Source organism: Nycticebus coucang, chromosome 6 (genome assembly GCF_027406575.1).
Source record: "Nycticebus coucang isolate mNycCou1 chromosome 6, mNycCou1.pri, whole genome shotgun sequence".
Lineage (NCBI taxonomy): Eukaryota > Metazoa > Chordata > Mammalia > Primates > Lorisidae > Nycticebus > Nycticebus coucang.
In genome coordinates, this window is record NC_069785.1 from 7,215,522 (window position 1) to 7,502,604 (window position 287,083).

The window sequence follows — 287,083 nt, forward strand, 5'->3', positions numbered from 1 at the left end:
TGACAATATCACTAATGAGAATAGTCACCATTTATTATTATGGCAAACATTGTCTGAAATACTTTAAATATTTTAATCCGCACAGCAACCAAATGGATTAGCTTTAAATATTAGCATTTTACATGTAAAGAAACTGAGGATCAAAGAAGTTAAGTAGTTTTTTGATGGTCACAGAACTGGAATTAAGTCTAGAATCTACAGCTCATCCCTTAACCACAAAAAAATGCCACCTCCCTGTCTACCTCACACAGTTGTTGGCTCGTTTACGGTATTTCTGAAAATGCTTTATAATTATAAAGCGCCGTTAGTAATTATTATATTTAGAGGAAGAATTTTTTGATATGTAGCAAATAGAAACAAGTATTGTATTTTGTTCTTTTCCAATGTGATACGTTACTCAGAACGGATTCCGGTTTTACCAAGTAGATAAGATACTGACCAGCTGGGTTTGGATTTGTTTTTCAGCAGAAGGTGTGATATAATTAAATAGAGATGGAATAGGAAGCACTAGCATCTCCTGGCACTGGCACTGTGCTAGGGCTAAGAAATTTATTTTCTAAAGTCATTTTCTGTTTATAGTCCACCGGAATGCAAGCTTTATGGAGGCAGGAACATAATGTCCTCACTGCCTATAAGACAGCATATAGGTATCAGAAGTTCAGTCATTTGAATGAATGAATGCCTTTGATACCACAGATAAGACAAAAAAAAAGGAAAAGCACATTTCTTTTTTCCAATTAAGATGTTTGAAGTATCGGGAGGCTGAGGCAAGAGAATCGCGTAAGCCCAAGAGTTAGAGGTTGCTGTGAGCTGTGTGACGCCACGGCACTCTACCCGAGGGTGGTACAGTGAGACTCTGTCTCTACAAAAAAAAAAAAAAAGATGTTTGAAGTAATAGGTTACTTAAGAAGCTTCATAAAGTAGCATACCTTAGAGTATTGGGAATCCAGAGTAAATAATAATATAAGTAATAATCCCAACACAAAATAAATAATACCAGGAAATAAACACATAGATTGTTAAACATTACATATATACAATCATACCAGTAAAAAAAAAAAAAAACTAAGTGAATTTTAATAAAACCAAAATCTCTCCAAAAGGTAATAATGTAGGCAATTACTAATCATTCCACAAATGAAACATTTTATTTTTTGATTCCTTCTTGAAATAATTGACAGTTTTAAAAGAGTAACTTTTAATTTTAAAAATATTATTTCCTCTCAGTGAAATATTTTATAGGTAGATTAAAATCTCTGTTTCTGAAGCAAAATATTGCACTTCTCTGTTTGCACTCCGTTTCACTGTTTTAAATTTTGATCAGATGAAAGCTCCAAGAGCCAACTATAGAAAAATTGATCTCTGGGGCGGCGCCTGTGGCTCAGTCGGTAAGGCGCCGGCCCCATATACCGAGGGTGGTGGGTTCAAACCCGGCCCCGGCTGAACTGCAACCAAAAAATAGCCGGGCGTTGTGGCGGGCGCCTGTAGTCCCAGCTACTCGGGAGGCTGAGGCAAGAGAATCGCTTAAGCCCAGGAGTTGGAGGTTGCTGTGAGCTGTGTGATGCCATGGCACTCTACTGAGGGCCATAAAGTGAGACTCTGTCTCTACAAAAAAAAAAAAAAGAAAAATTGATCTCTGCTTTTTAACTCACAGTAGCTAAGGCCTACAATGCCAGCACTTTGGAAGGCTGAGGCAGGAGGATCACTTCAGGCCATGAGTTCAAGATAAGCCTAGGCAACATAGCAAGACCATAAAAAAAGTTAGCTTGCCTCTAGTCCCAACTACTTGGGAAGCTGAGGTGGGAGGATCCCTTGTGTCCAGGAGTTGGAGGTGAGAGTAAGGGTCTCCCTGTTGGCTGGACTAGAGTGCCATGGCATCATTATAGCTCCCTGCAACCTCAAACTCCAGGGGTTCAAGCAATCTTCCTGCCTCAGCTTCTGCGTGAGACTAGCGCCACCACACCAGGCTAATTTTTATAATTTTCGTTTGTTCACATGAGGTCTTGCTAATGCCCAAGCTGATCTTGAACTACTGGCCTCAAGTGATCCTCCTGCTTTGGCTTCCCAAAGTGCTGGGATTACAGGTGTGAGCCATATTTTGAAATATTTAAAGGGATAATGGGTACCAAAATGATAGTTCACAGGATCCTCTCCCTATGTCAGCTAAGGACCCATTTTCTAGTTAATTCTTTTTTTTTTTTTTTGAGACAGTCTCATTCATTTGCTCTGCTGTTAAGTGCTGTGGCCTCATAGCTCACAGCAACCTCAAACTCTTAAGCTCAAGAGATTCTCTTGCTTCAGGTACCTGTCACAATGCCAGGCTATTTTTTTTTTTTTTTTTTTAGAGATGGGCTCTTGCTCTTGCTCAGGCTGGTCTGGAGCTCCTGATCTCAAGCAATCCGCCCTCCTTGGCCTCCCATAATGCTGGGATTACAGGTGTGAGCCACCATCCCCATCCTTAGTTATACCTCTTTAACCATAAAAAAATGTATCCCAATCAAAACCATGATAATTAGTTATACTTGAGTATGAAGCCTGTATCTTGTTTTTAGCGATATTAAAAGTGGGAATGGTAGAAGTAAAAACAAAAATTTGAATTATAGTTGATATTTTAACGAAGTGTTTAATAGTTATGGCTTCAGACAATAAGCCCTGAGGCAACATGGTCAAGTAAGTGGTAGAAGTGAAGGGAAAGAGCTGGATTGCATCTTTGAACTGCACTTCTCCAGTACTTGGCTTACCAAGGCATAACTTGGGTAAATTGTTCATCCCCATCAATTCCCTTTTCTCCAAGGAAAAAAGCTCTCTTAATTGATTAAGGTGGTATCTGTTGTTACTCCCCTTTACAGTTGAAGGAGTTGAAACACTGACAGTACAAGCAATTTTCTTAAGATTAATAAACAGAATAGAGGAGATTCAAATTAAGATTTTTTTGATCCGTTTTCTGTTCTTTCCTCCACCCTATTGAATTATTGTGTTTATCTGTGAAATTGGGCAGCAGGACTAGATCAGTGATTTCAGCTCTAGCTACATATTAGAATCACCTAGGGATCTTTAAAACCACAGAGACGTTTGGGCCACACCCCAAAATAATTAAGCCCAGGTAACTGGGGTGAAGGACCTACTCAGCTGGTATCTTTCTAAAGGCCTGCAAAGGATCTTCACCTGCAGCTAAGACTGAGCACCACTGAAGTAACTGCCAAGTTCCTTTCACATTCAAAATTCTCTGACGTCTAAAATCTACCTGTTTTGTTATCTCTCGTCCCCACCATGTATGCTTTCATGTATATATTTTTGCATAATACGAGGCAACGATGCTTTAACCACTAGTATAATATACCACGATAATTAGGCATGTCGGATAAGAGCATAAATATTCGTGAGATGATTGCAAAAAGGTATTTTGAAAATGTGCCATGCGGTGCATCTTACAAGGGTATATGTGAATCTTAGTAAATGTGGAATGTAAAGGTCTTAGCAAAATAACTAAGAAAATGCCAGGAAAGTTATGTTAACTAGTGTGATGAAAATGTGTCAAATGGTCTATGAACCAAGTGTATGGTGCCCCATGATCATACTAATGTACATGGCTATGATTTAATAAAAAAAAACTAAAAAAAAACTATAGTTGGATAGCAATAGCCTGAAGCTAAAAAAAAGAAAAGAAAAGAAAATGTGCTATAATTATAGCTAAAATAATTATTTATTTATTTATTTTTATTTTTATTTTTTTTTGAGATAGAGCCTCAAGCTGTCACCCTGGGTAGAGTGCCATGGTGTCACAGCTCACAGTAACCTTCAACTTCTGGAGCGATTCTCTTGCCTCAGCCTCCTGAGTAGCTGTGACTGCAGGTGTCAGATACAACTCCCAGCTAATTTTTTTATTTTTGGTAAAGAGAAAGTCTCTTGCTCAGGCTGCTCTGGAACTACTAAGCTCAAGTGATACTAAATGGTAGCATTATAGGCTAAGACACCTCACCCGGCCCAAGATTATTAAATTATCAATAGGACCACTATTAACTAGTCAGTACCATGATAAGAAAAGAAAGAATTGTTGGCAACCATGGGATGACCAAGCTCATAAATTCTACACTAATACTTGTCTGTGGATACTTCTCTGTTTTGGTTACACAGTGTTCAAACACCCTTCCTATGTGGGCTTAATCTCAAATTAGGCAGAAGGAAAGATGAATGGTAGTTAGTCTGGGTGCATGACTCACACCTGTAATCCTAGCACCTTGGGAGTCCAGTCTGAGCAAGAGCGAGACCCCATCTTTAAAAAAAAAAAAAAGTAGGGCGGTGCCTGTGGCTCAAGGAGTAGGGCGCCGGTCCCATATGCCGGAGGTGGTGGGTTCAAACCCAGCCCCGGCCAAAAAACCACAACAAAAAACAAACAAACAAAAAAAAGTAGCCAGGTGTTGTGGTGGGCACCTATAGTCTTAGCCACTCAGGAGGCTGAGGCAAAAGAATCACTTGAGCCCAAGAGTTTGAGGTTGCTGTGAACTATGATGCAACAGCACTCTACTGAGAGTGTGACTCTGTCTCAAAAAAAAAGAAAGTGGTAGCTAGGATTTGGTTAAAGGAACTGGACTCAACCAGATACCTTGAATTTTGGGAGAGCCAAAATCCCAGAGTTGCTGGGGCAAGAGCCCAGAGTGGCTGAGCCCAGAAGCATGATAGCAGATATCCAGTGACAATAGTGCCAATGGCAACAAGCATCACAGTGAAAGCACCAGGGTGTTTCCAAAGACAACGGCAGCTGTGGCATAGGCCACAGGCTTTGACTAATTACAAACTTTGTTTTGTTTTGAGACAGAGTCTCAAGCTGTTGCCCTGGGTATAGAGTGATGTGCTGTCACAGCTCACAGCAACCTCAAACTGTTGGGCGTAATTGATTATCTTGCATCAGCCTCCCAAGTAGCTGGGACTACAGGCACCAGCCCCAGGCCACATTTTAACCCGCCACCCTTGGTGTATGTAGCAGTCACCCTAACCACTGTGCTATGGCTGCTGCCCTAATTAAGAACTTTGAATGGCACACAATTTAAAGAATGGAAAATAAAATCTTTTACAAACATTGTATAAATTGGACATTTGATTTTGTTAACTTTCTCATTAGGCAGTCTTTTGAAAATGATGTCAGACAATAGAATTCTAGAATTATCATTTCCAATCTGTTAAAATTATGTTGTGGCAGTTAGTGAATATGTTGTTTTTATATCAGCTGTTTAAATCCTGAACATAGTTGGAGAAGCATTATTTCATAAGCTGGATATAACATTACCTATTAAGAAGATGCATAGAGTATTTTTTTGTTTTTTTTAAGAGATACGAGTACCCACCGTGTTGTCCAGGCTGGCCTCAAATGTCTGGGCTTCAGCAATCCTGCAACCCCAGCCTCTCAAGTAACTGGGACTCCAGGCACACCGCAACACCTGACTCAACAGAGTATTTTAAAGGTGAATCAAGATTATTACTTCACCCTAAACTGACAAAAGAATTTACGATATTGATGTGTTGAGTTTTCTTTAAGAAAAAAGAGGCTGGGCGGCGCCTGTAGCTCAAGGAGTAGGGCACCGGTCCCATATGCCGCAGGTGGCGGGTTCAAACCAGCCCCGGCCAAAGACCACACACACAAAAAAAAAAAGAAAAAGAAAAAAGAGGCTAAATCATTCAGACTTCTGATTTACTGAATACTCCAAACTTTGTGATTAATAAAATAATGCATGTAGTGTTTGCAGTAACAATTGGGCCCTCTGCTATTAGTTGCACAGTTGTGATGTTATTATGCATTAACATATTGGGTGGTGCCTGTGGCTCAGTGGGTAGGGCGCCAGCCCCATATACCGAGGGTGGTGGGTTCTCGCACCCAGCCCTGGCTGAACTGCAACAAAAAAATAGCCAGGTGTTGTGGTGGGCACCTGTAGTCCCAGCTACTCCGGAGGCTGAGACAAAAGAATCACCTAAGCCCAGGTGTTGGAGATTGCTGTGAGCTGTGTACACCAAGGCACTCTACTGAAGGCAATAAAGTGAGACTGTCTCTACAAAAACAAAACAAACAAAATATATTGTATACCTGTATCTGAATACAGATGATGTGGAAGAAACTAGGGACATCAAAAATCTTAGGACTAAAATCCTTATCCTAGCTTTATACTGATTCCAGCTTAAAATTTCCTAATTTATAGGCTTTGTTTTTTGTTTCTGTTTTTGCTTGTTTTCCCCCATAAATATATGAAAATAATGGCATATAAGTAAAACGCTGACTTCTAATTGGTGAATAGGTCACAGTGGTACTGAACAGATGTACGAATGTAAGGCATTGTGCAGTATTAGCTCTCCATATTCCTTTATGCTTCTAGCATAGCATGCATTTTCATTCTGTCTGCCTTGCTTCCTAATGTGTTGGTTGGACGTTCAGCTTTTCAAGGGAATCCTTGTAATTGCCAGCTTGATGGAGAAAGCAAGATGGAAGAACTTTCCATATTGTAAGTTGGTAAGTCAGTAGATTTATAACTGTTTATAAATTAGAAACTATACGTAAATAACATAAAATAATTTTAAGTGCCACACAGTGCTGCTTCAAAGAACAAATGAATGAATTTTAAAAATGAGTGAGAAAGGCGGCGCCTGTGGCTCAACGTGTAGGGCGCCGGTCCCATATGCCGGAGGTGGCGGGTTCAAGCCCAGCCCCGGCCAAAAAAAAAAAAAAAAAAAAAAAAAGAATTAAAAAAAAAATAAATAAAAAAAATAAAGTCCACTCCTTTTAAAAAAAAAAAAAAAAAATGAGTGAGAAAGAAGAAGAAAAGCAAAAAACGGAAAGAAGAAAAAGGAGGAAGAAAAGAAAGGACTATATTGAAACGTAGAGCTTGGCAATGTTATAAACTGATACTTTGAGCTAAAACCCAGCTTTGAGTTGGAAAGGTAAAAATATGTTAGAAAATCCTAACCAGCTAGATTACTATGCAGTGTCCTGCTTCATAAAATTTTTCTTTATAAAAACACATAGTACATACTCTAAGAAGAAACAATGGAACAACTTCTATGCTGTTGAGAACCTTTGAACCATCAGTATGTAATTGTAGTAGCTCCTACTCCTAAGATACAGCTTTGAGCACAATGACCAAGATTTATGAGTGCGGAAATGGTTGTGAAATCCTTGGTAAATGTTACATTATAACCAATTTAACAATGGCTTAGCTGGACACAATTTGTGGGTTTGTTTCCATTTCAAGTTAGAAAGTTTATATTCTGGTCTACTTAGAAAGACACCTATTGGATTATATGTTCACAAATGTGGTCAAATAATATAAAACTGATGGGTTATAGACTAGCTTCATGGGTAACATTATAATTCCTTAATCTGGGTCATTGGTGCTATGACACTCTGGTGAATTAGGATAACAGTTCTTGTGCTCTCTTTACAGTGGGAAGGAGGTCAGCCACTCTGTGTGCCAGCTTCCCACGTTAACTAGATTAATGGCAGAAAAGGAAAGTTTTAGAGTCTCTGAAGCAGTTTCTGATGTTTTATTTCACTTCCAAATGTAAAATGGGTCTTTCTGCTGCTTGTTATATCTTTTTAACATTACAGGAAGAATAAGTCATGAATTCAGTGTGCTTACAGTGGTAATCTTAGTTAGGTTAAGTAGGTTGACTTTGTCACCCTCGGTAGAGGCCTGTGGTGTCATAGCTCACAGCAACCTCAAACTCCTGGGCTCAAGGGATTCTCTTGCTTCAGCCTCCCAAGTAGCTGGGACTACTGGCATCCGCCACAATGCCTGGCGTTTTTTTAGAGATGAGGTCTTGAACCTGTGAGTTCAGGCAATCCACCTGCCTCAGCCTCCCAAGAGTTGGGATTACAGGTGTGAGCCACCACACCCAGCCTCAAAATCACTGACTTTAATGGTTCAAGAGAATTGTAATGCATATGGTATAATAATACCTATTATATAATAATAATAGTTATATTCTACCATTACTGTTACATCATAAAGCCACCATTAAAATCAGAGGGGTGAGAAGTAGACCCTGGATAAGTCTAATTTATAAAGAGCACTAAAAAGGTCTGTGACCCAGCCTTTTGACCTATACCCATTTTAGAGTTCTTAGAATAATTTAATGCATTTCTTCATGCTATAGCAATGGTTTTATTTATGTGGAAAGAGAGAGGACTACCATAGAATCTTTGAAGGAGTCTTTCAATCAGTATCATTAGCTCAAAACAGAAGGTAATCCTAAAAATTAATACAATAGATTTCACTTCCAGGAAGATGGAGTAGGTATATTTTTTCCGATTCTTCCCTCTTAGTAAAACTAAAAGCCCTAGGCATTATAAATAAAAGCAGCACCAGAGGACCCTGAAAGATGGAGAGCAAGAGGCAGCAAGGGACCTAGAGACCCAAGGAATGAATGGCTTAGTAGTGAGTTCCCTGGGTTCTTTTTTTACCTTGTGTCTTCCAAATTGGAGCTGAAGAAGCCTGCAATCTGGAAACGTCATAACAAGCCATTTCTTTAGCCAAAGAACCGGGAAAGGGAAGCCTAGGAAGAGAGAAAACTTTTAGAAACTAATCACTTTAGCCAACGCCAGGGAAAAGTCCTTGGTACCATCTCCACCCATGGAAGAAAAGGCCAAGTGGGGAGCTGTCAAGGTCAACTTAATGCAAGGAGGGAGTTTACTTGGGGCCAAGTTTGAGAAATGCACACTGAAGCTGACCTGAATGTACTTCTGGATTAGCAGCAGTCAAGTGGGTTTTTAAGGAAGGAGAGGCAGTTTCTAAATTGTTTACCAATAATTTACATTAAAATAACGTGAGGTCTGACACTTAAGTTCACAAATACATCCTAGAAAAAGTGCTACATACTTCTTACTGAATATCCCGATGGTCATCTTCAAAGGATACCCCTTGGGAAGCTAAGCTCCAATACTAGGGCCTCGTCTACTCTGCAGAACAATTTTGGAACTCTTTTTCTGAAATGACCATCAGAGCTATCATTGTATGGCACACAAAAACACAAAAATAATGAACATTGAGCAAGACACCACCACACATTGACATGAATGCAGCTGTGAGATACTGATAGGCCAAGGTTATGAAACCTTACCATGTTCGTACAGTGCTGCCAACGTAAGCACATAGCAAGTTCACAAACTTAATTGTAAGACCTCATATAATGGTAGGTCTAAGATAAACAATAATTGTATTTCTATACACTAGCAAGGTGCATTGGACACTAAAATTTCAAACATTTACTAAAAAAATTGAAATCTAAACGATTCATACCTGGAAAGAACAAAAATACTAGTTAAAGACATCACAGGATATCTAAAAATATGGCAAGATATATTATGTTCATGGATTGGAAGATTGAAAAAAGTAAGGTATTGATTTTCTCCAGGTTTAATGCAATTCCTAACAAAATACCAGCAAGATTTATTTTGTAGTTATTGGCAAGATTATTCTAAAATTTATATAGAAAGACAAAGGAACTAAAATAGTTAAAACAATTTTTGAAATGAAAAGTGGGAGTAATAAGTGTCCAATTTTAAGATTGAGTATACAGGGCGGCACCTGTGGCTCAGTGAGCAGGGCGCCGGCCCCATATGCCGAGGGTGGCAGGTTCAAACCCAGCCCTGGCCAAACTGCAACAAAAAATAGCCGGGTGTTGTGGCGGGCGCCTGTAGTCCCAGCTGCTTGGGAGGCTGAGACAAGAGAATCGCGTAAGCCCAAGAGTTAGAGGTTGCTGTGAGCCATCTGACCTCATGGCACTCTACCTGAGGGCGGTACAGTGAGACTCCATTTCTACAAAAAAAAAAAAAATAGATTGAGTATACAGTAGTTGTAATCAAGACTGTGCGGTCTTGATGGAGAGATAGACATAGATCAGTGGAACATGGAAGAACAATGGAGAACCTGGAAATAGACACACACAAATATGTCCAGCTGATTTTTTTGATGATTTTTTTAGATATGTATATAGTGTTGATGCATACATCATAGAATTTTATCATTTAACTGTCTTGAAGCGTGCAATTCAGGAGCATTAATTGCATGCACAATGTTCATCCATCACTGCTATTTCCGAAATGTTTTCATCACACAGCAACTCCATGCTCATTAAGCAACGATTCCCAGTTCCTCACTACTACCAACTTCTCTCTCCTTTGTCTGTGTGTATTTATTAGCTTGTCCTAGATATTTTCACATAGTGTAGTATTTGTCCTTTTGTGTCTGGCTTATTTCACTTTATGTTTTTAAGGTTCATCACGCAGCACTTTATTCCTGGTTATGGCTGAATAATAATCCATCTTACCACGTTTTCTAACCCATTCATCTGTTGATGGGCACTTGGGTTGTTTCCACCTTTTGACTACTGTCAGTGATGCCTTAACAAGCACCGGTGTACAAGTATCTGTTTGAGTCTCTGCTTTTAGTTCTTTTGGGTCTATTCCTAGGATTGGAACTGCTCAACCTCATGGTATGCTTAACTTTTTGAGGAACTGTTTTTCACAGCAGCTGCACCATTTTACATTCCCACCAGCAACATCTGAGAGTTTCGATTTCTCCAAATCCTTACTAACACTTTTCTGTGGTGGTGGTGTTGTTAATAGTGATCCTAGTAGGGATGAATGTGTGTATGACTGTGGTTTTGACTGCATTTCTCTAATGACTGAGGATGGGGAGTTAGTGGATAGGGTGAGTGAATGAAGGCATTAATGCAGAAAGGGATCATATATCAAAAGGAGGTAGATTATGCTTCTACTTTATATGATTAAATCAATGTACGAGAACATTGATACTAATTTATGATAACTTGTAACTCAACATTTGTATGTATCGGTCTTAATTATACAAACATGCTTTTTATGATATGCAATACTGTTTATCCATACATCATGGCGACCATAGATTGGCTTTTTAACAGAATATTGCAAAAAATGTGTAGTGGTTTTTCCTTTTGTTATTTCTTGTCACACTTCAGACTACTGTGCCCTTTGGGAAATGAACAGTGCTACAGAATGAATTATGGTCTGTGTGTATATAACTAGGGCTGCGGGCGGCGCCTGTGGCTCAGTCGGTAAGGCTCAGAGGGTGGCGGGCGTTGTGGCGGGCGCCTGTAGTCCCAGCTACTTGGGAGGCTGAGGCAAGAGAATCGCTTAAGCCCAGGAGTTGGAGGTTGCTGTGAGCTGTGTGAGGCCACGGCACTCTACCCGAGGGCCATAAAGTGAGACTCTATCTCCACAAAAAAAAAAAAATAACTAGGGCTGCTTTCAGAGTTTATTAGCTGTAAAAGCAACCCCTGAGAAAAATGTGAATCCTTTTAGTCATAAAATGTTGTGCAGTGAAACCACAGTGTAACATTGCATGTATATATATATATATATCACTTTTTTTTTGTTTGAGACAGAGTCTTACTTTGTCACCCCCAGAAGAGTGCTGTGGTATCACAGCTCACGGCAACTTCAAACTCTTGGACTCAAGCATTCTCTTCCCACAGCCTGGAGAGTAGCTGGGACTACAGGCGCCCCACCCCCACCCCAAACCCCACTATTTTTAGAGACTGAGTCTTGTTCTTGCTCAGGCTGGTCTCAAACCCATGAGCTCAGGCAATCCACCTGCCTCAGCCTCCCAGAGTACTAGGATTACAGGTGTGAGCCACTGCGCCCAGCCACAATATATTTTAATTATTAATCCTGTGAATTGTAATGACAGAACGTATTTGTATAGCATCCCCTATCAGCACCCATGGTGCTATCTAATCAACCATCACATCATAAAATCTCAACAAAGTAATACTAAAAAACTGTCTAAACCACACACATGAAAGCTTAAATTTTCCATCTCTAGAATAAAAGAAGTCAAAATAGATTGCCATTTGAACCTCAGGTCACTTACAGGCCACAGTGTTTTTCCATTTATTCATGGTAAGGGGAGAAGGTCTAGGGCTAGATACTACTCTCCTTACCACCTCCTCATTGAGAAAACCCTAGGGTTTTTATATTAGTCATGGTTGAGGCCAAAGATCATGCAAAATTATCTTGTCCTTCCTCTACGCAGAAATTATATTTTTCCTCCAGGTCCAAGATGACTAGACATTAACTATGTATGATTAGACTGCTTGTATCTTGTCAAGCATCTTGTTTCCTTGTTTACACTTTTATTCTCAAAAGGAATTTTTATCCCCAATATTAACTAATAATTGATACTTGGGTGCACCTAATATTTAGCACATGCTCAATATTTATTTGTTGCATAAGGGAAAGTTAGGCAAAGAACTTTATCTTGGTCCTCTCTCACTGTCAGTGAAAGCTGTATGCAATTTAAAGTATTGGTTTTCCTACCACAATCTAAATTGTTCAAATATAGTAACCTCGACAAATAATTAGCCATGAGAACGGAAACTCAACGAAAGGCAAACCCATTTGCTAGTTATTCTACCTGAGTATGACATTAGCCTAACCTTAGAGTCCCAGAGCAAAGGAAGTGCATGTCAAATATTAGCTTATGAAAACGAATCATTTTAATGATTTTCAAAGCGAACAAATAAAATACAGAGGGTGCAAAAAATGTATACATATTTTAAGAAAGGAAACAACTATTAAAATTGTAATACTCAAGTCACATTTGACTTCTGCAATTACCAGAGGTGGTCAAACGTGAGTTGTATTTATCTTTTTAAATTGGTATGTATTATTACAATTTTAATAAGTTTTTTCCTTTTTTAGAATGTGTATACATTTATTTGCACCGTCTGTATAGCAGAAAGTTTTTACCACACTGGTGTGAAGAGATAGAATGAATTGTTGCGATAAAGTCTGTTACATATCAGGATTTTAACTTATGGAGTTTTGGTTAGGGGACTTGATTTATTACATGCCAGAATCAATCGATGATTCTGTTACGATGGAGTTCTACTAAGATCGAAAACGTCAAAACTTTTCGGCAGAACTATCATATGAGTATCAAATCGTATACAAATAGAGAAAATGGACGCGGCAAACTTAAGGTGTATTTATAGGACTAGCAGTGTGACATCGGATAAGTAACTTTGTCCACTGTTAAGATTTATTTTGAGATTTAAAAACCTGCCACAAGAAATGAATTTCTGGATGGATGAAGTACCGCGTACTAGCCAAATTGAAAGGCTCCTCCTCCACTCAGGGTGTTGTCAAGAAGGAAACGTATGGTACGTGAAAGTTCAATTCTAGTTGATCCATCGTCTTTCAGTTATTAAATGTAATGGATTCAGAGACTGCCCACGGGCATGTCTCAGAAGTGCAAATGACCTGTCGTAATGAAAATCTTGCCAGCAGCAGCTAATGATCACACTGCGGTGACCAGCAGAGAACAGTCCATCAAGGGTGGAGGCACTTGAGGACTGAGCCTTTGGAGGAACCTGTGGAGTCGGGGTAATTTGTTCGCCCCGCCCCCTGGCGGCTCCGCCTCTCCCCGCAGCCCGCGCTGGCGGCCCCTCCTCCCCGCCCCTGGACGCCCCGCCCCCTGGAAGTCTCGGTCTTCCCTCCTCCCCGGGAGGCCCCTCCGCTCACCCCCATCCCCTAGACACACTATCCCCTTCTGAATTCCCCTCCGACCCCGGCCTTTCCCCTCCCCCGGCGGATCCGCCTCTTCCACTGCCGCCCCCTCCACGCCCGCCCGCGGTGCTCCGAAGCTCGGGCTCCTCTACTATCCCTATTGGGCTGGGGCGCCAGCCGGCAGCTGTCTTCAGGGTGCACCTCTTGATTGTCTGTAAGCCAGCGTCTCTTCAGCTGCCTCAGGCCTCCTCCTCGAGTGCTCTCTCGGGGCCCACCAATCTGGCAGCTCGGGTCCAGCCTCTGTCATGTCCCACGTCCCTGCCCTGCTGGCTGCTGAGAACTCAAGGGGCAGACCCAGCTTGCCCATAAGCCTCCTGTGACCAAGGTAGAAAGCCTTTTCTTCTGACTCCATGCTTTTCTTCATTTAACGTCCTCAAAGGACTGATTTATAAACTCTTGAGCCCGTGTGGAGTTTTGCTGACAGATTGAGACATTCCATTTGGGATTAGGGCATTATCTGTTCTAACGTGTAGTACTACAGAACTTGAACTTTCATGCAGGTTACATTTTGAATGAGCAAAACCCCATACAGCTGGACACGGCCTTGCTTTTGCACTGTCAAAAGGCAAACAACAGATTAGAGCTTGTGCATAATTGAGTTGGTACTGATATTTATGCATATTACTAATTAATAAAACAATACAGAGATGTATAGAAAGTGAAGTGGTGACTAGTATAATTTATAGTGGTTCAATTTAAACCATCAAAAAATTATGCGTCAACTGAAGAGATTATATATTGCCACTAAAAAGCATAGTGGCAGATGAGAAAGAAAAGCAGAACATATATGATTTATTACAACACAATTATAATAAAAATGGGTATGACTATAAATAAAGATTACAGAATACAGAACTGAAACTATAAAATCAGTCTCTTCTTACAGGAAATTGAAGATGACTCATCCTATTGGGGTGCTCTGTAGATGCCTGGAGCTTTTTTGGGTTTTTTTGCCCCAAGTGCTACTTATCTGAGATTTTCTTCTGTGAACTTCCCTGTATCTGCTAAGTACAGAAGTGTGCTGCACTAATAAAGAGACCCCACGATATAGTGATTTAAATGAGATAAAAACTTATTTCTCGTATAACATTCCAGAGTTAGGAGTGGCACAGACCGGCAAGGTGGCTCTGCTTCATTTTTTCATCCATGGACCCTGATGTCTTTCCTTTTCATCTGCCATCACCAGGATATTTTTCCTCATGTGTCTGCACTGGCGCCATCTAGCGCTGGAGAAGAAGTGGTGGGCAACTGATTTACTTTTACATAATTGGTACAGATTGCATATATCATTTCCATTTACGTTCCATTGGTGAGAACATAACCACACTAGGTTGTAAGGGAAAGTAGGAGCTGTAGTCTAATGCGACTTCATGTGCTCAACTAAGAATGTATTCGTGTAGTAAAAGGAGAAAACAGACTTTCGGGAACAACATTCTGCCACATACCCATTTTCTTCCAATCATTTCCTTAAGATAAGTTTGTTTACGTCTACAGAAAGTCCTTGTTTGCAACTGAACTATCTTAACTGATACCTCATTCTTCAAGCCCCAATTTAAATGACACCTTCTCAAAGAGGCTTACCTGACTACCTTCTGTAAAGTAGGTGTGCTCCCCTTTCCTGTCACCATTGTTTATGTGGCAGTGTCTTGATTCTTTCACCAGCACTTATCAGATTGTAATTACAATTTTTTGCTACGTGTTTATCTCTGAAACGTGTCTCTTTTCTTTACTATTACATCTCCATCACGTAGCACAGTGCCTGTCATAGAATAGACAAGAAATTAATATTTGGTATTAAATGAATGAAACAGGCAAGGATGACTCAAAATTCTGAAGTAAGCAACTAAATATATTGGCAGAGAGCAATTAAATATATCGAGCAAGCTTGGAAGAAGAAATCATTTTTGCTTGCAAAGTTGACTTTGAAGTTTTGAATAATTTCAAGGTGACATCCAGAAGGTAGCTAACCATGCAGATTCGGAGCTCTGCAAAGAGCATCAGATTGGAGTTGCAGAATTGGTGTGTAACTGTTGATTGAACTAGCTTCCGGCACTTTTGCGGACTTCCCACCCTCCACCTCTGCTACTGCGGGTCATTCTCCTTTGTACAGCTCAGGCAACTCCTAAATACTTGATGAGATGGCTTTAAAGAAATTTAAAGCCAGATGAATCCCTCATAAATAAGGTCGCCCCCAAAGATACAGCACGTATTTAAGGCCTGCGACGCAAGTAATGAGCGACCTGGCCACTGCGTTTCCATTGTTCCCTGGCTGCGTGTTGGGACACCACACCTATGAATATTAAACGCAAGCTGAACAATTCCTGTTAAACTTGAAAGCAGCGTGGAAGCTAAACACCGGAAGCCGAGCTCCAAGCAAGGATATCAACAGACGTCCCCCACCCCCACCCCGCCCAGAACCCGGAAGAGCAGGACGGCAGACCCGCCCCGTGACGGCTTGGAGACCGCCTCCTGCCGGGCGTGCCCAAGCACTCCACGCCCCAGACTCCCTCCGCCTCTGATGACGTCACCACACCCGTAACTTCAAGTAGATTTTTACAGCGTCGACGGTCGCCGGACGCGGTGGCGCGCGCCTGTAGTCCCAGCTACTCGGGAGGCTGAGACAGGAGGATCGCTTGAGTCCAGGAGTTCTGGGCTGTAGTGCGCTATGCCGATCGGGTGTCCGCACTAAGTTCGGCATCAATATGGTGACCTCCCGGGAGCGGGGGACCACCAGGTTGCCTAAGGAGGGGTGAACCGGCCCAGGTCGGAAACGGAGCAGGTCAAAACTCCCGTGCTGATCAGTAGTGGGATCGCGCCTGTGAATAGCCACTGCACTCCAGCCTGGGCAACATAGCGAGACCCCGTCTCTTTTGTCCCCACTTCCTCTGATTTTTAGATAAAACACCTTTACAGATAAACTGTGTCCCCAAATTTAAGGAAGGTGTCCTTCCTTCCGCGCCGGTATGTGTTCATACTATTGTATGCATTGAAAATATACAAGATGTTACTGCGCTTTAAATTTGGGTTCTTCTTCCTGCTAGTCTATTTGTTGGCTATTTTACGCTGCTTCTGGGGTTAAAGCTCACAGGTTGGCTCCGGTTGCGCCGGGACTTACACCGCTCATCGCTGCCCCCTACTGGAGCGCAGGGGAAACGTCTCGGAGGAAAGCTGTGATTCCGCTCGGAGCCAGCAGGGGTTGCTCGTTCACGTGCCACCAGCTGGAGAAAATGGCCGCCGAGCACAGGGCGAAAAGTACCATAGTGAAGAATTCCCAAGTTCTTCCCGTGCAGCCCCGTATGCTGTTCTTAGCTACTACCGCTGTTACTCTGGACTGACCTGACCTGACTTTCCCTTCCGACCTCCTGCCACCGTTGTCTCCGCCTTTTATCCCTGTTCTGACAAAGGATTTTGCTTCTGAATGTTGCGGACGGAACACAGGCTAATGTACAGCCTTTCACCCGAATTTCTCCGTTCCCTCTTCTACAGGTAGGGCTGGCCTCTGACCAGGCGACCCCTGTACTCTCTTCGGGGGGCGGCGGCCATCTAAGCGGAGCCCACAACGCTCTTGTGATGTCAGAGTGAGGGGCCAGCGCCCTGTCTCCCCCATTCTTGTCCCTCTCGTTGCCTAAAGCCAGTGGCGCGTCGTCTCGCAGCGTTAGGTGCAGGCGAAGCGCAGGGAGCTTAGAGAGGGCGCTGGCGGGCCTGGGTCTTCTACCAGCGTCCGTGAGAGCAGAAGCCTGCATCCTCCACTGAACGAACCATCTTAGCGCTATCTCCTTTAAAAAAAAGAAGTAAGTGAATAAAGTATGAAAGAAGACACTACGTTTTTCAGAAGTTCTTGGTGGTCTGTGATTAGAAATGTTTATGAAAAAAACTGTCTTGGAGGGTTCCTTATCAAACCCACGCATTCTAGGGGCAGTGGAAATTGGGCAAGCATTCACAGCAGTCTTAACATTATTGTAGTCATCTGTTAGGAATTTGTTTATTTTTAATTTTCTTAGAGATAGAGTCTGGCTGTCTCACCGAGGCTGCAGTGCAGTGTGGCACGATCACAGCTCACTTTTGCCTCCAACTCTTGGGCACTCCTGCAGCCTCAGACTCTTGAGTAGAGAGTTGGGAGTGGGGACCACCAATCCGATACTTTTGAAAGTTTAAATACTCCAAGCACTAAACACAGAGTTTCATTACTACCTATAAAACAAAGAAAGAAAGGGACAATACAGCAAGCTTTAAGCTTTTCACCCTGTTAATTGTATTTTTTCTTTTTTAGATGGCTCATTGCATTTTAAACAAAGATTGTCAGAAAAGACTCTATTTTCCCCTTGTTGCTTCGGGGTCTGCCTTCTTCAACCGTATGGAATAAATCTTATTCCTATTCTTCAGGACAACTTTTCAAGAATTAGAAAGTCACCTTTAAATGAATGCATTTTTTACTAAATGGAAATATGTGGAGATGCTGTTTAACAAAATAGTAGGCAATATAATTTTGGCATATTTTATTTATTTTTCATGAAACAGACCCCTGAATTTGGCCCCAAACGACTTAGCTGTGGATGTAAGGATTGCATCTGAGTAGCTGCCTCTGTTAACTCTGGAGTTCTTACCCTCTCATTCTTCTCCATGGCTTCTGAGAACTTCATAGCTTTGTGGAACTGAGCTGTGACAGACAGCACGATGACCCCTCCTCCCCCCAAATGACTGCTAACCAGCCAGGGAATATGGACAACCCTTGAAAATGCAAGGAAAGGGATTCGCCCCTACAGGTAGAGGGAAGACAGACCTGCCGACCCATTTGGTACTTCTGACTTCCAGAGCTCTAAGACAACAAATTTGTGTTATGTAAGTCTCTAAATTTATGGTAATTTTTTTTACAGCAGCAATAAGGAGTTAATACTTGGAAAGAATCAAGCTTAGTCTGTACCTGACAAAACTCTGTGAGGTCAGAAAAGAATCATTTCAGTTACTTGGAGTGCTTCTTTAATGTATTACTTTAAAAAAAAAACTTTTTATGTTGAACACATTTTTACATTAATACTTTTTCCCTGTGTGTGCCTGTGTGTGTTGACCATACTTTTATTTTGAACTTTTAGTTGCATTTAGGGTGAGGGTTAGTGTGATAACTTTTTATATACAGTGATCTTAAAGTTTTATGTATTCATATTTATTAATACAATGCTTATGGCGTCTACTTTTAGTGTTTTGCTTCGAAGAATCTCACCCATGCCAAGACCATATAAATATTTACATAGGCTGGGGATGGTGGCTCATGCCTGTAATTCCAGCACTCTGGGAGGCTGCAGGCAGGTAGATTGCTTGAGCTGAGGGGGTCTTGCTCTCAGCCTTAGCAAGAGCAAGATCCCCATCTGTACTAAAAAAAAAATAAAATAAATTAGCCTGGCCTGTTAGCAGGGGCACATAGTTCCGGCTACGCAGGCAGCTGAGGCAAGAGGATCTCTTGGTGCCAAGAGTTTGAGGTTGCTGTGAGCTATGACACCATGGCACTCTACCCAGGGCAACAGAGTAAGTCTCTTGTCTAAAAAAAAAAAAACCCAGAAAGCAAATATTTACATAAATGTTTATAACTCATTTATCTTTTAGAGTATATACTTTACTGATTTAAAAATAAGACTTTGTCCAAATCAATGCTTTTTGGTTGTAAACTTGAAATGTGTTTACTATTAATATTAGAACTATTAAACTTTAGACATTATTTATCAGAGTTTATTTGAGCAACGAATGGTTCATGAACAGGATAGTATTCAGAACCACAAGAGGTTCAAAGAGGTGGGCAGGGAATAGGGAAGTGAGGTACAGGAACCACTTGATTGGTTACAGCCCCATGTTTGCCTTTTTAGACATGATTTGATCAGTCAGCAGGCCTGTTTGGCTGGAGCTTGACTGCTGTGATCCACTCAGACTCAGCTATTTATTACAAGAATATACTCTTACCTGGGGTTTTAATTTGTTTACATACTAAGTTAGGTCGCATCTTTAGGCCACATTTAATGTAACAGAACCCTGACTTTCATTTTTAATATAGTTACTTAAATTTGCCTATTTTTGTGTTATTTATTGTGCATAACAAACTACTCCAAAATTTAGTAGTTTGAAATAACAGCTACTTTATTATACATAGTATTTAATGGTTTTAAAGTCAGGAATTTGGGCAAAGCTCTGCTGAAAAATTCTGCTCCAGGTGATGTTGACTGTGGGATTCAGTTGGTGGGTGGTTTAACCTGGAAGGTCCAAGATGACTTCATTAGCATGCTTGTGCCTTGACAGGCTTGGATATAAAGCTTGAGTTCAGACTTTCCCCTCTCCATCTCCATGTAGTGTCAAGGCCTCTCTAGCAAGTTATTAGACTCCTTACCTAGGTACTCAGGCTTTAAGATACCAAGTTGGAAGCTACTAATCTTCCTGAGGGACAGAGCCCCCTATGTCTGAGAGAGCATAGTAAAAATTCTCTCTGCTGTGCTTTATTGGTTAAGGCAGTCACAGGCAAGCCTAGAATCAAAGTTGGAGAGAGAAGAGAACCTACTTTGTGGGCATTAAAACATGTATAGCCATATTAAATTTCCACTCTTACCTATCTTTTTTTTCCTCCACATTGAAATTAGGTCTTGCTATATTGCCTAGGCTGTTCTCAAAATTCTTAGGCTCAACCAATCCTCCTGCCTCAGCCTCCCTGGTAGCTGGGATCATACATGCACGCCGCTGGGTCTAGCTCATGCACCTGTCCTTGCATTTTGTTTTTTAGTTTTATGAGATATGTCATACCTACAAAAGTGTGCATAAGACATATATGTAATATAAGTATAAAGAATTCATGAAGTGAAAAACTATAGAACTAGAATTTAGAAATACAATTTGGTTTGAATCCCAGAAGCCCATGCCCAAATACTCTTAGACATAACCACTTTTCTGTTTTAGTGACATTATCTTGCTATTCTTCATGGTTTTAATAACTATGCATGCATCCTAAATAAGTACAATTATTTCAATTATTTGAACAGTGTTGACTATTAGAGAGTTCTCCCTTATATTAAGACTTAATCTGTTATTCTAAAATTAGCCCTTGCTTTAACCCTGGTGGTTACAAATAACAAATTTAGCATCATTTTCATCCATAAGAATCTCAATTATTTCTTGTATTATTTCGTTTCAATTTCATCTCATTTCACCATTTGTCCAATTTGTATATCTTTCTTGGAAAATATGATTCCCCAGTATAGGATAAAATATTCTACCTCTGGTTTACTATTTAAGCATAGGACTAAAAAAATCCATCTCTCATTCTAGATACCAAACTCCTATTGATGAATGATGGCCCAAACCAGTGATGCCTAATGCTGAGCTTATGAGACTAAAATATCTCATACAGAACAGTGCCTAAGACTCAATTTATGGCTATCAATAAAGGTATGGAAGAATAAAAAGGCCTTGTTAAAATATGGCAGAATGGAATACAGCAGAGTAGGGAGTTCCTAGTCTCTGTACCTCTACAGTAGCAATAAATATGGAACAAAACTGTCAGAATCAACTTTTTTATGAATTCGGGGATCTCAATTTTAAAATTACACCAACCAAAGGAATGGTTAATGAAGAAAACACTGCCGAAATTTGATAGGAGAGTTCTCTAGCCTTTGAATTTACCCTGTTACTATTTCCTACTCCTTGGTTTGGCAGTGGCCTTAAAAACAGAGCTCACACTTCCTGTGCAAGGTACTGGTAGCAGAAGGAATAGAACAGGCCTATTCTCAAAGAATTGTGGTTGTGTATTTTGACTTGCCTAGTGATTCCATAAAAATCAGCTCAAGGGCTCCTCTCCCTTTTATTCCCAGGCTAGGGATGCTTTATGGACAGCATTTGTTGGAAACACTTAAATGCATTCACTTTACCCCAAGTTCTCAAATATCCTTGGTTCAGAATTTTCTTAAAATACAGAAATGATGTAAAAAATAAAAATACAAGAAAAAAACAAACAACCCCATTCAAAACTGGGGGAAAAGGGCATGAAAGACATTTGTTAAAAGAAGACATATAAGCAGGCAAAAAAATATGAAAAATACTCACCACCACTAATCATCAAGGAAATATAAATTAAAATCACAATGGGATGTCATCGTACACAAGTCAGGATGGCTTATTAAAAATGCAAGAACCAACAAATGTTGGCAAGGGTGCAGAAAAAAGGAAACACTTGTACACCGTTGATGGGAATGTAAATTGGTAAAACCTCTGAAAAACAGCATGGAGATTTCTTGAAGAAGGAAAAACAGAACTGTCATTTGATCCAGCAATCCCACTACTGGTATCTACCCAAAGGAAAGCAACTCGTTATATAAAATAGACACCTGCCCTATATGTTTATTGAGGCACTTATAGGTAAATCATGGAGTCAACCTAACTGTCCATTGATGGATGACTGGATAAGGAACATATAACCCATTGAATACCACTCAGTCATAAAAAAGAATGAAATCACGTGTTTTGTAGCAACATGGATAGAAGTAGAGGTCATTCTCCTAACTGAAGTAATTCAGAAAGCCAAATACCCATGTTCTCACTTACACATAAGTGGGAGCTAAACATGGGTATATACTGATATACAATGTGGTAGATGTTTGAGACTCCAAAAGGTGGGAGTGTGGGAGGGGCGTGAGGGATGAAAACTTACCTATTGGGTACAATATACACTATTAGTACAAAACTGCCCTTGTACCCCCTAGATTTCTAAAAACAAAAACAGAAATGATGGAATTTAGTAGTAAGTGAAGTTCCCTTGTAATCTTCACACTTGTCTTGACCTACCTCTCCCCACGTGTGTTCTTGCACTTACCTCCTGATGTCCATTTCCCTTGATGGACAAGGTTGAAGCAAGTATGAATTAGTCTACAGGTTGATTGTATCGTGTAAAACCTGAACTGATATCCTGCTTCTATCTTATCCAGCTGGGGTCCTCAGATGAAAGTTTTGCTTGAAAGTACTTCAGTTTTTGTTTTTGTAAAATATTATACTTTTTTTTTAATATTATATTTTCAATGTAGAGCCTTTCCATAGGCTACATTTATGCAAAATACTTAGGCATTCTAGGAATGTCTTCCAGGCCAACCTTAGTATCGTGCATGTGCTATTAAACCTCTCACTTTTACACTTTGGAGTAGAGTCTAACTCCCTCCCTCAATGGTTTATTTCATATTTGGAGCTACCCTGTATGGCTACTGTGCTGTACAACACAGCAATAACGTTCCGTATGTGCTATAGCCATTTTGGTACCTACAATTCCCGGTTATTTTGAATTGGCAACCGCGCCTTTTCTGCTCAGGGTCGCCCTCTGTTGGCGGGAAATCTGGCAGCCACCACCTGTGGCCTGCGGTCTCGGGTCTCCCCGCAGCGCCTACGAACGCAGGATGTGCTGGCCGGCGCCTGTAGTCCCAGCTACTCTGGAGGCTGCGGCTGGAGGATCGCTTGAGTCCAGGAGTTCTGGGCTGTAGTGCGCTAGGCCGATCGGGTGTCCGCACTAAGCTCGGCATCAATATGGCGACCTTCTGGAAGTGGGGGACCACCGGGTGGGGTGAACCGGCCCAGGTCGGAAACGGAGCAGGTCAAAGCTCCGGTGCTGATCAGTAGTGGGATCGCGCCTGTGAACAGCCATTGCACTCCAGTCTGGGTATCATAGCAAGACCCTGTCTCTTTTTGTGTTCTCACTTCAAAGTATGTTTTTTTCCCCTACACAATCTATTTAAATATAAAAGTAGTGTATGTACATTCCAGCACGAATGTTTTCCTCGCTACGCCATGAATCCTTCGGTGGGGAATCTTGGCTCATTTTTTATTTTTATATAAGGTCACCATTATCTAGCGAAACACCCGAATATCCAGGCTTCCCAGCATTTAGGAAGCACCAACTGTATACGAGGCACTACTCCAATTCTCGGGGATACCGAGAACGCGGCTGGATGAGAATCCCGCAATCTGCCGCTGCAGAACGCTCCTTTGGAGAGCAGGACTCATCAAAATAGGAACTCCTGAGGGTTCGCTTTGACTGTCGAGGGTACTAGGAGGAAGGAAATAGCTCTGCTTTGTTACATCTCAAACTCTTACACCTCCAAGTAGCCAAGCCGAAGGGGTCGATGCTCACCTGCGCTGAGTCCTGCAGCCCACTTAAGGAAATCCTCCCGTAATCGCCGTGAAAATTGTTACGACCAGCAGGGGTCACTATGGAGGCGGGCTCTGGTCCCAAAACGCAAGAGGGCAAGGTGTCCAGACAGGTCTCTAACGTTTAAGGAAGGAATTAGGTTCCCAGAGAACAGTTTGGATTTATTTCGAGTTGTTCTGATGCGATGAAAAGCGAATCCACGGCTATTTGACAACTTAAATCTTAAGAGAAATGATGCAAATACGTTCGCTTCAAGGAATCTTGGGTCCTCTGTGCGCCCGTAGATCTCTGCCAAGTACGCCTGCGCGGAAGAGTAGCGGCGTCGAGTCAGGCAGGCGGAGGGGAAACTGCGGTAGCGACCTTTAAACCTCGCCATGAAGACCCGCTTTAGCACCATTGACCTCCGCGCCGTGCTCGCAGAGCTGAATGCTAGGTACGGTCCCTCAGGTGACTTGGCTCTTGCATGGAGTGGGGGAGGCAGAGGCGGGGACCCCATGGGTGAAGACAAGAGCAGCCTGATGTTTCTTTCCCCTTACCTCCTGCTGCTGTTTTTCTGTGGACCTGGCTAGGCCTGTGGTGGGCGAGCGTGTGACATCTTTCCCTTGGCTCTCAGGATACCCTGGGGCCCCCAGGCACCGCGTGCCCCACCCGGTGCCCTCTCGGCTCTCTTGCCTTGCTAGGTCTCTTGACCCGCTAGCGCGACGCTCTTGCCTTTTTGGCCTGGGTGGCCCGGGTCCGGCAGCAGTGTCTGGCAGCACCCGAGACGCCAGAGTGGTCATTTGCTGCAGAGGTTTCCAGACCGGAGGCCTGTTGTTTTTTTGTTTGTTTGTTTTTCTTTTTAATACTTTTAATTTCAAAGAAAGAGCATCGCGATTTATCTGGGCTTAACAGATTTGGACTGAGACCTGGATTCTAGTCTAGTCTAGTATCATACTGGCATGTGAGCTTTGTCCTATTTCAGGGGGCTTATTTTACCTTCCCTCCCCTTGTGGTGTTTCGATTGGATTATATCTTGTTATATTCTTCCTTCCCCCCAAATTGGGCCTCTTCAAAGAGGCAAGGCATTGTAGGTGTTCCTAGAGCTGATAGACTACATCTATTCTTATGTGGTATACTTGAGTTTTGGGCTGAAAGCCTATTTGCTTTTAGGCTCTACCCCACTTTTGACCCCAGATTCTAAGATCCTAAGATTCCCCTCTTTCCTAGCTTTATTTAAATTGTGTGTAATTTTATGTTTTAAACAGTAGTGTGATTTATTACTTGTTTCCTTTGTCTTTGCAGCTTGCTAGGAATGAGAGTAAACAATGTTTATGATGTGGATAATAAGACATATCTTATTCGTCTTCAAAAGTAAGAACATTTTAAAGGCTTGTTTTACTTTTGGTAATTAAGTATGAGATTGTTGATTTTTTTACTTGCATTTTAAGTCTGTTTCGCAGAGTTAACATTGGCAAAAGCCCTAAAATTGTTTTTGACTTTTTTTCTTCTACAGACCAGATTTTAAAGCTACACTTTTACTTGAATCTGGCATACGGATTCACACAACAGAATTTGAGTGGCCTAAGAATATGATGCCATCTAGTTTTGCCATGAAGGTAAATTTTAAATTATACTCTGAGCTAAATTTGAAGAGATTGCTCACTAACAGTTGAGTTTTTAAACTGCTTGTCTTTCACTGCTATGAATAAAATACAGGTAAATGAAGATATAGGGAGTAGTTGACAGATAATGGGATGAATAAAGTAGATATTTATTAACTGACTTCTTCCTGTTACCTTTCATACCCTGTTCTCCAGATTTTCTTCTTTTTTTTTTTTTTTTATGGAGACAGAGTTTCACTATGTGGCCCTGGGTAGAGTGCCATGGCCTCACAGCTCAAACTCTTGGGCTTAAGCGATTCTCTTGCCTCAGCCTTCTGAGTAGCTGGGACTACAGGTGCCTGCCACAACACCCAACTATATTTTTGGTTGCAGTTGTCCTTGTTTGGCAGGCCTGGTCTGGATTTGAACCCGCCAGTTCCAATGTATATGGCTGGCACCCTAGCTGCCGAGCCCAGATCTTCTTTCTGTGCTGTCACCATGCTAGTTCAAGCTTTCATTCATCATGTTCAACCTTATAGTCCCTTAACTATAGTCCACTTTCCCCCACCAAAACAATTCTAAATTAAACCAACCTTAATTTTTCTAAAGCATCATTTTTATTAGTTATGCCACCTTTTGTGGTCCCCTCATTTCTGAATGCATATTCTGTATCTTGGTATTCTTGGCTTTCTCTGTCCTCCCTTTTGTTTTCCTAGGCTTATCTTTCAGAGCTCACTTTTGTGAATCGTTTTCATCTGCCCAATCTGTATTTTGTTGGAATAGTCAATGACATCAATACATACTAAGCCAGGTCTTTGTACTTTTCACTTCTATATTTCCTTTTGTTTTTGCTATTAAGACTGAGATTTTAAGTTTGTGGGTATGTTACCCATTCTTATATTGGCCTAATGTATAAATTAAAAGTTCATGTGGTGCAGAAGAAAAACTTAAGAGATAAACCTAACTTTGAATTGATTGTTTTTGCTAGTAAATAACTTCATAATGTAGAAAAGTTATTTAACATCTTGGAACTTAGTTATTTAAATGTAAAATGTGACTAGCACCTCCCTTGTGGAGTTATTGGTGAGGATTAATTGAAATAATGCGTAAAGCACCTAACACAATGCCTGGCACATATTAGAGTTCTGTATGTGTTCATTTCCTTCTTCCTCTCTTCCTCACTTTCCTTCAGAAATTTATTTGTTATGGCATTGTGTTATTTCATTAGAGGCTTCACAGAGAAGAGCTTTAACCCCAGCAACTTAGAATCTATTTTGGATTACAAGTTAGGTAAATGTTTCCCATATCACAAGGGCTGACACACATTATCAGATTAGTAAAGTTTAATTTACTTTATAGTAACCCCAAGTGGTGCTTCTGGGGCTTGTCAATAATAATGACACTTTATGTTTCTGTAGCACTTTTAAAAGTAGATGAATAATATGTCACTTTAATTGTTTAACAACTCAGTGGAATATGAAGAACAAATATTATTATTTCAGTTTTACAGATGGAGTAACAAGCCAGTGAGAGATATGATACTGGGATTGTGTAAACATCTCCAAATCAGGACGTACCAATAGCAGGCCAGTCACAAAAAAAAAAAAAAATTCTCTGAGTTAGATGAGCATGTCAATCTAAATGTGTAGAAAGATTACCTCCAATGGAGCAAACAGCATTAAGCACTTTATTAAATAAAGAGCTGTGACTGTTTGTACAACACAGGGAGGGTCATGTCTGGTATGTGATAAATCATAGTAATTATTCCTAGTACTCATGTTTTGGGATGCTAATCACAGCTTTGTGGCACTGAGCAGGTTATTTTCACCAAGCTGCTGACAGGGAAAGAAAACAAACTATGCATATACCTTATGTCCATCTGTACTCACCATGATAAATAATCCCCTTTTCACCATTCCTCTTTGGTGAGGAGTATGGACCTCTTTCCTTTCAGGGATGTCCTTTGTCTTCATTTTAACTTTACTTTTCTTGAATAAAATTATTCTTCAAGGATGTTGGGCAAAGTGTCTATGATTTTACCTTAGGGATTTAAAGATAGTCCTACAGGTAGGTCACTTTTTAAATCAAAATTGGTATAGGCTAGTCATAAAATTGCTGAATTAGGGAGAGATAGTTTATTTGAGGAAGTTTGAAAAAATTTATGTCTGCTTAAATGTATAGGTGCATAAAATGAGAATTTTAATCAGTTTGAACTATAAAAGTCTAGAAAAGAACTCTCCTGGTTATGAAATGATTGGTATTAATTTTAACAGAGAATTTGTGTATTTCTTATTTTTTGCTTTTTTCTTTTTCTTTTTCTTTTTTTTTTGTTTTTGGCTGGGACTAGGTTTGAACCCGCAACCTCCAGCATATGGGACCGACGCCCTACTCCTTGAGCCACAGGCGCCGCCCTATTTTTTGCTTTTTTAAATGTGTATTTAGATTAACTTCTCCATAAATTTTGTCTAGTATTTGAGTCTTGAAGAAAACATTCTTACTGGTGTTGACTAAGGGGTCTTTCAAATTTCAAAATTAAAAACAGTGGTAAGATTTTTGAGGGGCTACAGGCTAGGCTTGTTATCCATCCATGTGATACTTGAATATTTGTACTAAAGGATGATACATGTAATCTAAATATAGGTATTGGTTAAGTAATTTGTATTTGGGTTTGACATGCTGATTTTGTTTTAATTATTTAATAAGAAAAAGAGTCTTATGGCCAGGGATAGGAGGAATGAGATTGGATAAAGAATGGAAGTTATTACTTTTAGATATGAAATAGATTAATGAAAAGCTTAGAGACAATACCAGGGAAATTCTATTTGGGATATATTAATTAATTTTGTGAGAATAAACTGGGCACAGTGGTGTGTAGCCCTAGTTCTTACTACTTCAGACATTGAGGTGGGAGGCTCACATGAGCCCAGGAGTGTAGTACAGCCTGGACAGCATAGCAAGACTCCATCTCTAAAAAATAGAAAAAGTTTGTAGGGATGGAGGGTAGTTGGATGTGAGTAACTTAGGGGACAAATTAGCAGAATACCACAACTTTGTGGTCCATAGTTGATATACATTTGAAGTGGAAGATTACGCCTGTAGTCCCAGCTACTTGGGAGCCTGAGGCTAGAGAATCGCCCAAGCCCAGGAACTGGAGGTTGCAGTGAGCTGTGTGATGCCATGGCACTCTACCGAGGGCAATAAAGTGAGACTCTCTCTACAAAAAAAAAAAAAAAAAACACCTCCTGAAGTGGAAGATTAGTGGAAACCACTAATTTTGTTTTTTTTGTTTTTTTGTTTTTTTTGAATTTTGGCCGGGGCTAGGTTTGAACCCGCCACCTCTGGCATATGGGACCAGCGCCCTACTCCTTGCGCCACGGGCGCCGCCCGGAAACCACTAATTTTGAACATAAATGTTAAGTGAAGGAAATTTATATAATTAAAAGATTGGCAGGCAGGGGGCGGTGGCTGACGCCTATAATCCTAGCACTCTGGGAGACTGAGGTGGGTGGATTGCCTGAGCTCAGGAGTTGGAGACCAGCCTGAGCAAAAGGGAGACACCCCCCCCCCCCACTAAAAATAGAAAAACTGAGGCAAGAGGATTGCTTGAGCCTGAGTTCAAGGTTGGAGGTTGCTGTGAGCTAGTACACCAGGGCACTCTACCTAGGGCGACAGCTTGAGACTCTTGTCTAAAAAAAAAAAAGATTGGCATAGAAAGATACTTTTAGAAAAATAAAGGTTGTTCACCAGGGCAAGAACAGGCAATGTAGCAGGAATATAAAGCAATGAAGCAAATTTTGCTATAGGTCTATCATTGTCTACTTGAAAATTGAATATATAATACTGCTTCAGAATTAGCAGTCCGTTGTCCCAAATGTTTTTTCTGTTTATTATCATTTGTAAGCTTTCATGTCTATTCTGTTACTACCTTCTGAAAATATATTCCTGATGATAATGAAAAGAAGCTTATTTGTAAACTAACATCAAGTGGCTAGGATTTCATTTTTTAATACACAAATGCCTTTTTCTTCTATTTCTTGCTAGTGCCGAAAACATTTGAAGAGTCGGAGATTAGTCAGTGCAAAACAGCTTGGTATGGATAGAATTGTAGATTTTCAATTTGGAAGTGATGAAGCTGCTTATCATTTAATTATTGAGCTCTATGATAGGGTAAGTTAAATTTGGGGCATGGGGTGAAGGGGAATTCATTATTAATTTATAAAATAATGCTATATAACATGGGGTTAGAACTTTTTTTGGGGGGTTTAGAACTTTGTTTTTCTGTGTCAAAGACTGTTCATACACTGGGAAAATAAATGTCATACAAGTAAAATACAATTTTATAATAATCTTTATTTTTTTTGGAGGTATGAATTTAGGCAAATCTTAGCCTTTTGGGTTAGCGTTATGAATATAGAAGATGAAGATCTGAGGATTGAAGAAATTATTTGGTACTTTACATTTCAGGGCTGATATAGTGTAACCAGAAAATGGTCAGCTATTGTCATGTGCTGCATAATGATGACCACATATACAACATTGGTCCCGTGAGATTATAATGGAGCTGAAAAATTCCTACCACCTGGAGACATCTTTTTTGTTGAGACAGAGTCCCACTTTATGCCCCTGAGCAAAGTGCAGTGGCGTCAGAGTCCGGCTGTGGGCATCCCGCTGTCTCAGCCTCCGGAAGCTGCTGGGATTATAGGTGCTCCCCGCAGTGCCCGACTGGGTTTTTCCATTTTTTTCATGAGTCAGGGTCCCACTCTCACTCAGGCGAGTCTTTAAACTCCTGAGCTCAAGCAATTTTCCCTCCTCAACCTCCCACAGTGCTGGGATTACAGGTGTGAACCACCGCAGCAGCAACCTGGAGACATCTTGAAGATCCTGACCCAGTGTGTGTTTGTGTTTTAGTATTTAACAAAAATGTTTAAAAAGTAAAAAAAATGGCAGGGCGTGTTGGCTCACACCTTAATCCTAATACTCTGGGAGGCTGCGGTAGGTTGATTGCTTGAGGTCAGGAGTTCAAGAGCAGGCTCATTGAGAGTGAAACCCTGTCTCTACTAAAAATACTAGCCAGGCATGGTGATGGGCACCTATAGTCCCGCCTACTTGGAAAGCTGAGGCAAGAAGATATCTTTAACCCGGGATTCTGAGGTTGCTGTAAGCTACCTCTAGCCTGGGGCAACAGAGTGAGACTGTCTCAAAAAAAAAAAAAAGTGGGCAGTGCCTGTACCTCACTGAGCTGGCGGTTGGAACCCAGCCTCAGGCCAGCTAAAACAACAATGACAACTGCAACAGCTGCTGTGCTAAACCATCAGTCAATTTAACATTACTCTAGATTTCTTTGCTGTATTTCAAACTTGGAGTCTTTAAAATTTGTTTATCTTATTTCATAGTTTGCTGGGCAAGTGCAAGGAAAGTTGTTTAGATGTGATTCTGGTGCTTTTGTTTAGTAACTTCATTTCTATAATCTTCATTAGGTTAGCAGACAACATTTTCTTTCTCAATTTTTAAGAAATTTCAAGAATGATTTGGAAAAGCATTAAATTGTATCTTATTCTATTGCAGGGGAACATTGTTCTTACAGATTATGAGTACCTAATTTTAAATATCCTAAGGTTTCGCACTGACGAGGCAGATGACGTTAAATTTGCTGTTCGTGAACACTACCCAGTTGATCATGCTAGGACTGCTGAGCCTCTGCCCACTTTGCAAAGGTGACGTGTTCTGTTCATAAACTCATTTTCATATTGTATGACAAGGTAAAACTAGGGCAGAATATAAGAGTTCCATCACATAAGAAATATTTTTTTTTACTTGGATAATGAAGAATTAAATCTTATTGGGGAGTGGTAAATTTTGGGTTACTTTAAGTGGTTATGATTTTTTGCTAATTGAAGGGACTTACTAGCTATTTTGTGGGAGGACAGATAAATACCTTGGGTAGAGTCCAAAGGAGTATAAAATTCTGATTTACCTAAGAACAAGGGAAATAGAGGGATAAAGTGGTGATTGTACTCCTTGGTGTGGAAGGGTCTGCTGAATAGTAGTGGACAGCAGTGTTTCTGAAAGGTTAATATGTGTCAGAATCCCCTGGAGGGCTTACTAAACCCTCTTTGTTAATTCACTAGACGTACAGGGTATAGGATTTTTTTTTCTCTCTATTGCCTAGGCTAGAGTGCAGTGGGGTCATCAGAGCTCAAGCATAGAGTGCAGTGGGGTCATCAGAGCTCAAGCAGTCCTTCTGCCTCAGCATCCTGAGTAGTTGGGACTACAGGGTGCTTGCCACAACGTCTGGCCAATTTTTCTGTGTTTAGTAGAGACAGGGTCTTGCTCTTGCTCAGGCTGGTCTTCAGCTGAGCTCCAGGGATCCTCCCACCTCAGCTTCCCACAGTACTAGGATTACAGGTGTATGTCACTTTACCTGGCTAGGAATTTTCTTTTCTAACAAGTTCTTAGGTAATACTAATTTTGCTATAAGGACCACATTGATCCACAACGTCCTTAAGAGTTCTTGTTAAGTGCTTAATTAGATAATCATTTCAGTTGTTAAGATACAGCATGAAAATTCATAAACGACATTTCAATTTTTTTTGAGACAGGGTCTCACTCTGTCACCTGAGTTAGAGTGCAGTGTTTCATCATAGCTGACTGCACAACCTCTAACTCCTGGGGTCAAGTGATCCTCCTGTCTTAGCCTCCTGAGTTTGGGCTACTGCACCTGGCTAATTTTTCTATTTTTTTTTTTTTTTTTTTTGTAGCGATGGGGGAGGAGGGGCGGGGCGTCCTTGCTCTTGGTTAGGCTAGTCTCGAACCCCTGGCCTCAAGCAGTTATCTTCCCTCAGCCTCCCCAAGTGCTAGCATTATAGCTGTGAGCCACTGCACCAGCCCACTTCAACTTTTATGTAAAAATATATTTATATCATTTATGTACAGAGACATTGTAACCAAGATGACTTAGTTGGAAAAATACTGATTTCTCTTACAAAACCTGGATTCAAGTTCCAGTCTGCTACTCAAGAACCTATTAATCTCAGATAAATTACTTTTATGATCCATTTTCTCACCTACAGAAAGAACTAATTCCTATTGCATTTCAGAGTATTGTAAAGATCAGCTGAATTGATGCAAGTAGTGTGAATTTAAAGATAACTTTAAGATTTATTCGGGCGGCGCCTGTGGCTCAAGGAGTAGGGCGCCGGTCCCATATGCCAGAGGTGGTGGGTTCAAACCCAGCCCTGGCCAAAAACCAAAAAAAAAAAAAAAGATTTATTCAACATTGGGTGGCGCCTGTGGCTCAGTGGGTAGGGCACCAGCCCTATATACCGAGGGACCGAGGGTGCCGGGTTCAAACACAGCCGTGGCAACTGCAACAAAAATAGCCGGGCATTGTGGCTGGCGCCTGTAGTCCCAAGTACTCGGGAGGCTGAGACAAGAGAATCACCCTAGCCCAAGAGCTGGAGGTTGCTGTGAGATGTGATGCCATGGCACTCTACTGAGGGTGACCAAAAAAAAAAAAAAAAGATTTGTTCAATATTAATATAGTTAAGAGGTGTGTCAATTTCATTTCACAGATTGACTGAAATAATAGCCAATGCACCTAAGGGCGAACTGCTGAAGAGAGTTCTAAACCCATTACTTCGTGAGTAATCCTACGTAGAGCAGTTGAAATGTTTGTAAGATAATGTAATGTTGAGAAATATATTTAAATCTTTTATGGTTCTGATAGAAAATTTAACAAGGCGTTTAAAATGACCTTTTGAGTAAGTAGGAGTTTATTGAGAAAAAATGAGATGTTATACCATGTGAAGTTTGAACTTCGTCTGTTAGAGAGCAGTGCAGACTGTTATCTAGTATTTCAGTGCTAGCTGGAGTATTCTAAGGAATCCCTTTTTTTTTTTTTTTTTCAGTGTGATTCTTTGGTTTAATAACCACTTAGCTTAGTCTTTTTTTTTTTTTTTTGAGACAGAGTCTCAAGCTGTCGTCCTGGGTAGAGTGCCATCACAGCTCACAGCAACTTCAAACTCTTGAGCTTAAGCAATTCTCTTGCCTCAGACTCCCAAGTAGCTGGGACTACAGGTGCCTGCCACAACGCCCGGCTATTTGGTTGTAGTTGTCATTGTTGTTTGGCAGGTCTCGGCTGGATTTAAATCCGCCAGCTCCGGTATATGTGGCTGGTGCCCTAGCTGCTGAGCTACATGTGCTGAGCCTAGCTTAGTTTTTTTTAGATTGGTGGGTCTCAGGGTCTCATGACATCATCCATCACATGTTTTGATCCCAGTAAACTTACACTTGAGAAGATCATCATTTAGTCCTATATTAAGGAATCTGGAAAAGATAATAGAGGCAGGCATTGATTACTGAGCAATGGGGCATTATTCTTTCTCTTTTATGAAATTAGAATTTATTAGAAAGTTATCTTTAAAACTTTCCAACTGTTAGAGTATAGTGTGTGTAAAATTTTCAAGTTTGGATTAAGCCAAAGTTTCACAAATTTCTACATTTTTTGTTATTAGATAGTATCCGTAATCAGAAAATCTGAAATCCAAAATGCTCTAAAATCTGAAACTTTGAGTGCAGACATAACACCTATGTGGAAAATTCCACCCCAACCTCATATGATGGGTGCACAAAATTATTAAAAAGATTGCATAAAATTACCTTTAAGCTATGTATATAAAATGAATATGGGGCGGCGCCTGTGGCTCAGTCTGTAAGGCGCCGGCCCCATATACCGAGGGTGGCGGGTTCAAACCCGGCCCCGGCCAAACTGCAACCAAAAAATAGCCGGGCGTTGTGGCGGGCGCCTGTAGTCCCAGCTACTCGGGAGGCTGAGGCAAGAGAATTGCTTAAGCCCAGGAGTTGGAGGTTGCTGTGAGCTGTGTGAGGCCACAGCACTCTACTGAGGGCCATAAAGTGAGACTCTGTTTCTACAAAAAAAAAAAAAAAAAAAATGAATATGAAACATAAATGAATTTTGTGCTCAGACTTGGGTTCCCTCCCCAAGATATCTCCTTATATATAGGCAGATATTCTAAAATCTGAAAAAATTTGAAATCTGAAAAACTCTTGGTCCTACACATTTCAGGTAAGGGATACTCAGTTTGTATATGTCCTGTAACTTTGTTCTTTTTTTTTTTTTTAAGGGTTTTGGCTATTCTAGATCATTCGCATTTCCTTATAAAATTTAGGATTGACTTTGCTGGGATTCTGATATGAATTACATTGAATCTGTGGATCAGTTTGGGGAGAACTACCTTTTTTTTTGGAGACGGTATCTCACTCAATTGCCCTGGGGTTGAGTGCTCTGGCGTCCTAGCTCACAGCACAGCAACTTTAAACTCTTGGGGTCAAGCAATCCTCTTGCCTCAGCCTCCCAAGTAGCTGGGACTATAGGTGCCCACCACAATGCCTGCAATCTTTTTTTTTTTTTTTTTTTAAGGGTTGGGGTCTCACTCTTGCTCACTCTTAGAACTTCTGAGCTCAGGTAATCTACCCGCCTCAGCCTCCCAGAGTTAATATTATTTTCACTGATTGATGTTATTTTTATATTGGATCTAAATTTGCACTACATTTTGAATGTTAAATTTTATAGGAAAATAGTAAAAAAATAACTCTGCTTTCATAGCTTATGGACCAGCTCTCATCGAACACTGTCTTATAGAGAATGGATTCTCTAGCAATGTCAAAGTGGATGAAAAACTTGAAAGTAAAGGTATGTCTGCATGGCACCAGTTTTGTTAATTTTCATTCATTTCCTTTTTAAAAAACTCTTCAAAATTATTTCTGGGAAAGTAATAAATGAGCAGATAGTTCTAGACTTAAAAACCTTTGACCTGTAAGTGTCTTGGTGTATGGATGGTCCTTCCTGGCTTCCTACCCCAGTTACTAGGGAGCTTTATTTCTGATAATGTACAGTTCGGTCTCAGACTTGTCATCTTGTTATCTTTTGAAGAATAGTCTCCCTTCCTACTTCCTAAATTTTTGGAATGATTGGGAACTGAACTTGGGACAGTTGGGGTTGTAAGATGTTGAATTGTTACCCTTCTGACTCAGAACCTAGAATATTTCTGGAAATAGCTTTATTCATGCATTTTAATTTCTGTAGTAATATAATATGGCTGTATGATGGATTAGGTTTTTGTAACTACTTAGGGAACCTAACTTAACTGCTAGATTAGTATAATAACAAAAGTAGAGGAAATACAAGGATAATGGAAGATTTGACAAAATTTTGACCTGCAAGATATCTTGCACAATATTTTTAAAGATCATTCTTTTATTTATTTATTTATTTTAATTGTTTTTTATTAAATCATAACTTTGTACAGTGATGCATTTATGGGGTTCAGGGTACTGCTTCAATATACAATGTAAAATGCTTACATTGAACTAAGTAATACATCCAGCACAATTATACTCATTTCTTAATAGTTTTGAAATGTACCATTGCATCATGCACATTAGGTGAGGTCCCCCGAATACCCTCCTCTCCCCTCTCTCTCCTCTTCCCTTCTACTTTCTGGACTATAGTTATGTTTTGCCATTCATATGAGTGTGTAGGTGGTTGGAAATTGATTTCATAATAGTATTGAGTACATTGGATACTTTTTTTTCCATTCTTGAGATACTTTACTAAGAAGAATATGTTCCAGCTCCATCCAGGTAAACATAAAAGATGTGAAGTCTCCTTTTTTTAATGGCTGCATAGTATTCCATGGTGTACATATACTAAAGATCATTCTTAAATATTTTTTGTTTGTTTGTTTATTTTGGCTGGGGCTGGGTTTGAACCCGCCACCTCCGGCATATGGGACCGGCGCCCTACTCCTTGAGCTACAGGCACCACCCCATTCTTAATGTTTATATTTGGGGATTATATATCATTTAGTAATGTTTAGGAATAATTGTTATGCTGTAATTTTTTTTGCATGTTTAAAAAGAAAATTGAATGTTTTAGGTTCTGAAATATGCTAATTCAGTACAATCCTAATTAAAATGAAAACAGGTGGTGGTGATGCTGTGTTTTTTTTTTTCGTTTGTTTGTTTTGTTTTTGTAGAGACAGAGTCTCACTTTATATAAGGCCCTCGGTAGAGTGCCATGGCATCACACAGCTCACAGCAACCTCCAACTCCTAGGCTTAAGCGATTCTCTTGCCTCAGCCTCCCGAGTAGCTGGGACTACAGGCGCCCGCCACAACGCCCAGCTGTTTTTTGGTTGTAGTTCAGCCGGGGCCAGGTTTGAACCTGCCACCCTCAGTATATTGGGCCCGCGCCTTACCCACTAAGCCACAGGCGCTGCCCGATGCTGTTTTGTTTTTATAAAATGAATCAGATTTTCATCTGGAATGAAAGCATGTGAAAATGGGAAAACTCTGGGAAATAATAGTAGTGATTTATTATTATTTATTACTGTCTGTGTAACCTTTCCACAGATTAAAATATATTATGAAGCTATGTTTTTAGAGAAGGAATACATAGCTTAAAGAATCCAGGAACAGACCCCAAATATATATAGGAAATTTGTTTGTTCATAAAGCGCCTTTCAGATCATGGAGGGAAAGACAGGTGATTCAGTAAAAGCTACTCAGACAACAGGCTGGCTGGAACATAGCCTTATTTACATAAATCAGTTACAAACATGAGATAACTGTATCTGATTTTCTAGAACCCTTTACATAATATCTTAAGCACTTTTTTGTTTTTTTACGTAGTTGTTTAACCATAGTTAATTGACACTTGATCAACACTTCTTTTTTAATTCCCCCATTAGATATTGAAAAAGTACTTGTTTGTCTGCAGAAAGCAGAAGATTATATGAAAACAACATCTAATTTCAATGGGAAGGTACCACCATATATACTTATATATTGTTTTGGTTTTATTTATTTGGAAATTAAATGTGGAAACTAAAGGATCAATATATGTAAATTTTATTCTAATTTAAAAATTATTATTTGTAACATGCTTATTCTAGGGTAGTTTTTAATATTTAAATTTAACACCTTATTTCAATTTTTTTTTTATAATCTATAGCCATTCACTAATCATGAGTAGTTTTTTTTAATTGCCCTTGGTATATAGGCACTCCAGAAAAATTAGGCAATTTGAAAGTATTTCTTTTTGAGTATTTATTTATTTATTTATTTTGAGATACAGTTTCACTTTGTTGCCCTGGGTAGAGTGCTATGGTGTTATAGCTCACAGCAACCTCATACCCCTTGGTTCAAGCAATTCATTTGCCTCAGCCTCCTGAGTAGCTGGGACTACAGGCACCCCCCACAGCACCTGGCTATTTTAGAGATGGGGTCTCACTCTTGCTCCGGCTTGTCTTGAACTCATGAGCTCAAACAATCCACCTGCTTTGGCCTCCTCAGAGTGCTAGGGTTACAGGTGTGAGCCACCATGTCTGGCCCCTTGAGTTGATTTTAGATAGAACTTTTAATTTGCTAGAACCTTTTCAGAGTTTTGTGATTTACTGCCCTGTAATACCCTGTTTCCCTGAAAATAAGACATCCTCCAAAAATAAGACCTACTTACAGGAAAGATAAGACGTCCCCTGAAAATAAGACCTAGCACATCTTTGGGAGCACACCTTAAAATAAGACACTGTCTTATTTTCGGGGAAACAGGGTAGTTACTGAATTATCTTGGTACCTTATGAGTGTGTTTCTTTCCTATTCAAAGTGTAACTTTACTTACAGAAACTTAAATTTAAATTAATGTCAGTTATGGAAAGTAAATGTTTATAAATTATGAGTAGAAACGATTTTAATGTTGGGTTTTTATAGGGATACATCATTCAGAAAAGAGAAATAAAACCAAGTCTGGAAGCAGATAAACCAGCTGAAGACATACTCACGTAAGCATTTAGGCATGAGTCAATATGCTTTGGATATTTACTAACGTTCTTGAATGTGATATAATAAATGTATTTTACAGGTATGAGGAATTTCATCCTTTCTTGTTTTCTCAACATTCACAATGTCCATATATAGAATTTGAAACATTTGACAAGGTGGGTTTTCCAGTTCTGTTCTTTGACCAGTTAGCATGATATGAGTTAAGTTATTAGTATTAATTGCTTTGATTGAGAAATTGACAGTATTCTTACTTTATAATCACTGTGAATCTGGGCATTAAAGATCAATGCAAACACAGATACAGGTGTTGGAAAAAATTGTTGCCACTTTATTTCAAAGTAAAGGACCAAAGATTTGAACTTAATTTAATCGTGATACTATTTTACTATATAACACATTTATTGGAACCTGTTCAAATTCTTTGCGTGGTGTTATGCAAGTTGAAGTGGAGACCATGCCTTTTTGTTTTCAGCTAGTTGTTTGTCTTTTTTTTTTAATAAGGCCGTGGATGAATTTTATTCCAAGATAGAAGGACAGAAAATTGATTTAAAAGCTTTACAACAGGTATGATATTATTAAAAACACTTAAAACAAACCAATTAGTCTATAGTGGTTGGATGAGTAGATGATGCTTTTGTGTAAGAAGGGGTAGCCTTTCAGAAGTGGTGTGGTGTAGAAAGGGTACTGCATGGGACTCTCTGATCTCTCTTTTGTTTCTTTTTTTTTTTTTTTTTTGAGATAAAGTCTCACAGAGTTGTTCAGGCTGCTCTTGCCCTGGGCTCAGGTGCTCTTGCCTGGAACTCCCAAAGTGCTAGGATTATATAGGCATGTGGCATCATGCCTGGACTTTGATCTCTCGATTTATTATTTGTGATTTACTGCCCTGTAATACCCTGTTTCCCTGAAAATAAGACATCCTCCGAAAATAAGACCTACTTACAGGAAAGATAAGACGTCCCCTGAAAATAAGACCTAGCAGGTTTCATTATTACCTATATCCTCATTTGTTTTATCAGTCTATCAGCTATTCTTTAAAACAGGAATGTAGTGGGAAGCTGAGGCATGTGTCTGGTGTGATTTGCTTTGTTAAAACAGTCCAGAGCTGCTCAAATTTTGCTGTTAAAGGAACACTATTCCAGGGAGATTTTAAATAGGTAAGAGGAGGGGCAATTGCTTATATTAAACTGTTTTTTTAAACTGGACTTTAAAAATACGTTGTTTTCTGTTTATCATGACTCCAAAAAGGAGAATTTAATATGTAGTATTTTTCAAGCATATTTGACCATGTTTTTAGAGCATTTGCTTTAGAATAGTTTTATAAATGGTTAGCAGATTTACTTTGAAGGGGATTTTATTTTTTTAAGTATTAATAAATTCTTAAAATATGGGTGCAGAAATTTCTTATTATGTTAATTATTATACCCACTCCCCTTCAGTATAGAAAAATTAATTGTAGCCCAATTTCAAAGAAGGTAGGTCCAATGAATTATATAATGTGACTACCACAGGTGGCAGCACTTTGGCTAGTAAACAGATATTTAGCAATAGCACTGAACTGCATTCATCAAGCATATATAACTCATTAATTGGTGGTGCTATTACTGTTGTTAGAAAATTTGCTTCCAAATCGATAACGTTGAAATATATGGGCGTGGGCACCTATGGCTCAGTAAGTAGGGCGCCGGCCCCATATACTGAGGGTAGCGGGTTTGAAACCTGCCCCAGCCAAGCTGCAGCAAAAATTAGCTGGGCATTGTGGTGGGCACCTATGGTCCCAGCTACTTGGGAGGCTGAGGCAGGAGGATCGCCTGAGCCCAAGAGCTGGAGGTTGCTGTGAGCTGTGACACCACTGCACTCTACTGAGGGCAACAAAGTGAGACTCTGTCTCTTAAAAAAATAAGAAAGAAGAATAAATTACATATGATGAAATTTTATATAGAAAGTAAAATAACTGCTATGGGATTTTATATTCTTAGGAGAAAAATGCTGTGTCCAATAGTAGAAATAGTGCTGAGAAAATTAAAAGCAGCAGTAAAATAAAAGAAGTTGTTTAAAATTTATACTCTTTTAAGAATTCATTCCACCAAACTTTACTTTATTTGGAGATAGGATCTTGCTCTGTTGCCCAGGTTAGAGGGCAGTGGCATCACTGTAGTTCACTGTGTTCTGGAACTCCTAGGTGCAACCAATCCTCCCAGCTAGGACTATGGGTATGCACTACCACACCTGGCTATTTTTTATTTTTTGTAGAGATAGGGTAATACTATGTTGCTCAGGCTGGTCTTAAGTAGTCCACCTGCCTTAGTCACTAATCCCGTAGTGCTAGGATTAGAGGGATGAGCCTGTGCCTGGCCTCATACTTTACCTTTATATACATTTACCATAGGAAATATGTCTTGAATTCTGCCTATTTGAACATGTCAATCACATTAGGGCTGTATCTTACATACACAGTGTAACCTGTAATCAAGATACCTTTCTATAGAGGAAATGGGCAGTTGATGGGCAGGAGAGAGAATTTTGGAGCATGAAAACACTTCGGAGTTGGATAGTCCAGGGAGAGAGAACTATGAAGAACTAGGTAGAAACAACACTGAGGGGCAGAGATGGAGTCAGGATAGTGAGTGAGAAGTGCCATGAGACAGGAGAAATCTAATTTTCAAAAAATCTCTTTCGTCAATAAAAGGAAAAACAAGCATTGAAGAAATTAGATAATGTCCGCAAGGATCATGAAAACAGATTAGAAGCTCTTCAACAGGCTCAGGTATTATGTTTAGATTTTTTCAGATGCTTTTTCAAAAATGTTAACTTTTAAGATGTATTCTAGTAAATGTGTGTTGTTTTTTAAGGAAATAGACAAGCTCAAAGGAGAACTCATAGAAATGAACCTACAAATAGTTGACAGAGCTATTCAGGTAGTTCGAAGTGCATTAGCCAACCAGATAGACTGGACAGAAATCGGGTTAATTGTGAAGGAGGCCCAAGCCCAAGGTGACCCTGTTGCAAGTGCAATCAAAGAATTAAAACTTCAAACAAATCATGTTACAATGCTGCTAAGGTAAGTCTGATTTTTAGTTAAGTGCTTAATACTGGTTTTTATTATGTTATTTAATTGTTCACTGTATCCTTTAAAAAGCCTTTTCTTTAAATTTGAAAATTTATTCTCAAAGAACTGTAAGAAAATCTAGATTAAAATATAATGAAACTGTTCAAATAATACAAACCATTTATAATTTTTTTGAGAAGAAAAGTGATGTCATTGACATTAGTGAAATACTATTGAATATTTTTAATAGAAATCCATACTTGTTATCAGAGGAGGAAGATGACGATGTTGATGGTGACGTCATTGTTGAGAAAAATGAAACAGAATCATCAAAAGGGAAAAAGAAAAAGCAAAAGAATAAACAACTTCAGAAGCCTCAGAAAAATAAGCCATTACTTGTTGATGTTGATCTCAGCTTGTCAGCATATGCCAATGCCAAAAAGTAAGTCATTTAGGTTTAAATTTTAGATGGAAAAAAATAAATTTTAGGTGGAATGTTACCAGTTAAATTGTTAAGGCTGTCAAGAAAGATTTCCCCTGTATTGGGCGGCGCCTGTGGCTCAGTGAGTAGGGCGCCGGCCCCATATGCCGAGGGTGGCGGGTTCAAACCCAGCCCCGGCCAAACTGCAACAAAAAATAGTCGGGCGTTGTGGCGGGCGCCTGTAGTCCCCGCTGCTCGGGAGGCTGAGGCAAGAGAATCGCGTAAGCCCAGGAGCTGGAGGTTGCTGTGAGCTGTGTGACGCCACGGCACTCTACCGAGGGCGGTACAGTGAGACTCTGTCTCTACAAAAAAAAAAAAAAAAAAAGATTTCCCCTGTATTATATGTGTACTTCTTTGGATAAAAATGCTTTTTAAAATTTAATTTTGTGTATTCTGGAATTTGTTATTATTCTGTATTATTTTAGAATCAATAAAATTAGAAATAAGTAGAAAACTAAAGAGTAAAGATTTTACTTCAAATTTAAGAAAAATAATGTTTTTCTAGGTATTATGATCACAAGAGATATGCTGCCAAGAAAACACAGAAGACTGTTGAAGCTGCTGAGAAGGTAATTAAAATTTCTTTTTTCTTTCTTTTTTTTTTTTTTAACCAAACATTTTCTTTAATTATACAAGTAAATTTCACATGTACCCTTGTAAGATGCACCAATTACCCTCCCTCCATCCATCTTCCTCCCTCCCCTCCCCTTCCATTCCCCTTCCCCCTTTTTCTTGGGCTATAAATGGGTTATAGCTTTCATATGAAAGCTATAAATTAGTTTCATAGTAGGGCCGAGTACATTGGATATGTTTTCTTCCATTCTTGAGATACTTTGCTAAGAAGAATATGTTCCAGCTCCATCCATGTAAACATGAAAGAGGTAAAGTCTCCATCCTTTTTTAAGGCTGCATAATATTCCATGGTGTACATATACCACAATTTATTAATCCATTTGTGGATCAATGGGCACTTGGGCTTCTTCCATGACTTAGTAATTATGAATTGGGCTGCAATAAACATTGACTTAAACTGTTTTAATATTTAAGGCAAAATATTTTTGTTTCTTCATTACTTTCAAGTATGGATATTTGTGTGTGTTAGATAGTGCCATTTTTTAATTTTTAAAATCTGTTTCTTGCTCCAGCGTTTTCTTTGGTGTTATTTAAATAAGTTCTTAACCATTTAAAACTCTTTTTTATAAATAGGCCTTCAAATCAGCAGAAAAGAAAACAAAGCAAACATTAAAAGAAGTTCAAACTGTTACTTCTATTCAAAAAGCAAGAAAAGTATATTGGTAAGTGTTCTTCTTTGTTTTGTTTTTATCAGAGTTATACATGCACCTTGTTTAGAAAATTTAACAGTTCTGGCTGGGTGTGGTGGTTTACACCTGTAATCCTCGCACTCTGAGAGGCTGAGGCCGGTGGATAGCTTGAGCTCATGAATTCGAGATCAGCCTGAACATAACTGAGACCTCGTCTCTATTAAAAATAGGAAAAAAAAAAAAAAAAACTGAGGCAAAAGGATCATTTGAGCCCAAGAATTAGAGGTTGTTGTGAACTATGACACCGTAGCACTCTACCCAGGGCAACAGCTTGAGACTGTTTCAAAAAAAAGAAAGAAAGAAAAGAAAAAGAAAAAAAATTAAATAGTTCTAAAATGTTGCTAGGAAAACTAGTAGCCCTGAAGCTCTTCACCCTGCTCCTATTGTCTGTACTCCCAAGAAAACTACTTGTAATTCTTTTAGATGATTCTTTCAGTATTTACCTTCATTACTTTTAGTAATATGCTTATATTGATGCAGCTGAATTTTTCTGTCTTACACTACTGACTTCCACCTGTGGAAGATGAGGATTTCCCACTCTTTCCACTTGTGTTCTATTACATACACACAAAGTTATAGAATAGTTTTGTAAAGATTGACACATGTGTTCAGCTGAACTGCATAGTATTCTGTTTTCTTTTTCCTTCCTTGCTTAGTTTTTTGTGTTTCCTGGAGTTAATAATTGTCTTGCTTTATTTGTTTTCTTTATATTTTTGTTTTATAATTAATTTATCATCAGGTTCTTCCAAGTTCTTTCCAAGTATGTTCAAACACATCAGAATTCCATCAGCATCATCTTGCAGAGGTCTCTCCTGGAGCTTTAAGGCAAAATATTTTTGTTTCTTCATTACTTTCAAGTATGGATATTTGTGTGTGTTAGATAGTGCCATTTTTTAATTTTTAAAATCTGTTTCTTGCTCCAGCGTTTTCTTTGGTGTTATTTAACCTACTTTATTTTAGATTGGTTTATGACCCCCTTTTATTATTCTAGATGTTCTCTTCACTCTTCCTTGTGTTAGACTGTCTGTTCTGGATCTCATACTTTTTCTTGGTTGATGGAGTTGTGCTTCATAAACTTCATGAGAAAGGGTGAAAAGGATGTAAAGTTTTTGAAGTCTCTAATGTAGAAAAAAAATCTTATACTTAATTGTTTGGGTATAGAATCCTAGTTTGAAAGTATGTTTTCCTTAGGCTGAAAGGTGTTGCTCTGTTGTAGTAACGTCCATAGTTGACCTTGAGCAAGCTGATGCTATTCTGACAGTTGACATATGAAACTTGTCTACGTCATATCTTTCTCTAAAAGCTTGTAGATCAGTGGTTCTCAACCTTCCTAAGGCCATGACTCTTTAATACAGTTACTCATGTTGTGGTGACGCCCAACCATAAAATTTTTTCATTGCCACTTCATAACTGTAATTTTGCTACTGTTATGAATTGTAATGTAAATATCTGATATGCAGGATGCATTTTCATTGTTATAAGGGGGTCACGACCCACAGGTTGAGAACCGCTGTTGTAGATTTTATTTTCTTCCCCTCAGTTTTTTCCTCCAAATTTCACTATGATGTAGGTTGTGATGATGTTTTAATCCATTATGCTGGATACATTTATAGGCCTTTTTAATTTAGAACTTTCAGTTCCCAGACATTTTGTTCAAATAATTCTTGAAAAACTGCCTGCCTTCTTTTTTGTTTTTTTCTTTTCTTTTTGGAAATCCCATTTTTAAAATTTGGCCCTCTTGGACTGGTCCTTGAATTTTGTAGCATTTTGTATTTTCAACTGTTTGTCTTTCCATTCTACATTCTGAGAGATTTCCTTAGCTTTATCTTTCAGTCCTAACTGCTGAATTTTTTTATTTCTTCCTATTATGTTTTTAAAATTAAGAACTTGCTTTTGGTTCTTTGAGTGTTCCTTTTTTAAAAAAAAAATTAGTTTCTTTTAGCTGTTTAAGAATAATTTTGATGTATTTGATGTATTTTTAATATTCTTTTCTTGTAGAACTTTATTTTCTCCAGGTATTTTTATTTACTTTCTTATTTTAAGGTCTACAGCATGTTTTAATAGATATGTTTAGTAAAATGATTATTACAGTCAAGCACCCTGAAATATTCATCATCTTATAGCAGGCGTCAAACTTTTTATTTATTTATTTATTTATTTATTTTTTGGTTTTTTTGGCGGGGCTGGGTTTGAACCCGCCACCTCCGGCATATGGGACTGGCGCCCTACTCCTTGAGCCACAGGCGCCACCCGGCCTCAAACTTTTTAAACAGGGGGCCAAGTCACTGTCCCTCAGACCGTTGGAGGGCCGGACTATAGTTTTTTAAAAAAAAACTATGAACAAATTCCTATGCACACTGCGCATATCTTATTTTGAAGTAAAAAACAAAATGGGAACAAATACAATTCACACCGCTTCACGTGGCCCACAGGCCGCAGTTTGAGGATACCTGTCTTATAGTTACCCTTTTTTTGTGGTGAGGACCTGTAAAATCTACACCTCAAGCAAATTTCCAGCATATCATACTGTACTATTAAGTGTAATCCTCCTGCTGTACATTGGACTCTAAACATATTCATCCCACATAGCTCCACCTTTGTGTCCCTTGGCATACCCACAACAAGCCTACCACTCACCCCCTTTTTTCCCTATGTTGGTTGTCTGCAGCATTTATGTTGGAGACGTTCGTTAATGTCTGCTGCTTCTTTATTGCCTATTCATATTTTATAGTAGGGTATTAAAATGTGAATTGGAAGTTCTCTGCATAGTTGGGCTTGTGAAATGATCTGTGTAGGTCATTTTGTATAGAACCTTCCTTGTCTTTAGCTCTTTGCCTCTTGAGCTGAGCTCATTTCCCAAAACAAGATTCTTTGTCTTTTTTGCATTTAAAGTGCAATGTTTGGGGAACACAGTGGGAACAATGGGCTAGGAGTCTTCTTATCCAGTAATTGAGTAACTCATTTACTTACTTGCCGTGTTTTACATATATTACCCCTATTTAAACTTGTGCCTTATATACCCTTGTCCAGAAATCATCTTTGTATCCTTTTTAGAGACTTAACCTCTTGCCTTTTGTTACGGTATGGAAAGGGAGTTAAAATATGTTTAGAGCTGGAAAGAAAATTTAGGGAACTAACTGCTTCTGGAGCAGACTTTTCAGCCAGTCCTCTTGTTCTTAATCCGTCTTAAACATGATTTCCTTAAGTACTTGTGCTGCCATTTTTCAGCTTTTGACGAGTTATTCAGTGCGAGCTGAGTTGTTTTTGGCTTTTTCCACTGTCAGGTTAGGATTCAGCTTCTTGAGTCCATCACTTGTCCCTTTGTTTTCCAGCTTTCAAGATTTTGTTGTATTTGTCTCTTCTCCCAGCTTTTGTGTTGGATATCTCTATTGAGGGATATAATGGCCTATAATTTTCATTTCTTTTCTTTTTTTTGGAGACAGAGTCTTAACTTTGTTGCCCTTGGTAGAGTGCCGTGGTGTCATAGCTCACAGCAACCTCAAACTCTTGGGTGCAAGTGATCCTCTTGCCTCAGTTTTTTATTTTAGAAGAAAAATAAATCTAGAAGAAATGGTGTCTCACTCTTGCTCAGGCTGGTCTCCAACTTATGAGCTCAAACAATCCACCTGCCCCAGCCACCCAGACTGCTAGGATTATAGGCGTGAATTTTCATTTCTTGGAATATTTTTGTTAGGTATTGGTATCTAGGTCATATGCCCTCATAAAACAAATAGGAAAGTGTTCCTTTTGAATTGTCCTTAAATGTTTGATGGTAGTCACCTGTGAAGTTGAGTAGTCCTATAGTTTTCTTTATAGGAAAACTTTTCATTACAGATTCAAATTCATTGGTAAATATAAGGACTATTTAAATTTTCTAGTTTTGGTGAGCAGAGTTTTTGTAAGATTTTGTCCAGTGGTCTATAGTTCATAATGTTCCTCTTATAAATTATTTAACATCGTTTGTGGGTTTGCCATTTCTCTTTTTATGTCGGCTAGTTTTTGCTTTATGTAATTAGGTGATACCAATATAGAACTACCATATCTTCCTAATGAATTGAGCCTTTTATCAACTTTAATAAAACTTGTAACTATTTTTTCTTCCTTTGTCAGGTATAACTAAATCAGCTTTTCTTTCGGTTAGTGTTTACATGATGTAACTTTCCATTGTTCTATTACAACCTTTCCATATCCATATATTTTAAAAGAACATATGTACCTTTGTTGTTTCTCAGTCTGACAGTCTTTGCCTTTTACCTGGGGCATTTAATACAATTACATGTAATGTAATCTCTATTTGGGTTTAAATCTAGCCATTTTACTATTTGTCCCATTTGTCCTGTGTTCTCTTTTATCTTCCTTTTGCCTAATTTTATTGGCTTATTGGTTATACACTTTACTAGGATGATTATAAAATATATCCTTGATTTATTTCTCATTCTCTTTGTTCTATGTTTTTCACAAACTTTTTTACTGTCATTAGAGGATTTAAAAAGGAATAGTGTCCATTCAATAATGAGAAAAAAGTATTTTCCTTTTTCTTTTTTTTTTGAGACAGAGTCTCACTACCTTACCCTGGGTAGAGTGCCGTAGCATCACAGCTCACAGCAACCTCAAATTCCTGGGCTTAAGTGATTTTCTTGATTCAGCCTCCCAAGTAGCTGGGAGTATAGGTGCCCGCCACAGCGCCTGGATGTTTTTTGGTTGTAGTTGTCATTGTTGTTTAGCAGGTCCTGGCTGGATTTGAACCTGTCAGCTTCGGTGTATGTGGCTGGCGCCCTAGCCGCTGAGCTACAGGCACTGAACCAGAAAAAATTTTTCATTGAACAAAAAAAGCAATGTACAGAATAGTGTGTGCCATGTCTAAAAAAGAGAAGAAGGGTGGCGCCTGTGGCTCAAAGGGGTGGAGCGCCGATCCCGTATGCCGAAGGTGGTAGGTTCAAACCCAGCCTTGGCCAAAAAAAATAAAATAAAAATAAAAAAGAGAAGAAGATAAAAGCATATATTTTATTACTTTTGTATATCTAAAGACTCAACAGGGTCTGGGTGTGGTGGCTCATGCCTATAATCCTAGCACTCTGGGAGGTGAGGTAGGTGGATTGCTTGAGCTCGGGAGTTCAAGACAGCCCGAACAAGAGTGAGACCCCTATGAGGACAATTAATGACAATTAAGGTTATGGGGGGGGGAGCAGAAAGAGGGATGGAGGGAGGGGGGTGGGGCCTTAGTGTGTGTCACACTTTATGGGGGCAAGACATGATTGCAAGAGGGACTTTACCTAACAATTGCAATCAGTGTAACTGGCTTATTGTACCCTCAATGAATCCCCAACAATAAAAAAAAAAAAAAAAAAAAAGAGTGAGACCCCATCCCGAAAAGATAACTGGGTGTCGTGGTGGGCACCTGTTGTCCCAGCTACTTGGGAGGCTGAGGCAAGAGAATCGCTTGAGCCTAGGACTTTGAGGCTGCTGTGAGCTATGACGCTACGGCACTCTACCAGGGCAACAAAGTGAGACTGTCTCAAAAATAAATACTCAACAAGGGTTCACTTGAAAGTAATCACAATTGTTCCCTGCTTTGTGGTGGTGAGAAGAACTGAAGGGGTGCAGGATCGCTCACCATTCCCTTTTATATAACTAAAATATTTTTTCAACTATGATTATCACCCAAGATTAGAAAATAGTAATAAAAATCCTTTTGCTATTATATTTTGGGAGATATTAGGGGAATTTAGTATAATTCTTATGCTCTATCATCTTTAAACAGATGTTTTAAAAATTATAGATTAAATCATACAGAATATTATCATATTTGTATTGCATGTCATCTTCTAAATATCATACAAATATATATTCTATATTTTTTATCCTGATAGCATTAATTATGAAAACTGAAGTTATCCTTGACTTTTGAGAAAAGCTAAGAATTTTACCATTCTAAAGTCAACTTTTAGTCATTTGTATTAAAAAAAGTATAAAGAATGTCATCTATGTGAAAATTAATTACAATGATTAATTGAGAACAGAGAGGGAAAATAACTTTTCTTTTTTACCAGTAGTCCAAAGCCTATCCAGTACCTCAGTGAAAGAAAGCTTAACCCTAGGGGCCGTGTGACATTTTATACTTTTGCTTTGTATAATTCACTGTTATACATTATCCTTGAGTGTTAAGAAGCCTATTTATGTAATAAGGAGACAATTTTTTTAAACATAGAATTTAATTTCTTTTTTCTAAGACCATCTTGGGAATATCCTAGGACAATTGGATTATAGGCTTCTGGTAAAATTCAGTTTGATCAACCTTAAAAAAATTAAAATATCAAATTGTCTTAACCTATATAGGCAGGATAGCTTCCTGTTTTGTTTTGTTTGTAAAAAAGTGTGTGAATTCAGGCAGCTATAAGGAAAAGTTAACTTTTTTCTTTCAATTTGGTAGGTTTGAGAAATTTCTGTGGTTTATTAGTTCAGAGAACTATCTAATTATAGGTGGACGAGATCAGCAACAGAATGAAATAATTGTGAAAAGATACTTGACACCAGGTAGGTAAGAGTAAAATTTTGAAGATTTTTCTTTTAAATGATTGAACAGTTATCTCAATATCAGACATTGATTTTCATCTTTTGCTATTTTGTTTGACACATTTAATTGCTAGAAAGATTTAATGCTTGATGACTTATGGTTTGTTGAAAATGTGCTTTGATAGCTCTCATCTAAAGTGAATATTCCTAAAGTAGCATTGCTTAGCTCATCTGCATTGTGTGGGACTTCTGAAGCCCTGCTGCATTAACAAAATAGGTTTCAATCTGCCAAAGTCATTATGGGTTAAATTTTTAAAGCTTTTTTTTGTTTGTTTGTTTTTTAGTGCTAAAGTTGGAACCATTTTTCACATTTAGAAATAGTAAAGTATCTTTTTTTATTTGTTTTATTTAAGGAGACATTTATGTACATGCTGATCTTCATGGAGCTACTAGCTGTGTAATTAAGAATCCAACAGGTAGTATATTTCTTTCTATTCAGAATTTTAGTTCCTTTCCTTAAAACATTTTTAGTGTAAATATAAGACAAAATTAATAGAGATAAAGAAGATAATGATAAAAGGGTCAATCCATCAAGAAGACAGAATAATTATAAGTATATATTTGTCTAATAACAGAGCCCTAAAAGACAAGAAGCAGACTCTGACAGAATGGAAGGGATGATTCTGTAATGAAAGTTGGGGCTTCAATACTCAACTTTCAGTCATGCATAGAGTAACTAAAGGCAAGACAAATACAGAAGTAAAAGACTTGAACAACACTAAGTAAATCTAACCAACATCTCTAGAATATTCTACCTAACAACAGAATACAGGTTGGACATCTGTTATCTAAAATGCTTGGGACCAGAAGTATTTTGGATTTTGGATCTTGGAGTATTGGCATTGTACTTACCGGTTTTGCATCACAAATTTAAAAATCTGAAATCTAAAATGCTCCACTATTGGTTCAGCACCCGTAGCACAGTGGTTACGACGCCAACCACATACACTGAGGCTGACAAGTTCGCACCTGGCCCCCGGCAGCTGAGCAACAATGACAACTGCAACAAAAAAATAGCCAGGCATTGTGGCGGGCGCCTATAGTCCCAACTACTTGGGAGGCTGAGGCAAGAGAAACGCATAAGCCCAAGAGTTGGAGGTTGCTGTGAACTATGAAGCCACGGCACTCCACCGAGTTTGACAAAGTGAGACTTTGTCTCAAAAAAAATAATAAATAAATAAAAAGGTCCACTAAGCATTTTCTTTGAGCAGTCGCGTTGGTGCTCAAAAAGGTTTAGATTTTAGAGCATTTGGATTTTTGAATTTGTGATACGCAGCCTATATTTATTCTTGCCAACTACACATGGACTGTTCTCTGGGATAGACTCCATAAGATACTCTATGAAACATGTAAGTTTTCTGACCATAATAAGGTGAAATTAGAAACCAATAGAAGAAGAAAATTTAGGAAATTCACAAATGTGTGGAAATTAAGCAACACACTTGTAGATAAGCTATGGGTTAACAAGGAAATCATCAGAATGTCAGAAAATGCTTTGCAGGGAATGAAAGAAAACACAGTATAACAGAACTTTCCAGATGCAGGCAAAGCAGCACTTAAGGGGGTTTATAGTCATAAAAGAGGAAAGATCTCAAGTCAGGAACATTGTACTGTGAGAACTGGAAAGTGTCCTGGTTCGCAGGGTAAAAAAAAGAACTAGAAAACGTTATAGAGCAAAGATAAGGAAGAAAATAATAAAGATTAGTGTGGAAATAAATGACATAAAATAGAAAATCAACAAAGTTGGTTTTTTTTAGAGATAAGCAATTGATAAGACCTGTAGGTAAACTGACCAAGAAAATAAGAGAGAAGACTCAAATTCCTAAAGTCAGGAGTGAAAGAAAGCCTCAGCATTACTACTGACTTCACAGAAATCAAAAGGATTACAAAAGAATACTATGAAAAACTGTATGCCAATAGATTAGATCACCTAGATGAAATAGACAAATTCCTAGAAAGATACAAACTACCAAAACTAACTCAAGAAGAAATAGTCGATTGGAACAGACCTTTAAAAAGTAAAGAGATTGAATTAGTAATTGGGGGTGGGGAGGGAGATTATTCAACAAAGAAAATTCTGGGCCCAGGTGGCTCCACTGGTGAATTTTGCTTTTTATTTGAAATTGGGTCTTTCTCTGGTGCCTGGGCTTAGGTACAGTAGTATCATCATAGCTTTAAAACTCCCTATGACTTTCATCTTCCGAGCGTAAGCAATCCTTCTGCCTTAGCCTCCTGAGTAGCCCAGCTAATTTTTTTTTTTTTTGGTAGAGATGGTGTTTCACTATGTTACTCAGGTTGGTTGAACTCCTGGCCTCAAGTGATCATCCCACCTTAGTCTATCAAAGTGCTGGGATTACAGACATGAGCCACTGCTTCCAGCCTATACCATACTTTTACAGAAAGTTGAGTACAGTTCTTTTTAGATTTTTTTTATTTTTTATTTTTATTTTATTTTTTTTGAGACAGAGTCTCAAGCTGTCCCCCTGGGTAGAGGGCCGTGGCATCGTAGTTCATAGCAACCTCAAACTCTTGGGCTTAAGCGATTCTCTTGCCTCAGCCTCCCAAGTAGCTAGAACTACAGGCACCTGCCACAATGCCCAGCTATTTAGCTGGCCTGGGTGGGGTTTGAACCCGCCAGCCTCGGTGTATGTGGCCGGTGCCCTACCCACTGAGCTACATGGATCACCTTGAGTACCAATTCTTTACCAAGTCTTTCAAAAATCTGAAGAGATGAGAACACTTCCTATTTCATTCAATTACCCTTATAACAAAATCAAAGACATTACAAGAAAACTATAGGCTAGTATTGCTTATGAATTTAGATACAAAAATCTTCAACAAAATATTAGCAAACCAAATATATAACAGCACAGTAAAAGAATTATATATCATGACAAAGTGCTATTTATCCTAGGAATGCAAAGTTGGCTCAACATATGAAAATTAATGTAATTTTTAAAAGAATAAAAAACAAAAACTACATGATTAACCCAATTGATGCAGAAAAACCATTTGGCAAACTCCAACACTCAATTTGTGTTAAAAACACTCAACACACTAAGAATAGAAGGGAAATTCCTCAACTTGGTAAAGAGTATTTTTGGAAAGCACATAGCTAACAGTCATACTTAATGGGAAAACACTAAATGCTTTTTTTCCCCACTGTCAGAAATAAGACAGACCTGTTTTTCTTGCTGTTTTTTTCAACTTTGACACCAAGTAAGCCATTAGGCAATAAAAAGAAATAAAATAATACCTAAATTGGTAAGGAAGAATTAAAACTATTTCTGTTTACAGATATGATTTTTTATATTGAAAAAACCTAAGGAATCAAACAAAAATAAGTTAATACGTTCATCAATGTCAAGATATGAGATCAATATACAGAAAATTGGTTGTATTTCTATACACTAGCAATGAGAAATCTAAAAAAGCAGTATTCTGTACAGAATCTACAGATTCATCACCTTCCCTCTCAAAATTTCAGTTGCCTTTTTCTTCCAGAGATGGACAAGCTGATGTAAAATTTATGTGGTAATGCAAGGAATGGATCCACATTAGCCAAAGTGGTCTTGAAAATGATGAATAAATTTGAAAATGATGAATAAATAATAAATGGTGAATCACTTCCTGATTTCAAAGTGTCCTGCAAAGCAACAATAATCAGGATAGTATGGTATTGGCCTGAGGATGGACAGATAGATCAACAAATAGAGTTGAGACTCTAGAACTAACCCCCCAATTTATGATCAATTGGTTTACAACAATGGTTCTCAACCTTCCTAATGCCACAATAAATTTTCATTGTTAAAAAGGGGGTCATGACCCTCAGGTTGAGAACCGCTGGTTTACAATAAGAGTGGCAAGACCATTCATTGGGATTAGAATATCTTTTTCCTTTTTTCTAATAAACTTTATTTTTCAGAGAAGTTTTGAGTTCACAGCAAACTTTAGCAAAATGAAAACAGATTTCCTATATACTCCTGACCCACATGGCCTCCTTTGTTATCAGTATCCCTCACCAGAGCATATTTGTTATAATTGCTGTCCTTAAATTGACACATTATTACTGCCCAGAGTCCATCGTCTGTATTAGGGTTCACTCTTGTTGTATAGTCTATGGGTTTGGACAGATACTTAGTATATAATGACATGAATCTGCCAGTATAGTTTTAGACCGAGTAGTTTTTCACAGCACTAAAAAATCCTTTGTGGTCTGTTTGTTCCTCCCTGTTCTCAAAGCCCTGGCACCGTGATTGTTTTACTGTTTGTGCCTTTTCCATTGTATCTCATAGTTGCAGTCACACGTCACATAGCCTTTCAGACTGGCTGCTGCTTACATCTCCTCCATGCTTGTTAGCTCTTCTCTTTCTAGTGCTGTATAATACCACATCGTCTGGATGTACCATAGTTTATTTACCCATTCACCTACTGAAGGACGTTGTGGTTGCTTCCAAGTTTTGGCAATTTTGAATAAAGCTGCTATACACACCTATGTGATTATATAGGTTTTTGTATGGACATAGTTTTCAGTTTATTGAATGAATACCAGGGAGCAAGATTGTTAGTTCATGTGGTAAGAGTATATTTAGTTTTGTAAGAAACCACCAGACTGTCTTCTGATGTGGCACTACCCTTCTGCATTGCCACCAGCAGGGAGGGAGAGTTCCTGTTGCTTCACACCCTTGGCAGAATTTGGTGTTGTCAGTGTTTTGGATTTTGGCCATTCTAATTGATGTGTAGTATATGTTGTTGTTTTAGTTCGCATTTATTTGATGATACATGATGCGGAGCATATTTTTAAGGGCTTATTATCTGTGTATCTTCTTTGGTGAGGTATCTGTTAAGGTGTTTGGGCCATTTTTTAATCAAGTTATTTGTGTTCTTCACGTTGAATTCTAAGAGGTTCTTTGTATATTTTGGATAATAGTCCTTTATATGCTAAGTCTTTTCCAAATATTTTCTGTGGCTTATCTTTTTATAGAATAACCTTTTTAACAGTGGTGCTGGGTCAACTAGGTATCCACTTGCAAAAGAATGAGGTTAGAACTCTTCTTCACACTATTTATAAAAATTCACTGACCCTGCATCAAAGACCTAAATTAAGAGCTAAAACTATAAAACCGTTAGAAGAAAAAGTGTAAACTATCATAATCTTATATATTGTAGTCATTTCTTAGACATGATACCAAAATCATAAAATCTTAAGTAACCAAACAAAACAGGTAAATTAGAAATAATCAAAATTAAAATCTTTAATACAATGGTCATTCCCAAGAAAGTCAAAAGACAACCCATAAAAATAGGAGAAAATATTTGCACACCAAATACACATTAGCAACTTGTATCCAAAGAACTCTTTTAAGACTCTGCAGTACCTGGGAATGGTGGCTCACACCTGTTATCCTAATAGCATTCTGGGAGGCCGAGGTGGGTGGATTGCTTGAGCCCAGGAGTTAGAGACCAGCCTGAGCAAGAGTAAAAAAAAAAATTTGCTGGGTGCTATATTGGGCACCTGTAGTCCCACCTACTTGGGAGGCTGAGGCAAGAGGATTGTTTGAGCCCGAGAGTTTGAGGTTGCTGTGAGCTGTGACGCCACGGCATTCTACTTAGGGTGACAAAAAGTGAGGGGGGAAAAACAACTCCACAGTATAAAGCCAAATAACACAAAAAACGAGCAAAGATTCTAATAGACATTTCTCTAAAGATAGAAGAGTGGTCTACAAACACTTGAAAAGACACTCAGCAGCCTTAATCACTAGGAAAATGCAGATCAAAACCATAATGAGTTACCACTTCACACTAGTTCAGATGGCTATAATGAACAGATGGACAGTGGCAAGTGTTAGGATGTGGAGAACCCTCATATGCCCGGTGGGAGTGGAAAACTGTGCAGCTGCTGTAGAAGATGGTTTGGTAATTCCTCAAAAAGTTAAGTATAACTGTGACCCGGCAATTCCACTTGCAAGTATGTGAGGGCTGTCCAGAAAGTTTATGTCTCTCTATTTCATCTTATATGGCTGGATATTTTACAGACGGTCTTCATATACTCAAGATAAGCAAAGACATGTCCACACACAACTTGTTTGCAGGTATTCTTTTTTTCTTTTTTTTGAAACAGAGTCTCCTATGTCACAGCAACCTCAAACTCTTGGGCTTAATCGATTCTCTTGTCTCAGCCTCCCAAGTAACAGGGGCTACAGGTGCCTGAAACAATGCCCCGCTATTTTTTTTGTTGCAGTTGTTGTTTAGCAAGCCCAGGCCGGGCTCGAACCCACCAGCTTCTGTGTAAGTGGCCAGTGCCCTACCTACTGAGCTATGGGCACCTCCCCGTTTGCAAATATTCAAATAATATAAATATTATTTATAATAGCCAAGATGTGGATGCAACCCATATGTCCATCAACTGATGAATAAACCATGTGGTATGTCCATAAAATGGAATATTATTGAGACTTAAAAAATGAAGTACATGTCCTGAACATGGATAAATTTTGAAAACATGCTAAGTGAAAGAAGCCACACATAAAAGGTTACATATGATTCTCTTCATATGAAATCTCTAAAATAGGCAAATCAATAGAGTAGATTAGTGATTGCTAGAGGTTGGACATGGGGGAGAAAGTGGGGAGTGGCTACTAATGGATACAGGTTTCTTTCCTGGGATGGTAAAAATATTCTATAACTGGGTAATGTTGATGGTTGCCATGTTATGAATATACTAAAAGCCATTGAATTGTACACTTTTAAAGGCTCAATTTTATGGCATGCTAATTATATCCCAATTTTAAAATATAGTAGAACCTCAGTAGTTAACCACCTCCCTACATTGACCATCTGCCGACCTAATTTTCATACACTGAACATGTACCACCTTAGGTACTCAGTGGAAGACTGACCTCTGTGCATTGCCCACTTGTTGTATTTTGACCACTTGCACTGTGACATGCAATGTTAAGTTTCTCTCTATAAGTTGACCAGTTGAGTCTACTCCATATAAGGGTGGAAGGTTTAGGCTTTGCCCCTTGGTTTTAATTATTTTTTCTTTAGTGTAAGTTATTTTTTCATGTTTTATTATTATCACATGTTACAGAAGATTTTTTCAACGTGAAGGCCTAGTCTGAATTGTAGGCATATCCTACAATTACTGAAAAATTTTACATTTAGTCGAGACATGATGGCCAAAAGGAAAGAACTCAAAAAGCTGGCATTAAAGGTAAAGGTTGATCTTCTACATTTTCTGGAAAGCAATAGCCAGAGAGAGAGAGAGCAGAACATTTTGGTTTTAGCAAGACAACAGTTAGCAACATCCAAAAACATAAATGTGAATGCTTGGAGAGATACATGGTAAGGAAAGCAGAGACCTACGGGGAAGAGTAGGAAAATTGCCCTTGATGAAGTCAGTAAAGCTATTGAACCATTGGTTCAAACAAATGAGGGCATTCAGTGCCAGAATCTCTGGAGTGATGATCCAAGAAGTTGCTAAAAAATTCACGCAGTAGTTCAGGGTGGCAGATTTCTAAGCATCAGGGGGTTGGCTTGAGAAATTTAAACTGCAACACAAGAATCTAATGAAGTTCCAATAGAAGTTGTAGAAGAGTTCCTCAGAAAGTTTCTGGACTTCCCCAGAGGCTCCAAAGATGACGACATCTTTAACACTGACAAGTACAGACTCCTTCAAGGTGGTGCCTCACAGGAGCCTCCTTATGGAGGCTGACAAATTTAAGAGCAGAAATCTTCCTGAAGAATGTTTCACGATTCTTTGTGCTAGCTCAACTAGAGAGAAACTAAAACCCTTGGTGATTGGTAAATGGGCAAAATTATGTGCATTCAAGAACCTGAAACCTGAAGACCTCCCATCATTTGGAGATCAAATAAATACATGTGGATGAATGGTGCCCTCTTTGAGGAATGGGTAGGACGTTGACTGAGAAATGAAGAAGACACAGCCTATTCTACTGACTATAGACAACTGTCCTGGCCACTTGCAAGTGAATCATCTCACAAACATGACACTGAAATTTCTGCCTCCAAACACAAGCTTAAAAATCCAAACTCTTGATCAGGACATCATGAAAACATGTAAAATCCACTGCTGAGCCCAGCTCCTGCCCGTGGGTCTTCACTGAAACGCTGTTCTGTCTGTGGAAGCAGCTGCCATGTTCTGGATGCTGTCCTCTGGGTCAGTTCTCCTTAGAACAAAGTTCAGCTAGAAATGATACACAAATATTTTAAGCAAGTTAAATTTGTCACAACTCAAGAGCATGTTGAGATAGCAACCTATAATGAACCTGACCCAGAAGCAGTTTTCTAAACAATATTGAAAAAAGTACAGACCAGCGTAAAAGTGCATGCAGCAGCTGAGGAAGTGAAAAGCAAGTGAGGATGACACAGAAATCGCAGGAAGTCCAAAGGACGAGGATGTCAGGCATCTGATGATGCGGCCAAAGTGGAAAAACCCTCAAGTGTGCTGAGTGGTGTAGCCAGCATTGAGAGTGCTTTCTCCACTTAACGTTTGTACTAGGAAACAGACCAAGACTGACTCTTGATTCAGAAAGGATGATTAAACCATGAGAACATAGTAACTCAGTGTTACTGTCATTATATTCTGTAATAAAAGCTGTACAGGAAAGTAAAGCAGCGTGCACATGTGAGTACAGTGAGCCTGGTTCTTTACGTTGGCCACTTCCAACATACCAGTCTGTTACAGTTCCTGGGGTGGTCAGCTTACAGAGGTTCTATTGTATTCGGAATTTAAGGGATATATTATTAATATGCTCTTCATTTTGAGGATTAAAGTGCTCTAAATTAGTTCTGGGAGTCTTCAAATGTTAGATTTTTCTTATCTTTTCTGGAATGAAGTTAGAATTATTGATATAAATGAGAGGGTATTTCTTCCCTGACTTGTTTTATTAGGTACTTTAAAAGCCTGCCATGTAAATACATTTTTAATAAAAATGGAAACTTTGTATAATGGTGAAATAAAAAGTGTTAGTATTTAAGATATAGGATGACTGATCACCTATTGTGCTGCATGTGATTTTTGTATCTTGCTCGATAGATAGTCTGTACTTTGGTACTGGAATACTGTGCTTTTGTTATTTCAGGAGAACCCATCCCCCCACGGACTTTGACTGAAGCTGGCACAATGGCACTTTGCTACAGTACTGCTTGGGATGCACGAGTTATCACTAGTGCTTGGTGGGTGTACCATCATCAGGTAATAAGGGCTGTGATCCTTTTTCTTAGTTTACTAAGAGCTACTATGTACCCACTTTTGAGGTATAGAAGTGAATAAAGCAGACAAGGTACCTACTTTGAAAGTGCTTACATTTTATGGCGGGCGCCTGTAGTCCCAGCTACTCGGGAGGCTGAAGCAAGAGAATTGCTTAAGCCCAGGAGCTGGAGGTTGCTGTGAGCTGTGTGATGCCACGGCACTCTACCAAGGGCCATAAAGTAAGACTCTGTCTCTATAAAAAAAAAAAAAAAAGAAAGTGCTTACATTTTGGTGGTAGAGAAAAATGTCAGGTAATACATGCTACAGAAATTTTTTTAAAGCAGCAAAGGGGATAGTTGGTGGCAAGGGCTACCATTTTTCATAAAGTATCCAGGAAGCATCCTTGAAGTATCCCTTTCTGGGAAGGCAAGGTTTGGACAGAGACCTAAACGAAGAGAGTGAGTGAGCCATGCACTTCTACAGGATAGAGTGGTTCCACTTATTACTGGCATACTGACGTACATGGTCTTTTTCAAGTTCATTATTTTTGAAATTTTCTGAATTCTCCTAGGTCCTTCTAGAAAAATAGGTATATCCTATTTTTTTAATTTATTTAGTTTTAGTAATTGCCCTTAATGGCTAATGCTATTTTATTTGACAATATTTGACTTCACATTGCTATTGGTTTTATACTGTTGAGAACTATTACAAGATTCTAAAGCTATAGGATGAAATAGTTCAATTTCATTATCCTCAATTCCATTATCCTCCCTTAGATTTAGTTTCATTTGGGCGGCGCCTGTGGCTCAAAGGGGTGGGTAGGGCGCCGACCCCATATACCAGAGGTGGCAGGTTCAAACCCAGCCCCCGGCCAAAACAACTTCAAAAAAAAACAAACAGATTTAGTTTCATTTTATATCTATATTATCTACTATTCTGTGAATCGTCATATTGAATTATAATAATTTCTACTTTGGTAGTATTATAAAAAAGGGGTTTTAATTCTTTTATGAAGAAGGTTTTTTGGAATGAGATTTAGTGTTTTTACTCCCTTGTTGTTTTAATGACTAGGATTAATGAAGATATTCTCAGATTTAGGGATTTTACATTTGTATACATTTTTTTCTTTTTCTTTTTTTTTTTTTTTTATTTGAGACAGAGTCTCACTGTGTTGCCCTCAGTGGAGTGCTGTGGCATCACAGCACTCCTGGGCTTAAGCAATTCTCTTGCCTCAGCCTCCCAAGTAGCTAGGACTGCAGGCACCCACCACAAAGCCTAGCTATTTTTTTGTTGTAGTTATCATTGTCGTTTAGCAGAGTAAGGCTGGGTTCAAACCCACCAGCTCAGGTGTATGTGGCCGGCACCCTAGCCACTGAGCTACAGGTGCTGAGCCTATATAAAATTTTTTAAAAAATTATTAGGTAAGTTATTACTTTCTGTTTTGCCAAAATGAGACTTTGTTTGTTTGAGACAGTCTTACTCTGTTACGTAGGCTAGGGTGTCATGGCATCAGCCAATGTGAGAGGATCACTTGAGGCCAGGAGTTTGAGCCCAGCCCAGGTAACATAGTGAGACCCTGTCTCTACAAAAAAAAATTTTTTTTTTTTTTTTTTTTTTTGTAGAGACAGAGTCTCACTGTACCGCCCTCGGGTAGAGTGCCGTGGCGTCACACGGCTCACAGCAACCTCTAACTCCTGGGCTTACACGATTCTCTTGCCTCAGCCTCCCGAGCAGCTGGGACTACAGGCGCCCGCCACAACGCCCGGCTATTTTTTTGTTGCAGTTTGGCCGGGGCTGGGTTTGAACCTGCCACCCTTGGCATATGGGGCTGGCGCCCTACTCACTGAGCCACAGGCGCCGCCTACAAAAAAAAATTTTAAACCTTAGTGAGGCATGGTGGCATATAGCTGTAGTCCCAGCTACTTGGGAGGCTGAGGCAGAAGAATCTGTAGTTCCAGTCTGTAGTAAGCTGTGATTATACCATGTTATTCCAGCCTGGGCCATAGAGCAAGACCTCTGCTCTTCAGAAGAAAAAAAAAAATTCCAAAAAGAAAAAAAAGCTGTTATCTTTTCATTTCCTAAAATGAAAGGTTATTTAATTACCAAAAAAAGTATCTCAAAAAAGGATTTTATTTAATAAATAGAGCTTTATTTGGCTTAGCGCCCGTAGCTCAGCATTTAGGGTGCCAGCCACATACACTGAGGCAGGTAGGTTTGAACCTGGCCCGGGCCTGCTTAACAACAATGACAACTGCAACAATAAAATAGCCAGGCATTGTAGCAGGCGTCTGTAGTCCCAGCTACTTGAGACTCTGAGGCAAGAAAATCGCTTAAGCCCAAGGGTTTGAGGTTGCTGTGAGCTGTGACTCTGAGGGTGACATAGTGATACTCTGTCTCAAAAAAAAAAAAAACCTTTATTTTAGTAAATGTAACTCTGTAATAAACTTATTAAACTGTCCTTACTTTTTTTGTTATACCTCACATTGGAAGAGATAGGTGGATCAGTTCTGACTCTAGTCCATGGCATTGGAAAATACTGATAAAGGCTTGGTGCCCGTAGCTCAGTGAGTAGGGTGCCAGCCGCATACACCAAAGCTGGTGGGTTGGAGCCCAGCCTGGGCCTGCTAAACAACAATGACAACTGCAACCAAATACAAATAGCAGGGCATTGTGGCGGGTGCCTGTAGTCCCAGCTACTTGGGAGGCTGAGGCAAGAGAGTTGCTTAAGCCCAAGAGTTTGAGGTTGCCGTGAACTCTGACAGCACAGCACTCTACTGAGGGTGACATAATGAGACTGTTTCAAAAAAAAAGAAAGAAAAGTACTGATATAATGGATACCTTGTTATTACTTTATTACTGATTCCTAAAGGTGTACCTATCATTGAAGGGGTATTTATCCCTTTGGTGTTGAGAATTGTTGCCAAATTGTATACTTTTCAGGACATAGTGGTGCTTATTTGAATCTAACTTTACTTTCTCCTTGAGTGGAAAAAAATACTGTGTATTTTAAAAAGAAGAATATAATATATTAATCGTGTTTCTAGGTGTCTAAAACAGCCCCAACTGGAGAATATTTGACAACAGGAAGCTTCATGATAAGAGGTAATGGCTTGACATGAAAAATACCTCCAGATTGTTGGTAATGGAGATGGGTTTGAAGGACTAAGTATTTTCAGGAGGGAAGTTACTCAGATTTCACATGTGAAGTTTGTTTTGAAATATGGAAATTTTTGCCTTGGTGTGACATATTTAGCATTTGTCTTGTCATCACTTATAGAAAGTGCCCCAAAAATGTATACACATTTTAAGGAAGGAAACCACTGTGTTAAAATTGCAATACCCAGTATATACCAGTAACATTTGTTATCTTGTATCTCTTGTAATTGCGTAAGTCAAACAGAACTTGAGTATCACAGTTTTTTCCTTTCTTAAAATGTGTATGTTTTTTAGTACCTTCTGTATATTAAATATTTTTATGTTTTAGAATGTACTTTCACATAGTTTAGTTGTAAAGGTAATAAAATATAACCTGATCTTTCTCCTGAAAATAGAATATTTAGAGTCTGACTAACCCAAAAGATAAGAGCAGGCATGATTTTTTTCTTCTTAATAATTAATTATTCCTATATATAATGCCAAATTCTGTAAATGCTTTTTCTGATAAAGACAAAGTAGAAATGATTGTTGGTGTCAGATATTTTGCAAATAAAATTTTGAAACCTTAATGTCTATTATCTTTTGTAGGAAAAAAGAATTTTCTTCCTCCCTCATATCTAATGATGGGGTTTAGCTTCCTCTTTAAGGTACTGTTCAGTTTCTTCGTTCTTTCTTTTTTTTCCATTTGTCTTATCTAAAGTTCCATGAATGAAAAAGAACTATTTCTGTAGGTAGATGAGTCTTGTGTTTGGAGACATCGGGGCGAGCGGAAAGTCAGAGTGCAGGATGAAGACATGGAGACACTGGCGAGTTGCACAAGTGAACTCGTATCAGAAGAAATGGAACAACTAGGTAATTTATACATTTTAAGAAACTAGATTGTGATATTTTTGTTGTCTGATTTTGCTTCTAAATCTTTAGTTAGAAGATCTTGTCTCTTCTGGGATAATCCAAATTTCAAAAAAAAAACTTGATGTTAATTTTACTGAATTTTGTGTTTTAGAAAGCTTAGATAGACATAATTAATTCTAGTGAATTAAAAAGTAGACGCAGCCGGGTGTGGTGCCTCGCACCTGTAATCCTAGTACTTTGGGATTCTGTGGTGGGAGGATCCCTTGAGCTCAGGAGTTCAAGAGCCAGACCCTACTGTCTCTACTAAAAACAAAAATATTAGCCAGGCATGGTGGCACATGCCTGTAGTTCTAGCTACTTAGGAAGCTGAGGCAAGAAGATTGCTTGAGCCTGGGAGTTTGAGGTTGCTGTCATCTGTGATGCCAGAGTACTCTATCCAGGGTGACAGCCTGAGACTAGTCATGTCAAAAAAAAAAAAAAAAAGAATTTTAAAAAAGTAGTTAGATCCATACAAATACTTTGGTGTATGCTTCTATAACTAAAACTTCAGTATTTAATGGATAATGGATAAATGTGTCTAGCAGAGATAGACTCAGGTATACATGAATAACATTTTCTTTGGGGTTAGGAATTAGAAATGATAGATGAATTTATAATGTGCAGTTTCTTACGTGAGAATTTGACTTGGTTTAATAATGTATTTGCTTCAAGCAGAGAGCAACTGTGGTTGCTAGAATAAATTTACCTAACTAATGGAACTAAGGGAAGTGTCATCTATAAACTACTTTTGTAGTTATTCTCTGTCCCGGGTCATTCATTTTTAGGAGTAATATTGCATTGCTTCATTTACAACTACAGTTGTGCTAAAAGAATCTATTGAGGTTCACCATGTCCCTGGCACTGTATAAAGTGCTTTATTTGTATAATTTTTACTTCTCACAACCATCCTTATGAGATGGGTGGTGGCATCTTATTTTGCAGGTGAGGCAACTAGACCCTGTTATTACTAATAGTGTTTCTTTTGCAAAAATATAAAAGTACCTCTTATGTGTCAGTTATATGACATGTATTATTTCAGTCTTCATGTGCAAATTATAATAAAAACAGAATTTGCAGAATTTATGCAGCCAATTTTATTGTTATGGTTTTTGTTGTAGAAATGGTAACCATGTCCAGGAAATTGTGGTAAAGTATCTTAGAGATCATTTAGTTCCGCCTGTTCATGATACAGGTTATCCTTTGTCTAAGAACTTTGGGGATGTGAACAAGCCTTTTTCTGGTGATCTTTTACAAATAGGGAGTCAACGGAGCAATTTTAGCAGTTTTTAGCAAAATCACTTAGCTTTGTTGGTAGTCCCACACTGACTTTCCTTATGATAATTCTACAGATGGAGGTGACACTAGCAGTGAAGAAGACAAAGAGGAATTACACGAAACTCCTACAGAAGTGGAGCTCATGACTCAGGTTGACCAAGAGGATGTTTCTGTTCAGAGTGGTGGAGAGAAACTAAATGAGGAACTAATTCAGGAAGAAAGCTCTGAAGATGAAGGAGAATCTGAAGAGGTTATAAAAGATCGGGATCCTATTGGTGAAATGAAGGAGGAAGGGGAAGAGATATTAAATTATCCGGATACTAACATTGACTTGTCCCACCTTCAATCGCAAAGGTAATTAAAAAAACATAATTCAGGGGCCAGGTGCAGTGGCTCACACTTGTAATCCTAGCACTCTGGGAGGTTGAGGCGGGTGGATCACCTAAGCTTATGAGTTTGAGAATGGCCTGAGCATGAGGGAGACCCTGTTTCTAAAAATAGCTGGGTGTTAGGGTGGGCACCTGTAGTACCAGCTACTTGGGAGGAGGAGGCAAGGGGATCACTTGAGCCCAAGAGTTTGAGGTTGCTATGAGCTGTGTCGCCACGGCACACTACTGAATGACACTCTGTCTCAAAAAAAAAAAAACAACAACATAATTCTAAGTTTATTTTGTAAGCTGAGAGTGATGGTGAGGTAATCCTTACAAAGATAATGCCAAGTCTAGCTGGAATGGTTATAGAAAAAAACTAAGAAGAAAAAGAAAGGAAGATAATACCAAGGTTGACTTTAATCAGTTACGTTCCAGTGTCTTCCTATTTTTTCTTCATTTTGCTAGTTGGATCTGTCTTTAAAGAAGCTTTTCTATTAAAAAAAGTGTTATAGCCTTTAGTGTCTTACAGATCACCAGGTGAACAATGCATAATTATAAAAGCATTATTTTGGGAGTCATTAAGAATAGCTTAGAAGTCAGACCGGCCAGTATTGTGTCTAAGGATATGTATCTTTGGACAAGGTACAGTGTGTCCAAGCTTTACTTCCCTTGATGAAAACTGAGAACGCACAGGGCTTTGGTGAAGACGGTAGGCATGTAAAGCATCTAACACTGCCTGCCCCATTGTAATTTTTCAATACATGCCACCAATTTAAGAATATATGTGGAAAGTGTGGGGAGAGAAGCAATTATTTTATTGATTTTTTTATATTTTTGAGACAGGGTCTCACTTAATTGCCATGAACTCAGCCTGGCTTATAGCAACCTCAAACTCCTGAGTTGAAGTGATCTTCCTACTTCTGAGTAGCTGGGACTGCAGGCACCTGCTACAACACCAGACTAGTTTTTCTGTTTTTAGTAGAAATGAAGTCTTGCTTTGCCCAAGCTGGTCTTGAACTCCTGATCTCAAGCAATCCTCCTGCCTCAGCTTCCCAGAGTGCTAGGATTACAGGCGTGAGGCACCGTGTCTGGCTGAGATAAGCAATTTTAGTTGTATGTTTTTCTAATTTTACCAAATTTGAAAATTTGTAGAATTGCCAATAATTAAGAATATGATTGGGACTTTGTAAAGGAATGTTTTTACAGTCTAGTAGACTCCTTTGTGTTTGTTTCCTTAGGTCCCTCCAGAAATTGGCTTCAAAAGAAGAATCTTGTAATTCGGTAAGCTGCTTTTAAAGTTTTCTGAAGAACACCATATTCTTCTCAATGGATTCTTCTCTACCTTTTTTTTTCTTTGTAGTGACTTGGGAGAATTCTTGTATACTTTTTCATTTTGCTTTTTGAAAAATTGATAGTAGTGATGTTACTGTTTGCATTTGCTTATGTATTTGTTTTTACAGAGTGACAGTAAATTACAGAGCCGGAGACATTTGTCAGCCAAGGAAAGAAGGTAAACGTATTTGTGTTATCTAAACAAAAAACTTTTTTTTTTTTTTTTATTGACAACTCAGCCACCATAGATCACTTGGCTGTTCCAAAGACTTCCTTTGTTAAAATAACTAAGATTTAACAAACATGTAAACTCCACAAAGGCAGTGCCTCAGCCGTGAATTAATTTTTCCTTGTCAACTTTGTAACAAAATACCATTGAATGAAATGATGCTTATTACATGAGTGACTATATATAATAATGATTGTAGCATATGAGCTAGATAGGCTAGTTCCAGGACAATATTGACAGGAATAAATAGTAATACTTGAAATTAACTAAGGAAGGTTTAGGTGAGGTAGAAGACTTGATTTCTTTTTTTTTTTTTGTAGAGACAGAGTCTCACTGTACCGCCCTGGGGTAGAGTGCCGTGGCGTCACACGGCTCACAGCAACCTCCAACTCTTGGGCTTACGCGATTCTCTTGCCTCAGCCTCCCGAGCAGCTGGGACTACAAGAGGACTTGATTTCTTTTTTTTTTTTTTTTAATTTAGACAGAGTCTCACTCTGGGTAGTGCCATGGCATCATCATAGCTCACCTCAAACTGTTGGGCTTAAGTGATCCTCTTGCTGCAGGTTTTTTTTTTTTTTTTCCTGTTTTTAGTAGGGACAGGATCTTACTCTTGCTCAGGCTGGTCTCGAACTCCTGAAATCGAGCAGTCTGCCCTCCTCAGCATCTCAGAGTGCTAGTTGATTTTTTTTTCTTTTACATAGCACGTCTCAAGAGGCAAGGAGAAAAGCAAGGGCAGAAAGGATGGGACAGCTACCACCAGGTGGGAAAGACAAAGACTACCAAAGCACTCCTGGAAGAGGCTGTAGACTAGAGCAGAAAGTAAAGCATTTTTATTTGAGGAATAGTGGCACCAAACAGTTACAGCGAACTCTGAGTACATGGCACTATGCCAGATGCTGAGTATACACAGAGGCAAAATACAGAGTTTCTGCCTTCAAGAAGCTTCTGAGTCCTGGATTCAAAAAGTAGTCTTTAAGTTTATAAATAATGTGTGTGAAAGTGATACAGTAGTTCAGGAATGAGAAGTTGCTGTGAGTTCAGATGTTTTGGGAATACCATCAGTTACATACCTTAAAGATGAGTTACCACTGAAGTACATGAAGGTGAAGAAAGGAGGAGGGAGCCTCCAAGGAGAGTTAGCATTAACAAGGGGGAGGGTTTGGGAATAGTGTGCGTGGTGCTTTGGGGAAATGGTAAGTAGATGGAGGTAAAAGGAAGAGAAAGCTTATGTTTGTGAATTTATAGATGATAAGATCAGAGATGTGAATCTGGACAAAAAGTGGAGTACTTGGAAATGGAAAGGATGGGGGAGGGTAAGGGGGGAGGGAGGGTAATTGGTGGGACCACACCTATGGTGCATCTTACAAGGGTACATGTGAAATTTACTAAATGTAGAATATAAATGTCTTAACACAATAACTAAGAAAATGCTGTGAAGGCTATGTTAACCAGTGTGATGAAAATATTTCAGTTTGTATATAAAACCAGCACATTGTACCCCATGATTGCATTAATGTAAACAGCTATCATTTAATAACAATAAAAATTTTTAAAAATTTTTTAAAAAGTTATAAAAAGAAAGTGGAGTGCTTGGAATGACAAGCCAAGGGTTTTGGACTTTATTCTGAAAGTAATATGAAGAGAACCTTTGGAAGATTTTGAATAGGAATTTGACATAGGTAAACAGTTAAGGAAGGGCGGCGCCTGTGGCTCAAGGAGTAGGGCGCCGGTCCCATATGCCAGAGGTGGTGGGTTCAAACCCAGCCCCGGCCAAAAAAAAAAAACAAAAAAAAAAAACAGTTAAGGAAGATTTGATGTAGAAGTTCAGGTAGAACGTGTTACAGGGGACACATTAGAAGTTGGTGGGAAGTGGTGAGGACCTGGACTAGGCATTGACATTGGAAATTGAAAAAAAAAATCCACAGGAATAGAATTTGCACTTCTTCCTGAATCTGCATATTTTTAGAAATCCATTTATTTATTCAATCATCCTGTTAACCAGTGTTTTGTTAAATACCTAAGATTTGCCACGGCTTTGTGAGTAGAAAGAGTACTAATCCCAGTGCTGCCTTCAAGATGTTCTAATGAGTAAGGATAAGTCAAGGGCGACAGTGTGTGGAGGCTGGATGGCAGAAAGAATGATAAATTCATGAGACATGAAAATTATTCACTTCGTTCCTTGGTGATGATTTGAGCATCTTTGTTTATTGTAGCTTGGTGATTATCAAGGTAAGTAGAATACTGTATATCATGCATCCTCAAACTGCGGCCCGCGGGCCACATGAAGCAGTGTGAGTTGTATTTGTTCCTGTTTTGTTTTTTACTTCAAAATAAGATTATGTGCAGTGTGCATAGGAATTTGTTCATATATATATTTTTTAAACTATAGTCCAGCCCTCGAATGGTCTGAGGGACAGTGAATTTGCCCCGTTTAAAAAGTTTGAGGACGTCTGCTGTATATGTTCATGTTCACCTTCCCATGGAAAGTTTTTAGGGCACTAAGAATATGAAATTCTAAGACTTAGATGTTTCTGGTTCATTTGTATTTAGGGAAATGAAGAAGAAAAAACTTCCAAGTGACTCAGGGGATTTAGAAGTAATAGAGATAAAGGACAAAGAAAAAGAAAGTGGTGTGCACATTGAAACTCATCAGAATACAAGCAGAAATGTTCCCAGTGTGCAGCCAATGAAGCGAGGACAAAAGGTAATAAACTTCAGGGTGGTCTGTCAAAATTAGTACAGTATGGTTCACAAATGCATTTGTGAGGTTCCTCTTAATTTTTTAGTATATGTGCTGCCGAAGCGAGCACAAGGTTCCTCTTAATTTTTTAAAAGTTTAAGTAAAATAGACAATGTAGGAAAAAAAAATAATCCGGTGTGATTTCCTTTGACTGAAAATTAGTTGAAAAGATACCACATTTAGGGAACATAAAAGAGATCACTATTATATATTATATATTCACATATATATATTATATATATACACTATTATATATAGTGATCTCTTTTATGATCCCTAATTCCTCTTCTACATGTAATGAGAGCTTCTGTGCAAATGATCTTAAAGATCTAAAGAATATAGTGATATATATATATGTCCCTAATATATATAAGTGATATATATATATATATCCCTAAAAGATACCACATTAGGGAACATAAGGGATATATATATATATATATATATATCACATGTGTATATATATATCCCTTATATATATATTAGGGATATATATATATATATATCACTATATTCTTTAGATCTTTAAGATCATTTGCACAGAAGCTCTCATTTCATGTAGAAGAGGAATTAGGGTGTGATTTGCAAAGTCACCCTGACAATAAGTGACAAACCTGATATTTGTAGGTAATTTAGTAATTTTTTTTTTTTCAGTTATCAATGTGATTTTATTAGGGTTCTTACCTATTTTATTAAAGGTTCATGATGAAGAAAGGAGCACTGGATATAGAACAGTTTTTAAAAGGCTGTAGCAGTATAAAGAGGGGATTATGGGATAATTTATCAGTGTATCTTTTTTGAAAAATTTCTTTTAGTTTTAGTTTTTAAGTTGCAGTCTTTTTTTGTTTTGTTTTAAAACAGGGTTTCACAGTGAGTTGCCCAGGCTGGAATGCAGTGGCTATTCACACATGGGTATGATCCTAGCACACTCAATGCAGGCTTGGTCCTCCTGTCTCAGCCTCCTGAGGAGCTGGGATTACAGGTGCAAGCCACTGCACTTAGCCTTTATAAAGATGTTTTATGTTTTTTCCTTCATATGTAGTGGTCAAAATTTTCTTTTCTTTTTTCCAGTGAGCCACACACAAATGAAAGGGTATATTATGCATATGGAATGGAAGACTCAGTAAAATAAAAGTTTTCCTCAAATTAATGTGAAAATTCATGACTTTCAGAATTGAGATTTTAGTAAACTTGATAAAATAATTCTACAGTTCATTTTAAAGAAGTAAATGCTAGCGGATAGGTAAGGAAAAAGATTAATGAAGAGGGATTTCCTTATTAGATAGTAAAACATTTAATATTAGAATTGTCAAAATCGTATGGTATAGCCATAAAACAGTATGGGCATATCCAGACAGAAACATCATGTAGAATAAAGTCTAAACAGATAACCATTAACTGTGTATTTTAAATGTCAGTAGGCGATAAAATAATATGTATCATTTGGGAAGATAGGAAATATTCAAAATATTAAAAAATGTGCAAACAAAATCCAGGTGGAGGAAAGAACCATCAATAAAATTGAAGGAATCAAAAGAAAAAAAAGAGAGTGGCCAGGCTTGGTGGCTCACACCTATAATCCCAGCACTCTGGGAGGCTGAGGTGGGTGGATCACCTGAGCTCACCGGTTGGACACCAGTCTGAGCAAGGGCAAAACCCTGTCTCTTAAGATAGCTGGGCATGGTGGCAGGTGCCTGTTAAGTCTCAGTTACTTGGGAGGCTGAGACAAGAGGATCACTTGAGCCCAAGAGTCTGAGATTACTGTGAGTTATGATGCTGTGGCACTCTACCAAGAACGACAAAGTGAGACTGTCTCAAAAAAAAAAAAAAAAAAGTGATTTAAAAAAATGCTGTATAAACCATGGGGAATTTGTTTTCACCCAAGAAATTAATAGATACTACAAGTTCAGTTATTCAATGAATGAGTGTACAGCATGGGAGTGCTCATCAGATGTCTTAACAAATACACTTACTTTCCACCCAGCAATACCAGTTTGAGGAATTTATCCTTAAAAAAAAATGAGCATGAACAATAAGGATGTTCATCAGCTTGATATTTGTAACAGCAAAAAAGCCTGAAAGTAATCTTGAATGTCTGGCAATAAAATAATGTGACAGTGAATGGTGTTTTTACATGCTGAAACATTCTATAGTAGGTTAAGTTCCAACACAGACACTTTACGATTTTTATTAAAATACTTAAGAATTTTAGCTTATCTTTGCCACATTGAGTCCTTTTGTTGGAGACTATACTTGTGGACTGTAATTATGTAAGAATATTTTATATTCTTCAATAAAGATATATTTTCTCACAGAAATCTTATCCATCTTACCTATTCCCAGATGTTTTATTTCTTCTTAAAATTTTTAATTTTTGTTAATTACCTATTTTTAAATAGTTTCATAGTTACTAGTTGCTGATATGTAGTTACATATGCTGATCTAGTAGTAATGGCCAGTGTTACCAAACACCTATTAATACATCTGTAGGCAGTTGTGTTTTTCTACAATAATGGCTTTTCTTTTATTCTCTTCTAATCCTAATCCCTATCTTTTTTTTTTTTTTGAGACAGAGTCTCAAGCTGTTGCCCTGGGTAGAGTGCCATGGCTTCACAGCTCACAGCAACCTCCAACTCTTGGGCTCAAGCGATTCTCCTGCCTCCGCCTCCCAAGTAGCTGGGACTATAGGTACCCACCACAATGCTTGGCTATTTTTTTTTTGGTTGCAGCCGAAATTGTTGTTTGGCGGGCCCGGGCTGGATTCGAACCCGCCAGCTCAGGTGTATGTGGCTGGCGCCTTAGCCGCTTGAGCCACAGGCACCGAGCCCCTAATCCCTATCTTATTTTTCCCATATTTTTTGCACTGACTCAACATCAGTATAGTGCTTCATAGAAGTAGCAGCAATAGTGTACATGTTTTTTAATTACATTAAGGGATGGTTTCTGAGGTTTTTATCACTGTGATATGTTTCCTATGGGTTGTTGGAAGATACTGTTTTTGAAGTTACTTTTAATAATGATGAGTTAAATTTTATTTATTTATTAATTTTTTGGGACAGTCTCTGTCATCTAGGCTAGAATGCCATGGCGTCAGTCTAGCTCACAGCAAGCTCAGGCTCCTGGGTTTAAGCCATTCTCTGGCCTCTGCCTGTTAAGTAGCTGGGAGAGACAGAGTCTCACTTTTGCTCAGGCTAGAATTGAGCTCAAGCAGTCCTCCCACCTTGGCCTCCCAGAGTGCTAGGATTAGATTAGAGGTGCGAGCCACTGCTCTTGGCTGCAAGTTAAATTTTATTGAATGCTGCATTTGCATTGATTGCATTACTGTTTTCTGTTAATCAGTTGATATATTACTTGAGAAAAATCTGTTAATTGGCCTCTAATTTCTCATACTGTCCTTTTCTGGTTTTGGTATCTAGTTTAGGACCTTTCCCCTTTTTTCTGCTCTCAGAACTTAGAATGGAGGGTTTTTTGTTTTTTTTTGTGCCCCCCCCAACCCCCAGAAGAGTCTCACTATGTCATCCTCAGTAGAGTGCTGTGACATCACAGCTCACAGCTACCTCAAACTCTTGGGCTTTAGGAGATTCTCTTGCCTCAGCCTCCCAAGTAGCTAGGACTACAGGCACCAGCCACAAAGCCCAGCTATTTTTTTGTTGTTCTTGTAGTTGTCATTGTTTTTTAGCAGGCTTAGGCTGGGTTCGAACCCACCAGCCCCAGTGTAAGTGGCTGGTGCCCTAACCACTGACCTACAGGGCACTGAGCCAAAAACAGAGATTTTGTTTTGTGTGAAATTTGATAGTCTTTGCTTATAAAACTGACATTTTGGGTTTTGTGAGTACATTTGTAAGAGCTAATTTAATTTCTGTAATGATTTTTAAATATATTTAAATAAAATGGGGTTGTTTTGAAGTTGGCTTTTCAAATTTATATATATATATATATATATTTTTTTTTTTTTTTTGGAAACAGAATCTCATTTTGTTGCCCTCGGTAGAGTGCAGTAGCATCATAGCTCACAGCAACCTCAAATTCTTGAGCTCAAGCAATTCTCTTGCCTTAGCCTCCTTAGTAGCTGGGACTACAGGCACCCACTATAATGCCTGGCTATTTTTAGAGATGGGGTCTTGCTCTTGTTCAGGCCTGTGAGCTCAGGCAACCCACCCCACCTCAGCCTCCCAGAGTGCTAGGATTGTAGGTATGAGTCACTGTGCTCAGCCTCTAATTAATATTTTCTTTTTTTTTTTTTTGTAGTAGACTCAGGGCACATTTCAAACCTACCAACCCCTGTGCACAGGGCTGGCGCTGTACCCTAATTTATATTTTCTAAGGAACTTTGTTCCTTTCATTAGGCTTTCTATTTCTCAGTTCAGTTTATTGGTAACATTAATTTTATTCTCAACATTTATTTTATAATTTTAAAATGTACATATAGTAAAATGTACAAATCATAAGTTTTTAGCATAGTGAATTTTTTCGCACATACATCTGTGAAACCACCACTCACATCAAGATACTTGAAATGTTTCTAGCTTTCTGGACAGCTCACTCTTGTCCTTTCTAAATACAAGGTCTGACAATTAAGTTCACAACTTGCCACTGTGTGGTCATGTTGGCAGCTGTGTACAGACAACTCTGTAAGGTTTCATAACCTCAGTAATATCAGTGTCTCACAGTTGTGTTCATGTCAGTGTATGCTGAGTGGTGTGCAGTATTGTGTGTTTTTGTGTGCTGTTACAACAATGTCAGAGCTTGAATTAGAGCAACAAACAAACGTTTGTAAGTTTCTGGTTAAACTTGGCAAGAGTGGAAGTGAAATCAGGGACATGTTAGTCCAAGTTGATGAGAATAATGCAATGAAGAAAAATGGCAATGTATAAATGTTCTGAGAAAGTGTAAATGATAAAGACATCAGGGTGGTAAATAATGGGAACTACAAAAACAGGAAACATTTGTCAAAATTGTGTGTCAAAGTCATTGACTATGAGAAGCCTAGCAGACCAAGTAAATGTCTATAAACAGGAAAATTTGGCCAACAATTCATGACTCCTGCATCACAACAGTGCACCAGATCACGTGGCACTGTCTGGGAGAGTTTTTAGCTAGTAAACAAATAATTTTATTGGAACACCCTACTCACCTGGCCTTGCCCCCAGTGACTCTTTTCTTTACCAAAGATAAAGGAGATACTGAAAGGAAGACATTTTGATGACATGCAGGACATCAAGGGTATTTTACAGCTTTGATGGCCATTCTAGAAAAAAAGTTCCAGAATTGCTTTGAAAGGTGGACTAGGCCCTGGTGTTAGTGCAAAGCTTCCCAGTGGGGGGGATGGGGAGTCACCTACTTCAAAGGTGACTGTAGTGATACTCAGAAATGAGGTTTGTAGCACTTTCTTGGAGGAGTTCACAAACTTAATTGTCAGACCTAGTATGCTTAGTATCTCCCTGTCTTTTTGGTCCACAAATATGCATTTCTGTTCATTATTCCTAGGAGTGCAATTTGGTGGATACTTTATCAGCTTTATGAGGTACTACCAACCAGTTTTCCAGAGTACTTGTATCAGTTTCCCACCAAGTAGCATCTAGAGAGTTCCAGTTGCTCCGCATCCTCACCAGCATTTGGTATTGTCAGGGTTTGTTTCTCTAGTCATTTAGGTGTGTACCGATAACTCACTTTGGCTTTATTTTACACATTTATTAGATCCATAATATTCTGTTTTTGAAGTGCTCATTTTAAAAGCTGGGTTATCTTGGGCGCTGGCCCCATATACCGAGGGTGGCGGGTTCAAACCCGGTGCCAGCCAAACTGCAACAAAAAAAATAGCCAGGCGCTGTGGCGGGCGCCTGTAGTCCCCAGCTACCCTGGAGGCTGAGGCAAGAGAATCGCCTAAGCCCAAAAGCTGGAGGTTGCTGTGAGCTGTGTGACACCGCAGCACTCTACCGAGGGCGATAAAGTGAGATTCTGTCTCTTAAAAAAAAAAAAAAAAAAAAGTTGGGTTGTCTCATCTTTCTAATTAATGCATTGAAGTTCTTAGTAATCCTGAATATAAATTCTTTCTTGGACTTGTAAGTACTTTTCACAATTTGGGGACTACCTTTTTCCACTTCTGTAAAAGTGTTTTTTGACACTTTTAATTTGCACAAGAATCTGTGAAACCACCACCCAGATCAAGACACTTGGAATGTTTCTAGCTTTCTAGAAGGCTCACTCTTGTCCTTTCTAAATACGAGGTTTGACAATTAAGTTCACAAACTTGCCATGTATGGTCACTTGTTAATTTTAACGAAGGTTGATCTATCTTTCTTTTATGGTGTTTGTGTCCTGTTTAAGGAAATCTTTAAAATTATAGAAATTTATTATTTGGGCTCTAGGTAATACAATTAAATCAAGACAAAAATTTATAGAGGTGCTTAGATGTTTGTAGTTTCAAACCCCTAGTAGGAGTGTCCAATCTTTTTTTCCCTCTGTTGCACGTTGGAAGAATGAGAGTTGTCTTGGGCCACACATGAAATACACAAACACTAACGGAAAGCTGATTAGCAAAAGAAAGTTCCCTGCGTACTTTTGGTGATATGTGACATTACAGATAAGCAATAAAATCCTCATAAAATCAGCATGTGACTTGGGCCACAAGTTGGACACCCCTGCCATAGGGTGATTTGAATGTGTAATCAGGGTAAAGAATCACTGATTTCCCTGATAAAATTCAATCTTAAGAATCTCTATAATACATGCAGGTGCCCAGCCTACCTTTGGCACTTTTATTTCCTGTTCTTCCCCTGTGTGTACCCTGATTCCAGCTAAAGGCAATGACTTGCTAATATCTTAATACTACTCTCTCCTGTCTTCTTTACTCTTGCTTTCAAGTTTTACCTTTATTTCTTCTCAACATTTCTTGCTCAAACTGAAAATGTTCTGATATTATCTTAGAAATAATTTTCTTTTCTTACAGTATTTATAGTATTTAATATATATTACATTAATTTATCCCTCTGTATGTGTATCCCCTCTGGTAAATTCCTTGAAGGTGAGGACTGTGGTCTATTTTTGTAGCCTCCACATTATTTATTGTAATGGTTATTTAACCTTGTAACTTGTTCAATAAGCATTTTTGATGGGAGTCAAAAAGCACCTTTTGTTTATACGTATTTGTTGCTAATTTTTATTGAAGTTTTCTAACCAAAATCTTCTGATTTTATAGAGTAAAATGAAAAAAATGAAGGAAAAATACAAAGACCAAGATGAAGAAGAACGGGAACTTATTATGAAATTGCTGGGGGTACGTCACATCTAAAACAATTCCTTTTCCTTGGGCATCCAGCCCACCGCTTACCATATGATAGGCTTTCAATATATTTTTGTTAAAATATTGACAATATTGAAAACACTGATGTTAACTGATCTTTCCTCTATGAATTAAAGTCTGCAGGTTCAAACAAAGAAGAGAAAGGGAAGAAGGGAAAAAAAGGAAAAACAAAGGATGAACCTATAAAAAAACAGCCTCAGAAACCCAGAGGTGGTGGGCAGAGGGTTTCTGACAGCATTAAGAAAGAAACTCCATCCCTTGAAGTTATAACTCATGAATTACAAGATTTAGCTGTAGATGATCCACATGATGAAAAGGTAAGGCTGTTACATATGTGGGCTTTGCTTCTTTGTCAGGATGACCAAACATCCCAGGATTCCTGGGACTTGAAATGCTAAAACCAGGACAAGTGGTAATCCTATTCTGAATGGAACATCATTTAAGAAGAAATACAACCAAAAATATTAAAATTGCATTATCTAAAGCATAATAATGGCAGTGTTAACTGCTGATAAAATATTTATCACAAGCCTTTAGAAAATAATTTTATGAAGAGACTTTGTGGTAGGAAACTGACTTAGTGAAAATAAAACAAAAAATTGAAGTTGTCTTGAAGGTGAATGGAAAATTTTCACTTCTGGAAGCTTTTCTGTAGGAATTTGTTATATTTTTACTTAATGTTGAAAATAGATATACAGTCAATGTGCTTGTTGCAAAACCAGTGAGAAGTTAGTGTTTTTCCAGCTAAAATTGAATAATTGTTTTATCAGCCAAGAATAGAAGTCTTAAGTATACCTTCTTACGTGAATATGTACATCTTCATGATATTCTGAGCTATTTTAATAACTTTAAGATACAGGCTGAATCAATTTTTTTACATCACCAGCATTATTTTTAGTTAAATCTTGAGTAATAATTATGTGCTCATAATTATAGTATATTCCAGATAGTACTTAGGGAGATTTTTCCCTGCTGAACAATGTTGTATAGGAATCCCAAAACTTATTTCAGCAAATATTTACACTATTCCCATATTCTGTAATTTATTCTGTAAGACTTTTACTCATAAATATTCATTAGAGGTGTTAATTATGAACATTCTGTTGATATCCCTGCAAAGTTCATATCCTGGAGCCTATATACATATTGTGATAGTAGGAGGTGTAGCCTGTGCTCTTACAGAAGAGGTTGAGGGCCACCTTTCACCGTGTGAGGCTCACCAGATCTGAATCTGCTATGACTCGACATTGGGCTTTCTGGCCTCCAGAACTGAGAAAGAAATTTCTGTTTCTAGCTAAGGTATTCAGCCTGAACAGAGTAAGACAGTAAGTTATCTCTGGGTATTTTTATGTAGATAAGCAAACAAAATTAAGCCATCTTATTATGTGAAAAATTTACCCTGAAAACTGTTGAATAGCAGTTTAAAAATAAAAATCTTATTTACCAGAATTGTCCTTCCCTCCTCCCCCTTAGTTGTCATTTCAAATGATCCCTACAACTTTCACTTCTGTAGTATATGTTTTATGTGAAAGTTTAGGGTCCCTTCTCGCCCCACCCCTTCAGAAAAAACACCCTTTTCCTCTTTGAATGGCATTGCTTATTGTTTAAGTTAGTCTCTCTCACACACACACACTCATGTCAGTCTCTTGGGACACTGGGGAATACTTCCTGGGGCCTCTATCCTGTAAAATAGGTATTGAGTCTTATTACATCACTGTTTCTTTCTACTCATGGTTTAATGGTGTGTAATTTCCTTTTAAGTTATAGCTTACTTTTATTTTTATGTGTTTGGAACAGGAAGAGCAAGATCTGGTTCAGCAGGGAAATGAGGTATGATTCCGTGTTGGGTTCCTACTACAGCACTCTCATTGCCATCTAGTCCCGAGAATATTTGATATACAAGTAACTAAAACGTAAAAAATTAAGACTTCAGGTTGTGGAGTCACACTTTCTGGGTTTTAGTCCCAACTTTGTATATACAGAGTGTCCATAAAGTTCACGTGCAGTGTAATACTGCAAATGCGCTTTATGGCCACCATAACTGTGCAAACTTTGAAACATTATTCTGTGCCTCAGTTACCACATGTGAAAAATAAGGATAATAACTGTCCTTGGGGCAGACTTGTTTCGAGAACTAAAGTATGTTAAGAGTAAACTTTATGGCACAGAGTAAACACTCAACTATCAATTACAGTTTAGCACCAAGCATTTTGTCTTAAATCTTGTTTACTCATATTGTTAAATAGGGGCAATTTTGGGGGGTAGCCTGCCAAACGAGAACTCTTAATAGTAGTGTACCAACAGTGGTGGGTGGAAGAGGTCAGGGACCTGATTGTTTTCACATATTCCTGACCTCTAAATCAGTACGCAACTGTTTAAGAAGCCGTGGGAATTTCTCCTTCAAGAATAGGAAAAGAAGGCTGTTCTAGCCCAGGGTTTCCAAACTCTGGTACTATTAATGTGAAGTGGTTAATGTGGGGGGCTGTCCCAGGCATTATAAAATGGTCAACCCCATCTCTGGCCTTTACCTACCAGATGCCAGTAGCAACCTCTGCCCTCATTGTGACTACAGAACTGTTTACAGACATTGCCCAGTGTCTGGAGGGGCAGAACTTCCTAGGCCAAGAACCACTGGACTAGTTAGAGTATCAGTTCCATTTTCAAGCAGTGGGCCTTAAATGTATTTGTAGTCATTACTGTTTATAATTTTTATGCATAGTAGTTTTCTGCAACTTAGGTAATACTCACCAAATTTCCCCCCTTTTCTCTTAGTGTATCTGTGTGTGGTATTTTGAATATCATTGTTTTCATTTCTATGCTACACAGAAATTAAGTAGTAAAGGATAATATATTTAAGTATTAGTCTTCAACTCTTTGGGCCTTTAAAGTAGAGCATAAGCACTTACTTATACGTCTGTCAGAAACAGATAAAAATGTGTAGCATTTTCCTTTAAGACTTGTTATAATTGTATTTATTTTCCCTTTTTAGGAAAATCTGTTTGATTCTTTGACCGGCCAGCCACATCCTGAAGATATACTGCTGTTTGCCATTCCCATATGTGCCCCTTACACCACCATGGCAAACTATAAGTAAGTCGCCATTAGTATGCCTGTTAGGAAGTGTGTTGTAATCTCTATTTAGTAACATATGCAATTCCTTTTTAAAGATATAAAGTGAAACTTACTCCTGGAGTTCAGAAAAAGGGAAAAGGTACTTAAAAAAAATTTTTTTAGTTACTTTAAACAGTTAATTGACTGAACAGAAATAAGATTCTTTCTTTCCTATTTACAGCTGCAAAAACAGCCTTAAATAGTTTCATGCATTCCAAAGAAGCAACAGCAAGAGAAAAAGACTTATTCCGCAGTGTGAAGGTAAAGTTTTCCTTCAGAAAAGGGAAGTGGAGATTGGCTATACAATTTATGTTAGCTATTTTCTACCATTTTTGTAGAAAATGCTGTCTCACTGAAAGCAGTGAAATCATTTCAGCTAAAATTTTTAGAAATGCCTTTCTTTTGACACCATAGTATAACATAATTGTCACAAAAGAAACACAATTGACCATATAGGATGTGAAGACATTCAGCAATTTTCTTTTTTTTAGGATACAGATTTATCAAGAAACATTCCTGGCAAAGTGAAAGTTTCTGCACCCAATCTTCTGAATGTAAAAAGGAAATAGCTGAAAGGAAATCCTAAAATATTTGAGAAGAGCCAAATTTTATAGCCTTTCGGAAGTTCAAAGATGAAAATACCCTGTAACAAGACTTATGCATTTAAGAATGAACTAAACATTGCCTTGCTGTATTCGCCAAAAGGACTTAATTCTTGTTTATACAGAGGACGCACTGTCCATGATAAGATTTCCTAAAATATTTGTGGAAAGTTAAATGCTAATTATGTACATCTGTAGTTATTCTCTTACGTTTTCTTGAGATTTGGAAGGTTAATATTTAGTGCTCATTTCATGATGTATAGAAATGGAATGGTGAAGTGGTTCTACTGCTTACACTACTGACTTAGTAGTCTACTGTACATAACATTTAAAGTATATATCTATACATAAAACAGGGCAATCACAGGGGTTTGTATTGGGCATGGGGCAGTTGAACGTTTAAGTATTACGTCTTAAAAACCTGAAATGTTGAAGTAGATTTTTTTCTGCCTTTACCTACACTTGTCAGGAAAGTATTAGACCAGACAGATGTAAAATACAAACAATTCTGATGATTCAGCCTAAGAAATAACTCCTAGAAGACACTCGTGTTATTTCCATGTATTTATGTACCTTTAGTCTTAACACGTTAATTTCTTCCTTGTAATCTCATTCAGTTCTCTACCACTTTAATTTCTACCTCTAGTAATAATTCTAGCATGTTGCAAACAATCTTAACCTATACTAATACAATCTCAAAAGTATACTTCAATAGCTACCTGTAGTCAAAATGGCCGCATCTGAGTACACAGATACTGAGTAGTTGTTGGTCCCTCTGATGCTAAAAAAAAGAAAAACTGGGCAGCCTCTGTGGCTCAGTGGGCAGGGCACTGGCCCCATATACCGACGGTGGCAGGTTCAAACCCGGTCCCGGCCAAACTGCAAAAAAAAAAAAAAAAAAAATAGCTGGGCATTGTGGTGGGCGCCTGTAGTCCCAGCTACTCAGGAGGCTGAAGCAAGGGAATTTCCTAAGCCCAGGAGTTGGAGGTTGCTGTGAGCTGTGACATCACAGCACTTTATCGAGGGCGATAAAGTGAGGCTCTGTCTCTACAGAAAAAAAAAGAAAAGAAAAAAACCTCTTTATGTTGTATTTATGATGGTAGGCTATATAATAGATGAATTTTAATGTTTTTAAAAAAATAACATCACCATTTTGCTGAAGGTAGGACTGGTTAGCATAATGTTTCTACAGATGTATATCCTAAAGTTACCAAAAAGAAAATGTAATACATTCTTTGGGTATAAAAATTTAGCCCAAGCATTAATTTTCTTTTACTTTTAATTGAGGACAGCTACTGGTGTTAAATACATTTATTGTAAACTTTAGACACAAAAATAGGTTCTCTAGGCCATTCACATGCACGTTAAACCCAAAAAGCAGCAAAACTACAACAATGCATATAATTGTACAAATAATGCCACTGACTTTTACAGGTCTGCTGTCCATGCAAGGTTATCAGAGGCATTATTTACGATCCAGAAGTGTTGTTACTACCAAACCTCTGATTAACACTGTGAAGTAAGTGTTTTGGAAGGCAGTTCCATGAGCTGGCTAACATTTCTTTAAAGCAAATGACTGCTTCTAAGCTTAGCCTGAAAATAGACAAGAAGAGAGAAAAATAATCTCATTTTACTGTTTCGAAGTATATTCATTTGAACTACAAAAAAAAATTCCACCCTTCTTTCTTTAAAGATTTTCATCTTTAAAGGGAACTATCAACACAGACACATTATTGCCCTTAAGTATTAAGAAACACAATGTAAAATAAGCTAAGTGCCAAGTAAAAAGTTACTTACCGTACAAGAGATTTTGGTTGAACTGAAAATATAAGTATTTCATTACTGTGTGCCTGAAAAACAGATATCAAGAGCACATTAAAAAGGGTTTCACAAGTCAGTTTCAGTCAGTATGAAGTGTATACTTACAGCTCTGTGATGGACAAGCAGGTTGTTGGCACACCCACCAAAAACAATGACTTCTCCTTCATCGCTGGCACAAGCTGTATGCCATAACCTGCATTTAAAACAAAACTTCAGTTTGAAGTTAACTTAAACCACCAAAGTGATCATGTACACTATATAGAAAAGAGATCTTCAGGTAGCTCAGACCAAAACATCACAGTTGTTAAAATATTAAAGAAAAGTAGCAAAAGGTTAAAAAAACTGTTTATCTTATTTTTTTCTCTCTGGTCTTGTCCTCTTTCATGCAGTGAGGAGACTGAACCGAATGATTTGTTTTCTAGGTCCTTGTTAGCAATAAAAATCTTAAGGGTGCTGAGGAGTATGCGCCTTCTTCACAGACATGACCACTTGGCCTAACATAGAACACCTGAGGGATGCTGATACTGAAAGCCTGGTAATTCTACGGAAAGATATTTGTGCAAATGGAATCTTAAGAGGCATCACTATACTTGGATTAGAGGCCTGGGAGAAAAAAATGCAGGCTGACCTATCTAAATGTGTTTTGAACACCAATTTTGACTATAGTATTTCCTCTAGCAATTCTTTTTAAGATTAATAAGAGAAATGACTATCAATGTTTAAGTTCTTCTTGGATGATTTGACTTCTTAATTTTTGTTAGACAGTTGCTACTACTAATCTGATCAACAGTTCTTGATCTGTTTTTTTTTTTTTAACATGTACACTGTTTTAGGTTTTAAAATTCTTCTTTCCAGTCTTCTCCCTCCCAACCCCACCCTTTTTCAGTGACAAACTTAGATGCAGTTCAACTCAGGTAAAAAGTATGATTATGGATTCTTAACTAGATCAACGACTTCATAATGGAAGGAAAAAGCAAAAATGAAAATCCAGCTCTATTCTTCTTTTTTTTTTGAGACAGAGTCTCACTATGTTACCCTTGGTAGAGTGCCGTGGTGTCACAGTTCGCAGCAACCTCAAACTCTTGGGCTTAAGCGTTTCTCTTACCTCAGCCTCCCAAGTAGCTGGGACTACAGACACCCACCACAGTGCCTGGCTATTTTCACAGTTATCTTTGCTTAGCTGGCTCGGGCCAGGTTCGAATCCAACAGCCTGAGTGTATGTGGCCAGTGCCCCACCCACTGAGCTACAGGCACCACCCCTAGCCCCATTCTTTATACACAGAGGATGGAAAAGGAAGCATGTGATTCCAGGATAACAATTGGTTTTCTTTTGAGAAGTGAATGTTAAAATTTTTATAAGAAAGAATGACTTCAGGTCTTAGCAGTCTTATATATACTAACTATAAGAATTACCTTTCAAATAGTTCATACCTTGGTTTTTCAGAATAAGGATGATTAAATTGTATCCATTCATTTTTACTGATACAGTAAGTCCAGGCATCACCTGATTGAAACAGAAAAAAATATTATTCTGTTAAACACTTAAAGGGCACAGATTTAGCAAGTAAAAATGGATCATGAGTAGATACAGAAAGTATATTTCCTTTTTTTCCTCTTTTTCTTTTTTGTTTTTTAAGAGAGTCTCACTCTGTTGCCCTTGGTAGAGTGCTGTGGTGCCACAGTTTACAGAAACCTCAGTCTCTTAGGCTCAAGAGATCTTGCTGCAGTCTCTCAAGTAGCAGGGTCTATAGGCACCTGCCACCACACATGGCTAGTTTTTCTATTTTTAGTAGAGACAGGGTCTCACTCTTACTCAGGCTGGTCTCTTTAATTTGTGAGCTCCAGCAATCCACCTGACTCAGCCTCACAGAGCGCTAGGATTACAGATGGGAGCCACGGCACTGAGCCTTTCCCTCTGCAATTAGCCAGGTAAGTCCTTTGCATCTTATATCCCTTTGGGTTTTTTTAAGTACTGTAGGTCATTTCTTTACTAGGCAGAATGGAAGTATGTCCTGGTGTACACAATTATATGTGTTACATAAGCAGGATTAATATCAAACCTTCCAGCTGACCCTGTAAGCCCTCTAGTACATCTATAGTAGACTGGTTTTCAGCTATTTTTCTACGTGGATGATTTATGATTTCATTATTGTATTTTTAAAGGACTTACTTAGTGGCTGTTTATCAGTAGTAAATCCTCCAAAGAGAAAAAGATGATCTGAAGAAACTGGTGTTAGTGAATGCCACGATCGGCCAACTGGGCATATTCCTTGGGGAATTCTGAAAATAATGGCTAAGTTACAATATCTGTGATTAAAATTAGCTACTGTATGTAACACAGGAAAACCAATGAAGTTTTCTTTTAAAATTTATACAGAATTATGAAAAGACTTTAAAAACTTTTAACAACTGTATGCTGCATACTGAACTATTTTTTTTGAAAGCAAGAGTCAACTTTAGACCTTTTTCAACTAAAAATTGAGCATATGCTATGTGCCTAGCATATAGTTAAGGGAATTGGAAACAAAACTCTTTAAGGACCTAGTAATCATGCTTGCTTATATTCATAGTTATAGAAAAACAAGTGGATTATACACTAATAATAAGGAAAAGGGTAAAAAAATCTGAAAATCTTTAGTATCTTACAGTGATACCTACAATTCATTCCACTCCCAAGTATCCAGATTAAGATAATGAAGATCGTTCATTCTAGCATCCTACAAAAGGATAATTAAATTGTTAGTATTTTGAAGAATTCAAAAGCAAGTCACTGAAACTGTTCATTTACTCACTCGGTATCTGCCTCCAAACACAAAGCCTTTGTTCCCAACAGTCGCACAGGCGTGGGCAGCACGTGGTGAAGGTGCTTTACCCTGTTAAAAAGTTGCACAAGCAAGGTGACAGACAAATGAACACTCTTTCACAAATGGAGAAGAAATACCAGGCTTTGCTGGATATGGGGTAAGAATATACGAGATACTTGGGCTTTTAAAAGCTGAAGTGCAGACTTTGTGGCAACAGTACTAAAAGCTAACAAAACTAGGAATTTAACTTTTGAGATGTGTTAATGAATGGGCTGGTTAATAAAACAAAGGTTGCTTTATTTCTTAATCTTTATTTTAAAATAAAGGCCAGCACATTTTATAATACCTGTGTCAGAGGGAAAAGAAATCTAATATTTTGGTAGTGTTAAGTTCCAGTCTCGCACTAAGTTAACTACAGGTTGAGTATCCCCAATCTTCTATTGGATACCTTTTGAGCACCAACGCTTGTTGAAGCATTTTGGATCCCAGATCTTTGGATTAGGGATGGTCAACTGGTACGTATGTAAGGCAAATATTACACAATCTGAAACACTTCTAATCTCAAGCATTTCAGATAAGGGACACTCAACCTGTGTAAGCAGCTAGCTGCTACCTAGACCTGTGGTCCTAAACTACCAGGCCAGGGAGGTGGCCACTTCCTACCCAGCCACCCCAGAAAAATTGCCTTCCATGAAACTGGTCACTAGGTTACTCAATTCATGTATTTCTTACACTTTTCTGAGTTCCAGATTCCTTGAGAATAATGAAAGCTATGGATCTTTTTCCAGAAAACAAGAATAAACTCTCAAATTTATACACCACCAACTCTGTATGTCCCCCTCCTCCTTGAAGTGGCCTTGTTTTAATGACCCTTCAGTAACTCACAGTAGTAATAGGCTGGCTCCACGTAAATGTTTCAGTGTCTAAAATGTGTACATGATCATTCCATCCTCTTGGATGACTTGAATTCTACCGAAAATAAGAATTGAGTTATTTTATTATAATGTTCATAAAATTATACAGCCCACCTGCTTACAAGGAAAAATGAACCAAACTAGTAGCAAACAAAAAATGTATTTCAACATAGGCCATATGAAACTTCACTTACCCAAAAAGATGTTTCATCAAATTCAAAAGTTCCCAATACTTTGTCTTCAGGTAGATATCCATACCCTCCAAAAAATATTAACCTGTTTGATCAAAAATAAGACATTAAAAATTCAAATATCCAAAGGATAGATGGGCCACAAAGAGTTTTTATTTTTGGTTTATGGTATGGCTAACACTTAACTATGTCTTAGGTTAAATGCTTTCATGTATGTGTTATTAATTCACTTAATCTTATGGGCATTGTGAGGAATGTTCTATGCTTATTATTGGCTAGGGATACCCAAGTGGTAAATACTTACACATAAAACCCCAAACCTGTACTGCTGCTAACTTACTTGTTTTTATAAACCCAGACACCAAGTTTGTCCTTTGATGATGGAGGAATTCCTTGGCAATCAATTCTTTCCCACTGTAACACTCTGTCTGTAGACCTTGAATCCAGCATGTAGAACTGTCAGAAGCAAAGGGTTCAGTTAGATTTGGTTCTGTCAAAAAAATTCAGTTAGCACTAAATTTTAACTGTGATTTATGATAATAAGAATGCCATCTAATTCAGTGCTACTGAAATTGTGACTGCGGACTGGTGCTAGACTGGTCTGAGTCTAGATTAGGAACTCGACACAGACACAATGTAAATATCCTACGTCACTAAGCGCACTGCTGGGTCAGCTAATTCTTTTCCCCCATAGCCATACCTTTTTGATGAAGGAATCAGTACATTCATTTATGTTCTTGTACAAGTTTTTTACCTTGCCTTAGATAGGCACTTTTGAGTAGTACTGATCTAATTTATAGGTATTAGGATCATATTATCAAAAATGTCAGGTTTAGCAATTTTACCTTCAATATAACAGATACATTCTCAGTGTCTACTTAACTCCAGGAGCATCCTTCAAAGGATTCGCATCCAGGCGACTGAATGTATCTACCATTTTTTATATTATATATAGTCTCTACTGCTACAACACTCAAGCTGCTTTTCTGTCAAACTTAAAACACTCAACCCCATTTGACATAGTAACCACTGACCACCCCCTAAAACTACAACTTCTCTCCTTCCCAAGATTCCTTAAGTTGCATCATAGTTATTTTTCTCCCCATTGGCGATGAAAAATACATAGCTGAACTACAACCTATAGATGAGATGTGCCTCATAAAATCTTCTAGGCAGACAACACTTTCTCGAAACAAAATATTAAACAAAAGCTCAGTATATGGAAACAACAGTGGAGGTACATTTGTTTAAATGGAGGGAAGGGCACCCCACCCACTACCAGGTCCTCTTCCTTCCAGTGTCCCAAGGCGTCTCAAATCCCTAGAATTTCTAGGAGCACAGTTTGAAACCATCACTGCTGTATGTTCCATCTGCAGAATCACTTGGCATTTCCATAAAACAAGACATAGTTTGCTTATATCTCTGCATCTAGACGAGCCCTTCCATTTTTACTCAATACAAATACCACCTTTTAGTGATCCTGTACAATGTCAAGGACTCTTAAGATTCAATGATTATTTACTGAGTTAGTCCTAGATACCAGGTTCTGTGTCTCTAGATGCTGTCATACTGGTTTACTTACTGTATGTGCCCCTTCTAGAATGTGAGCTCTGATAGGTGGAGACCATATTCTTCCTTCATTTCTCTCCAGTGTACCACCAAGTGCTCAGCATATAAGGTGCTTACTAAGTTGCCAAATAAATGAATTGGTAAGAGTCTGCCCATGTGTCACGTGTACTTTTCTGATTGACTGCAGAAAGGTTCTTTTACTGGCCTGAAGGAAACAGTGACAACTTTTTCTGCTTGGAAAAAAATACTGACTAAATCAAATAAGACTTTTCTTATGATGCCGTATTTTTAGAATGCTAACATGTAAAATTTTGTCAGTGTTAATTTACGTACACTTAAGGGTTCTAAGAGAACAACTAGCTATAAAAAAGAACACGAAAACAGTCTAGAAAGTTAATGTACACAAGTTACCAATAAAAGCTGATTTTACAAAAGGCCTTGGTAAATACGGATCAGTAGACAAAATAGTGAAATTCATACAAATCTTAACTGGGACGAAAAATATGTATAGGGCTAATCTTAGGAATCTAAGGTTTGAAAGAGAGTAAGAATAAACGTGACTTGAGCCATAACCCTTGGCAACACCAACCTTATTTGTATTGCCTCTTGAATGGTGTCCTCCAAACAAGTACAGCACCCTGTCTACACACACTGCACAGCTTCCTGACATAGAAGGAGGAACATCACCTTCAGTGTTAATTTTTTTCCTGAGGGGGGTAAAAACTGAACATAAGTAAGTTTACCAAAAGGCAGGAAATGCAATATGAGTTTCCCTCTTTACCCATCCATAGGCAGTGCCAGCTATGTGTATAAGCCGAATAAAAGGTTCTGAAAGCCTACGTTTCATATTTTTATTCCAGGAATAAGCCATTTTAATGTTCTCAAACTAAACTGTTTGCTTTTTATTTACATGGGTATAAGTGGTTGTTTTTGAGTAGATTAATTCAGTTACCTGGCAGATTAATTCAGTTACCTTTTAGCCATTCAAATAAATCTGATACAGCCCTTTGTGTCAGGGCCTAGGTGGTGCTTACTATGTGCCAGGCACTCCTCTGAGTGTATGTATTCATAGTGAATCTAAAAATTGTAATCAAGAAATAGAAGATCTTAAGGTCTTCTGCTCACACTGTCAGATACAATATAACTTTATCTTTGCTAAGCTCGAAGTTTTATTTTTTGGTTAATTTTTTCTGCAGAAACAGAGTCTTGCTATATTGTCCAGGCTGGTCTCAAACTCCTGGCCTCAAATGATCCTCCTACCTCCCAAAGTGCTAAGTTTATAGGCATTAGTCACTGTGCCTGGTCTTATCTTTTTAAAGTAAAATATATACACACATATGTATGTAAAATTCCCCTTTTAAGGGAATACAATTATAAATTTTTAATTCTCTAGAAAAAGATTAACAAACAGCTCATATTAACATTGACTTGCTATGTATGTTTATTTTTAGTTTACCTCTGAAAACAAGTGGGACTATTCCAGGTCTGAGATCTACAATGAATAAAATGTTTAAAGCACAAAGTTCTCACAGAGCAAGCCATAAGGAAAACTACTTTGTTAATCCTCAAACATGGCTAACCCAGCATTTTGAGAAACAAAATTCTACCAAGTACATATTCTTTTTCTTTTTTTTTGATACAGAGTCCCACTTCATTGCCCCTGGTAGAGTGCCATGGCATCACAGCTCACAGCAACTTCAGACTTCTGTGCTCAAGTGATTCCCTTGTCTCAGCTTCCGAAGGGACTACAGGCGCCTGCCACAAGGCCCCGCTACTTTTAGAAGTGGGGGGTCTTGGGCAGCGCCTGTGGCTCAAGGAGTAGGCCGGAGGTGGCGGGTTCAAACCCAGCCCCGGCCAAAAAAAAAAAAAGAAGTGGGGGGTCTTGCTCTAGCTCAGGCTGGTCTTGAACTCTTGAGCTCAGGCAGTCCGCCCGCCTCAGCCTCCCAGAGTACTAGTATTACAGGTGTGAGCCACAGCACCTGACCTCCAAGTACATATTCTTGACTACCACTGTCAGGAGATCAGCTAAAGATGCTTTCAAATTGTCTCCAATTTACAGAAAAGGCAAATTTAGACAGAATTTACTTTAACATTTTAAAGGGATTTAATTATAGCTCATGAAAAGAGAATAAGACCTTTATTTTTAGCAGCTAAAATTTCTAAAACTTAAATCTAACAAGTCTAGCATCTAAAATCCTTTTCTTATTCAAGATACCATATGACAAGACTTGCAATGTCTTGAAAGTACATGCAAATATGTAGAGCCTTTACTATCTTTCCAGGATCTGAAGCCAGTACCTATTTTAATATTATGAAAATTTATTTGTAGAGCTCTGAACAAAAATTTATTCTGAGGTCATATAAGTAGCAATTACAGAGCTACTTCTAAAGAGACACTAAAGTAACTAAGCTTACTAGCTAAGCTAAACTTGCAGAATGTTGTTTTCAGAATATATAGATAGCTTGGCATCCTTAATTAAAATAATTATATTTATTACAATGAGTTTTACATTTGTCTTTGCAACCTTATTTGAATGTTTTAGTGTCCTCCCCACCTCCCTCAATAGTACCCAGTTACCATCTTCCAGTCTCCATGTTGTAGATCCATAGTTCTTCTCTAGGCAGATAAAAGTCATATAATCCTCTGACTTGATTACTCTAAGAAAATCAAAAAATACACATTAAGAATAATCGACATTTTTAAAGAGCTCTGTTGTACTTTTCCATATCTCATTTGAGATACTAATTATAAAATTGCTAGTTAACTTTATGAAAAGTTAAATAGGTCTTAAAATTTTATTAAATACATAATCTTCCCTGACCATACCACATACTAAAGGTAAAGCTTAAAGTAGCTCTTAATTCAAATTTTTCATACAATAACTGCAAACTGCAATACTGCAAGAAGTTAAGAGATCTCCAGGAAATCTCTAAGACCACTGTCCTGAACAGACCAATCTACCAGGTTCAGTTATGTCACTTAGGAGAGACTGCCTGTCAACAGTCAGCAGGTTACTGAAAGTGCCTGACTCACATGGCTATCTATGATACACGGCTATCTAGCCAAGCTTTCACATCACTCATTTTCTCTAAGCAGCAGTGGAGAGGGCTGCTAATTTGCAAATATTAAGTCCGTATCCAAAAGTTCAAGTTCCCTGTTCTGCTCCATTTCCCTTCAGGTATTAATTCCTGACAAATAGACTGAGCTTACCATATGCTGGGGCTGAGTGCCACTACCTGTGGATTGCTTTATTTAGTCCTCACAACAACTCTAAATAGTTGCCATTACCAAAAAACGAGGATTTTTTTTTTTTTTAGGAAGGTATGTAATTTGCCCCAGGTTACTCAGCAACTAATGTAGAGGAATTCCATCCTTTCCCTGAACTTTGACAACTGCCTGGTATTTCTAGACTTTGATCCTCCCAGTTTCAACACATGTCAGTAGACAACTCCAGGTCACTGAAAATGGGTGTCAAGAATCTAACAGGCTTGAACATTAAACAAAGAAAAAAGGCAGTTGGCCATGAAAGCATTTCTCTTTCCCACTCCACCAGTGATAGGGAAAGGCTGGAAGTGAGTTCAGGAACTGATATGAAGGTTAGCAGCCAGGCCTGAAGAGGAAAACACTACTGTGTAGGAAGCCAGGTTTATTGCCTTGGGAACAATCTCCAAGGGCTTCTGTGGCTACTGTCAGGGTTCAGGAGGCAAAATGGAGGAGGACAGGCTGATTGGGAACCACTGACTTCAGGGATCCTGCCACTCCTCCCTGCCTCAGCCCCAGGCCTTCATAAATCTACCACCAGAAATCTTCACTTTGGCAACCTTAGCACCCCCTCTGCACACCCCCAAGAAAAGTCTCATTTTCTAAATGTTGCTGATTTCTACAAATGTAATTATGAATAAAGAGGTTTAGACTGAGGCATGATTGCCCGAGAGGTTTGCTCATTCACATATTAATAACCGTCCTTCCATACCTGTCCCCTCCCTCGCTGCAGTTCCATAACCCTGCCAAGTACTCTCCAAATGCCTATTCGTTGGGGGCTTGGGGAACATTGCAGATTGCAGGTGTCAGGACAGCTATCTTTGAGAGCTGTCTAAAAAAATGGTCAACTCTGATCAGTTCAACTGTACGGTAAGCTAAAATCTGTTACCCAGAGTCACAAAGCAAGTTGTCGAAGGCACTGGCTTAGTGAACTCAATTTCAAGCAATTGGGAAGGAAGATAACTTTTTTTTTTTTTGAGGTAGAGTCTCAAGCTGTCGCCCTGGGTAGAGTGCCCTGGCGTCGTAGCTCACAGCAACCTCCAACTCTTGAGCTCAAGAGATTCTCTTGCCTCAGTTTTTCGATTTTTAGTAGAGACGGGGGTCTCGCTTTTTGCTCAGGCTGGTCTTGAACTTGTGAGCTTAAGCAATTCACCAGGTTCCGCCTCCCAGAGTGCTAGGATGACAGGAGTGAGCCGCAGCACTCGACCAAGAAAACATTTTTAAGACAAAAGGCGAATAAAGAAAGCAACACTTTGTGGTAGGAATGGATCATGGATTGGAGCCACCACAGTAAAAAGAAAGATAATTCTAGAATGTAAAGTGTTATTGGGAAGCTCTAAAAGCAAAAGGGTAAGAGGAATAATGAGTAAGGTTTTACGTCGACACCTGCGGAGGACCCCCCTGCTCGGGGTCAGGTGAAAACCCGCGCTGGCTTCCGGCTGGTAACTCATCCCTTGTTTACGACAAGCGGTGCAGGGGAGAGCTGTGCTCGGTAGTTAAGATTTGTTGCTGGGGATTTTGCGGTTACTGGTAGAGTGTTTCTAGTAATTTTTAAAAATTGGGTGTTCTGAAAAATTTTCAATTTTTTTTCTCAGCTGAAACCAGAAGGAAAAGAGCCCTGAAATGGCCGAGCAATAGCGTGATGCCATCCGCACAGGTGTGACTGGACCACTGCAGAGAGCAGGGCTGGCCGAGGCCATTCCTGTGGCCTTCCGAATTCCAGGGGGTCTTCCCACAAATTGGCCCCGGCTCCAGAGAGCCGAGTCTGCCTCGGGAGTCGCGATAAAGGGTGTGCGTGACACCGTCACCTCTCTTAACTCTCAAGCCCGTTTCGTGCCCGTGTACCTCCCGTCAACCTGCACCTGGCCTTCCCCAGAATAACGCTCCAATGGCGACTCCGGGGCTGGGGGGAGCGGGCTTTGCAAGCACACGGCGTGACAACAGCCCTAGAACTCGGACACCTCGGAGGAGGCTACCCCCGCAAGCAAACGAGCTAACGGGCAGAGCCCAGGGTGGGGGAGCGCCCTCGGCGGCCCTCCGGCCTCCACGCCTGGCCGCGACCCGGACCCGGGGAACAGCCAAGCGATGCCCGGCGCAGCCCCGCCAGCCACTGACCTTGTAGCCGCCCCAGACGAACATGTGGCGCCCGTCGCTGACCGCTACGTGGCCGCTGCGCTCGGCTGGGCAGGCGAGCTCCATGGCCTCATAGCTCTCGAAGGCCGGCCCCGGCAAGTCGTCCGCCCGCAGCTCCTCGTTGCCATCAGCCATCTTTGCGGCTGCTCTTGGGCTCCCCGGGAATGACCGCTCGGCGGGGAGAGGAGACAAAGGAGACGGAGTGCACGGCGGCGCGCAGCGCGCAGAGGGCGGCGGGGCCTGCTGGCTGCCTGCGCCCGCGCCGCTCGGCCCTCCTCGGCCGCGGACTGCTCGGCGCGCCTGCGGGCGGCGGGGACGGCGGGGACGCAGCAGCCTCGGTCCGCAGCCCGCGCCCCGCCTCCCGCAGCGCGGCCTTGTTTACACCGCGGCCGGAAGCCGCCCGCCGGGCTCCGGAAGCGCGGACGCCGCTCAGCGCCCCCAGCGCCCGGTCCTCCCGCCGCCGCCGCCGCCGCCCTCGGCCGGGACCCGGTGTCCCGCGCGAGCTCCGGACACGCCCGAGCCGCTTGCCCCGAGGACGGGGCGGCGCCGGCGCCCTGAGCAGTGCCCTGGAGACCGCGGAGTTTTCCTCAGGTTCCCGCCAGGTTTTCTTCCTTCCCGGGAACTTTCCCTCGTCTGCCTGCGGCGTGTTCTCCAGGGGTTCGCGGCCGGCCGGTGCACCCAACAGCTCAACTAGCAGTTTCTGGCCTCGGCTCCCGGACGCGGAGTCAGAGCCCTGCCGTCCCCTGGGTGCGAGGGGCGGCGCCTCGGGTCTCCCCTGCGGCCCAGCCCGGGTCACCGGGGCTGCCCAGCCCGCCCTGCCCTTCGCGTCCCCTCCCGCCGACCCCGCCGGGACTGGGGCTGTCGCGGGCGTGTGGGAACCGTTAGTGGCCCCGGGCCGCCGCTCTCACGCCGAGTCTGGGCACAGCTCCAGTTGCTGGGGTCTAACCTGACGCCGCACCTTAGATTTCTGGGCTAGGTGCCCCCCAAATCCTAAGGCGCGGTGCCGTTAGGTAGGTGGCTTCTGCCCTCCTGGGAAGGAGACGGATGGACGCCCGGTCCAGGGGAAGGTCAGGAGCGGCGTCCAACAGGGGCCCGCCGCAGTCCTCTGGGAGCAACTAACTGCCGCGCCTGGGGGCCGGACAGCCCGGGCACAGTAGATTGGAAAGTGACTTAGAGCTAATTATCATGTCGTTAACTGTCCGTCAAAGTGGTTCCCCAGTAACACCTGAACCCCCAGGAGGGGACTGTCCCCGCCGAGCCTTTCCCTTCCTCGCTGTATATGGCCAACGTGTGAACCTCTGTCCTCAATGAACTTGGTTTCACGCCCGCCGAGCTTTACTGGGTCTGGTCCGGGTTCCGCCACCTGCGCCCCCGGCCCCGCCTGGGGGAGGGGTCCCCATCACCCTCCCTCTCCCCCATCTGCGCGCCGGGACCACTACAAAGAAGAGGAATGCTTTAAGCAAGTTTTTTTCACTAGAGTTTTCGAAGCCCGAAACTCCTTTCCCAGCTGTTTCCAGCATGTTTACTTGAACTCAGGAGAGACGTACTTAAGAGGATTGATTTTAGCCTCCTGCGAGGGAACAAGTCACTTGGTAGCTGCTGAGACCGGATCTGCTACTCAACCTGTGTGCTGCTCCAAGCCTGTGGGACTTTCCGGGGTGACCTGCAGCCGGGTGCCCTCCTGGTGTGATGGATGTGTGCTTGGTTATGCAAATCTGATCGGGTCACTTAAAGCCTCGAGACAGAGTCCAGAATTCCTATCTTCGCGCTGCGAGACCCTGCATGGCCGGACCCCGCCTACCCCTCCAGCTGCAGCTCTTGGCTGTGTCTTGCTCCTTCCAGCCATGCTAGCCTCTCTCGGTCCTTCTAGCACGCCCAGCTCGTTCTAGCAGAAGGGCCTCACACTCGCTGTTAGGTTTCCTGGAAGTCTAAGTCCTCAATCACTTCTCACGTTGGAACTTCATCGAAGAAACCTTTCTAAATCCCCGAGAGGCCACCCCAGATTCCCAGACACTGCTAGCATCTGCAGTGCTCCACGGCATTTTATTAAAACCATCATGTGATCCTTGCCTATTGTTAGTGTCCCCCACTAGGCCGGCTGGATTGTAAACTTGAAGCAAGAACTAACTACTGTACTGGCTCGCTCCCAGTTGCAAAACTACCTCTAGGTCGCGGGCAGGGGAGGAGCTCGGTAAGTTCCCACCTAAGGGGTAAAAGGTAGGGCTTATACGGCACACCTCCTGGATGATGGACTCAATTACAACTCAAGACTTTGCCTTACAAACGCAAACCCACTAACCTAATCTTATGTACCCTTATGTTAATGCCAAATTTGAAAAAAGAAATCTGTAAATTTTAAAGTGACCCAGCTGTTAACACTGCGGCCGAGTTTGCAGCGCCACCTTGCGTTCACAGTGCTGTAACTGCATGTCTTACACATAACTCCGTCGCGCGTTGCTCAATCCCGATTACGCGAGGGGAGGGCGTTCAGAGATTAATAAAACAGTTTTAGAGGTGAAGTCTTAAATCTCAACATAGCTTTGGGCAACCTATTTTCCCATAGTGTGCCTCAGTTTCCCAAGCTTGGAAATGGAGATTAAAATATGAAAATCATAGTTTCCTGGGAGAGCGCATAAGGTAAGCAGCATAAAGCATGTAAATGTTTGTCACTTAGTAATCACTCAGTACATGGCAACTAAAAAGCATGATCCCTTACAGACTTGTTGGGAGACACACCTGTAAAGGAACACAAAATATATGATAAATACTAAAGTAGAAATTAAAGTGTCTTACGGCTATTTCATCCACATAAACAAGCATCAAAGCTAATAATGGCCTCATGTGACCAATTATACAGTGACTTCTTTGACCTCAATGAAGAATAAGTAAATTAACATTAAGGGGAAAAAATTATCTCCTGTCGAAGACATAAGTTTATTTTTTTCTTTTGGATAAAGCTAATTAGCTAGCACAGTCGCCTCAATTAGCAGGTGATTCTAGGGTGAACAATGTGAACAAGGGTGCTGTCAAGTCCTCTTTCTTGAGGACTAGTTATCTCTTGAGAACGTTATCTGTAATAGGTTGTATGTGCTGGGCTGTATAAAAACTGGCGATTTCTTTGCAATCTCTTAACTGATTGTGATGTATGCATCACATTCTAGTATAATGATTATTCAACAAAACTCTATTGCCTTCATGGAGAGGTTTTCTGGGTTGAGAGATTTTTTTTTTTCGTTCTCTTTCCCCAGTAGGGGTGCTCAGAATATGTTTGTCACAGGTATGATTGGGTTGCCATGGTAATGAGAGAGATTACTGTGAGAATCAGGAATAGATTGAGGAATGGTTTCTAATATTGTACTTGTAAAATCCTGGTTCCCACTTAGAACCAGGCTATTGCTTGATTCCTGTGGCATTATAACATCTCCTAAGTTTTACTCACTACATTCTATTCTTAGAACCCTAAAGAGCCAAAGTTTCTAGGAGGCTGAATCTGGTACCATAAACAACATTTCTGATTGCATGAATCAATACATATTTACCTAGGGTCAAATGTATACATTGAATATATATTTCATATATACATGGTATTTAATAGCACTGTTTGATTTTATTACTACTCATTTATCAAACCATACTTTTACACTGTTTATGAGAACAGTAACAAAGATTCTCTGAAACATTAATTTATTATATATAAACAGAATTTCTTAAAATATGAAAGTGTGGTGCCAGGCCCTAGGGAAACCCAGGGATCTTTTCAGGGGTTTCTCAAGAACTCCTTTTTGTTTTGTTTTTGTTTTTGTTTTGCAGTTTTTGGCCGGGGCTGAGTTTGAACCTGCCACCTCTGGCATATGGGGCCGGCGCTCCACTCTTTTGAGCCACAGGTGCTGCCCCAGCCAGCTATTTTTTTTTTATTGCAATTGGCATTGTTGTTTGGCAGGCCGGGGCCAGATTCCAACCCGCCAGCTCTGGTATGTGTGTGGCTGGGAAGAACTCCCTTTTCTAACTATGTATCTGTATGAGGTCAGATTTTCTTCACATAAGTCAATCAACACAACATATGTATGGCAAATTAAATGCAGAAGCAAATATGAGAATCTAGTTGGCTTCTAGTAAGCATATGTGTAAAAATGCAAAATACATAAAAGTTATTTTTCATTAAAAATGTTTTGTTAACATAATAGGCTTACTGTTATTTTTCAATGAATAAAAAATTTTTGAATTTAACTTTAGGTTGATTTAAAACTAAATTAAAATTTGCATTAATTTCTAATATGGCAGATCTCAATAGATAATGTCCATATAAACATAAGACCATAAATCCATATAAACATAAGACCCTCTTGGAGGGTCTCAAAAATTCTTAAAGAGTATGAAGGAGTCCTGAGACTAAATGGTCCTCAAACTAAGAGTCATCTCTGATAATGGCTGGGATATAATCAGCAACTTAATTTGAAAACAAAAACCAAACCAACAGTACAGTGTTTTGAGATTAATCACTTTCTCTTCAGAAAAATCTCCTAATTTTGACCTAAATAGTATGGAATCCAAAAATGTCAATGCATTGTAGATTCTTGGAGTATATCACTTATGCTACTTTGTATATCTATTATATATTCATACATTTGTACTTCCCTCACTCAATATCCCTCAATTATCTTAAAGACCCCAGACTTTTAATTACTGCTTATAAATTGTTTACCTTAACAAACAAAAATAAAGAAGAAAATTAGGTTAGTTTAAGATTCTCGTGAAGATAGTAAATTTTTTAAAATTCGTTATGAGTCATTTGAAATGTAATGGCTGATAATGCTTTAAAGCTTTCTACCACAGAATGCACAAAGATATCTTGCTGAAAAATTCATGTACGTGAAAAAAATAAGCGAAAAAAAAAAAAAAACCTCCTGGAACTTACAAGCAACTACAGCAAGGTTGCAGGAAACAAGGTTAATATACAAAAGTTAATCACTGTCCCATATACCAACAGTGAAAAAATGGAATTTGAAATTAAAACCACATTATCATTTATATTAACACCATCCAAAATGAAATACTTAGGTATAAGTATAACAAAATGTGTACAAGATATATATGAGGAAAGCTACAAAACTCAAGTGAAAGATTTCAAAGAAGAATTAAATAGATATTCCACAATCACAGGAAGACTCATTATTATGAAGATATGAGTTCCTGCCAACTTAATCTACAGATTCAATGCAATCCAACTCAAAAGTCCAGCAGTTTGTTTTGTACATATCAACAAACTTACTCTAAAGTTTATATGAAAAGGTAAGAAATCCAGACTAGCCAACTCAATCTGAGAAGAACAAAGTCAGAGGACTGTCACTACCCACCTTTAAGACTTGGTGTAAAATAACAGTAATCAAGAGCATAGTATTGGCAAAAACATAGACAAATAGAGCAGAATAGAAACCCCAGAAATAAACCCACCTGAAAATAGTCAACTGATCTTTGACAAAGGAACAAAGGCAATAATAATTAAGCAAAGACAGTCTTTTTAACAAATGGTGCTGGAACAACTGGACATTCACATACAAGATTAAGAATCCAAAAACCTTATATCCTCCACAAAAATTGACTCAAAATGGGTCACAGACCTATATGTAAAACACAAAACTATAACATTTCTAGAAGACAACAGGAAGAAACCTGGATAACCTTGAATGGGTAGTGATTTTTTAGATACAACATCAAAGCACAGCCCATTAAATAAATAATTGGTAAGATGAAGTTCATTAAAATATTTTTATGAAGTTTCTTATGATTTTATTTTTACTTTTGCTCTTGAAAGACAATGTCAAAGGAATGAGAAGATGAGCCACAGACTGATAGAAAATATTTGCAAAAGTCGCATCTTATAAAGGACTGTTATCTACAAATATACAAAGCATTTCAATAAAAAAATGAACAACCTGACTGAAAAATAGGGTAAGGACTTGAACAGACACCTCACCAAAGACAATATGCAGGTGGCAAATCAGCGTGTGACATATGTCACTAGGGCATCACAAATTTAAAACCATAAGATTTCACTATACAGATAGTAGAATGGTCAAAATCATCAGCACCGATGACACCACATTCCAGCAAGGCTGTGAAGCAACAGGAACTCTTCACTGCTGGTGGGGAAGCAGATTATAGCCACTTTGGAAGAGAAGCTGATGGTTTCTTACCAAACTAAACATACTCTTACCATATGATCCCACAATTTTGCTTCTTGGTATTTATCCAAATGAACTGAAAACTATGTCCATATAAAACCTGCACATGGGTCTTCATAGCAGCTTTATTCATAATTGCCAAGACTTGGAAGCAACTGAGACATCCTTCAGCAGGAATGGATAAACTGCAGCATATCCAGACAGTGGGATGTTATGCAGCACTGAAAAGAAATGAGCTGTCAAGCCATGAGAGCCATGGAGGAAACTTCAATGTTTACCACTAAGCTATGAAGCCTATCTGAAAAGGCTGCATATTGTATGATTGCAACCACAGGACATTCTGGAAAAGGCAACACCATTTAAACAGTAAAAAGATCAGTGGTTGCCAGGAGTTAGAGGGGATGGAGGAATAAACAGAGGTTTTTTGGGGCAGTGAAACTATTTTGCATGATACTACAATGGTGGACACATGTCATATGTGAGAAAAACATATTGAACACATAGCACCAGGAATGAACTCTACTGTAAACGATGGATATGAGTGACTTTCAAAAAAGTTCTATACAAGACTGTATAGCAACTTCATCAAACTGGAAATTCCAATAGAATTACATAAGTATAGTGGAAAAATAGGCATCAAAAAAGGTGAGCAGGGGGGAGTACCTGTTCCTTAAAATTGCTTCTTTTCCTTCCAAATGTTATAAAATCTAAATTTTGTCAACAACATGCACTACCCTTAAAGTTATTCTATCTTACTGAGTTACTTTATATTATTTCTCTCATATGTACATAAAAATAATGCATTCGTGTGTGAGCTGACAGTATGTACAAAGTCCTAAATATTAAAAAATATTCTTAAGTTTCTAGATGCAAGAGCCTGATATTTTTTAAAAAAGATGTTTATGCAAAGATACTATTTGGAAAAAAATTAAGTTTGATTTTAAGGAATTCTTAATTCTTCCTGACAACTCTTAAGAATATCTGAAATTCCTTTTGAGAGCCAGACTGCACACCCATTTTGTGAACCACATGAACAAAACCATAAACCCTTCTAGAAACATCTTCCACAAATAAATTCAGTAAGGAAGAGTTCAGAGGTAAAATTATGAGCCTGTCTTTGTCTAGCTCCTATACACTGCAGAGGTCAACAGCACAATTGCTCGTACCTATTAGCTGGTTGGAAGGAATGAGTGCTCAGCCTATGGAATTTCAAAACTGGATTTTTCTAGCTCCTAAAATTTCTTTATCTTCTAATAGTAGGAAAGCCCCAGTTTCAACTGAATTTTGGAAACTGAAGGTAAAATTGAAATTCCCTGCCATTCCCACTACAAGGCTACCTCAGGACACTTAATCTGTTGAAAGAGCACAGTATATTAAGTCCAATAAGAATAGTGCCCATTTTTTGTGCTATAGATTATATAATATATAGATTTTCATTCTCTTCAAGTCCAAGTACAAGTGTGTTTTTTGAGAGGGCTAATCCAACTCTTAATGTTTCAAACAAACCATTTAAAAACAGGTGATCTTTTAGGTGGCTGAAGGAGCCTCAACAGAGTTTTGCTTTGTCACCCTCGGTAGAGTGCTCTGGCATCAAAGCTCACAGCAACCTCAAACCCTTGGGCTCAAGCAATTCTCTTGCCTCAGCCTCCCAAGTAGCTGGGACTACAGGTGCCTGCCACAGTGCCAGGCTATTTTTAGAGACAGGGTCTTGCTCTTGCTCAGGCTGGCCTTGAACCCATGAGCACAGGCAATCCACCCACCTTGGCCTCCCAGAGTGCTGGGATTACAGGCGTGAGCCACTAGCCTGAAGAAGCCTCTTTGAAAGATGTTCATTCCACTCAGTAGGTTTTGGTATATTTTTGCGTTAAATGTAAAAGGTTCATACTGAAGTTCATACAAATAAAACGATTACTTCTAAGATGTATATTACTTGGGATATCCATTTTCTAAATCTGTTATGCAACCTAAAGATAAGAAAAAATGAAAACTTACACTGAAATATTTTTTGCACAATCAACTCTAATGGCTGGTTCACACTGACAATAATGAAAACAGTAATTCTGTATACCTTATACAATAAATACAAAAAATATTTCAATACATAAATAGAAGCTTTACACATCCAAAATACAGTACGCATATATGAAATATATCTCCAAAATTTAATGAAATACTATGAACTACTATGACTTTAATTACAAATTATTTACATATATTTTTCTTTCTTTCTTTCTTTTTTTTTTGAGACAGAGTCTCATTCAGTCACCCTGGGATTGAGTGCCATGGCATCCGCTCACAGCAACCTCACACTCTTGGCTCAAATGATCCTCCTGCCTCAGACTTCCAAGTAGGTGGGACTATAGGCAAAGGCCATAACGCCTGTCTAGTTTTTCTATTTTTAATAAGGATGATCTCGCTCTTGCTCAGGCTGGTCTTGAATTCCTGAGCTCAAGTGATCCACCCTCAGTTTCCCAAAGAGCAACCGTGCCCATCCCAAATTATGTATATTCAATGTAGAAATATACTTTTTATAACATTTTAAATTTCAGAGATAACTTTTATGGTGTTTTTTTTTTTTTTTGAGACAATGTCTCGCTTTGTTGCCCTCAGTAGAGTGCCGTGACCTCATAGCACACTGTAACCTCAAACTCCTGGGCTCAAGTGATTCTCTTGTCTCAGCCTCCCAAGTAGCTGGGACTGACTACAGGGCCCCACTGTAACATCTGGCTATTTTTTAGAAATGACACTTGCTCAGGCTGGTCTTGAACCCATGAGCTCAGGCAATCCACCCGCCTTGGCCTTCCAGAGTGCTTGGATTATAGGCGTGCCACCACATCCAGCCTTTTTACGGTGATATTATGGAGAATAATATATCAAGCTTTTTAGTCATTAATTGTAATTAAGAATTCAGTGGAAGGGCATGATTGTGATAAGAAAAATGTCTTGATTATGGCAAAAGTACCAAGTTATATATAGATACAGTGTTCCAGTTCTGTGTAGATAGTAATGCTAAAAAAAAGAGAAGACAGTAGATTTTCAACATCTTCGTGTCTTGAGCATCAACTTTGTAGAACGGTGTGGGCCAAAACGAAGAATTTCTATAAAGTCAAATTACTAGATAACCACATTTCATTACTTACAAAAATTACTGAGAAGCACTCTTCCAAGGCAAAACATATTTCTTTTTTCTTTTCTTTTTTGAGACAGTCTCAAGCTGTCGCCCTGGATAGAGTGCTGTGGCGTCACAGCTCACAGCAACTGCAAACTCTTGGGCTTAAGCGATCCTCTTGCCTCAGCCTCCCAAGTAGCTGAGATTACAGGTGCCCACCACAACACCTGGCTATTATTTGGTTGTAGTTGTCATTGTCATTTGGTGGGCTGGGCTGGGTTCCAACAGCCTCGGTGTATGTGGCTGGCGCCTTAGCTGCTTGCAGATGCCAAGCCACAAAGCATATTTCAACATGTCTCGAGAGTTAATAAATATACTGTTTCTCAATATTTAAAGCCTTTATGATAAATAAACTTTCACTTCATATATTTGAAAACATGTTCTTTATATATATAATGGACAAACTAACAATTTAGAAGTAACAGAAGACAACTGAAGTCATTCGTTGCCCTGCTCACATAAAACTGAGGAAAAGTTGCAATCATGCCTAAGAATACTAAGTGCTAATAGGGAAGGAGTTTAGTATTTAATACCATGTGTTTGCCTATTTTGTAATATTTGGTGAGCTATATTAGTTATTTACGAAGAAGTTATTTAATAACCAAGTTATTTAAGGAGAAGCTTAGGTAGTTTCAAAATGATGTGAGAAAATTTATTCTTTTTGAAAGTTAATATTTAGTATTTTGTTGGGAATTTTCTGGCGTCCTTGGGGGTAATTTGTTATTCTCAAATTTGTGTAATCTTTCCAGTAAAGAGTACACACTGAGTTAAAATCTGTTATAATTGTACTTACTTTCAGAAAGAATATTTGCTCTGCAGCTTAAGAGGAAATTTGTTTACAAATATAACTTAATCTGCATTCACATCTTTTTTCCATATATCCCATGGCATAGAATCACTTAAACAGACCATTTTTGTTTCAAATTTTATCCTTTAAATAATGTCTGAAATTTGGGAGTGTAATATGTATAGTCCAATTAAAATGTTAAAACATATTAAATACATAGAGTATATAACAGTTTAATTGCTACTGATCCACTGATATTTATTGTCTGTTTCTTCTTTTTGGATTCTTTGTTCTTCTCGGTGATTAGTTGCAGTCCAAAATGTTATTTTTTTGAGTACTTGTTGCAGAAGCTTTGGAGGTAATAAAGATATCTGACTTTCTAAAATGATAGCATTTTTACCAATGCAATCAAGACATGACCTGTAAATGAAACATAACAGAATTATTAATTTTGAACCCAAAATTAACTATATATTTATAGTTAATAATTCTTGTATGGGTTTGTGTGTGTGTGTGACAGAGTCTCACTATGTCACCCTCGGTAGAGTTCCGTGGCATCACAGCTTACAGTAACCTCAAACTCTTGGGCTTAAGTGATTCTCTTGCCTCAACCTGCCCAGGAGCTGGGACTACAGGCGCCCGCCACAGGTGCCTGCCACAACGCCTGGCAAATGTCTCCATTTTTAGTAGAGACAGTCTCCTCTTGCTCAGGCTGGTCTTAAACTCCCAAGCTCAAGCGATCCTTCCGCCTGGGCCTCCCAGACTGCTGGGAGTATAGGTGTGAGCAGCAGCCTGGCTGAGAAGAGGGACTATTCATCTTTGTTTTCTCCTATTGTCTTGATAGAGTAAGTGGGAAATGCTGGACAACTGCTGGACAACTGGTCATGGTGAACAGGCCTCCCTCAATAAACAGCACTATAGTCAAGTTTTAATGTACAAAATACAGTCAGCATGGAAAGGGCATACACCCATTCACAGAGAAGAGGACAGTATTAGCACCAGTGGTGATACAAAGAAGCCTAAGACTGGAGGCCCTCTGAGTGTCACCTCCAACACAGGTCTGTCCAGCCGGCTGTCATTTCCCCTTCTCTCATTTCTATACTGTTTTATCGCCCCGTCATTGCTTGCCTTTCCTCCCTAACCCCTCTTTTGGGCTCTTTGGAACGCCTGTGGTACGTTCTCCAAACACCCCTGCTTCCTCTGACTTTCTGAAATCTACGAGTTATGCTGAGTGCAGTCTACCGAGAAAGGAGGGCTCATCCCGCGTGTCTCCATTTCAGCTCCGGAGCCAGCGCCAGACGCCGCCTGGGCGCTCACCGCCGCTCGCAGGCGGCGCCACTACCAACCTGCTCACTCTCCCTGTCCCTGTCACTGGGGACGCTCGCCACAGTCTCCGTGCTCAACCGATCCGCACCTGAGTGGAGAACCCTTTTCCATCTTTGTGACCCCCTCTCTCCAGGGCAGTCCCACCTCTGAATCTCAGACTCCCACACCCTCCCGGTGGACCACAAGCTATTACCCGTGTAATTCTTGCACTGCATTTACTTAAGTGTGCACTTGCACTAACTCCTCGGATCCTTCCAGTTTGTACGTCCTTTCCTACCCAGCCTCGTCCGTATGCACTTCAGTCTCTCGCCGTAACTTTAATCCCCCTCTCCACTGTCCCTGTTTGGCGTCTTCCCGGCCAGTCAATCCAGCCAGTCCTCCCCTGTTTGTCCCTGCCACTGGCCGAGTCCTGCTGCTGGGAAGACGCGGCGCCACCGCGTGCGGACTAGGTCCTGTCTCAGCGACGCTCGCAGTCCCGTCAGCAGTCACTGCAGCAGCTGATTCACACGTTTTCACGGCTCTTCGTATCTTTGCCTCTCTTTTTTCTCCTCAGATGACCTCGCTCTCAACAAAAATCTTCTCAGTGCCCCTGCTCCAACAAGTTTTCTGTTCTTGTGTCCATTCTTCCTTCTTTCTCCACTATTTCAAAAGAAAAGAACCCTCCTCCAATCAAGGGCTAATTTAAAACCCCGGTTGCTAAAATACATCTCAAGACTCAGTTTTCTCTGTGTGTTCTGGTGTTTCTGACAACTCACTTCCCAGTGACTTCCCTTAGCACACAAACAGGTAGACGGCCCCTCCCTCCGCGAGTGCTCCTCCCTCGGTGGGCTCTGCTCCCTCGGTGGGCTCTGCTCCCTCCGCGACTGCTCCTCCCTCGGTGGGCTCTGCTCCCTCGGTGGGCTCTGCTCCCTCCGCGAGTGCTCCTCCCTCGGTGGGCTCTGCTCCCTCGGTGGGCTCTGCTCCCTCCGCGAGTGCTCCTCCCTCGGTGGGCTCTGCTCCCTCGGTGGGCTCTGCTCCCTCCGCGAGTGCTCCTCCCTCGGTGGGCTCTGCTCCCTCCGCGAGTGCTCCTCCCTCGGTGGGCTCTGCTCCCTCGGTGGGCTCTGCTCCCTCCGCGAGTGCTCCTCCCTCGGTGGGCTCTGCTCCCTCCGCGGGCTCTGCTCCCTCCGCGAGTGCTCCTCCCTCGGTGGGCTCTGCTCCCTCCGCGACTGCTCCTCCCTCGGTGGGCTCTGCTCCCTCGGTGGGCTCTGCTCCCTCGGTGGGCTCTGCTCCCTCCGCGACTGCTCCTCCCTCGGTGGGCTCTGCTCCCTCGGTGGGCTCTGCTCCCTCGGTGGGCTCTGCTCCCTCCGCGAGTGCTCCTCCCTCGGTGGGCTCTGCTCCCTCCGCAAGTGCTCCTCCCTCGGTGGGCTCTGCTCCCTCGGTGGGCTCTGCTCCCTCCGCGAGTGCTCCTCCCTCGGTGGGCTCTGCTCCCTCCGCGAGTGCTCCTCCCTCGGTGGGCTCTGCTCCCTCCGCGAGTGCTCCTCCCTCGGTGGGCTCTGCTCCCTCCGCGAGTGCTCCTCCCTCGGTGGGCTCTGCTCCCTCCGCGAGTGCTCCTCCCTTGGTGGGCTCTGCTCCCTTGGTGGGCTCTGCTCCCTCCGCGAGTGCTCCTCCCTCGGTGGGCTCTGCTCCCTTGGTGGGCTCTGCTCCCTCCGCGAGTGCTCCTTCCTTCGTGGGCTCTGCTCCCTCCGCAAGTGCTCCTCCCTTGGTGGGTGCTGCTCCCTCGCGAGTGCTCCTCCCCAGGGGCCATCCTGGCTCCCACCTCCACCTTCCTATTTCCTAGTATTAACTCCACAATGCTTTCCCTTCCCCTTCCTTTTCTCTCCCTCCTTTCCTTCTTCCCTTTCTCTCTCTGTTCTTTCTTCCTTCCCTCCCTTTTCTTTCTTCTTCTTTTTTTTTTTTTGAGACAGAGTCTCACTTTGTCACCCTGGTAGAGTGCTGTGGGGTCCTATCTCACAGCAACCTCAAACTCTTGGGCTCAAGCAATCCCCTTGCCTCAGCCTCCAGAGTAGCTGGGACAATAGGCTCCAGACACAATGCCTGGCTTTTTTTTTTTTTTTAGAGATGCGGTTTTGCTCTTGCTCAGGGTGGTCTTGAACCTGTGAACTCAGGCAATCTACCTGCCTCCTCCCTCAGCTTCCCAGAGTGCTAGGAGTACAGGTGCGAGCCACCTTGCCCGGCTCTCTCTTTCTTTCTTCCTCTTTTTTCTTCCATCCTTCCTCACTCTCTCTTTTTGTTTTTTCTTGAGACAAAGTCTCTCTCTTGTCCCCCAGACCGGAGTACAGTGGTGTGATCATGGCTCACTGAAGCCTGGGAACTCTGACCTCAGCCTTCAGTGTAGCTGGACTACAGGCGTACCACCACACCTGGCTGAGTTTTCTAATCTTTTATAGAGATGTGGTTTCACTATGTTGCTCAGGCTGGTCTCAAACTCCTGGCCTCAATGAACCCTCCCACCTGAACCTCCCAAAGTACTGAGATTACAGACTTGAGCACTGTGCCTGGCCCTCCATAGTGTTTTCCAACCCAAATACTCTGAGACTGCTTTACAGTAGCCTTTCCGTCTTCCTCAGTTCTCTCCTCTCTGTTTCAGCACTACCCCTAGCTCCTGGCTCACCTTCAACTTCTCTGGTCACTTGCTTGCTGCCTCTTTTTCTTCTGCCTGCTTTTCCTAATGCTCTGTTATTCCTTCTTACTCTTCTTTTTTTTTTTTTGGTTTTTGGCTGGGGCTAGGTTTGAACCTGCCACCTCTGGTATACGGGGCCGACACCCTACTCCTTGAGCCACAGGTGCCGCCCTATTCCTTCTTACTCTTAAAACTCTTCCTGGCCAGAACTAACCCCTGCTCATTAATTTTCCAGTGATTCTTTTTTTATTTTTCCAGTGCTTCTTAAATTTTATGTCTAGCCCAGATCCCCGTCCATGCATTTAACTAATGGATATCTCCTCTAGAAGCCCCATAAGCTCTTTTTTTTCTTGTAGAGACAGAGTCTCACTTTACTGCCTTCGATAGAGTGCCACGATGTCACAGGACTCACAGCAAATTCTAGCTCTTGGGCTTAAGCGATTCTCCTGCCTCAGCCTCCCGAGCTGGGACTACAGGAGTGCGCCACAACCCCCGGCTATTTTTTGGTTGCAGTTCAGCCAGGGCTGGGTTTGAACCCGCCACCCTCGGTATATGGGGCCGGCGCCCTACTCACTGTGCCACAGGTGCAGCCCCCTCATAAGCTCTTAATGTTCAATTATGTCCAAATTCACCATTTCTACCCTCCCCATCTTGGAGCTGGTCCCCTTTCCACACACCCCCGCCCCCCATTAATCCTTCTCTCTCCTTTCCCTTGGCACCTATTCAACTATAGGGTTAGGGTTAGGGTTAGGTAAAACCCCATTTACCTCTTACATCCTTCTCTCTTCCTTTCTTTCCCAGCCCCAACCAACAGATCAGACACTGATCAGACACTCACTTTGTTCCTAGACTACCACACTAGTCTCTTTATCCACTTCCTTACCTTACCTAATCATGTGTCCCGTTGTTTTTCATCCACTCTGTTGACAGAGGAATTTTCTAACTGATAATAGTATAATCATCTCATTCCCCTGCCCCGAATGTTTCAGTGGTTCATAATCTTCCAGATACTGTAAACTCCTTTGCCTGAGGACAGAGGCCCTATATGACATGTGGCTTCTGATTTCCCATTTAGCTTTATTTCTTGCAACTTTCCACCTCATACGTATCATCCAATTCTCAGGAATTCAATTTCCAGAACACAGCACACTCTTATATATATATATCTTTATACTTAAACACTTACAAAGCTTGTTCATGGAAAATTCTTTTTTGAGACAGAGTCTCACTATGTCGCCTTCAGTTGAGTGTCATGGTGTCACAGCTCACAGTAACCTCAAACTCTTGGGCTTAAGCAATTCTCTTGCCTCAGCCTCCCGAGTAGCTGGGACTACAGGCACCCGCCACAATGCCTAGTCCACTTTTTATATTATTAGTAATTTACAGGAAAGGCCCCACCTTGTCGTTTCATAGTATACTGCCTGCCCATGTAGGCACTCAAGCATTTCCTGATCCCTGCATTTGAGGAACTTGCAATCAGTTTATATTCATAAGAAAAGTTAAGAAACAATACAGGGCATTATAAGTCATTACAGCAAAACTTTCCAAACTGGTCCTGTACATGAGAGTTAGCATGGCATCTTTAAAAAATTTCAGGGTTCAAAAAGGATGGAGACTTTGCAGCCTTTGTATTAACATGGTTGGAAGTGGAACACATTATTCTTAGTAAAGCATCACAAGAATGGAAGAGCACGAATCTTATGTACTCAATTTTGATATGAGGATAATTAATGACATAGTGGGGGTGGGGGAAGGGGAGAGCAGAGAGAGAAAGAAGGAGGGAGGGGTGGGGAAAGGAAGAGCAGAGCGAGGGAAGAAGGGAGGGGGTTGGGGCCTTGGTGTGTGCCACACCTTTTGGGGGCAAGACACAATTGTAAGAGGGACTTTACCTAACAAATGCAATCAGTGTAGCCTGGCTTCTTGTATCCTCAATGAATCCCCAACAATAAATTAAAAAAAAAAATTTCAGGGTTCAGGCCACACTCTAGAATAATTAAAATATAATATGTGGGGACAGAATACAGCCATTGGTATTTTCTAAAGCTTCCCCTAAGAATCTAACATGCAGATAAGTTTGAGAACTACTGTGCTAAAAGAAGGAGCAGATAAGACTTCAGGAAAGTCCAGAGTGAGCTAGTCCACTGGTTTTCAAGTGATTCGATGTGTAAAACGTCTGGACTTCCAGTAAATATTCTTTAAAACACACATGTCCTCTCGCTCATATTCTCTGTCTCTTGTCTGCCTTTACCCACGTTATTCCCACTGCATAAAATTCTCACACTTGCTCATTAGGCAACTTCTGCTTCTCTCAAATCCTTCTTCCCAACTCTCACGGGCAGAAACAGGGGCTTTCCCCACAGTAAACTTTGTATAGACTCCCTACAGAGCAGGCGCACATGAGTGAACACAGTGTAAGTCATACCGCCAACTCAGTAACAGCTTTGGGATGTGGGTCTGTGGCCAGTCCTCCACCCTGTGGGTCCCTCCTCTGTGGATTCCATCCACTGCAATTAGGCCTATGATGGCAGCATCTGTACCCAGCAGGCACAGACTTTTTTTTCTCATTATTCCCTAGATGATACAGCATAACAACTATTTACGTAGCATTTAAATTGTACTAGTTATTATGAATAATCTAGGGACGATTTATAGCACATGGAGGTTGTGCACAGGTTACGTGCAAATACCACACCATTTCATGCCAAGGACTTGGGCATCCACAGTCTTTGGAATCTGTCGGGGAAGGGCTGTTCTGAAACCACCCTCCTCAGGTACTGAGAGATGACCGAATATAACATACTTATTATATATCTATTATTCTAATTTCTAAAAAGTTAAATATAAAAAAAGCAGTCTTAGAATTAAAGAAATACAGTAGGTATAATATTACCATATGAACTAAATGTAATTTTATTTATTTTTTTTTTTTGGTAGAGACAGAGTCTCACTTCATGGCCCTGGGTAGAGTGCCGTGGCCTCACACAGCTCACAGCAACCTCCAACTCGTGGGCCCAAGCGATTCTCCCGCCTCAGCCTCCCAAGTAGCTGGGACCACAGGCGCCCGCCACAATGCCCGGCTATTTCTTGGTTGCAGTTTGGCCGGGGCTGAGCTTGAACCCGCCACCCTCGGTATATGGGGCCGGCGCCCTACCGACTGAGCCACAGGCACCGCCCAACTAAATGTAATTTTATAAATAAAACAAAAATGTGAAGGCATTATGTATTTTAATATTAAAAATCACAGTGGTAAAAGGTTCACAATTATAAATTTGATTTTACTCTTGGAAAGATGTAAATATTTTCTCCAATTCAAGTCATAAACTACCTGAAAATACTATAACTATTTATAGTATTTTATATATAATACTTCCCCAAAGGAGAAATTATTATATATTCATAGCATATATGTAAAAATATTAAATACATTTGCTTACCTGAGTAGTGAATAAGGCTGTGTCTGAAAGATCAGTAAATCATTACAGTGACCCTATTCAACATAAAAAGATCTTATCAGGATTTTTAATATAAATAATAGTATATTAATAATTGAATATTTTTATTTCCTAAATGTAAAAGAAATTGTATGAGGCAGCAAATAAATCTCACTACCTGTTGACACACACAAGTGTACACACACACAGGCATTTACTTACACAGACATACATGGGTGTGTCAGTACACCTGCTATCCACAAACACTGGGTTAGTGGTTACCAATTTTCAATGACTAAACTTTTACCTAATCAATAGCCTACAAAATTGCAAATTAAAAAACCAGAAACATGCTCTTCTCTGAGAACTATGAGTTAAAAATGCTAACAGTATGCCTTTAAAAGTTTTGGCTTAAAAAAATCATAACAGTAGTGGCGTTTCAATTTTTGGGTTTTTGAAGCCGAACTTTTTCTTTCAAATAACTCTATTTTAAAATGTCCTTTCGGCTCAGCACCCATAGTACAGTGGTTACAGCACCAGCCACATACACCAAGGGTGGCGGGTTTGAATTCGGCCTGGGCCAGCTAAACAACAACAACTGCGACAAAAAATAGCTGGGCATTTTGGTGGGTGCCTGTAGTCCCAGCTACGTGGGAGGTGGAGGCAAGAGAATTGTTTAAACCCAAAAGTTTGAGGTTGCTGTGAGCTATGATGCCACCGCACTCTAACACAGTGAGACTCTGTCTCAAAAATAAAATAAAATAAAACTTCCTCATGGAGTATAGCTTTGTTTACATAATGGACCCTTTATAAAGTAATTAAAAAGTGACCTTTGGGGGCAGTGCCTGTGGCTCAAAGGAGTAGGGCGCTGGCCCCATATACCAGAGGTGGTGGGTTCAAACCCAGCCCCAGCCAAAAACTGCAAAAAAAAAAAAGTGACCTTTGGAATAAATAAATAAATAAATAATAAAAAAAAATAAAAAAGCACACACACAAAATAAAATAAATACAACTTCTTCTTTATTCTGTTTCCCTTTTCCAAGTGGTCCCAGGTTTCTCTGGGAATTCTTAATTTGAAAATCAAAATCTGGAAGACTTTTTGAACAATGCATCTCATCTGAAAGTTAATGTGGTAGGAATCACAGAAGATTTCTCTAATCATCTCAAATAGGTTTTTATAATTTTATAAGTTTTAGTCACAATTTTAATCAGAATTCTTCTTTTACTGATAAACTTTGTATGCTAAATCAAGGTTTCCAGTGCCAAGTAAGAAAAGACAAACCACGAGATTTGCTTTTAGAATAAATGCAAAGTTATAATTTTAATCTTTTAATAAAGCACTGAATTCTCAACTGAAGAAAGCTCTAAACATTCAATATACATAAGATTTAAGTTGGCAGCCTTTCCAAATTCCCTGGAGAGAAGCCACCCTCCTGTCTCATGGGTCTGGAGATACCTGCTCCTGAACAGGTGAAGGCAGTCAGTCTTCCCCGGGGGCCACCTCTGACCGCCAGCATCCTGCCATTCTCCAGGGCCCCGTGCTACCCAGTGCAATCGTTCCTGAACTCCGGGCTTCTCACATAGCATTCAGATATGGCCTCCCTTCTCTGAATCTCCCACGGTGCTATGAGCGTAAGAATAATACTCTCCAAATACTACTCACTCACTCTTTTGACCTTCGTTTTGTCAGATTTTTAAAACTGAAAAGTTTTAAACTCAAATGCAAAAAGTGCATAAAATAAAAAGAAAATACACTTCAAAGATTTCTACAAAGTAGTTTCTTCTTGAGGGAAGAAGCTAGCAGGTCAGATTCAGAAGGAATAACAGGTAGCTTAAACTGTGTTGAGGATGTCCTAGTTCTTATATTAGTTGGCAAATTTCATGGGTATTTATTATTAGGCTTAGCATCTACATTATAAATATGCTTTTATGTATCAAATATTATACATACTATTTTCATTCAATAAAATTATAGATATCCATATTATGGTGCAGCTCAAAGAGAAAAGGAAAGGAAAAGTCATCCTTTAAAAGCTCTTCTTAATAATTTGACTAATGAAATTAATAGGCCTATTTTGATTTATAAATCCAAAATATCCTGAAATGCTTCATGCATGTAAAAGCCACTTATTATGAAGATAATTCGTGCCACAGAGTAACACTTCATGCCATTTTGGAATATCAGCATGCTTGCTGAATAGCCATTTAGTTTCAATAACACAATTATTCACAAGAAATGTTTAGATATAAGATTTTCTTACTGTATCCAAGGAAAGTAAATCATCTTTGCTCCCACCAAATACCATTATTTCATTTTCTTTTCCCAAACAGGCTGTGTGCCATAACCTATAATTGAAAATTATAAACAGAGTGAAATACTATCAGGGAAGGAACTGTACTTTACATGCACATCAATTCTAAATTGCACTTTAAAATTTAATCTATTTCTAAAGAGGCATGATTGAACTTAAACCTTGTATCCTCAAAGGAGTTAGATTGTAAAGACTCCTCTAGAATTAATTAAAAATCATATCACTTCAATTAATAATGACTCTTAATAATTCTTTCTGTTATATCCCACAACCTTTTCCTAACCTCTTTATCTTATACCTATTATCCCTGGAATGAAGTAAATTAAAATGCAACTGATCACCTCACTGCTGAAACAGACACTTTCCCAGCTCTCTGCTACCATCTCCCATGTTAATGTTCTCACTGTTTTTGCCTCTTTCTTCCCTGCTCTCTGCTCCCTGTTACCTGAAAAACCCAATTTGGTGCTCCCTTCACATTTCTGTGGTCACACCACTCATCACTCTGGGGAGGTAATTCCAGAGTATGTCCCCAGTTCTTCTGTCTCTAGTGTCTCCCAACTACACACAACTAATAACTAATATTTTCCAAGTATAATTTTTAATCACTGTAATTTTCTTATTAGCATCTGTGCTACCGGTAGCTGTCTTTCCCACCCAAAGAAGCCCTCTACTTAAACCAAGTTCATTTCTTTGCTTCTCCCAAGAGAAAATCTTGTATCCACCTCTAGACCAGTGGTTATCAACCTTCCTAATGCCGCAACCCTTTAATACAGTCCAAAAGGGTCGTGACCCACAGGTTAAGAACGGCTGCTCTAGGCTTTTGTTCACTGTTCCTTGTGCTTCGAATAATAAATCATTCTCTCAGGGCCTTAAAAACAGCTCAAATTTCAAATACCCACCCAAACTGGTTTTGTTACCACCTCTGTTCAGCTCCCTTCAATATTTATGTGTTCGTTTTATGTATTTTGGAAATAAGCTGCTCTGTATAGCACTTTAACTGTGTGACGTGTCTTCTAGCTATCTAAGAAGATCAGGAGGTGCTATGGCCAGAAACTGCCGCTGGCTGCTCAAAGTCTGCTGTGAGTCTTTCCATGTTCAGTGACATCGTGGCCATAGCTTGACATTGGCCATGATGGGAGTACAACTTGGAGATCAGCAATGGCTATGAACTAAAGTTTTCTTTCTCCCCTCTGGAGAGGGCTGCTAACTGATTGCCAGCACACCACCAGACCTTGGAGAACCTGAGTTTATGCTTCTCTTTTATATGGCATTTTATACCTTGTAGGTGCTCAAAAGCTTTTGACTAACAAAGCAAACACACACACACACACACACACAAATATCAAATAATTCAATCAAGGATTAAACATAAAAATTATTAATAAAGGAATCGGGCATCTAATGTTCTTTTGGAAATGGTCTGATAGGTCATCTCTACTTCCAATTTCACATTCTCTACAAATAATGAGTTTTTTTAAATTTCAGATTGATAGAAGGGTACAAACAATTAGGTTACACTCTTTGCATTTGTTAGCTAGTTGTAGTCCAAGTTGTAGTTGAGCCCTTCACCTAGGAGGTGTGATGTATACCCTTACATTGTGCCTGTTAGGTGGTAGCTCACCAGCCCCCCTCCCTCTTCCTCCTTGCCCCCTCACTCCCCCCACATTTGAATGTAGCTGTGTTTTTCTCTCATGTGGGAGTATAGTTGTTCATCTACCGGTTTCAATAATTTTATGGTTTTATTAATTTCAATATTTCCAGAGACTCTAACTCTCAAAAAAAGTTCATGTAAATTTCTCAATTTTAGAGGATAAATTAAGGATTTTACAAAGTTGTTGCTTTGACTGTGAGATTACTTTTCTTTTATTTTGAGACAGAGTCTCACTTTGTTACCCTCGGTACAGTGATGCGCCATCAAAGCTCACAGCAACCTCAAACTCTTGGGCTAAAGTGATCCTCTTGCCTCAGCCTCCCCAGTAACCGAGACTAGAGGCACCTGCCACAATGCCTAGCTATTTTTAGGGGTGGGGGTCTTGCTGTTGCTCAGGCTGGTCTTGAACTTGTGAGCTCAGGTGATCCACCCACCTCAGCCTCCCAGAGTGCTGGGATTACAGGTGTGAGCCATTGGCTGATTACTTTTCTTAATATACCAAATTGCTAAGCAATAGATGCTCAAAATAATTATACATCATCACGTATATTATTAGCATATAACTTATATTTAGTACATTTATCCCTTTTTCTTAAGTTCTATAAGTATAAGCAATGGCATTATGTACAATTTGTTAAACCAAATACTTTCCCCCAATCATGCACACATTCAACAACAAATTCACTTGTGACCCAGGGTAGAAGTGAATCATTTAGAAATGTTGTTCAGGAAATACTGTGCCCAATTCTCCATCTTATATGGTAAGATATAAATTGATATACATCTTCAGCAAGAATCCAAATTAGATTAGATTAGATAGGGACTGGAAAAAGGCCTGGGTAAAGGAGACAGAATATAGTGAATGCCCATTTGTAAGGGAAGGAATAGATTAATCTCCTGGAGAGAAGGCTATGTGTAACCTTGGCAATATTCTTAGACTCTAAACAGAACTGAAGGGTCTATATGCCAACATTGTATCTGATGTCTTTTACAGACACACACAAAAAGAGTCCTTGCTGATAGCCACAGATATGGCTTTTCAACCAAGCACAGAATTAGCTAAGGTGAGACCTGGAGAAGAGTTACTCTGTAAAACAATGGTTCTCAACCAGGGGCAGTCTGTCTCCCAAGGAAACACCTGACAGTATGTGGAGGCATTTTTGGTTGCCACAACTTGGGGAAAGGGAAGGTGGTAGTGCTGGCTATCAGGTAAAGGCCGGGATGCTGTACCATCCTACAACACATAGGACACTCTAATGACAAAGAATTTTTTGGTCCAGAATGTCAATAGTTCTGAGGTTGAGAAATGTAGAGTTCTAAGAGGAGAATTGGGCAGCTTACATTTCAAAATACAATTTGGAAAAGTTTGCACAAAATGCTTATAGGTGTTAACTGTCACTTTCATAAAATTAGCACACACATACACATATATGTTCTCCTTACCCTCACTGTACCCCACCTGTTCTCCTCCTCACCTCATACCTGGAGATAGATCTGCCTCTGTCTTATCTGCCTGAGGGAAACTCTGGCCTGGATTTCATCCTCGAAGAACACTGGCAAGCCTTTCCTGCCTTGACTTTGGTGACATCTAGCTTGCAACCTGATGTCTTTTCTACAGACTGATAGTTTATGTCCTTTCACAGCTGCTCTAAACTTATCACCTAAACATTCTAATAAAGCATATTATTTACATGACACATCAGCTGAATTAAAAGAAATCTCTTTACATAGCTCTAGTTCTAACTAGTAATTATTGATAATAGTTGTGTTGTTCTAATTACTTATTAAGGATTAGAATATAAAATAGGAACAATTTAAAAATTAAACATTTTGAGTACCACTTTGTCTATAATTAATGAATTTATACAATTAAACAATTGGAAGATACTTAAGAGGTTATCTAGTCCAACTCTTTCATTTCACACATGAATAAATGATCGCTCAGTTCCTTTAAGTGACTGTTCAAAGCCAAGAAACTAAGTAGAAGCTGAGCAAGGACTAGAACATTGGCTCCCAATTTTATATTAATTTTATATTAAGCTATATAATTTTATATTAAGATATATAAAATTCCTTAAGTTAAAGAAAAATTTCAAAATAACCAGAATTGTTAAAATAATAAATTCCAACGAAGTTTTATACATGAAGATAAAATAATCACATATGTAATTATGATAAACTCTAAATGTATTTGAATATTAACATAGACATACATATTTATAGGCCTTTTTCTCAAGTAAATTACTTGTCATTTATTACATAACAAAATACATATCATATTTATACTAGTAGCTTAAATAACCTATAGAAAAAAATCTGAAATACATGACATGAAAGGGAATTAAATCTATTTCTGACTGTAATGATTATAATGGAAAGAATCTGAATTTCCTATGAAGATATTTTATTATACTATTCAATCAAATTAAAAAAATAAGAACTATAGTACTAATGTGATTTTCTTGGTAGTCTAATAGTATATTGTTTCTACAATTTTTTATCCTATTATATACCGTAAAACTGATACATTTTCTTTTTTAAAAAATTTACATTAATGAATACATCATACAATTTTTTTTTTCAGACAGGGTCTTGCTCTTTTGCCTAGGCTAGAGTGCCATAGCATCATAGCTCACAGCAACCTCAAACACCTGTGCCTCAGCTTCCCAAGTAGCTGACACCACAGGCATGTGCCACCATGCCCGGCTAATTTTTGTATTTTTGTAGAGACGGGGTCTCCTCTTGCTCAAGCTGGTCTCGAATACCTAGCCTCAAGCAATCCTCCTGTCTTGGTCTCTCAGAGTGCTGGGATTACAGGCATGAGCCTCCACGCCTGGCCATATCATATAATTAATAAAGAAAGACAGTAAGTTCAAATCTACTGGATCAACATGAAAGCAAATTTCCTCATTAAATAACTTTAAACTTCTTCTAAAAACAAATTACTATTAAAAAAAAACAAAACAAAAACACCCCGGGCGGCGCCTGTGGCTCAAGGAGTAGGGCGCCGGTCCCATATGCCGGAGGTGGCAGGTTCAAACCTAGCCCCGGCCAAAAAAAAAAAAAAAAAAAACCCATTCTAGGGGGAAGGCGGAAAAGGGTGATTGGTGGGATTACACCTGCGGTGCATCTTACAAGGGCACATGTGAAACTTAGTAAATGTAGAATGTAAATGTCTTAACACAATAACTAAGAAAATGCCAGGAAGGCTATGTTAACCAGTGTGATGAAAATGTGTCCGATGGTCTATAAAACCGGTATATGGTGCCCCATGATCGCATTAATGTACACTGCTATGATTTAATAATATAAAAAAAAAACCATTCTCATCTACTTGTTAAAAATATTAACATTTTAAAGATTAACATTATATGATGCTTTAAATTATCTTAGTCTTCATGTTTATTAGGCAAGATTATGCATTTACCTAACATTTTCAAATACACAAATGTGAGTTAAAAATACATAGATAATTTATAACAATCTGATATAAATAAAATGATAATTCTATTGTTTAAGTAACATTAAGCTTATTTGAAAGGCAGCCTTCCTGAGGGTTTATGGCTTCAAAGGCAACATTGCAAATTCAGTACTATATTTTAATACTTTAAAAATTCTTAACTATTTTACTATTTATCAACTTCTAGACTTACCTAGGTCTTGTTTTTGGTAAATGTGTAAGTTGCTTCCAACAATTTGTTACGACATTGTGAATCCAACCATCACCTGCAATATTATGACAGTTCAGACATTAAGATTAGGTTTTTGGGATGTAACTTTAAGTCTCCCCCCCAAAATTTATCATGTTACATTTAAATGACTATGTTTTCTGTGTGTGCATATTTTATTTTTTTAATCTTTATTTATTTCCTTTTTTTAGAGACACAGTCTCACTTTGTCGCCCTCGGTAGAGTGCTATGGCATTACAGCTCACAGCAACCTCTAACTCCTGGGTTTAGGCGATTCTCTTGCCTCAGCCGCCCGAGTAACTGGACTATAGGCGCCCGCCATAACGCCCGGCTATTTTTTTGTTGCAGTTTGGCCAGGGTGGGGTTCAAACCCGCCACCCTCTGTATATGGGGCCAGCGCCCTACCCAATGAGCCATAAGCACTGCCCCGGGTGTGCATATTTTATTATAAGATTTTCAAACATGCACAAAAGTAGAGTGACCATGACAATGAACCTCCACATATCCCAGATTCAACAACTATCAAGATTTTTCCATGTGCTCCATTTATCTTTTGGTCATCTTCATAGCTAAAGCTTTTAAATCCAAGATCTCCTATCATTTTCCCCATACATACTTCAGTATGCATTACTAAAAAAAAAAAAATTGGGCATTTTTCACATAACCACAATGTCATTATCACTGCCAATGCAAATAAAAATAATTTCTTGGGATTATCTCATACTCACGTGACCAAATCTAACACTGAATCTGTAAGAGAGGAAACTGACTAAACTAAGAGCACATTTAATATCCCATAAGTTAATAACCGAAAATAGCAACCAGGAATTAAAAACACCTGAATTATGAAGAGATGATATTAACCCCTAGCAAAATGTACAGATTTTTTTATTACACTCCAAATCTCTTTTAACTAAAAATCTCACAAGTGGAAGAGGCCTAATAATAATCTGCAAGAGTAACAACATCCCCCTGCGAGGAAACGCTTTTTCTCCCTCCAGCTCTGGAGTGTGTGGTGGCCAGCGGACTGTCAATATATAGTTGACAATCAGCTTTTGTGGAAAAATAAACAGTTGCTTCCAAACCCCAGCTACAGTTATAGGAATGGTTTTAATGGTATCTAAGGGTTTTTAATGAAAACATGTTTACCCATAGAAAATTTATGAGTTAAAAAATATAAAACATTTAACATGCTAAACCAAGAAGGGGATGTTCTTGGTCGTTTATCTAACCTGACACCATGATTTTACTGCTTAAAGAAAAACTGCATTCTAAAACCCATAGCCATTAAGACCAGCAGTGACAGGAGTTTGAAAAAAATCTAGCCAAGAGCTATTCTTTATTATAATTCTGGAGCAAAAAGAGAAGTGACTTGCCTTCCCACATTATATTTCCAGAGCCTTCAAGGAAAGTCTGCTGTAGCCATCACTATCTCAGCCTACAGTATAAGCATCTTGGATCAAAAGTCAGGCTGAGGGCGGCGCCTGTGGCTCAGTCGGTAGGGTGTCAGCCCCATATACCGAGGGTGGCGGGTTCAAACCCGGTCCCGGCTGAACTGCAACCAAAAAATAGCTGGGCGTTGTGGCGGGCGCCTGTAGTCCCAGCTACTCGGGAGGCTGAGGCAAGAGAATCGCTTAAGCCCAGGAGTTGGAGGTTTCTGTGAGCTGTGTGATGCCACGGCACACTACTGAGGGCCATAAAGTGAGACTCTGTCTCTACAAAAAAAAAAAAAAAAGTCAGGCTGAAAACCACACAGCATAGGAGAGGAAAGGGGCTCTATTTTACCCAGAGTCCATCGCCTTTCCTCTCCCCAACAGGAGAACATGTAGACCCAACAGGACAAAAGCAAAGAGGCCCCCTAATTCTTACTCCAGACTCAGCTGGGGATTAAGGTAGACCAGTAAAACAAGAAGATTTACTTCACCATAAGGATGAAATACAATTAGGAAAAAAGGATGAGATGATAATTGTAGGGTAAATTTTAATCAACTTACTTAAGGGAATATTATCTGCACTTAGTCCACCAAATAGGAAAAGCTTATCATCAGCAATTGGGGTTAAAGTATGCCATGACCGGTGCTTCGGACTTTCTCCATTAATAGGAATCCTGTGGCAAGCGGGAAAAAAATTAAAACTAGGTACTGGGTTAAACAGTTTAACAGTTTTGAAGAAAAAATTGCCTTCACTACTCAAAAACAAAACAAAACAAAACACAAAGGTTCATTTTACTACTTTCACCTACATGAGTATTTAAAAACATTTTTAAATTTTTGGATGAATGTAAACAATTTCTTTCCATTTAATGTCCACTCCACCCAGCCACAGAGTGAGAATAAAAGTCATTTCACAGTTAATTTACAACACATTCTTGGCATCCTTCTTATTGGCTAATCAACATCCTTCCTCGGTTTTTCAACACAATTTATTTTCATGTCTAGAACTTTTTAGTGTTGTTTCATGGTTGATTCTGTGTTTTAAGCTAATTTCCCCAGGGATGTTTTGGGTTTGGTTATTGTGTTGTTCACTTTGGTCTACTCGTTACAAAATTTTCCAAAACATCATCTTCCCCTGAAAACACTAGCTATTAGCAATAAATGTGTGCAAACTGTGTCAGACCCATAATAAATCTATAAAGACTTTAAACAAATACTATCTATTCTTATAAAATAAAAACATAACCACATGTTAGATGTGAAGAGGTTCGATTCAGAAGGTACAAGGACGCCACTCTTCAGCAGTCTAGAAGGCTCCAGAGTAACATGGGCCATTTTTGCAAGACATAATTTATTTTTCCCAAAATGTAAATATTCTTACGGTTTTTGTGATCATAAGAAACATTTCGGTTACAAAACATTCAGTAACTTTAAAAATATTGTTTTTAAAAGGACAGCTCTTCTATAATCTTGTGCCCCGGTAATAAGAAATAGTGGTAATTTGGTATATGTCTTTTCAAACTTTAAGGCATAAGTATTTGTTAAAAATATGTAAATGAGGTCTCCCATAGCTCCGTGGGCATGGTGCCGGCCACAGACACTGGGGCTGGCAGGTTCGAACATGGCCTGGGCCTGCCAAACAATAATAACAACAACAACAAAAAAATAGGTGGGTGTGGTGGCGGGCAACTGTAGTCCCAGCTACTTGAGAGGCTGAGGCAGGAGAATCGCTTAAGCCCAAAAGTTTGAGGTTGCTGTGAGCTGTGGCGTGAACAGCACTCTACCAAGGGCAACATAGTGAGATTCTACTATGAGAGAGATTATTATGAGTGAGATTATACTAATTTATACTCTCACCTATTATATTGTTACAGCCTCGCACACATTGGTCATTATAATATTTTTATCTGGTAAGTAACAACTTACTTTTGTTCCCAATTTCTTTAATAAGCTATAAATTTGAACATCTTTTTAAAATACTTTTTGCTTATTATTATATTTCTTATATGACATGTTCACCCATGTTCTTTGTTCACTTTTCTATTAGATTATTTATCTCTCTTTTACTGATGTTCTGAGTTCTTAAAGATTTTTGCCCTGATCTCTCTGTTAAAAATATTACAAATATCCCTTCTAGTTTGTTTTTTGTTCGTACTTCACAATTTTCCCTTTAACTTTCTGTGGTTCACTTTTTTACACAGAAATATCTAAATTTTAAGTGGTTTTATTAATCTAATCAGTCTTTTCACTTACAAATTTTGAGTTTATATCATCTTTATAAAAGCTTTTTCCATGACAAGATTTTAAAAATAATTTGCTGTATTTTCCTCTGGTACTTTCACAGTTTTATTTTTATTTTATTTTCACAGTTTTATTTTTTTTATTTTTTATTTTTTTTGGCCAGGGCAGGGTTTGAACTCACCACCTCCGGCATATGGGACCGGCGCCCCACTGCTTGAGCCACAGGCGCCACCCCACAGTTTTATTTTTAATGGCATTTATACTTTGGAATACAGGGTGTCCATAAAGTTCACGGGTAATTTACAATGTAAAACTATTTTAAATTGCACACAAACTTTATAGATACTCTGTACATAGCTCTTCAACCATTCTTCCTTTTTTTTTTTTTTTTTGTAGAGACAGAGTCTCACTTTATGGCCCTCGGTAGAGTGCCGTGGCATCACACAGCTCACAGCAACTCCAACTCCTGGGCCTAAGCGATTCTCCTGCCTCAGCCTCCCAAGTAGCTGTGACTATAGGCGCCCGCCACAACGCCCAGCTATTTTTTGGTTGCAGTTCAGCCGGGGCCGGGTTTGAACCTGCCACCTTCGGTATATGGGGCCGGCGCCTTACCAACTGACCCACAGGCACCGCCCCTCTTCAACCATTCTTTCATTTCTTCTATTGATCAGTCCTCCAAGAATATTTAGTATAAAACCCGTAATTTTACATAATCTATTTTCATATTTTGTACAGTTTGGTTAGAGAAAAAAACTGTATTTAAATTTGTAGATTCTTTCCTTAGACATACAATCTGAAGGGAAGAAAGTACCAGTTCAGTTTATGGACCAAAATTTGGATCATAAATACACACACACACACACACACACACACACGTGCGCACGCACATGCACGCTACACACACAGACTTCAAACTTACCTTCCAGACCAAGTCCAGGTATCTAAGTTTAGATAGTGCAAATCATTCATCCTAGTTTGCTAAAATAAAAATGTTAAATTGGTCAGTGTTTTACATTTTCTTTTTTTTTTTTTTTTTAGACAGAGTCTCACATTGTCACCCTTGGTAGAGTGCCATGGTGTCATAGCTCACAGCAACCTCAAACTCCTGGGGTCAAGAGATCCTCTTGCCTCTGCCTCCCAAGTAGCTGGGATGACTGGCACCTGTCACAACACCCAGCTATTGTTTTACATCTTTTACGAGCTAAAATTTTGGTTTTAAAATAAACTCAGATTAAAAACAGACTATCTTTATTTTACTTAACATCAGAAGTTTAAATATTGGAAAATAATGCTAAGCATTAATAAAATTAATAGAGAGCTCCCAAATCAATGTATGAAAGGTGAAAGAAGAAATGTGTTTAAAGTAGTAAGATTTAGATTAGGAGAAATTAAAACTTTTCTGATACTGCAATGAAGTGAAAAATGCTCCTCATTAAAATATCATTTATAATCAACTATGATTACTCATGTATTGTCTGGGAAATAGAAGGTAAATAAAAGTTATTATTGAATGTCATTTTAACAGCTAGACTACACAAATGTTCACTTATTCTGAAAAATCAGAGGCTACATTTTTATAAGAAGTATTACACATAAAAATTCCATTTCCATTTAAAATACTAACCAAGACACGTCCGCCAAAGACATAACCTTTATTTCCAAGAACTGCACATGTGTGTGCGGCCCGTGGCTGTGGTGGAGCTCCAGCCTGCAAGCAGAGATCAGAAGAGATTGCAAAGACTTGAAACACTCACAGCATGTCACGCTGCTCTGCGCAGTCTGAGAATGCTTACCCAGTAAGTTACCATTATCTATGTGTCATAAGTTAACTACAAACCCTCACGTGAAAGTCCATTTTAAATAGTAATAATCATAGACAAACACTGCTCTTCAGAATAACATTTATTCTCTGATCTTTCTTTACATTTGAAAATGTTTTTCTTAAATACCTGACACCGTTTAGCAAAACAAAATTTCATATAAATTTTTGCTCAAAATACTATATAATGATTTAAAAAATCAAATTTTAAAATTCACTCTCATTGTGTGTGAGAGAGAGAGAAGGAAAGAGAGGGAGAGAAAATGAGAGTGAATTTTAAAAATTGATTTAAAACACACACACTTTGACACACACAGAGTTAATATTAGGAATGAGCAAGCACAATGTGATCTCAGAAACTCTAATAAATTATGTTCCCCAAACTCTTAGTGCCTCAAATTCACAATAAGAATTTCACTCGAGGCTTGAGTCAAACAGTGCTTTACTCTTACTGAGCTCTTAACATTAACTGATAACACCTCTCTATATTTTAAATAAAGAAAGCAGATTTTTTTCTTTCTTTTTTTTTTTTTGAGACAGAGTCTCACTACGTCACCCTCTGTAGAGTGCAATGGCATCACAGCTCACAGCAACCTCAAACTCTTGGGCTTAAGCGATTCTCTTGCCTTAGCCTCCTGAGCAGCTAGGACTATAGGTGACCACCACAACACTTGGCTATTTTTTTTTTTGGTTGCAGTTGTCATTGTTGTTTAGCAGACCGGGGCTGGGCTCAAACCCGCAGCCTCCGTGTTTGTGGCTGGCACCCTACTCACTGAACTATGGATGCTGAGCCAGCAGATCTTTTCTTTTTTTTTTTTTTTTTTTATTGTTGGGGATTCATTGAGGGTACAATAAGTCAGTTACACTGATTGCAATTGTTAGGTAAAGTCCCTCTTGCAACAGCAGATCTTTTCTTTAGAGAAGTTTTCAGCTGGTAGGAAAAGAGAGAATATAAGGGAGTCGATGAATAAGATAAGGCTCAGCGCTTGTAGCTCAGTGGCTAGGGCGCCAGCTACATATATTGAGGAAGTCATGAGCCCACAAACAGAAGCAGGGAAGGGCAGACAGGGGCAGATAGAGGCAGACAGAGGCAGACGGGGAGGGCTGTGATGCTGCTGAGTGACTCATTCAGCTCCTGAGGCTCAGGCCCCTGCAGCCTTCTTGCCACTGCCTTGGTGAGCCACGCCAAGATGCTTTCCAGCCGTGAGGGAATTTGTTACTGCTTAAGCCAATTTGAATTTGTGTTTGGTCACTAGCAAATGAAAGAGCACTGATAACGCATTTTTGTCACACTAAAATTGCACATACGTCTGAATTTAAGGTTTATGAAACAGGACTTTTTTTGTTTTTTTTATTTTGCAATTTTTTTTTTAAATTTTTTTTTGGCTGGGGCTGCATTTGAGCCCGCCACCTCTGGCATATGGGGCTGGCGCCCTACTCCTTTGAGCCACAGGTGCCACCCTGAAACAGGACTTTTAAAAATGGACTTTGTTATTATAAAAGAGCTTTTTAAATAACTTCATTAAATCAGAGTGTGACACTTGTGGGTAAAGAATGATAATGGAACCTCCTTAAAAGGCTTTTTTGGGGGTGGAGCCTGTGGCTCAAGGAGTAGGGCACTGGCCCCCAAATGCCAGAGGTGGCAGGTTCAAACCTGGCCCCAGCCAAAAACTGCAAAAAGAAAAGTTTTTTTCCTAGAAAACTGTAGCTAATCTGGAGGAAAGGATGTGTTTTTTAATTTTTTAACTATTTAGAGATGGGGTCTTGCTATCGTGCTCAGGCAGTGGTTATTCACAGGCTCCAATTAGTACACTACAGCCCAGAACTCCCAGCTCAAGAGAGCTTCCTGCCTCAGCCTCCTAAGTAGCTGAGACTACACGTGTGTGCCACTGCACCTGGCTCTGATTTACTTTTAATGGCATTGGTGACAGTGCTCAAGAGAACTACTTTGTGTTTATAAACCCTAATTACAAAAATCCAAATAACTTAGTAAAAAAAAACATTTTAAAAGTATCAATAAATTGTATAAATGTAATGTTTTACAACACTTACTTTAATTTCTGGTTGACACCAACTATGTGTCTTTGTGTCAAATATATGGACATCATTATGCCATCCCCAGAATATCTGTTCTTCCTAAAGCAGAAATATGTTTTAAATACATAAAAGCTTTTATACTTTTATAATTTTTACATCACTGTTACAGTTTTGTCACATACTTACTGGTAAAATAATAGACACCTTTGCAAATTAAGAAGTAAGTGTTACCATAGCCATAAAGCCAATGCAATCACCAGCCATCAGCACCTTACAAAGTGTGGTCCCCAGACCAGTGGCAGCACCACCTGCAACTTTCTTCTCATAGTATTTCTGGCACTGAACCATGTTCCTTACTGACAATCTTTCAACTCTCTCAAAGGATTATTTCTGTTAAAACTGCAGCAAACAGAATGATGTTTACATTTTGAAATCTGTTTTCCTAAAGCAAATGATCACAACTCCCAAACTTTGGTGGGCCATGGTTCCTTTTTTAAAAAATGTCCAATCACTTCAACATCACCAAGCAATTTGTTCTTTTTTTTTTTTTGCAGTTTTTTCTTTGGCCAGGGCTGGGTTTGAACCCACCACCTCCGGCATATCGGGCCAGCACCCTACTCCTTTCAGCCACAGGGGCCACCCAATTTGTTCTTATAGTCACTTACGCCCACTCTCTTCTTTATCTTCTAAGAGACGAGGCGTCTTTGTTAGCAAGGCGAAGATTGAGCAGTTAGTTAGTTCGACTGTATTTAGCATCTTCCTCGTGTTTAAATCTTCTGTTACTACTCTAGCTTACCTTCTGTGCCAGTTTTACATTCCATGTCAGAAATGCGTCTTTTATTTTTGCCAGGACTTGTCAAGCAAATGAAACAAACTAAATGATTTACTTAGTTTAGAATTAAATGAAAAAAACTCTACTTGTGCTCCAGAAACTTCAGGACATGTTCATTAGCTAAACTAATTGTAGTAGGAGAGAAAACAATGAGGATTTCACTGATGAGGAAAAATAATTAGACATAAATAATTAGCAATTATAGTCCTGAAAATTATCAATAATGCTTTAAGTAGCAGAGCTTTAAATATATTTCATTTTTAAAATTCAAGAACCATGTAGACACGTGGAGAATTTTTTAAATATCCACACACAAAGTGATAGACAGGAAATGCATATATACATTTACATAAATAATGTACAATAATAATATGCTGGTAGAAGGTGAAGCTGAAAAGATCATGCATCTTGGTGGTAGAGTCAATGGTTGTTTTTTTTTTTTTTGAGACAGCCTCAAGCTATCACCCTGGGTAGACTGCTGTGCTGTCCTAGCTCACAGCAACCTCCAACACCTGGGCTTGAGCAATTCTCTTGCCTCAGCCTCCCAAGTAGCTGGGACTACAGGTGCCTGCCACAACACCCTGCTATTTTTTGGTTGTAGTTGTCATTGTTTGGCAGGCCCCGGGGCCGGATTTGAACCCGCCAGCTCTGGTGTATGTGGCTGGCATCTTAGCCGCTTGAACTACAGGTGCTGAACCAGAGTCAATGGTTTTAAAAATAATCTAAAAGATTTCATTTTTGTAATTCATAACTTCTTTCATTAAAAATGATTTATTTCCTAATTAGTAAGAATAAGTAGGAAAATTATGATTATTACCAACTCACTCTTCTGTGGAGGCCAGTCTGAGCTCATAAGTAATTCTAGTGGACATATCTAAAAACAGGTGTATGGTTAAATTTGAAAATAAGAATGAAAGTGTCCCAAATGTGCTAAAGCCTCTATTGTCCAACAGAAGCAGGTACGCACACAGGAGTGATTAGCAATGTAAGAAAAGAAGTCACCCAGCCATTAGCCAGAAAGGCTCATCCTGCTAGACCAGACCCTTCACCAACCTGATTCAAATCTAAAAGAGAGAAAACACATTTCTTTTTCATATGGCAAACTGGTAGCTCCTAAAATGAGAAAGGCTGGGCTCATTATTTCTAAGGCTTTAAGAGTATACTGAATTAGAGGAAAACGTAAACAGTAATTACTCTCTTACCCAAGACGCATCATGAACATCAAAACAGTCTTGGAGTTCATTATGTCTCCTATACCCATAACCACCAAAATATATTAATCTGAAAAAAAATACAAAAGATATGCGTCAGGAGTTGTTTCCACTTTGTCCACAGAAAGTTGAAAAAGATCTTCTGTCTTAATCTAACCAGCCAATTTTAGGTATTAAGATGGCACAAGTGTTTGTGTTACATGGGTGAGCTGAACAGTACCACTGCCCTGACCACCAGCATCAAAATATGCTCATCCTCATACCTTGAAAAACATCACACTTTCAAGTTTTCTCTCTTTTGGCCAAAGGCCATTATTCTCACTTCAGTACAGTTAATGTGTTAAATACAGGCGCTGCTTTACCTGTCTTTTTTTTTTTTTTTTTTTAGAGACAGGGTCTCACTTTTTTGCCCTCGGTAGAGTGCTGTGGCGTTACAGCTCACAGCAACCTCCAACTCCTGGGGTTAGGTGATTCTCTTGCCTCAGCCTCCCAAGTAACTGGGACTACAGGCGCCCACCACAATGCCTGGCTATTTTGTTGTTGTTGTTGTATTGGGACTACAGGCGCCTGCCATAATGCTTGGCTATTTTTGTTGTTGTTGCAGTTTGGCCGGGCCGGGTTCGAACTCACCACCCTGGGCATATGGGGCCAGCGCCCTACCCACTGAACCATAGGCGCTGCCCTGCTTTACCTGTCTTTATAGACCCAGCAGGAAAGTTTGTCACGTGGTGTGGGTGGTGGTCCTTCAAAGTTGGTGATTTTTTCCCAAATGTAGGTTCCATCTCTTGTTCGCAAATTAACAAAATAAAGCTTTTAAAAGATAAGAACACAGGGCATTAGCAGACAGGGCATTTAAATGTTAAATCTATATCAGAGGGATTTGTGATGCAAACATTAATACTATTACTTTTTTTAATAGGTAAAATTTTTACCTACTAAAATTTAAAAATTATAAAATTAATAAAAATGACATAGTGTTTCATAGGCAAAAATGATATCTGAGACATACTGAAATAGGTCTTTTCCCATCCTGCTCTTGCTTTACATATATTGATTAAACAGGTAGGTAGTTCTAAAGTAGAAAGACAGGGGGAAGACTTGCATTTTCAATCTATCTTTAAAACTTTATAATTACAAATGTAAGATTTTCTACACATATCTTCTTTTCAAAACATTTGTAACTTGTGAGATGGAACGATGCATCAGATATTATATTCTGCTGCACTCCTGAATCAAAAGAAAGCATTACTCGATTGCTGTATCCTTTGTCATCATATCCTCCAAAAATGTACAGCTTCCCGTTAACGCAGGCGCCGCAGCTCCCTGACATGGAGGTAGGGAGCTCCCCTTCCATCAGGTGCATTCTCCTGTAGCAAGAATGACACAGAACGCCTTAACTTTCCAGAAAGGCAAATAAAATTCTCTTTCAACTCCGTGGGGACTTTTTTCAATGAAATTGTTACTGTTAATTATAATTACAATGTAATGGTAGCCATATAATAACAACTCTAAGAAGATCCAGGGTAAAGAGTTTTCCATCTGCTGGGGGAAAAAAACCCATGAAATTTTTACATGTCACCAGAACTGGGAATTAGTAGAAACAACATCTTCAGAAACAGCACTGAACTTTTGAGGAATAGTAAAGGATAAAGAATGGGAAAAGGGAAGGGAGGAGTGGGAAGACTGAGCCACAGAGAATAAAGCACTTAAAGAAAAGCAAAGGGAGACTTCGTAAGTGTTGCAGCAGTGTGTTCTAAGTATGGTCTCAAATCACTCTCCTCTTTGAAAACATTTATAACAGATACTATGACAGGACATTCTGCAATTTCAAATTACTTACCATAACCCACTATCAATATCATAGGTCCAAATTTCATCATTAGGCAAATATACTTCATTGTCTTCAATGGACTAAAAATACAGAATACATAACATTATGTTTATCGATTACATAGTAACAATTAAATAGTTCCTCAGGCCAAGAAAAACTGCAACGAAAATACTATAAAACACAAAATCAGTCTTAAAATGTTTTTCACTACAAAACAAAAAAAAAAGAGAAGGAAAGATTTTTCTAAGAAAAACAATAAAGGTTTAGAGCACAAAATAGCAAGTATATCTGTCTCAAGACAAGACTTGGGGCATTGAACTGGGTTCAAGAGAAAAAGGGGTTCTGAGTAAGAGAAAATACCAAAACAATACACTTAAAGCAGAATATTAATGTTTATAAAGCCAGGAAGAAAAATAGCAAAAAGTCAATTCATTTGGGGTGAAGGGAAGTAATGAAGGAAAGAAATTTTTCAAAGATACAGTTAAGAACACGGTATCAGATGCCTTGATTTACTGAACACATTTTTTGAGTGCTTATTATATGCAAGGCATAATGTTAGGTGTTCATTAAATCTAGAATATAAGGATCATGATAAATTTAATTAGTCAAAAATGATGACTCTGAATTTGAATAATCTCTAAAGAAACCGATAATGTGAATAGAATAGTACGTTCTGACATTTATGATGAAAACAGAAATAAGCATAATACAGTAAAACAATCTTACTGAAGTTAAAAAACTTGGGAGTTAGTCCAGCAGGGTGGCTCACACCTGTAATCCTAGCACTCTGGGAGACTGAGGCAGGTGGATTGCTTGAGTTCAAAGGTTCGAGACCAGCCTGAGCAAGAGCCAGACCCTGTCTCTACTAAAAATAGAAAAACTAGCAGCTGTGGTGGCAGGTACCTATACTCCCAGCTACTCGGGAAGCTGAGGCAAGAGGGTCGCTTGAGCCCAGGAGTTGGAGGTTACTGTGAGTTGTGATGACATCATGGCACTCTACCTAGGGCGGCAGAGTGAGACTGTCTCAAAAAACAAACAAAAAAACCTTAGGGGTAAAATAAATCCTTACATAAATCTGTCATGATTTCTTAGAATCCATAAACTAATTCAAAAATAGAGTTTTAAAATAGCAGTTTAAGAATTTCTAAAACTGTATTATGCATAAACATGCTAAGTAGATTTAGCTTTTTCTCATTATGTTATTTACATTTTATTTATTTATTTATTTTAATTAATTAATTCATTTTTTTTTGAGACAGAGTCTCACTATGTTGCTCTGGGTAGAGTGTTATGGCGTCACAGCTCACAGCAACCTTCAACTCTTGAGCTAAGCGATTCTCTTGCCTCCGTCTCCCAAGTGGATGGGATGGTGCCCACCACAATGCCTGGCTATTTTTTGTTGCAGTTGTCATTGTTGTTTTAGCGGGACCAGGCCAGGTTTGACTTTGCCAACCTTGGTGTATGCGGCTGGTGCAGTAACCACTGAGCTACGGGCGCAGAGCCAGGATGTGTTCATTGTTTCACCAATGCAGTCTAGTCTGCTCCTGAACCCATCATTCCACTTGCAAAGGTCATCCCATAAAGAGAATTAGTGAACTGATTTATCCAGGAATGCAGCCCAGAGAGAGCACATGTGCATACGTGTGTATGTGTATAAAAATAAGAAACAAATTTAAAAAATATATTTTTAAAGCAGTTCAGAGATAAGGAGAAAAAATGAGGGAAGAACTCAATCTAACCAGAGCGATGTCAGGACATAACGGGGAGAACAGGAAAGGTGCAGTATCTGGAGGGCTACGTTGAACAGTTTGATGAGAATATTTCAGATTGTATATGAAACCAGCACATTGTACCCCTTGATTGCACTAATGTACACAGCTATGATTTAACAATTAAAAAAAAAAAGATGCAGTATCTGAAGAGTCAAAGGATGAGAGTTTGGCAAAATTGTTGAAAGTCATTCATTCTGAGATCTGGAAAGTCCCAACAAGTTCCAAGCAGGATAAATAAATAGAAATGTCTACTATGTCCACCTAGACACATCATAATAAAACTGTAGAACACTAAAGAAAAAGAATATTCTTAAAAACAGCTGTCAACCTAGAACTCTAAATGCAGTGAAAATGTCTTTTAAGATCCAAGGTGAAATAAAGAAATTTTCAGACAAAAACTGAAACAGCTGGCCAATAATAGACCATCACTTATAGAAATTCAAATGGATGTACTACCTTACGCAAAAAAGTAAATAACACCAAATTAGAAATCTTAAAGGCAGCCAGGCCTGCAAACACTCAGGGAGGATGAGGTAGTAGGATCCTTGAGCTCAGGAGGTGCAGACTAGCCCGAGCAAGAGTGAGACCCCATCTCTACTAAAAATATCGGAAAGTTAGTTGGGTATCAATGGTGTGCCCAAGTAGTGTCCCAGCTCCTCGGGAACCTGACGCAGGAGGATCACTTGAGCCAGGAGTCTGAGGTTGCTGTGAGCTATAATCACGCCACTGCATTCTACCTGGGATGGCAGAGGCTCTATCCAAAGCAAACAAAAAAACAAACATAAAACTTTAAAGGCAACCGTATGATTGGTAAGATGCTGGAAAATGTGTGGATAAATTCAGATATAAAAGAAGTGATAAACTTTTTTGAGGCCAAATTTGAGGATAGGCAAGGAACAGAACAGTACTAAGGAAACAAGCAGCCACACTTTAAACTTTCTAAGGTACTTGAACTGTATGGGAAGAAGAAAAATTTTTAACTTTGAACTTTGTTAAGTATTGATGTTGAAAAAAATAGGTTAGGAACCACCCCTTTCCTCCTCCCATCATCCCTGGTGCTCTTTCTTTCCAACGTGGGCCTAGCAGAATGGCTCCTGCCAAGGAAGGTGGCGAGAAGAAGGGGCGGTCTGCCTTAGGAGGTGGTGACCGAGGACGCACCATCAACTCCACAAGCGCACCCAGGGAGTGCTTCAAGAAGAGGCCCCTTAGGCACTCAAAGAAATCCGGGAATTTGCCATCAAAGAGATGGGGCTCTAGATGTGGGCACTGACACCAGGCTCAACAAAGCTGTCTGGGGCAAAGGCGTAAGGAATGTCCCATACCTTACCTATGTGCAATTGTCCAGAAAACGTAATGAAGGTGAAGATTCACCAAACAAGCTCTCTACTTTGGTTACCTATGTACCTGTTACCACTTTGAAAAATCTACAGTCAACGTGGATGAGAACTAACTAGGGATTGTCAGACACATCAAATAAAGTTATAAAACCACAAGAAAAAAACTAGGTTAGGTATCAGATGACTAAAAATAGATCGTATAATTTCTACATAAACAAAGAGGAAAAAATGGAAAGAGAACAAAAACTCATCACATAACCCTCAAAACAAAATGAGAGGAGCAGAGACAAAGAGAAGTAAACATAAAACACAACTAATAGAAAAAGTATATTAAAATTATATTAGATGAAAATAGACAGCACTCATCAGATAAAATACAAATAATGTTGGACTGGATTAAAAACAAAATCTAGCTATACACCGTTTATAGGACACAGATATAAAGTATAAAGCTACACAGCTCCTGAAGGGTGGAAAAAAATGCCATGCAAAATAGTAATGAAAAGAAAGCTGGTGTAGCCAGCTATGTATTAATATTAGCAAAATTGATTTTTAAGGCAAATAACATTACTACAGGTAAAGAGGATGATCACAAAGTAATAAAGTGTTGGCCAAAAAGATAACAACCCTAAATTCACATAAACCCAAAAAGGTAGCCCCAAAGTATTGATACATATAAGCAAAAACTGAGAGGATCACAGGGAGAAACTACCAAGTCAACAGAGTGCGAGATTTTAATATCTGTTATCGTAACTGAGAGAACAGGTGATTAAATAATCATTAAGTACATAGGAGACTTGAACAATACGATTAGCAAGGCTGATAAAATGGACATATATAAAACACATCATACAATAATTAGAATATATTTTCTTCATAAGAACAAATGGTATGCTTATAAAAATTGACCCCTTGCTAGTCCTTAAAGGAAGCCTAAAGATACTTGGAAGGGCTGGTACCTTCCAACATTTCTGGAGTACAACACAATTAGGTTAGAAATTGACAACAGAGAGCTAACTGCAAGAACACCACTGCTTAGAAATTTAAAATATTTTTCTAAACAACTTATGGGCCAAATAAGAAATAATAATGGAAAGCATAAAATATTTAGAACTGTAAAATGATGAAATACTATTTATCAAAATTTGAGGATGCAGCTTACAGAGGTAGTTAGAAGAAAATATATAGTATTAAAAAATAAAAAAGTCTCAAAAAGAATGAGTTGGGCATATAACTTCAAGAGTTCAAGAAAAAAATAAACCTACAGAAATTAGGAGAAAATAAAAGGGAGCAGATATTAATAAAATAGAAAAACTACAACAGAGAAGAGCGAGTAAACCAAAAGTTGGTATCTTAGAGGGCTGATAACCTCTGGCAGGATCAAGGAAAGGGCAAAACAAGAAAACACCAAAAAGAAATTTTAGGAGTGAAAAAGGGGAAGACCTATAGTTACTACAAAAATTAAATAAGAGGACATTATGAACAACTTATGCTTATCCCAATACATTTGAAAACCTAAAAAAAGCAGATGGACTGGGAGGGGTGTCTCGTGGCAAAGAATTGTTATCAATCCCAACTCAAGAAAAAATGGAAAATCTGAACAATCTTCTGACTTTACATAGATTGAATCAGAGATTTAAAACCTTCTCCACAAAGTACTGGGCTCAGATTGCCTTCCAGATAAGTTCTACCAAACATTCAAAGAACAAATAATCCAACTTTACAAAGCTTATCTCAGAATATAAAAGAAGGAAAACTATCCAAACAACAATGACGGCTACAACCAAAAAATAGCCAGGAGTTGTGGCAGGCGCCTGTGGTCCCAGCTACTTGGGAGGTGGAGGCAGAAGACCCGCTTGAGCCCAGGAGTTGGAGATTGCTGTGAGCTGTGATGCCACAGCACTCTACCCAGGGCGACAGCTTGAGGTTCTGTCTCAAAAAAAAAAAAAAAAAAAAAGAAAAAGAAAAAAGAAGGAACACTATTCAATTCATGTATAAACATAGCTGCAAAAATCCTAAAAAGTAATTAGTAAAGGGAATCCAGCAATGTATAAAAAAGATACGCTCTGAAATTTTCTAAAACTCTCTAAAATTCAGGATTGCTATACCATCTATAAAAAAATCCAGATCCAGATCTACGGATCATCTGTGTTTCCATAAATAACAAGAACACACTCCCGAACACACTCCCTTCTACATCTGACTAGTATCCTACTGTGTGAATCTACTGCAGTGTCTTCAATCTACTCATCTGATGTTGGTCACCGAGGCTGATTCCGTAGGTTGGCTAACGTGACTAGTGTCGCAATAAATGTATGGGTGCAGAAATCCCTTTGACATAACTTCATTTTCTTTGGGTATCTACCCAGTACTGGGATTGCTGGATCATATGGTAGTTCTCTCAATATTTTTTAATTTTTTGAAGAACCTCCATATGGGTTTCCATAATGGCTGCACTAATTGACACCAATGGTGTATAAGAATTCCCTTTTCTCCACATTCTCACAAGTATTTGCTATTTTTTGTCTTTTTGATAATATCATTCTAATTGGGGTGAGGTGATATCTCACTATCGTTTTGATTTGCATTTTCCTGATGATTAGTGATATTGAACATTCGGCCATTCAAATCTTTAAGCAAACGTCAAACTTGGTGATTAAACGTTGAAACAATTTTTTGAGATTAGAAACAAGAAAAAAATAACTTCTATTTAACATCATATGTTGGGTCCACCAATATAGTGAAGAAAATTTAAAAAATAAAAGTTAGAATGGAGGAAACAAACTTATCACCATTTGTAGATTATGACTAACTACATAGAAAATAAAAAGAAAATCAACAGAAGAATTCTGAGAATTAACAAAAGTTGAGAAAGACTGCCAGATTACAAATAACTCAAAAGTCAACTGTATTTCAAAACGCCAGCAACAATCAGGAAATTAATTTTTGTAAAATTAAAATAAAAAATGCAAGAAGCTAAGAATAAACCTAATGAAAATATACATAATCCCCTTAAAAACAACTATCAAAATTTATTGAAAGACATCAAAAATTTCCGAATAAACTGAGAGATATATTATATAATTGGATTAGAAAACTCCATTACATAAAATGCCAATCTCCCCCAAATGATCTAAAAATTGAATATATTAACAATAAAATCCAAATAAGGGTCTTTGTGGAGTTTGACAATCTGATTCAAAAGTATATACAAATAGTATAGCACTGTGGAAAACATTTGGTGGTTTCTTGAAAAGATAAATGTAGAATAACCATAACTTAGCAAATCCACTCCTAGGTACGCAAAAGACTGAAAATCACAGGCACTCAGATACTTGCACAGCAATGTTCAAAGCAGCGTTATTCACAGTAGACAAATGGTGAAATCAACTTAGCATCAACAGTTGAAGGGACAAACAAAACATGGTGTGCCCATGCAATGCAATATTACTCAGCCAAAAAAAAAAAAAGAATGAAGTTCTGATACATACCATAACATGGGTGAACTCTGAAAACATCACACTAAGTAAAATAAGCCAGACACGAAAAGACAAATATGGTATGATTCAATTCATATGAAATATGTAGCAAAAGGCAAATTCAGACACAGAAAGTAGATCACAGGTAACCAGGGACTGAGGAGAGAGAGAACAGGAAGGTATTACATGGTGGGCACAGAGTTTCTGTTGGGAGTAATGAAAAATTTTAGAACTAGATAGTGATGATGGCTTTACAAAATTGTGAGTACAATTAATGCCACCAAACTGTATACTTAAATAAAGCTAAAATGGCAAATTTTACATTCATATAATTTGCTATAATAAAATAGTCAAAAAAAAAAAAAAAGTATGCAGGCTCGGCGCCCGTAGCACAGTGGTTATGACGCCAGCCACATGACACTGAGAGTAGTGGGTTCGAACCCGGCCCGGGCCTGCTAAACAACTGCAACAAAAAAATAGCCAGGCTTCATGGCAGGTGCCTGTAGTCCCAGCTACTTGGGAGGCTGAGGCAAGAGAATCTCTTAAGCCCAAGAGTTGGAGGTTGCTGTGAGCTGTGATGGTCTGACACTACCCAGGGCAACATAATGAGACTCTGCCTAAAAAAAAGAAAAAAATAGAATGTGTGGTTCTGTTGTAAGAATAAAGAACTGAACATAATAAAGAACCTAGAAACAGATCACACATCCATGGGAATTTGATCCATGACACTGCATTTGCAGGTTAGTAGGAAAAGGAGGGAATATATAACATAAGGACAAGTGGTTATCCACATGGAAAATATAATGAAACTGGATCCCCACCTTCAACCAACCAAAAAGTCCAGGCTAAGAAAAGATTTCAAACGTGGAAGGCAGAACTGAAAATGTTTAAAAGACAATAGTGGAGACCTTACGGCCTCCATATAGGAAAAGATGTCTTAAAAAGCACGAAACTGGCTTAGCACCATAGTTCAATGGTTAGGATGCTGTCCACATGCACCAAGGCTGGCAGGTTTGAACCCAGCCAGGGCCTGCTAAACAACAATGATAACAAAAACAAAAAAATAGCCAGGCATTGTGTTGGGCACCTGTAGTCCCAGCTGCTGGGAGACTGAGACAAGAGAATTGCTTAAGCCCAAGAGTTTGAGGTTGCTGTGAGCTGTGACACCACAGCATTCTACCGAGCATGACATAGTGAGACTCTTTCAAAATAAAATAAAATAAAATGCACAAAGCATTATCAAAATGATTGAATTGCATTAAAATTAATAACTTCTGTTCAATAGAAGAATTATCAAGTAATACAAAGACAAGCTACAAACTGGAAACACATATTCAATTCATGTAACTATGCATTTAAAGAACTTATATAAATCAGTAAAAAAGACCACAAATAACCCAACAGAAAATCAAGCAAAAGACATAAACCAATATTTTTATAGAAAATGAATAGTCCATAAAGTTATGAAAAGACACTCAACTTTATCAGTAATCAAATGAAAAAAAAACCACAGTAGAATACCACGCCACACCCACTGGACTGACAAAAAATTTAAGGACAGAAGGTACCAAATATTGTCAAGGATGTGAAGCAAGGTGGCAACTGGGGGGAGTCTTAGTTGATACAAATATTTTGGCAACAGTCTGACATTTCCAAGTAAATTTGGAGATGTGCATACCAAATGACCTAGCGTCTCATTCCTTGGTATACGTCCAAGGTACACACAAAATCTTGTGCATGTCCAATGGGAGACATGTCGCACATGTAAGAATGTCATGGCAGCATTGCTTATAACAGCAAAAAATCAGAGACATTCACACAGTCACCAATTGTGGAACGGATAAATAAATCACAGTAGATTCACGTAATAGAATGCTATACGGGATACACACCAAATGAGTGAATCCAGGGATGATTTTCAAAGTGTGTAACAACTGGCAGCGCAGGCACTGACCAGTCCTGACAGGCACCCCGTGGTAACAGGGACAGCAGCTTACTGTAAGCAATGTATGACTCTAAAAACTGAAAGAACTAAGTTATGATCATATGCTATGATTCCAAAATCAAAGAATGTATTATTTAGTAATACACGTAGGAAAAACCATTGAGAAGAGAGTGACTAGTATTTAAGACGGCTGCAGCCTGTGGGAGTGGGGGTGAAGGGAGAGATGTAGTCAATGCAAGATAAACAGGAAGCTTCTAAGGTACTGGTTAAAATTTATTTCTTTTCTTTTCTTTTTTTTTTTTTTGTAGAGGCAGAGTCTCACTTTATTGCCTTTGGTAGAGAGCCGTGGCGTCACACAGCTTACAGCAACCTCCAACTCCCGGGCTTAGGCTATTCTCTTGCCTCAGCCTCCCAAGTAGCTGGGACTACAGGCGTCCGCCACAACACCCGGCTATTTTTTTGTTGTAGTTTGGCTGAGGCTGGGCTTGAATCCACTACCCTCAGTATATGGGGCCGGCACCCTACCCACTGAGCCACAGGCACCGCCCTGTAATTTATTTCTTAAATCTGGAGGGTAAACAGGTGTTTACCTTTAAACAATACTTATTTCATATATTTTTTGTACATATATTTCAATTTACAAATTAAATAAAAATTTTAAAAATGAGTACTAAGTAGTTCACAGAGACAGCAGGGAGGCTAGAGAGCAGCCTCTGATTTATGTAAAGAGCAAGGTCTGAACCAGACCAACAGAACAAGTCTGAAGTAACTGCTGAGCACCGCTCTGCTTTGTAGGCCATGGACTTTCATCTTCCCAAACTCTACTGCAGGGTAATAATTTTCTATAGGTCCTGGCATTTTACATCTTTATTCCCAAGTCCAAATCTAGCACAGATTCATCTAACCAACCAAGTCCAAGCCATTTGCCCACAACCTCATGACAAGTGAGGCTGGAAAAGTTAGTTTCTGCCTTTCAAGTTCTTTTTAGTACCTACTATGAGCTCTAACCAGTTCTAGACACTGTGGATACAGAAGGGAACACACTACCCATCTTTATAGAACTTACATTTTGTGGGGATAGGTAGGAGGTGATCAGAAAATGAAAATAAATACCCTGACAAAACTCACTCAGTGGGGGAATACCATAAATAGAGAAAGGAGGTTCAGATTCTGGGCATCCAAAAAAAAATGATAAATGTCTTCTGTCATATTTAATAGATGGACTACGTTAGCAATGTAAAAATGGAAGTATCAGGTTAAAGAAAATATACACCCAAAGCTTTTATACACTTTGCTAAATTTCTCCTCAAAAACATTACACAAATTTGTATTCCCATTATTGGTCTATTAGTAATTCATTTTCCCATACTTTTCTCCAAAATTCCTTATAATCTTTTCAAATTGGAGAACAATCTTAGCAAATTGTTATTTTCAGCCGGGTCCTTCCTTCTGAAGGAGGGTCCCTCCTTCCCTTTTTTGAGGCAGGGTCTCGCTGCCACCCAGGCTGCAGTGCAGTGCAGCCCCAAACTCCTGGGCTCAAATGATCCTCCAGACTCAGCATCTCCAATAGCTGGGACTACAGGCGCCCGCCCCTACACCTGGCTAAGGATTTCTTTGATTTATACATTTGTGTTTCCTATTTTGTAAATTGTTTGTGCTTATCCTTAATTTTTCAGTGGGGATAACGATCTTTATTTTGTATAAGACTTTTTCTTGTCATATTATGTTGCAAATATTTTCCCTTTGTCATTTGCCTTCTCATTTTCTTTCTTTCTTTTCCTTCTTCTTCTTCTTTTTTTTTTTTTTTTTTGAGATAGTCTCAAGCTCTCGCCCTGGGTAGAGTGCCGTGGCATCACAGCTCACAGCCACCTCCAACTTGGGCTTAAGAGATCTTCTTGCCTCAGTTTTTCTATTTTTAGTATAAATGAGGTTTTGCTTTTGCTCAGGCTGGTCCCAAACTCCTGAACTCAAGCAATCCACCTGACTTGGCCCCCCAGAGTGCTGGGATTACCAGCATGAGCCACTGCAGCCGGCCTGCCTTCTCATTTTCTGATGTTCAAAAATGGTTTTAAAATTCAAATTTTGTTACTTGTTTGTACCCTTATATTAATCTGAAATAAAATAAATAAAAATAAAAATGGTTTTAATTTTTTAAAGGGTTTGATTTGCTAATCTTTTCCTTTGTTGTCTTCCCTCCTCAAGATTTTACAATAGTCATATATTTTTTCCCAGTGCTGAAAACTTAATTTTTCTGCAACTCTTCAATCTTATGTCTCCAATATTATTTTTTTATAGCTGTCCTCGGACAATTTATTGCATAAGTGATTGTTTTTCCAGATTTGAAATGTTCTTTTAAATACAAAATAGTCTTACAGGGTGGCACCTATGGCTCAAGGAGTAGGGCGCTGGCCTCACCTACCAGAGGTGGTGGGTTCAAACCCGGCCCCAGCCAAAAACTGCAAAAACAAAAACAAAATAGTCTTACACGCTTGGCTATTTATGTAATTTGTTTCCCATTCCTTGGTGCTATCTTTAATTACATCAGGACCACTGATTTAATTATTATAGTACCGTGAGATATGTCTTAATAGCTGATACCTTAAGCTTCCCTTCTTCATTCTTCTCATTTTCTAAATTGATTCTCCATCCCTTTAAACCCATATCCATAACAGAAATATGTAGTTAAGCATATTTATACAGATATCTTCCCTAAGAAAAAGTTCAGAGCATGCTGCATTAATAGCAGTTGTATTACTGAAATAAAATTGTTCCGGTGATTCAGGCCCCAAGAGAAAAGTATACCATCTGCAAACATGCCGAGACATGGAGTTTTGCCTCCAAATTTTGGGAACACTACTCACAACTTTTAACGTTCCCAGGAGCAGCATTAGCAAAAGAATATTCCGGCACTGATTAGAACATATATATCACTTACTTTTTTAGACATTACCATTCCTGCCTCTATTTTCAGATATAATGTCCTCTCGAATATGTTGAATGGAGCAATAAATAATTTAGACAGGTATCAGTGAGCTTTAGAATACGTGTTTGCCAATTTTAACACATACTGTGTGTGTCGAGGAGGAAAACTGTGGTTGGAATATATAATCTGAAATCATCTGCTGGTTATTCTTAACTACTTACTGACTGCTGGAACACTGCTGGATTCCAGGGCCTTTCACCCACTGACTGTTCACCTAACTAAAGCAATTGCTGGGAAGATACTTTTCCTCATGATATGCCAAGTCTTCCTTTTTGCCTCCTACTCTCCCTTTCCTTCCACATATACCTTAGACATTGTTTAAACTGCTGATAATTTGTGGAGTTTAAAAAAGTAGTAGCTTCAGGATCTAAATCTATGCTGCCTTTCCAAGGTGGCCATACACCATCTCTACTGGTTGGATTACTGTGTGGTAAGAAGAGAAGTATTTCAATTCAATTAAGTGCCACCTGAAGAACTGGAATTTTATCAATTGAGCAATTTGCAATATTAAAATGAGATGTTAAAATTCAGACATCTCATTAATGGGCCCAAAAGAAATCTACACAAATCCTTTTATAGTTCATAAGCATGATGATTGGGTTTTCACACTCATGTGTGAAATATGCCTTCCTCAAATCTTGTTACTATGCTGACACATTACCTGTCTAATGTAAGAGAAAAAAAATTTCTAAGAGCTCGGCGCCCATAGCTCAGTGGTTACGGCGCCAGGCACATACACCAAGGCTGGCGGGTTCGAACCCGGCCAGTGCCTGCTAAACAACATTGATAATACAACAAAAAAATAGCCAGGTATTGTGGCAGGTGCCTATAGTCCCAGCTACTTGGGAGGCTGAGGCAAGAGAATCGTTTAAGCCCAACATTTAAAGATGCTGTGAGCTATGACGCCATAGCACCCTACAAAGGGCAACATAGTGAGATTTTGCCTCATTTAAAAAAAAAAAAATCTATATAGATATAAAAGATTACTATTTTAAATTAATTTTTTACTTGACTTTTACAATATAAGAATCAATATAGCAGATAAAGTTTGACACTTCTACATCTTCAAGTAGCATTGAAGTAGCATTTGATTTGGAATCAAAAACATTCCAAATTATGGGCTCAGCACCTGTGGCTTAAGTGGTTAAGCCGCCAGCCACATACACCTGAGTTGGCGGGTTTGAATCCAGCCCGGGCCCGCCAAACACAATGACGGCTGCAACCAAAAAAATAGCCAGGTATTATAGCAGGCACCTGTAGTCCCAGCTACTTGGGAGGTGGAGGCAGGAGAATCCCTTGAGCCCAGGAGTTGGAGGTGTCACAGCACTCTACCCAGGATGACAGCTTGAGGCTCTGTCTCAACAACAAAAAAAAAATCCAAATTATTGGCTCAGTGCCTGTGGCTTAAGTGGTTAAGCCGCCAGCCACATACACTTGAGCTAGCGGGTTTGAATCCAGCCCAGGCCTGCTAAACAACAATGATGGCTGCAACAAAAAATAGCGGGGCATTGTGGTGGGCAACTGTAGTCCCACCTACTTGGGAGGCGGAGGCAGAAGAATTGCTTGAGCCCAGGAGTTGGAGGTTGCTGGGAGCTGTAATGCCACAGCTTTCTACCCAGGGCGACAGCTTGAGGCTCTGTCTCAAAAAAAAAAAAAAAAAAAAAAAAAAAAAAATCCAAATTATTTCTTATGCATACAACCATCTATAACCAGACTATTTTTTTCATCAAGAATAAATGTTGGAAATGTTAGAAAGCATAATCACCTAATTTATTATAGTTTATCATTAAAAAGTTACCTTTGGAAATCCCATATATGGTGGGTGCCAAAAAACGTATATACTGTATTAAAATGTTAATACTCAATATATACTGATATGAGAGATGAATACCAGTCATGTTGAGCACCTCTTGTAATTACAAAAATAAAATGGAACTTGAGTATTACAAATTTAATAGTTTTTTATTTTTTAAAATGTGTATATATATATTTTGGCACCTTCTGAATCTATGTTGGAATCTGTTGCCAGATCTGGAGATCAAATGGCCATTAACTTACTCTCATTGACTCATTTTCCTTATTTACAAGATGGGGATATTATCTACTCTCCAGGGTCATAGGAATACATAAGATTAGGGATGTGAGAATTCCTAGCATATGCTAAATATAGTAGGCACTCAAAGGTTCATTCTAATTTTTCCATACTGATACTGCACTAATAAATAAGACACATAAATAAAACAACAAAAAACAACTTAGACCTGAGAATTATTCAACACACAGTACAGGTATACCTCGTTTCATTGCACTTTGCTTTATTGTTTTTCACAGACATTATGTTTTTTATAAGTTGAAATTTGTGGCAACCCTGTCTATTGGCATCATTTTTCTAATAACATGCTTATTTTGTGTCTCTGTGTCACATTTTGGTATTTCTCAAAATATTTCAAACTTTTCCGTCATTACTATTATATCTGTTATGGTGATCTGTGATCAGTGATCCTTTGATGTAGTATTATAATTATTTTGGGGAACCATAAACTGTGCCCACAAAAGACAGTAAACTTAATCAGTCAATGTTGTGTTTTGCCTGCTCTGCTGACCAGCCGTCCCTCCGTGTCTTTCTCTTTCTCCCTGAGACACAAGAATAATTAAATTAGGACAATTAATGCCACTAAAACTGCCTTAGTATTTAAATGAAAGGAAAAGTTGCATGTCTCTCACCCTAAATCAAAAGCCAGAAATGATTAAGCTTAGGGAGGAAGGCACATCAAAAGCCAGGCCTCTTGTGCCAGTTAGCCACACCATGAACGCAAAGGAAAAGTTCTTGCAGGCAGTCCAAAGTACTGTTCTACTGAATGCGTGAATAATATGAAAGCAAAAGGGCCTTACTGCTGATATGGACAAAGTTTTAGTGGTCTAGATAGAAGACCAAACCAGCTGAATCATTCCTGTAAGCCAAGCCTAATCCAGAACAGGGCTCTAACCCTCTTTCATTCTATGAAGAGAGGTGAGGAAGCTACAGAAGAAAAGTTTGAAACTAGCAAATGTTGGTTCATGGAGTTTAAGGAAAGAAGCTGACTCCGTAACATGAAAGTGCAAGGTGAAGCAAGTGCTGATGTAGAAGCTGAGGCAAGTTATCCGAAGGTCTAGGTAAGTTTACTGAGGAAGGCAGCTATACTAAACAACTGATTTTTAATGTAGATGAAACACTTTTATGTTGGAAGAAGATGCCATCTAGGACTTTCATATCTAGAGAGGTCTTGATGCTTGTCTTCAAAGGACAGGCTGACTCTTCTTTGGCACTATTATAGCAAGTAACTTTAACTTGAAGCCAATGCTGTGTTGCAATTCTGAAAATCCTAGGGCCTGTATGTTACAGAGGGAACAACAAAGTCTGGATGACAACACATCTGTTTACAACATGGTTTATGAACAGTTTAAGACCACTGTTGAGACCTACTGCTCAGGCAAAGAGATTTCCTTTCAAAATATTACTCATTGAGAATGCACCTGGTCACTCAAGGGCTCTGATGGGATGTACCTGAAATTAGTTGTTTTCACACGTGCTAACACATCCATTCTGCAGCTCGTAGATCAAGAAGTACTTTTGATTTGGTGTCTTATTATTTAAGAAATACATTTTCTAAGGCTATAGCTAACAGAGAGAGTGATTTCTCTGATGGATCTGGGAGAGATAAACTGAAAGCCTCCTGGGAAGCATTTACCATTCCACCTGGCATTAAGAACACTTGTGATTCATGAGAGGTCAAAATATCATCATTAACAGGAGTTAGGAAGACGCTGACTCCCCCCATCCAGGAGGAGTTCAAGACCTGGAAGACTTGGTTACAAGTAAGTAACTGCAGATGTAGGGACAAGACCAAAAGAACTAGAATTAGAAGGGGAGTTGGAGGATATGACTGGAGGGCTGCAGGCTCCTGCTCAAACTTGAGGAATGAATGACAGGTTGCTTCTTATAGATGAGCAAAGAAAGTGGTTTTTTGAGATGGAATGTACCCCTGGGGATGGCGCTGTGAACGTTGTTGAAACAACAAAAGAAATGTTACATAAACTCCGTTGATGAAGCATCAGCAGTTTGAGAGAACTGACACCAATTCTGAAATGTTTTACTGTGGATAAAATGTTATCAAGCAGCATAATTGCATGCTAGAGAGAAAACTCACAAAAGCCTCGGGTGATGCGGCAAGCTGCATCATAGTCTTATTTTAAGAAATTTCCACAGCGACCCTGATCGTCAGCAGCCAGCAACAGAAGGCAAGACCCTCCTCTCCATAAGCAAAAAGATTAGGATGTTCTGAAGGCTCAACGATTGTAGCATTTTTTCCCAAGCAGTTCGGTTTTTAAAATCAAGTATGTACACTGTTTTAGACACATGCACAGTTGTTCGTACATGATGCTATCGCAAACTTCACGGTACACACAGTAAAGTGTCAACGTAACTTTCATTTGCAGGAGGACGTAAAAACGTCCACGTGACTTGCTTTATTGGCGTTTCCGCGGTGGTCTGGGACCCAACCCGCAGTTTCTCCGAGGTATGCCTGCCTGTCCTTCATTTCCGTGAGACTCATCCTGTCCCTGGTCTGTCACATCACAGGATGGACAGTCAGAAGAGGAAGGTTCCAGTAGAACTTCCAGATGGCTTTTTTTTTTTTTAATCTGTAAACTAACGCGTTGGCACATAGTATTCCAGAATTGTTTTTCAGCTTTACGATTCTTGCTTCTATAACCTTCTGATTACAGAAGCAAAACAAAACCTATATTCAACCTCCCATTATTATTACTCTTGAGTAATTTTTGATAATACGATCTCTTTTCGAGACTCGAGAAAAAAATTCATAATTATTCATCAGTAAAGAAACGTCACTGAAAATAGCTCAGAAAGCTTCCAATGCTTCCATGAATGTGATCTTTTATTTTGATTCGTGCCGTGGGAAGAAGTCTGCGCCAGACCTAAAGCGAGTTAACCGCGCGGTAACGACTCTGCCTCGGGCGGACGGGGGTTGCGGGGCGGCGGGGGAGGGGAGAGGCGGCGCGGGCCGAGGCCCGGGGCCGGGGAAGGTTTCCCGGGGGCGGCGGGGCGGGCGGGGCGCGGGGGCGCCGGGCCGGCCTCGGGAGCGGGGTGGGCGGGCGCGCTGCGTCCGCTCTGGGCCGCGGGGCCGGCGGCTCCCGGGGCGGGCGCGCCCCGTCCCGCCGCTTCCCCTTACCACGTAGCCCCCCCACACGTAGAGGCAGTTTCCGTCCACCACGGCGCAGTGGCCGCTGCGCTCCTCCGCCACGCAGAACAGCTGCGAGTCCGCCATCCGCGCGGCGCCGGCCCGCCCAGCGGCCTCTCCTCCCGCCCCAGCCCCTCCACGCACGAACGGAACGCGCCGAGGGTCCAGATTGGTGGGAGGCGGGACCTGCGCGTCTGCGCAGCCCGTGGCGGCGGCTCGGGCGGCGGGGCCGGCGGTGTCGGCTCCTGGCGGCGGGACTGCGCCCGGGCTGCTCCGAGGCTTCCCGCGCTCCGGCTGCTCGCCTGCACTCGGGCGGCTTCGGCAGCTCTGCCGCGCTCGCTGCTCCAGCTGGTCACAGTACTGGCTCCTTTCAAAATGAAATGACTTTCTGCAGTTGGGTTGGCCAGCATTGCATTTGGTTGTTAGGCCTCTTAAGATTTTTCTTTTTCTTACTCTTTTCTTTTCCTGTGGGGACAGAATATCGCCCTATTGCCCAGGCTGGAGTACCCTGGCATCAGACTAACTCACAGCAACCTCAGACTTTCGAGTTCAAGCGATCCTCCTGCCTCAGCTTCCCAAATAGCTGTGATTACAGGTACCGCCACAAAGCCTGGCTAGTTTTTTTCTTATTGTTGGTAGAGCTAGAGTCTCGCTGTTGCTCAGGCTGGTCTCTAATTCCTGAGCTGACGGATCCTCCCGCCTTGGCCTCCCAGAGTGCTTAGAATTACAGGTCTGAGACGCTGAGCCTGGCCTTAAGACTTTTTAATGTCTTCGTTAATTAAGAATAATTTCTCTCCTCTCTTTCTGATGCCATTGATTTGTTAAAGGGGTTAGTTTCCTTATTTACCTTTAGCCACCCCACCTTCTGGGTTTGATTGCTTCAGCAGTGTGCTTTTTCATTCACTTGCTAATCTTTTTCTATGTTTATTTTAGACTAGAAGCTATATCTAGAGACTTCATTAGATTCTGGTTCAGCTTTGTTCAAGAATGCTTCATGTTGGCCGAGCACGGTGGCTCACACCTGTAATCCTAACACACTCTTGAGAGGCCAAGGGGGTAGAATTGCTTGAGCTTAGGAGTTCAAACCCAGCCTGAGCGAGAGTGAGACCACATCTACTAAAAATAGAAAAATCAGCCAGGAGTTATGGCAGGTACCTGTAGTTCCAGCTACTTGGGAGGCTGAAACAGGAGGATCACTTGAGCCCTGGAGTTTGAGGTTGCTGTGAGCTAGTTTAATGCCAGGGCACTTTTAGCCTGTGTAACAGAGTGATACTATGTCTAAAAAAAATAAAAGGCTTCATGTTCCATTACATTAGGAGGCTTCAAGTCTGGTGTGTCCTTTAGTGATACTATTTATTGTCTCTTTTTGACAATGTTAAGCAAAGGCATACAGATTTCCCCCTTTTCTTACACAAAAGGAGGCATATTATATGCCCTGTGTATAACTTGCTCTTTTCACTTAACAATGTATTATTCTGTGTGTATGGATTTTCCTCAGGCCTTTTGACAGCTTCACAGAGTTCCACTGAGTGAATGTAATAGTTTTTTTCAACCAGGTCCTTATTGATGGACATATTGGTTATTTCCAGTTTTTTGCTGTCACAGATAATGCTGCAATAAATAACATTATGCATATGATATTTTGTATTTTTACAAGCATATGCTTTGGGTAGAGTTCTAGAAGTGGAATTACTTGGTTGGAGGAGAAATGCATATGTAATTTTGCTAGATGTAGCTGAATTTCTCTCAATAGAACTTTTAATAACATCAGCAATGTAGGGTGGTGCCTGTGGCTCAGAGGGTAGGGCGCCAGCCCCATATGCCGGAGGTTGCGGGTTCAAACCCAGCCCTGGCCAAACACCAGCAATGTACAACAGTGATTGCTTAATAGGGTATGTTGTTAAACTATTAGGGTTTTGCTAATCCAAAATGTTAGAAATAGTATCTCAGGGAAGCCTTTCGGAATTTTAGCTCTATGCACAGGGTTTTCTGTTAGACTCCACACTCTGGATAGCCTCTATGCTTTGCATCCTGTTACTTGCACTTCTGGTGGTGCAAAATAAGTGAGTTTCAGTGTTTGAGTAGATGAGCCACCTCAAGGGGAAAGCCAGATATTGTCATTTGCTTACCTTCTGATTTCCCATTTTTAAGAAGATATTTGTTCCTGTTTTTCTTTTCTTTTTTTCCTTCAGGGTATTCTTTACTTTTTTTGCTAGCCCATTGATACATTTTTAACCTTGGCTTTGTAGTTGATCAAAATTTTAGATTATTTTTTAGACCAAGGATTGTTCAGGATATCTAGTCTGCCAGATTGCTATAGAAATGCACGTATTTTAAATATCAAGTTTTCTCTTTTTTATTCACAATATATATTAGACTCATTTCACTAGAAACGTCCTATTTATTCTTCAGTCCTCAGTGTAAACATCATTGTCTCTAGAGAACTTTATTGTCTAGTTTAGGTCCGAAAACTTCATAACACACTGCTAGTACCTGTAGTTAACAGTTGTTATAGTCCCCGATGTATTTATAAGCTCCACTGAACAGAGATGCTGTGTCTTGTTCAGTGATATATCCATACTATCAATTAAGTAAACCTGTATCTTGTAAATTTGTAAACTTACATTTTGCTCTTGCTCTATAAACCTCTCTTCCTCGATAAACTTTGTTTCACGCTTGCCTTATCTTGGGGTGTCTGGTTATTCTTCTTAGAAGAGCACCCAGGAGTCGAGCACACAGAAAGTTTGTCTGGAACCTGAACCTGAACTACACAACAGGCTAATGAGTACATTTAAAGCGTTTATGGGGTACAGATGGGGCATAGGAACCCCTCAGCTTAAACAAAAAGCAAGGTGGGTGGGCGGGATGGAGTAAATGTGCAAGAAAACGAAGTGAGGCAGTATTTCCAGAGCCTGTGTGCAGTAAGGCACATGAGTACACCGGGCCTCCGCACAGCTCTTACGGCCGCGAAAGAAGCGGTAAGCCGGCGGAGTCACGGAAGGTCAAGGGCAGCGGTGATAGCGTCGACCGGCACGTCGGAGCACTTGGGTTGGGGAAGCGCCATCCCTCTATATGGGGAAGGTGGCTCTCTCTTTTCAGTCTCCTGGCAGCAGAGCAGTGCGGGGTGATCTCCACGTCCAACCCAGAGGGTCCTGGGGCACAGCAGGGATGTCCGCGCGGACCTAGCAGGAGCAGAGCCAGGCCCCGCACGCCCGGGGGCGGGGCAGAGCCAGAGGCGGGACCGGGGCGGGGCGCGCCCGGGAAGGGGCGGAGCCACGGCGGTGGCGCCAAATCGCGAACATGGCGCCGGAGCGGGTGCGGAGCCGGGCGCTCTCCGCCTTCAAGCTGCGGGGCTTGCTGCTGCGGGGGTGAGTCGAGTCTGGCAGCTTGTAGGGCGACAGAGGAGGGCTGAGGCCGCCGCGCAGGGCAGCAGGACTCACCGCGGTGGCTCCCTCCGCGCCGAGGAGGGACTTGACCTTAAATCCTGATAGAGACCCTTCAAAAAGGTCTAAGAAGCAAGGCCGATCCGGTACGGTCTGGAGACTGCGACGCTTTCATAGGTTCCCCGACGTCTGCAGGGTGTTGAAGTGTTTGTTCCAGGCGGGGCGGTTCTCTTCTGCACAGGTCAAGCTGAGTACCTCCCAGGCTCTCGAAGTCCCGCCTCTGCCTAGTCGCGGTGGTTCTCAACCTTCCTAATGCCGCGACCCTTTAATGCAGTTCCTCATGTTGTGGTGATGCCCAACCATAAAGTAGCCATGAAGTAGCAACGAAAATAATGTTATAGTTGGGGGTCACCACAACATGAGGAACTGTATTGAAGGGTCGCGGCATTAGGAAGGTTGAGAACCACTGGGCCCTAGTGGGAATAGTAACCACGCTGCTTCCCGCAGTTACTGAGACGAGAAATGCGGGACCCGAGAAGCTCCACAAGCGTTATCTGTGGTTGCTGACTTATTATTGCAGAAATCCCCCTCCCCAGTTTTGTGTCACGCGTTATTTCCTAGAGAAATGAGAAGTAGATAAGTATAAGAATGTTTTTAGGTGTCATTCTGGATTTTTTTTATTTTGAGATTTTTTTTTTTTTTTTTTGCAACTTTCCTGAAAGTCATGTTTCCTGGCCATATCCGTGCTTTCTAAGATCTGTAGAATGAATCTTTCCAAGATTTCTCTCATTAAATCTGCTTTGTTTTCTAGAATACAGTATTTGATATTTAAATACATACTGGACTGAATATACCTTTATGTACCACATTTGGATTTTCTATGTGCGTAGAATTTTTTGGATTGTTTTTGTAATTTTTGTAACTGTCGGTTTTATGGGATTTTTTTGTTTGTTTGTTTTTTTGTTTTTTTAAGAAGCGACCTCACTATGGTTCCCAGGCTAGTCTCTAGCTCTTGGGCTAAGCAGTCTTCCCACCTCAGCCTTGCCAGTAGCTGGAATTGCAGGTGTGTGCTTTAGTGCCCAGCTCCAAGTTTTATGGGACTTTTAATTTTGCTTGTGGGTTAATGGTGAATAAGGACAAGAGTTCACATACCTTGGGAAAAAATGAATTTCCTCTAGTGGGAAATTAACCTTTTGAAAATACATGCAATTAATCAATTAACTTTTCTCTCCTTTCATTTCGAATTTGAATAAGTAAGCTTTTGTTCATTAATTAATTCAGTCGGAAATATACTTAAATCTGTTAGCTGCTGTGCTGAGACAAGAGCGTGTAAGAGAGAGTAAGATACTCTGGAGCTCTGTGGGGCAGCAGATAGTGTATTTGTTATCTATAGCAGCATAACAAATTATCCCAAAACTTAGAGGCTAAAATAGCACACATCTATTATCTCACATTTTCTGCGGGTCAGGAATTCAGGTGTGACTTAGTTGGGTTCTCAGCTTCAGGTCTTTTCACAAGGCTGCAGTAAAATGAGGTCATTCAGTTCCTCGTGGGCCTTGCAGGCTGTTGACGGGAGACTACCTTTAGTTCCTTGGCATGTCAACCCCTGTCATGGCAGTTGGCTTCATAGAGAATCTGCTAACAAAACTGAAGTCACAGTCTTTGATAGCCTAACCAGGAAAGGACATTTTGTTACTTTTTTTTTGTAGAGACAGAGTCTCACTGTACCACCCTGGGGTAGAGTGCCTTGGCATCACACAGCTCACAGCAACCTCCAACTCCTGGGCTTAAGCGATTCTCTTGCCTCAGACTCCCAAGTAGCTGGGACTACAGGCGCCCGCCACAACGCCCGGCTACATTTTGTTACTTTTTAAATTTTATTTTTAAAATTACAATACAGTAAATTATTCTATCCCTTTTTGCTATATTCTTTTTTTTTTTAAGTTTTTTTTGGAGACAGAGTCTCACCCCTGTTGCTTTTGTAGAGGGCCGTAGTGTCATGGTTTACAGCAACCTCAAACTCTTAGGCTCAAGCTGGGACTACAGGCACCCACCACAATGCTAGGTAGTTTCTGTTTTTAGTAGAGATAGGATCTGTCTCTTGCTCAGGATTCATTTTTAGAAGCATGTTGCTAGGTCCAGCTCACATTCAAAGGAAGAGAATTGCATAAAAGTGTGACAGCCAGGAGGATGAATTATTGGGACGTATCTTGGAAGTGTATCTACCATGGATATTAAACAATTATTTAATTTCAATTGGGAAAAGGATTCCGGGAAGGAAGTGCCAGGAGAGTGTATATGCTGGTTTGGAGTTAAGGAAGAGCTTCACTAAAGATGTGTTTGGGCTGAATGTTAAACGATGAGCAAGACTTGACTAGGTGGAGAGAAAGGTGGGAGGAAATGGCCATATGAATACCCTGAAGCTGGAGAGCACCAGGAAAGTCAGGGAGGGACATTGCATGAGCCCAGTGGGATTTGGCAGGGGCCAGATCTTCTATGGCTTTACATAGCACTCTATTTTAAGAGCTGTCTCAATATTCACCCAAAATGTGTGTGATTTTAGGAACTCAACCGTCAAGTAAGTACACTTTGTAGACCACTGTCAAGTGTACTTAATCCTCTGTCAAAGGATGCCACAACTCCAACTCTCAAGTTACCTGTAATAACTCAGTTCTCCATAATAATTGTTATCCATAATAAGTTGAAGAGGTGTGACACCATCACACAAAACAACCAATAAGCAACACAATGTGTGGAACAATTGAAGTGATGACTATGATAATAACATTGATGTAAAATGTACAGTTGTATGCTGCAAATACATGCATGTTATTAACTAAGTAGACTATTCATTCTGAGCATTATTGGTAGGAATTCATGTGCCTTTAATACGAGTGTTGCTTCTATGATTGTATTCAGTTGTTAAAGTTTTTTTGCAGTCTAATTTTTTTCTTATTTTACAATTGAAAACAGTGATGTAATGACTGAAATTTACTTTGAACAAACGCATTATTAGATTAATAAATATATGAGTGCCTGTTATTTTCAGGATATGGTGTCTGACATTGAGGTAGGTATATTCTTGTTTTAGATGTAAGGAAATAATACAAGGGTAATGTGATAAATCAGGTCTAAGGTCTACATAAGTGTGATTTATAACAATTTCAGAAGGAAGGGGAGATTGCAGCAGGTGGTGCTGGTCTGGAAGGCTTCTTAGAGGAAGGATGTGATTAGGGACTTTAAGAGTGATTTTGTTAGTCAGGCACAAAAGGAAGGTTTTATTCAGAAAGTATGAGGCGTGTGTAGACCTTGATTTCAAAGCCAGATTAATGAGTGTTTGGCTTTTTTTGGCATAAGACTTTAACTTTTAATTACCAATGACCTTCCTTATCTTTTCATTTCTCGTCAGTGAAGCTATTAAGTACCTCACAGAAGCTCTTCAATCTATCAATGAACTGGAGCTTGAAGATAAACTAGTAAAGATTATTGATGCAGTTGAAAAGCAACCCTGTAAGTGTAATATTTTCTGATAACTCTTAAATCATTAATATAGTTCTGCAAACTCGGTTAGACTTATAAATTGAAGTTGAGGATTCAATACTAAGGTGTGCTAGTGTTATAAGACACACGTATGGTAGCATTTCTTCCCAAGCGGTAATACTTTTAGTTCAGCTGGACCCTCAAAGTACCCCTTTACAGTTCCCTCCCGTCTGGTGGAAGTGTCACCATCCTTCCTGTGCAGGACTTCTGATTTTGATCTGATCCTTTGTGGTCACTTTTGTGGCTGTGTTTTACTCTTGCTAGGTTGTCCTAAATGTTTGGCGGGGGTGGGGGGGTGGGGGGTAAAGGAGAATAGAGTAAGGGAAGCAGGGCTAACTCTCCCTTCTTGTTTTCCTCAGAGTTTTATTTTTCTTGGAATGGCTAGTAATTATTATTTATTTAGCATATTTATTTAATTAGTAAAAAGCATAGGCAGTAACTTTTATTAGTCAATAGAACGCAATTCTACCAATCCAGGTAGTTAATATACTAAATATAGTTGGAAGGTATTTTACTGAAAGCAAAATATTTAAAGATCTCTTCGTTAAATACTTAACCTCGTACCACAAGCATGGGCCTGTAAAGGAACAATGCTTTCAGCTTGAAAAAAACGTACATTTTTTCTAGCACCCTGAAGGGCTCACTCTCATGGTGTAGAGATGCTAGTCTTTTCAACTATATAGGAAGAAACGTGTTCTGTGATACAGGAGGAATTGATATTGTGTCATTTTCACTTTTAAATGCAGAATGTAAAATACACCTTCGCTTTAAAAAAATTCTTTCAGATTGGAAAATTTAGAAAATGATACTTGTCCTTATTATACCTTCAGATGGCCCATCATACTTGTATTTTGCCTAAGAATACACCAAAGTCGTTAAGGGAGCCCACTGTGGGATTGGAGAAGCTGGGAACACAGCTAGAAGTAGCTGTGTTCTTGGGCAAGTTTTTCAACCTTTCAAACTTGCATTTTCCCTATCTGTTAATTATGGGCATAGTAACATCAGTCTGTATAATGTGTAGTGGAACAATGCAAAATAAGTGGCAGCTGTTATTGTTACTTTGTTACCATTGTGCTTATTGAAACATAGCAGCTGTGATAAAGTTACATTAATATAACCTTATTAAAACTGAGCTAACAGAAATGTGTTTACAACTAAGTTTATATTGCTAAATAGTATTTAGGAAATTAAGGCATTTGACTGACATAAGGCTTTTGCTACTGTTTTGACCTATTCCTTTTTTTCCCCCAAAAACTATATAATAAGAATTCCAGTATTACTGTTTATAGATTATTTTTAGGAAAGGAGCTATTTGTGGAACTGATTTTGATGTCAGTTTTTAAAATTTGACTCTGAAATTCTCTTTTCAGTGTCATCAAACATGATTGAACGCTCTGCGGTAGAAGCAGCAGTCCAGGAATGCAGTGAGTCGTTTGATGAGACCATGTGTGTAAATTTACTTTTTCTGCTGTTGGAGATGTTATCGAGTCCTTATTTTTAATAATTTTCTTGGGGAAATAATTAATGATCAGCATTTCTACAGTGGTAGCTGTCATTATGCCTGTGTTTCTTTTTATTTGATAGCCTTCACTACACACTGCAGTATTAAATGACTGTCTTTACTAATTTTTCCTAGGGTTTGAGATATGGGGTTGTTTGTACCATTACTGACTTCTTCCACTTACCCAACTGGTTTGACTTTTTACATTTAGTATGCTATGAATGAATATTCAGAAATGTAATTTATGTTTACTCTTAGGTAAGAGCTGAGCCCAGACTTGGTCAGCATGTAACTTGGTCACGTGGTAAATGGCAAATGAGGAGAGAACCTCAGTTTTATGCCTCCCCTGTCTCATATTTTTAGGTTTAGGAATTTATATGGCAACAGCTTTTCAGGGTTTTATTTCTGAGTTATCTTTCTTTGCTTTCCTGATTTTATGACATGATGCTTTCCTTAAATTCATAGGGTTTAACTGGAATGAAATCACCAGGGTAAACAGGCAGAGATAGTTTTAACTTTAATGGTTCTTTCCTATTTGGGGCAATGAAGATGTTTGACAGGAGTCATTACTCTCATGTTGGTCAGTAGTTGTAATCTTTTCCCTGTCAGAAGTTATTATAACTGCTTGAAAAAAAATTTTTAAAAAGGAGAAATTGAGGACTTTTTATTTCATGCTTGGGAACTCATCATTTAAAATAATGGAGTATGCCTCTAAAGCTATCAGTAGAAATTCAAAATGCTTGTACTGAAGTTTCAGAATTATGTTCCTAAAATAGGCATTTACCCATTGTTTACCCCGAAGTTACCTGTTATTTCCATCAATCTGTTTATGTTTAGCCAGCCAATGTGGAGGTCCCACGGGGACTGCATGGGAACAGATCTTTGTACCTTTAATTATCAGAAAGTCATTATGTCAGAGCACAGGAGAGAAGCTCTTGTTCTTACAGGTGAAGAGATTGCATAGCAAGTTGAATAACTTCCCCAGATTAATCTACTAGGAGATAATGTGTCTGCCATCTCTGACTCTCTGCTACTCTGTACTTGTTGTTACCACCAGGGTAGCATGAATCTTTTCTGATCATTTTTAATTTGGGAGATACACATACAAATTTAGGGGAGTTTTTTTTTTTTTTTTGCTTGTTTAGGTTGGAATATTTATGCAATAGTGCTGTGAATTTTTTACTTTTTAAAACATGGGTATGTTACTAATAGTGTCTGAAATTAAATTATTTTGGGTTTTCCATCTCTAATACTATATATTCTGCATAAGTCTCAAGGATATGGCCAGAATTTGGGGAGGCAGGTTCCTTTTCTGTTGTACAACTTTTCCTGGGACAATTTGGCAGGAAAATTTTGGATTTAAAAACCTGTTGGAAGTGGATCCTAGTAGTAGTAGTATTGTACTCTACTACTAGAGTAGTATTGTACTCTACTACTACTAGTAGTAGATTAGTAGTATTGTAGCTCCTGAAAGTAGTATAGATAGGGAGACATTTAACATGTCATTATTGTACACATAAATGCTCTTTTCAACATATGACATTCTTATGTCAAGTATTGCCCCAATATTGGCAATACTTTCTTGTCCCTTTAAAGGAAAATGCACAAGCTAAAAATTTTACCCACAAAGTAATTTTGACATTGTAAGAAATTGTGTGCATGACCCGAGAAAATGTGAAAAGTACATTATGTATGACAAAGGATTATAATGGAAGTTATTATGTTCACCTAGAGACTTACATTTTAGTAAATCAAGTCTGAGTTTTTGTGGGCTGTTTTTCAGAGAACATGCTTTCAATATCATAGGAGCATTTGATATTCCACGCTTTGTGTACAATTCAGAAAGAAAAAAATTCCTTCCGTAAGTATACCAACTATTGAAATTCAAATGTATATTTGTTTCAGAAAGTACATGGTCTTGTGTTTCACTTTGGGCCCGCTTTTGTGTTAATTATAATAGTCAAAAGTAGACATTCCTTTTTTCTAGTCTGTTAATGACCAACCACCCTGCACCAAATTTATTTGGAACACCAAGAGACAAAGCAGAGCTGTTTCGTGAACGATACATCATTTTACACCAGGTAAGCTTGGGGAGGGGGGAGCACCAGGGAAATTGGGGGAAAAAAGAGACTGTTTCAGTGTAGGGAAGTCTCAGGGATACTTAAAGAATGGAATTTTGTAGTCTAAAGTTGATCATTCAATGGACTGTTATGGGGAGCTTTGTGACTGAGACTGTATAGGGGATAGAGATGAAAAAGATGAAAAAAATTTTCCCCTTAGCAATAGTGATGATAATAAAAACAGTAGCTAGGGTGGCGCCTGTGGCTCAAGGAGTAGGGCGCCGGTCCCATATGCCAGAGGTGGCGGGTTCAAACCCAGCTCCGGCCAAAAACAAACAAAAAAAAACAGTAGCTAATGTTTAATATATGATTTGGATATGCCAGGCACTGTGTTCAGCACTTCGCATACATTATTTACCTCATTTAATGCTCACAGCACTAATATATGTAAAAATGCTACTGTTATCCACCTTTTACAGATGAGGAAACTGGGGCCTAGGGAAATTTAGTAACTTGCCCAAAGGCAACCTCCAGTTAATTTTATACATATTATAAAAGAGATACAAACAATGCATTTGATGGAAAAATCAGGGAAGTCTTCAAGGAAATGGTGGCATCGGATGTGGGCCTAGGCCACTTTGAACGTGTGGACATGGGAAAAAAGTGGTGGTAACACTGTGAACAAAGGCACAGCAAAAGGAAAAGGTGGACTCTGTGTAGGAAAGGGTGAGCAGTCAAGCAGCATGAGACAAGTTTGCAAAGGCAAGTTGGAAGCTGAATCTTGGGAGTACCACCCTTGGGGGTTGAAACTGTCCTGGTACATGGGTCATTATGAAAGCTTTGAGAGACACAAAAATCAAGAAGTGTAAAATCTGCGTGAATGGAAACAAACCTTTTCAGCAACACCAATAGTCTGAGAAAGGATGCCGCCCACTGTGTTTCTTGGAAATGAAATATTTATGGACCATAACTCAGTCTCTCTGTGAGAGTGTGTGAGAGCAGACTCATAGGAGTCATCTATGGGTTTAGTCTTGGCATAAATGATAGCCTGGGTGAAGGAAGTGGCGGGTGGGATAGAGGGGGAGACCTACTGGGTGTGCAGGAGGAGGGAGGCAGTGCAGAAAGAAAGGCGATTCAGGCTTTGAGGCTGAAAGAACAGAATGGGACAATAAGGGTTATACATTAACCGATGGGGGAAAAAAGAATGTTTGTGGGAGATGATGGTAGGTTCTGTCTATTTTAAACATTCAACTTAAGGTTGCCAGGAGGGTATCAGGTGAAATGGACATCTGAAGCTAAGGAAAGGGGTATGGGTGGGCAGTGAGAGAGAGATCGGCTGGGCATTGCCCAGAGTAAGGGGCGGAACTGCAAGGGTAGAGAGGTGAATGAGAGAACAGGAACAGGATAGAATTTGTGGGCCAGTGAGGAGGGGGCTATGCGGAGAGGACAGTCTGCAGTGAGAAGCACTGGACGCAGGCCGAGGAGGTGGCCCGGAGGACACCCGTCCACTGCTGCTTCCATTGCCAATGTCATGTTCCTGGTTAATCTCCTGAAATCTATCTCCGACCACTTGGTGGGTTTTGCTCAGAAGTCTTTCAAGAGAATTTGGTGCCTATTGATCATCCTTAATATTTGACATCTTCTATCACAAATATTTGACCTAATCTTAACTTTTGTTCTAGTCACACTCTGTGCTGGAGCCAGAACTGAAATAAGGAATTATTGCTCATGTTCCTCCCACTTCTTCCATAACTTTGCTTATACTGTTGCCCCCCACCCCCACCCCTCATGGCCACGCCTTCCTAATTTTGGAAGGCACTTTTCAGGTTCCTCCTTTCTGGAGCCCTCCTCCTCCTCCTCCTTCTTCTTCTTCTTTTTTTTTTTTTTTTTCCAGAGACAGAGTCTCACTCAGAGTTGCCCTCGGTAGAGTGCCGTGGCATCACAGTTCATAGCAACCTCCAGCTCTTGGGCTTAGGCAATTCTCTTGCCTCAGCCTCCTGAGTAGCTGGGACTACAGGTGCCTGCTACAATGCCTGGCTATTTTTTTGTTGCAGTTTGGCCGGGGCTGGGTTCAAACCCACCACCCTTGGTATATGGGGCCGGTGCCTTACCCAAGCCACAGGCATCCGACCAACTCTTTTTTTAAAAGTGATTTTACTTTTAAACACCCTATGGGGTGACAAAGATGGCCAATAGTAGTCTTAGCAACTCTTGGAAAGTCTAGATCTAGAAAAAGTCTTAAATATGCCTCTTTGGTTTAATGCATTTGCTCATCCTTGAACTAGTCACTGGCCAAGAGGATGGAGTACTTTCATTTTCTAGGCCTTGGTTCCCTATCCTTAGAAGGGAGAAGGACATGAGCCCTGCCTGAACCATGGATGGTTCCCCCAGAAACCTCTAGATTCCCCTAGAATCCCTGAGAGATTCTCTTACCAACCTCCTGCCTGTCTGACATGCCGCCTACTGCCCTCCATGACCCAGCGGCACTAAACCTCACATAACTTCCCCAATACTCTGTTATACCTACAGTTCCTCTGCCTACAAAGTCTTGTCTCAGCCTCCTTTTTTTCTCACTTACCATGTTTTATTTATCATCTGGGATCTTGTCCAGTGGCCCCTTTGGGCTGGAGCACCTTCCTCCACCCCCAGTATGTTGTATGGTGGCCCTTCTGGTTCCTTAGCACAGTGCTCTGCAGGTGATGCCTCAGCCCAGGTGTGCTGCTGCCAGGCACACAATAGACCTTCCTCAGAAAAAAACAGTTTTTAATTTTATTTTTAATTTTTCAAATTACATTCCTAAATATTTGTCTGTTGTTACGTTATGTGGGCTTTCAAATTTGTTGGCACTAAGTAATAGCAATATTAGTTTAAGGACAGTGTTTCCTCAGGTTTCTGTTTCAGTGAATCTTGGTTTTAAGTGTCTGTTTTGTTAATTCATGTGAATCTTTTTTGTGTTTTTAGAGGACTCACAGGCATGAATTATTTACTCCTCCAGTGATAGGCTCTCACCCTGATGAAACTGGCAGCAAATTCCAGGTGAGAATTTTATCCTGGTTAATAGGGGATATAACTATCTAAGTTCCATATTTATTGCTTAATTGTAATTCATTGAATTTTATTTTATTTATCTTTATTTATTTATTTTTTTTGAGACAGAGTCTCACTGTGTTGCCCTCAGTAGAGTGCTGTGGCATCAGAGCTCACAGCAAACTCACACTCATTCTCTTGCCTCAGCCTCCCAAGTAGCTGGGACTACAGGCACCTACCACAATGCCCAGCTATTTTTTGTTGCAGTTGTCATTATTGTTTAGCTGGCTCAGGGCCAGTTTCAAACCCATCACCATCAGTGTATGTGGCTGGCGCCATACCCACTATTCTACAGGCACCAAGCCCTAATTCATTGAATTTTAAATGAAAATAAACTACCAGTGACTACTAACCTGGCTCACTGCTGATCTGGTGCATATCCAGGGTCCTGAGGCCTGCAGAGCTCTCACAGAAGCTGCTACTTCCTTCTCTGGGAAGGCCTCAGGTACTCTCTGACCTCCAAGACTTTTTCCTTGTTATAGTCCATTTGCTGGATACTACACTGACTTTCTGACCAACTTTTCAACATTACCCTTGTCCACTCACACTTTCAATACGTTGGTCCTTGCCCAACCCATCCCTCCAGTGACCACCACACGGATGTTCCACTACAATGTGCTTTATTGATGTAAAAATGTTACTTAACGGTACTAAGCAAACAACATGTGTAGAATAAATGAGAAAACACAGGCTGGCCACAGAGTTGTTGGAGCCCGAGGAGCAGAGGTGAGAAGACGTAAGTGTTCTGGGGATCAGAAGCAAAGCATGTGCTCCTTCTGCTCTTGGACTCTTACTTTGAAAGCAGGTGACAGACCACACTGTCCCTTTGGTCCAGCAACACACCTGGCTGCTGCTGTCAGCCCGGTCTGAGGCTCTTGGTTCCTGCTCTGCAGCAGGCAGACCCCTGCTGGGGCATATTACTCTGATCCAGAACTAACTCACTTCCGTGAGATTTCGAATAAAGAGGCCCAGGCTCTGCCAATGTTCATTAAAGTCTCTACCATGAGAGATCAGAAATTATTATGCTGAGCAGTCTAATAGAAACCAAAATGGGGACATTAGATCACATTCAAATTAGTGTTTGATGGTGGCACTATGAAGACATTTATAGTTAGTGTTTTGACAGTTTTTGACTTTTATCAATATAAATTGCATTAGGTTTGGAAATAGATGTTACTTCTATTTCCTTACCAGAGACTGTCTATATGCTTTGTCTTAAGTATTAGGTTTTCTATGGCACCCCGATGCCCATAACCTGGGAGTGGTTTTTTTCCTTTCCTCTTTGCCAAAGTAATTTTAAGGCTTAGCTAAGTAATTTATGGTTCTTTTCAGTCTTTTCACTGTTTAATTATGAATCTGTGATGGTATGTTCCCTACTGAAACCACCTTTATAGGACCCTTTATAGACTATAAAAATGGTGTGCTGAGAAATACTTTGCTGTATCTCCCTGTGTTGCTTTGGGTTCATGTTTTTTGTTGTTTTGTGTTTTGTTTTTCTGAGACAGAGTCCCACTCTGTTGCCCAGGCTAGAGTGCTGTGGCATCATCATAGCTCACAGCAACCCCAAATTCCTGTGTTCAATTGATCCTCTTGTTTCAGCCTCGAAAGTTCCTGGGAGTATAGGTGCCTACCACACTGTCCACTTAATTTTTCTGTTTTTAGGGAGACAGTCTGACTCTTACTCAGGCTTGTCTTGGCTTTCTAGAGTGTTAGGGTTACGGGCATGAGCCAGGCTTGGTTCATGATTTTTAAGAGTAGCTCTAATATTAAATGTTAACAGTGATTATTACAGAATAATGGGATTGTGTATGTTTTTTTTTTTTTTTTTTTTTTGTTTGTTTGTTTTGTAGAGACAGAGTCTTACTTTACGGCCCTCAGTAGAGTGCTGTGGCCTCACACAGCTCACGGCAACCTCCAACTCATGGGCTTAAGCGATTCTCTTGCCTCAGCCTCCCAAGTAGCTGGGACTACAGGCGCCAGCCACAATGCCCGGCTATTTTTTGGTTGCAGTTTGGCCGGGGCCGGGTTTGAACCCGCCACCCTCGGCATATGGGGCTGGCGCCTTACCGACTGAGCCACAGGCACCGCCCAAGGGATTGTGTATGTTTTTATTTTTAACTTTTTTCTATAGTAAACATATGATTTGTAATAAAAAATATGGTAAAAATAAAAGAAGCTGTACTTGTTCATTTCTATAAAGATGAAAAATGTTATATCCTTTTATCCAACAACTTTGTTCCTGGAATTTGTAGAAATTTATCCAACAATTACATCCATGCAGGTAATTAGGAATATTAAGCATTGTTTTTATTAGTGGAAGACTGGAAACAACTTAGTGTCTATTAATTGAAGTTTGGTGAAATGAATTGTTATATCATAAATATCTCAGCTAGGCACCTGTAGCTCAGTAGTTACAGTGCCAGCCACATACACCAGGGTTGGTGGGTTTGAACCTGGCCCGGGCCTGCTAAACAACAATGACAACAACAACAAAATAGCCAGGTGTTGTGGCAAGAGCCTATAGTCCCAGCTACTTGGGAGACTGAGGCAAGAGAATGGCTTAAGCCCAAGAGTTTGAGGTTGCTGTGAGCTATGACGCCATAGCACTCTACTGAGGGCAACATAGTGAGACTCCGTCTCAAAAATAAAAAAACTCTATCCCTTAAAAAGAATGAAGTTTATCCATATTCAGTTAAATGGAAAGATGTCTAAGAAAATATTAACTTCAAAAAGTTAAATTGCAGAATAATACGAATAATATGTTTTCATTTTAGTAAATGAAAATTATATTGATGTGTTTTATAAATTACATATATATGTATTTACATTTATTTAGGATTATATGTAGAAAAAGATTCAAGGATTTTTAAAAATAATGTCCCAAATTTTATTACCTTTAACTTGCTGATAAAAATACAATGGTCACATTGAATGTAGATAATAATGATGGCCTTTTGAAATACTAAATAAAATTAGCATATAATCTTTTAACTAGCTCACTAATTTTCTAGAGATATGGCTCAAACAAGATAAAATTGGCATTCTTTTCTGTATTTACCATTATTCGCAATGATAGGATATAAGACTTTAGTCATTGGTAAGAGCCTGAGTATTGATATGGTATTTCTTTAGGCATAATTCTTCCAGGCCATCATACATTCAATTTTATAGTTTTTTGTAAGATAAAATTAAACTCTCAAGTTGTATTTTTTTTTTTAATTGTGAAGTAGCTGTAAATGCTGAAATGTATACTCCAAATTTACTTATTTATAAAAAGATTATTTTTTAAAAGAATATATTTCAATCTTTGAGAATTTATTTTTGGCTCTGCACCTGTGGCTCAAGCGGCTAAGGCGTCAGCCACATACACCTGAGCTGGCGGGTTGGATCCAGCCCGGGTCCACCAAACAACAATGACGGCTGCAACCAAAAAATAGGTGGGTGTTGTGGCGGGCGCCTGTAGTCCCAGCTGCTTGGAAGGCGGAGGCAGGAGAATCGCTTGAGCCCAGGAGTTGGAGGTTGCTGTGAGCTGTGATGCCACAACACTGTACCCAGGGCGACAGCTTGAGGCTGTGTCTCAAAAAAAAAAAAAAGGAATTTATTTTGGTTTGTGCTGGGTGTGGTGGCTTACACCAATAATCCCAGTGACTTGGGAGGCTGAGGCAAGAGGATCTCTTGAGCCTGGGAGTTGGAGACCAGCCTGGGCAACATAGTGAGAAGTTGTCTCTAAAGTACATAAATAAATAACTAGGAATTTTATTTTGTTTTATTTTAGCTTAAAACAATAGAAACCTTATTGGGTAGTACAACCAAAATTGGAGATGTGATTGTTCTCGGAATGATAACTCAGTTAAAAGAGGTAAGTTAAATTTAATAAGCATGAAACTTTTATTTTTGGCATTGGATTGATGAACTGCCAGTTACATAGAGCCCTTCTGTGGAGGGTGTAAGAATGTATTCTTCACTGAAGGCTTACCTCAGTCAGCAGGGCTTTTCGTCTGTGTTCAGTTTCCTGAGCAGACAGGAGGAAGGAGTGACCTTTCTGGGAGCCCCGTTTGCGTAGCCTTAATCAGGCCCACGATGACCTCTGGTTGAATTGAGAGTACTGGTTCTGTAACGCCCACACTTGACTCTGTCCCGGTCCCTCGGCGATGTCTTGGGAAGGTGTGGAGAGGCCCTCCTCCCAGGAGCCTGCTGGTGTCCCTCCTCCTGTCCCTGGATCTGTAGCAGTCATTCCCAGGGTACTGTGCAGAGTCTGAGTCTCAACAGAGTCATTAGTCTGAGGTAATCAGACTAGTAAGAGCCTAGGCTAGAAATTATAGCTGAGTTTTTAAATCTACTGTTATCTCTACTGTATTCTATTATCAAAATTGTCAGTAGTCTATTTTGTCATAGTGTTCATTTTTATATAAATGTGAATATATTTCTTTTTTTTTTAGGGAAAATTTTTTCTGGAAGATCCTACCGGAACGGTACAGCTAGATCTTAGTAAAGCTATATCCTTCAATTTGTTTTTTAAAATCTATGTTAAATGAATTGAGGAAGTTGATTATGTATTTTCTCAAATTTACCTACTTGAGTTCCTGGTGTAATTTCCAGTATGTTAAGGGAGTAGGAATACAGAGATATAATCCCAAACAGAGATAAATAACTTTAATTCCTCCTTCAGAGAAACCACTGAGGAAGTTTCTAGCATGGCAAGAATGATCCAAATTGTCAGTATTACCAAGCTGCATCTTAGAATTAAACATGGGGACATTTAATCCTCCAATTTTTTAAGCTATAATCTAAGCTATTGTCTATTCACAGTTTCAAATGGGAAGTCTTTGAATTATTAGATAGGAATTTTTTTTGTTTTTTTGTTTTTTTTTGAGGCAGAGTCTCACTTTATCGCCCCAGGTAGGGTGCTGTGGCGTCCCAGCTCACAGCAACCTCAGACTCCTGGGTTCAAGCGATTCTCTTGCCTTAGCCTTCCAAGTAGCTGGGACTACAGGCGCCAGCCACAATGCCTGGCTATTTTATTTATTAATTAATTAATTTATTTATTTTTTTGAGACAGAGTCTCACTATGTTGCCCTCAGTAGAGTGCCCTGGAGTCATAGCTCATAGCAACCTCAAACTCTTGGGTCCAGGCGATTCTCTTGCCTCAGCCTCTCAAGTACCTAGGATTACAGGTGCCCACCACAATGTCTGGCTATTTTTTGATTGCCGTTGTCATTGTTGTTTAACCGGCCCAGGCCAGGTTTGAACCCACCAACTTTGGTGTATGTGGCTGGCACTGTAACCACTGTGCTATGGGTGCTGAGCCACACCTGGCTATTTTAGAGGTGGGGTTTTGCTCTAGTTCAGGCTGGTCTTGAACTTGTGAGCCCAGGTGATCCACCTGCCTCTGCCTCCCAGTGTGCTGGGATTACAGGTGTGAGCCACCTCGCCAGGTCCTATATAGGAGTTCTATTGAGTTTAAAATGTGTGTTGACTTCATCACTACCTCAAGCTTAAAAATAGAATTATTTTCCTTAACAGTTGTTTACCAGTTCCACAGTGGGTTATACACAGAGGCGTGCTTTGTCTTAGCAGAAGGTAAGTCAGTATGCTTTTTTCTTGTCCTCTTTATTTTTTTAAATTAAAAACATGTTTACAGTGGATTAAGTATGTTAATAGGATATAATTTAGGATAACATGGATTATGAGAGCATATTTTTGAGAATAACATAAAATAAGACTACAAATAGGCTTAACATATGTAGAAGACTTTTTAAGGTGATGAAAATGTTCTGAAATTGGATCTTGGCTATGCGACTTGTGACTATACTAAAAACCCCTGGGTGGGTGAATTGTATAGTATGTGAATTATATCTCAATGAAGGTGAAAAATACCTTAGATTTTCCTAATCTGCGCACTTTCTGTACTCCACCATATACTGTGAAATTAAAAAGTGAAAGGTTTTACTTCTGAATCTATTTCTGTTTAATGAACTTGTGTTTACAGAATTTAGACTATCTATGGATCTAAAGTGATTGACTCAGTGGGTGGGCAGCTTCTGTGTTTGTTCACAGAAAGCAGCTTAGCATTACTGATTTGTGTAACCTTGTTTTTGTCCTTTCAAACAAGAAGAAGGATTGGACAAATGAAAGTGATTTGTTACTTATCTTTTTTTCAGGCTGGTTTGAAGATCAAGTGTTTCATGTCAATGCCTTTGGATTTCCACCCACTGAGCCCTCCAGTACTACTAGGTATGAAAATGTCTGATTTAAACTCTGTAGGAATTTTGTAATACTGGCAGTAGTGTAGGTGAGATAGAGAATAACATTGTATTCTCATCTCAGAGATGAGAATAACATCGTATCTCAGTTATTACAAGGTCTCAGGCTTTGGGTCAGAATGGAAAGAAAGATGGAAAATGAGAATTAGAAGACTAGGTTTTATATGGAATATAAAAACTCACGGATTGGCCCTAGATTAGTTGCAATACCATCTTCGGACTTTGACTTCCACTGGGAAAGATTTCCAATTTTCCTTTTTTATTTATCTGTGGGGTTGATGAGACGTTCAAGTGAGATAAGAGAGATAGGAAAGGACTTAGAAGAATATAATTCCCATGTTAATGTAAAGTTCGCACTTTCATAGTCCACTAATGAATGAAAGTTACAAAGAGCAGCTTATAGCTCCTTGGTATCAGTAAATGCATCATATTAATAACATCAGAGCTATTCCCAAAGGCCTTCTCTGAGGGGAATTGAGCTGTCATTTGAGATATTTAGGCAGAGGCGGAATGATGTTGTAAAAGGTTAGCTGGTGGGCAGTGGGTTGAAAGTCACCTTTAGACCTTCTTTTTCTCCCTACCTTTGAGATGTTAAAAAAGATTTTGCATTATTTTCCAATGTGTAAATATTAGGAGATTTCTGCCTGGATGTAGTGGCTCATGTCTATAATCCTAGCACTTTGGGAGGCTGTGGTAGGAGGGTTGCTTGAGCTCAGGAATTCAAGACTAGACTGAGCAAGAGTGAGACACCTGTCTATTAAAAATAGAAAACTTAAACTGAAACATTGTTATGCTCTGCATGACTATAGTATATACTAGATCCTCAGTATTCAGATTCTGGCTAACATTGATTTGTATCTCCCAAATCAGTGCTTGTGGTGCTTTAGAGGAAATACACGGACATGTTGCAGAACAGCAGAAAATCCGAGTCCCTAGGCATGTATATTCCCAGCTGAGGTCGAAGAAGGCCTCGCTGCCCTCTTGGTTCAGCCTCATGAAGAGATGACCATAGGACAGAGATGACAGGAGGCAGTGCAAGGGGGTGCAAGACGCTCAGGCAGGCCCTGGGACCAGTTTGGGGAAAGGGGAGTTTGAATCTCTGCTCTGGCACCTGTTACTGGAGTAGCCACTAAACACACTTACACGCTTTCTTGTTTGTAAAAACAGCATCTACCAAAAAGAATTGTTTTTAGGATTTAAGGTTATACTTTATGTCCATATGTACATATCTTCCTAAGGAACAATTCAGCACTTGCCATTTCAGTGTTTGTGAAGACTTTATAGAACAAAGATGTCACTAATAATAAAAACCTGCTATAAAGAGAAAAATACACACACACCTGGAGAATTTCTCCCTATGTGGGAATGTACAAGTCGTCTTCCCTTTCTTTTTTTTTTTTTTTTTGATGTATAAAAAGGCATTTTATTGGGTGGTGCCTATGGCTCAAGGAGTAGGGTGCCGGTCCCATATGCTGGAGGTGGCGGGTTCAAACCTAGCCCTGGCCAAAAAAAAAAAGGCATTTTATTATTACTATTTTACTATGTAACATATTAATGAATATTCCACATTGCATTTTCTCAAATACCATCTGAGGCACATTTTTCTCCTATTCCCTGGAAAACCTCAGTATCATTTGTCCTTTGGAGGATTCAGTTTCTTATGATGAGTGTGATACTGTCCACGAGGATACCAATGGTGCTTAGTAGTAAAGAACATTTTGCTAAGTTGTTCTATCATGGGTCCTTGTTCAAGGCGTTCACTTTTCTGCTAATCTGGTTTTCAGCGCTTGATCATGTGTTTCTCCATTATTACACACAGGGTCTGGTAGAGGAATAGGTTTTGTGTGTTCATATGGAATGTCCACAGAAGGATGGTAGCATACTATTGTCCTGCCATCAGATGTCAAAGCAAGCTCCACTTTGCAATTATAGTCATCTGGTAGAGAAGAGTATGTAGATTTATGACAAACACAATATAAAGCTCCATTTTGGATTGGAAATAAATGTTTCAAGATACTTCTCTTTGATATCACCCATTTTACTGCTGCTCCGCCATGGTGTATCAAGATACTAAAGAAAAATGATGTTTTGAAGAAACACTGCTTTTAAAATCTGCTTCTAGGAAAAGTCAGTTTTCATGGCATGAGCCCGCCATCTTGTTTCGTCTTCCCTTTCTCTCGAAGGGGATGCATGCTGTATGTGCTTCGTCACCTGTTCTTTATTTAATGAGGTTCAGTCAGTATTTTCTGTTGCTGAGAAGTGCTGTTTTATTGGCGTGATTCGTGGTATTCAGCAGCTTGTTGTGAGCACATTCCCTCGCTGTTAGGTGGGGATATAGGCCTTACACTGACCTGATGACCGAGTTGGTAAGTTCTACAAAATGAAGTGCAGGGTCCTACGGAAGCTGTATTGGAAAGATCTGATCTCTTTTGGGATCCTCCTGAAGAGGAAGCCTCTGGGAGGCTTAACATTTAAGCTGGGAACTATGACAAGTTAGCCAGTGTAGAGTGGGCAAGGCTGGTGGGGGCCGGGAGTGTGTATATGACCCAATTTCCTTGTGACAAGTTAGCTGGTGTAGAGTGGACAAGGCTGGTGGGGGCTCTGAGCGTGTATGTGACCCGATTTCCTTGTGACAAGTTAGCCAGTGTAGAGTGGACAAGGCTGGTGGGGGCTCTGAGTGTGTATATGACCCGATTTCCTTGTGACAAGTTAGCCAGTGTAGAGTGGGCAAGGCTGGTGGGGGCTGGGAGTGTGTATATGACCCGATTTCCTTGCGACAACTTAGCGAGTGTAGAGTGGGCAAGGCTGGTGGGGGCTCTGAATGTGTATATGACCCGATTTCCTTGTGACAAGTTAGCCAGTGTAGAGTGGGCAAGGCTGGTGGGGGCTCTGAGTGTGTATATGACCCGATTTCCTTGTGACAAGTTAGCCAGTGTAGAGTGGGCAAGGCTGGTGGGGGCTCTGAGTGTGTATATGACCCGATTTCCTTGTGACAAGTTAGCGAGTGTAGAGTGGGCAAGGTTGGTGGGGGCTCTGAATGTGTATATGACCCGATTTCCTTGTGACAAGTTAGCGAGTGTAGAGTGGGCAAGGCTGGTGGGAGCTCTGAATGTGTATATGACCCGATATTCTTGTGACAAGTTAGCCAGTGTATAGTGGGCAAGGCTGGTGGGGGCTCTGAATGTGTATATGACCCGATTTCCTTGTGACAAGTTAGCGAGTGTAGAGTGGGCAAGGCTGGTGGGGGCTCTGAATGTGTATATGACCCGATTTCCTTGTGACAAGTTAGCGAGTGTAGAGTGGGCAAGGCTGGTGGGGGCTCTGAATGTGTATATGACCTGATATTCTTGTGACAAGTTAGCCAGTGTATAGTGGGCAAGGCTGGTGGGGGCTCTGAATGTGTATATGACTCGATTTCCTTGTGAGAAGTTAGCCAGTGTAGAGTGGGCAAGGCTGGTGGGGACTGGGAGTATGTATATGACCCGATTTCCTTGTGACAAGTTAGCGAGTGTTGAGTGGGCAAGGCTGGTGGGGGCTCTGAATGTGTATATGACTCGATTTCCTTGTGACAAGTTAGCGAGTGTAGAGTGGGCAAGGCTGGTGGGGGCTCTGAGTGTGTATATGACCCGATTTCCTTGTGACAAGTTAGCCAGTGTAGAGTGGGCAAGGCTGGTGGGGGCTCTGAATGTGTATATGACCCGATTTCCTTGTGACAAGTTAGCCAGTATACAGTGGACGAGGCTGGTCGGGGCTGGGAGTGTGTATATGATCTGATTTCTCATTGACCCTTCCTTGTTGCGCTCTGAATAAAACTGAATTATGTTTTATTTTTTGTTTTTATTTATTTATTTATTTATTTTGAGACAGTCTCATTATGTTGCCCTCGGTAGAGTGCCAGGCATCACAGCTCACTGCAACCTCTAACTCTCTTAGGCTTAAGTGCTTCTCTTGCCTCATCCTCCCAAGTAGCTGGGACTATAGGCGCCTGCCACAATGCCCAGCTATTTTTTGGTTATATTTGTCATTGTTGTTTGGCTGGCCCTGGGCTGGGTTCAAACCCACCAGCTCTGGTGTGTGTATGTGGCTGCTGCCCTAGCCACTGAGCTACAGGCGCTGAGCCCTGATTTTTTTTTTTTTTTTTTTTAATAAAACCGTTTTTTTTTTTTTTCACAATTCTGAGATGTAGGTTAGTCTTTGTATATGTATATATCCTTAATTCTTCAGGATTAAACATTCTAGAAGTGGAACTGCGGGCAAATGGGCTTCTATTGTACTATTCAAATTGAGTATTCATCTCTTCTATGTTAACTGACACAGGAAATTATTTTAATACTGCTTTAGTCAGTTTTAAAAAACAGAGTATTAGTTCAGTATTTTACTTACTGCTTCTATATTGCTTTCTATATCATTTTAGAACATTAAAATAAGCATGTTTGCTTTTTAAGTGTTAAAATAATACATTTTCATCTATTTACCCTGGAAGATAAACTTCATTAGATGCAAAGAAGCTAAATTAGAAAAATATCTCCAACAGGGCGGCCCCTGTGGCTCAGTCGGTAGGGCGCCGGCCCCATATACCGAGGGTGGCGGGTTCGAACCCAGCCCCGGCCAAACTGTAACCAAAAAAAAAAATAGCCGGGTGTTGTGGCGGGCACCTGTAGTCCCAGCTACTCGGGAGGCTGAGGCAAGAGAATCGCTTAAGCCCAGGAGTTGGAGGTTGCTGTGAGCTGTGTGAGGCCACGGCACTCTACCGAGGGCCAAAAGTGAGACTCTGTCTCTACAAAAAAAGAAAAATACCTCCAACAGAATATAAAATAAAAGATAATTGTTATGATTACCTAGGGCATACTATGGAAATATTAATTTTTTTGGAGGGCCTTCTAATACATCTGTGAAGATTTCTGCAAAACTAAAACAACTAGAAGAGGAGAATAAAGACGCCATGTTCGTGTTTATATCGGATGTTTGGTTGGACCAGGTAGAAGTATTGGAAAAACTTCACACAATGTTTTCTGGTAGGTGCTTTTTTTTTTCCTTTACTCTTTCTTAAATTATTATGAAGGTTCATGTCTTAAAACTAAATTTCTTTTTTAATATGTATCTTTTTCAATATTCTATTTTTAAAAAAAACATTGATTTAGCAGTGAGATACTTTAAATAAGATTTCATTTTAAAGTTTTACATTTTTTGGGTAATGCCTGTGGCTCAGTGGGTAGGGTGCAGGCCCCATATACCGAGGGTGACGGGTTCAAACCCGGCCCCGGCCACACTGCAATAAAAAATAGCTGGGCGTTGTGGCAGGTGCCTGTAGTGCTAGCTACTTGTAGGGAGGCTGAGGCAAGAGAATTGCTGAAGCCCAAGAGTTGGAGGTTGTTATGAGCTGTGACGCCATGGCACTCTACCGAGGGTGATAAAGTGAGACTCTGTCTTTAAAAAATAAATAAAGTTTTACAGTTTTACATTAAAAAAAGAAAACTGTGGCTCGGTGCCTGCGGCTCAAACAGCTAAGGCGCCAGCCACATACACCTGAGCTGGAGGGTTCAAATACAGCCCAGGCCCGCCAAACAACGACAGCTGCAACCAAAAAATAGTCAGGTGTTGTGGGCACTTGTAGTCCCAGCTACTTGGGACGTGGAGGCAGGAGACTCACTTGAGCCCAGGAGTTGGAGGTTGCTGTGAGCTGTGATGCCATGGCACTCTACCCAGGGCAACAGCTTGAGGCTCTGTCTCCAAAAAAGAAAACAAACAAAAAACTGTATATCATGCTAAATAAGCATTAGTCCTTCCAGGCACAGTGGCTCATGCCTGTAATCTCAGCACTTTGGGAGGCTAAGGTGGGATTACTTGAGTTCAGGATTTTAAGATCAGCCTGGGTAACATGGCAAGATTCATTCTCTACAAAAAATTCAAAAATTAGCTGGGCGTGGGCGATGCCCGTAGCTCAGTTGGTAGGGTGCCATTCACATACACCAAGGCTGGCGGGTTCGAACCTGGCCTGGGCCAGCTAAAACAAGGACAAATGCAACAAAAAAATAGCCGGGCATTGTGGTGGGTGCCTGTAGTCCCAGCTACTTGGGAGGCTGAGGCAGGTGTATCACTTGAGCCCAGGAGTTGGAGGTTGCTGTGAGCTGTGATGCTACAGCATTCTACCCAGGGTGATGGCTTGAGACTCTGTCTCAAAAAAAGAAAAAAAACATTAGCCAGGTGTGGCATATGCCCATAGTCCCAGCTACCTGGGAGGTGGAGGCAGGAGGATGACCTGAGCCTAGGAGTTCCAGGCTGCAGTGAGCTGTGATTGTGCCACCACACCCCAGCCTGGCCACCCAGTTATATGCTGTCCCTTAAAACAAAGAAAAGAATTAATCCTAAGTATTATATAAGAGAATGGATAAGAGCTGGGGCCTTGGCATCTGGCAGAACTGGGTTTAAGTGCCAGCCTAACATCTTTGGCAGGTGACTTAACCCAAGTCTCAAGCTTATGTGGATGTTCTGAGAATTAATTGAGCGTAGCACATACATGTAGTAAGTGCTGAATAAATGGCACTATTATTACTATTATTTTAATAATAACTAATTATTATTAAAACCTCATGGCTAAAGGAGTCTTAACCTGATTTACAGAGTAGGAAATTGATGTTTCCTCTTTTCATTCTTTAGGTTATTCACCAGCACCTCCAACCTGCTTTATTCTGTGTGGTAATTTTTCATCTGCACCATATGGAAAAAATCAAGTTCAGGCTTTGAAAGGTATTGATAAAAAGTGTTTCCATATTTATGTAAACTCAGTTGATAAGAAATGATCCATAACCTATAGAGTATATCTAATCAAATACGATTTGATTTGTATGTATATGTATACAAATTAAACTTAATATCCCTTTAAAATTTTAGATTCCCTAAAAATTTTGGCAGACATAATATGTGAATACCCAGATATTCATAAAAGGTAAGGATCTCTATAGCTATATTTTTATTGAAATGTATCTTGTTTTTTTTTTTTTGAGACAGACTCACTATGTCACCCTTGGTAGAATGCCATGCATCATAGCTCACAGCAACCTCAAACTCTTAGGCTTAAGCAATTCTCTTGCCTTAGCCTCCCAAGTAGCTGGGATTACAGGCACCTGCCACAACACCGGGCTGTTTTTTTTGTTGTAGTTGTCATTGTTGTTTAGCAGGCCTGGAGTGAGTTTGAACCCACCAGCCCTGGTATTTGTGGCCGGCGCCCTAACCACTGAGCACAGGCACCAAGCTGTTGTTTTTTTCTTTTTTTTTTGTTTTAAATAACCAAACAGGAATCCTAAGGGTTTTTAATTTTTAATTTTTTTTTTTTTGAGACAGAGTATCGCTACGTCATCCTGGGTAGAGGGCCGTAGCGCTACAGCTCACAGTAACTTCAGACTCCTGGGCCCAAGGAATCCCCTGCCTCAGCCTCCTACTTAGCTGGGACTACAAGTGCCCACCACAATGCCCGGTTCTCTTTTGACTGTGGTTGTCATTGTTGTTTGGCAGGCCCGGGCTGGGTTTGAACCCGCCAGCTCTCGTGCTGAGCTACAGGTGCTGAGCCTTATTTTGAGATGGAGTCTTGGTATATTGCCTAGGCTGGTCTTGAACTCCTGAGTCAAAAGATCCTCTTGCTGGCTTCCCAAATAACTGGGATTATAGGCATATGCTGTTATGCCTGGCTGAATTCTGAATTTTATATCAGCTGTTATTAAACTAATAGAAGAAAGAGAATGTTGAGAAAATTGAAAGTTAAGATAAAATTAGCCTCACATTGGGATGGCTACAATGTGATGTATGTTATACTGTAGTAGAGGTTTATGGTGAAAAGTATTAAGAGGGAGAATGATAATTTCAACCATATTTTGAATTTCTTAGTGACATTACTCTAGGGGTCTACAACATCACCTTTCAGTATGATAGTTACTGGCCACATGCATCTCTTTAAAGTTTAATTAAAGTTAAAAAAAATTTAAAATTTAATCCATCAGCCACTCTAGCCACAGTTCAAGCAGTCAGTTGGCCGGTGCAGATATGGGACATTTCTGTCATTAGACAGTATTGTTCTGGAGACTTTTACTAGTTCATTTATTAATATGTATGAAATTTAGAATTTTTAAAAAAAATTCATGATTCAATTAAAGGGAATAACTTGTTTTGCTACTAGATAGTGTTACAAGAATATCTTTTTAAATAAATTCTGTTGAATTTGGCTACAGTAGTCGTTTTGTGTTTGTACCTGGTCCAGAGGATCCTGGATTTGGTTCTATCTTACCGAGGTAAGTTTCTTTCAAATTTTTGCAACAGTAACGAAAACTTTGTAAAATCTTAAAATATGTACCATGTCATAGAAATTGTGTTTCTGTATAGGCCACCACTTGCTGAGAGCATCACTAATGAATTCAGACAGAGGGTGCCATTTTCAGTTTTTACTACTAATCCTTGCAGGTAAATATTAATGTTTTATTTATGCTTTTTTCCCTTTTCCTTTAAAAATAAGTCCATTCTTAAAAATTTGTCTCTGAATTTTGACTGCTTTAGAATAAATATAAAAAGGCAAACTTTTATTTTTGTTTTATATTTCTCAAAACTTTGAAAATATTTTAACTGTATTTAAATAATTCACCGTTGGTCAGAGGCCACTTGGGATGACCCACAAGTCGGCCTTGGCTCTCCTCTGGTTTGCCTGTGTACATGCCTTGTGGTGACCTATCCAGGGTCCCATGGTTTCAAATATCATCTGTGTGCTGATACCTCCTGCATTTATGTGTCCACCTGAGATGCTTTTCCGACCCCAGACTCATGTATGTAGTTGCCTACTTACCATCTTATCTCCTCTTAGATCAGAGTGAACTGAACTTCCCTGGGCACCACACCAAGCTGTTCTGTAGCCTTTCCCATCTTAGTTCATGGAACCTTTATGCTTCCAGTTGTTCAGCCCAAAATCTTTGGGGTTTCTCTCACATGTAATTTGTCAGGAAGTCCTATGGACTTGAAAATATATCCAGAATCTGGCCAACTCCCTGTACCTCCACCTCCATGACCCTGTACCATCTTCTCCAGCCTGAGTACCTGTGATAGCCTCCTAACTGGTCCCTAGTTTCTACCACTTCCCCTCTATAGTTTATATTTATTTATTTATTTATGTATTTTTGAGACAGAGTCTCCCTCAGTAGAGTGCCCTGACATCCTAGCTCATAGCAACCTCAAACTCTTGGGCTTAAGCAATTCTCTTGCCTCAGCCTCCCGAGTAGCTGGGACTACAGGCACCTGCCACAACGCCTGGCTATTTTTTAGAGACGGAGTTTTGCTGTTGCTCAGGCTGGTCTTGAACCCGTGAGCTTAGGCAATCCACCACCTTGGCCTCCCAGAGTGCTGGGATTACATGACATGAGCCACCGTACCCCGCCTAGAGTTTATTCTTGACACAGTGTCAGAGTGGTCCTCTAACATGTAAGACGCATCATGTCTCCCTTCCTGATCTGGAAAGATGGGGCCCTCATGTCATTCAGTGACAGCCATCTCCTCGTACAGATGATGATGGCCCTGTACTATCTGGCCCCCTCTCCCCTGTCTTAATTTCCTCTCCTCCCCATTTGCTGCAGTTCCCCCAGCCTCCCTGCTGTTTCTCAAACATGGTGGGCATGCCCCAGTCTGGGGCCCCTGGCGGGGCCGCTCCCTCTGCTTGCAGGGTTATTCGTCTGGATGTCTGCTTGACCAAGTTCCTCCCTCTGTCAGGCTGTGCTCAAGCCACACTGTGAGCCCCGCCTGTGCCAAGGCTTCAGCCTTCTGGATGCTGCCTTTCCCCAGGAGACCCCTGTTGGCCTTTTTCTTTTGCCCATACACTTAAGCATCTTGCAACATATTATGTAATTACGTATTTGTTGTTTGTTTTCTTTGCTCCTCTCCCACTAGAATGTAAACTGCATGAAGGCCAGGATGGTTTTGTTCTGTTTACTAGCCCCTCCAATAGTGCAGGTACATACTTAGAGCCCGTTGGATAACTGCTGAATGAATGGGTGGCTAGACAGACTGGTTGAAGTTTGGGAAGTGGGGATGGCTTTGTATTATAAGACATGTTGTGTTTAAAATTATCTCATTTTTTTCCTGAGGAAGTTCAACTACTGTTTTCATTTCAGAATTCAGTATTGTACACAAGAAATTATTGTCTTTCGTGAAGACTTAGTAAATAAAATGTGCAGAAACTGTGTCCGTTTTCCTACTACCAATTTGCCTATTCCTAATCACGTAAGTAGAGTCATCTCTATAAAACTATCTTACCTGTTACATATGCAGTTTTATTAAGCCACTTAGTAATTTTCCCTGTGTTATGATATTTGTTATTCAAAATAATTTGAACGTACTTTTTTCAGCAAGTTAATTTTTTATTATTTATTTATTTGAGACAGAGGCTCACTGTGTCACCCTTGATAGAGTGCTGTGGCATCACAGCTCACAGCAACCTCAAACTCTTGGGCTTAAGTGATTCTCTTGCCTCAGCCTCCCAAGTAGCTGGGACTACAGGCACCTGCCACAATACCCAGCTATTTTTTGTTGCAGTTGTCATTGCTGTTTTAGCTGGTCCTGGCCGGGTTTGAACCTGCCAACCTCAGTATGTGGTTGGTACTGTAACCACTGTGCTATGGGCGCTGAGCCAAGTAAGTTAATTTTTGTTAGCAAGTCAGTGTTTCTCACCTTTCTGCTAAAGTATCCCCTGATGGACAGAAGAAATCTCAGAACAAGCAGGGAAGTTCTTTGAAGCTTCCTTTCTTGCCTTTAAAATGCTTTCAAAAATGTTCATATTTACCATGTTTATTATGCATTTTACATGGTCTGTCCACATCAGAAGCATGCACACTGTCAATCTCGTAGCTGTAAGGTTTCCTGTCTACCCTTGTCAATCTCTGCTTATTATGTATGTCTCCATCTGAGGAGCGCAGAAATAGACCCGAGAGTGTTTTTATTCATTTTATATAATAAAGTTTATGTACACTGAATTTTGATTCTTGGCTTTACTCAAGCCGTGAAACTATTTTTAGATGAATAGAATTAGTAAATGCGTTTATTATATAGCTGTAAGTACAACTGATGCAATATGACTATTTAGGGGAGTCACTTTTATACCAGTGTTTCCCAAAGTTTTGTGATTCAAAGCTTTCCTAATTGTTTCCCAAATTTTCTAAGTCCTTTTGCTAATCAAAGTTTAATTTGAAATTATTCATTTCTTCACTTATACAAATGAACTGAAGTTTGCTTTGTTTTGTGTTCCTCTGTAGTTTGTAAAGACTATCTTATCCCAAGGACATCTGGCCCCACTGCCTCTGCATGTTAGCCCTGTGTACTGGGCATTCGACTACACTCTGAGGGTGTATCCTGTGCCGGACCTGATTGTCATTGCAGACAAATACGATCCTTTCACTTTGACTAATACTGAATGCCTCTGCATAAACCCTGTAAGAATGTAGTTAACTATGTAGTCCTCACTTCTATAAGTTTAAAATATATACTTATAAAATTATTATTAGAGTAAAAATATACCATTAATGAAAAACTGAATTAATTTGGTATACACGGAAGGTTCTCAAACTTAAGTTTTCAGGATACTATGTGACTATAAAGTAATATGACTTGTTATAAAAAAGCAAGCATACCAAAACATGAATCCAAATGAGCATCTTCCCCTTGGAAATAACTTTTTTTTTTGAGATAGAATCTCACTTTGTCCCTGGTAGAGTGCAGTGACATCACAGCTCACAGCAACCTCAAACTTTTGGGCTCAAGCATTTCTCTTCCATCAGCCTCCCAAGTAACTAGGACTACAGGTGCCCACCACAATGCCTGGCTATTTTTTTTTTTTAGAGCCAGCGTCTCACTCTTGCTCAGGGTGGTCTTGAACTGGTGAATTCAGGCAATCCACCCACCTTAGCCTCCCAAAGTGCTAGGATTACAGGCATGAGCCACAGTGCCCAGCCTCCCTTATTTATAAATAACTTATCTTGGGATTCCTTAATGAGAATTGCTTTCAGAACTTGTATCCCATTCTCTTTAAACATATTGATAGTACTTATTCTTTGAAATTATTTTTATTATTTTTTTTGAGACAGCGTCTTGTTCTGTCACCTGGCCTAGAATATCATAGCCTCACCCTAGCTCACAGCAAACTCCTGGGCTCAAGCCATCCTCCCCCCTCAACTCCCAAGTAGCTGGGACTACAGGCACCTGCCATACCACAAGGCTAATTTTTCTGCTTTTAGTAGAAATAGGGTCTCCTTTCGCTCAGGCTGGTTTCCAACTCCTGACCTCAAGTGATCTTCCCACTTTGGTCTTCCAGAGTGCTAGGATTATAGGTGGGAGCCACTGTGTGCAGCCATGATTTCGAATTTTGGAAATTGCCCAAGTCCTAAAATCTAAGTCTGATAAATGTAGAAACTTCATTGGGATACATGTTTTTATTTATTTCTTATGTAGAACCTGGATCTTTCTTCAGAATCTTGAGGTTGCTTAAGAATTTCTACGAAGTGTGGTTTACTTTTTTTTTTTGACACAAAGTCTCACTCTGTCACCTTGGGTAGAGTGCCCTGGTGTTATAGCTCACAGCAACCTCAAATTTAGGCTTGAGCAATCCTCTTGCCTCAGCCTCCCAAGTAGCTGCGAGTATAGGTGCCTGCCACCACACCTGGCTAATTTTCTATTTTTAGTAGGGTCTTGCTCTGGCTCAGGTAGTCTACCCGTCTCAGCCTCTCAGAGTGCTAGGATTATAGATGTGAGCCACTGTGCCAGCCATACGGTTGACTTTTTAACCCTGGAATAAATACTGCATAAACACTAATATTAGCATAGTTGTTTATATTAAACAGAGTATCATTTTTGCTAGTGATTTTTAATCAGCATGCTTCCTTGATTCTTATGAATTTTTAGACTTTAATACTTTTTTGTTTAGTCTGTAGTCCTTATTTTTGGTTACTACTTTCCTTAAACACATTTTGTCCAGCTTCCTCTAAGATGGGGATCAATATTAGCACCTTCAAAATTTTGGACCAAATAATTCTTTGTTGTAGGGACTGTCCTGGGAATTGTAGATTTTTTTTTTTTTTTTTTTTTGAGACAGAGTCTTACTCTGTCACCGTGGGTAGAGTGCCGTGGCCTCATAGCTCTAGCTCACAGCAACCTCAAACTCTTGGGCTCAAGTGATCCTCTTGCCTCAGTTTTTCATTTTTAGTAGAGATGGGTCTAACTCTTGCTTAGCTGGTCTGGAACTCGTGAGCTCAAGCGATCCACATGCCTTAGCCTCCCAGAGTGCTAGGGGAATTGTAGAATGTTAGCAGTATCCCTGGCCTGTACCTACTAGATGCTGCTGGCATCCCTTAGTTGAGCTATTAGAAAGGTCTCCAGACACTTGCCAGGTGTCCTCTGAGAGATAAAGTCACCCTGGTTGAGAACTGTTGCTCTAAGGATGATTGTAGTTAAGTGATTTGGTTTCATTGCTTGAAATCTGTCACCTGAGTTTTGTATAATCTTTATTCACATTCAAATATTCTTTCATAATTTGGCTGATCTCTTTATTTCACTTTGGACATTCTCATAGTTAATGCTTTATTTGAATATACCTTATTTCAGAATTCCACTTTTATATCCTGTAAGTAAGTGAACAACCACCTTTCACCACCAGTGTAATATCTTTTTTACCTTATTTGTATCTTTTGGATAAGCTCAAAAGTTGCTTTTTTAAATTATTACTTTTAACTTTATTATTGTTATTTTCCCAATTAAATTTAAATAGAGACAAGTCTTGATCTTGCTCAGGGTGGTCTCAAACTCCTGGCCTCAAGTGATCCTTTCACCTTGGCACTCGCAGAGTGCTGGGATTATAGGTGTGAGCCATCAAGGCTGGTCTCAAAACTTGCTTTTGACATTGCTTCACCCCTTCTTGATACTTATTCACATTAATAAATGCCTGCTATAGGCCAGGCAGTAGGCTAGGTGCTGGGGGCACAAAGACTGAAAGGACAGGCCTCTGCTCACTAACCTTAGAGGCACATTGGAAGAGCATCAAACCCAGATTCTCATTGGAGGGAAGAGTAGGAAAGACTTCTTGAATGTGATGTCTGAGTGTCTCATGTACATATTCAGCATCACAGTTATTTCTTTCTTTTTTGAGGCACAGTTTCACTTTGCTGCCCTCAGTTGAGTGTGGTGGCGTCACAGCTCACAGCAGCCTCTAACTCTCTAACTTGTGGGTTTAAGCAATTCTCTTGCCTCAGCCTCCCAAGTAGCTGGGACTACAGGTGCTCGCTACAACGCCTGGCTTTTTTTTTTCTTTTATGTAATTGTCGTTGTTTGGCAGGCCTGGGCAGGACTGGAGCCTGCCAGCTCCAGTGTATGTGGCTGGCACCCTAACCTCTGAGCTATAGCTGCCGAGCCAAGGAATTTGATTTTTAAAACAGTGATTATTGGGTGGCGCCTGTGGCTCAGTGAGTGGAGCGCCGGTCCCATATACCGAGGGTAGCGGGTTCAAGCCTGGCCTCGGCCAAACTGCAACCAAAAAATAGCCAGGCGTTGTGGCAGGCGCCTATAGCCCCAGCTGCTCGGGAGGCCGAGGCAAGAGAATCGCGTAAGCCCAAAAACTGGAGGTTGCTGTGAGCCGTGTGACGTCATGGCACTCTATGGGCGGCAAAGTGAGACTCCGTCTCTACAAAGAAAAAAAAAAAAACAGTGATTATTTTATAAAAGTTAGAATATCCACTTACAGGCATTTTTCTCTCCAAAGGGTTCTTTTCCAAGAAGTGGATTTTCATTCAAAGTGTTCTATCCTTCCAGTAAGACAGTAGAAGACAGGTAAGTGTGTCCACAAAGACAGCGAGAAGGAGCTTTCGTTTAGAGTTAGATTGCTAAAATCAGTTGTTCTGTCAGTGAGTTCTTTTTTTTTGAGACAAAGTCTCAAGCTGTTGCCCTGGGTAGAGTGCCATGACATCACAGCAACCTCCGTCTCCTGGGCTTAACCAATTCTCTTGCTTCAGCCTCCCAAGTAGCTAAGGGTACAGGCAACTGCCACAATGCCTGGCTATTTTTTGGTTGTAGTTGTCGTTGTTTGGCTGGTCTGGGCTGGATTCGAACCCGCCAGCTCCGGTGTATATGGCTGGCACCTTAGGCACTTGAGCTACAGGCGCCGAGCTGTGAGCTGAGATCTTTAAAAATGTCTCCAGTGGCTCGCTGAAAATGTTTAGGCTGAGCTTATTGTAGTTATGCTATGTTACACAGAGTTGCACACACTTGATGGTGTGTTTGTGTTGAAATAGATCAAGAACTGTTTTTCTGCCAGAAACCTCAGACCAGCTGTGGAGGTGAGCTAGTTTTCTTGCAGGCTGGCACCTGATGATGAACTTATTCTTTCCAGGTGTCAGCCTTGCCCTCCACTTGGTTGATTCTCAGACCTAGGCAATTTGTCTTAAATCGACAACAAAGCAATAGTGGGGAGCTCCATGTGAGTTTGGTGATGGTGAGCAGTAGTCACAAGACAGTCCTATGAAAGACAATAAAAGTAGGGCGCCAGCCCCATATGCCGAGGGTGGCGGGTTCAAACCCAGCCCCGGCCAAACTGCAACAACAAAAAAATAGCCGGGCGTTGTGGCGGGCGCCTGTAGTCCCAGCTGCTTGGGAGGCTGAGGCAAGAGAATCGCGTAAGCCCAAGAGTTAGAGGTTGCTATGAGCCGTGTGGCACTCTACTGAGGGCGGTACAATGAGACTCTGTCTCTACAAAAAAAAAAAAAAAGAAAGACAGTAAAATAATCACCGGGTGGGCAGTGGTTTTCACAGGGTAAGCAATGGATCACCTGCATCACAATTCTCTGGGGTCCTTGTTAAAAATGTTAAGTTTCAGTTACCCTAGACTCAGCACAGCAAATAGTTCTCTAGATATAAGAATATGCTTCCCTTGGATTCAGGCATCCTGATACATGATTTCTCAGATAACTGTATTTTGAAAAAGCTCCTACCCCTAAGAACAAGTGTCCACATCAAGTAATTACTCTCCAGGTTCTTGTCAGAGAATATAATCTTGAACACACAGCCCAATTGTCTTTCTTTTTTTTGTAATTAATACATTTATTTAAATAAAAATGGAGGTAAGAACATGAGTAATAAAAATTTCAAACAATGCTTAATAGTATGAATTTAAAAAAGAAAATAACCTCTGCTTCCCAACCCCTGAAGCCAGGATTTATAGTCATATATATATATATATTTTTTTTTTTTGAGACTGAGTCTATGTTGTCCTCAGTAGAGTGCTGTGGCATCACAGCAACCTCCAACTCTTGGGCTTAAGCAATTCTCTTGCCTCAGCCTCCCAAGTAGCTGGGACTACAGGCACCTGCCACAATACTGGGCTATTTTTTTGGTTGTAGTTGTCATTGTTTAGCAGGCCCAGTCCAGGTTAAAACTTGCTAGCCCCTGTGTATATGTCTGGTGCCCTAAGCACTGAGCATGGGCGCCGAGCCAAGATATATATATGTATGTGTGTATGTAGGTATATATGTATTTCTTGAAAAAAAAAAAAAAAAACACATGCATATGTTCTTCCTGCTTAGTACTCATGGAGAATGGATGTCCATTAATTCCATGAGGTTTTAAAAATTTCATTCTTGGATTCACTGGTTTGACATATGATTGATTCTTACTGTACTCCAGGCACTGCTTGGTTCTTGGAATGTAGCTGCACTCTCTCATAAAAGTCACATCGTGGCCTCTAGTTCCATACCCTTAGCACAGGTTTGACTTTACCTGGCTACACAGAGATGCCTTTAGGTGGGGACACATGGTCTCCTTCAGCTCCGCCACTCCTCCATGTGACCCTAGGATTAAGTCACATCTGAGGGCGATAAACCTAAAGCACACTGTCTTGTTCACCTTTAGACTGACTTTTATGGAACTAATTTGATACAAAACTTAAATTTGCTATGAAAACCAGTACTAGAGCTTTCAGTGTATCTCAGTACTGGAGAAATCTGTCTGCCCTAAGCAACTGTTTATTTTTATCTTAGGAAGACTGTAAATTCTTATACTTCCCTTGCCTTACCTGTTAGGAAGCACATCTAAATTTGCAGCCCACCTCTATAGCTGCACAGGACTTACTAACATCAGTGCTGAGTGACAGTCTTAGCCCTGGCTTTATCTTCTTTTCTGAACTATATTTTCTCCTTATTTGGGAATTTCCTCAATTACTTCCTGTTATCTTCTTACTACATTGATTTCTGTAAAGCATGCTATATTCCTTTTAAATGAGTTGGGATATAATTAAAACACAATAGGAATTTAACTGACTTATGATAGCGGGAGATACTTCAGTTACATTCCTTGTATGTTCTCAGATTACCATGCGGGTTTTGTGTTCTATGCACTTTAAATTTGTGTTACTGCCCTTCGTGCACCGTATTAGAAGTCCTTATGTACCTGTCCTAAGTTTTTAGCATTGCATCTAGCGTAGTACTTGTACTTGATGCTATTTGTTGAATTGAAGTAGTTGGGTAGTTGATGCTGTTTAAATTGAAATAGTTGTTTCTATTTTCTGTGGCCTTCGGTGCTAAAAAGCCTTGACATAATTTCTAAACTGTAGTTTAGTACTGGTAACATAGGTATCTTTTCAGTGGATCAAACAGAACTCATGTATGTTTATGAGAGAAGAGAAAAATTCAAGACATATTGAAGTAATCTGGTTTTTCTACTGCTGTCTCTTAAACTTTTTGTTAAAATATTTATGAAATCATATTGTGGAATTAATCTTAGAAATGTAGGAGATAAGGTTAACTGTATTAACATGTGCTTCCTAATAGTTTTATTTAAAAACACCACTGTTGGTGATGGAGTGGGGGAAATAGACATTCTCACATAGTTGGCCAGAATGAAAAATGGTAAAAATGTTTATGGAAGGCAATTTGACAGGATTTATTAAGACCTAAAATGCATATACCAGAAATTTCACTTCTAGGAATTTATCTTACAGGTATACTTGAGCTTATACATAGAAAAAAATCAGATAGTTGTTTTTATTGCAGTTTAGTCCTATTTGTACTTATTCAGAACCTTCCAATTTATTCAAATTTCAAAGCCTTAAAGGAAGGTCTTGAATTATAAATTTACTACTAATTGAAATAAGGTGAATAAAATATGCATAATATTCTATGACTTGTGTATGTGCTTTTAAAGCATAAACCCACATATGCACAAGGTTATGTAGACTTTTTGAAAACTAGACTATAAGAATGTACAGTTGCTTATAGGGAGCAGAAATAAGATGAGACTGATCTATTTTTTGGTTTCCCCCTTTGAATTTGGAACAATGTGAAATGTATGATAACTTATGTTTCTGAAGTGTTTAATTTTATGAATTTTTTTCTATTTTCAGCAAACTTCAAGGCTTTTGAGATTCTTAAAGACCATCTGAAAAAACAAAATTCATCAATTTTCTGCCTAATTCTATATTTCATGTAATTTTGATATTGTTTACAGTAAAATTATGGTAAACTTTAGAGTATTCTGTTTAAATTTGTTTTATGAAATTCTGATATTCAGTTTTAACAAATATGATAGTACATTTTACAGAGTTTTCTAGGAAAATATTTAAAACTTATTACATAAATTCACAGTAGAAAAAACAGAAAATACAAACATAAAAAGTTTTAACGATCTACAATTCCAGTATCAGGGCTATTCTGTTAATATTTTGATATATATATGCAGATTTTCCTCTATGCCTACTATTTTTTTCCTATAAAATATTTTGATTATTATACTATACCTATTAAACTTTTTTCATTCATTACATCCCTAAGAACCTAATATGTCCTAGCACTGGAGAATAGTGTTCAACCAGAAAGGAAACATTTTAGATTTCATGATACACCTTCAAATGGGGACAGCCCTACCCTAAAACAAACAAGAGAAACCAAAATAGGAACCACGTGAAAGTAAAACTGATGAGGGCAATTTTATATGGGTGTTAGTGCTGGAAGAAGTATGTCACCAGGAGTTAGTAAGGTGACTTTTAAGTTCTTGAAATTCAAGATGAGCCTGTGCCCAGGAGCCAAGAGTATTCTTTTTTTTTTTTTTTATTAAACCATAGCTGTGTACATTAGTATGATCGTGGGGCACCATACACTTGGTTCATAGATCATTTGACACATTTTCATCACATTAGTTAACATAGCTTTTGTAGCATTTTCTTAGTTATTTTGCTAAGACCTTTACATTCCACATTTACTAGGATTCACATATACCCTTGTAAGATGCACCGCAGGTGTAATCCCATTAGTCCCCCTCCTTCCCCCTCCAGAGCCAAGAGTATTCTGACACTAAGGTTATGGGGGGAGTTTTAGACCGTGAGCATGGAGACCATTAGGGATCAAGCCTGTGGACACATGTAAGGAATTCACATGTGAAGCTACCTGAAGTTTTCAGCAAGGAGTGAAAGTGATTTGGTTTTAAAAATCATTAAGGCAATTGTGTTAAGGGATTCAAGAGAATTGCTGAAGAGACCTGGAAGGAAGCTACTGCTGAAGTCTGCCGCTGGGATGGTGGTGGCTCAGCAGAAATGCAAAGCAGACACTTGTGTAGCAAGAGATAAAAAGACTTGGTAACAGAATGGCCAGGCGAGGCAAAGAGGAATCAGGAGTAACCTTAAACTTTAGGCTTAAATAGCCCGGAGGCAGTATTTACTGAGACTAGGGGAATACACAGTTTGAGATGTGAAAATCAAGGTTTCTATTCTGAATATGTAAATTTGAGATGCCTAACCAACATCCAGGTGGAAAAACCTAGCAGGCGGTAGCTTGTTTCCTAGAGCTCAGCATCTCTCCAGAACTGGAGATGCACAATTTTGGAGTCCTTACAAGCCTACATAGAAAGGTGAAGTTGGTGGGTGGCGCCTGTGGCTCGGTGGGTAGGGCGCCGGCCCCATATGCCAAGGGTCGTGGGTTCAAGCCCAGCCCCGGCCAAACTACAACAACAAAAAAATAGCCGGGTGTTGTGGCGGATGCCTGTAGTCCCAGCTACGTGGGAGGCTGAGGCAAGAGAATCGCCTAAGCCCAGGAGTTGGAGGTTGCTGTGAGCTGTGTAACACCACACACTCTACCGAGGGCAATAAAGTGAGACTCTGCCTCTACAAAAAAAAAAAAAAAGAAAGGCGAAGTTGGTTTTTTTTTAATAAGTACATTTTAAAATTTCTAAAGTACAAGATTAAGTCCCCGATTGTACCACGCAATGACTTTCATAAACCACACATCCAAAGTAATCAACACCAAGATTGAGAAACAGACACCACCACCCCCACGCTAGAAGCTCTGCTTCAATCACAACACCCTGCTTTCCCTCAAAAGGGCAATCATTAGCCTAAATTTTTTTTTTTTTTTTTTGAGACACAGTCTCATTCTGTTGCCCTGGGTAGGGTGCCCTGGCATCATCCTAGTTCACAGCAATGGCAAACTCTTGCACTTGAGTAATCCTCTTGCCTCAGCCTCCCAAGTAGCTGGGATTGCAGGTGCTCACCATGGCACACAGTTTTTTGGTGGTGTTTTTTCTCCCCTATTTTTTTAGATACTGGTCTCGTCTTGCTCAGGCTGGTCTCAAACTCCTGAACTTAAGCAATCCAGCAGCCTCCACCTTCCAGAATGTTAGGATTACAGGCGTGAGCCACACAGCATGGCCACTAGCCTGATTTCTAACAGTAAGATTTACTTTGCCAAGATCTGTCTGTTCCATAATGGAGCCAAACAATGCGTCTTACTCTGCATAAGGGTTCACACATTATGTTAGTGATATTCATCCATACTGCTACTGTATATTTTACGTTTATTGACCATTGGTATTTGTCTATGAATAGCCTGCCCACATTTCTTGCCCTGAGTTTTTATTTGGGCAAATTTTATGGTGGAATAGTCACAAATGGAAAGGAGAAAAATTAAGATTGAAATGATAGTTGATAAAATGAAAAAAGGTAGGCAAACTCAGTTTTGAATCACAGGTTTTGAATACACTTGCTAAGGGAGCCTGGTCAAGTAACTTCTCAGGTCCCATCTTGTTTATAAAATGGTGATGAGATTTACCTCAAAGTGGTGTGAGCAATGAATAGGATAACGTATGTAATGCTGGAAATACAATTATTACAATAGTCAATCTGCAGAATTAATGGCACAGTGCACAGAAATTTAAAAAACGTAGAAACTAGGGTGGTTAGTTGATTTGAAAAAACAATTTCTGGCATTTTCACTATCCCATTCTCTCGTTCCTACCCCTCCACCCGGGTGTTGGTGGCGTCACTATGGCAACGAGCACGCGCAGCCCAGGGTTCCATCTCTGCAGTTAACGACCTTGACCGCCTCACTAGGCTGCCCAGAGGCTCTGCGGCGCGCCTCACCCGCCCGGTCTCGGATTGGCCTAGACAAGGGACAGAAATGGCCAAAGCAGCAGCCTCCTCGCCGCTGGAGGACTTGGATCTGAGCGGTGAAGAGGTCCAGCGGCTCACCTCCGCCTTCCAGGACCCGGAGTTCCGGCGACTGTTCTCCAAGTACGCCGAAGAGCTCAATGACCCCGAGAACAGGCGGCGCTACGAGGCGGACATCACCGCGCTGGAGCGGGAGCGTGGGGTGGAAGTGCGGTTCGTGCACCCGGAGCCAGGCCACGTGCTGCGCACCAGCCTGGACGGGGAGCGGCGCTGCTTCGTGAACGTGTGCAGCAACGCGCTGGTGGGCGCGCCCTGCAGCCGGCCGGCCGCCGGGGGAGAGGGCGGGGTCGCGCCCGGCCGCCACTGGTCCCTGCCCTACAGCCTGGCGCCCGGCCGCGAGTACGCGGGGCGCGGCGGCACCCGCTACACCGTCTACGACGTGGTCTTCCACCCCGACGCGCTCGCCCTGGCCCGGCGTCACGAGCGCTTCTGCCAGATGCTGGACGCCACGGCCCTAGAGGCGGTCGAGAGGCAGTTCAGCGTGAAGCTGGACCGCAGGAATGCCAAGACCCTGAAGATCAAGTACAAAGGGACCCCGGAGGCCGCCGTGTTGCGCACGCCCCTGCCCGAGGGCGGCCCGGCCCGGCCCGAGGGGAAGCCGGAGAGCCCGCTCCTGGACTTCCCCTACCCCTACCGGTATCCGGCCCCCGCCGGGAACCCCGCGGGCCCCCGGCCCCCGGAGCCCACACCCCCGGAGGCGCCGCCGCAGCCCGTCCCTACCGAACCTCGCTACAGCGTGGTGCAGCGCCACCACGTGGACCTGCAGGACTACCGCTGCTCCCGGGACTCTGTCCCAAGCCCCGTGCCCCATGAGCTGGTGGTCACCATCGAACTGCCCTTGTTGCGCTCGGCCGAGCAGGCAGCGCTGGAGGTGGCGGGAAAGCTGCTGTGCCTCCACTCGAGAAAGCCCGACTACCGGCTGCGCCTGTCGCTGCCGTACCCGGTGGACGACAGCCGCGGCAAAGCGCAGTTCAACAAGGCGCGGAGGCAGCTGGTGGTCACGCTGCCGGTGACGCCGCCGGCCGCGCGCCCGGAGCCCCCTGCGGCGCCGGAAGCGTCCGCGGCTGGGCCCGGAACTGACGGCGCGGCCTATGCTTCCTCCGGCGAGGGCGGGGCGGGGCCGGCGTGGGGTCGCGCCGGGGACGAAGGCGGGGGTCCCGACCGAGCGGGGACTTCAGACCCGGGGAACGCGCCCCCGGGCGCCCCCGAGCTGGCCGGTGCTGGAGAGGAGGAGCTGGTCCCCGAGCGGGAGGGGCAGGACTGGGGCAGGCACACGGTCGCTCGCGTCGGGGAGGCGCCGTCTTCCGCAGCGGAGAGTTTGCTCGGTGGCGGCGTCTCCGCTTTTTCTTCATCCCGGGGCTTGGACTGGGCGGGCGAGCTCAGTGTGGACGCGCGCGCGGCCCCGGAGGGCGCGGGCGGGGAGCGCTCGGCCGCGGCCATGGGTGGTCCCGGGACCGAGAGCGGGGAACTTTCGTGTCCTCCGTTGCTGTGTAATCAGGAGGAGGAATCGTTGACTCTGCTAATTCAAGTGCCTCGGATCCAGCCCCAAAGTCTTCAAGGGGATTTGAGCCCCCTCCGGTACAAGTTGCGCTTTTCCACCCAAGACTTAGTTTATTCCTTCTTTTTGCAATTTGCTCCGCAAAACAAATTGAGTACCAAAGAACCAGTGATTAGCATTTCTTCAAACAATGCAGTGATCGAACTGGCCAAATCTCCAGAGAGCCATGGACTTTGGAGAGAGTGGTATTATGGTTTAAACAGCGATTCTTTGGAGGTAACAGTTCTTTCTAGAGTCTTAATATTTGAAATGTTCCATATTATTTTCAAAATTTGCTATTACAGACGCCCTCTTGATTTATCTTAAAACATTTTTCATTATAATTTTCGGTAGTGACCTGAAATTGATGCACGTGGTGAAAGATATCAGTGCGTGTTAAACGTATTTTGAAAAAAAGAAATGTACACTCTAACCCCTCTCCCCTCCCATGGATAGGTTTCAAATCTTCAGAGTTTCTCCTTAATGCACTTGTTTTTCTGCGGTCCATTGACTTGGAAGGAGACCATGAATGGATTCTCAGGGATCCGTAGAACACTGGAATTGTATGCAAAAAAAATTAAGGGTGACTGCTTGGGAGTAGGGCTGTAACCTCAGCCATATTCTCAAAGAGGTTTGTGACAAATAAGTTTAAGGAGTACACTCCATAATGACCGTCTTTGAAATTGGTAAGTCACTTTTCCCGAACTTAAAAAGTTAATAATTTACTTCCAGAGAGGAAAAGTAACTCGACCAGTGCCACACAGTTCTTACATGGGAAAACAGACCCAAGCCCAAGCGAATCTAAATCCCATGCCTTGGCCACCCTAGGGTGCTGTTTAATTTTAGTGGCTGATTTTGGTGGGATAGTCCTCTATTGAGTGCTATATCATCTTGAAATGACTGTGTGTCTTTTTGTGTGTTTTAATCATGTTTGGGTCCGTGCTAGTATTTAGCGCAATGGCTGGCATTTAACAAAGTGTCATAAATATTTGTTGAACTGTGCAGCATCTACTTTAGCTGTGCCTTTTCCGGGCAAATACTTTAGAACTAGGCTCAGCTAAGGATATAATTTGATGAATAATTTAGTATGTCCTGTTGTAGGTCTGCTCTACTGTTTAGGTTTTTGAGGCTCTTGAATTTCAGATTCAACATTCCACTATTTTTGGCAGATATTGAAAAAAACTATTTAAAATTTAAAGTTCTGTTTGATGAGAATATTTCAGATTGTATATGAAACCCACACATTGTACCCCTTGATTGCACTAATGTACACAGCTATGATTTAACAATAAAAATAAATAAATTTAAAAAAATAAAAAAGAAAATAAAATTTAAAGTTTTAAAAATTCTCTAAACTTATGAGCAACGAGAGGTTTTGATTTGTGTTAATGTTACATGGAATTTTTAAAGCTCTTTTAAGATATTCAAGAGTAAAATTCCAAGAAACAACACTAGTTGTGAAGATTACATATTAAAAATTAATTATTTGACCTTCGCACTAAACCTGCCAGAAATTGTCACTTTTCCCTGTTGTTGATCTAGAAATTTGCTAATAATTTAAACATTCATATTTTATGATTAGGATGGCTGTGAGAGGTGGTTAATTCAAAACCTTCCAAAAATGGTGAAATAGCTAGGGTAGGTTAAGATTGTTAGAATATAAAATATGAAATTGCATATCTGTTTGCATTGTCAGAAGGTGGAAGTTTAGGAAAGGGCATTCATTTTTCTCATGATTTTTTAATAAATATAAAAACAACTTACAACGTGAGAAGAAAACTTTATGGATCAGCAATTAAGAGAATATTTAAAAATACATTTCAATCTGATATTTCTAGTATGCAAAGAAGCTAGACTAAAATAGGATTAGGGCAACTGTGTTTTATATCTTTGAAACCTGAAATAGACTTATCACTACTTCATTAATTATTACAATGGATAAGGTCGATGGAATTATAATGTCCAGTTCTTCATATTGTACTGGACCAGTCTGTAACTATTAAATTAAAAAAAAAAACATGAATAGTAGGATGTATAATATAGAATGATTATTATTTGGATTATAGGAAAATAATCATAAAATAAAGAGGCTGTTTTGTGCCTCTCAAGATCAGAATTGTTACTTTACAAATAAACAAATGCTACAAATATTTAGTGAAGCCCTAAATATTCACTGGGAGTTTTCCTAAAGCTTCGGAGCCACTGAGTTCAGTAACTTTTACAGTAAAATCAGTTACTAGAATGAGAAGGCAAGTTTATGCGAAACTTCCGTATCATAATCCTAACCTTTTCCATTATATTTTCCTTGGGTTAACTAAAAATTAAAAGTAAAATATCTGGTGTGTTATTTGCAATGAAGCAAAGATGAATGTCTTTTCTCAGATTCAGGAAACTTAGAAATGCTTTCGATAGGGGATGTCTGTGATATGGTGCTTTTCCCGATCTTTAAGCAAGAGCAAGGCAAATTGTGTTAAATGTAAAATTGTTTTGTTCGCTTTTGGAAACTTGGGAACAAAACAAGGTTGTTTTAGGTATCCATAATTTCTTTTATTTATTTATTTTTGTAGAGAGAGAGTCTCACTTTATGGCCCTCGGTAGAGTGCTGTGGCCTCACACAGCTCACAGCAACCTCCAACTCCTGGGCTTAAGCGATTCTCTTGCCTCAGCCTCCCGAGCAGCTGGGATTACAAGCACACGCCACAACGCCCGGCTATTTTTTGGTTGCAGTTTGGCCGGGGCCGGGTTTGAACCCGCCACCCTCGGCATATGGGGCCGGCGCCCTACCGACTGAGCCACAGGTGCCGCCCTGGTATCCATAATTTCTTTTTGATAGAGAGTCTCCCTCCATTGCCTAGGCTAGGATACGGTAGTGTTATCATAGCTCACTGTCATCTCCAGACTCCTGGACACAAGCAGTTCTGCCTCAGCCTCCCTGGTAGCTGGGACTGCAGGTACGTACCTTTAAGCCCAAAAACTTTTTCTGTTTTTTTGTAGGGATGGGGTCTTGCTTTTGCACAGGTTGGTCTTAAACTCCTGGCCTCAAGCAGCTTTCCTGTCTCAGCCTCCCTAAGTGCTAGGATTACAGGTGTGAGCAACTGCGTGGCATGTGTTCACAATTTTAAATACTAATACTAATAGAAGAGAACTTGAAACTTGTCCATCTCTTTGTGGTTGTTTCCCCTATTTGGTCCAAATAATGAGCTGCATTAATTTTGTAATTATAAAATTTGTTTATGTAAAAGTACAAAGGAAAATAGTTTTATTTTGAGCAACAATGAACTGATTTTAAATTAAGCAGTTTTTAATACAGTTATATTGTTATTCTTCCCACACCCTACTATATACCTAAATTCACTTTCTGTGAATATGAACAAATTGCTTTGTGTTTAGGATTGAGGTAAGAGTGATTTTTGCATTGCCTAATAATAGTTTAGAAATCTTTCCACATTTGCATTTTGAAATTATCTCATTCCAATTACTTACTACACAGTGTACTGTTGTAATGTTGAAATATGTGATTTCTTTCTTTTTATTTTTTTTTTTCAGAGACAGAGTCTCACTTTATTGCCCTTGGTAGAGTGCTGTAGCGTCATAGCTCATAGCAACCTCCAACTCCTGGGCTTAGGCGATTCTCTTGCCTAAGCCTCCTGAGTAGCTGGGACTACAGCGTTAGGCACCTGCCACAATGCCCGGCTATTTTTTTGTTGCAGTTTGGCTGGGGCTGGGTTTGAACCCGGCCCCCTCAGTATATGGGGCCGGCGCCCTACTCACTGAGCCACAGGCGCCGCCCAGAATATGTGAAATTTCAATGTTTAAAAAGACAATTCTTTTCAGTAAAACATTATAATTGGATTTTATCTGGCCAAGAACTATTAGGTCATTAAATATGAAATGTCTGATTTTATATTAAAAGTTTATTATATCTCAAACAAGCAGTAGCTAGCCAGGGTGGTGACTCATGCCTGTAATACTAACACTCTGGGAGGCCAAGGTGGGTGGATTGCCTGAGCTCAGAAGTTTAAGACCAAACTGAGCAAGAGCAAGATCCCGTCTCTACTAAAAATAGAAAAACTGGGGCAAGAGGATCACTTGAGCTCAAGAATTAGAGGTTGCTGTAGTGGATGGATGCCACGGCACTCTACCCAGGGTGACAGTTTGAGATGTGCTGTCTCTAAAAAAAAAAAAAAAAAACCAATGGTCACGGGTTACACAAAATTTGAATAGATCCTATGTTTCCTAACTACCTCATTAGAAAGTATTCTAGGGTGATGCCTGTTGGCTCAAAGGAGTAGGACGCTGGCCCCATATACAAGAGGTGGTGGGTTCAAACCCAGCCTTGGTCAAAAACTGCAAAGAAAAAAAAGTATTCTAAAACAGAATTACATTTTATAGCCCTACAGTGGTTATTTTTATGAAATACTAAGAGGAAAAGAAAAATGAACAAAAATCATATTATCTGGAAATGAAGACATACCTCAGATTTAATAGACTTAGAAAAAGTGAGAAGACTTTTCTTTTAGGTTCTTTTATTTATATTTGTATATACTCTTGGTACAATTCTTACTGCTCTGTATAATGCCAAATTTTCTTTCCCAAGACAGCCCATAGGAATACCAACAAAATACACATTTTTAAAAGTGTAATCCTGAACAGTGTGAGAACTGTTGTGAGCTGGTTTTAGTTACAACTGTGTTAAGTGTGATCTGTAAGGCAGAATATTTTTTTTTCTTTTTTCTTTTAGGAAAGGTTGTTTGTCAATGAAGAAAATGTTAATGAGTTTCTTGATGAAGTCCTGAGCTCTCCATTCAAACAGACTATGTCCCTAAGTCCGCCATTAATTGAGGTTCTTGGAGTTACTGATAATAAGATTCAAATTACTACAAAGGTAAGAAAGAAATTTGGTGGATTTTATAGAGGAGTGACTAACAAGCTTTAAATTCTTGATCTCTTAGTGTCAGAACTTTAAATAAAATGTACACAATGGCTGGGCAGAGTGATGTTAAGAATAGACTTTTGTCTATGTATTTACTGTGTGCTAAACACTCTGTTATTTTATCTCATTTAATCCCAAAATAACCCTCCAATGAGAGACAAAGAGAAACTAACATTTAGGAAGTCCAAGTACTAGTGCAGGGACAAACAAGCTTTGATTCTCAGACCCTGGGAACTATGTCATACAATTTGTTCATTCTTTCTAATTAAACCTAAAATTTGGTCATTTTTATAGTTTTCAATATTGGACACAAAAACAATTTAGTAACTAGCACAACTAACACACAAATTGGGGGAAGAGTGGCTTTAAATAATATGAGAAATTCAAGAAATTCAACATTGCCCTTGTAATTGTTAAAGTGTTTTTTGTAGGCCTCGTTGAAAACCTTGGATTATGTTACTGTGCAGGATATGAGTCATTGAAAGGATTTAAACAGAAAATTAATGCTAGGTTTGCATTGTTAAAAAAACAATGGCCAGCATTTGGAGGATGACTTTGAGGGGGATGCATATCTGCAAGGATTACCTCATTAAAAAAAAAAGTTATTGCCAGAAGATAATACAGTTTACTTTTCTGTTGTTTTAAAAAATTTGTTAATTTGTTGTTTCTCTTGACATAGTTGCAAGAATGTAGCAACTCTGATCAGCTTCAAGGAAAAGAAGAAAGAGTCAGTGAAGGAAGTCATCTAACTGAAAAAGGAAATGTAGAACATTTTACCACTTCTACAAATGATTCTGATTCATCTGTAGCAGTTAAAGCTCTACAAATAGATGGTTGTGGTTCAGTTGCATGTTTTCATCAGAAGTCTCAGATGCTATGTGAAAAATCTCAGCCACCTGAATTGCAAATGAAACCTGAATTTGTAAAAGAAAAATATGCTTCTTACTCAAATAAGGAAAAAGATAACTTAAAAGAACCACTAATAACTGAAGAAAAAGAATTAGATGGAGATCACCTATCTTCATTACTAAACAAAACTACAGTTCACAATATGCCTGATTTTGACAGCATAAAAGAAACCAATATGGAGGATGGGAGCGTGCAGATTATCAAAGATCATGTGACACATTGTGCATTCAGTTTTCAGAATTCTTTGCTATATGATTTAGATTGATTATATAGAACTGTAATTATATTAAAAAATAAAATTATATGGAATTCATCCAAAATTTGCAATTTTGATTCTACTGGGGAAACTGGAGGTAATTTTTTTGCCTCTAGAATTTAAGTGAAGTTTCCTTAGTTATGGAGATAAGGGTTGTGATTCTTCTGATGGAGAGTTAAACATTTTGTTTTAATATAACCTGTATATATTTACTTCCATGTTAATTCTTGCTTCCTTTGTTTAACATCAATAAAGTTCAAAATAATTATTCACTAAGTTGCATTTGTCACACAAAGTAATTCTCAGAAATTTAACTGGAAATAGGAGTATGTGTGTGTGGGGGGCAAAATCTCAAAACTTAAATCTAACTGGGATGTAGTCACACTTAAAATAGAGGTTCTTAGAGGGAAAGGAACTTTACTAACCAATATTAGCCATCTAAAGAATTTCAATAGACACACCAAATGAAATTTAGTATTTTTTATTAACTAGTTACCCTTCTGTTACATCAACTATATATAATAGAGGTTAAATTATTTAATAATGACCTGGAGAATTCAATTTTTAAAAAGAATTGGTGACTTGAAATACTAAAATATTGGGCTGGGTGCCATGGCAGCTGTAATCCCTACACTTGGGGAGGCTGAGGCAGGCAGATTGCCTGAGCTCATGAATGAGTTCGAGACTGGCCTGAGCTACAGCGAGACCCTGTCTCTAAAAATAGCCAGGCGTTGTGGCAGGCACCTGTAGTCTTGGCTCATCGGGAGGCTGAGGCAGGAGGATCGCTTGAGCCCAGGAGTCTGAGGTTGCTGTGAGCTATGATGCCACAGCACTACTGGGGGATAGGAGGTGGGGATACAAAGTGAGACTCTGTCTCAAAACAAAAAATTGTAAATCATCTTGGTTTTATAGAATACATTTAAGAATTTAAAAAATCTGGCAATGTGATAGGAAAATTGTCTTCTATTATTACATAAAAACAAAAGCCAGTGTTTTTTTTTAAAAAGATGCAGTTTTCCTGTACTGCCTAGGCTGGATGTGAACTCCTAGACTCAAGCGAACCTCCACCTTAGCCTCCTAAATAATTATTTTACAATGCCTCAAATTTGCAAAGAGCAAATCCTAAAAACATGTGGGATGACATGAAAGAAAATGTAGGAAGAAAAATGTTTGTTGATCTAATCAGTAACTCTTAAGGTCATGAGTTGATCTATTTTTGTTCCCAAAACCAGCTACTAAGTCGGCTGACCTTAGCTCGGTCCTGGAAATCCCCTAATTTCCTTAGTCCTTTGAAGTGGTAATGTCAAGTCAGAGTACCAAAAAGTACAAAGTCTGCTGATTCATCAATTTACAACTATAACCCCCAGTTAAAATCTGGCACCAGAGTGAACTGTGAGGGTAGTAGAAAGGTAGCTTACAAAGCAAGAAAACTATCTGCCTTACCTTAGGTGAGCATATGTGCTGTTCAATCACTACGAACTTTAAATTGATGAGTAACTTTGATGCTGTGTATTTGTTTCCTTAGGTTTAAATGGCTAATTGTAATACTTTTACACAGAAATTAATCTTTTATAAGTAACTGTTGGTTGATTGCAATTATAAAGGAAAACTTGTATAAACTACATTAAACGTGATTTTTTTGCGGGGGCGGGGGAACACTCACTCTGTTCCCTTAGGTAGAGTGCTGTGGCATCATAGCTCACAGCAACCTCTAACTCTTGGGCTCAAACAATCCTCTTGCCTCAGCTTCCAGAGTAGCTGGGACTATAGGCACCTGCCACAGTACCTGGCTAGTTTTTCTATTTTTAGTAGAGATAGGGTCTTCAACTCCTGAGCTCAGGCAATCCACCTGCTCCCTGAGTGGTAAGATTACAGGCATGAGCCACTGCCTGGCCAACGCGGAGTAAATTTTAAGCCTGTTATTTACTGTATCTTTTTATAAAGTATGATTTCAGTTAAAGCTGGCACTAAGGAGTATTTCACTTTGGCATGACTGAACTTTGTATCATTTCTGGCTTTCAAAAACAATTTAGGCTGTTTTCCTGTTACACAGCAACTTTTTATTGTTTATTATCTATGCCTGGCTAATTTGAAAGGCAAACAGTTTCTTCCAAAGGTCTTCCAAAGGGAATGCATCCTCATGAGCTAGGTTTTATTCAAACTCAATTATACAATGTATGGATAAGTAAACATTGACATATAATGAATGCTAACTTTGAAAACTTGAGAATGCCTCTACTGTATTTTGGTGTAAAGAGTTAACAAAACTTACTCTACAATAACCTTAGGAACCCATTTATGCAAAAATGAGTATTTTATTTTGGCAGCACTAAAAGAAAAAAAAAACCCACTGTATTCTACATTGAGGTGAAAACAATGTTTGAACTTTCTTACCAATCAAATACATTCCAAAAGAAAGTGATCTATGAAGGTTCCAAAGCACAGGCAAATCTTAGCACAACAGTAATCTATAATACTGAAAATGACTGTTCTGACAAGATGTTTAACAAACATAACTTGAATTATTAAACCAGTGAAGCAATCCCTTCTGTGTCAAGGGTGAAAGGTGAAACTGGGCTTATTCCATTAATACTCTTTAACAATTTCATTGTAATACTTTTTACTGTTATGACAGTTTTAAATAAATTTTGCTGTACTTAAAATAAGTTTTGAAAGTGGAAAAGTATACAAAGTTTCAGATAAAAAGATTAATAGATGCAATTTAAATAAAATTTCCCCTCTTCAAATCAATTAACAATATCATTGTTTTCAGCAGATACATATTGACCTTTAAAACCCTACTCCCAAAATGAAAACTTCAGTTTTAAATCTTAATCAGACATAACTGGAAAAGAGTACTATGTATTTGAACACCTTTTACAAGAATTTTTGTATTAAAGCAGAAACCAGTTCCTAAACTTTTATTCAATTATATATCCTGTTTAGACAAATATCAAAAATAGAAGACTGTCACTTTTGCTTTTATAATTGTGATTTTCACTGCAGTCTTCTATAACTTTTACAGAGTTCATGGTCCCTAATATCTCCCCACCCTCCATTTTTCCTAGGTGGGGAAATGGCTGCCACAGGAAACTTATCACTGATAGTTAGAGTTTCTGGGAACATATACTGTTTGTTGTTATTTAAGAGTGACTCAATTTGGGCACTCTGCGTGGATGGTCTACAGGTTTTCTTGTGATGCATACCACAGTCTCCAGCATGAAAAATCCTAGGAACTTGAGGAACCAGCACTTTCCAGAACGTTGGAAGACAAGATACAGTTAAATACTGAAGAGTCCAGTCCCAGTTATAATCATCGTAAGTACAGAAAGTGTCTGTGCACTTGATCAGATCCTGATAGGCATTCCGGGTCAATGCTAGACCCATATTGTGCTCTGTGGATTTCCAAGTTTTCACGTCTACTTTGTCAGCAATGCCATAGAAACTGCGACTGGCGGTATAGGTCCCCAGGGAGAGGACATCGCACTCAGGACACTTTTGCTGCTTCAATTTCCACATCTTTTTGAAGACATGGTAAAAGTCTGGGGCCAAGTAGTGATCCTCTTCCAAGAAAAGTATAAGGCCAGAATAATCCTGAAGAATTTTGACTCTCTCCCATACAAAATGCAGCTTCCACCACCAATGATGTTTGGTTTGGGAGAACTTAGCCTCTCTATAATGGCCGAAGGAATCGGGATACTCAGCATTAATGCACCCCAATTTAAGAGCTGCATTCTTTTGCAGGTCTCTGGGGCAATCTCTGGGGTCACTGCCCGGAAATTCGTTGGGGTACAACTGAGTACTGAACGGAAAGAACACTTGCAGAACCGGACAGAAATCCACCCCAGCGATCAGGTGATTGATCTCTGTCGACCAGAAGTCATGACTAAAGACGACGAGGACGTTGTCAATGCCCTGGGCTTTGCGAAGTGAGTCCAGGAGCAGTCTGAGGTATTCGGGCCGGTTATGCACCTGAACCACCAGCACCAGCTCCCGGGGAGTCCAGGTGCCGGGCTTGTCCACATTCCTCAGCGTCTGATCAAAGTTCAGCTGGTACACCAGGGACCGGTACCGCAGCGTCAGGTTGTTTGCCTCCGGTTGGGGGGCGGCTGGGACCAGCGGAGCCGCCGACTCGTTGGCGCCCCTGCGGATGCCCACAGACACAGAGGGGTGGTCCCCGCCCCGGCCCCCCACACCCCGCACGGGCTCAGCGTCCAGCAACGGAGGGGCGAGGGCCTCATTCTTCCTTTGTCGCCCATTACTGCTCCAGAGGACGAAGCCGCAGGCTGCCACCACGAGCGTCAGGATTAGCACCTTCCGTTTGTAGATGCGGAACCTCATGGTCTCCAGGGCCGGGAGCGCTGACCGGCGGGCGCGGAAAAGCGATAACGGCTTCTGCTCGGAAGGGGCGGGCGGGCGGAGGCCGTCGCCTTGGCCTGCAGCGCTCGAAACTGCCCCCCACGGCTGCCCTCGCTAACTCATCCTGGACCCGAGAGTCCTGGGGCCCGAAGCCTCTCAGCTGCCCCACGCCGCCCGAGCTCCACACATCCTCGCCTGGCAGCTGCAGCTCTGGCAGCGGCCCCACTGCTAGGAGCCGCGGCTCGGCTTCGCCCTGGTCCTCTCCATTCAGCACCGCGGGTCCCGGAAGAAGCCCAGCCGCTGCCCCACGGCACCCCGGCTTCGTTACCTGCACCTCCAGCGGCCCCGCGTCCTCTGCCCTCTCATCCTTACGCGGGCCCCAGACGGCCAGGACCGAGCAACGCAGCCGCTCCACACGCCGGAGGCGACGGTTCTGACAACCCGCGACTGGCCGGCGGAACGCCCCGGCCCTCCGGCCCACACCCCTCCGGCCCGCCCCGGAGGACCCTGATTGGCGCTTCCCAGAAGCGTCAGGAGGCGCCCGGCCACGGGAGCCGGCTGCCTATTGGCTCGCAGGACTGTCGCTCAGGTTCAGTTCCTACTTCCGCTGCCCTCCGCTCTTTCCTGTGAGCGCCAGCGGCGGGAGGCAAGGGCTGTGGACGCCGAGCTTCGCGGTGAGGTATGGTCGGCACGGTAGGGCTTCCACCCGGAGCCTCCGCTGCTCAGAGTCTCGGGCCGGACCGGGCGCTCGAGGGAGGCCGGCTGCCTGGTCGAGCTCAAGAACTGGCTTCTGGAAAGGGGCTCGCGCGTGGCGGGTACAGGGCCGCGGAGCACAATGGCCTGTAAGGACACGTCAGCCCTCGGGGCTGCTGACGGTGACCGTGCTCCAGCGGCGAGAAGGGACTTGACACTGATGTGGCTCTCGGAGACGGAGGGGGGCGGGTCGTGTCTCTAGCCAGTACGCCGCGCAAGCCCTGGCCAGGAGCTGGAAAATGGAGGAGGTGGGTGTGGGGAAAGGAGCGGAAAAGGAAGTGCAGCCTTCGCCTTCTCTTTTCGCGGAGGAGAATTAGATGAACGCCACTGCGCTTTACTTTTTGGGCAGCCACAGTGAATTAATCCCTAAGGAAACCCCCTAAGTACAGGAAACTGACAGTATTGGGCCTTCCCTTGCTGTTACTCTTGCTTTTTAGTGAGTCTCTTTCCATTTGAGAAAAGAAAAATAGCTCGGAGCTTCCTGAGCTGCAGGAGGTATGCAAAATTTACCCGGCCCTGAGAGTGTCAGGGCTTTAGTCGCAGCCCCGCCTCCACCCCGGCCTGGGGGCAATTACTTTAATGTCTCTTTGTTCCTAACGACCTGCCTTATCCATTATCTTCGGGTTCCTGACATTGGTGAACCAACCAACAATGATAGCCGATCAATAGCTTATGTTATTTTATTTTTTTTAGAGACAGAGTCTCACTTTGTCACCCTCGGTAGAGTACCGTGGCGTCACACAGCTCACAGCAACCTCCAGCTCTTGGGCTTAGATGATTCTCTTGCCTCAGCCTCCCGAGTAGCTGGGACTACAGGTGCCCGCCACAAAACCCGGCTATTTTTTTGTTGCAGTTTGGCCGGGACCGGTGTCCTACCCCTTTGAGCCACAGGCACCGCCCTAGGTTATGTTATTTTTAATGTAAATATTAGGTAAACAACATAGGAATGCTTCATTTTCCATCAAAAAACCCATGTGTGACTACTGTTAGCCAGCGCATATATTCAGGCCAACTTGCGTTTGTGTTCCCCAGTTCCAGTCCTCAAACTTGGCCCAAAGAGACTATATTTACATAAAATTTTCCTCAGTTTTTTTAAGCGTTACCAAAACTTAGGCACTTGTATGGGCATTTATAGTAGGGCTGAGAGTACTTGGTGGATTTATACATTGCTGATCTAATACTAGTTTTCCTATAAATATCTAAGTGTATAGCACTTTTCAGAATGTTGAATATCTGCTACCTTAAATATTTTACTACAGATTTCATCGTAGAGACAGTTCTACTGTAGAGATGGTCAACGTACCTAAAACCCGAAGAACTTTCTGTAAGAAGTGTGGCAAGCATCAGCCTCACAAAGTGACCCAGTATAAGAAGGGCAAGGATTCCTTGTATGCCCAAGGAAAGAGGCGCTATGATCGAAAGCAGAGTGGCTATGGTGGGCAGACAAAGCCAATTTTCCGGAAGAAGGCTAAAACCACAAAGAAGATTGTGCTGAGGCTGGAATGTGTGGAGCCTAACTGCAGATCCAAGAGGATGCTGGCCATTAAGAGATGCAAGCATTTTGAACTGGGAGGAGATAAGAAAAGAAAGGGCCAAGTGATCCAGTTCTAAACTTTGAGACTTTTTGTCTTTTTGAGGAGAAAATGTTGAAGCTATACAAAAATTACCTGTAGGGAAATAAATATGATGATATTCAAACATTTTGTGTTTTTTGACCTTTAAGTATAATTGCATGTTTAGTGTGGTTCTAGATTTAGGAACTGACAGTAAAATTCTTTGAAAGTGAACAAAGATTATCAAATTCTCACTATTTAAATTCATTTCCCAAGAGTTGAAATTTTGTGTTTACGTATAAAGACAGAAGTCCTGCCTCAAACTTCACAACCAAGTTATAGAGTAAGTGAAAAAGATGAGCACCTGAGAAGGGTCTCAATCATATTTTGAGAAAAGAACATAAACTAGGGATAGAGGATCCAAGTTGAGGTATAATAAGATCTGACTTTCTGCAAATGTTCTGTATAGTAGGGTCCACTAGCCACAAAGCTATTTAAAAATGTAGTTCCTCAGTTACAAGCAACATAGTACTCGATAGCCACATACAGCTAGCTTATCAGACAACACAGATGTAAAATATTTCCACTACCTAAAGTACTTATGGACAATTTTTGAATTTTTTTTTTTTTTGTTATTTTTTTAGATAATATGGTCTCCCTCTGTTGCCCAGGCTGAAGTACTGTGGTATAATCATAGCTCTCCTGAATCTCTTGGCCTCAAGAAATCCTTTTGCCTCAATCTCGCAAAGCTCTGGGATTAGAGGTATAAGCCACCCTGCCTGCCAGGACAGCATGCCTGAAGGTAGCAGATTGAAACCTGGCCCTGGCCAAACTGCAACAAAAAAATAGCTGGGTGTTGTGGCGGGCGCCTGTAGTCCCAGCTACTTGGGAGACTGAGGCAAGAGAATCGAGTAAGCCCAGGAGCTGGAGGTTGCTGTGAGCTGTGACCCCACAGCACTCTACTGAGGGTGACAAAGTGAGACTCTGTCTTTAAAAAAAATAATTGGGACAGCGTATAGACTGTAAGAGGACAATTTAAGTGGACTAAGACATTTACATGGGAATGACTTGAGTAGAATTAGAAGAATGAAAAAGATTAGGAGGTAGGGAGTAACAGATGGGTACCACTTAGCCCCAGTAGAGACAACTGCATTTGTTGGAAAAATAAGTTTTTCTACAATAATATAAAAATTATATGCACAAATTTTTTTTGAGACAGTTTCATGTTGCCCCCCTTGGTACGAGTGCCTTGGCGTCACAGCTTACAGCAACCTCAAACTCTGGGCTTAAGCAATTCTCTTGCCTCAGCCTTCCTAGCAGCTGGGACTACAGGTATCTGCCACAATGCCTGGCTATTTTTTTGTTGTAGTTGTTTAGCATGAACCTGCTAGCCCCAGTGTATGTGGCTGGTGCTCTAACCACTGAACTATGGATGCTGAGCCCATATGTACAATTTTTAAATACATCACTCTTTAAAGAACTGTTTCAATGCAGTTGTTTTGTTAAGTTGAATGGTGAGATACTCTGTAGATTTGCTGCATCATTCTAAAGTACTGTGGCAATCACAAGAATGGGTGTTAGCCAAAATTTTATTGTTGTGAGGATAGCTAAATTTTATGAAAAACAGAATCAGCAATGTGAATTACTGGCAGATTTCTATAAGAATGCAGCATTTCCACGTGATATATGTCAGATCAAAATGACTTTGCAAAGTAAAACTAAGGCTATATATATGTGACAAAAGATCCAAGCATTCTGAAACATCCTTTTTTCTTTTGTAAAGGGACAGTTTCACTTTATTGCCCACAGTAGAGTGCTGTGGCATCACACAGCTCACAGCAACCTCCAACTCCTGGGCTTAGGTGATTCTCTTGCCTCAGCCTCCTGAGTAGCTAGTACTACAGGCGCCCGCCACAATACCTGCCTATTTTTTGTTGCAGTTTGGCCCGGGCTGGGTTTGAACCCACCACCCTCAGTATACGGGGCCGGTGCCTTGCCCACTGAGCCACTGAGCCACACGTGCCACCCACAATTATCCTTTTTTCAAAACACTTCTTCAAAAGGAAATTTCTGATGAACTTTTTCCCCAGTTAGCAAAGGTCAATGATGGGCAGGATGATTTAGGTGGATCATTTGAAGAATACAACCTTGGACAATTAAGTTCACTAACTCTAGAAAAAGTGCTACATACCTCATTGCTAAATATCACTATGGTCACCTTTGAAGTACTCCCCTTGGGAAGCTATGCACCAATGCCAGTGCCTAATCCACCCTTCAAAGCAATTTTTTTAAATTTTTAAATTTTTTTATTTTTTGCAGTTTATGGCCAGGGCTGGGTTTGAACCCACTGCCTCCGGCATATGGGGCCAGCACCCTACTCCTTTGAGCCATGGGTGCCACCCTTTTTTTTTTGTTTGTTTTAGAGATTTTTATTTATTTATTTTTTGCAGTTTATGGCCGGGGCTGGGTTTGAACCCACCACCTCCAGCATATGGGGCCGGTGCCCTACTCCTTTGAGCCATAGGCACCACCTCAAAGCAATTTTAGAACATTTTCTGGAATGACCATCAGAGCTGTCCTTGTTTGAGGGTCTGATAATTAAGGCTTTGAACTCATCCTAGGAAAAGTGTTTTGAAGGTGGACTAGGTGTTGGCGTTGGTGCATAGCTTCCCAAGTACTCTCCCAAGGAGAGTACTTCAAAGAGGACTATAGTGATACTAGGCAATGAGATAATGTAGCATTTTTTCTAGGATGAGTTTCTGAACTTAATTATTCAACCTTACATGGAGTTGTTACAGACCTGTTAGCTGGAGAATACAATGAAAGTTTCGTTTATTTTGAGAATCAAGATATACTGAAGTCAGCATTTCAAGAGCCTGTAATCCCAGCAGCTTCCAGAGGCTGAGGCAGCAGGACGCCCACAGCCCAAGCCTGAGGTTGCAGTGAGCTATGACACCATTGCACTCTTCTCAGGGCATAGGGCGGGACTGTCTCAACAACAAAAAGCAAAGAAATAAAAATAAAAAATAAGCGAGGAAATTTAAAAAAATTTGTTTTATTTTGTTTTGTTTTGAGACAGAGTCTTACTTTGTCACCTTTAGTACAGTGCTATGGCACTAGGAAGACCCTACTGCCAAGCCCAAAGCAGCAATTAAATCATGCTAATGTTGGAGAGGGTTTTCTCCAGTAAGTTTGACTTTCTTTTTTGTTCACAAAAAAGTTTTGAGGTAATGGTCTTCTGGAGAGGTTGATTTATTAGGGCAGTGGGAATGAATAGAATTTCCATGATTCTTTCAAATCAGTTACTTTTCTATTCTTTGGTCTTAGTTCAAATCATCATTTAGTTGGTGTAGTACTATAAACTTAAAAATAATAATATAAACTCTAGCTGGGCACCGTGGCTCATGCCTGGCTTGTGCCTGTAATCCTAGCACTCTGGGAGGCTGAGGTGAGTGGCTTGCCTGAGCTCAGGAGTTGAAGGCAGGCCTGAGGCAGAGTGAGACCTCATCTATAAAAATAGGGGGGTGAGGGGTGGGAGGCACCTGTGCCTCAAAGGAGTAGGGCGCCGGCTGTATATACCATAGGTGGTAGGTTCAAACCCAGCCCCAGCCAAAAACTGCAAAAAAATTAAAAAAAAAAAAAAAAATTAGGGGCGTGTTGAGGCAGCACCTGTGGCTCAGTGGTTAGGGTGCCGGCCCCATATACTGAGGGTGGCGGGTTCAAACTCAGCCCTGGCCAAACTGCAACAAAAAATAGGCAGGTATTGTGGCGGGCGCCTGTAGTACTAGCTACTCAGGAGGCTGAGGCAAGAGAATCACCTAAGCCCAGGAGTTGGAGGTTGCTGTGAGCTGTGACACCATGGCACTCTACTGAGGATGATAAAGTGAGACTCTGTCTCTACAAAAAAAAAAAAAAAAAGGAGGGGTGTCGAGGAGGCTGAGGCAAGAGAACTGCTTAAGCCCAAGAATTTAAGGTTGCTGTGAGCTGGTGATGCCATAGCACTCTGCTAAGGGTGACAAAGTAAGACTCTGTCTCAAAACAAAACAAAATAAAACAAAAAAGCCCCCTCAAATACAGAATTTAATCATTAAAAAGTAGCAATTTTCTGCTCCCTCTCCCATCCAGCCCCCAAATAAAAAACTCAAAAGTCACAATAAAGATTGTGAGCATTATACAATTTGTAAAAGCTAAAGTCTGTTTTTCCCAAAGCAGTTTCTATTTTATGGTTGGTAAATATAAATTCGACACACAGAATACAATTAAAAAACTTACATATATATAGTTTCATACTAAACAAGTTTTCAGTATAATTTAGAGCATTAGTCCTTCAAGGTATATTTTCTATAAAGAAAGTCAAACTTTAGTTAAAATATCAAAACAAAGGTGATAAAATTCTTAGGAACAGAGTAATTTGGATCATTATCTGTTTAACATTAAAAGAGAGCCCCACAACCCATCCTGGAGACTACAGTCTGAAATCAACATAAATGCAATAAACTGATAAAAATGTAACCACACAGTAAAATTAAATTCATTTTTAATGAAATTAAAGTTTTGGACTCAAATGACTTGTTAGAAAAACACATACTCGGGCGGCGCCTGTGGCTCAGTGGGTAGGGCGCCGGCCCCATATGCCGAGGGTGGTGGGTTCAAACCCGGCCCCGGCCAAACTGCAACCAAAAAATAGCCGGGCGTTGTGGCAGGTGCCTGTAATCCCAGCTACTTGGGAGGCTGAGGCAAGAGAATCGCCTAAGCCCAGGAGTTGGAGGTTGCTGTGAGCTGTGTGAGGCCACGGCACTCTATCAAGGGCAATAAAGTGAGACTCTGTCTCTACAAAAAAAAAAAAAAAAGAAAAACACATACTCCTTCTCTCAAGAGATTTTACAAAAAGCTTCCTTTTCTCTTATGTGACACTGTTACATCATAAATGAATCCCAACTGCTATGTAATCAAATGAAATCTTTTATTTTATTTATTTATTTTTTGAGACAAAGTCTCACTGTTGCCCTGGGTAGAGTGCTGTGGGATCATCATAGCTCACAGCAACCTCAGACTCTTGGGCTAGAGTGATCCTCTTGCCTCAGCCTTCCAAGTAGCTCAGATTACAAGCGCCCACCGTGATGCCCAGCTAGTGTTTTCTATTTTTATTAGAGATGGGGGTCTCACTCTTGCTCAGGCTGGCCTCAAACTCCTGAGCTCAACCAATCCACCTGTCTTGGCCTCCCAAAGTGCTAAGATTACAGGTGTGAGACACTGCACCTGGCCATAAATGAAATTTCTTTTTGTGGTATCATCTATTACTTTAACATATCAGAGGAATTTACATAACACTCCAGACAACAGAAGTAAGAGATAATAGGTACTTCAGTACTACCCATATTATCTACCAAGACCACAGTGTGAGCAACAGAGTGTAGATTCATAGTAGTAGTTCCTTGAATAAAACTTTTTAGACAGAATCTTCCACAAACACAGGTTTTCGCAGTATCCAAATCTTGGCAAAGATGGAATGGAATGATATGGGAGCCATATGGAATCCTATTGGAAAAAATGTTGAATAACATGTTACTAGATTCAAAACGTAACGTATTAGGACATAATTATTAAGACACTGAGTTATATGCAACAATGGAAAAATAAATTACTTTATTAAGTGACTCATAATTTGTTTTATCTTAATTGGTAAGAATGGGAAAAACATACTAAAAAACCACACTGGACATAATGTGAACTTAAGATACTGCTCCATAAAGTATATTTTGACATGGCTACTTAATAGCATAATTCACTAAAAAGAATGTTGTTCAAAAATGGGGTGGCAGGGACTGACCCCACTGATATTTTGCTTTTGTATATTCTGTTGTCCAGCATAAACAAATACACACACACACACAAAAAAAAAAACAGGTGGAGTCAATCCATGACACTCCCCCCACATGACTACTAAAATCCTTAAATGGTACCCAATGCAATTAAAATCGTATCAAACTTTTTGCAATTATCTACAAGACACAGTAAGTCCTGCGACTGCCTGCCCACTGCCCAACTCCTCCAGGCTAAACACCATGCCCATTACTTTGGCTCCGAAACACTGTCTTGTTCTTTGTTGTTTTTCCAGTCCCTGGCCTTCCCTAGCACATTAATAGATGTTCAGATATTTTTCGACAGATAAGCCTACCCTTGTAACTTAAACTAGCATTTAAAACCCTTCCAGAAAAGAATTATTATATTATTTCTTTCATACATGTCTTAGAAAACAATAGCCTCAGGAGAAACTCATTGTCAAAAGACACAATTTCAAATTCCTTCAAATCAGGGGCATCACTTCTGAATCTAAAAAGATCTGTAAAGATCCACATCAAAGCAAAAATAGTTACCTTCAAATGGGATGTAGAATTGGCTAGATCCTAATTTTTCATTAAAAAAATGCCACGAACTGTCTATCACGTTTACATTGTATGCTTCTCTTTCAGGATAGATAGTCACAGTCTGAGGAAACAAAAACTGTATTTTCTATCTACTGTATTTTTCTAAATAGTTTCCTAGTAGATGGTAACTTTGTTTCTAACTACTAGTTAGGACATTTATCAACAGCTAGATAATATTATTGTCATGTCTTTGGATCTATATTCTATTTAAAACAAAGGGGCTGAAAACATGCAAAATTAATCTTCAGTAAAGGTTAGGGTCACTTTACGAGGAGCTATATTAATAGAGGTCAAGTTTAAAAAACAATATAAATACTATCATGAGAATTTATTCAGCACTAATAAATTATTTTGCTGCTGGATTGTGCCTAGCCAATTATATTACATTTTGATCATCATTTTTTTCCTTCCAATGCTGTATTTTTCCATGTTGGACTTTAGTCAGTTTTTAACTGATTGTTTAGCCAATTTGTTGTAGTTTTTTTTGTAGAGACAGAGTTTCACTTTACCGCCCTCGGTAGAGTGCCATGATGTCACACAGCTCACAGCAACCTCCAAGCTTTTGGGCCTACGCGATTCTCTTGCCTCAGCCTCCCGAGTAGCTGGGACTACAGGCATCCGCCACAACGCCCGGCTATTTTTTGATTGCAGTTTGGCCGAGGCCAGGTTTGAACCCGCTACCCTCGGTATATGGGGCTGGAGCCCTACTCACACAGGCGCCACCCTGTTGTAGTCTTTTCAATCCTTGAAAATTGTTCATAATATTTTTTCGTTTAGACATAATGTTCAAGTTCAAATAAATACTTTCGTTTGGACATAATTTTCAAGTTCAAATAAATATTTTCAAGTTTAACACATAATTTCTGCTTTTTTTTCCCTTCTTCTTCAGTCTCTGTCGCCTGGGCTAAAGTGCTGTCGCCTGGGCTAAAGTGCTGTGGCCTCAGTTCAGAGCAACCTCAAACTCCTGGGTTCAGCAATCCTCCTCTCTTAGCCTCTTGAGTAGCAGGGACAACAAATGCCCACTACAATGCCCAGCTAATTTTTCTATTTTTAGTCGCGACAGGGGTCTTGCTCATGCTCAGGCTGGTCTCGAACTCTTGAGCTCAAAGGATCTGCCAGCCTCAGCCTCCCAGAATGCTAAGATTACAGGTGTGAGCCACCATGCTTGGCCATTATTTCTTTCATACATATCTTAGAGAAACAATAGCCTCAGGAGAAACTCATTGCCAAAAGACACAATTTCAAATTCCTTGAAATCTGGGGGTTTAACCTGAATTGTCAGCATTACTTCTGAAGGTCTAAAAAAAATATATATAACGTAGAGGCCCATCTTCAGAAATTCTGAACTAAAAGAAAAAAGAAAAAGTAATTCTGAACTAGTTGGTGTTAAGTGGAATTTAGCGATCTGTATTTCTTATCTGTAGTTTCAAAGATCCTTTATAGCTAATGACAACAACATTGATTGATTGATTTTTAATTGCTGACAAGCAAATTACATGTATTTATATATCCAATAAATATTTACTGAGACCTTTTATAAGCCAGGCACTGCTCTAGGCAATTACATGTATAATCACTTAACAGGCAATTCTTAACTCCTAGTTAAGGGTCAATGCCTTAAACCAGAGGTTCCAAAGTGTGCATCACTAGCATCTGCATCACGTACAGCAGCAGCATCACCTGGGAACTTGTAAGAGATGCAATTTCTTCAGCTCCATCCCCAATGTATTGAATCCGTCTCTGAGGGTGGTAACCAGCAACCTTTTCAAATCAGAATCACCTGAAAGCTTGTTAGAGCTATAGGACCTCTACCCCAGACCTCTGAAACAGAGTAACAAGACTCCCAGGAGAACTGAATATGCTTTAAAAGTCTGAGAAGCATGACCTAAAGCAGTGTTTTGTTTTTTTAAGAGATGGGGGTCTTGCTATGCTGCCCAGGCTGGACTCAAAGTCCTGGGCTCAAGTAATCTTCCTGCCTCTGCCTCCCTGAAAGCTGGGAGTACAGGTGCATACCATTATGCAGCTGGCAGTGGTTTTTAATTAGAGCAAGCTGTATATTAGAATCAATCATCTGGGAAGCTAAAAAACAAAACAAAAACTGAGCCTTTTTATACCAGCACTTAAGGAGGCTAAAGTGGGAGACTACTTCAGGCCAGTTGTTTGAGAGAGGCCTGGGCAATATGGCAAGAAACCCATCTCTAAAAAATAAAAGAAGTTGGGTGGCGCCTGTGGCTCAGTCGGTAAGGCGCCGGCCCCATATACCGAGGGTGGCGGGTTCAAACCCGGCCCCGGCCAAACTGCAACCAAAAAATAGCCGGGCGTTGTGGCGGGCGCCTGTAGTCCCAGCTGCTCGGGAGGCTGAGGCAGGAGAATTGCTTAAGCCCAGGAGTTGGAGTTGGAGGTTGCTGTGAGCTGTGTGAGGCCACGACATTCTACCGAGGGCCAGAAAGTGAGACTCTGTCTCTACAAAAAAAATAAAATAAATAAAAAAAAATAAAAGAAGTTAGCTGGATGCTGTGGTGTGTACCTGTAGTTATAGGCACTCAAGAAGCTGAGGCAGGAGGATCGCTTGAGCACAGGAGTTGGAGGGTACAGTGAGCCCATGATTACACATTACGCTCCAGTCTGGGCAACAGGGTGAGACAGTGACTCACTCTCTTTCTCTCTCTCACACATAAATACCATAGTGGACCACCTTGCTATACTGACTGCCTCCTAAGTTGACTTAATTTTCATAGACTGGACACATACCACATGTATGTATCAGTACAGCAGGCCTAGTTCTTTATGTTGACCACCTCTGCGTACTGACTGGTTTGTTACAGTCCTTTGGGTGGTCAACTTACAGAAGTTCTGCTGTAATGAGTCCTATGACAAAAAAAGAAAAATCAAGCAAGGTAAGGAGTTAAGCAATACAACTTTAGATAGGATGAACAGGTTAAGACCCTTCTGGGATGACAGTGGGCAGGGAACTGAAAAAATCAAGAGTGAGCTATGATGGAGGAAAACCATTCTAGGAAGAGGCAAGAAACAGCAAGGTTATTATAGCATGGGGTCATGCTATAATAATCCCATGGTCATCATAGGCTATACCAGACTTTAACTACTACTCTGAGTTTAATGAGAATACTAGGATCAAAGGTACATTTAGGACTATTAAAATCTTACCTATTATTTAATATGGTTCGTGCGGAAGACTCCAATAAAGTTAATGGCACTTGCAGCATTATAACTGGAAGGACTTTTGGTTGTTCAAAATCATTTCCAAAAAGATCCAAGTATTCAAGGGATAAATTTTTAAATTCACTAGGCAAAAATGGAAGCTTATTTCGGGTTGCTGACAAAAAACGAAGGTTTGTTAGTTGTCCTATCTTGAAAGGAAATCGAATCAATTCATTATCATCAAGTTTTATATCTGTAAGTTCTCGGAGCTGGCAAAACTGCACAGGGAGTGCTTTGATTTTGTTCTTGCTGAGATCCAAACACCGAAGTGACTTCTGGAGTGTAGAGTGACACAAGGCTACACTAAATGACTCCAATTGATTGTCACTCAGGTTCAGTTCTTGAAGGTGTATGAGGTCTCCAATTGTAGTTGGAAGCTTTTTTATATGGTTGTGACTCAAGTCTAATTTCCTAAGGTTTTTTAAGCAAAGCATACGCATATCAACTCGGACAAGCCCACAATAAGAAGTCTGAAGATGTTCCAGAGAATATGGAAAGTTCTTGCTTAGAGGATAATCCTTTTTGGATGTGATAACCATTTTAGTTTTAAATTTTTCAAATTCTGAAGTCTTCACCGGTGTGAGCAATGAGAGCGGTGCTTCAACATCACAGCCTTTATGAGCCAGTTTCACAGCTGAAAGGAAACCCTTTAAACTGCTGGAATTGGCCTGAATAAACAAAAATAAGTTGTAACATCATAAATTCCATTGTAGATAACGTATACATGCTAGTTCTTCCCATAACAAATTCTGTAGAGTTATATATCAATGTAATACAATCATTTATTGGAATTGGCTGTAAAAAATAATTTTTTTACCAGTCTGAACAACATAGTGACACTTCATCTCTATAAAAAATAGAAAAATTAGTGGGTGTAGTGGCTTCCTTTTGCCAGCTACTTGTGAGGCTGAGGCAAGAGGATCACCTAAACCCAGGTGTCTGGGGTTGCAGTGACTTATGATGACACCACTGCACACTACCCCAGGCACAGTCTCAAAAAATAATAAATTTTTAAGTATTTTGTTTTTACTAAATTTCAACTTTAAAGGCTTTTGAAAAAAGAGACACATTCTAAATTGTTAAAAGCTAAATCATAAGAGTATAAAATAAGACCGGAAAACCTTAAAGACTCTACTTGAGATTTGGGTTTAAGATGAACTGCCCCAAATTTCCAGTGCCTCTAAGGTAAGACACACACACAAAGACTAAGATTGTGTGAAGTGATGATGCTCTCAAAAGGAACAGGTGCCAGAAAATAGATAAGGCAAGAGAGATTGGTACCGGCTGGCAAAACTGCCCAGGGAGTGCCTTAATTTTGTTCTTGCTGAGATCCATTTGTTCTCTGAGTCAGAGAAATTACTGATAAAGTGGCATAGGAGCTAAGATATCAATAAAAACAACTAATACTTACAGAATACTTTGGAAGTTACCTAAAGTTTACAGGTGAAGGACATGCAAAACTTCAGCGAGTTTGGGAAACTAAGTATGTAATGGTATTTTGCTGGAATGTGGGAACAGTGTCAAGATTGGAATGAAGTGAGACTGTCAACGTGGGAATATTCAGGCTGTAGGAAACCACTGAGTAAGTTCAAGCATGAAAATTACATGACAGGAAAAAATAAAGAAAATTACATGACAAAGGTTAAACATTATTTTGGCAGCACTGTACACAATGAATAGGAGTGGGAAAAGTCTATAGAAGACCTAGGTGCAGTAGGTCCAGTAGAGGGGACTGGCTTACAGACTTGGGAGTCACCCACAATAATAGTTGAGCTATGGGATGGAAGGCAGGTATAATATAAAACAGGCAAAAGGGTGAAATAAAGAATTTCATTTGGGGCTAGAAAAAACGTTGCTTGGGTGGTGCCTGTGGCTCAAAGGAGTAGGGCACCGGCCCCATATGCCGGAGGTGGCGGGTTCAAACCCAGCCCCGGCCAAAAACTGCAAAAAAAAAAAAAAAAAAAATAGGAAAAAAGGTTGCTTGAGATGGGAGACAAAGGAATGGCTGAGCAAAACTAAAGGTAAACCTGGTTAGTGACCTATCGTAGATGCCAAGAAAGAATATTAAGAAAAGGGTAATTACTGGTGTCAAATCCTAGAGTTCAAAAAGGACGGAAAATAATGACAATGCGATAGGCAAATAGGAAGGAGATGACTGATGTTTAAGGCAGTGTTTTAAATGAAAGTCAAAAGACTGTTAAGAGGGGCGGCGCCTGTGGCTCAAGGAGTAGGGCGCCGGTCCCATATGTCAGAGGTGGCGGGTTCAAACCTAGCCCCGGCCAAAAACCAAAAACCAAAAACCAAAAAAAAAAAAAAAAAAGACTGTTAAGAAAGTGGAGGCGGGGCAGCACCTGTGGCTCAAAGGGGTAGGGCGCCAGCCCCATATGCCGGAGGTGGCGGGTTCAAACCCAGCCCTGGCCAAAAACTGAAAAAAAAAAAAAAAAAAAGAAAGTAGAGGCAATGAATTCAGTCTTGTCTTTCTAAAATTTGTCTGTTCTATGTTATTTTTAACTCAGTGAGATCTCAGCTTGTTTTTTTTTTTTGAGACAGAGTCTCACTATGTCGCCCTCAGTAGAGTGCTGTAGCATCACAGCTCACAGCAACCTCAAACTCTTGGGCTTAAGAGATTCTCTTGCCTCAGTCTTCCAAGTAGCTGGGACTACAGGTGCCTGCCATAACTCCCGGCTATTTTTTGTTATTGTTGTCATTGTTGTTTGGCAGGCCTGGGCCAGGTTTGAACCCATCAGCCCCAGTGTATGTGGCCAGCGCCCTAGCTGCTGAGCTACAGGCACCAAACCCTCAGCTTGTTTTTAGATAGAAGTTAGTGGCATGATAGGCTGAAGATCAAGGGAAAAATGACAAGAACATGGAGGTAGGACAAAATGATTCCATTCAATCCAAATTCCTTATATAATTATTCAATTTTTTGAGTCTCACTCTGTTGCCACAGGCTAGAGTGCCAGGGCATCAGCCTCTCTCACAACAATCTCAAGTCATCTTCCTGCCTTAGATTCCCAAATAGCTGGGACTATAGACACCCACTAACAATGCCAGTTAATTTTTCTATTTTTGGTAGAGGTTGGGCATGGTGGCTCACCCTGCAATCATAGCACTCTCAGAGGCCAAGGCAGGTGGATTGCTTGAGCTCTGGAGTTTGAGACCAGCCTGAGTGAGATGCCCATCTCTACTAAACATAGAAAAATGAGCCAGGTGTTATGGTGGGCATCTGTAGTCCTAGCTACTAGGAAGGCTAGGTGCCGCACCCCCGGCATCAAGCCGTGGCGGGATGGCTCTGTCCGCGTTGTAAAAACTGTGGTAAGGCGGTGAGTGCTCCCCGGAGCGTTGCCCCCAGTCCCCCTGGCTTGCGACAGCAGCGCATAAGTTGCCTAGCATGCCTTTTAGTGAACGTAGGAAGTCATGAGGTGCGGCATAAAAGCCTAAGAAACCTTTACCCTGAAACCTGTCTGTTCAGTTGAATGACTGATTATTGCCTGATTGTTTTGAGAAACTAAGAATAAACACAGTGACTTACTGATCCACAATTAAACACAGCAAGTATGGCTGTGCCGGACTCAGTGGCTCCAAGAGAGCCTGTACAACAGCACGTCCCCACCATAAATGTCAGTGAATTGAAATAGTACATCGAGAGAATGCAGGCACGGCAAACAAGATGTTCCAACATGACACCTCCTGCAGTAAAACTTTACTTAGAAAAACATCTGACTTCACTAATTAGTAAAACTTTACTTAGAAAAATGTCTTACTTCACTAATTTTCATATGTAACACAAATCAATAGAGTAGTTTAATGTTTAATAAACAATTAACTATGAATCAAAATATAGTTACTAATTAGAGTAAAAATATATAGTAGTAGTCAAGTATTATACATAAAAGAATATGTTCAACTGTTTTTAAAAGAGATCATAAGAAACTGAGAACAATTACAGAACTAAGAGAAGTTACAAGCCTTGACATTCCTAGATAAGGGGAAGCAACCAGGTGTTACTAATGAAACCACTTCCTTAGAACAAAAACCTTGAAAAAATAAACCACCTCCCTCCAAAGAGCAAAACCTTGAAAATATACAGTGCATCAAAAGAATGTAAATACCACAAACAAGATGTTTCCAACCTGATATCCACCCACCCTTTCCCCCTATCTCTAACCTTGTCTTTCCTAACCTCACTTTCAATATAGTTTAGTTTTCATACAATATCCTTTTATTTCTCATGTTTCCTTCACACTCTAATCACTTATATGACTCATTTACACCTCTAATCATAACAACTATATATAATCATAAAAATAAAACTATGAAAGAAAGTAGTGTTGTATGTTAAAAAACACATTCAACTTTAGATAAAGGAAGCTGAAAAGTAACTGCTGCTTATCAGCTACCTCACAACTGCCTTTGTTCCCCCTTGCGGGCAAAACACTGTGTAAGATAGATGGTTAAATGCTTACATTTGTAAGACAAGATAAGAACTTGTGACCACCTGCAAATCATAAAAATGTCTTTTGTGATTTGTAATGCTTTGTCAAAAATGTATAAAAGACACTCTTAAAATTCAGTAAAGTTGCAGCTACTTTCCTCATCACTCGTGGTGTGTAGTAGTCTGTCAATTCACCCTGCGTCGACCTTCCAATCAACCTGAGCCGTTCGCCCTGAAAGCCCTCGGACTGAGACTCATTCGACTGGCGGTCTGCGACAGCTAGGCAAGATGATCACTTGAGCCCAGGAGTTTGAGGTTGCTGTGAGTTTTGATAATGCCATAGCACTCAATCCCAAGGTGACAGAGTGAGACTTTGTCTCAAAAAAAAAAAAAAAATAATAATAATAATAATACAGAGTAACCTGGCTTATTGTACCCTCAATGAATCCCCAACAATAAAAAAAATAAATAAAATAAAAATAATAATAATAATAATAAAATAATAAAAATATTTTGAATAGAGATGGGGTATTGCTCTTGCTCAGGCTGGTCTCAAACTCAAGGAATCCACCTATCTCAGCCTTCCGGAACGCTAGGATTACAGGCAGGAGCTGCTGTGCCTTGTCAAGTTTTTTAATGTTTACAAAACACTTTACTTGAGGTTAAGGATAATGCAAGAACAAAGACAATATTCTTCCTACTGTCTCGGCAGGGAGAAGAGAAAAAGGAGAAATAGGGCAAAGAAAACAGTTTTGAAAAAATTCTAATAGTTGATGTATTTTTAAAAATTATAGCAAATAAAATACAAAAAAAGAGTTCTAATTATATTTTATCCTCCTTTTTTACACCAAACTTTTATTTGTAACTTGTAGTTTACCTGGCAAAATGTAGACCTGTGCCATTAGCCTATAGAATTCCAGTCTAAGAATACCCTTATGTTCCATCTTAAGCAATGAAGCAAACTGTTTTCCTCCCCATCCTGGGAGGATGACTTACTAAGACTGACTCTACCCTTTTACAAGGCACACAAATATATCTGGGAAGTTGCCTCTGATGGCTCTGCCTCTTCAAACGTACCTGTAAAAGTCTGGCCCTGTTTAGCTATATGGGATAGCCTTCTTCTTTAAAGAATATACAGCCTAGCAACCTAACCATTAGTGTTTCTAATACCATACCTTACTTAGACAGATATCCACAGGAGGCTCCTTTAAACGAACAGTGGCTTTCCCCTCATCCGCGAATTTGGTAAATAGTTGCTCAACGTTCTCCTTTAGCTGATTAAAACCAAAGAGAAAAAAGGACAAAACGAGATATTGTTATTCAATATTTATTGCAACTAGTATATGCCTGTCACTTTGCCAGGCTTTGGTTTGGCTTTAGTGCTTTGAGTCTGGGTGTCACAGTTTCAAGTTTTAAAGTTTGGGCTGGGCTCTGTGGAGCATACCTGTAATCCCAGTACTCTGGGAGGCTGAGGTGGGTGGATCGCCTGAGCTCATGAGTTACAGGCCAGCCTGAGCTAGAGGCCCCACCTCTAAAAATAGCCAGGTGTTGTGGCCAGCACCTGTAGTCCCAGCTACTAGGGAGGCTGAAGCAGGAGGATCACTTGAGCCCACAAGTCTGTCGAGGGTGACAAAGTAAGACTCTGCCTCAATAAAAAAGTGTCAAAGTTTGTTCTTTTTTTTTTCTTTTTTAAAGCAGTTGGGAAGATACACTCCTCATCTAGCTGGTGGTGGATATTAATGTTCTGTCTGTCCAGTAACATTCCCCCTTTTTGAGAACAGAACCCCCAAGTGTTTCTGGAGATGTTCCTTTTCTCCCATTACAACTATGTACTGCAGTAAGAGTTGCCCAAATAGTTTCCTGCCTTCATAACCTCAGTCCATTAGAGTGGGATATCTCCCCACAGATTACATATAAATCCCATGAGAGCTAGAATCTATCTCTTTTGTTTACTATTCTATTCCCACACCTAGAACAGTGCTCAAAAAATTTTAACTGCCTCTGCTTTCGACTTTAACTATTTATTGAAAGGCCACTATGCACCACTATGCACTACAAGAGAAGCAAGGGACACATGGGGGAATAACTCTGGCATAGTAACTACACTTACAGAGGTGACAATCTGAGCAGAGAGTTATTTAAAAAGTAATTACAAGCATGGCAAATATTAAGACATGAGACGCATAGCCTGCTATGATCTGTTTAAGAAAAAAACTAGGGAAAATACCGTGGGAAAAACATACTCTACCAAGCAAAAGCGACACTATTTTACTGTCCACTACACTGAACAGCTGCTTCACTTGCAGTTGTTTCACGCAGCCAGAAACTGCAAAGCCTTGAAACCGGCAGGTTGCTGTCCACACTAAATAGCAACGCCGGGAATTCAGAGTCACAGAAATGGGAGTGGAAACCGCGAGAACGTGCACTCTCGTCTCCTCCTTCAGGTCCGAGGGAGACGCACAGGGCACAGGGTCAGGCTACCCTAGGGTTCGGCCTCCGGGCTCCGGGGAGGCGCGCCGGGCCCACTCCCGCTCTCTCCCGCACCTCGTAGCGGGTCCCGCGCCGGTCCTTCAGCGTGGAGACGAGCAGGCAGGCGCGGCGCGGGCCACCCGGCCCGCTGCTGGGCGCCTGCTGACCGAGGCTCAGCACGGCGCGGGCCCCCTTGCCGCGGTTCCTCAGCCCCAAGGCCGGCAAGTGCCGGCTGACCACCTCCACCTCGCAGTGCAGCTTCATCTCGCCGCACCGCGCAGAGCCCACGCTCCGCTTTGAAGCTTCCTGGTTCCCGCCACCCGCGCCGCCGCCGGGGTCCTCGGCGCGCAGGCTGCCCGCGGACGCGCCTGTCTGCTGGGCGCCACGCGGCGGTCTTGGGACCGCGGCTCCGCGAGTGCCGCGGGGACAGCGTCCCTCTCCCTTCCAGGGCTGGGTCCTCACTGCGGCTGTGCATCGGCCGGGCGCGGACACCGACCGCCTAAAAGCCGGGCTCGCGCTCCTTTCCCAGCTGGCGGCGGCTGCGGGGTCTGTCCCGGGCGGGTTCCCGTGGCTCCCGGGCTGTCACTTAACCTGTCTCCGGCACTAATCAGCCTCCGAGTTTCCGGAGGGGAGGCGGGCCTGCCTCTGAGATAAAGGGAAAGGCGGCGCCGCGGGCTAGGGCGGAGTAATTTGTTTTGTTTTGTTTTGGGTGGCTCCCAGCAGGTAACACTTGTGACTCCGGAACGGAGCTTTCTGTAACGATGTTTGACTTGGAAGTTCTTGTTGAACAAATTCGTACTTAGCAACGACGATGGATTGGATGGAATATGCTTAGTTGCATCTGGGACTTGGAAAGACCGTTCCGATCCCATGTGGCCTTGGCTCTCCTGAGTCCACTTATTGTACCAGGGTGGAGGGCGTGCTCTCCTTTTCAGGGTTGGAGTTTTACCTCAATATTTGTGCTATAGGAACCTCCCTCGTCTTACCCTGGTCGCGACATTTTATTAAACGTTTTATTTAGTCTGAGTTGTACTTTTGTAATTGTAAAATGCCTTTTAGAAATTAATTTTCAATTCAACTGTGACAACATGACTTATTCTCAAATGAGCACCCCCGTTTACATGTTGAACCTAAAACTGTTGTCTGTTGTGGCAAGTGTTCTGATCTGAATTTCTGCAGTAGTAAAGAATGGTGACGATAAACCTAGACTTACGTGCGTACGTCTGAAACACTCAAGCTGTGCAAGGCTGGAGATGTGTCAAGGACATGAAGTATTTCTTGTGGGGTTTTAACACATTTTTTGGTTACAGTTCTTTTCCCAGACATACAAACCCGACCCCCTCCCTCTGCCCCTTGCCTCCTTCACCCCTCTCTGGCCCTATTTAGTCTAGGTCTGACCACAGGTATTTTATTCTGGCATCTGCAGCTTTCACTCGTCTGTAGTGGGCTGCCTTTCTTTCATGAGACTTTTTGGTCAGGTTGTGTTTCCACCTTGATTTCCTAATTAATACTCATCCTTGCATTCTTAGAACTACTATGTCAATTTAGAGCTGCCTTGCTTCTCTCCAGAACTATTGCTAAATTACCAAGTCTTCTTGCTTCAATACAGTTACCTATTCATTTAATATTTACCGTGTTCTTGTTGTATGAAAGCACTTATGTTAAATGTTTAGAAAGCGAAGTTGAGTTTACAGTGCTTGGAAGAGACAAGTAAATCAACAATCACTACATAGGGATAAATGTTAGATAAGACCTTTAGAGGAGTATAAAGTAGGGAGATGATGAAGCAACTTGTTTGCTAAACCAAGGCCTTTGAACTTTAACCTGAAAGTTCTGGAAAACCTTTTAAAAATTTTAAGCAGGATAAAATTCAGATGTATTCAGGAAGGTTCTTCTGGCCAGTAAAGAGCTTACTTTGGAAGTAGGGCAATCCTGGAGGCAGGGATATCAGGCAGCTAATGTAATAATCAAGCCTTCATACTGCAGTCCATTAAATTTCTAAAGGAATCTCTTTTTACAGAATCCTAAAGTTTTGGAGCTAAAACACAGTTTATAGATATTCTTCAATTCTCTCATTTTACACAAGAGGGAAAGTTATAATACTTGGTCATGATGTCCTAGATAATGTTAGAACAAACAGGGTTAGAGCTCGTCTCAGATGCTGCATTTACTTTTTCCCAAAATCCTTCATGGATTTCCATTCTTGACAATTAAATCAAATATAATTGCCCAAAGGCTTGTCCGTAGCTTTCTTTGGAATCAGGTCCTTTACCTAGCAAGACAAATTGCTCCAGGGCAGCCTCTGTGGTTTTTCAGTTTCTACATAGTACCTGTCCTTGGGATTCACCTTCGTCAGAATTAAACAATGCATTTAAAACGGACATTTCATTATCACATTTGGGTCTTCACAGCAAGAATTTTACATTATCCTGTCTAAAATTCTGCTATATGAGTACTTATTTAATGCCCTTTCTCACCTTTAGATGGCCTGAGTTACTGCTGTTATGAACACAATACAAGGTCTAATGTAGTGTTTACATACAGTAGGTACTCAATGCCTACTTGTAGAAAGAATAAATGAATATTGATTTTAATTTATTCATTTAACAAATATTTATGAAAGCCTTCATTGTCCTAGAATAGAGTGATCCACATTCAATTAATGTTGCTTATGTTAGGGTAAGTAGCTAGCATTTGGGAGGGGGAAAAAGCTGGATTTCTCCCTTCTTCCTGCAAGGAATAAATAAAATAAATAAATTAATTAATTAATTAAATTTTAGGCCAATTCGAGATTTAAAATAAAACTGAAAATGCCAAAATAATCACAGGAAGCCACAGAATTTTTTAGAATTTTGATGCAAAGCCTAAATTCTAATACATAGACTTTAAAACTTTTTGTGCAGAAAGGTATATAATAAAAATAAATAAGAATTTGAGATGGTGAAGAATAAACTAACTTTGCAATTAAAATGGAGGTCAAAGATGTATTTCCTTGCATGTAAGTACAAATAGATAAACTACAGATTATCAGCACACCAAGAAAGGAGGCTGTGGACTCCAGGATGTTCTCAGATAAAGGTATATAAGATGTCTGGCTTATAAACATAAGAAATGTACTCAGCCTCATCAAAGAGTCAAGCTAAACCGGCACTTCACCATTTTTAGGCTATCTGAACAACAAATATAAAAAAGTTTGCTAGTTCATCTGTTGGGAGATTGTGGGAAACAGTTACTTTCTATGGGTATGAGTCTGATTGTTACAATTTCTACAGGGGAAGTTATAATTATTTATAAAAGCTCATATTCTTTGACCTAGAAGCTCCATTTCCAGAATGCTATTTTATTTTTATTTATTTATCTTTATAAAGACAGGGTGTTGCTCTGTCACCCAGGCTGTGGTAGGGTGCCACAATCACAACTCATTGTAACCTTGAACTCCTGGGCTTAAGCAATCCTCCTGGCTCAGCCTACTAAAGTGCTGGGATTATAGGCATGAACCACCACGTCTGATCTGAGGATGCTATTTTATAGATATACTTTATTTTATATATATATATATATATATACCTATAACTATAGACACACTTTATAAAATCTTATAGACTTTCTTATTTCTATATATTTATCTGTAGATATAAGTACAAAGAAATGTTCACCCAAGAATATTTCAGTTCACCTTCAATCTCTGTTTTGTTGTATATTTCATCATAATACCCTTTATACCCTTCTAAGATGCTTTGTACTCTATTTATTCGTGAAAAACATTGAATATGGTATGCTTCTGTTGTAAAAATGAAAAGAAATATATAAAAATATAAATACCAATATATGTGTGTGCCCACACATATATATAAATATACATGTGTGACCCTATATTATACTTATACATCAGTGACATATAAATTCCAGGAAAGTTATAGAAGTCTGACATTGGAGCCTCCCCAATCAGGCTTTAAAATAAAATAACTTTTTATTCTTACCTAATACTAGACCTTTTGTGCACTTCCTGTTCTGGTTATACAAGGTTATTCACCTTCCCCAAACTTTTTCCAATTCCATTCTTAGCTCAAGCTCTTAATCTCACCAAGCATTTCCTTCTATCAAGTGTTGCCTGCAGAAATCCCATTTTTCTAGGTCCAGCTCAAAATTCCCTCAAAAGGACCTCAAGTTAAAATTAATTTCTCTTTCTTTGTTTTCATACTTCATAAGCACATCCATTATTCAATAATATTCTGCTTACTTCCTTGTATGCATACTGACTGGGCACAAAAGTGAAAGGAGAGGAAAGAGCTCTGGGAGATAATCCTGTTTCCCATATTAGATTAGCAAATTTTGAGGGCCGCCGTATCAGTCACGTCTGATTTTTAAATCCCCTTCTTTAAACATAAAACAATGCCTAACTTAAGGATTGGATAGCCTGTACCTAACTAGAAACCTGAAAAAAGTTACCATAAAGAAGTGTTGTATTTCAATTCTAATTGAAGAGTTTATGTGTAAAAGTTTCCTGAATTGTTACCCTGTGTGCAACGTTTCATAAATCTAGTTGGTTTTGATTTCAGAGCCATGCACAATTTTATCTAGAGGCATTATAAATGATCATTTGGCATTTGGACATTTTTCAAAAGGGATTTGGTTTTTATTATGATTTTTCTTCGTTATATATATTTTCTACTAATTTTTCATCAAATTTTCTGGTCAAAGCAACATAAACTATATATTACTTGTTTATCACTTTATTTTACTTTTATCAATTTAAGTTCAGCCATCTACATTTAAGTATCAAATACACTAAAAGGACCAGAGAACCTCCTATCGTTCTTTTTTCCTTTTCTTCTTTTCTGGAAGGGTGTGGGTGTATTTCTTCAATAAACGCTGTCGATTTAAAAAAAATCAAATTGAAAATGCATTGTGTTTAACGAAATAAAAGGAAACTCCTACAGTTCACTTGTAATTATTGCAGCTGACTTTAGGTGTTTTTTAAGCTTATTCCAGTAGGTGTCACTGTGGAGTTGAAGCAAAATCCATTTCCAAGTACAAACTTTTAATTAAAAGAACATGAAAGGTTCAGTCGATAAAAGTGTGTTTAATTTTTTGAGAGTTCAAAATTCCACTGCTTTATTTTTCAAAAGAGACGGGGTCTCACTATGTTGCCCAGGCTGGAGTGCAGTGGCTATTCACAGGCGCGATCCCACTACTGATCAGCACGGGAGTTTTGACCTGCTCCGTTTCCGACCTGGGCCGGTTCACCCCTCCTTAGGCAACCTGGTGGTCCCCCGCTCCCGGGAGGTCACCATATTGATGCCGAACTTAGTGCGGACACCCGATCGGCATAGCGCACTACAGCCCAGAACTCCTGGACTCAAGCGATCCTCCTGTCTCAGCCTCCCGAGTAGCTGGGACTACAGGCACGCGCCACCGCGCCCGGCGGTGAAACGGCGGTGCTAGACCGTATTAGAAGCTGTAGTGTGGTGACGTCACTAACTACCCCGCCTGCTCATTTCCAATAGCTCGCTCTACTCCCTAGTGAGACACCGTTGCCGCAGTGCGCGTGCGTCACCTTTTAGCACGGCATTCTGGGTAAACTGTCCCGAAAGTTTGAAGGGCGCACGCGCACAGCAACTACTTCCTTTTGCCTCGTTGCACTCCTGAAAGCAAGATGGGGCACCAGCAGCTCTACTGGAGCCACCCGCGAAAATTCGGCCAGGGTTCTCGCTCTTGGTAAGAAATAGATTGTGGTTTTAGGGAGAGGTTGCTCTGGGGTGCGAGGTTGCTTAAAAGTCTCAATTAGAGGAGCCCGCGGGCGGCGCGCGAGGAGGGGAGACGGGATCGGAGCTGCGAGCGCCGCCATTACAGGCCTCTCGATGGGCCTGTAAGGGTCGCCGGCGCGGGTGGTGCCCCTCGGAGCGGGGAGTCCTGTAACTTTCGCGACCTGCAAAAAACGCAGTCTCTGTCCTTGCAGTCGCGTCTGCTCAAACCGGCACGGTCTGATCCGGAAGTACGGCCTGAATATGTGCCGTCAGTGCTTCCGTCAGTACGCGAAGGACATCGGGTTCATTAAGGTACGGTCCGCGGGCGGAGGAGCTGGCCGGTTCTCGGAGTGGGCGCGCCTCGCTTCTAGGTAGTAGGGCTTCTGTTAGCGGTTGACTCTGTCGAGGGTTTGGGCCTTGAGGTCGCCAGAATGGGGAGGGCAGAGACTTGAAACGAGTCTTTCTGGCCCCATTTTGCTTATCTCGCTCTGCCTGGTAAGTTTTAGGTGCCGTGTATTATGTTGGATAAAATTACTCTTCTCCCGAAGTCACTAAAGTTAAATTCTACATCTCCTTTATCGGCCTTAAAAATATCTGGACGTTTCCTAACCGAATATATGTGTTAACCAGTGATCCGAAATGTTTGATAGCGCTAGATAGGCTTTGTTAGGATTCAGCGAACAAGGGTCTGCCATTTAATAATTCTGTGACCTTGTTCAAGTTAATGCTTATTTGAAGCTTTCTTGGCTGTTAAAGATAATGTAAGATGGGTGTTTTAGAAGGTGAAAAGTAATTTCACATTGGTTCTTGAAAATCGCCAGCTGATTCCTAATTATTTTGTGTAGAATGTAGTGTTTTTGTGTTTGTGTATGATAGTGATGTAAATTGTTATTAAGAGATCTTTGATGTGGCAGAGACAGTATCTTTAATCTCAGTGCTGGCCAAATACTTGAGTGTACTTAGTGTTAGCTTGTGGACAATTTGCATAACTTGGTGGGAAGTCTTATCGTAGATGAGAGTCCATGATGGTCCACTTACTGGCTTTGTGTCTGTTCTTTATCAGAGGTTGAGATTGTTAGTGTATTTACCTAATGACCATCCTGAGTGAGCATTTAGTGATAGTAGTGTTTTGCCTTGAGAAATACTTCTTTGAGGGACGAAGTGGGCATACCACTACCAGAAATCATATTCTAAAATGTAGTAAGGTCTGTGGAGCAGCTTATATTGTAGGCGTTCAGTAAACATTTATACTAGCATAGATTTTGATGTAGTTAGTTTGGGTAGGTCACATTTCCAGCTTAAACAGTATTCTATGCTGAACTGATCCTTGTCAAAATCAAGCTGAGTCTTTAAAAAACTTTTTGAAATAATCCGTTTCCTATCTTTTTTCTTTTTTTCAGTTGGACTAAGTAATCTTCCTTGAATGGATTCTCCAGGGAGATGCCATGAAAGAAACCCAGCTAACTCAATACATCCATAGATGAACAACACATGTACATAAAATAAAATTTTAAAAAACCCTTCAGTTTGTGAGTGTTTTAATGTGACCAGAATAGTTAAATGGTTATAGAAATCTCCGTTCAAAATTTATTTCTTTTTAATTTTTTCAATTTACTGAGGGGCTCAGTATAGTAGTAAAAGTGAGGGGTGGAGGATTCCTGGATACAGCAATGATTTTCAACCAGAGTGATGTGGAAATTTTTAAAGATCCTTATTTTTGAAAGAAGCTTGAATCACAGTAAGTATAGTCTCCTTTGTTCTTTTTTTTTTTATCAACATAATTTAAGTGTGCTGTGGAAGTTTATAGGTTCAAGTGTGCTGTGAAAAGGTTGAGAAAACTGGAGTCTTTTGAGACAGCAGTGTCATGGCTAGAGCTGAGTGAGAAAGTAAGGCAAATTTTGTATTATCCTGTATGCCATAGGTATTGTAAGAAGAGCTTCCATATAGAGAGTGAATAGAGGAGTGACATGAACTGAGTTATTACAGGTTGACAGGGTCAACCTTGCGCGGTGGCTCACACCTATAATCCTTGGCACTCTGGGAGGCTGAGATGGGAGGATGGATCTTTTTTTTTTTTTTTTTGTAGAGACAGAGTCTCACTGTACCGCCCTCGGTAGAGTGCCATGGCGTCACACGGCTCACAGCAACCTCCAACTCCTGGGCTTACGCGATTCTCTTGCCTCAGCTTCCCGAGTAGCTGGATCTACAGGCGCCCGCCACAACGCCCGGCTATTTTTTTGTTGCAGTTTGGCCGGGGCCGAGTTTGAACCCGCCACCCTCGGCATATGGGGCTGGCGCCCTACTCACTGAGCCATAGGCGCCGCCCGGGAGGATGGATCTCTTGAGCTCAGAATTTGGAGACAAACCTGAGAAGACAGAACCTGTCTATTAAAAACAGAAGTTAGCTGTCAGTAGCTAGGACTACAGTCAAGCCCACCACACCCAGCTAGTCATTTTTTGCAGGACCTCAGTGTTGTCCAGGTTGGTCTTAGCTACTGACCTTAAGTGGCCCTGTCTCAGGTTTCCAAAGCACTGGAGTTGTAGGTGTGAGCCAGGATGTCTGACCTTAAAGTTGACTGGCATTTGTAAGCAAAATAGGTTTTCATGAGGCAAGGGTAGAAACAAGGCTTTGTAATAAAGTCTAGGCAAGTTGTCCTGATTGGTCTAGAGTAGATGGGAGTAGTAGAGGTAGTGACTGGCTTCCAAAGGTTGAGATAGGGTTTGTTGAAGGATTGGATATGGGAGGTAGGAGTAAGGACTCCAAGGGTTTTGGCCTGAGCAACTGAAAGGATAGAATTGCTTTTGAGGTAGGACTGAAAAAATAGGTTTGGGAAGAATAGTGAGTTGAGTTTTGGACTACTAGACATCCCAGGTAGAACTCTGAAGTAAACATTTATATAAATTTGGAACACAGGGGCCTTAGGAATGGAGATACAGCTTTGGTTATAGAGTGTGAATGATGCCTTCTAGTTTGGGGTCTCATACTATAACAGTGGTATATCTGCAGTTGAGGGAGTGAAGAAACATGCAGAAGACCGCTCTTGGATTACTGCTGGTTCACAGGTGGGAAGGCGAAGCTTCAGAAAAGCAGACTGAGGAAGGGGGAAAACCAAGAAAGGAACTGATGAAATCTGTTTTAAGCAGAGTGATCAACTGTATTGTATGCATCTGATAAAGACAGAATTGATCACTACAATTTGATCTGACCAGAAAGTGACAGAAGGGAAGGTGGAATGGAAAAAGCATCTTAACTGCAGCTAAATTATCTTTGCAAATTGTTTGAAAACAAATGACTGAACATATTATCCCTAACCAGGCAGTTAGGAACCCTGAAGTAAGTTTTTTTTTTTTTTTTGTAGAGACAGAGTCTCACTGTACCGCCCTCGGTAGAGTGCTGTGGCATCACACGGCTCACAGCAATCTCTAACTCTTGGGCTTACGCGATTCTCTTGGCCTCCCGAGCAGCTGGGACTACAGGCGCCCGCCACAACGCCCGGCTATTTTTTGTTGTTGCAGTTTGGCCGGGGCTGGGTTTGAACCTGCCACCCTCGGCATATGGGGCCGGCGCCCTACTCACTGAGCCACAGGCGCCGCCCAACCTGAAGTAAGTTTATACAGGCTTCATACTAAGTCCATCTAAACTCCTAACCTTGAGTTCCAGGAGTATGTGATAATAAGCTGCAGTTGCAGAAGTCTGAAGGAAAGAGGCAGGTTTCAGTGAGGTTTAGGGAGATAGAATATTGGGAGATGAGGTGAAGAGTAAGATTTCTGGAAATGGGATGAGCTGGTGCAGTGTGGATGAGAAGCTGTGTCAGCTGAGCAAATGTAAAGTTAGGGAGATAAAGATGAGGGAAGCTTATCACTTAGTGGTGATTTGGGTGAACAAAGATCTGAGTGTTTGATTTCATTGTGAGAGTCTCTTGGATGAGCTGGGTCAACCTGGTCTAGTGTGAGAGGCCTGTGTAAGGTCTGTAAGGGATGCGCAATGCCTCAGGGAATACGTGGAAGGAAACGCCTCCTAGTCCTGGCCCTGAGTGTGTGTGGTAAGAAGGCTGCTATGGATAGGTGGCCTGGCTTCTCAATTAGAGGTTGAGTAATGTTTGCTTGATAAAGATTCTGTTTTAAAATTTGTTATGTACCAGACCATTATGCTAAGTGTTTCATGTGAATTACCTACCAGTTTTCAAGTCTTAGAGTACTTTTCAGTTATGTATCTTTATTACATAGCTGAGAAAACGGAGACTTAGACATGAAAAATTTTCCCAGGTCTCCCAAACAGACAAAATGACTGGAATTTGAGTCTGATATCAATGCTTATGCTTTTAACATTCATATCACATTTACTGTTAGGTTAAAGGACTGCACCTCTTGTCTCCAAAGATGAAGTAATTATTTGAGGGCAGAAGCTATGTTTTCTTTCAAAGGTGCACACATTGAAAGATGCCTTGTATACTAATATCTATAGTAGGTCCTCAATTATTAAGGAATCAAATTACCTATTAAAAGCACAAAAATGTGGCAAAGTATGATAGCTGGTACATAGAGGTATTATTAGGTTTAGGGCCTGGCTGAGTCTTTCAGGGTGCTGTAACAGATTATAGGAGACTGGGTGGCTTAAATAACAGACATTTCTCATATTTCTGGAAGCTGGGAAGTCCCAGATCAAAGAGCTGGTTGATTCTGTGTCTGGTGAGACCTTTTTCCTGATTTATATATGTTGGCTTCTCTCTGTGTCCTCAGGCTGAAGGGAGCAAATGTGCTTCCTTGGGCCGATTTTATCAGGGCACGAATCCTTTGGCCTAATCTCTTTTGACCTAAAACTAACACATTAGGATTTCATCATGTGAATTGGGGGTTTGAGGCACAAACATTTAGTGTATAGCATTTCTTTTTCTGTTCTTTTTTTGAGACAGTCTCAAGCTGTCGCCCTGGTGTCACAGCAACCTCAAACTCTTGGGCTTCAGCAATTCTCTTTCCTCAGCCTCCCAAGTAGCTGAGACTACAGGCACCCACCACAACGCCCGCTAGGCTATGGTTGTAGCTGTCATTTGGCAGGCCTGGGCTGGATTCGAACCTGCCAGCTCTGGTGTATGTGGCTGGTGCCCTAGCCACTTGAGCTACAGGCACCGAGCCTAGCATTTCTTTTAATACCACTGAAATCCCCATTTTACCAGTGAGGTGATTGGCACAAAAATAGGAATAACTTCAAGATGGCACAGCCAGGTACCATGTTTTGGAAACTCCTGCTTTTTCTACTAAACTATAAATGTTCAGCAACAATGGAATAAAATAGCCTTGAGAAATAATTTTTAATACGAAGTGAAAAGATATGTGGTACAATTTCACTATGTTAAAAGTGCTCAGAAAAATAAATCCCCAAAGAAAGAAACATGCCAGAATGGTAGCTGTGTCTGCCTTTAGCTGGCAGAATTATAAGTGATTTGATTTGTAGCAGTGTCAGTTTAAGGCTTATTTAGAGATGACAAAAACATATATATAGAGTGATATATGTAGCATCCCTAATACCAATCTTCTGCCCCTCCTAAAATAGGCTCCTACTATTTTTATGTTATCAATCAGCCTACACCATACTTTGATCTTTTTCTTCTTCTTCTGATTTTTTCTTCTGAGATGGTCTCTGTGTCTCATTACCCAGGCTGGGATGCAGTGGTGTAATCATAGCTCACTGCAGCCTCAAACTCCAGACCTCCTATCTCAGCCTCCCAAATTGGTGCTGGGATTACAGTTGTGATCCACCGCATCTGGCCTGATCTTTTTACAAGTTTTAGATTGCTCTGGATAGTACTTCATTAGTATTTCTGTGATTTCCTTCTGATTTTGATATTCTATGTGGTTCTGTACAAAAATCTAATCTCTGCAAGAAAAAGTTAAATATTTAGGCATGAAGGCTATCATGTTTTCTAGAATCTTCTTACTTTAGCCTAGGTCAAAGCATGATGCAGGCTGATAAAAATAGAATGAGCGCTTTTAGGAGGGGCAAAATCATAACTACTTGGGAGGCTACATACTGCACTGTATGTATATACTGCTGTCACTGGATACCCCATGTCTTCTTAATCAGGCTAACCATCTCTGATTATTTCAACTGTTTCTTCAAGAGATGGTTTATAGTGGTCTTTGGTGTTCTTTGAATTAATTCCATTCTAGATCCTGACAGTGCTGTGTCTGACACAGCACATTTCAAAGGGCAGGCATGCAATAAAAATTTATTAAATGAATGAATGAGCACATTTGGTAATGACTATAATATAGCTGGGCATCATTGCTTCTTTGCTTTCTATGGGCCATCTTTTACCATTACGGAAAGACCAGAGACCCTGGCCTTCACACAGCTGTCTGCATAGCTGATGTCTCCAACAGTTTTAAAGCAGCCTGCTTTGCATAACCTCTGCCTAGGACTAAACTCTTGTTGAAAACTATCTTTAATGCTAATTGGCACCTTAGGGATTTGGGCTTGTAGGTGGGCAGAGCAAAGCTCTTCCATGTATGATTAAGAAAGGTATAACAAGGAATTTGAATTTCCTCAACAGCCACAAAAATTGAAAAGGAAAAAGCAAGTGAAGGCTGAGCTACGAGGTGTTTTTCTTTTCTTTTTTCTTTTTTTTTGTAGTTTTTGGCCAGGGCTGGGGCAGGCATATGGGGCAGGCGCCCTACTCCTTTGAGCCACAGGCACCACCCTACAAGGTGTTTTTTTTTTTTTTTTTTTTTGTAGAGACAGAATTTTACTTTATTGCCCTCGGTAGAGTGCCATGGCATCACACAGCTCACAGCAACCTCCAATTCCTGGGCTGAAGCGATTCTCTTGCCTCAGCCTCCCGAGTAACTGGGACTACAGGCGCCCGCCACAACACCCGGCTAACCTACAAGGTGTTTTTCAAGGATTAATCTAAAACATAAAATGCTCAGTTTGAAGATATACCGAGTATATGTGTGTGTAAGAATCAAAGCTATATAGGGGCCAACGATCAGATTACATTATTTGTGCTAGTTCAAGGGATCCTCTTAGCGTTTTAAAATAATTGAGATTGTAAGTGACAAGCTTAATCTAGATGGGTTAATTATCATTTAATGTCTTATACCTAAAGTCATTTGGTTAATTGCAAAATAATTTAAAGAAGCCACACTGGCTTTCTTTGTTTACTGAAAGTCCTTTTGCTAAATTCAGCATATTATGTATGTCATATGTAGGTGGCTATTCCTACAGCTGATTCCAGACTGGACCTCTGACTGCTGCAAACAAATGCTGGATTCCCTGACAGATGTATTGAAGGTGTATGGAATCAAATGCCTGCTCCTTCCTTTTATCACTCATCCACTTCTTTGCTCCTATTAGGCCCCTTAGGAAGAGATCCCTAGGCTGGGCAAGGTGGCTCACGCCTGTAATCCTAGGAGGATGAGGTAGGTGGATCATCTGAACTCAGGAATTTGAGACTAGCCTGAGCAATAGTGAGACCTAGTCTCTACTAAAAATAAAAAAACTATGTAGGTGGCAAGTTCCTGTAGTCCCAGCCAATTGAGAGGCTGAGGCAAGAGGATAGCTGTAGCCCTAGAGTTTGAGGTTCCTGTGAGCTGTGATGCTATGGCATTCCACCTAGGGCAACAGAGTGAGACTGTCTCAAAAAAAAAAAAATAGATCCACTGATTTATTTTGAGAACCACTGATCTTAGGGCAAGAAGGACTAAAAGTCTCTGGCTCTGGAAGTGGCTGTTGTGGACCTTAAGTGAACTCTGTCCTAAGGGTCCAAAAGATACATTTTAGGAAGCTGTGCTGTGGGCCAAAATGACCAACCTTGCCTTCACCTTAGATGCCACCTGGCTACCTTGAGGCCCCCCCATTCTTTGTGGGTGATTCCTCCTGATCACTGTTTTTAATGTCCTGCATCAGCTCACTGGACCCAGCAGGCTGCCAGTGAAAGTTTACTGTTTAACCCTTATTCATTCAGATAACTGTGAAATACCTACATACCATCATTAATAATAAAGGGGATGCATTTCTATTGTTAGAGTGTAGTCAGAGTTGCTGTGGTCTAGAATAAGAGAAGAACGAAGTATCTGGAGACATGGGGAGAGAGAAAGGCTACTGTTAAGAGAAATATCTTGCCTTCTGTCTGCTTGTATATTACAGTAATTACACCAATAACACGGGAGCCCACCAGTCTCTCTGAATCTGTTTTAGGACAGGTGTAATTCAGGACTTTGTAACCAATACATGTTTATTGTGTATAATCTGGGTTCAGAGTGGGATCACTGTAGGTCCTGTGTCAGTGAAAGAAAAGAACGGCTTTGTTTAATACCATTGTAAGAGTGTACGTACCAATAACCTCACACACGTCCAACCCAATAATAATTATGCTGATTATGTAAACAGCTCTCCCATGTAGACTAGCTGAGACTCCACTGCCAAACATCAAACATTAACAGCAAGTGCTAGAAAAAATCAATAAGCCTTTACCCAGGGAACCAAAAATATGTGGGTTACTAAAACCTCTATCAGTTGTCTACAAAGAGAAATATCTCATTTTATTAAAGCCAAAGGAGATTTTTATTTTATTTCCTAAATAATAACAAGATTATATATTAAAAGACTAGTTGACAAGGTGGTAAACATGGCAGCACAGACAATAAAACGATAAAGAAAACTCGGTCTATTGAATTTCAGACTGAGGCTGGTTCACCTTGTGCTCTCTTCACAACCCACACATCCCAGTTTGTGATGACACTTGTGCATCTGTTCTCCTGGGATGGTAATTATCGCCTATTAACATTCCTGAAGATTAAGTGTGGACATTCAGCACAGATGATGTGTTCAGTCAAGCACAAAAGGATCGTAGGGTTCGTAAAAACTGGTGTGTATTTGAAACTGCAACCAAAAGATAAAGATGGTCCTCCCTACAAGTGCTGATGTGCTTGAGAGCTAAGGGATGTTGACTCAGAGTAAAAAGGATACAGAAGCTGAACTTTACCATTGGGCTGTTTTATCCTGGGGCAGTTCTGGCAAATATTACAGCTTATAAAGTTCTGAGCAGTCCTCTGCTCCGGGTGATTTAGTTGTTGGTTTCATCAGGTCTTGTGAGGTGGAGGTCTTGTGAGGTGGCCGGGCACAGTGGCTCACAGCTGTAATTTAGCACAGTGGGAGGCTGTTGGGGTCCTGCCCTGGGGGCAGGGTCCACTAAGACCTGTGGAACTGGTGTGACCCCCTGAAGAAATACAAAGTTAGGAACAATGATAAAGAGACACAACACAGAATAGAATTTTCAAAGGTGGGAGCTCAGGGGACCACCACCCATTTGTGGGTTCCAGCGAGTGGCCCCAGTGTCTGTTCCACTCAGCTTTTATTCAAATCTCTTTGCCCAGGTGGTGAGCTGAGGGAGGGAACAAAGACACCAGCAGTTTCTCTGAGTGAGCATATGAGCTCCTGTTGTTAAATTATTATTAACTTTAAGGATTTGAGCAGTTTTGAGGAATCTGAAACTTGAGCCTTGTGTAGGGGCAGCCTCCTGTCCGAATTCACACACACAGATTGTTAAACTCTGCTAATGCACTGTGGAGTAAAATGCCACTGGCATTAATCTCCTCTGAGGAATCAGTGGGAGAGAGGCATTTTCCTCTCATCACCACCACAGAGGATTTTCCTCTGCCTCTGCCATAAGGGATGTAAGCTTCCCCTGCCTATATCTCAGCTGTTCCCTTGGTCTCTGTCCCAGCCAAATGCAAATCTCCACAATGGGTTTCTGCTTTGTCTGTTTAATGGGCAGGAAACAACCTGGAAGATGTATCTTTTCCAGGACTTGCCATAGTCTCTTCTATGGCCATTATTTTCCTCAGAGTGTTCACAGACTCAGCAGGGTATTTGTGTAAGCTGTATCCCCAATAGGCCAGAGTTTCAGGAAAGGCCAGAAACTTGTTCAGATAAGAAATTTAGCAATGGGTGGCACCTGTTGCTCAGTGAGTAAAGCCCCAGCCATATACACCGAGGCTGGCAGGTTCAAGCCTGGCCTGGGCCTGCTAAACAACAATGACAACTTCAACCAAAAGACAGTCAGGTGTTGTAGTGGGTTCCTGTAGTCCCAGCTACTTGGGAGGTGGAGGCAAGAGAATTTCTTAAGCCCAACAGTTTGAGGTTGCTGTGAGCTGTGACACCATATCACTCTGCTGAGGGCAACACAGTAAGACTCTGCCTCAAAAAAAAAAAAGAAAGAAAATAAATTTAGCAAAAAATAAATAAATAAATAAATAAAAATAAACTTAGCAATGGCTAGCTTAAAGGTAAATTAGCTGACTTTTCTTTGTTCAACTCCCTTAGATTATTTTTAATTTTTCCTTTTTCTGGGGGTGCCCTTCCCTGCCAAAAATGGGGTCTTTGATCCCCATTCTGCCTGCAGGAAACCAAGGCCAGTGGATTGCTTGAGCTCAGGAGTTCAAGACCAGCTGGAGAAAGAGTGAGATATCTGTCTAACGAAAAATAGAAGAATGAGCCAGATGTGGTGTCTATAATCCCAGCTAGTGGGGAGGCTGAGGATTAATGGAGATAGACCTTATGTTACTGTTCAACCATCACATACTTCTATTTTTTTATCTTAACCATCTGTTGTCAGGGCAGAAGGCATTCACAGCCCTTGGAAAAAACACCACTGTTGTATATCTGAATTGTTATTTTGGGGGGATCTTAACTTTGAAAGATGTTTTCAGATCTGAAATTTTTATAATATCAGGACTTTGTTTAGTTCTTATAGAGCCGTTTCATATACATTGTCTCTGTTGATCTCCAGGGAAGCTTTGCCTGACAAGCAGATCAAGGGTATTATACATGTTTATATAGATCATAGCACCGCGGTCAGAGGGGTTAAGTGACTTACTCCAAGACATACAACTAAGACGCTGTGAAGCCATAATTTCATTGCCTGACTGCCAGGCTGAGGTGTTCTCACGCGACGCCGTGGTGGTGTTAGTATTCTCACGAGAGTGGGCTCCTTATAAAAGGATGAGTTTGACATGCTCTTTCTGTCTCTCTCCTCTCCCCGACCCTGATGTGCATAATGCAGCAAGAAGGTCCTCCCCAGATGCCAGCACCTTGGACTTGGACTTTCCAGCCTCCAGAACTGTGAGGAAATACATTTCTGCTCTTTATACATTACCCAGTCTGTGGTATTCTGTTATAGCAGCACAAAAAAAAAAAAAAACTAAGATGTCTTGCTAAGTTGCTATACCAAATAATACCTCGTTTCGTCATAACAAATTCCTTACCTGTTTTAGATTTATTTATTTTTTATTGTTAAATCATAGCTGTGTACATTAGTGCAATCAAGGGTTACAATGTGCTGGTTTCATATACAATCTGAAACCTATTTTAGATTTAGAATAGCAGATCCAAGTGACTGATCAGGACGTTTATAACAAGTAAGTTGTTAAATGTGGGCTTTTCTGAGGTGAGAGAGCTCAGGCTCTGTGCTGGCACGTCTCACATCATGTTCCTCCTTTTTCTTCTGTCTCTTTACATAAGGAACAAATTTGCAGAATGGCTCTGAGGGTATCACTATTTCCTGACGACGTCACTCACTCATTGTATAATCAGTAACTTACCTCCGTGTGAAAAAAAATCAGGATAATGTTGACTTCTTACCGCTCTCATGGCAGTGCTGTATGGAAATATGAGATAATACCTGTGAAGCCTCTTGAGACAAATTGGCCCTTAAGTGTGTAACTTCTGCCTTGTTTTTTTTTTTTTGGCCGGGGCTGGGTTTGAACCCACCACCTCCGGCATATGGGACCGGCGCCCTACCCCTTGAGCCACAGGCGCCGCCCAACTTCTGCCTTGTTATAATCACAGGGGGCACTGGATTTGGAGGCTTTACCTAAATCTAATTGCATCATGGATGTATGAGCCAATCATGGATTCCTAGGCCTTCTTGGGATTAGTAGGCGTATAATTTCTCTGCTTTTGGGCAAGACTGTAGGGTGAGAGAGAGAGAGAAGAGAGAGGTACAATAAATGAGACTAATTTCTTGAGATTAGATTAGCCTGTAAGATAGGCTAGATCAGTGTCTGATCCAGCTGTAGCAACTTCCAGGCAAGAAAATATTCTTTAAAATCTCTACTAGCTTGATTTTGAAGGTTTAACTTTTCTTTCCTCTTTTTGATCTATATTTACATGGAGACCAGCTGGTTCACACTGTTACCTAATCACCGAAATAATCCTTCCTGTCCTAGTGAAAAATTCCTACTCTTACATTGAAACACACTAATTGGATCGTTGTTTTCATAAGAAAATGTCAGTGAAAGGTAGGTCATTCTAGGAGATAATAATCTCCTCTTCTGTAAAACAAACACGGAAGTGCTGCAAGTCCCAAATGGCTCACTTATGAAAGTGCACAGGTAGCTGACTGTGGCTGGTTTTGGATGGAGCAGGGCCTGGAAAGCTGGATGCTGGAGGCAAGACTCCTCTCCTGGGATCTGAGCACCCAAGGAGAGGTTGGGGACCCACCAGCAGAAAACATCTCAGTTTTGTTGTTCTGCCACATTGTCACCCAGAATGGGCACTACATGGTTCCAAGGGCCTAGTATGTTGGTCCCCCGGCCCATCTTTAGGAGCACAGTCTCCACACTGAGTGCCTTGGCATCCCAAGAGGATATGCTTTTTCCATAGATTGTCCATCCTATTTTCTTTTTAAAGAAGTCTTTTTTTTTTTTTTGGCCGGGGCTGGGTTTGAACCCGCCACCTCCGGCATATGGGACCGGCGCCCTACTCCTTGAGCCACAGGCGCCGCCCCATCCTATTTTCTTTTCATAACCTTCAACATCCAGGACTCTGATTTGAGAGTGTGAGGCCTGCACACAGAGGGACTCAGCATTTACTAGATTAAAACACTGGGATGGTGGACTTGTCAATCTCAGGACACCACACTGATGGAAAAATGAAAGTGAATGGAACCAAATGTCAAATGCTTGAAGTTGAAAACCTTATTTATCAGGAGAGCTGTTGACAATAATATTTTGAAAGCATTTGAACACATGAAAATAGGGATATTATCTTTTAAGAATCTGTATGTATCCTTTAGTCTTTGTTTCTATCCTTTGTATATGGGAGGTCTCCACACCAGGGAGGTGTTGTTGAGCAGACCATAGACTGCCATTACCCATGCCACAGATTTCTTCAACCTGTAGTTTCAGTTGAATTTTGTTTTTTTTTAACCATAGCTTATGGGAACAGACCACCATTCCTCATAGCAGTATGGCATCGAAAATTTCTCTGAAGTAAATTAATTATAATCCAGAAACTGTTGTCTTCTTCAGTTCAGATGTCCTTCAAAATCTTTTACCTAGATGCTAGCAAGGAGCTGAAGGGTAAACAGTCTTCTGGAGGATAAAAGTTTATATATTTAGGATAAGAGAGGAAGAGAGAGGGGGAGGGATGGAGCAGGAGGAAGGAAGGAAAAAGTGGGTGCAGGGGTGGAGGAAGAGAGGGAAAAAGAGAAGGAGCCAATGTCATCAGTTACTAGTCAGGTGAAATTACTAGACTGGGGGCTTCACATGCATCACCCCATTTCACTTCCACATCTCTATAAAATGGATCCAAGTCCAAATCCCTGAAAGATTTAATAAAAAAACATTTTAAGTTTGGTGCCAGAACTCACTTTGTGGCAAGATTTGACCTGAACCGACATGTGTTTTTTTTTTTTTTTTTTTTTTGTAGAGACAGAGTCTCACTTTATGGCCCTCGGTAGAGTGCCGTGGCCTCACACAGCTCACAGCAACCTCCAACTCCTGGGCTTAAGCGATTCTCTTGCCTCAGCCTCCCAAGTAGCTGGGACTACAGGTGCCCGCCACAATGCCCGGCTATTTTGTTGTTGTTGTTGTTGTTGCAGTTTCGCCGGGGCTGGTTTTGAACCCGCCACCCTCCGTATATGGGGCCGGCGCCTTACTGACTGAGCCACAGGCGCCGCCCCCACATGTGCTTTTTAACTTTTTTACAGGCTGGTGAACGAAGAAATAATTTCTATGTCATTCAGTGTGCATATTTATGTGTGTCACTATGGATTTGTTTTTACTTTAAAAATTGATATATAACTTGGAGTGAAGTGCATAGAGTGTGCTAATCTTATGTGTGCAGCTTGACAGATTTTTTTTTTTTTCCGAGACAGAGTCTCAAGCTGTTGCCCTGGATATAGTGTCATGGCGTCACAGCTCAGAGCAACCTCAAACTCTTGGGCTTAGGCAAATCTCTTGCCTCAGCTTCCCAAGTAGCTGGGACTACAGGTGTCCGCCACGGTGCCTGGCTATTTTTTGTTGTTGTTGCAGTTGTCATTGTTGTTCTAGGTGGCCTGGGCCGGGTTCGAACCCACCACCCTTGGTGTTTGTGGCTGGTGCCCTGCTGACTGAGCTACAGGTGCCACCCGAGCTTGACAAATATTTACATGTATGTATACCTGGGTATCTACCCTTGTCATCAGAATACGGAATGTTTCCCAATCGTCAGAAAGTTTTCTGTTGTCCTTTTCCAGGAGGCTTCTGTCCACTCCTAACCCCAAGGTAATCATTGTTTTAACTTCACTTTTTTCATTTCCCCAATGATTAGTGAATCAAACATTTTCCTCTATATTTGTTGACCATTTTTCTATGTCCATTTGAAAAACTTCTGTTCATGTCTTTTGCCTACTTTTTAATAGGGTCATTTTTTTTCTTGCTAATTTGTTTGAATTCTTTGTAGATTACAGATATTAGGTCTTTATTAGATACATACTTTGGGAATATTTTCTCCCATTTTGTAAGTTCTATATCTACTCTATTGATTATTTCTTCTGCTCTGCTGAAGCTCTTTAATTTAATTAAGTCCCATTTTTAAAATTTTTTTTATTTTTGTTATTATTTTTTTGGAGACAGAGTCTCACTTTGTCACCTTTGGTAGAGTGCCGTGGCATCATAGCTCACAGCAACCTCAGACTCTTGGGGTCAAAGTGATTCTCTTGCTTCAGCCTCCCAAGCAGCTGGGACTACAGGCTCCTGCCACAATGCCCAGCTATGTTTTAGAGACAAGGTCTCGCTCTGGCTCAGGCTGGTCTCGGAACTGTGAGCTCAGGCAAACCACCTGCCTCAGCCTCCCAGAGTTTTAGGATTACAGGTGTGAGCCACCCCTCCTGGCCCCCCATTTATTTATTTTTGTTGTTGCTGTATTTGTCTTTGAGGTCTTAGTCATAAATTCTTACCTAGGCCAATGTCTAGAAAAGTTTTTCCTATGTTTTCTTCTAGAATTTTTATGGTTCCATGCCTTATCTTTATCCATCTTGAATTAATTTTTTTTTTTTTTTTTTTTTTTGGTTTTTGGCCAGGGCTAGGTTTGAACCCACCACCTCTGGCATATGGGACCGGCGCCCTACTCCTTGAGCCACAGGCACCACCCAAAAGGATTTCTTTTTTTTGTGTGTGTGATTTTTTTTAGAGACAAAGTCTCATTTTGTCACCCTCGGTAGCGTGCCATAGCATCACAGCTCACAGCAACCTCCAGCTCTTTGGCTTAGGCGATTCTCTTGCCTCAGCCTCCTGAGTAGCTGGGATCACAGGCACCCGCCACAATGCCTGTCTATTTTTTGTTGCAGTTTGGCCGGGGATGGGTTTGAACCCGCCACACTCAGTATATGGGGCTGGTGCCCTACTCACTTAGCCACAGGCATCGCCCTTGAATTAATTTTTTATATGGTGAGAGATAGGGATCCTCTTTCATTCTTCTGTATGTGGCTATCCAGTTTTCTCAGCACCATTTAGTGAATAGGGGTTCCTTCCCCCAGTATAAGTTGTCTGCTTTGTCAAAGATCACTTGATTGTAGATAGATTGTTTTATTTCTGGGTTCTGTATTCTGTTCTATTGGTCTATGTCTCTACTTTTATATCAACACCCTGCTGTTTTGGGTATTATAGCCTTGTAATGTAATTTGAAGTAAGGTAATGTGATGCCTCCAGATTTATTCATTTTACACAATATTGCTTTGCTATTCAGGCTCAGTTTTGGTTCTACACGAAGCATAGAATTACTTTTTTCTAGATCTGTGAAATATGACATTGGTATTTTGATGGCGATTGCATTGAATCTGTAAATCCACTTTGGGCAGCATGGACATTTTAATGATGTTGATTTTACCAAACCATGAGCATGAGCTATTTTTCCATTTATTAGTGTCATCTATTTCCTTCATCAGTGTTTTGTGGTTCTGCTTGTAGAGATCTTTCACCTAGGTTAAGTATATTCCTCAGATTTTGTAGTATAGTAAATGGTATTGAGCCCTTGATTTGACTCCTGGCTTGACTATTATCAGTATATAGAAATGCTACTGGTCTTTTTTTGTCTATGGCCATACCACCCTGAATGCGTCTGATCTCGGAAGCTAAGCAGGGTCGGGCCTGGTTAGTACTTGGATGGGAGAAATGCTACTGGTTTTTGTACATTAATTTTGTAATCTGACACTTTGCTGGGTTTATTCATCAAGTCTAGAAGTATTTTGTGGAGTCTTTATGGTTTTCTAAATACAAGATCACATTGCCAGCAACTTCTTGATTTGGATACCCTTTATTTCTTTCTCTTGCCTGATGGATATTGATAGGACTTCCAGTACCATGTTGAATAAAAGTGGTGACATTGGGCTCTCTTGTCTTGTTCTAGTTCTTAGGGAAATGCTGTCAACTTTTCCTCATTCAGTTTGATGCTGGCTGTGGGTTTGTCATATATGGCATTTATAATTTTGAGGGTTTTTATGATAAAAGGGTTTTATTGATTTTACTGAATGCTTTTCTTGCATCTATTGAAATGACTGATTCCTATTCTGTGAAGTGCCTGTTCATGTTGTTAACCTAGTTTTCTGTTGGGTTATTTGTCCTTTTCCTTGGTACTAATCATTTTTAAACTGTGTCCATTTGAAAGCATTTCCTCTAGTTTATAACCTGCCTCACTTTCTCGAAGCTGTTTCAATGAATAAAAGTGATGATTTTAATATACTAAATGTCACCAATCTTTTTCTTTAGAGACAGAGTCTTACTTTGTCCCACAAAGCTGTTGCCACAGCTCACAGCAACCTCCAGCTCTTGGGCTTAGGTGATTCTCTTGCCTCAGCCTCCTGAGTAGCTGGGACTACAGGCACCTGCCACAACGCCCGGCTATTTTTCTGTTGCAGTTTGGCCGGGCCCGGGTTTGAACCCACCACCCTTGGTATATGGGGCCGGTTGCCCTACTCATTGAGCCACAGTACTGCCCTAATACCACCAATCTTTTGTAGTTTGTTTAAGAAATGCTTTCATTTCCCAAAGTCTAAAAGATATTTTTCTTTATTTTTATTTTATACTTACAGTGTTCAAGTTTGTTTTTGACATTTAAATCCTTATTTCATCTGGAATTGATTTTTACATATAATGTGAGGTAGAGGTTCACTTTCATCTCTTTTCATATGAATACCTACTTTTTCTAGTTTGAAAAAATTAGTCTCTTTTTTCTTCATTGATCTGTCAGAATAATTATTCAAAGTGTGGAAAGAGCTGAAAGAGATTATTGGTATCCATTAAGTACAGTTCTGGGCTTGACTTTCTTTCTTTCCTTTTTTTTTTTTTTAAGAGACAGAGTCTGACTTTATCACCCTCTGTAGAGTGCTATTTTTTTGTTGCGGTTTGGCCAGGGCAGGGCTCTAACCCGCCACCCTCTGTACATGGGGCCAGCACCCTACCCACTGAACTACAGGCGCTGCCCTAGCCTTGACTTTCTAATGACTAGGCAATTTACAACTCTGGGAGCAGAGATTAACTTAAAGATATTTTTTTTCCAGTACGATGTAAATAATTTCTATCTAACAGAACAAATAATCTCAGAGAAATATGAACTCATTTTCCATTACTCCAACACTACCTTAACATATCTTAGCTAAATTGCCTATATGTACATTTAACTTGTCAAATGCTCTTTGGGCTAGTTTTAGTATTTTACTGGCTTCATCATTAATCAATGAATTGAATAAAATCTTTGGTATGTGCTGGTTTCATATTCATGAAAGAAATGTTTTTATCATTTTGAAATTATTCTTTAGCTTGACACCCGTAGCACAGTGGTTATGGCATCAGCCACATACACCGAGGCTGGCGGGTTCAAACCTGGCCCAGGCCAGCTAAACAACAATGACAACCACAACAAAAAATAGTAGGGCATTGTGGTGGGCGCCTGTAGTTCCAGCTACTTGGGAGGCTGAGGCAAGAGAATCACTTAAGCCCAAGAGTTTGAAATTGCTAGGAGCTGTGACACTACAGCACTCTAATGAGGGCAATATAGTGAGACTGTCTCAAAAAAAAAATTATCCTTTAACAAGTCTGATAAGCAATCTCTCATATGTACCAAAGTTTTACATATGACTGGGTCTGTTTCTGAGCTCTGTTTTTCATTCTGTTTGCCAATTTGTCCATGTCTGATCATACTGTCATGATTGCTATGGCTTTATAGTAAGTCCTGACATTTGGTAGAGCAAGTCTACCCTTGCTCCTTCTTCTTATTCTGAAGTATTCTGGCTATTTTATAATTTTTACATGCATAAATTTACAATTTATATATTTTAAAATTAGCTGGTTACAGTTCCATGAAAAATCCTGCTGGGATTTGTTTTTTGGAATTGCATTAAATCTATGGATCGTTTTTGAAAAAACTGATATCTTTATGATAGTTTGTCTGTCTGTAATGTAGTAAATTTCTGTATTTATTTGGATCTTTCTTTTCTTCTTTTTTTGAGATAGAGTTTCACTTTGTTGCCCTCGCTAGATTGTCATGGTGTCATAACTCACCACAAACTCAAAATTTTAGGGTCAAAAAATCCTCTTGCCTCAGGATCCCTAGTAGCAGGGACTAAAGGCAATCATAACAATACCTTTTTTTTCTTGAGACAGAGCCTCAAGCTGTCACCCTGGGTAGAGTGCCGTGGCATCACAGCTCACAGCAACCTCCAACTCCTGGGATCAAGCAATTCTCATTCTTCCGCCTCCCAAGTAGCGGGGACTACAGGCTCCTGCCACAACGCCCAGCTATTTTTTGGTTGCAGCTGTCATTGTTGTTTGGCGGGCTTGGGCTGGATTCGAACCTGTCAGCTCAGGTGTATGTGGCTGGTGCTTTAGCCGCTTGAGCCACAGGTGCCAACCTAATACCTCTTTTTTTTATTTTTTGTTTTGTTTTTTTTTTTTTTGAGACAGAGTGTTACTACATCACCCTCAGTAGAGTGCTGTGACATCATAGCTCACAGCAACCTCAAACTCTTGGGCTTAAGCAATTCTCTTGCCTCAGCCTCCCAAGAAGCTGGAACTACAGGTGCCCACCATAACACCTAGCTATTTTTTTTTTTTTTTGCAGTTGTCATTGTTGCTTTAGCTGGCTGGGGCCGGGTTCAAACCCACCAGCCTTGGTGTATGTGGCTGGGAGTGGGTCTCACTCTTGCTCAGGCTGGTCTTGAAGTCCTGAGCTCAAGTGATCCACTGACGTTGGCCTCCCAGAATACTAGGTTTACAGGTGTGAGCCACCTTGCCCAGCCTATTTGGAACTTTTTTCATATCTCTTAATAAAGTTTTATTTTTCCCTGTAATACTCTTATGCATCTTTCATTAGAATGGATCTTAGGTACCTGATTTTTTCGAATTCTATTTTGAATGGTATCTTTCTTTAAATTAAATTTTCTAATGAAATACCTGGGAATATACATAACAGAGGACTTGAGGATCTTTATAGAGTGTGGTTCTCAACCTTCCTAATGCCGCAAACCATTAATACAGTTAAAAGGGGTCACAACCCACAGGTTGAGAACTGCTGCAGAGAGAACTATGAAACCCTGAGAAAAGAAATAGCCGAAGACATTAACAAATGGAAGAACATACTATGCTCATGTGGGAAGAATCAGCATTTTTAAAATGTCCATACTACCCAAAGCGATTATTTAATGCAATCCCCATCAAAACGCCAACATCATACTTTGAAGAACTTGAAAAAATAATACTTCATTTCATATGAAATCAGAAAATACCCTGAGTAGTGATTGTAATTCTAAGAAATAAAAAAGAAAAAATCTGGAGGCATCCCGATACTAGGCTTCTGGTTATACTACAAGTCTATAGTGATCAAACAGCCTAGTACTAGCACAAAAAATAGAGATATGGATCTATGGAATAGAATAGAGAATCTAGAGACGAACCAGCCACATATTGCCATCTGATCTTTGATAAAGCAAACAAAAGCAAGCACTGGGGTTAAAAGAATCCCTATTTAATAAATGGTGCTGGGAGAACTTGCTAGCTATACGTAGAAGACTGAAACTGGACCCACACTTCTCACCACTTACAAAAATTGACTCTCACTGGATAAAAGATTTAAATTTAAGACACAAAATGATAAAAATTCTAGGAGGAAGTGTGGGAAAAACACTTAACAATATTGCCTGGAAAAAGATTTCTTTTTTTTGAGACAGAGTCTCACTATCTCACCCTCAGTTGAGAGCTGTGGTATCATAGCTCACAGCAACTTCAAACTCTTGAACTTAAGCAATTCTCTTGCCTTAGCCTCCCAAGTAGCTGGGACTACAGATGCCCACCACAACACCTGGCTATTTTTTTGTTTCAGTTGTCACTGTTGTTTAGCAGGCCCAGGCTAGGTTCGAACCTACCAGCCTCGGTATATGTGGCCGGTGTTCTAACCACTGAGCTATCGGTGCTGAACCAAAGATTTTATTTTTATTTTATTATTATTTTTTTTGAGTCTCACTTTGTCACCTTTGGTAGAGTACCGTGGAGTCATAACTCACAGCGACCTCAGACTCTTGCGCTCAAGTGATTCTGTTGCCTCAGCCTCCCGAGTAGCTGGAACTAGAGGTGCCCACCACAATGCCCGGCTATTTTTTTTAGAGACGGGGTCTCACTCTTGCTCAGGCAATCTATTCGCCTCAGCCTCCCAGAGTGCTGGGATTACAGGCATGAGCCACCTCACCCAGCCCTGGAGAAAGATTTTATGAAGAAGAAGAACTCCTTGGCAATTTCAGGAACACTCTCAAAATAAATAAATGGGGCGTGATCAAGCTGAAAAGCTTCTGCACAGCGAAGCGTACAACAACTAAAGCATATAGACAATATTTGCATGTTACAAATCTGACAAAAGGCTAATAACTAGAATCTGCAGACAACTCTAATTAGCAAGAAAAGAACATAAGTTGGGCAAGAGACATGAACAGAACTTTCTCTGAAGAAGGCAGATGAATGGCTAACAAACACACACAAAAATGCTCATTGTCCCTAACCATCAGAGAAATGCAATTCCAAACCATCCTGAGATATCATCTGACAGCCCAGTGAGAATAGCCCACATCAAAAAGTCCCAAAATTGGGCGGCGCCTGTGGCTCAGTCGCCCACCCCATATACCGAGGGTGGCGGGTTCAAACCTGGCCCCGGCCAAACTGCAACCAAAAAATAGCCGGGCGTTGTGGCGGGCGCCTGTAGTCCCAGCTACTCGGGAGGCTGAGGCAAGAGAATCGCTTAAGCCCAGGAGCTGGAGGTTGCTGTGAGCTGTGTGAGGCCACGGCACTCTACCGAGGGCCATAAAGTGAGACTCTGTCTCTACAAAAAAAAAAAAAAAATATATATATATATATGTATATATATAAAAAGTCCCAAAATTGCAGCTGCTGGTGTGGATGGAGAAAGAAGGGAACACTCTTGCATTGCTGGTCGGACTGCAAACTAATGCAGCCTCTTTGGAAGGAAGTATGGAGAATCCTCAAAGAGCTAAAAGTAATCCTTCTATTTGATCCCACAGTCCAGTACTAGTACTAACTATCTACTCAGAAGAAAAAAAATTATTTTACCATGAGGATATTTGCACTAGAATGTTCATAGCAACTCAATTCACAATTACCGCGAGACGTGGGATCAACCCAGTGCCATCAACACGTGAATGGATTAATAATACACTGTGGTATATGTACACCATGGAATATCATTCAACCATAGAAAAAGATGGAGAACTTCACAGCTTTTGTTTTAACCTGGATGGAGCTGAAAAACATTCCTCTTAGTAAAGTATCACAAGAATGGAAAACCAGAGCAGCATCTGTGGCTCAGTGGGTAAGGCGCCGGCCCCATATACCAAGGGTGGTGAGTTCGAACCCGGCCCCGGCCAAACTGCAACAAAAAGTAGCCAGGCGTTATGGTGGGCACCTGTAGTCCCGGCTACTTGGGAGGCTGAGGCAAGAGAATTGCCTAAGCCCAGGAGTTGGAGGTTGCTGTGAGCTGTGATGTCACAGCACTTTACCAAGGGCGATAAAGTGAGACTCTGTCTCTAAAAAAGAATGGAAAAGCAAATATCCAACGTACTCAATACTAACATGAAACCAATAGATGAACAACTATAGGCCCATAGGAAAGAAACACCATTAAATTCAAAGGAGGGGGCTGGGGGAGAAGGGGAAGGAGAGAGGGAGGTGGGAGGCACATTGGTGTACTCTCAACTAATGGGCAGGGGACACCTCCTGGGTGAAGGGCTCAACCACAACTTGGACTTGACCTAACAAACACAAACGATGTAACCTAATCATTTGACCCTCATATTAATCTGAAATAAATTTTAAAAAAGAATTATAAATAAAGAATACATAAAAAAATTTACATTTTCTAGTTGTTTGTTGCTGGCTATAGAAAAGAAATAAAATTTTGCATAATAATCTTATAGGTAGTCAGCTGCTAAATCTTCCCATCATTGCTGATTTTAACATAGTACGATTTATCAATATTTATGGGTTTTAAAAAACTTATTTAAAAAATGTTTCCCTAATCCAAGATCATGATAATGTTTTCCTGTATTATCTTCCAGAAATTCTATTATTGTTGTGGTCTGAATGTTTGTGCCTCCTCCCCCATCCATAGGTTGAAACCTAATCCCCAGATTGACAGTTTTAAGAAGTCCTTCAAGAGATGATTAGATCGCAAGGCCACAGCCCTCATGAGTAGGATTACTGCCTGTGTTCTTCCATTTCGTGTTGCTATAAGGGAAGACCACAGGCTGGATAATTTATAATGAAGGCCGATTTAATCAGAAGCTGGGCCTGGAGGTGACTCTTCAGTGACATGGGAGCTGTGTGGCTCAGTCCTGGGGTTGAAACCCTGGCTGGGTTGCTGTGTTGCCCCTTCTCTTTTAGACTGAGTCTCCCCTTACCCTTGATGCTTCCTCTTAGTAATTTCCAGCTGCTCCCCCCATCCTGCTTTTGGGCTCTGAATTCCCACTTGCTGGTGCTGTCTGAGGAGTCGGGCCCGGTCGCTTCTGGCCTGTAGCAGTCCCTATGCTTATGGACCTGACTAAAGGCTGCCTTCCCACGCTTTACTGAGTGTCATTGAATAATTTTTTCTTTAACACTGTGGGTGAAGGGAAATCAGTGGTCCCTCCAGTAGGCAGAATCTGCTTGCATATCTGTAGATAAGAATTTTTTGCATTGCTGTTAGTTATTTATAGAGTAAGGAAATCCCATAGGATTGGCTAACCCAGGACAGAATGCATAAACACAAATTTTCCACTGAAAACGCCCAGCCATCTTTTTGGTCCATTTCTAAGTTTTTCACAAATTTTCCTGACAAAGCACGTTGTATATCTGGTCACTGTCTACTTACCCTTCCAATACAATTGGTCATGGAAAGCTGATGATAGAATGGGAAGTGTACTTTTTTCCCCTCTACTTATTTTAAACTGAAAACATTTTAGAACTTGGTGCTTCAACCAAAAGAATACGTTTAAGAGTGTGTGTGTGAAGCCAGGTGCTGTGGTCACGCCTGTAATCCTAGCACTCTGGGATCACCTGAGCTCAGGAGTTCTAGGCCAGCCTGAGCAAGAGTGAGACCATGTCTCTAAAAAACTAGCTGGGAGTTGTGGCGGGAAGGAGCCTATAGTTTCAGCTACTTGGAAGGCTAAGGCAAGAGAATCACTTGAGCCCAAGAGTTTGAGGTTGCTGTGAGCTATGATGTCATAGCACTCTACTTAAGGTGACAAAATGAGACTCTGTCTTAAAAAAAAAGTGTGTGTGCTGTGTGGCAGGTCACTCTGGAAAAACACAGTAGAACTTTGGAGCACATATCATCTAGTAATAAAGGAGAAATTTCTTTTTTCTTTCTTTTTTTGTAGAGACAGAGTGCCATGACTTTATCGCCTTCGGTAGAGTGCCATGACTCACACGGCTCACAGCAACCTCCAGCTGTTGGGCTTACGCAATTCTCTTGCCTCAGCCTCCCAAGGGACTACAGGTGCCCGCCACAACACCCGGCTATTTTTCTTTTTGTTGCAGTCTGGCCAGGGCCGGGTTTGAACCCATTATCCTCAGTTTTTGGGGCCGGCTTCCTACTCCCTAAGCCACAGGCACCACCCGAGAAATTTCTTTTTTTCTTGAGACAGAGTCTAATTCTGTCACCCTGACTAGAGTGCAGTGGTGTCAGCTTAGCTCACAGCAATCTCAAACTCCTGGGTTCAAGTGAGCCTACCTCAGGCTCCTGAATAGCTGGAACTACAGGCGCCCTCCACATGCCAGGCTAATTTTTCTGTTTTTAGTAGAGATGGGGTCTTGCTCTTGCTCAGGCTGGTCTGGGATTCCTAAGCTCCAGGGATCCTCCTGTCTTGGCCTCTCAGAGTGGTGGGATTACAGATGTGAGCCGCTGTACCGGTCTTAACAAAGGAGCAAATTCATAGGAACAGGTTCCCTGCTATTTGAGCAGAGTGTCTCTGTATGCCACTCATGTGGTCTGACTGCAGACTCGGCCTCCTCTAGCCTGAGGGAGAAGAGGACATGTGTTCCCTGATATTGGTGACTCTACTCAAGGACAGTGATCTCAACCCAGAAGCAGGTCAAAATAAAGATTTCCCCTCATTTCCTGAGTGGCATCTTATCATTATCTAGGAATAATATTTACTATAATAAATGCTATTCTGGGTAATTTAAGGGTGAGTAGCAAGGTTAAAGAAATGTCAGGGGACAGAGACTGCTGGAAAAAGCTTTCTCTTTTCAACTCAAGTTTTAATATTTAGTCAAATAGATGGAGGCTCAGTGATTTATCTGTTGGCTTTTCATGGTACCGCACTCAGCTTAAGTCCACAATCTGCATTCCACATTCTTGAGAGAACAGTGTGACTGACCTTTATTTAACAAGAAGAAATCTCAACTGGCTCAGGGATCCCTTCTGATGTTCTAGATTGACCTTTCCAATAAGGACTATTTCCAGGATGCTTCCTGTTACTGCTCTCTGTGTGTTTCTTGTCACTGAACGTTTGTTCAGCTACCTCAAACAATGCATTTTAAACCAAAGCGGTGCTTAGCTCTGATACGCCCCAGGAGAATGTCATACACAGCTCTATCGGCCTAGGAAGCTAGATGGCAGAGTAATCACACAGTAAAAGGCTTTACATGCATTGCACATAGAAGCTAAGCCCTTCTTCAATGTGAGAAAAAGAAAAAAGACATTTCTGCTTATTTGTCTGAATGGTAGAAAAGAGGTAGTCTGCTGTGAGCATGTAAAAGGAACAGTTTTGAAGGCTAAAAAAAATCAGGAAAATTTCTCTTATGCCAGAGATTTTATAATCATAACCAATGTCATGCATTAGGGTTCTTTAAAAGTGATGGGTGTATTTAGAAGTTTGAGTTTGGCAGCAGCCAGGATGAACAGTCTCTTTCAAGCCTTTCTAATGATTAGCCTGTTACTTAAGTTTCTACCCATCCTATTTCTTTCTCTCCCTCACGGCTCTCGTCTGTGAAGTGTGCATCAACCCTTTATGCTATGATGATAAGTACCAAATGCAAATAACCTCAAAGTACCTGAGGGAGTTAAGTTACAAGGTCTGCAACCATGGGAGGCAATAATAAGTTAATAGGTGCTCAGAGCTCTGCAGTCAGACTGCCAAGCCTAAACTCTCAGTCCTGGGACCCTGGCTGGGTTGTGCAACTTTTTACAGACTTGCTTTTCTTATTAGTGGAGATGAGGGTTATAACAGTACTCATGTGATACAGTTGTTACGGGTCTGGTGAAGATTGACCACTGTGATAATTGTGATCTAATATCTCCAGGAGGTGGAAGAGCTGAAAGTTAAGGTGATCATTAATGCCAATGATTTAATTAATCATGCCTGTGTAATAAAGCCTCAAAAAAAAAAAAAAAACCTAAATAACTGGAAGGGTGGTGCATCCAAAAGGGCAAGAAAGCTCTGTCCCCCCCGCCCCCCTGCCCCCCCATGGCCTATGCTTCTCTTCCATCTAACTTGTATCCCTTGTAATAGTCTGTGTACTTAGTATGGGTAAGGAAAATGTTTCCTGAGTTCCATGAGCTGCTCTAGTGAATCAATTGAACCCAGAGAGGAGGTTGTGGGAACCCTGCTTTCACCTGCTGGCCAGAGGCCTGAGTCACTCCTTACAGCTTGCAATTAGCATCTGAAGTGGGGGGCCGTCTCATGGGACGGAGCCCTTCACCTATGGGATCTGACACTGTCTCCAGGCTGACAGTGTCAGAGGGAGTTAAATTATAGGACACTCAGTTGGTGTCTGCTGGAGAACTGGTTGGTTGGTGTGTGGGAGAAATTCTGACACCTGCGGAGTCGGAAGGGTCTTGAGGTGTGAGATTAGGAAAAGCCCTTTGTTTTTTCCTTGAAGAATTGCAGTCCCTGGTGTGTAGCAAAGTCCTTACATTTTAGTTATTGTTGGTACTGCCTTTAGTTTGTATAGCTTTGCAGTTAAATATACACATTAAAACAATCCTCACAACATTTTTTCCAGTGGTGTTACTGTCTCCATTACCTGTGGGGGAGACTGGGTCAGACGGGGTTATGGATTTGAAGTGGAGCCTGGAACTGATCGGACTGTGTTCAGGCCTCTTCCTAGTCACCATTCTGCTTTCCAAAAGGAAGAAAAGCTGCCAATGAGGACCTTTGGGATCTTCTTGAAATGTGGGTAATTCTAAACACTCCTAGAGGTAAAACTTCCTTAGGGTAGACAAGGCGGGGAAGGTTGCCCACTCCTGAACTGTCCAAGAGTGGAGGGTCTGTGGGATTTGAGCACACCTGCAGCTCAGATCGTCAGTCTACACTGCCCCACTGCGGGGTAGAGGCTGGTTGGGAAGGCAGTGGCCAGTTTGGGGCCCCACAGTTCAGTCCTTGGTACCCTATGTCCTGCTTGGCACAGTAGGTGCCCACTAAGTGCTTGTCAGAAGAAACCTTCTTTCTGTTATAATGACTGTGTTGGGCTGGGATAAAAATTATTAGTGTGAGAGCATTCATGGGTATCCCATTCCCTACCCTAGAGCCCCTCTAGGGATTCTGCAAGGTTCAGCCCAAGTTCTCCATCGCCCTCCCTATGGGAGGTGTCCGTGTGTGTGTGTGTTCATGTCTGTGTGTGTACGGGTCTGTGGGACAGTTTTATAAACTAGAATCCTCTATTAATCTGCTCAGGCCGCCATAACAGAATAGCACAGACAGGGAGCTTAGACAATAGGAAAACAGTTCTTTCACAGTTCTGCAGGCTACAAGGCCAAGAGTACTGTGCTGGCAGATTTGGTTTCTGGCGAGGCTTCTCTCCTGGCTCCTAGCTGGCTGCCTCCTTGTTATGCTCTCATGTAACCTTTTCTCCATGAGTGCCGCATACTCCTAGTGTCTCTCTTCCTCTTCTCATAAGTGTTTCAGGAAGACAAGGCCCAGTGGAGAGAAAGAACACCCAGACACCATCTTTAAAAGAGGAAGGGCTTTATTCAAGCCAGTGGAGTGATGGCAGACTAGAGTCCAAAACAGACTCTGTGCTCCCCCGCTCGCTCAGTCTTTTCCTTTCTATCTCCAGTCAAAAGTTCTGGCCCCCGGTACCTTTCTCATTGGTCAATTTGAATTAAGCTGGAGAAGTGGGCTTAGTCTTTTACAGAAGTGGAAGCAAGTGGTAGTTTCCAGGTCCCAGGAAGTTAAGTTTCTACAAACTCCTGAGAGCTGAGTCACCATGGGGAGGACCTAAGAGGTGTGTCCTTGGGGTCCCCTTGAGAAGACCTCTGTTCTCTTAGTCCTCACTATTCCTGGATATCCTCTTTCTTTTTTTTTTTTTTTTTTTGTTTGTTTTGCAGATTTTTGGCCAGGGCTGGGTTTGAACTGGCCACCTCTGGCATATGGGGCCGGCGCCCTGCTCCTCTGAGCCACAGGCACCACCCTGGATATCCTCTTTCAATAAGGACACAAGTCCTATCAGATTAGAACTCCACCCTTATGACCTTTGTACGTAACCTTCATTACCTCTTGAAAGGCCATATCACCAAATACTGGGGGATGGGGGTGTGCACTACTCAGTCCACTGTGGCCTCCTTCAATATTAATTGAGACGTGTGGAGGAAATGTCTTTAAAACTTAGTTTTACTACTAAACGTACTTCTGTGACTGTGGTACAGTCCCAGCACCAGCTGTGTGGGTTTCCGGACTGACGAGGGTTCCCTAAATTAGCAGAGTGTGGGTGTAGACACCAGTGGGCTGGAGGAAGTGTTCTCTAGCACACATTCTCTTTGGATTTGAAGTTCAAAGTTGACCGACTCACTTCCAGAGTGTCCTTCCTCACTGGTCTTTTTGATTCTTTCTTACCCAAATAAAACCCAGAAAAGCACTGTTTGCATCCATAGATTGTTTAGCCAGTGTGTGAGCTGTATTTACATTCTAAGCCTCAATCCCTAAGTGCATAAGGAAAGGGTTTTCAGGAAGCAATAAACGGGTGGGGAGAGATTTCTTTGGGAAGGGACTCTCCTTTTAATATTGGCCTTGAGAACTCTTTGGACAGGGCCGGCAGAGAGGTGAAGGGACATGTCTTCCCTCCAGAGGGCACCCTGATCTATAGGGGCTGCTGGGAATCCATTCTGGGGTCCCGGGAGCCCCGCCCTGGCACCCATTGTATGGGGGGCTTCTTTCTCCTGGCATCTGCCCCTCCTGTTCTCTCTCATGTGACTAGCCGTACCCAAACCTTTCTCTGTTTTAAAGATTAAAACTCCAAGGTGCACATTTTATGCTTTCCAGCCAGATGATCTTACCTTTCATAGAATCTAGTGATTTTTATCTAATTACCTTGTGACCCAAAATACTTCCACACCATTCCAGAACACAAGTCTGTATCTCTTACGTGATTTCCATTTCTGGTAATTCGACTGACACAGCTGGGCTGGAGGATTATCTTCTTTAGTGGGAGCACCTCTGGAAAATGCCTGGCCCACGGTCGGACACCTTTCAGTGTTACTTATTGGTGGATCTGCACATTGTTTTAAAATTCAGTATCCACTTATAACAAAGGTATTTGTACCAGATATTGCAGCCCAATTCATAATTGCTAAGTCATGGAAAAAGCCCAAGTGCCCATCAATCCACGAATGGATTAATAAATTGTGTTATATGTACACCATGGGATATTATGCAGCTTTAAAGAAAGATGGAGACTTTACCTCTTTCATGTTTACATGGATGGAGCTAGAACATATTCTTCTTAGTAAAGTATCTCAAGATTGGAAGAAAAAGTATCCAATGTACTCAGCCCTACTATGAAACTAGTTTATGGCTTTCACATGAAAGCTATAACCCAGTTATAACCTAAGAATATGGGGAAGGGGGAGAGGGAGAGGAGGAGGGGGGAGGATGGGCAGAGGGAGGGTGATTGGTGGGATTACACCTGCGGTGCATCTTACAAGGGTATATGTGAAGCTTAGTAAATGTAGAATATAACTGTCTTAATACAATAACTAAGAAAATGCCAGGAAGGCAATGTTAACCAGTGTGATGTAAATGTGTCAAACTTTATAAAACCAGTGTATGATGCCCCATGATCACATTAATGTACACAGCTATGATTTAATATTAATAAAAAAAAAGAATGGAAGAAAAAGTATCCAATGTACTCAGCCCTACTATGAAACTAATTTATGGCTTTCACATGAAAGCTATAACCCAGTTATAACCCAAGAATAGGGGGAAGGGGGAAAGGGAAGGAGGGAGGGGGGAGGTGGGAGGACGGAGGGTGATTGGTGGGATTACACCTGCAGTACATCTTACAAGGGTATATGAAACTTAGTAAATGTAGAATGTAAATGTCTTAACACAATAACTAAGAAAATGCCAGGAAGGCTATGTTAACCAGTGTGATGAAAATGTGTCAGACAGTCTATAAAACCAGGGTATGGTGTCCCATGATCACATTAATGTACACAGCTATGATTTAATAATAAAAAAAAATTCAGTATCCACATGAGTGGGCCTGGAATTAGGTCTGTTTGGTAAAATACTTATAACAAATTACAAAATCAGCAAATAAAGCCTGCTCGGGCTAAATGATATCACGTGCAGAATGATAGCGAGCAGCAAAGACGAACACAACAACTTCTATATAATAAACGGGAGCTTGAGACAGGCCTGTGTGAGTTCTGATGAGGAAGACCTCATCGCAGGCCGGAGAAGCAAGGATAGTTCTGCAGAGGGGTAGGCCCTGATCCAGCACACTGGGCCCAGCAGGAAGGAAGGAATGAGAAATTCAAAGGAGAAGGAGGGAACGTGAGGCAGGAGGCCAGAATAGCTTGAAAGAGGAATTGAAATCGTGTGATCTTGTAAGGATGGTTTACTAGTTAATTTATGGCCCAACTTTTTTTTTTTTGCAGTTTTTGTCCCGGGCTTGGTTTGAACCTGCCACTTCTGGCATATGGGGCCGGTGCCTTACTCTTTTGAGCCACAGGCACGGCCCTGCCCAACATATTTTTAAGCACTCTGTATACCTTGTCCTTTCAAACGTGCTTACCTGCAAACTTGGGGGGCAGGCAACATTATCCTCTTGGGAAAACACAAGCCCAGAGAGATTAGGCCCTGTGCCCCGTGTGACGCAACTGATTCTGAAACTCACGTTCTTAACCACCCAACTGTCTTCCCGTGGAAAAAGTACATAAGCCAGGTTAGCAGGAAATAAGATCTGGAACTTAGAACCCTGGCAAATTTTACTGTCAGGGAAGTGAAAAGGTGTTGGTCCGAATTGAAGTATCTCTGGCCCAGGTAATTCAGAGTTGACTTGAGGTCTTCAGTGCAATGGATGAGCCCCCACGGCACAATGGAGGGGCCCCCGCTGGGCAGGTTGCTCCTTCTCTGGAACGTGAAAACAGAATGACTCCATTGTGGTTTCCTCAAGGACCGGGTGGAAGCATATATTGGGGAGAAATGTCTCCCTGGTGAAGGAAGGCAGAGAGGGAGTAAAAACAACAAACTAAAACTGAGAGCTGCCTCGGAGCAGGCAGAAACATCAATGCACACGGCAGGTGAAGAAAGGAGAGGGGTGTGTCATGATCAGTCTAATCAAAGGGGAGCGGATGCCCGAGAGAAACATTTCCTATTAATAAAAGATCTAAAGTAATGGAGGAGATGACTGGCTGAGAGGCAGCCTTCCTGAGACCCAGGGCTGCTAAAAGAATTCCCTTTTCTACACACTGCCCTTTATAGCTTACCAAGTGCTTTTCATCTGTTACTTATTCTGACATCGGTGCCATGTGGTAAAGCATTATCCTCATTTACCGAGAAGTAAGGAGGTCAGTTTTAGAAAGGAAAGGCCTTATTGAGGGCCTTGGAGAGGGCTGAGGCCTGACCTTCAGCCTTAGCTCTGCTGGAATCTGCCCCCATCATACGGCCACCACAAAGTAATTCAAATGTGGGGAAAGAAGCTACAGAGCTGCCTTGGAAAAGCTGAACTTTGTGCAACATTTCTGGGGAACTTTCCAATGTATGTTGACTTTGGAAAGTTTATTGGAATCCTTCCAGTTAAGACTGAGTTCACAGGAATGTCTTATTAATTTCTATTCTGGTAAACAGAAAAAGTGACTCTGAATATAAAGAATATGTATTATCTGGTACCCCTTGTTCTAGCTGTGGAAAAGTAAAGATTAATTCTTGATTTTGTTTTTAAGGCCTGATTTTTTGCCTTCCCTCTCTTTCCCTAAGGAAAGATCACTCTCTCCTTATTAACAGCACTTTGCATTTGTTTAATGTCACCACTTGTCTCCTGGTAGGTTTCACTGCGTTTAGGAATCCAGCGTTCCTTGTCACAGCTCCTGGTATTTCTCTTGCTTCACCTGTGTTCTCTGACACCCTCACACGTGCTAGCTCCATCTCCCTCTTTGCCCCCGTTATTCAGAGACTTGGTGTTTCTCTCTTATTCTTCACCCAAACCACTGGGATCTGAATTTTATTGTCTTTCACATTATTAGTTATGTATTGCTATATGACAAATTATCCTAGAATTTGACAGCTTGAAACAACACACATTTAATATTCCTGTATGAGAGCCAGGAATCCAGACATTGGCTAAGTGTGTCCCAGGAGGCTGCTGTCATCTGAAGGCCTGAGAGTCCCATCCCCGGCTCCTCACAGGGCTGTTGGCAGGAGGCTTTATTTGCCTGCCATGTGGACCCTTTCATGGGGCTTCTCATGACACAGCTTCCCCCACAGTGATCTAGGGGAAGGAGAGAAAGTGGGGCAGCAGATAGGAACCCCTGTCTCTAGGTAACCTAATTTTAGAAGTGACATCCTTTCACTTCAGCCATACTCTGTTGAATAAATGTGACTCAGTAGGTCCAGTCCATGCTCACTCAGAGGGAAATTAAACTTCACCTCTGGAGAGGAGGAGTATCAAGGAATTTATATGTTTCCAGCCATCACATTAAATAATTATTTATAGTATTATGGCTATGTGCTGGACAGTGCACTAGGCTTTAAGCATTTAAAAAGGTCCTTGACCTCATGAAAATTTGAGTCTGGAGGCCACACTATTTTTTTCTTTCTATGTCCTTTTTACTTCTGAGGCCTAATGCCACAAACTCACCTCTTCTCTAATCCCCTGAAATTTTTTCATGTAATACATAATCCAGGGCTTGGAGAAGGAAAACTGAGATCCTTTATTAAAAATTAAGAATCTGGGCTCAGCACTTGTAGTTCAGTGGCTAGGGTGCCAGCACTCTACCCAGGACGACAGCTTGAGACTCTGTCTCAAAACTAACAAACAAACAAAAAATATTAAGAATCTGGGTCTTGGAAAGTTGGAGGTTTTATAGGGCACATAGTTGTCTCACAGTCTTTGCACATGGATATCCTGTTTGTTTTTTTTTAGATATTTATTATGTCGCCCCTTGATAGAGTGCTGTGGCATCATAGTTCACAGCAACCTCAAACTCTTGGGCTTAAGCAATTCTCTTGCCTCAGCCTCCCAAGAGGCTGGGACCATAGGTGCCCGCCACAACGCCGGCTATTTTTTTTTTTTTTTTTTTTTTGTTGTTGTTCAGTTGGCCGGGGCTGGGTTCAAACCAGCTAGCTTCCGTGTATGTGGCTGGTGCCATAACCACTGTGGTACAGGCCCCAAGCCTCCTGGGGTTTTTTGGGTGTTTTATTGCTCTTTACTGTTCAGTTTTGGAAATTACTTTTCTTTCTTTGTATCTTTTTTACACCAACAAAACAAAGGCAAACAGTTTTGGAAGTTCCTATAGACAAATTCTCAAGCTTAGAAAGTATTTCCTTAGTTGTGTTTAGCCTAATAAGAGGTCCATCAAAGGTATTCTTAATTTTTGTTATGTGTTTTTGATCTGTAGTCTTTTGGGGGAATCTTTCTTAGAGTTTTCTCTCTCTTCTTGCATTGCCCATCTGTTCTTGCATATTGTCTACTTTTTCTATTATAGCCTTTAACATATTAAGCATAGTTGTTTTCAGTTCCCAGTCTGATAATTTCAGTATTTCTGTCATATCTGAGTCTGATTCTGATTCTTGCTCTGTCTCTTCAAACTGTATTTTTTGCCTTTTAATTTGCTTTGTCAGTTTTTGCTGAACACTAGATGTGATGTTCTGGGTAAGAGGAACTCCAGTAAATAAGCCTTGATGCTGTGGTGGTGCCGTGTGGGGGAAGCCTTCTGTAGTCTTGTGATTAGATCTCAGTCTTCAGGGAGCCTCTCCCCTTGGGCTGTCAACTCCACCAGGGCTTCTCAGTGTTCCCTTCCCACTGAGGGTGGACAGGGTGGCCAGATGTGCTGGAGTTGAGTCTTTGCTTCTCCTGGTCAGCTAGGCTGTGGTCATCATAGTTTCCCTCGAGAGCAGGCCCCAGGAAGAACAGAATGCTCTGGCATATTTTAAAATGGTCCGTTTAACCCTCCCCTGGCTGGAAGCTGCAGGGAATTTTTCTCTAGTCTCCCTGCCAGGATCTGGTAGGAATTCTTGAGGTAAAACTCACAGAAATTGGGGGCTCCCATGACAGGGTCTCTATGGAGTCTGTAACTCTCGGGCTTTTCCACACCGAGCTTCCGGCATTTCCTGTTTCCTACCGCAGTTTCGGTTCCTGTGGAGGCCTGTGCTCTGACAAGTTGCGTCTCTGTATCTGCCTCTCTGTTTCTGCACTTTTAGGGGGCAGAAGTTTGCTTGGTGACCGTGTTTCACTGACAGATCTAAGGAGAGTTGTTGATATTTCCGTTTTTTTTTTTTCTTTTTTTTTTTTGTAGAGACAGAGTCTCACTTTATGGCCCTCGGGTAGAGTGCCGTGGCCTCACACAGCTCACAGCAACCTCCAACTCCTGGGCTTAAGCGATTCTCTTGCCTCAGCCTCCCGAGTAGCTGGGACTACAGGCGCCCGCCACAACGCCCAGCTATTTTTTGGTTGCAGTTTGGCCGGGGCCGGGTTTGAACCCACCACCCTCGGTATATGGGGCCGGCGCCTTACCTACTGAGCCACAGGCGCCGCCCAATATTTCCGTTTTTTGTTCAGCTTTTTACTTGTTAGGTTGGAGCCATGATTTCCAAGCATCTTAACTTACACGCTGGACTACAAGGTAAGGGTTTTGTGACATCATTATCACCATCGTTGTATCACGTTCTTTTTGGCCCATTTTCTGCTCAGATGTATGGAGCAATCACCATGTGCCAGGCACCGCTCTAAGTGGTCTGCTCCTACTGTCAAACACTCTATGAGAGCAGAACGTGCCGACTTAGTCTACAGCAGTGGTCTGTGTGCATGAGGTTTACAGGTGCTATGCAAGGCGGGGATTGCAGGTGCAGTCTCAGTCTGCTCTCCTGAGAGCTCTGTCCTGAGGCTGAGGAAGGGGGCAAGATTATGGCCCTGCTCCACTAGTTACAAACCGTGGTGAGAGCCCTCCTTCTTTTTCCATGTTATAGATGAGGAACTTGAGGCACCGAGAAGCTGAATAATTTCGCTCAAGGTCACACAGCTAGTTAGTGGTAGAAATGAGTTTGTACCCGAGGCATTGTGGCTCTGTAGTTACAATTTTATTATTTTATTTTTTTGAGACAGAGCCTCAAGCTGTCACCCTGGGTAGAGTGCTGTGGTGTCACAGCTCACAGCAACCTCCAATTCCTGGGCTCAAGCGATTCTCCCGTCTCAGCCTCCCAAGTAGCTGTGTTTACAGGTGCCCACCACAATGCCTGGCTATTTTGTTTTTTTTTTGGTTGTAGTTATCATTATTGTTTGGCATACTCGGGTGGATTTGAACCTGCCAGCTCTGGTGTATGTGGCTGGCGCCTTAGCTGTAGTCACTGAACTATAGGTGCTGAGCCTGCAGTTATAATTTTATATGGCATTTTAAAGAAACATCGAAGAGCTTATCTCATTTGATCTTCCAAAAGTTCCATGAGGTAGTTGGGGCACAAATGATTATTCTTATTTTTCAGATGAGGAAACTAAAGATCAGATATAGGGTTTTGTTTGTTTCTTTGTTTTTATTTATTTTTTTTTTTTTGCAGTTTTTTTTTTTTTTGGCCGGGGCTGGGTTTGAACCCGCCACCTCCGGCATATGGGACCAGCGCCCTACCCCTTTGAGCCACAGGTGCCTCCCTGTTTCTTTGTTTTTAAAACCAGATCCTGGTCTTCATCTATCTCTCTGTAATTTTTTTTTTTTTTTTGCAGTTTTTGGCCAGGGCTGGGTTTGAACCCGCCACCTTCAGTGTATGGGGCCAGCACCCTACTCCTTTGAGCTACAGACGCCACCCTATTTTTTTTTTTTTTTTTTGACACAGTGTCTTACTTTGGTATCCTGCATAGAGTGCTGTGACATCATAGCTCACAGCAACCTCAAACTCCTGGGCTCAAGAGATCGTCTTGCTGGGATTACTGGGGCCCGCCACAACACCTGGCTAGTTTTAGTAGCGATGGGGCCTGACTCTTGCTCAGGGTGGTCTTAAACTCCTGAGCTCAAGTGATCTGCCCTCTTTGGCCTCCCAGAGTGCTAGGATTACAGGTGTGAGTCACTGTGCTTGGCCCTGTCTCTATAATGTTTTTCCACTCTTAAATCAACCATAGGTTGTTTCACTGACCAAATGATGTATGATAAAAATAGTAATCACCTGATTTAGAAACATAGCACTTGGTAATTCAGGTGATTGAAATGGAAAACCTTATCTAGTCAATAGGTGAGTAGCCCTTGTGTTTACTCAGATGTTATTTTAAATCACTGGCTGGCTTTTTCTTGAGTGAATGGATTTACTGTTTTATAATTGCAAGGCAATAACAAAAACAGCATCCTGCCATTGAACTTCTGATTATAGAAGAGTTAAAAATTTTATAAGGTGGCTCGATGCCTGTAGCTCAGTGACTAGGGCATTGGCCATATATACTGAGGCTGGTGGGTTTGAACCCAACCCAGGCCAGCTAAACAACAATGACAACCACAACAAAAAAATAGCCAGGCATTGTGGTGGGTGCCTGTACTCAGGAGGCTGAGGCAAGAGAATCGCTTAAGCCCAAGAGTCTGAGGTAGCTGTGAGCTGTGACATCAGAGCACTCTACTGAGGGTGACATAGTGAGACTCTGTCTCAAAAAAAAAAAATTTTTTTTTTATAAGGAGAGCTTATACAGGCAGGGAATTCAGGATGTTATTGAGGAAATTCATACAATTATTTATTATCTTCATTAATATTGTGGAAGGAAAGGAATTATAAGTTAATAAAGAGGTAATAAATTTTAGCAAAAAAGGAGGAAGGAGAAACTTGGGGGAAAAGCTCTTTCTTTTTTTTTCTCTTTTTTTTGAGACAGAGTCTCAAGCTGTCACCCCGGGTAGAGTGCCATGGTATCACAGCTCACAGCAACCTCCAACTCTTGGGTTTAAACATTTCTCTTGCCTCAGCCTCCCAAGTAGCTGGAACTATAGGTACCTGCCACAATGCCCAGCCTTTTTTGGTTGTAGTTGTCATTATTGTTTGGCAGGCCTGGGTTGGATTCGAACCTGCCAGCTCTGGTGTATGTGGTTGGTGCCCTAGCCGCTTTAGCTACAGGTGCCGAGCCAGAATAGCTCTTTCATCTGGGGAAAAATAACTTGAAACAGAGCTTTTAACAGGCTTGTAGAAATTAATTTCTCAAAAGTCTTGAGAATGTAAAAAGAATGCGGACAGTCGAAGTTTGCCCTAAAACCTCGAAACAGCACAAACTACTGAAAAGTGGGGTCCACATTTGTTGATTCTGCTTCTTATTCCTTGATTCCTTTAAATTCTCCCCAATCTGATTTCTACCTGCTCACTTGCTAGTTTGCGCCAAGATTCATTCTCCACTTTTTTCCTTATCTGTCTGTTTCAAACCTACAGTTTTGAGCAGGTTTGACCAATGCGAGGAGCTGGCAGAAGACATCAGGGCTCCGGCAGTGACTCAGTCTTCCCCAGGATTCCAAGTTTTGAAGACCGCGCCCTTTTCCTGCTCTCCTGGCTCATGGTAGGCAGCCTCCGCCCTTGTTCTGGTTTCCACCGGCAGACCTGGCTTCTGGGATTTGGTATCACTTCTTCTTATTGTCCCATCAGCCCTAGAAGAGGCAAAAACTTTCCGGTATTGCTGATCTCTGCACTGCCTCCTTGTCCTTTTAGCTTCTTGTCTCTTCGGTCCCTCGTGGCCACTGATTCCCAGTGTTAAGTTCCCCCTGCTTCAATTGTCTTCCCTCAATTTGTAATTATTTCTGCTTCTTAGAGCTCTGCTCGTGCTCCTTGCTTTTTTCCTCTCCATACTCTTTTTAACTGAGTGAATCCATCTACTCCCACACCGTCGACCAGCACCTCTGCCTTCCGTATCCTCGCCTCTCCTTGCCCAGCTTCCTCCTTCCTTTCACCGCCAAGTCTCTGGCGACGGCCGTCTACACCATCTTACCATTGTCTACTTTTCAATCCTCAGGAATCTATTTTCTGTCCCATCTTGAAAAGGTTACCCACGACTTCCCAGTTGTTACATTCAATAGACACGTTTCAGTTGACATTTTATTTGAACTTTATGGGACACTTGACCTTTTTGACCACTCCATTCTTGAAATTCTTTCTTACATTTTCTTGGTGCTATTCTTCTGGCTAATTTAGTTGTCTCCTTCCTTCTCAATCTCCTGTTTCATCAGCCTCCCTGAGCTCTGTAACTTTAACTTCTTTTGGGGAGTCTCACCTCTGCTCATGACTTCCCTCCCTACTTATGTGCTGTTACTTCCAAAATCTCTTGATCCAGCCTGTTCTCTGGAACTCCAGGCTTGTGTATTTAACATACATACTGTTGGTGGTCCACTCCGAAAGTACACAAAAACACTTCCCCAGTGACCCCCATCCCCACCTCGCCTGCCTGGAATTCTCAGTCCTCCGTATGTCGGTTAGCAGCCCTATCGAAGCCCGAGTTCCCTGGATAATATGGGCATTGTTCTAATTACTTTTACTCTCCTTCTGCACTTCCAATTAATCAATCTTTTCAATTGTATTTTCAAAAAACCTCTGCTACTTACCTCCTCCACATCCCCGTTGCCTCTCCTCTCTGACTAAGAAGAGGATTTCATAGCCAGGCCTTGTGGCGGGCACCTGTGGTCCCAGCTACTTGGGAGGCTGAGGCAAGAGAATTGCTTAAGCACAAGAATTTGAGGTTGCCACGAGCTGTGATGCCATGGCACTCTACCGAGGGTGACATAATAAGACTCTGTCTCAAAAAAAAGGATTTCAAAGCTTTGTGACCTGCCTCTGTGCAGCTCCTTGCTGCTCAAACCTCCAGGATCCCCGCTGGATGGCTCACCTGCCAATGCATGGGGTGTGAGGCCCTCAAGAAACCAGCCAGAGAGGCTGCCTACTGGAGGGAATAGCCCTTCTTTGACTTATCAGAGATCAGAGAGGACAATACAACTGGAAAACAGAGAAAAAAAATATCTGACTGTGTTGTAGTTAAAATCCAGTTCAAAGGCTCGATCTCCTTCAGCTCCCTGCAGGGTGATTTGACAGGCTACTTTCCCAGAGCTAGAGCCGGCTGTCTGTCTCTGGGGAAACGCCCCAGTCCATCTGGCTGTGCTAGTTGAGATTCGCATGTTTCGTTGTTGTGAGGAAAAGAGCTTGGGATTTAGCTGCAGGAATATAACTCCCTTACTGTTTTGCTTTTGTTTTCTTAGTGTCTCTATCTTCTGCTTCTCAGCCTCCCTCAGCTATGGATGTGGTCCTATATTCAACTGGGCTTCTTTCCTTTCAGCTCCTATGGGCAGCACTTGGCCAAGAACAGAAAGGGAGATGTGGGCTCTCAGGTTTGGGGAAAGTGTAACGTGTAGTTTAAACTTTTGGGCTCTGTATTACCAGCCCTCCTCATTCCATTAAGCAAAGCACAGCGCCTCCTACCAGTTTCAGCTTCCCCAGGGAGACCAGGCCCTACTGAGAGCTCCCCACACTCTGTGCAACCTTTCCTGCCCCTGAGTGACCACTGTATTGCCATTGTTTTTGCCTGTGTGTTTTCCCACAGCAGTGTAAGCTCCCCCAAGCATGGGGATTAGCCTGGCTTTATTGATGTATTGGGGTCAGGCATATTCTAGGCACTTTATGAAAGCTTGTTGAATGAACAAGTCAAGCCTCACATCCCTCTCCAGGAGCCATGCAAAGAAAAAAAGTCAACCAAAAAAAATGGCACCCTCTCTCATTTGGATGCATCAGTGTCCACTTGGTCACTTGGGCCGGAGATGATCAAACTTCCTTTTTGTTTTCATTTCCTAAATCCCAAAGGTCAAATATTTCTTTTTTCTCTTTTTTTAATGACCTATAATTTACTTCCTATCATCATTCTCCTACTATTATTTGGGTTCCTGTTCTCTCTCACCAGGAATCAAGTACTTTTTTTTTGATTAAACACTACAGTTTTAGCTTGAGTTACTAAACCATAGACTGTGCTTTAGGCAGGAGACCTTTTTTCACACATTTCTTTTCTTTTGAGACTGAGTCTTATTTGGTCACCATTAGTAGAGTGCTGTGGCATCTTAGCTCACAGTAACTTCAAACTCTTGGGCTCAAGTGATTCTCTTGCCTCAGCCTTTCAAGTAGCTGGGAGAACAAGGCCCATCACAACACCTGGCTATTTTTAGAGGCAGGGTCTTGGTCTGGCTCAGGCTGGTCTAAACTTGTGAGCTCAGGCAAGTGCTGGGATTACATGTGTGAGCCACCGCCCCTGGCCAATTTCACATGTTTCTAAAGGCTCGGAAGTCCACAATCAAGATGCCAACATATTCTGTTTCTGGTGAGGGTCCTCTTCCTGGCTTCAGGGATGGCTACCTTCATGCTGCATCCTCACATGGCAGAGAGCAGACAGAGCTCTGGTGTCTCTTCCTTTTCTATAAGGGTAGCCACCCTCATGACCTCATCTAGACTGATTTATTACTTCCAAAGTTCCCTACCTCCTAACACCATTGCATTGTGGGTTAGGGATTTCTCTTAGTTAATTCAGGCTGCACTAATAAAATAATTTGGACTGGGAAATTTACAAATAATACAAATTTACTCCTTATAGTTCTGGAGGCTGAGAAGTCCAAGTTCAAAGTACCAAGAGATTCAGTGTCTGGTGAGGGCTCTCTGCTTCCAAGATGGCACCCTCCCACTGGGTCCTCCCAAGGCAGAAGGCAAAAGGGGCTAGCCTCATTACTTTGAGTCCTTGTATAAGGGTATTAATCCTGTTCATGAGGGTGGAGCCATCAAAACTCAATCATTTCCTTAATGTTCTAGCTCTTAACATTATTGCATTGGGTTTAAGTTTCAACATGAATTTTGGAGGGCCATTCAAATCACAGTAGGCTTCAGCATATGAGTTTTGAGGGGACATAAACATTCTGTCCATAATGACTACCATTTGGGTGATTACTTGATGCCCAGTGCTGATTCTACTCCAGGGATTTTCAACCTGATGTTCAGGGATGCCCCAGAGAGTCCTATAGATGGTCTTTAAGATCTGTCAACTCCTTGAAACAGTACATACATTATTTAGGTGTTTTCTTCTTTCTGGACAAAAGGTCTGCCTTTCTATTGACTTTCAAAGGGATCTGTGCTCCCCTCACTGTCTTCTTGCTTCCAAACCCTTCTCATCCCAACATGAATGTACTTGGGCCAGGACACCCTCCTAAAGCATCACTCTTATTATGCCAGTCTCCAGTTGAAGCTCACCTGCCTCCTTTCACAGCCCTTTGACCTGCTCTCAACCTATGCTTTTAGCCTGATTTATACTTCAGTCTTGTCTGGAAACTTTGGATCTGGCAGAGGGGTCTGCCATAATCCTGACTCTTCTTGTATTCTGGGAGGGATTCTACGTACTGAGGAGGAGCAAGGAGGCTTGCTCTGGTGCACTCATGGACAGCTGCATAGGATGGTGCAAAAAGGGGGAGGAAGCTGGGTATATGTTGATAAATGTACCAGCGGCTGCTTGTTGTCTGACCCCGGAGTGGTGAAATTTTGGAGCAGGAGATTCATGGAATGTGTGTTTTAGAGAAGAGCCCCCAGAGATTTAATGATCTGGTTTGATCAGCTGAGAAGAAGGAAAAGGGGTAGGGGTGTGGCTGATGTTTTAGACCTGTCTGCTCATGGAGGAGGGCAGGGGGTCAGGTGAGGGCAGCAAGGAAGCAGCCACTGAGAGAGTGGTGGCTCCCTGCAGGTGGGGAGAGCATGGAGGGTGGTGTGTGGGTCTGCACTGGGGACCTGCAGAGGTAGTTGTTCAGGCAATCAACTAATATTTCTCAAATAGCTACTTCACACCTGGCAGAACTCCTTCCATGGGTCTGAATCTCAGGAGCTAGACTTTAACCACCAGAAGGAGACTAAAGGTATGGAGCTGGTGGCAGAGGGACTGGACATGGTCAAATTATCAAGGCAGGGACAGTTAACAGGGGCACAAGGTGGGGATCTCATTTTTCACAGAATAAGGCAGGAATACACAGGAATTCTTTTTTTTTTTTTTTTCTTTTCTTTTTGAAACAGAGTCTCACTTTGTTGCCCTCAGTAGACTGCCAGAGCATCATAGCTCACAGTAACCTCAAACTCTTGGATTCAAGTGATCCTCCTGCCTCAGCCTCCTGAGTAGCTGGGACTACAGGTGCCCACCACAATGCCCAGCTTATTTCCCTATTTTTAGTAGAGACAGGGGTCTTGCTCTTACTCATGCTGGTCTTGAACTCCTGAGCTCAAGCAATCTACCCACCTTGGCCTCCCAGAGTGTTAGGATTGCAGGCGTGAGCCACTGTGCCTGACCCTTACACACCAGAGCTCTCGCCTGGGAACATGAGTAGAATCAGACTAGCATCAAGGAGAGAATTCCTGCCTCCATCACCAGGACTACATCTTCAGTGATAGCATTTCAGGCAGCATGGATGATCATAGATAATATCTTGTATTTAGTGAGCACTCACCACAGGCTAGGCATCATTCCAAGCTCTTTACGTGTGTGGTCTTACACAACCAGCCTGTGAATTGGATGGACGGTCATCCTGATTTTCAAAGGCGGAAACTGACACATGGGGCTGTTAAGGGTTAACTTATCCAAGGTCAGATGCACTTTTGGTTAGTGATGTAGGTGGGATTTGGATCCAGAATGGCCACTCTTGAGCAGGAGACCTTACTTCTGGCCCTTAGAGCCACCACTTAGGCAGGTGACAGGTCTGAAAATCTGAGTCCAGGGTGCACTGCATTTCTCAGGCCATGTGAATACTCGGTGAATGTTGTTGCCTTCCCGACCAAGTGTCATTTGTCTCTGTTGCCCCCACCTCTATTGCCTCTGTGGCCCCCCTACCTTTTACCCAGTGAATGACACTGAAATTCAGTATTGAAAAGCAGAGACAGAGTGGGGAAAGTTCAGAGTAAAACAACAAAATGATTCAGGAAAGAAAGGGATTGACGTATGTGGAAAGATAAAGAGATATATTTATCTGACTGAGTTGGGTAATAGCTAAGAAAGGATGAGAACACCCAAGGGGGCAAAGAATGGGTGAGATCTGTCTTTTTTTTTTTTTTATGTACTTTACTGCTCCAGCATCAATACTCCTCTCTCTGCAGTCTCATGCTGAAATCCAACAAGGATTTATTGAGTGTAGGAAGCTTTGCTTTTAGATTTGATGTGTTTCCAGAGGCTGCGTCTTAAGTGGCTCAGTTGTAAGGTAGAGGCTGCGTCTTAAGTGGCTCAGTTGTAAGGTAGAGGCTGCGTCTTAAGTGGCTCAGTTGTAAGGTACAGGCTGCATCTTAAGTGGCTCAGCATAAGGTAGAAACCTGGGGGCACTGGTGCGAGTGCCTTCATCTAGCTGGTATGTTTCACTCTCATTGTTGGAAGTCATCAGATAAGTGGGATGAGATAGCAAGATATGATTTTTGTGCCTGAGAGAGACCTTAAAGATCATATAATCTTCATTTTACAGATGCAAAGGCTGACACTCCAAGCAGTCCAATGATCTGTGTAGAGTCACACAGGGAAGCTGGTGACAGCAGGGGCAGGGAGGCACCCTGATCGGAAAGAACAGCTCGGGGAAAGCTGTGAATAGACACATTTCTACCATAGCACAGACCTTCAGGGGGCTCCTCTGCACCAGGCCCAGCTCTGAGCTCTGACAGAGCAGGTCCCTATTCTCATAGTGTTCATATCCTCATAGAGAACGGCAGGAGCTGGAAAAGCCCATCCTATACCCAACTATTCTCCCTCTTCAATTGGTACCCAGGCAGCCAAAAGTCAATGGGTAAAAACAGACAGCTCTGCCAGCTGGTTTCTCTTTAATTCATGACTTCCCTTCTCAAATGAGCATTCAATATAGCTCTGCCATCTTATCATGCTTCCTTAATATTTTTGTTGTTCCACACAATGGCTCATGACTGTAATTCCAGGGATTTGGAGGCTGAGGTGGGAGGATTGCTTGAGCCCAGGAATTTGAGATTATGGTAAACTCTGATGATGCCACTGCACTCCAGCCTGGCTGACAGAGTAGGATCTCTTCTCTAAACAAACAAACAAACAAACAAACACATAAACAAAAATATCTCAGCAAATTCTTTGACACTTCTCCCATTAGGAGACAGGGTCTATGTCCCATTCCCTTGAATCTGGGCAGGACTTTGTGATGGTTTTCATGACCAGCACACAGCAGAAGGGACACCCGTGTTCTTGTCTTACCTTACCTCCCCTCCCCTCCCCTCCCCTCTAATCCCCTCCCTTTCGCTTTCCTTCCCTTCCCTCTCATCTCACTCTGTTGCCCTGGGTTGAGTGCTCTGGTGTCATAACTAACGGTTACCTCAAACTCTTGGGCTCAAACCATCCTTTTGCCTCAGCCTCCTCAGCAGCTGGGACTAGAGGTGCCTACAACCACCCCAGATAGGTTTTCTATTTTTAGTAGAGATGGGGGTCTTGCTCTTGCTCAGGCTGGTCTTGAACTCCTGAGCTCAGATGATCCACCTGCCTGGGCCTCCCAGAGTGTTAGGATTATAGGTGTATCCACTGTGCCTGGCCCACATGCTTTATAAATAACACCATTGGTATCATTAATTCATTCCTTTTTGGGGGCCTAAGTTCTGTTCTAGGAATACACTGGTGAGCAAGACAGATATAATTCTTGTCTCCACAGAGTTTGCATTTGTGGGGCATATGGTAGCCTTCATGAGATCCTTCAAAAACATCCCTTCTCCTTGCCTAAGTTCGGATCAAACTGAAATACAGAAGAAAAGATTGACAGATTCCATTGTTTAATTCTATCATTGCTAACAGCTCTGCGGGAGGGTAGAGGGTAGTGTGCAGCCCATGTGGACTTCCTGATGCCAACGTCCAGAGTTGTACCCACCCATCATAGGCAGGGCTGGCCACAGTAGGCTTCCCCACATGAGGGACTGCATGGTGAAGGTCTGGAGAGAAAGGAGCTCCTGTCCCCTGTGGACTGCTCTCTCTCAAGAAGTCAAAGGGAGCTGGTGAGCAGAGAGAACCCACTTGTGCTTCCCAAATTCACCAGTCCCACGACTCTCTCTATATCCCCTGGGGTGAGTGAGTGCACAGAGGGGCAGAGAGGTCAGCAGTGTCACTCCCTGGGCTCCCTCCACAAGAAGGAAACTTTAGGAGGGGGAACAAGTGTTCTTCCCTCATAGGGAAGAAAGGTAATAATATCCAATAACCAAACACGCAAAGGTAAAATTCTCATTGTGACAAGTCTTATAAGTGGGAGCTCGGGGTAATCTCTTTAATCATTTATTGATGGAATTTAAGCTGTTCTCTTATTTTGCTATTACAAAAATGCTACAGTGAACACCTGGGACATCCATCTAGGAACACATTTGTCAACTAGCTAGTGATGGGTAAATTCCCAGGAGCACAGTTACTGGATCAAAGGAAATGTGCTCTCTCAAATTTTGATAACTATTACCAAATTGCTCTCCAAGAACGTTACACCAGGTGCATTTCCATGAACAGTGTGTGAAAGTAGTTACAGGCTAAAACAATGGAAGCCCAAAGTCTGTTTTGAACGATCCAGAAGAAACGTTCAATTTATGCAAAGTCCTATAGAGTGATAATAGGTAAAATGATAGAATGTTTTCTGGGCATTTAACTCACACGATCTTGTCTAATACTTATTCCTATGAGAAGGGTATTACATACGATTTCCAATCACAAATGATGACACTGAGGCTCAGCAGGGTTAAACTGCCCAAAGTCACAGAGTTGTAAATGGCTGAGACCATTCAAACTCAGGTTGCTGGCTTCCCGCTGTTGTACTCATAACCTCGGGTGACACAGCACTACAAGGTCATTCTTCAAGGAAGAGAGGCTAATAAAATATGGCCCTGTCGAAAGAGAAATTCCCTTAAGAAAGGGTACAGCTTTCATGCAAATATTCCCGATAATAAAGGAGATGAAGGAATCATTGACAATGCGTGGTGTATATAAGAAGAACTGCTAAATAAAGTGTTTTCCAAAGATCTGCATGAAAAGATCAGCTGGGTTTTGATGCTTGCTGGCTGTTTGAAAATGCTTATCCGTGTTGAACAATGTTTATTTATTGAAAGTACCATCTATTTAAATCAAATTATCTCCATAACTGAATATTTATACGGATGCTTTATTGACTATTCCTAAACATTTCGCCCAAACCACAAACGATTTATTTACAGTTATAAATGTTTACTTCTTTAGAGTAAAAAAAATTGCTTAAAAGGGACTTAAAAGCAAATTGACATTTCTGTGGTTTGTGAACATCTGCAATGCTTTCTGCACATTAGCTGCTGGATATTTCTGCCTTCGAAATGGTTTGATACTCTCATTATTTATGTTCAATAAAATATTTGAAATTTATACAGCATCTCTTTTATTGTGTCATATAAAAGCAGCAGCTCCTGGCTCTGGGACAGGCCAATAGATGGATTTTGAGATTTTTCAAACACCTCAGCTTTGTGCCAGCATTTAATTAGCTGAAACCCCATTTATTTCACTGTACACTCCAGTGCCATGAACGTTAGGCCCTAAATAATCATGGGCTGGACAGATGCCAGTTTGAACTGTGACAAAAAGCAATACCTGAAGTGATGTATTGCTTCACAGTTTTATTCACTGTACTGATGGTTCCAAGAAGCCAGATTTGGAAACTTTACTGATACCTACAAAGCATCATTGACCCGTTGATGGATGGGCAATTATGCACTTGCCTCGCTCAGGGGAAGATGAACCCACTGGAAGTCTGGAGGCCTTGGTGGGAAGCCTCAAAGTCCTCGTCTGTAACATGGGGTGTCAGGGGACGATGATGACCTTCCCAATGGTCCTCTGCATAGTGACCTCTTTAGCTCTCTCATATTTGATTCCACTGATTTTATGTGTTTCTGATTGTTGAGCCCCAAGGCTGAGAGGGACTTCAGAGTTCCCTCTCCTTCTGCGCGTGCCAATTACTTTGCTGTAGCTGTCTCAACGAGCACTATTTTATTGTTTTTGAATCAGGTGGGGGACCCATTTTCCAGTTGATGTCAGCCTAACAGTGCCTTGTCCTGGTTTCCACTACTGGAGTAGTGCTCCTGTGGGTAGATGGAGCAAAAAGGTGCACACTTACCTGGAGGGTGGCTCAGAAGCCAAACAATAGAGGTCCTGACCAGCCCTCCTCCCCACTCTGCTCCCTTCTGTGATCCTGAAGTTCTCAAGAGTAAGGGACTCCATACCGCAAGGCAAGGTCCGTTGCAGTGAGAACAAAATTAGAAAACCAGGAGAGGCTCATTCCACTCTACAAAGCTCATTACTGTTCTCGCCACATCCTTTCTCCAAGAGTCTCTTTCTCGTCTTTAGTATTTTTCCATGGTATGAGAACACTATGGGTAAAAACGAGGGGAAAAATAAAAAAAAATGAGGACTAGACAAAAATGAGGAAGAAGAAATAGGTAGTAAATTGGGCGACTTGCAGGAATGAGAATGGGGCAAGCAGCTGAAGGCAGCTACAGATGGGGCTGCCCTCGAGCCCAGCACCCACCTGCTAGTGGGAAGAGAAGTTTGGGCTCCGTCAGAATTTTCCATTCTCTTCCAATTTGGCTCTAAGCCACTTATGATGCTTCTCTTCTGGGAGTGAGGGCACAACTGTGAGACCACTGCAAGGGCAAACAGATCACCCGATATCTCTTCATCCTTTGATGGTGGAGGAGGTGGCAGGAGTGACCGTGTGAATGGAAGACAGGATCTGCCTCGGCTTGGCTTTTCTTTGCTCGCGTCCATGTCTGTGATTGTTGAGCGTAGGACCTGCATCCTAAGCTCTTCTCTCATCCCTCCTGTCCCTGTCAGGTTAGGGTGGCTGATGACAGAGGGCGAACAGACTTCCCTGCAGCTCCCCCTGCGGGGATGTGCTGCTCTGCTCACCCCTGACTCCCTGACCCTTGTGATATGGATCGTCTTACCTCCTATTCAGGCCTTTCCCTCATTTTAAATAGGGTGATTTGGTGTTTTACTCTTGAGTTGTATGATTTCTTTATATACTTTGGCTATTAGTCCCTTATCAGATATATGGTTTGTGACTGTTTCCTCCAATTATGTCAGTTTTCATGGGTGTTTTATGTTATTTGTCTCATTTGTTTCTCAAAACAGTTCTATAAATTAGGTCCAATTGCTCCTTTTTTTTTTCTTTTTGAGACTGAGTCTCACTCTGTTGCCCTGGCTAGAGGGCTATAGCATCATAGCTCACAGGAACCTCAGACTCCTGGGCTCAAGTGATCCTCTTGCCTCATCCTGGGACTGCAAGTGTGCACCACTATACCCAGCTAGTTTTTCTATTTTTATTAGAGATGGTGTCTCGCTCTTGCTCGGGCTGGTCTTGAACTCCTGAGCTCAAGCAATCCACCTGCCTCAGCCTCCCAGAGTGCTAGGATTACTGGTGTGAGCCACCAGGTCCTGTCCCAATCTCACCTATTTTTATAGATGAAAAATTGATACTCAAAATTTGTGATAGAAGTGAGACTGTGTCCTTTACTTTAGAATACAAATGTTTCATGTTGTCCTTTTTTTTTTTTAATTACCTCAGAGAGTTACAGAAGTCATAGTTAAGTGGATTTTCACTGTGAAATTTTAAGTAACACAGAAGGATAAAGAGCAAATGTAAATTCTCTCGTCCTCCTGACACCTTGTCCTGTCCCCCTACGTTGTCCCTTCCCAGCCTTGACAGTGTGGTGTGTGTCTTCTAATCTGCCTTTGTGCAGTTACATGAGTGGATATGTACACACCTGCAGATAGTCACGTAAACAGGATTGCATTTATTTTATCGCTATCAATTCTGGAACACCTTAACTATGTCAAACATTCACATTCTCATTTCTCAACAGCTGCTTGGACTTCCCAATATATGGAGGCATTTTCTCTCTCTCTGTATTTTTTTTTTTTAAATGTCTTCTCTATTGATGGTATTTAAGGTTGTTTCTAACTATTTTTTTTTGCAGTCTTTGGCCGGGGCTGGGTTTGAACTTGCCACCTCCCGTTTATGGGGCTGGTGCCCTACTCCTTGAGCCATAGGCACCACCCTGTTTCTAACTTTTAAGTTTTACAAACAGCACTTCATTTAACATCTTTGTAATACATTCTCATGTACGTGTACAAAGTTTCTGTAGGATATGATTCTTACCCTATCTAAGGAGGAATATTCATTGCTAATTGTGTCTGTTTTTGTTGGTTTTCTTTGTCAAGAAGTTCTTGTTTGTTTTCAGTCTAGCTCTAGAACTCCTTTTTAACAATTTAAGCCCATTTATCCTGCAGGTGGTTTTACTTCTCATCACAGGATTATGATGGCACATACTAATTTACTAGGAGAGTTTTTTTTTTTTTTGAGACAAGTTCTTACTCTGTCACCCAGGCTAGAGTGTAGTGGCATCGCCACAGCTCACTGCAACCTCAAACTCCTGGACTCAAGTGATCCTCCTGCCTCAGCCTCCCAGGTAGTTGGAACTATAAGAATGCACCACCAGGTGGGATAATTGTTCTATATTTAGAACAAGGCGGGGTCTCCCTCTTGCTCAGGCTGGTCTAAGACTCCTGAGTTGGAGTGACCTTCCTGCCTTGGCCTCCTAAAGTGATGGGATTATAGGTGTGAGCCACAGCATGCAGCCATGATTTTTAAAGAGAGAAACCGTATTTTCAATTGTTTTTCTTCGTACCGCTGGCAACTACTACTAATTCTTCCTTCAACAGACTATCCTTCTCCTCCATGTTCCTTACTAACAACTCAGATTTTGTTCAGGCAATCATGGAACAATGTAAAACTAGATTTACCAGAGGCTTTCTTAGAGTCACAGAGTTCTTGCCAGTGAGATAAAAATTCAGGAAAGCTGTACGTTTTCTGACAATGGGACAGCTTTGGTAGGCACACATCTTTTCCTTTAGGATTACTTCACTTTCCCTTTCCCTCTTCCATGGAAGAAAGACTCAATGACTGGAGGTTAGGCGGTCACCTTGTGCCCATGAGGACAGAAACTATATGGTAAAGATGGAGGAGCAGGAAGTTAGAAGATGCCAGGATCTTTGGTGATTTCCTTAAGCAACTGCTCCATCCATGGTCTGTGTGCCCTAGACTTTTAGTTCTGTAAGAAAAATAAACCATAATTTGTAAAAACAATGCATTCAAATCATTATTGCATGCATCCAAACTCAGGTCTAACAGAGTCGTGTCTTACCTGCTGAAGACTGAGTGAGTTACCTAAAGAATTCTTATATCTGACCTTCAACATCATATGTCCTATGTCAAAGACTAAGTTTTCCTTCTAACAAAATACTCTTTATTGCTTGTTTTCCTTATTAGTCTTTAATGTAATTATTTTTTGAACCAATATGCAAAAAATTAAAACTATCCTGGGGATTATTTTAAGAATTTGTGCTCACATAATTTATTTTGTTTATTCTTTGCCTTTGGCATTGGTCTTCTCCTCTATGAGAAACTTTATACAAACCTTCTAACATGTGGGGCTCCTTTTTCAGAGGCACCCAGGAGGAAGACAGTGTCACAGCAAGCTTCGTTGTCAGGTTGTTGTCTGTAGAGCATAGAGAGTGGATTATTTCCTCCTGGGGCTGTGTTTGAAAGGGGGCCTGTCAAACAGCAATAGTGTAATATTGTTGAATATTTCATCAAAGTGAAAGCATGGGGGAAAACTCATCATTTTCACTTTGCTGACAGGTTGGATTTGCTTTTATGTTAGAAAAAGTTTGAAAGTTCTTGATAACTGTACTTTGAACGGATTAGTCCATTGGAGCCATCCCCTTTCTGCATCATTGAGAGAACAGTGTGAGTGTTCAGATGGGGTGGGAATTGCTGGGAGTTGAAATGAGTATGTCTGAAAGAGTTTGGCATATTTTATACTTTTGGAAGAGCAGGGTGCGTTAGGTTTCTAGGGCTGCCATAATGACAGACTGGGTGGCTTAAGACAACAGACGTTTTTTGTCTTGTGGTTCTGGAGGCTGTACATCCCCAATCAAGGTGTCAACAAGGCCCCGCCTCCTCTGCACCCTGTTGGGGAGAATCCTGCCTGGCCTCTTCCCAGCTTCTGGTGATTTGCCAGAAGCTATTGGCATCACCTGCTTTGTAGACACATTGCTGCAATCCTCCGTCCTCACCCGGCGCCCTCCTGTATTTCTTCACATCATCTCCCTCTGTGCACATCTGCCTCTGGGCCCAAATTGCCCACTTTTTATAAGAACACCGTTTATATTGGATGAGAGACTGCTCTTAATAACTTCATGTGGCTTGATTACATTTGTAAAGACCCTATTTCCAAAATGGACCACATTCCGAGTTGCCCAAGGGTTAGGACTACAATATATTTATATATTTGGAGGAAACAATTTAACCCATAACATAGAATATAATGATTAATTTTATGGGTTAACTTGACCAGGCTAAGGGAATCCCAGATAGCTGGTAAAACATTGTTTCTGGGTGTGCCTGTGAAGGTGTCTCTGGAGGAGATTGGCATATGCATTGAAGGACTGAGTTAAGAGACCCTCACCAAAGTGGCATCATACCATCTGTTGAGAGCCCAACAGAACAAGAAGGTGAAGGAAAGGCAGACTTGTTCTGTCTGCTTGAACTGGGATTTTGCTCTTCTCCTGCCCTTGGGCATTCAGTTTTGGTTCTTAGGCCATTGACTCCTGAGTTCTCTGCCCTTTGGATTTAGACTGGAGCCTCCAGCTGGCAGATGGCAGATTATGGGACTTCTCAGCACCCATGACCACATGAGCCAACAACTCATAATACATTTCTTTCTTTATATCGTGTATCCTATTGGTTCTGTTTCTCTGGAGAATCCCTATTTATACAGATTTTTCCAAATATGACCTGAAATAATTAAGTAAGAATTTCTCTTACATTTGTTCCCTTACCAGAATTTTGGAGCTGGGAAACAAAACAGTGAATTTGGTGCTCTTTGACATAAAAACATTGCCTTTTCTTTTAGGGTCCATCTCCTTGCTGGAATGTTCATGTTGGCCACCCACGAGGACCAGCACCTGGTCCTTACCAGGTTCCTTTCAGGCCTCTCCTTCTAGTGGTGCCTCTATGTCCTCAATCTTTCCCGACCCCCTTCTTCCTATCAAGAGTGTTAGGTTTAAAAAAAATCACTTTTCATGGTCACCCCTTCCACTTGGGTTGGAGCACCATGGGGCTTAAAGTCCGTAAGGGTCACCATCATCCAGTCTTATAATGAGGGCTTCCTGTCTCTGGGGAGTTACTCTTTTTTTTTTTTTTTTTTTTTGTGAGACAGAGTCTCACTTTGTTACTCTTGGTAGAGTCTGTGGGGTCATAGCTCACAGCAACCTCAACCTCTTAGGCTCAAGTGATCCTCTTGGCTCAGCCTCCTGAGTAGCAGAGATTACAGGTGGTGCCTGCCACAATGGCTGACCTAGTTTTTCTATTTTTAGTAGATATGGGTCTTGCTCTTGCTCAGGTTGGTTTTGAACTCCTGAGCTCAAGTGATCCACTGCTTTGTAGTGCTAGGATTACAGGTGTGAGCCAGCGCACCTGGCCTTGGGGAGTTACTCTTGAGCAAGATGGCTGGTCTCTGTCTGCAACTTCTGGTTTCTTCCCTTCTTTCTAGGGTAATGACTCTTTTCTTACACACTATCTTCTTCTCCAGTCTACCAAACAGTTCTCTGCCCCTACCCCTACATTTCCTTCTTTCAAAGTGGAGTTATCAGCTCACCAGGAAGCTCTGGAGTTTTCCTCTAGCCAGGCCTAGACCCTGGGGCCATGAAAGCACTCATTCACATTTTCTGGAAAACTGTCTCAGCCTTTAGAAATGCTGTGGCCAGGGGTGTCCAACTTTTTTTTTCTATTGGAAAAATTGCTGTCTTGAGCCATCCATTAAATACACAAACACTAACGAAAGCTGATGAGCAAAAAAAGGTCCATGCATAATTTTCGTGCTATCAGACACCACAGATAAACAAAACAGGCTTCAGATAATCCACACGTGTCCAGTGGCTGCAGTCAGACAACCCCCCCAGTGGAGCCACAGAAGGGAAGTGGGATGCTTGCAGCCCACTCTGAAGAAGGTTGCTTTATCCCCTAATCACCCCCCAGCATGACTTCTTCTATGCAGCCAAGAGAAAGACAAAGTGAGTTGATGTTAAACACAGGCTGAATATTTGCACACTGTTAGGGATGAATGCCCCAGGCCAGCCTGTTTTGATCATGCCCATCTGTAGACTTCATGAGGGGTGTGGGATTCAGGGGGTGAGAAGGTTTGGTCATTGGTTGTATTAGTCTTCTTAGGGTGTTGTAACAAAATTCCACAGACTGGATGTCTTAAGAGATAGAATTTTCTTTTTTTAATACCCCAGGAGGCTGGCAGTCTACGATCAAGGTGCCGGCAGCGTTGGGTCTTCCTGAGGTTTCTCCCCCTGGCTCACGGGTGGCTGCCTTCTCCCTGTGTCCTCGCGTGGCCTTCTCTCTGTGGGTGTCTGTCCCTGGTGTCTCTGTCTATCCAAATTTGCTCTTCCTCTAAGGACAAGAGACAGATTGGATTAGGAATAACTATGTGATGTCATTCGATTTTAATTACCTCTTTAATTTAAAGGCCCTGTCTCCAAATACAGTGACATTTTTAGGTACTGAGATAGGACTTTAGTACATAAATTTTAGCGGGGGGGGGGGTTATAATTTGGCAAACAACATGGGTATCGCTCCTTTTACATTGCAGACACGTAGTCATTTTTCTTATTAGGAATTTTACCTTTCTAAGCCTGAAGTAAATTCAGTTAAGTTTTGCATGAGAAAACCTCAGCTAGGCGCTTTGGGCATTTGTCACCTACTGCCACTGTAACAAATTGCTATAGACTTGGTTCTAGAGTCCAGGAGTCCAAAATTAGCATCACTGGACGCAAACCAAGGTATCGGCAGGGCTGTGCTTCATTCATCGGCCCTTCTTCCAGGCGGCACTCCTAGCCCTGCAGCCATCACGTCAGGCTCCGTCTCCGCAGTCACACGCCTTCTCCTCTGTTCTGTGTCCAGCCTTCCTCTGCCTCTCTCATAGCAGTGGCTGTGTTTAGGGTCCACATGGATAATCTCCCTATCTCAAGAGCCTTGACTTAATCACACCTGCAAAGCCTTTGTCCTATCAAGTGACATTTACAGGTTCTGGGGATTAGGACCTGATATCTTTGGGCGCTGTCAGCCAACCACAGGTACTGTGTGTGACAGATGGGCAGCCACATCCAGACATAGGGATCCTGTCTCTTTGATGGGCCTTTGTCCCAGCAGGAGGACCCTTTCCTGTGTTACGAAGGCCCCCAGCATTCTCCCTGGCCAGCATTAGCAGGGACCAGGGTGGAGACTGGTCTTCATGTTGCCAGAGACGCCTGATCTTTAACAAAGCCACAGTGAGCAATAAATGACAGACCAGAGAATCCTGATAAATTCCTCAGCCGACAGAGGTGCACTGAGGGGGGTGTGTGTGTGTCTGTGGGTGGGTGGTGGTGGTGGTGGGGTTCCTGTGTCTCTGTTAAAGAACAATGTAGTCTTGCCTTGACTTCAGATCTCAGCTTTTGCTCTGGACTCAGGGACAGCAGAGCCCTGTTTGCAGAGAGGCTCACAGAACCTCATGCTAATTGTAAGCCCTTCTTCAAGGTTCTGGTACCCTGGAGTCCCAGTGCCTACAGGCTTTAGCAGGGAGGGGAAGCCACAGCCTCGGCTCCCAGAGTAAATTGTTAGTTCAGGGTTCTGTGCTGGGCGCTTGGGGAGTCTCTCTCAGCTTTGAAGTCTTCCTCAAAGCCCAGCGTATCTTGTTGAAAGCCTTAGGGAATATTTCTTCCCCAGTTTGATCCCTGGGATTTGGCTATGCTGTTTGCTATTGATAGGGTTTTTGAAAAACGGTGTAATTTAACAAAGGTTATTGGTTTTACTCTCCTGGTGCTTCTTTAATTAGCTGCTGACAGCAAGTGGGGCAGGGCTGTGGCGTTCAGAACAAGGGTGAATGCTGAGCTAGATCCAAATTTTGAATCACTAAGGACCTAGGAGGTAATTTTCCTGTGCCCAATTAGCATTTAAATTTGAATTTATCAAGTTGGTTCTTAGTGTGCAGAATCTTCCTTTCACTTACCTTCTCCAAACAGGAGCCACAGTGGCACTGAGAGTTGTCAACACGTTAACAAAAGAATGTGCTTAGTAATAAAACACATCTCCCTTCTTGTCTTGTGTTAGTTCTTAATCCCTCACGTGTATTTTTTTGGGTTCATCTGGGCTCTCCATCTCTACTCCATCCCAGGAAGTCCTTAATCTCTTCCCTTAGGCTATGCTTGCACTGTAGTTAATACCCCTTGATTCATTAGGCAGAGAGCAGGTTGGTGCCTTCCCAGGGGGCTGCACCTCCTTAGGTGTACCCCTTTTGGGTTAACTGTGGTCTGGGTTATTTCCTTACTACATTCCGGACACAGTTTCCATTTAGAAAATGTAACCAGGGAAGACTGTTGAGAGCTGCCTATGAGTATCAGCTGCTGTCAGGCTATGCCCTGTGCCACACTGTTGCTTTACACCTTTGACAAGGACCATAACAAATAAGTGAACAGACAGGACTATCTCTATGTTAGTTTCTCCTCCTAGTAGGCCATCAGTCATTGGCATCTACCCTGCAGTCAAACTTGAGCGCCCAGCAAATGACTGACCAGGAGCAGGTGAGTGCTCACGGGAGACTCTGACATTGCTGATTTGGCTTTAAAAGGAGACTTGCTTTTTCTGTGGACCTGGGGACTGATACTTGTGATGTTGCTGAAACACAGAAATCTGCTGTACATAATGTGATTTTTTTTTTCCCCCCTGTGGACAAAAACATTCCTGAGTTGTGTGGTGGAACAAATACATTTCATGGCATCAGAAGAAAAAGATTTTCTGGAGTAAAGGTGCTATTGCAACAGGGCGCACCTGAAGCCCAGGCGATTCCCCCACTTAAAGTGGAGTCAGGGTCTTGGTTGGGTGGTGGGGGGTTGAGTTGAGTCGTTAAAACAATGTTGGTTCTAACAGGCAACAGTTGTTTTAACAGAAACTTGCAGTCTGGGGTCATCCTTACTTTCATGCTCCTTACTCGGGTCATTTCAGGATTTTCTGAGGGTTTTATTTTTGTAAGCTTTCCAGTTTCTTGGCTAGTTGAAGTTCATGGAGGTGGGAGAAGTCCTAGGAAAAAACAGAGTAGAGACTGGAACCTGTTATTCTGTTGTTTGTCTTAGTTTCTTACATGTTCTGCAAAGAGCACCAAGGCTTTCAGCCCCCTCCCACTTTGGTGTTTTTGAGAATTACACTTGATAGGCTTCAAGTGAATTACATTTATAGAAAACTATTAATAAACTTGTTAAACCTGACTGCTAGGATTTAATAATTTGGTTATATTTCTTTTTTTTTTGAAACACGAATTTGCATGTCATCCTTACGCAGGGGCCATGCTAATCTTCTCTGTATTGTTCCAATTTTAGTATACGTGTGGCGAAGCGAGCACTGGTTATGTTTCTTTACTTACAAGAGAGATAGTAATTCAACCTAGCCCAGTGTGGGTGATAGGAAATTGAATAATGTCATTTACTGAACACCTTCCTTGTTCCAGGCACTTTACATACATGGTATATCTTAAGGGTGATACATTTACAAAATAAAAAGCCTGGTTTTTGAATTTGTAAACAAATATTTTACTCAGGTGCAGACCAACCAGTGCTTTCGGAGTGGTTGAAATGGTAGTTTTCACCTCAAGATGGCGCTCATGGCGCACACGACCTTTGTTTCAGTTTCCTGAATGTATATGTAATATTTACATTAAATATATTTAATATCATATGCTACTCTATAAATTATATTACTCTAGACATTATTACACAAATTTGAATTGATTTTCATGTATTTTTGACATTCCTATTGTATGTCTCACACTTGCAAAATTTATGTTGCCTTCTGGGCTGGCCAGGACATTACTTTGCCAGTATGCTGGGGGCAAGTTGGAGTCCCCAGTTCCCTCTTTATATAACCTGTACCCCTGATGTTATGCATTTGCTAGAAATCATCTCTACGAACAATTGTTGCCTCCTGGAGAGATCAGCATAAGATTGATGGTGCTTGGGGTTTACTCTCCTGTCCTTGACTAAAGCCTCATGAGAATTCTTCTTAGTCTGCCTTCAGAGCTGGTGTCATGAGCCATCAGATACCAAAATATTTCACCTTTACTGTCCTGTTGGGTAAAAAAGTAGTTTTAACAAGCTTTATTGTTCCCATTATTTATCAGCTTTAAGCGTGAATTCTGTTTAGCTGTTCTCAGTTATTAAATTCTTTCTTTAAAGGAGAAAAAAATTTCTCCTTCTTTGGATAGACAAATCGGCATACAACAAGCCTTGAAGGTCATTGTAAGGAAGGATTCGCTAAAGGTTAGCACGCACCATTGTTGGAATAATATATAGGAACATAACGGGGTGACTTTGAAAATCATGTGTTTGTTAAAAAGCGCATGTCTGCCATGAACCAGGAGGCGTGTGTGTAGGGGTCACAGCACCGTGTCGAGGCTGGAAGGTAAGAGCAAGGGCTGGAATTTCTGTCTGGTTAGAGTAACTCTGGCTTGTGGGGGAGGAGGACACACAGAAGACGAGGCAGAGAAACACGGTTACCTCTCAGGATTAAAAGTGTCAAGGGATAGCTATGGTGGTTCACTACCATATCTGCACATTTGCACGTATGTTCAAATATTTGAACTTGGTAAACTAATTCAAGAACTTGAATGAGAAGGGCTCTTTTGCACCACAGCCAAACTGATTAAAGGGACTACTATTATAAATGCATTTGCTTTTATTTCTCCATCTCTAAGGGAAATGAGGCTCAGGCAAGAAATGTGGATTGGCAAAAATAAATGTAAGTTCAACCTTCTCAGGGTAGGTCATTTCTCTAAAACCTCCTGGCCATATAGATAGGTAGTTAGCAAAGAATGCTGACCACTTGGGATGGCATGAGGTGACTTTGAGAGGAAAACTTTCACATTTAGGAAGCCCGTCTTTTTCTCCTCCTCTCTCATCCCTCTCCTCCCTTTTTCTCCCATCTCCTCCCATTCCTTCCTCTCCCCTCTCCTGCTCTGCTTCTCTCTCTCTTTTGACAGAGACTTTCTATGTCTCCCAGGCTGGAGTGCAGTGGCAGAATCATAGCTCACTGTAACTTTGTACTTGTGGGCTCAAGGGATCCTCCTGTCTCAGCCTCCTGACAAGCTGGGACTACGCCTTCACCTGGCTAATTTTAAAATATTTATAGTTGTGGCGTCTCACTGTGTTGCCCAAGTTGGTTTCAAACTCCTGGGCTCAAATGATCCTACCATCTGGGCCTCCCAAAGTGCTGGTGTTATAGGCATGAGCCACTGTGCCCAGCTAGTATTTCTTTTTAAAAACATTTCAGAATATTAGGGCCCAGTTAGTATTTCTGATTAACGAGACAAGAGCATTTCATTTCACTCTGTTTTCAGATACTATTGTATGTTGGAAAATTATGTAATAAAACCAGTATTGATGAACTATAGCCAATTTTTTCAGAAATAAAATTTGTGTTGAAATAATTCTAGGTTCACGTGCATATATAAGAAATGAGAGAGAGAGACAGGGAGAGATCCCAGTCTGCATTTTGTCCAGTTTTCCCAAAGGTAATGTATGCGAGCAGCGGTCCAACCTCACAACTAGGACCTTGACACAAATGTAGTTCACCTGGCCTTATGTGGATTTTCCCAACTGTGCCTTTACTCATGTGTGTATCTAGTTCTAAACACTTGTTCACTATTTTAACTATTTTAGAGTGTGAGATTACATGGTTTTTAGTATATTCACGATGTTGCGCAGCCATCACTGCTATCTGATTCCAGCTCGACACAATTTTATCACGTGTGTAGGTTTGTGTATCCATCACCGAGGCCGAGACACCGAGTGTTCCCTTCATCACGAGGATCCCTTGTGGCTCTGTCCTTTTCTCATCACAGTCCTCCCTCCCCCTTCTGTTCCTAACTCCTGGCCACCACGATCCCTTCAGCATTGTTGATGTTGTTGTTAGTTTTAATTCTTAGGATGTGGAATCTGAATGATTAATAGCATTAAGGAAAATCACGTAAGCCCTGGCTCTGTGATTATTATTCTTACGCATCTGAGAACTCTTAAGGTCTGGATCTGGGGAAGCGCATTTTAATTGGAGTGTTTGTGTTCATTGGGTCTAGTTATTCAGATTTCTTTGTTCTCATTGTTTTCTAAGAGTATCACTGAAGCTGCAAATTTCCCCCCAAAGGCCCTGTGGAATGGAGAAAGTGTTATGTTGCAAACACACCTAGAGATCACGGCACTGGTAAAGCAGCCTTGGCCTGGCGTGGTGCCCCTCCCGGGTGTTTGCATAACACCATGGACAATCATGTTGTGCAGCTGACTTTCGACTTGTCTACATGTCCCATTCGACCCTCCAGGAGGTCAGGGGCCATATCGCAACAGTTAACACACTGCTCAGAACACAACAACAACCACCAACAACATTATGCAACATTCCCTGAATCTTTATTCTGTACTGGGCACTGGCCTAACTCTGTTGTATTCATTCCATCACTGAATTCTCCTCACAGTTACGTGAGCTGTGCATTATATTTACGAGTTTTACAGTGGAGAAAGTGGGGGCTTAGAGATTAAGTCACTTGCTCAGGAGGAAATGCACTTGGCTTTTCTCGTTTCTAAGGCCATATTTTTAACATTACGCCTTGCGCCTGTGCCTTTCATCAGTCTCTTGTTTTATGGCATCTTGATAAAAGGTTGTTTGGGGAAGTGTGTTTGGAAGGAATTCACGTTTGTTCTGTGAACTAATATATGGTCCACAGTGACCTACCCGGAGGTGAGGGTGCCTCCTGGGGAGGTTGGGGTGATAGTCAGGGCAAAGTGGTGGCCAGGTCAGTTATGCAAGGCCTCAAAGGCCAGGTGAGGAGTGGGTTGGGTACAGAAGACTCGAGAACTCACGAAGGGTTCTCAGGCAGGGGTGGATAGGTGGGAAGGTTGGCAGCAGGACACCAGATGAGCTGGAGAAGGCCAGGCGAGTCTTGGTGTGGTAGGCAGAACAAGGGGCCTCCAACGATGCCCACATCTTGATTCCCAGATCTGGTGAACATGTTACTTTGGATGGCAAATGAGAATTAAGGTGCTGATGGATCAGTTTACCTGGATTATCAAAGTGGGCCCAGTGTGATTACAAAGGTCTTTAAATGTGGACGCAGGAGGCAGGGGAGTCAGTGTCAGCCTGATGTGATGCGGCCACAGTGGCTTTGAAGAAGGAAGGGGCTAGGAATCAAGGACTGTGAGCAACCTCTAGACGCGCACAGGAAAAGGCAGGACAAGGGATTCTTCTTTAGAGGCTCTAGAGGCATTGTGGCCCTGCAGATACCTTGATTTCAGCCCAGCGAGACCCATTTTGGACTTCTGACCTTTAGAACTCTAAAATGATAAATTTGTTTTAAGCCATAAAGTTTGTGACAATTTGTTACCAGCAACAGTAAGAGATGAACACACTGGGAGACAAGGAAAGCAGCTCAGGGGCTGTTGCTATTCACCATGAGGTGAGGAGACTAAGGCCAGGATGATGGCTGTGAAAAAGGCAGCCATTCCCTCAATCCAGAGACTGTACCCAGTAGCTCAGATAGAGCTAGGGTTAACTAGAAGATTTTTCAGAGGTATTTTATAAGGAATAGAAGATGTCAGGATGGTTCATCTCCCTCTGTGCCCTCTAAACCAAGGGAAGGGGAGTAGTGTCCAGCAGAATCACCAGGGAAGACCACAGGTGGAGATGGAGGACCTCCAGGGAAGACGGCAGGTGGAGATGGAGGACCTCCAGGGAAGACGGCAGGTGGGCAGTGGTACTGTATGTGTGGCGGATGCTGGCTGAGCTGCTGAGCCGCTGAGCCGAGGACTCTGGGCTTGCAGGCGCTGGAGCAGAGCATGGGGAGAAAGTTCTTGGGACTGTTTGACCAAGTGCCCCTGGAGTCTGGGAGGCCTGAGGGCGATGCCTGGCTACCTTCTGATGTTAAAGTCTGGCTGGGGTGGGGGGAAAGAGAGCAGTGGGAACAGGCTGTCTATTTACTGTTGGATGGTGAAGTGTGTTTCCACTGCCAGAGGGACCATATGGCAGGAACGTGTCCTGACTCATCCCATATGGACCCTTCCTGGGAGTGGAGAACATCTAAGCATCAGGAGACCTGATTTCTAGTCCTTTGCTTACCACTGACCCATGTGGTCTTGGTGAAGTTTTAGTCATTCATTCATATTTAAATAATAGCCTTTATTGAGTACTGTCTATATTCCAGGCATGAGTCTAGGCACTTAATTTGCATTATCTTATTTAATCCCCACAAAATCTATGACAGCGGTTCTCTACCTGTGGATTGTGACCTGCAGGAACTCTATTGAAGGGCTGCAGCATTAGGAAGGTTGAGAACCACTGATCTATGAGGTCAAGATTTTCCCACTTTTATGGATGTGGAAACCCAGATTCTGACTTTAAATGATGTGTTCAGGCCACACAGTTGGAGAACAGAGTCCATTTAAACTTGGGAGCTTTGGCTCCAGGGTGGTCTCTGGGCTGCTCAGCCATACTCCTCACCTCATTCATTCATTTATTTAAGAAATCTTTATTGAATATATAGTATTTCCCAACCATTGTGCTGAGGATACCAAGAGTAATGAGATAATAGTCCTTGTCTAGATGCAGCCATAGTCTCGTGAAGGAAATGGGTAAGTTAGGACACAATAAACAAGAGAGGAAGGAACAAAGTGTTGGAGAGGCTCAGCACAGAGCTGGGAGCCGGCGGGGATGGCCAGGCAGGGAGAGGCCGATGCTCAGTGAAGCTGCAAGCAAGAGAGCCAGTCCATGCTGGAGAAGTGGGCTGGAGCAGAATGGGGTCTTGTGATCAGACCAAGAACTGTTAGGAGAATGGGAGTGGAAACACTGGAAAGAAAACATTGCACGTGTGTGAGTCATTATTAGAGCAATGTTACTAGCATATTACTTATTGTAGTCCTAGAACTGCATTTAATAATGTGGAGGAATATTAAAGAGGTGGAAGAAATGGCCTCACTTTGAATTAACTTAAAATCTGCTTGAGACAGAATCAACTTGAGGATGGTGTAATTCAGTGACCCAGAGCCAGGTGCCATATTACAGACCGGGGACATGCGGAAGCCAGGCAATGTGGACAGTGTGGGAAGCTGGATGTTCAGATGGGTCTCACTTGCCCTGCCTTCTGGGAGAGCCATCACCCAACTTCCTTTCCTCCGGTCTCCACTCTCACAAGCCGCCTTTCATAGAGTCTTCTCTATGAAAAGACTCGTGGCTTTAAGCCATGATTTACCATGTTCCTCTGGATCTTAAAGCCAGGCAGGTGCTAGAGTCAGCTCATTTTGGGTTGCAAGAGCTGATTGCTCAATTTTCAGGAATTTTGTGAGCCAGTGGTTAAGCATAGCCTTCATTAAAAATTAAATTTCATAAATTTCTAGTTAAATAAATTACAGGCAGTTCCTGGGTTACAGATGACCTGACTTAATGGTGTTCTGTAGTAACAAATGTGCTCCCAAGGTTCCCCATAAGGATAATTCATAATTCATAACAATTTGGGAACTAGTTTCTTCCACATATGTGAACAAACTCATGTGGCATATACAGTTTGCTGGCCAACCAATGGTCTCATTGTTTGTAGTGTTGCTCACATGTGGCATCTGTGTTTAACCTTTTGACCACATCTCCAAAAGGAAAGTCCCTTGCAAATCCAGGTGAGCCTGAGTGGAGAGAAAGGTGATTACAATGGAAACAAAAATAGAAATAATGGAGTAGGGCACCAGTCCCATATGCTGCAGGTGGTGGGTTCAAACCCAGCCCTGGCCAAAAACCACAAAAAAAAAAAAAAAAAAAAAAAAGAAATAACTAAGTGTTTGGAGAAAGACCAGACACCATCACTCATTGGGAAAGCATCAGCCTTCAGTAGCTCAATTATCAGAACAA

General features: G+C 40.9%; 9 protein-coding genes, 1 long non-coding RNA gene, 2 other non-coding genes and 1 pseudogene across 26 annotated transcripts in view; 7 read left to right on the plus strand and 6 right to left on the minus strand.

Annotated features, from left to right (window-relative positions):
• Positions 1-6,613, plus strand: part of LOC128587886 (uncharacterized) — a 7,248-nt gene extending 635 nt beyond the window's left edge. Inside the window, exons 2-3 of the long non-coding RNA XR_008380658.1 lie at positions 1-4,291; positions 4,409-6,613. The exon at positions 1-4,291 is cut by the window's left edge and continues 132 nt beyond it. This is a non-coding gene — a long non-coding RNA (uncharacterized LOC128587886). The remainder of the gene's footprint in view (positions 4,292-4,408) is intronic.
• Positions 6,614-23,977: 17,364 nt separating this feature from the next.
• On the plus strand, positions 23,978-80,105 carry NEMF (nuclear export mediator factor). Its single transcript, XM_053594349.1, has 33 exons — positions 23,978-24,183; positions 25,032-25,100; positions 25,243-25,345; positions 29,372-29,497; positions 30,896-31,044; positions 32,902-32,969; positions 34,956-35,042; positions 37,101-37,174; positions 38,119-38,189; positions 38,270-38,345; positions 38,692-38,754; positions 40,877-40,954; positions 41,040-41,248; positions 41,487-41,678; positions 42,223-42,286; positions 42,924-43,012; positions 49,470-49,573; positions 49,966-50,028; positions 58,720-58,832; positions 61,874-61,931; positions 62,574-62,632; positions 62,717-62,837; positions 64,226-64,505; positions 65,761-65,803; positions 65,983-66,032; positions 68,634-68,787; positions 76,022-76,099; positions 76,243-76,443; positions 77,924-77,956; positions 79,116-79,216; positions 79,294-79,337; positions 79,419-79,498; positions 79,729-80,105. Exons 1-33 carry the CDS (start codon positions 24,125-24,127, stop codon positions 79,804-79,806), a joined length of 3,237 nt encoding a protein of 1,078 aa, XP_053450324.1. The 5' UTR covers positions 23,978-24,124; the 3' UTR covers positions 79,807-80,105.
• A 1,030-nt stretch (positions 80,106-81,135) lies between these two features.
• Positions 81,136-92,838, minus strand: KLHDC2 (kelch domain containing 2). Of its 2 annotated transcripts, none has more exons than XM_053594364.1 (13): positions 92,516-92,838; positions 89,717-89,796; positions 87,728-87,845; positions 85,910-86,025; positions 85,573-85,654; positions 85,350-85,433; positions 84,453-84,533; positions 84,319-84,377; positions 83,831-83,940; positions 83,092-83,164; positions 81,766-81,853; positions 81,637-81,689; positions 81,136-81,432 (listed from the first exon to the last, which is right to left on the minus strand). In XM_053594364.1, exons 1-13 carry the CDS (start codon positions 92,666-92,668, stop codon positions 81,309-81,311), a joined length of 1,221 nt encoding a protein of 406 aa, XP_053450339.1. In that variant the 5' UTR covers positions 92,669-92,838; the 3' UTR covers positions 81,136-81,308. The 2 variants fall into 2 exon arrangements, with proteins under 2 accessions (XP_053450339.1, XP_053450340.1); XM_053594365.1 differs by having other exon boundaries at positions 87,728-87,801; positions 92,516-92,657.
• A 5,391-nt stretch (positions 92,839-98,229) lies between these two features.
• KLHDC1 (kelch domain containing 1) lies at positions 98,230-146,038 on the minus strand. 6 transcript variants are annotated; one of them, XM_053594356.1, is made up of 16 exons: positions 145,888-145,998; positions 142,197-142,295; positions 129,153-129,223; positions 128,562-128,679; positions 128,004-128,122; positions 127,304-127,382; positions 125,285-125,368; positions 123,038-123,121; positions 122,333-122,391; positions 119,734-119,846; positions 117,704-117,776; positions 112,349-112,433; positions 110,091-110,143; positions 102,678-103,091; positions 100,476-100,679; positions 98,286-98,936 (listed from the first exon to the last, which is right to left on the minus strand). In XM_053594356.1, the coding sequence occupies exons 1-14, from the start codon at positions 145,981-145,983 to the stop codon at positions 102,905-102,907; spliced, it is 1,320 nt and encodes a 439-aa protein (XP_053450331.1). In that variant the 5' UTR covers positions 145,984-145,998; the 3' UTR covers positions 98,286-98,936; positions 100,476-100,679; positions 102,678-102,904. The 6 variants fall into 6 exon arrangements, with proteins under 6 accessions (XP_053450332.1, XP_053450331.1, XP_053450330.1 ...); XM_053594355.1 differs by having other exon boundaries at positions 100,476-103,091; XM_053594357.1 differs by lacking the exon at positions 123,038-123,121 and having other exon boundaries at positions 98,230-98,936; positions 100,476-103,091.
• Positions 141,227-141,330, plus strand: LOC128589530 (small nucleolar RNA U13). The gene has a single exon (XR_008381084.1). It is a non-coding gene; the product is annotated as a small nucleolar RNA U13 (small nucleolar RNA).
• A 2,745-nt stretch (positions 146,039-148,783) lies between the features above and the next one.
• POLE2 (DNA polymerase epsilon 2, accessory subunit) lies at positions 148,784-185,713 on the plus strand. Of its 3 annotated transcripts, none has more exons than XM_053594371.1 (19): positions 148,784-149,264; positions 152,689-152,789; positions 154,190-154,265; positions 156,104-156,181; positions 156,308-156,401; positions 159,342-159,416; positions 163,243-163,326; positions 163,907-163,963; positions 164,999-165,047; positions 165,629-165,701; positions 170,573-170,745; positions 172,388-172,477; positions 172,622-172,676; positions 173,953-174,012; positions 174,104-174,181; positions 175,873-175,981; positions 177,010-177,186; positions 180,501-180,568; positions 184,131-185,713. In XM_053594371.1, the coding sequence occupies exons 1-19, from the start codon at positions 149,197-149,199 to the stop codon at positions 184,147-184,149; spliced, it is 1,584 nt and encodes a 527-aa protein (XP_053450346.1). In that variant the 5' UTR covers positions 148,784-149,196; the 3' UTR covers positions 184,150-185,713. The 3 variants fall into 3 exon arrangements, with proteins under 3 accessions (XP_053450346.1, XP_053450347.1, XP_053450348.1); XM_053594372.1 differs by having other exon boundaries at positions 173,956-174,012; XM_053594373.1 differs by lacking the exon at positions 156,104-156,181.
• Positions 165,718-167,767, minus strand: LOC128587898 (39S ribosomal protein L42, mitochondrial-like; annotated as a pseudogene).
• Positions 185,714-185,823: 110 nt separating the features above from the next.
• Positions 185,824-197,590, plus strand: DNAAF2 (dynein axonemal assembly factor 2). 3 transcript variants are annotated; one of them, XM_053594350.1, is made up of 3 exons: positions 185,824-188,997; positions 193,502-193,645; positions 194,373-197,590. In XM_053594350.1, the coding sequence occupies exons 1-3, from the start codon at positions 187,174-187,176 to the stop codon at positions 194,865-194,867; spliced, it is 2,463 nt and encodes an 820-aa protein (XP_053450325.1). In that variant the 5' UTR covers positions 185,824-187,173; the 3' UTR covers positions 194,868-197,590. The 3 variants fall into 3 exon arrangements, with proteins under 3 accessions (XP_053450325.1, XP_053450327.1, XP_053450326.1); XM_053594352.1 differs by lacking the exon at positions 185,824-188,997 and adding an exon at positions 189,052-189,446; XM_053594351.1 differs by lacking the exon at positions 185,824-188,997 and adding an exon at positions 191,408-191,711.
• A 174-nt stretch (positions 197,591-197,764) lies between these two features.
• Positions 197,765-199,711, minus strand: MGAT2 (alpha-1,6-mannosyl-glycoprotein 2-beta-N-acetylglucosaminyltransferase). The gene has a single exon (XM_053594354.1). The coding sequence runs from the start codon at positions 199,197-199,199 to the stop codon at positions 197,856-197,858; it is 1,344 nt and encodes a 447-aa protein (XP_053450329.1). The 5' UTR covers positions 199,200-199,711; the 3' UTR covers positions 197,765-197,855.
• A 62-nt stretch (positions 199,712-199,773) lies between these two features.
• Positions 199,774-201,665, plus strand: RPL36AL (ribosomal protein L36a like). Of its 4 annotated transcripts, none has more exons than XM_053594366.1 (2): positions 199,774-199,896; positions 201,230-201,665. In XM_053594366.1, the coding sequence occupies exon 2, from the start codon at positions 201,261-201,263 to the stop codon at positions 201,579-201,581; it is 321 nt and encodes a 106-aa protein (XP_053450341.1). In that variant the 5' UTR covers positions 199,774-199,896; positions 201,230-201,260; the 3' UTR covers positions 201,582-201,665. The 4 variants fall into 4 exon arrangements, with proteins under 4 accessions (XP_053450341.1, XP_053450342.1, XP_053450343.1 ...); XM_053594367.1 differs by having other exon boundaries at positions 199,840-199,891; XM_053594368.1 differs by having other exon boundaries at positions 199,894-199,910.
• Positions 201,666-203,558: 1,893 nt separating this feature from the next.
• On the minus strand, positions 203,559-218,592 carry LRR1 (leucine rich repeat protein 1). 2 transcript variants are annotated; one of them, XM_053594361.1, is made up of 4 exons: positions 218,153-218,592; positions 216,784-216,882; positions 211,120-211,841; positions 203,559-207,061 (listed from the first exon to the last, which is right to left on the minus strand). In XM_053594361.1, the coding sequence occupies exons 1-4, from the start codon at positions 218,339-218,341 to the stop codon at positions 206,821-206,823; spliced, it is 1,251 nt and encodes a 416-aa protein (XP_053450336.1). In that variant the 5' UTR covers positions 218,342-218,592; the 3' UTR covers positions 203,559-206,820. The 2 variants fall into 2 exon arrangements, with proteins under 2 accessions (XP_053450336.1, XP_053450337.1); XM_053594362.1 differs by lacking the exon at positions 211,120-211,841 and having other exon boundaries at positions 206,903-207,061.
• Positions 218,593-223,639: 5,047 nt separating this feature from the next.
• RPS29 (ribosomal protein S29) lies at positions 223,640-225,344 on the plus strand. The gene is made up of 3 exons (XM_053594370.1): positions 223,640-223,795; positions 224,037-224,136; positions 225,225-225,344. Exons 1-3 carry the CDS (start codon positions 223,734-223,736, stop codon positions 225,231-225,233), a joined length of 171 nt encoding a protein of 56 aa, XP_053450345.1. The 5' UTR covers positions 223,640-223,733; the 3' UTR covers positions 225,234-225,344.
• A 55,103-nt stretch (positions 225,345-280,447) lies between these two features.
• Positions 280,448-280,553, minus strand: LOC128589394 (U6 spliceosomal RNA). Its single transcript, XR_008380986.1, has one exon. It is a non-coding gene; the product is annotated as a U6 spliceosomal RNA (small nuclear RNA).
• Positions 280,554-287,083: the final 6,530 nt, after the last annotated feature.

Bases quoted from the DNA above. Each gene is read 5' to 3' on its own strand.
- DNAAF2 (XM_053594350.1), top strand. From the start codon at position 187,174: ATGGCCAAAGCAGCAGCCTCCTCGCCGCTGGAGGACTTGGATCTGAGC. The intron at 188,998-193,501 runs GTAACAGTTCTT...TTTTTCTTTTAG, and splicing joins TAAACAGCGATTCTTTGGAG to GAAAGGTTGTTTGTCAATGA. The intron at 193,646-194,372 runs GTAAGAAAGAAA...CTCTTGACATAG, and splicing joins AGATTCAAATTACTACAAAG to TTGCAAGAATGTAGCAACTC.
- RPS29 (XM_053594370.1), top strand. From the start codon at position 223,734: ATGGGGCACCAGCAGCTCTACTGGAGCCACCCGCGAAAATTCGGCCAG. The intron at 223,796-224,036 runs GTAAGAAATAGA...CTGTCCTTGCAG, and splicing joins GGCCAGGGTTCTCGCTCTTG to TCGCGTCTGCTCAAACCGGC.
- RPL36AL (XM_053594366.1), top strand. From the start codon at position 201,261: ATGGTCAACGTACCTAAAACCCGAAGAACTTTCTGTAAGAAGTGTGGC.
- NEMF (XM_053594349.1), top strand. From the start codon at position 24,125: ATGAAGACCCGCTTTAGCACCATTGACCTCCGCGCCGTGCTCGCAGAG. The intron at 38,190-38,269 runs GTAAGCATTTAG...TGTATTTTACAG, and splicing joins CCAGCTGAAGACATACTCAC to GTATGAGGAATTTCATCCTT. The intron at 38,346-38,691 runs GTGGGTTTTCCA...TTTTTTAATAAG, and splicing joins AATTTGAAACATTTGACAAG to GCCGTGGATGAATTTTATTC.
- KLHDC2 (XM_053594364.1), bottom strand. From the start codon at position 92,668: ATGGCTGATGGCAACGAGGAGCTGCGGGCGGACGACTTGCCGGGGCCG. The intron at 89,797-92,515 runs GTCAGTGGCTGG...TGATTTTCTTAG, and splicing joins TCGTCTGGGGCGGCTACAAG to AGTAATCAAGTCAGAGGATT. The intron at 81,854-83,091 runs GTATGAACTATT...TTTTAAATGCAG, and splicing joins CCTTATTCTGAAAAACCAAG to GTTATGGCATACAGCTTGTG.
- POLE2 (XM_053594371.1), top strand. From the start codon at position 149,197: ATGGCGCCGGAGCGGGTGCGGAGCCGGGCGCTCTCCGCCTTCAAGCTG. The intron at 154,266-156,103 runs GTGTGTAAATTT...GCTGTTTTTCAG, and splicing joins GAGTCGTTTGATGAGACCAT to AGAACATGCTTTCAATATCA. The intron at 174,013-174,103 runs GTAAGTTTCTTT...GTTTCTGTATAG, and splicing joins TTTGGTTCTATCTTACCGAG to GCCACCACTTGCTGAGAGCA.
- MGAT2 (XM_053594354.1), bottom strand. From the start codon at position 199,199: ATGAGGTTCCGCATCTACAAACGGAAGGTGCTAATCCTGACGCTCGTG.
- KLHDC1 (XM_053594356.1), bottom strand. From the start codon at position 145,983: ATGGCGGACTCGCAGCTGTTCTGCGTGGCGGAGGAGCGCAGCGGCCAC. The intron at 142,296-145,887 runs GTAAGGGGAAGC...TTTTTGAGACAG, and splicing joins ACGTGTGGGGGGGCTACGTG to AGCCTCAAGCTGTCGCCCTG. The intron at 127,383-128,003 runs GTAAAGCAGGGC...ATTTTTTTTCAG, and splicing joins TGCTGGGTCTATAAAGACAG to ATTAATATATTTTGGTGGTT.
- LRR1 (XM_053594361.1), bottom strand. From the start codon at position 218,341: ATGAAGCTGCACTGCGAGGTGGAGGTGGTCAGCCGGCACTTGCCGGCC. The intron at 211,842-216,783 runs GTATGGTATTAG...TTGTTTATTCAG, and splicing joins TGGATATCTGTCTAAGTAAG to GCCAATTCCAGCAGTTTAAA. The intron at 207,062-211,119 runs GTAAGATTTTAA...TTTTTCCAATAG, and splicing joins CGAACCATATTAAATAATAG to GATTCCATATGGCTCCCATA.